Source organism: Astatotilapia calliptera, chromosome 8 (assembly GCF_964374335.1).
Source record: "Astatotilapia calliptera chromosome 8, fAstCal68.1, whole genome shotgun sequence".
NCBI classification, from domain to species: domain Eukaryota; kingdom Metazoa; phylum Chordata; class Actinopteri; order Cichliformes; family Cichlidae; genus Astatotilapia; species Astatotilapia calliptera.
The window spans coordinates 9046651-9319606 of NC_137429.1; the positions used below are offsets into that span (position 1 = coordinate 9046651).

The 272956-nt window shown below is 41.1% G+C and overlaps 13 protein-coding genes, 4 long non-coding RNA genes and 2 other non-coding genes across 52 annotated transcripts; 12 read left to right on the forward strand and 7 right to left on the reverse strand.

Annotated features, from left to right (window-relative positions):
* Positions 1-5881: 5881 nt before the first annotated feature.
* On the forward strand, positions 5882-10440 carry tha1 (threonine aldolase 1). The gene is made up of 7 exons (XM_026178330.2): positions 5882-6244; positions 7471-7554; positions 7641-7729; positions 7815-8000; positions 8983-9120; positions 9223-9415; positions 9681-10440. Exons 1-7 carry the CDS (start codon positions 5956-5958, stop codon positions 9986-9988), a joined length of 1287 nt encoding a protein of 428 aa, XP_026034115.1. The 5' UTR covers positions 5882-5955; the 3' UTR covers positions 9989-10440.
* Positions 10441-10791: 351 nt separating this feature from the next.
* Positions 10792-10873, reverse strand: trnal-uag (transfer RNA leucine (anticodon UAG)). Its single transcript has one exon. It is a non-coding gene; the product is annotated as a tRNA-Leu (tRNA).
* A 771-nt stretch (positions 10874-11644) lies between these two features.
* Positions 11645-24518, forward strand: eef2k (eukaryotic elongation factor 2 kinase). 10 transcript variants are annotated; one of them, XR_013910938.1, is made up of 20 exons: positions 11645-11906; positions 12486-12745; positions 13216-13281; positions 14300-14400; positions 17541-17601; positions 17685-17722; positions 18450-18621; positions 19187-19336; positions 19428-19560; positions 19648-19775; positions 20255-20459; positions 21217-21275; positions 21499-21576; positions 21803-21859; positions 22061-22157; positions 22641-22772; positions 22986-23174; positions 23263-23387; positions 23550-23728; positions 23939-24518. XR_013910938.1 is itself a non-coding variant. In XM_026178303.2 (20 exons), the coding sequence occupies exons 2-20, from the start codon at positions 12497-12499 to the stop codon at positions 24046-24048; spliced, it is 2298 nt and encodes a 765-aa protein (XP_026034088.2). In that variant the 5' UTR covers positions 11645-11906; positions 12486-12496; the 3' UTR covers positions 24049-24518. The 10 variants fall into 10 exon arrangements, 8 of the variants coding, with proteins under 8 accessions (XP_026034088.2, XP_026034091.2, XP_026034090.2 ...); XM_026178303.2 differs by having other exon boundaries at positions 22061-22126; XM_026178304.2 differs by having other exon boundaries at positions 11766-11906; positions 12457-12745; positions 22061-22126.
* Positions 24519-25481: 963 nt separating this feature from the next.
* trnal-aag (transfer RNA leucine (anticodon AAG)) lies at positions 25482-25563 on the forward strand. The gene has a single exon. It is a non-coding gene; the product is annotated as a tRNA-Leu (tRNA).
* Positions 25564-25734: 171 nt separating this feature from the next.
* polr3e (polymerase (RNA) III (DNA directed) polypeptide E) lies at positions 25735-38586 on the forward strand. The gene is made up of 21 exons (XM_026178310.2): positions 25735-25887; positions 26627-26731; positions 28522-28572; positions 28731-28808; positions 29053-29168; positions 29250-29332; positions 29518-29625; positions 30197-30246; positions 30558-30677; positions 30797-30882; positions 31045-31089; positions 31184-31275; positions 31478-31598; positions 31728-31809; positions 31897-31956; positions 32280-32437; positions 32534-32595; positions 32689-33149; positions 35952-36029; positions 37068-37190; positions 37270-38586. The coding sequence occupies exons 2-21, from the start codon at positions 26693-26695 to the stop codon at positions 37324-37326; spliced, it is 2070 nt and encodes a 689-aa protein (XP_026034095.1). The 5' UTR covers positions 25735-25887; positions 26627-26692; the 3' UTR covers positions 37327-38586.
* A 4912-nt stretch (positions 38587-43498) lies between these two features.
* LOC113028225 (cerebellar degeneration-related protein 2) lies at positions 43499-50760 on the reverse strand. Of its 2 annotated transcripts, XM_080305407.1 has the most exons (6): positions 50218-50760; positions 50038-50109; positions 49263-49375; positions 47822-47970; positions 47554-47721; positions 43499-45987 (listed from the first exon to the last, which is right to left on the reverse strand). In XM_080305407.1, exons 2-6 carry the CDS (start codon positions 50105-50107, stop codon positions 45165-45167), a joined length of 1323 nt encoding a protein of 440 aa, XP_080161533.1. In that variant the 5' UTR covers positions 50108-50109; positions 50218-50760; the 3' UTR covers positions 43499-45164. The 2 variants fall into 2 exon arrangements, with proteins under 2 accessions (XP_080161533.1, XP_080161532.1); XM_080305406.1 differs by having other exon boundaries at positions 50038-50758.
* A 9712-nt stretch (positions 50761-60472) lies between these two features.
* LOC113028218 (neurotrypsin-like) lies at positions 60473-93780 on the forward strand. The gene is made up of 14 exons (XM_026178302.2): positions 60473-60797; positions 65262-65304; positions 77117-77359; positions 79479-79617; positions 79707-79885; positions 80040-80187; positions 85557-85735; positions 86052-86193; positions 86352-86572; positions 87806-87947; positions 88043-88321; positions 90309-90431; positions 90544-90812; positions 92909-93780. Exons 1-14 carry the CDS (start codon positions 60699-60701, stop codon positions 93442-93444), a joined length of 2742 nt encoding a protein of 913 aa, XP_026034087.2. The 5' UTR covers positions 60473-60698; the 3' UTR covers positions 93445-93780.
* On the reverse strand, positions 67241-75655 carry LOC113028223 (E3 ubiquitin-protein ligase TRIM21-like). Its single transcript, XM_026178323.2, has 3 exons — positions 75018-75655; positions 73369-73475; positions 67241-70395 (listed from the first exon to the last, which is right to left on the reverse strand). Exon 3 carries the CDS (start codon positions 70391-70393, stop codon positions 68675-68677), a length of 1719 nt encoding a protein of 572 aa, XP_026034108.1. The 5' UTR covers positions 70394-70395; positions 73369-73475; positions 75018-75655; the 3' UTR covers positions 67241-68674.
* Positions 93781-104713: 10933 nt separating the features above from the next.
* LOC113028221 (calcium/calmodulin-dependent protein kinase type II subunit gamma) lies at positions 104714-143746 on the reverse strand. 15 transcript variants are annotated; one of them, XM_026178312.2, is made up of 23 exons: positions 143479-143746; positions 141342-141436; positions 131739-131798; positions 128459-128513; positions 128240-128305; positions 123140-123212; positions 121905-122007; positions 121360-121443; positions 120964-121058; positions 120370-120492; positions 120139-120222; positions 118926-118968; positions 118070-118132; positions 115463-115503; positions 114626-114709; positions 112734-112778; positions 112541-112586; positions 112246-112326; positions 109589-109729; positions 107149-107224; positions 106946-107040; positions 105927-106163; positions 104714-104779 (listed from the first exon to the last, which is right to left on the reverse strand). In XM_026178312.2, exons 1-22 carry the CDS (start codon positions 143541-143543, stop codon positions 105931-105933), a joined length of 1851 nt encoding a protein of 616 aa, XP_026034097.1. In that variant the 5' UTR covers positions 143544-143746; the 3' UTR covers positions 104714-104779; positions 105927-105930. The 15 variants fall into 15 exon arrangements, with proteins under 15 accessions (XP_026034097.1, XP_026034096.1, XP_026034098.1 ...); XM_026178311.2 differs by having other exon boundaries at positions 112532-112586; XM_026178313.2 differs by lacking the exon at positions 118070-118132 and having other exon boundaries at positions 112532-112586.
* A 1860-nt stretch (positions 143747-145606) lies between these two features.
* LOC145430377 (uncharacterized) lies at positions 145607-146060 on the forward strand. Its single transcript, XR_013910940.1, has 2 exons — positions 145607-145868; positions 145971-146060. It is a non-coding gene; the product is annotated as an uncharacterized LOC145430377 (long non-coding RNA).
* Positions 146061-151487: 5427 nt separating this feature from the next.
* LOC113028382 (uncharacterized) lies at positions 151488-160795 on the forward strand. Of its 3 annotated transcripts, none has more exons than XR_013910942.1 (4): positions 151488-151763; positions 153342-153669; positions 159420-160549; positions 160585-160795. XR_013910942.1 is itself a non-coding variant. In XM_026178622.2 (3 exons), exons 2-3 carry the CDS (start codon positions 153402-153404, stop codon positions 159809-159811), a joined length of 660 nt encoding a protein of 219 aa, XP_026034407.2. In that variant the 5' UTR covers positions 151488-151763; positions 153342-153401; the 3' UTR covers positions 159812-160795. The 3 variants fall into 3 exon arrangements, 1 of the variants encoding a protein (XP_026034407.2); XR_013910941.1 differs by having other exon boundaries at positions 159420-160508; XM_026178622.2 differs by having other exon boundaries at positions 159420-160795.
* Positions 154311-160544, reverse strand: LOC145430381 (uncharacterized). The gene is made up of 3 exons (XR_013910945.1): positions 160370-160544; positions 154555-154716; positions 154311-154475 (listed from the first exon to the last, which is right to left on the reverse strand). It is a non-coding gene; the product is annotated as an uncharacterized LOC145430381 (long non-coding RNA).
* Positions 160796-167776: 6981 nt separating the features above from the next.
* LOC145430378 (uncharacterized) lies at positions 167777-170467 on the forward strand. The gene is made up of 4 exons (XM_080305414.1): positions 167777-167842; positions 168332-168526; positions 168716-169119; positions 169663-170467. Exons 2-4 carry the CDS (start codon positions 168388-168390, stop codon positions 169837-169839), a joined length of 720 nt encoding a protein of 239 aa, XP_080161540.1. The 5' UTR covers positions 167777-167842; positions 168332-168387; the 3' UTR covers positions 169840-170467.
* Positions 170468-203854: 33387 nt separating this feature from the next.
* On the forward strand, positions 203855-206402 carry LOC145430379 (uncharacterized). 2 transcript variants are annotated; one of them, XR_013910944.1, is made up of 3 exons: positions 203855-203941; positions 204085-204596; positions 205307-206402. It is a non-coding gene; the product is annotated as an uncharacterized LOC145430379 (long non-coding RNA). The 2 variants fall into 2 exon arrangements; XR_013910943.1 differs by having other exon boundaries at positions 203862-203941; positions 204059-204596.
* Positions 206403-208401: 1999 nt separating this feature from the next.
* Positions 208402-214329, forward strand: LOC113028217 (NACHT, LRR and PYD domains-containing protein 3-like). Its single transcript, XM_026178301.2, has 9 exons — positions 208402-208672; positions 208779-208913; positions 208988-209047; positions 209127-210909; positions 211649-211810; positions 211892-212065; positions 212181-212348; positions 212542-212588; positions 212679-214329. Exons 1-9 carry the CDS (start codon positions 208627-208629, stop codon positions 213197-213199), a joined length of 3096 nt encoding a protein of 1031 aa, XP_026034086.2. The 5' UTR covers positions 208402-208626; the 3' UTR covers positions 213200-214329.
* On the reverse strand, positions 208673-209881 carry LOC145430382 (uncharacterized). The gene is made up of 2 exons (XR_013910946.1): positions 209744-209881; positions 208673-209585 (listed from the first exon to the last, which is right to left on the reverse strand). It is a non-coding gene; the product is annotated as an uncharacterized LOC145430382 (long non-coding RNA).
* A 5992-nt stretch (positions 214330-220321) lies between the features above and the next one.
* Positions 220322-241386, reverse strand: sec24c (SEC24 homolog C, COPII coat complex component). 4 transcript variants are annotated; one of them, XM_026178342.2, is made up of 25 exons: positions 241213-241386; positions 239066-239244; positions 238719-238799; positions 237116-237242; positions 235654-235820; positions 234817-235557; positions 234602-234732; positions 233415-233483; positions 231369-231477; positions 231068-231195; positions 230222-230360; positions 230001-230116; positions 228983-229107; positions 228688-228879; positions 228491-228584; positions 227001-227117; positions 226745-226915; positions 226497-226593; positions 226268-226413; positions 225525-225663; positions 225049-225167; positions 224541-224720; positions 223751-223936; positions 223490-223579; positions 220322-222215 (listed from the first exon to the last, which is right to left on the reverse strand). In XM_026178342.2, the coding sequence occupies exons 2-25, from the start codon at positions 239223-239225 to the stop codon at positions 222075-222077; spliced, it is 3765 nt and encodes a 1254-aa protein (XP_026034127.1). In that variant the 5' UTR covers positions 239226-239244; positions 241213-241386; the 3' UTR covers positions 220322-222074. The 4 variants fall into 4 exon arrangements, with proteins under 4 accessions (XP_026034127.1, XP_026034128.1, XP_026034129.1 ...); XM_026178343.2 differs by lacking the exon at positions 233415-233483; XM_026178344.2 differs by lacking the exon at positions 238719-238799 and having other exon boundaries at positions 241213-241381.
* A 2168-nt stretch (positions 241387-243554) lies between these two features.
* LOC113028235 (synaptopodin 2-like protein) lies at positions 243555-256606 on the forward strand. Its single transcript, XM_026178346.2, has 5 exons — positions 243555-243843; positions 247345-247496; positions 247591-247884; positions 248219-248607; positions 253137-256606. The coding sequence occupies exons 1-5, from the start codon at positions 243742-243744 to the stop codon at positions 255782-255784; spliced, it is 3585 nt and encodes a 1194-aa protein (XP_026034131.2). The 5' UTR covers positions 243555-243741; the 3' UTR covers positions 255785-256606.
* A 3006-nt stretch (positions 256607-259612) lies between these two features.
* myoz1b (myozenin 1b) lies at positions 259613-271400 on the forward strand. Of its 4 annotated transcripts, none has more exons than XM_026178370.2 (6): positions 259613-259822; positions 262441-262527; positions 268724-268890; positions 268986-269055; positions 269169-269355; positions 270873-271400. In XM_026178370.2, exons 2-6 carry the CDS (start codon positions 262443-262445, stop codon positions 271102-271104), a joined length of 741 nt encoding a protein of 246 aa, XP_026034155.1. In that variant the 5' UTR covers positions 259613-259822; positions 262441-262442; the 3' UTR covers positions 271105-271400. The 4 variants fall into 4 exon arrangements, with proteins under 4 accessions (XP_026034155.1, XP_026034156.1, XP_026034157.1 ...); XM_026178371.2 differs by having other exon boundaries at positions 259636-259822; positions 269172-269355; XM_026178372.2 differs by having other exon boundaries at positions 259636-259822; positions 268989-269055.
* The last annotated feature ends 1556 nt before the right edge of the window (positions 271401-272956 follow it).

The window sequence follows — 272956 nt, forward strand, 5'->3', positions numbered from 1 at the left end:
CACAATGCATGAAGTGACTGTTCACCCATGACAAAACACAGAAAATCTAAGATATCTTCTTCTTTACATCATCATTTCTGGATAAGGTATGTCAATTTTAAGCTACGGTGGAAACAATCCAATCAATGGGCTTCACTTTTAAGGGTTTTCTTTGGTACTCATTGGGTCACGACAACATTCCCAATGAAAACTGTTCACAGCGAGTTCTCTGGAAATAAACTGTGATGCACTTTGAGTTTTTAAGATGTCATTTTTCAGCCGCAAACTAAATTCCATTTCTCTCAGTAGAACCAGGGTGGAGACAGGACATCTCAAAACTTTGCAAATACAACCAAAAGTAAACAGTATGGGACTAAAGCATGCAGACACCCCTGTACAGTGTTTGGGTTAGGCCCCTCAGGCCCAGTGACTTGCTCTTATTGCTTCAGACTGCTGTAATATTTTATATTGTTCTCCCAGCTTTGTGGGAAGGTTTCAACACATCATTGCCCACATAGGATGCAGGCCCCCTAAAAGAAAGTGTTTTCCAAGTTTAGCGGAGCAGGCCTGCACAGAGAGCACTGACCTCAAGTCCATTTAACACCTACAAGTCGGACCTTACCACATAACAATCAGTGCCTGAACCCGCAAATCCAACCCTTCTAAGTAAACCAGATATAGGAGCAGATTAATGCCCACAGTTCAGGAATGAGATGTTCAGCTGTCGCATATGGCTGTAATATTCAGCTGTCTGTGTATTTTTGAGCATGGAGTGGAACTGTGTGGTGATAAATCACCAGGGAGAGGGGAGGTAGAAGAGAAGAAATGGGAGAAGCTACGCTTTAAGAAAAGAAACAAGAAAAGAGGACTCCCCAATGAAATGCTTAGAAAAAAAAACAAAAAGGAAAGAAAGAATTTACACCATCACGCTCCCCCTGCTTCCTAAGAGCAACATGTTCTTTTTTAAATTGCGTAGTGGGGACAAGAGATTGTTTACACAGTCCCCCAGTGGGGACAGAAAGAAAGTCCCACGATGGAAAGCATTAGATTTAAGGGTTAAGCCTTGGTTAGTGTTTCGGTAATAAGGGTTAGGAAAGTGCTGGTTACGGTAAGTCTCCAGGAAATGAATGCAAGTCAATGTAATGTCCTCTAAAGTCAAGGAAACAGGAGGGTGTGTGTGTGTGTGTGTGTGTGTGTGTGTGTGTGTGTGTGTGTGTGTGTGTGTGTGTGTGTGTGTGTGTGTGTGTGTGAAGTAAAGCATGTCCACATGGCCCGTGACATATGAAGTGGGGGGGAGTAGTGTGAAATGTGAAACAGATGTTACTCTTGTTTCACAGGCACTGATGTCGACACCTTTACAGAAAGAGGTATGTGTTGAGTGAGAGTGTGTCTGTGTGTGTTTGAAAGACATCATTCAAGTGACGGCTTCCCATAAACACCTGTTTTGTTCCAGTTAATATCTCTCGTCATGGTGAATAAATGAAAGAGGAGAGATATAGATAGATAGTTAGAGAGGGAAGGAGGTTGTTGTGGTGGTGGTGGCGGTTGTTGTGGTGTCGGGGAGGGGGGTCACCTCCATTCCTCTGCCGTCCGTGAAAGAGAAGAGCTCATGTGGGATGAACACATTCGTTTATTCATTCGGCCCATCTATTTTCAGCCCAGTGGGTTTATGGTTATTGGAAAGGCGTTGCCGTCTCGCTCCTTCCCAGAAGGAGTCAATATTTCTCCCTCTCTTTCATTTCTCCCTCTCTGCCTCTTTTTCTCTAATTCAATATTTTATCCAAAACACCACTCTCTCCCCCTCATGCACAGGCAAGGAATGCTGGAAGGCACTCGCAGGGAAACAAAACACGAGAGAAAGGCACGCAGCTCTGCGCACACGCAGAGAAGAATGCGAGAGCGCGGTGCCAACAAGGATCCCGTAAAAACTCGGGACATTTCCCACTTCCTTTGTCTTATCACACTTATCCATCACTGCTTGCTTGTCTTGCTTACTGATGCATCTTTATCTCTCTCTCTTCATGGCTCTTGTGGGGCTCTCGAGACCGACTGCGGCCTTTTTACAAGGCTGATGTTTGCTAATGACTTTTAATGATGACTGGTTATGGCTCATAAAACCTGGCTGTGTTACTGGCATTATCAAGTTTGACTACAGCACAGTGCCGAGCTGATGGCACACACTGGGGTCCTTATCAGGTGATTAAAATCAGAAAAGACAGTAAGCCCATCCGTGTGAGTGGGAAATGTGCGTGAGGGTGGGGGTAGGGAGGTCGCTGGTGCCTGTAATGCAAATGTGGCCCTAACAATTGCAGCACACAGAGCAAAACTCAGTGTCACAGGGAGGAGAGAGGTGCTTTGCAATAGATGCGCCTCCCTCTCAGCCAGTTTTGATCAGCGGTGGAGAAATTCCCACAAACCTTCACCTCCAAATATTGACTTAGTCTCAGGGACGTGACGGAACTGGGGCTTTGTTACAGATAAAAAACAGGATGGTGCCAGTGTAGTTTGGGCCTGAGCCTCATCATAGCACCAGTGTGGAAATGTACCGGAGCTTCAACACTCAAGCCACGGAGTTAGTTTAGAAAGTGAAACGAAGACGGGATCGTTTTCAATACTTTTTTATCCAATAAGGAACATTTTTTAAAAGGTTATATGAGTAAAATTATATTTATTTAGCCAATCCTTGTATGTCGCTTCTTACAAACCTATTTTCGTTGTGTTAATTTTAAACTTCAGGCAGGTGTATTTAGAATATCTGCTGACTCTGTAACCACAGATTACGATGAAGTAATCCAAGAGTGCAAACCTCCACTCTGTGGGGAGTATTTACTTTAATAGGAATAGTATTTTATTTTGTAAACATTCATTTTGGGTTTTTTTTTTCTTTTTAAACCTACTTGTAGAAGTTTGTAGTGCAGTAAAAATCCATTAATGGTAGCATGACAGAGGTTTACTTTGATTACACAAACAGTATGTAGATAATGGATAATAGCTATTGATTTGTAAATAGGTGGTCATGAATAACTTGAGCTCATTATTTAATCTTATACTGCGGGCAGCTCATTCTCTTTCTTTTGATGATACTTTATTTTTAAAAATAAAACACATTTTGGGGTCAACTTGAAAGAAAAGCAGAAGTAAAATGTAAACGTGAGGTCAGAGGTCACATGACATGATATTTCTCTTGTGGATGCAAGCCAAGTCTACACCCCCCCTTTAAAGTTTTGTCAGAATTAGCTCAAAACCTTTCGAGCTATCGCATTTACAGACAGAATGACACGCAAACGCCACCAATCTTACTTGTAAATGTGGGATATCTAAAATATTTTATTCAGAAACACTCCAAATCTTTTAGATAGCTGAAATATCTGAAAATATCACTCAAAATAAGATGCCCGATGGTGGAATAATTAGTAATAAATTACAAATTACTTGTAAATTAAAGCCTATAATATTAAAAACATACATTTCTTTCAGGGTCCTTACAATCCACCACACCACTGGACTGTAAATGTCACGCCAGTCAGACTCAGCCAGTCAGATTCAGCCTTTCAGCTCAGCGTGGGGATAAAGGTCAGGTCCAAAGTGGGTGTGTGACCCTTGAAGAATCTTGAGGTGTCATAGTTATTTCAGAGTATTCGTGGCTACAACACGACGTAAACAAATCGTGCAAAGTGGCACAGGAGCAGACAGATAAACGCGCACAGGTGCACGGACACATTTATGAAACACATGCCGGACAAACTGCGGTCCGTGCTGAGAGTTACAAGGCAAATGTGTTCAAATTCAACATGTGTGCTACACAGGACACGACTGATCTGTTTTTAGATTATTATTAGAAACTCACAGACCAGGTGAAATAACTTTAATTTTCACCCATTCATTTTAGATGTCTGTCACAGATAAAGCAGCATTATGTGTGTAGAGCTGTTAAAAAGTTCTTTCTGTGTAAATTATAGTAAATAGAAGATATAAACAAGCCTTAAAAGTTCTGAATAAGAAATCCCAGCAGTACCATTGCAGTGAGATTTGCATTAAACACAAAATATTCCATTTTGAGAACATAATTTTGCACTCAAATGCACATTCTTGGCTTTAAAGTCATTCGCTATGCCTCCAACTTTACTTAGAGACGATGACGACAGCTGAAAGGGGCCGACTGTTCCTAAAAGAAGCGTTGCCTTTGCACAATCCCCAAATCCAGAACGAGTTGAAAAGGTGTAGATTTTCATATCTTTCCATGTCATGCAAAATATAAACTGATGGGATAGGTTGCTTGTTAAATGAGGTGTGTTATAGATGAAAGAATTAACATCTGTGTGTGGGACTGTGTGTGCTACCTTCCAAGGAACTGCAGATTGAAATGATCTAGTAGCCAAATGTGGTTCAAAGACTTTTTTTTAATCAAATCAGTGTTTTTGTGTGTGGAGCCTGAAAAATACAGAACAAAACTAAACTACACATACAAGGGACAGACCTGTAATCTTGTAAAATAACCTCCCAATAAATGTCATTTTTTGAAGCCTGTAAAGCTCAGTTTATTGTGTAGTTTAGGACAATATATGCACCACAAGCTACAGCCTCATAAGTCTTTTACAAACAATATAAACACTGTTTTAAAAAAGTTTTTTTTAGGCTGCTGATTCACCCTGTGAACGCTTTTGAACATACAGGCAGATTTCTTAGGAGAAGAAGGTGTGGGCGTAGATTTTTGGGTAATGGGAAGACTCATAAGCAGGGATCAGGTCTTTCCCTGGGCATTTTTGTAATTTCCTTGACTTCTGGGGAATTGTGTAGATTTATGGCATAAATTTATGATAAAAATGTATCAACTGCCCCGATGGTTTCCTAAATACATTCTCTGTTTGGTTCATGTTTTTATTGGGAGAAAAAATGCATTTGTTGCAGGCGATACGTTTCCTGTGTTCCATGAAATCTAGATCTATGAGCATAAAGGAAACACACCACCCCGACTATTTGAAACACGTGCATTTCCCCCCTCAGTGAGAACATGAAAGAAGCAGTAATGTTACTTATGAAAACAAGCAGGCAAGTGTGGTTGAATTGCCACCTGGTGTTGGATTTTTTTGTTTTCCTTTACTTAAAAACAACATTTGCATCTTAAACCACTGTGAAAAAAAGTAATGCATCAGAAATGAAGGAAATGAAGTCAAGTCAGACCCATGAATGTAGGTTTTCCAGATCATGATAGTCCTATGAGCTTGGAAAGAAAATAACTGGACTTCTTTAAGCTTCATGAAGATGTTTCGTCTCTCATCCTCTTCAGACAACGTCATACATGTTTTAAGCAAGGAAGGCAATCATCACAGGTCAAGTGCAGTTTAACATGGCACCTGTCAATATATTTTCTCTGCACACATTATCAAAAATAATTCAAAAACTGAAAAAAAGACAAAAAATGCAGTTACATAAAGTAGATGTGCATATGTGACCCTTGTTTTTCACATGAAGTGAGACAGCGCAATGTGCAGACGCATCCCTGCAGAAATAATGTTGAGAACCTGACAGAACAGTGGTTAAAATGACCGCTCACGGTTTGAAAAGTGCATTGAAAAGAAAAGGGCTGAGTTTGAAAAGACCATCAAACAAACTTCAGTTTTCTTTTGTGCTTAACAAGCACAAAGTGTCAGCAGAGCTGCTTCAGATAAAATGCAGTTTATATGTCTTTCACGCGCCCCTCATCCTCACCAGGACTAACCTAACGAGTGTACACGTGTGTAATAATACTAATAATAATAATAATAATAATAATAATAATAATAATAATAATAATAATAATAATAATAATAATCTTTGCTGGAATTTTAGCGCCATCTTGAGGTCCAGGCCGCTTTGCGCACTTGGATGCGCCTATAGGTCATCCATTAACTTCCCTTGCAGTCAATGATTATCGATTACAGCTCCACCGATACAAAGTTCGGTAATAACAGTGAAAATGACTGAGAAGGGACCATTATGGCGTTAAAAACATCTTCCTGCAGGCTTTTATTTAAATTCATCCATCAAGGTGTTGTGGCACCGCTCGCTGCCCAAAACGCCCTCCGCTCCGTGCTGGGATGCAGCTCCACGAGGGGATACTACAACTCTGGAAAGCCCAGCTACGCTGGACCCGGAAGGGCGGCCCACGTTCGGGTGGTGGACCTCCGTAGCGACACGGTGACCAAGCCGGGTCCGGCCATGCGCCAGGCAATGGCGGAGGCCGAGGTAGGAGACGACGTGATGGGAGAAGACCCGACAGTTAACGGTTAGAGTCGAAGAAAGAGTTAAATTCTGCTTTAAATGGTTTTCTGTTCTCTTTAAATTATAACTGACCCCTTGTCTGGTCTGTGTGTATTTTTATATTTGCACCAGGCTGGTTTAGTACCTCTTAGTTACTTCTTAATAATATATAGCAGACCATAGTTTCCATATTCAAGCACTGGTCACTTGGATTATCCAATACAGGATTACCCAGTAATCCAAATTAACCACACAGTTGGAGGATCAACCAAGACACCAACAGACAAAGAAAAAAAGTTATTTTCTTCTCTTCTATAAAGTGGTCACATCCCAAACGTGTGCTATTCCCGAGAAAAGTACTGTGTGGCTTACTTTTACATTAATTATTTTTTAAATGATCAGATTATTGACAGAAAATTCCTTTTAAAAAATGGAAAGTTTATTGAACCATGTAAAAATTGTAAATAAATAAATAAATAAATAAATAAATAAATAAATTACATTAAAAATTTCCATATATGACTTTTAATTTCTGTCGTATTTGCTATTTTGCGACATTTTTTAACAACTTAAAAATTGATTGTGGTGTGAAAAAAAAAACTTTAGTTAAAATAATTTTTTTAAATTTTGTTTTGTTTTTTTTGAAAAATAAAACGGAAATGGTTTGTGAACTTGGAAAATGAACTAAAATAAAATATAAATATAGACAAAATATCCTTCATTTTAGTCTTTTTCAGTTCGGTGCCTGCCTGAAACTTTGGATCATTTTCCTAAAACCTGCCTTTAACTTAAGCCTTCCATACAGTAATACTTAAAAGAAGAAAAGTATCACTGAAACTGATAAGAACTCAACTAAAACTAAACATTTCCAAACAATAAAACCTCCTCTGACACCAACAAGGCATTTTCAGTCAGAGAACCGCTGCTCACTGGACATTTTCTCTTTTTCAGACAACTCTCTGTAAACTCTAGAGATCATTGTGTGAGAAAATCCCACCAGGTCAGCAGTTTCAGCCTGTCTGCCACCAACAGCTGTGCCACGTTCAAAGTCACTTAAATCAACTATCATGCAGACAAAACTCTCTCCAAGTAAAACAAAGGTCTTTATGCTGACTTTGCAGTCTATATGACAAAATCCTCTCTGTCCTTTGAACCATGACTAGAGAAATGGTTTACTGCACTGCAGTCTTCTAAAGTCTTTGCATTTTTGTATGTGAAATGCTGCTCAAACGTAAAGCGTGATGTCTGCAGAGTTACAGAAAATCGCAGCAGATATGTTCGGGATGGAGGCCGCCCTGTTCGTCCCCTCTGGAACGATGAGTAATCTCATTGCAGGTCAGTTTTGCTTTCACCTGGCAGTGTGTGAATTAGTCTTAACTAGTCCTGGATGGTCGCAAACATGCCTCCATTTCATCCAACAGTGATGGTGCACTGCAGGGAGCGGGGCGACGAGGTAATCGTGGGGGACTTGTCCCATTTACACATCTACGAGCAAGGAGGTAGCGCTCAGGTGAGTGTGCCGCAGCAGCTTCATCTATGATGGGTTTTTTTTGTAACTAGACAAGAGTGTGTGTGTATTTGTTGTGTTGATACAGCTGGCTGGCGTGCACTCCACCACGGTGACCACGCTCCCCGATGGGACGTTTGACCTGGAGCAGCTGGAGTCAAAGATACGCCACGGTTACCCAGACCCCCATTACCCACGATCACGGCTCGTATGTGTGGAAAACACGCACAACATTCAAGGTGGACGTGTGCTACCTCTGGCTTTTCTGCAGGAGGTGTGTGTGCATGACTTTCACTTTGATTAGTCTGACTCCAGATCCACTTTGCATCAGTCCAATTTAAGCGAGCTTTGTCTCAGAGAAGATGTCAGTGTTTCTGGATTATGTGTTCATATGGATTCTTCTTTGATAGAGTTTTGACCTGCATTTGTGGACGGCACAATGTTCATAGGCAGTGATTTCTAGAAATGTTCCTGAGCCCATGCAGTGCTTTCGGTGACTCATGCCTGATTTTAACACAGTGCTGCCTGAGATCTCCAGCAAAGTAGCTCCTTAACTGATGCTTCAGGGTCACCTGATCCAGACCCAACTATAAGCCTTTTCAAAAAGGAAAGTTTTAAGTTTAATCTTAAAAATAGAAAGGGTGTCTGTCTGTCACCTGAACTCAAAGCAGGAGCTGGTTCCTCAGGAGAGGCTTTTACAGCCTCCAAGAACTTCAAGAAACCCTGTAGGTCGAAACTAAAGTGCTCCACTGGGATGATAAGATACTATGAGGTCTTAAGGCTATGATGGGGTCTTATTATTTAGAACTTTGTGTTTAAAGGTAAAGATTTTGAATGAAATTCTGTATTTAACAGAACAGAAAAGCTAATATTGGAGAAATATGTTCTCTCCTTGTGCTCCCTGTTCAGTACAGCGTGTTAGCCAAAGTAGTACGGACGTAGGGTGGCGTGAATCATTTCACTGCTCGCAGCAGAGACCACAGTTTGGGTCATATACATTTGGTTATCATTTGAAATACATTGTTAATTAAATTTCTTCAATTATTATTAAAGATACCTTTTCTTGGTTGCCATGGGGATGTATCCCCGGAGACTTTGTTGTAGACTCGTAGTCTCCGGCAGGAAGATTTCCCATTGAAATGTATTATTTACAGAGTCATGCTGATTGCCACATTTTGATGCAAAAGCAATAGTGATTCGTGCCTTATTAAAAATTTAATGATGTGATGTTTGGATGGTTTGTTTCCATGTTTAAGGTGCGTGCTTTAGCAGATCGATATGGTCTGTCCGTTCACATGGACGGAGCCCGGGTAATGAACGCCGCTGTAGCTCAGGGAGTGCCTCCATCTGCCATACTGCAGCACACAGACACTGTTAGTGTGTGCCTCTCCAAGGTGGGTTTGAAGTATATAAACACACACACACAAAGTCAAGATTCTTCTTAACCAAGGTGAAACTGGATTAATGTAACAATCAAAATCCTGGGTGTGTATCAGGGTTTGGGCGCCCCAGTTGGTACCGTGCTGGCTGGACCCAAGGACTTCATATCCAGAGCGGTACGGTGTCGCAAAGCACTCGGTGGGGGAATGCGGCAGGCTGGCATACTGGCAGCAGCTGGAAAACTCTCCTTACAGAATATGATTGGAAGACTGGAGGAGGATCACAGCAATGCAAAAATGTTTGCTCAAGGTGAGTAACTACCTGGTTATTCCATGAAAATTCAATCCACGTGACTTCCTCAGGATCTGCTGTTTTTTTATGCAATAACTTTAGTATGTTTAATGAAGCCATGCAAAATCTTACCTTTATATAGTGAATGTTTCCTGAGTTCTAGAGGCTCAAATTACTGGAATTTGACTGATTTTACATGAATACCCTTCAATGAAAATTAAATACTTTACTGGCTCCCACTTTACTACTTTGTGTAATTAGCTTGTTTCTTCTCCACGCTCAGCTCTTCTCGACTGCAATCCTAACTTGTTCGCTGTTGACTTGGCTGCCGTGGAGACAAATATCCTGCGTTTCCGCCTGCAGGATCTCAGTTTGAGTCCCCGCGAGTTCTGTGACCACATGGCTCAGGTTAGCGAGAGTGAGGAGGCTGCACTCGGGCAGGGGATACAGGTTCTCATGTACCCTCATTTTGGGAACTCTGTCAGGGCCGTGTGGCATCTTGGGATTTCTCCTGAAGACACTCAGCTGGCCATCCAGAAAATGCAGTTTGTGGTTTCTCAGCATGTGATGGAAAATATCAGGGCCCAGTGAAACCCAAGTCAGGATGAAACCTAATCTTAGAATGATTACAGAGTAATGTAGACTGTGAAAAATGGGACAAACACTTCTACAAGCATGTGAATCTGTTAAATGTAATTAAGCACAGTGTCTTGAATTTTATTTTGCGCCCTTATGATTTATCTTTTATTAAAGAGATGGGTGCAAATACAACAAAGGGCACAGATGATGAAGACCTTCGTCCATTTTAACTGTGCAGCTCTCTGTAAGAATTTATATTAATCATTACTATACATTCTTTATATTATATTAATGAATATAATATTGAGGACTCTGTTGGAAAATGACCCATATTTCTGTACTCGCTTAAACTTCAGCAAACTTTAGAAATCTGACAACAAATTTGGAAACTTATTACCGCTGACTTTCTTTATTTTTTCAAATGTAAATAAAAGCAATAATAAAAACATGAAAGAAGCTTCTAAGAAGCATTTGTCACCTCATTTGTATGTTCTTATTTACTCACAGGTGTTTCCATCATCATAAAGTGGTGCAGAAAAGGCCCAAATCATCAGAAATTAAAGAAATAATAATAAAAAAAACATTCAAATGTCCTGGTGGTGGGTGACTGTCTGTTTTAAGGTGTCCTCCAAAATTCTCAAAGCTTGTTTTTGGCCACAAGATGGCACTACAATATCAGACCTCGAGTTTTTATGACTATAAGCAACAACAAAAAAGTGGAAATCAATTCGGGTATCTGGTTTTTATAACCAAAAAAGAAAAAGGATATTCGATATGTCAATACTTGTCGTGGTGAAGAAGGCAAGAAAAAGATCTGGCAGCGGTGGGATTCGAACCCACGCCATCGAAATGACTGGAGCCTAAATCCAGCGCCTTAGACCACTCGGCCACGCTACCGTGATACCACACGTCAGACACATATCTATTTATATGACAGGAAACATTATGTTCTTATTCACGTTATACCATTGATGGTGTAGTTTCACTACTACTACTAATACTAATAACTTTCTTCGAGCACATAATAAATTTGTAGTTATCACTGAAGCCCTGGACGGATAAGGCACTGCTAATATTTTTAATAAGAGCTAAAGAATGGTAAATGGTCTGTATTTGTATAGCGCTTTACTTGGTCCTAAGGACCCCAAAGCGCTTTACACTATACACAATCACCCACCCATTCACACACTGGTGATGGCAAGCTACGTAAAGAACGTACTCCCAACCCACTGTTAAGGTAGCTAAAGCCATTTTGGGGCCCTGTTAAACAAGTAAATATTTGCAAGGATGTTTGGCTTGTCACCTGCACGATAGCTATTAAATGGCATGTAAGTGCGGTCGTAAAGTTTCCGATGAACCTCCGTGCTGCCATACGTGGCCTGTTTAGCTAGGCAACCATTGCTTGGAGTGGCACTTTGGAGGACGGTACAAACGGTTCTGCTCGTGGTACTGTCAAATGCTCCTGTGAAAGTACACAATTTTGCTTTTGCGGCCTGGCTGTACGATAATAATTTTAACTACTGCTACTTACGCTGTTTTTATTTGTTTGCCAGATCTAATTGAGACCTGTCAGAAGTCTTTTCTTCCTTACCGCTAAACACTCATTTCCGATTTATAATTCTATTTCCGACCGTCCTGAACGCAGCAGGACGCAGGGGCGTGGCCAACAGAGAACACTGCGATACGTGCGGAGGGAAGCCTTCGCCGTGGTGGACGGAACAAGAACAAAAGCCCTGCGCCAGGCACGTCCCGGACCTTGAGGATACCACGGAGAACTAGGAGGCATCCACTCTTGTTTTGGTCTCAGAGGAGGGGTGAACTCCTGCTCCTGGAGCCTTGACTATTTAAGTGCAAACCAATACCGAGAGACGGAAGAAGACCGAGGTGACTGGATTTGCTGTCACAGTCTGTCAAGATTGAGGGATTAGAGGTGTGTCTTTACATCCGATTATTCATTGGCTGGTCATTTAATACTTTTACTATAACATATCTAACAGCAGGTCGCGATAGATTAAATTAGAAGATGATTCTTTGTAGGAAACTCCACTGCTGCATGCTGTAGTTGTACAACAGGAATGGCTGCTGCTAGATGTTTTACAACGTGGGGGGCACATTGAACCTGCAGAAGCATGTTCTTGAGTGTGCATTCCTGTGCTCCTACTTTAAAACTCTCAGAGCACAGTAACCTTTGATTACAGAAGGACCGACTGACTTGCTAGATAACACAGATAAAATGAATGGAAATGCTTTTGATTGCTGGTAGCCTTACTGATAACTTAGAGCTCCCATGATGTGTGTTGTTGAATGAAATATATGGCTGTAACTCAAATGTGAAGGTCTGGCCCCCTTTGAAGTCCTCACATTTGGTGTAAGAGTTGTGCAGCCATGATCCATGCTTGTTTTGGACATACACTAACATGGCTGTCACCTGGTTCCCTGACTGTGCACTCTGCATGTGACTGTTTTTTCCCTACTTCCAGTCCATTCTCACACTCTGTTGTCAAAACAGCAACAGAAACCATGGAGGACGAACTCATGTTCAGCATGGAGGAGGATGGCAGCGCCAAGAGACCCTCTGCCCAGCGGAGTGCCCTCAAACACAGAGCATCCTCCCTCAGCGAGTCCAACGCCAGCGAGGATGATGACGAAGACCACTTCATCTGCCCCATCCTGGACGATTCGGCCAAAGAAGTGTGCAGCCACCTTAAAAACCTGGTTTACACACGGCAGCTGTCAAACTCGCTCCCTAAATCCAACTTCATGTACAGGGTGAGATATAAGACGTGGGGATATGACAGTTTGTTGTGCTGATGCATCATCCCACCTCTCAGTTCTGCAATGTTTCTGTTTGCCTTTTAAGGTGTGATGATACGCGCATGCCTGCACACACGTTCTGTGTGGCTCGTCTGGTATTTCAACGTGTGTGTTTATGTGTTTGATCGAGTGAAGCGCTGGTCAACCCACCTTTTATTTAAATGTACTTTCTGACAGGAAGCAGCAGAGAGCGGTTTCACCTCGTGATTATGATGTGTGTAAACACGGCTCTCTCTCTCTCCACATCAGCAGGGAGCTGCAACAAAAGCTCGATTCAGTGCGCGCGGCTCTTTAAATTTTTGTGTGGCGGTGGTGTTGCTGTTTCAGAGCCTCCTGGCTGTTAATGTTATCTAAAGTGATGTTGCATACATTTCCTGTTGATGATAAAGGATCCGTTTTCTTGTTTGTTTGTTTTTTTTGCATAGAACGAAAAAGAAACAGATACAGTGGCAGGACATCGATCGTACAAGGTTTTGTCTGAGAGTGCACGGGTATGTTTGGATCTAAATCTTGGTTTTTCCTTCTCTCCCTTTTATACCACTGACCATCCACGCCTCCAGCTCCTCACTCTGCCCTTCAATTTGCCTCTCCCTGCTTTTACTTTTAACCACTTCATCCCTTCCGGATCTTTTTATTTTATTTTTTATTTTATGGATAAACATGTGTCGCCTGTTCCTCTTCAACAGGGCTGCCCAATCCCAGTCCTCGAGAGCTACTATCCTGCAGCTTTTAGATGCATCCCTACTCCAACACAGCTGAATCAAATGAATGGCTTGTTATCAGGCCTTTGCCAAACACGATGGCATGCTGAAGTGTTGGAGTAGGGATGCATCTAAAAGCTGCAGGACGGTAGCTCTCGAGGACTGGGATTGGGCACCCCTGCTCTTCAACATAAGTGCTGCTCCTTCCTCACTCTAAATAGAAAGACATCTGCTGGACTGTGAGCAGTGGTGCACGAGGAGGACGTGCTGCTGAGCAGCGTAGGTTGGGCCAAGGCTTGGGTTACTTGCTAACAGATTTAGCTTACTCGTGACATCTGATTCAAGTTATTTTTTTGAAAACTGCACATGTTCACTTTAAGGTAGCTGTAAATTATTTTATTTACGGCGACCTTACAGCCCAGAAATCCACTCATAATTTTACCATGGCTTCATTCTCCTGTGGTATTTGTTTTCAGTGTCTGCTTCATGTTTGTGTGCTTTGTTGTGAGCCACGTGGTTGTTTTGACTCCCTAAATCGAGAGGGAGAGCCCTTTAATGCAGAAATCGTGACATTATAGATTTCAATTTGAGAGCTGATAATAATTGCAGAAAAAACAATGCATGCATTGTTGAGTAAAGAGAACAGACTGGCTTAGAACTGCTTTTATTGTGCAGATTAAACAGCTTTGCATGGAAGGGCTTCCCCTCTTTCTTCTGTGTTCGAGCAATCCTGATGTGAGAAACTGACTTTTATTCTGCTCCCGAGCTCATAAGATCTTTATATTTCTCTGTCTTGTTTTTCTACCAGGCAACATGGCTGCACGCTATCGAAAAGGCAAAAGCGATGCCCGACCCCTGGGCGCAGTTTCACCTGGAGGAGATAGCGACTGAACCCTGCATTCGTTACAGGTCTGACTTTGACTTTGTGGCAAAGATGAAACTCTTTCACAGCAGATTTGACCTCTTCTGTTTGACCCTTTGAGTGTTTACACTGTGCTTCAACAAGTGTTCAGTTAAGTAGGGCTTGTTCCAGCATGTAAAGTACCAGAACAAGATCATCAATTTCAGCAGTGTTTTTCCTGTTGTGTGAGAATATTGCTGTGTGCAGCTTATTTTTCTGAATGGGGTTATTTTGGGCCCTCCACCCAAGAGGTTTTGGCCTGAATACAAGAAAATTAAACAGAACTGATACAAAATCATGTTTTTAACGTAATCTCTGTTGATTTAGATTCCATTTACAGAGATAAACAGACATTTTTGTTCAGCAAATGGTCAGAAATCATACGTGAATAAATCTGCTTTTACAGATTGTGCATGCAAGTGTAATATCTCCCAAAAAGCAAGTTCTGTGCCAGGAAAAACAGCTAAATCTTAACCTAATAAATTTAAAATGCAGCCAGTCTGTAATCATAACATTGTTTGTCAATCAGGAAATTCAAATTAAATCTGCATTTACTGATGTTTTAACCACTCAGGAGCCAGTGCAACAAGCTTTAAATGAAGTTGAAATGACTGAAATGTTCGCATACTGTTGCTTATCGACGTATACAGCAAAAATGTGACAGTCATGTGAGTAATATTTGCCCTCCTTTGGCTCAGTTTGTGGTCTGCAGTAACTGCTGAGGAAGATATCCAACCCTTTAGAGCTTTATGTTCTTCTCCTAGTCGTTAAGTTTGGTGGTGAGCTGGAGGTGTGCAGTGTTTTCTTCTTTTTAGTTTTTCCACCGAAAATAACTGCCTATTATGCAAATGAAAAGCAGTAGAGCATCAATTTTTATAGATATGAGGAAAAAGTGATCTCGGCCTTTGTGTATATCTGTAAAAGTATGAAAAAGAGTAGTTTTAAATCATTTCAATGAGTTGTTTGGGCTCGTCTTGAACCGACAGCAGACCTCATTTATTCTCTGTTGCTCATATCTCGGTCAGTGATGCTCTGCTATTATTAACTGTACACAAACATCTCTGGCGTCTGTTGGCCCCATGAACTTGGGTGTGATGCTGAATGTGCATCCAGATATTATGACCACAGAATCCTGTGGCTGCTGCATGAACAGCTCTCACAGTCCAAACTGCAGAAGCACACATGAGTTCACTGGGTGCGGACAAAAAGCAGGAGGAAAAATCCCGTTACGTAACCAGACGGAGAGCTTGTATTTGACTGCGGGGGAGGAGGGATCGTCAGGGGTGGGATTTGCCCTCATGCTCCCATTACATGTGCTAATTTTACCCTCGTGTAACCTCACTCCTCTTTGCCCCCCTGCAGGAGGAACTCAGTGGGATGAAAGTCATAGTACGTTGCGTTCCTAAAGCAGAGATTAGATGTTGGAAAGGGAACAGGGCTCGTTTTTCCGTGGGCGGAAAAATAGAGTTTAGAGTTTTAGGACGTGCAGCTGCACTTTTAGTACATCCAGCATACATTAACTCGGGACACACGCCCAGACGGGCCAAACAGACAGTCTGATCCTGTCTGATAGTGTTCACACCCACATTTATATCACTATAGTCAACTCCCTCCACTCCAAAATAACGTCAGTCCGAAACAAAATGAATAAGAGAGGTCAAAATGACCTTAAATGAAAAGTCGTTCCCTCCCTGCTACATTCTTCTCTCCTTGTTGTTTTTGTGTGCAAAGGAAACTCGATGCTTGCATGTGCTTCCTTGATAAGAATAATTAATGGGCTGCTGATGGAGAGACTGCACTGGGCAAACATGAACAGAAGTAAGAAGCTTAAATAACTTCTGTGATGAATAGTTTTATCTCTGTTTTCTCGGTGTGCTGGGTTATTGATCGAGGGAGGGGAATGGCTTCAAAAAGGCAGGTCAGCGAGGCGATGGGCCTGTGAATGATTAACAAAGTAATAGGTGGAAAACAATCTGAGAAAATAAACACGGACATCTTCTCCCGGCACAGCCGTGCTGCTCTGTGACTAAAAAAAACAACAAAAAACATGAGCCACAGATGTGTCACAGCAAGAAGACACGATTGCAGAGCTGAAGTACACTCAGGCGGGGATCATACACGGGCAGCTGCAGATACATGAGCGAGTATTCATTGCTTTTGGAATCCTTTAAAGCTACTCAGTGAAATTTACACCAGTGGGAGACGAGCAGACGCTGATAGATTTGGCTACACCTAAAATTTATTCTACTTTCACGTTTTTTCTCAGTTCATTGTTCGTTTAATTATTAAAAAGAAATGTCCACCTCCATTTTTTTTTTTCCTGTCCAGTCTGCCAGTGTGATGAATAGTTATATTTACAGGGAGGTGCACATCGGGTTACAGCAGAGGTTACAGAAGCTAAATGTCAGTGTTCCTGTTTTACATTATCACCAAACCCACTTCTTCACAGAAGTGCTGTGCACGTTGTTAAGTCAGCTGAACAACGTGTTAGTAGCTGCTAATACTTTAAACGTTAAAAAGCCTAAATGTTGTTAACTCATATTATTCGCATGTTAAAAAACATAAGTTTATAGTTGATTTTTGTTTTGCAAAACAAAACGGCGATCCTCGCATCTTCGGGTTTTTTTTTTTTTGTTTTTTTGTTTTTTTAAATTACTGCATTTGCTATGCATTATACAACATTTCTGCTGTGGACTGTTGTGTCTTAAATTCTCTTAAAACCTTACAAAATTATCTACAACTGTCAAAATAATGTAAAATCGTAATGCTGAAAGTTTAAAAAAATTTGCAGAAATAAGTAGCTTTACTGTTTTGTTCGTTTTTGGGGGTTTTTAATGGGTCATATCTCCCTCAAATCTCCCTGAAAAATTTGGATACTGTTTTTTATTCTGTCCTATTCTCAAAACTACTCAAAACCTCTCAGAATTACACCCGTTCTATATACACTATTTTGGAGTCGCTCACTCATGAAATCCTGCTGCCTCTTTCAAATGCAGACATTCTGATTGGGTTAGATTGAAGTATTCGAGGTTTTTTTTAATTTTTTTTTAATTTTTATTTTTTTAAATACATAGATGTCAAATCCTCTTTTAAATTTTTAATAGTATGTAATTAAATAGATAATTAATATAGCTGTTCATCTTCACAGGTACAATGCCGTTACAGGGGAATGGGTTCAAGACCAGATCCACATGAAGATGGGTACACAGGTACTACACCTCACTTTACTTTAGGAACTCACAGTGTCTTTCTCTCTCATCTAATTTATGTCCCCTTGTCTTGTTTCTCACAGCCTTTTGGGAAAGGGGCCATGAGGGAGTGCTTCAGAGCGTGAGTCTATATTCATCGCTTCTTATCTAATGACTGTTGCCCTCATGACGTTCTGGTCTCTTTGTAAACAAAACAGAGGAAAATGTCTGACTTAAATTAGAAAGCAGCGCAGGTCAACATTCCTCACATTTCTCTGTCAGGATAGCAGCAGCTGACATGTTCATTATTTTCTGAGAAACACGCTAAACGGGCTCTGTGAAGTCTCTTGTGGCGGGACATGGAGCTCATTTTTAACTCTTTCTCATAGTATTGGTTCCCTGGATGTTAATTGGTTAAAATCGCAGTGGGCGGCGCCATCACGGCTGCACTGGCTTTTGCATGGCACTGCAGAATCCCAGAGAAAAAGCCTAACACTCTAATTGTTAAAGGTCAATCGTCTGTTATGTTGGGAATGTAAGAGAGCCATCAATCAACACCCCCCCCCCCCCCCCCCCCCACACACACACACACACTTTAGTTATTTTCCGTTTAAAAATAAATCTCCCAGCATCCACCAGCACAAACATTAAAGGTCCTAAAAAAGAAGCATGTTTTTCCTCTTGGATTTATACACATGTGGATTTAAATCAGTTTTTCTTCTGTGACCTGAGATCACTTGGGGCACATCTGATATCTATTATTTATGAAGAAGGCTTTATTTATGTATTTTTATTAAGATTTAAAGCAGCGAGGGAGTTTCTTTATCTTTAAAGTAATGTAGATTTACTGTGATCCGTTTACCCTGCAGGAAGAAGTTGTCGAATTTCTCACACAGCAGCAACTGGAAGTCGGCGTCCAACTATGTGGCCAAGCGTTACATGGAGACGGTGGATAGAAATGTTTACTTTGAGGACGTCAGGCTGCAGATGGAGGCCAAACTTTGGGGCGAGGAGTACAATCGCCACCGACCTCCCAAACAGGTACGGGAGAAATGAGGTGGTATCGATAAAATCAGGGGAAGTCAACAGAAAGAGTTTGGGAAGACGTACTGGCCTCTGATTGGTGCTTCTTTTCTTTTTTTTTTCTTTCTTTTTTTTCAAATATTTATATACTATTCGGATAAGCGGTTGAGAAAAGACTCAAATGTGATTTCCAATTAAATGAAAATTATTTTCCTTTTATTATCTTATGCTGACCCTTTAGCTGCTCCCACTTTGAGTTAACTTTCTTATGATTGGCTGCCCCTCACAAACAGAAGACTTGAACAGCAGGTGGGTGGGGCTTCAGAGATGACCATATTAGGGAAATCGGCTCTCAGTGACACCATACAGAGCCAAGACCAGAAAAAACTGTCTGTAACGGAGCATTTAGTGAACTCTGGAGCCTTCAGTTTTCGCTTGCAGGTATATATTTGTACATTTACCAATATTTTTAAAAGATCCGGGTCTTATCTTAAGTTGCCTCCTGTCATCTCTTATCACCCTCACCCCCCAGTATCAGAATCAGATGATGCCTCGTAATCCTCGTTCCGTTTTAAATCCTCAGGTGGACATCATGCAGATGTGTGTGGTGGAGATGACAAACCGACCCAGTAAACCTCTCTTCCACCTGGAGCATTACATCGAGGGCAAGTACATCAAGTACAACTCCAATTCTGGCTTTGTCAGGGACGACAACATCCGCCTCACTCCACAGGTGAGTGGTCGCCTGTGGAGTGGTATGAATACATGCTAAAGACACAAGCTGAAGACACAGTCAAATATAATTTCCCTCTTTTCTCCGTCAGGCCTTCAGTCACTTCAGCTTTGAGCGGTCGGGCCACCAGCTGATCGTGGTGGACATCCAGGGAGTCGGCGATCTCTACACCGACCCTCAGATCCACACAGCGAAGGGGACCGACTTTGGAGACGGAAATCTAGGTATGCTTACCTTTCAGCAAACTGCTGCTACAAACTTAGATCAGTAAGTGTTTAAAAAGCTTCAACCTGATCACACCTGTGTTTCAGGTGTGCGAGGCATGGCCCTGTTCTTCCACTCGCATCTGTGTAACAAGATCTGCAAAAGCATGGGCCTGACGCCTTTCGACATTTCCCCTGCGGAGATGTCCCAGCTGGACGGCACCAACAAACTGCTCGTAATTATGTTTTAATCATGCTTTAAATATTAGGGGCTGAAATCAGCAGCCTTTAAAGTAGAAGTAGCAGCAGTAGGAATAGTTTGGGGGGGGGGTTATATTTATTACCTATACTTATTGGTTGGTTTATTACCTGGAAACAAACAACCATCAGTAGCAAAGTGGTGTGAGAGCGAATCACTTCCTGTGTGGACCAGTTTGGGTTTTTTGCTTTTCTTTCTTTTGGAAAGCCAAACTCACAAAAGCTTCCTCTTCCACTTGTTCTGCTGAGCTGTTTGGCTTCCTCATTGCTGCTTGCAGCTGTATCTCACTTTGCTCACAGTTTCCATATTTAGGCATGAATGTCTGCTGAAAGTTTATATCCTGGTAGAAGATGTTGGTCTGTGGCTTAAAAGAGCAGAGAACAAAAAGAAAGAGAAATTCTGAGTTCTTCCTCTTTTTATTTTCATCTTTCTTCCTTTTTTTTTTTCTCATTGTAGAAGTCAGCCCAGACTGTGCTGAGAGGCTCAGAGGAGCACTGCGGTTCTCCTCGTGTTCGCACCATGTCGGCCAGCCGGGCGCCTCCGCTCCTATCCCGCCTGTCTGAGACCTCGTCTGCAGATGAGAGCATGAGCGACATGGAATCGATCCCCTGCTCCCCTCTCATCCTTCCCTGCTCCCCCCCAACTGCAGCTGGCTCTATAGGCAAGTTAGCAATCAGTAAATGCAAGCAAGACCCACAGAAAATGTTACTGTATATATAAAAATGGACATAGTAGTTAGCAAAGTCCAGTCATGAAGCTCTTGGTATTTTAAAAAGGGATGTAACGAGCGAGACGTGAATCAATTGCCTCATCGCTCTATTTGATTCTAACTAGAACCACATGTTTTATTTGATTTATTAAATGAAGCTTAAAAGTAGTGATAGAGTTCTTAAACCCATCAGGAATGTGTTTACTGAGATCGCAAATCATGTGAGCAGAGACTTCTATGTAACTGGAAAGTTTTTTACAACCAGAGGAATCCCCCTTGCTAGTATGGCAGGTTATGGCAGTAACATGTCCATCTTTCATATACAGTCCATGTTGTGATTCATTCTCAGATCTGGTATTTTCCCATTTTCTCGTTAATTTGAATGAATAAAAGCATTCACACTGACGACTACGTATAAATAAAGTGCACTAAGAGTACTTGGACAAAGTATTGACAGTGACATGGTCACATGTGCAAAACAAGAGGAACCAATAATCTATTTTTAGCCAGAAGGAGGATTTCAGCGTTGACAGTACTCATGTCGAGTTAGTAGACAGATTAGTATAGACATTTATGTCATTGTATGTTACTGGAAATTTGCTAGCAGAGGTATCTAGAGATATCTTGAGATACACAAGTATTCAGACATAGCTTACATACTGAGGAGCTAAAGTGGTGAGTGGTTTTGCATTTTATTTCAATTTTACAGGCTCGTCTTTTATCGGAATGTATGAACACGACAGAATAAGCAACACAAGCGAACACAGGGTAAGTAAAAACTGATGGTGAGAGTGGCTCTAACCAGCACAAGCAATGAAAGAAAGCACATTTAAAAAAACAAAGAGCGCTGCATCATCACTCCCCCAACCCCAAGCTTCACATTGATTAACAGCATTACTTACATTATTTAAAACTATATCTGTGTAGCTGACTTGTTGACAAAAGTTTACCACCAGGAATCAGAAATTCTTGTCTTAATTTTTGTCTTTAGGAATCAGAAAACGGCGGGGACAGCGGCTACCCGAGCGAGAGGAGGAGTGAAGGAGACCCAAATGACCACATAGACGGGGTAAAGATTTTTGTCACTGCTCAACAGAAATGGACAGAGGAAGCTTTTAGTTAATCATTAAATGTATTTTTCCTGTGATCCAAATCCCGCTTTTGGATCCAGTTTGTGAACGTCCTCTTGCATATTACCTGAAATGAGCTTCATCATGCCCCGTCGATGCACTTATTCAACACTTGTTAGATTTCGTGACGGCTGGTTTTACAGTCCGTGTCATATTGTCACATAGATCCATCATCGCTACAACAGACAATATTCAGAATCGGACGAGGAAAGTGTCAGACGGGTAAAGAAACATAAATATCCCTAAATCCCTTCCTCACCTCGTTCATAATCATCATCATCACCACTTTAATCAAATAACCCTACTTTAATTTCCCTTTGAACATCATCTTTACTTTTGTTTTCCCATCACTTGTTTAACCATGAAAGCCCCTCCTTACCTCTCCTCTAATTCCACTCCTCCTACTTTGTTTCCCCTCACTAGAGGAAGATGGTAGCTCCTCCAAGAGTCTCTGCGAACTTAAACTCAAACACTCCTGACAACGAATGGGTGATTATTTGCATGGAAGCTCCTGAGCCAGGTGTTTCCCTGTGCAGCGCTTTGCAGTCTTTTTTTAGCCGTGAAGCATAATGTTTGCCTCCAGCATGATGGCTCTGCTTTTCAAACGGTTCCGATTTGTGTGGATTGAACTCGCTGTCGCTATTTTCCTGTTGACGCCTGCTTTATTTATTTAGTGAACGAAAACAATTGGAAAATACAAATGGAGATAAAAAGTGATACTTGGAACTGAAACACCATCTACCTCCTTTACCTTCGCCTGCTCTGCCATCCCGCTTATTCTCACTTCTATAACTGTGTGTGTGTCTGTATGTGCGCTCCTTTTGCATTAACAGGGATGTACTCATCCATCTCTGAGCTCAAAGCAGACTTTCCTGGATGGGTACACCTCTGAGACTGCAGTGTGGCTTTTCAACCATAATATATTTCTTGCAGTGAATATCAGATGGTAACTTTTTTTGTCCTTTTCTTCTTTCTTGGATCTTTGGTGCCTGCTTCTGTTCAGTTGACCGAGGAGAAGTGGACCTTCTATCACTCATCCCGCGCTCACGTCCACCGACCTTCCTGTGTGGCCACCGAGGTGGAACGACTCAACAATCTGCTGCAGAAGAAGATCGGCCAGTCGATTCTTGGAAAAGTAAGAGGAGGAAACATTAGTTAATTTAATGTTTCCGTGCCACTATTTAACTCTGGTCCCACCAACACTAAAAACACTTACATTGTTACAATTTTTGAAATCTTTCTTTGATTCTAAGCATTCAGTTCAGTCCAAACTCCTCCTATCGCAAACCAAACACAATGAGGCAGCTCTGCATGCTTCAAGCACTTATATTCTTTATCTCCCACCCAGGTCCACTTGGCTATGGTCCGGTACCACGAAGCGGGTCGTTTCTGCGAGAAGGACGAACAATGGGACCAGGAGTCGGCCATGTACCACCTGGAGAGAGCTGCCATGTGTGGAGAACTGGAGGCCATCGTAGCTTTGGGACAGTGCTGTCTGCAGCTACCTCATCATATACTGCCAGACATGGAGCTGGAGGTACTGTGCGCCATCTATTTTCCTTTCTTTTGTTGAGCTTAACTTCACAGGGTGGCTTTATATTCTGGTGTGTGTGTGTTGTTGGCAGGATAATGCAGGAAACAGGATGAGAGGTTTCAAGTATCTGCTGCAGGCTGCTGAGGCTGGCGACAGATCTTCTATGATCATAGTGGCCAGAGCCTTTGATACTGGAGTCGGTCTGTCTGCTGACAGGTGAGTGAAGGTTCATTCAAAGCAGATGTTTCAGGTAAAACGTAGGAATCCTGCCTTTGCTTGATAGTACTTCCCTCTTGTGGCCGGTTGGATTTTTACAGTTGCTTTTTTTAAGTGGTGGTGATTTGTGAGTTAAAGCATTTTATCCTTTCGCCTTCACAGAAAGCAGGACTGGGCCGAGGCGGTTCACTGGTACAACAGTGCGCTGAACATGATGGACTACGACGAAGGAGGAGAGTTCGATGGGACCCAGGACGAGCCTCGCCACCTTCTGCTGGCCAGAGAGGCAGAGATGTACCAGGAGGGAGGCCACAACCTCGCCGCAGACCCACAGAGAGCAGGTTCAACCCGATGCCGAGTGCAGAATTTTAACTTCAAGAAATCGTACACCAGTTTCTGTCTGACCGTTTTCCCAGTGAAGCAGTAGGGCTTGTGATTTTGATCTGTGGCACGGAGAAGCTTTAGTCTCACATGATGGTCGTGGGGTTGGGGTTCATTTCTGTTTGGTGGAGCGACTGCCTGTAACATCTCATTCTGTCTCTCTCCTGCAGGTGACCTTTTTACTGAAGCTGCAGAAGCCGCCATGGCGGCCATGAAGGGTCGACTGGCTAACCAGTACTACATGAAAGCTGAAGAAGCCTGGGCACAAATGGAGGAGTAACTCCACAACATAAAAGAGATTTATTTTAACCTCCAAAAAGGCCACGAGACTTGATGTGTGGCTGTTTTTCTTTCTTTTTTTGTTTTTTTTACACATTCTGGGTAAAACCTGAATGACTTCAGTTTACATTACTGTTTTTATGACAGATTTTTTTGGTGTTGGTGGTTTGTTTGTGTGCGCGTTTGGTGTGTGTTGAGCCATTCAGCATCAGACTTTTATCTTCAGGATTCTTTCTGTATGGTTGTAAAGCTAGATTTCCTGGCTCCTCATTTCTTTCATTTCATGTCTATATTAACCTTTAGAGTTAAGTTAATGTGATTCTATGAATGAAAAGGTCTGACCTATCAAAAAAAGATTTACTTATTTTGACGCAGATGTTAACATGTTTATGTTTAAGAGAATATGTGTGATAAAGAAAAGTGCTTGGAATATGAAACTGTAAAATAAAAGTTTGCCTTTCTTTTTACCAATCATGATCCTGTTGTGATTTTTCTAACTAGTGGAAGGACTCTTGTAACCTAAAATGAGGGTGTTTTGTGAGTGTCATAACAGAAACAATTTACCTTAGTTTTTTGCACCATTAACTAAAATAAGTTAATTTGCAGTCAGATTGGTTATGGGACAAAAGAAAACAAGTAAATGCTTCAGCTCACTAGTCTTGTTTTTCTTTGCAGTTTTCTCTGATCCCGGAGCTCAGAGATATGTCACCACTTTGCCAAGTTCTGGAAGAAGACCCATACTATTATCCTCAGAGAAGAGGAAGATTGGTCGGTATAATCTGGAATCGCTAAGTTTCAAGCCTGTGATGAACTGTAAACTGCTGTAGTGCAGGTTTTACATCATGAACTGAGAGGGTCCAACAAAGAAAGAAGCCCCCAAAATCCGCTTACAAGAAATATGCAGTGGCCCACATGGGCAAAGCAAATCCCTTGAAAGAAAATTTTGATGGTCAACTAAGAAAAAGATTAAGCTGTAGTATATTTTAATTGACCACAATGGCAAGAGTAATTTTTTTCAAAATAAACATGAGGTTTTCAAACAGATGACGTACGTACGACGTGCACTTTTTTTGTTGTAGCTATCTGTCTTAACAGCAGCTCCACTCACACTAGGAAGCTGATTAGCAAGGCTGACTCTGTGCTGCAGACGTGATTTGAAGTTAAAGTCTGTAACGGCTCCTCTCTGTCTATTGAGGACACGTTTATCCTGTATTTGCTGCTGCAGTCTCAAAAAACGAACTTAATAGAAGTGCAATAATAAAAAACACAATTTTTAATTTCCCAGGAGACTTCAGGGTATATTTTGCATGTCCTTGGATTTCATATTACATCATTTTTGTCTGAAGTCCATTTAAAACGGGTACAACCCAAACTTTATAGTCAGGAGGCTTTATATTTGCTATTAGCCTCTGTTTCAATGTATTTTATCACAACGGTAGCGTGGCCGAGCGGTCTAAGGCGCTGGATTAAGGCTCCAGTCTCTTCGGGGGCGTGGGTTCGAATCCCACCGCTGCCAGAATATGTTTTTCCCGTTCTATTCGCGAAACAATTTTATCTGAAAACTTAAATTGTCCACAAGTAATACCTAGGTAATACCTAGGGGTAGTTGGTTATGAATGAACAGCGTACTAAAATAATGACACAAGCGGACTCGCTGTGCATTATGGGCGCGGGCTCCTCCCCACGTGTCTGTGTGGAGCAGAGTCAACATGGTATCACAGCAGCAGTAGACTACAGCTGTCTTGAGTTAAACTCCACTTCAGCAGCAGCTCTCCGCACCACGTTCCTGGGCTAGCTACACCCGGATGAGATAGCTAAAGCTGAACGGTGAAGTGTGCAGGTGAGGGAGGAATCTGCTATTCTTACATAAAGAAGAGTTAAAATCAGGCCCGCTGATTGAATCTGTGTTATTTTAACTAAGCACGCCATGCTAAGCTAGCTCACGCTAGGCTACATTTGCTAGCTACCGCCTTGGTAGCTAATATTGTTGCTTGTACGTTTGTTTACAGGAAACAGACATCTTCAGCTTAGTGCTGTGTATCCTATCTTCTTTATATTGGTGTTGTTTTTACATAGGAATTAAAAAAAAGCACCCGCTGTGTTGTGTAGGCCCTGTGATAAATGCTCGCAGGGTTTGCTGCTAATGGAGCTAACTTAACCATAAACACTCTATATAGGCAGCCAGTAAATTGGCGTCATACTTTTTTTTTTATTAGCTTGACACAGTGTTTGATAGGGTTATGTTTCCACGAGGAGGAGTCTTTTACTGCTGTGTTGCATCATGTGGATTTTACGTGTGTCCGTGAAAGCTTCACATGACAGGCGGCACAATCACCATAGGAAGTTGACTACTTTAGCATCTTATGGTTTACTTGTTGAGTTAATTGAAGAGTATCGGCTATTACCAATACTGACACCTCCTGATTGAACTGTGATGTAACTGTGATGTGCAGGATCACTAAGTTCCTGTCATCTGGTGCCTTTGTTGCCTGCCTGGGTGTAGCCACTCCATAACAGTAACAGGAGTGTGCAGCCGGACATTTAGCTCCTGTGACCCAGTTTGTTTTTTATTTTTCCAGGTTGCACCCCCTTCCCCTCTCCCCCAAGATTTGCCCATCTCACCTTCTTGCTCTGATCACATCAACATGGCCAGCGGTGATGATGACGACCCCATTATAGAGGAGGTATGTTTACAGCCTTAAGTGAAAGGATATTACACGTCTCACTGACCTAATAAAGTATGATACAGCATTTTTTCTGCCCTGTGCACCTTTTATTGCTGTTCTGCGTTTATCAGTGTGAACAGCCTCACGGGAAGTAAACAGTTCCCAGGTGTTTTCCATGCATAGTCTCTGTTAGGTGTATTAACAGGTAATGAAATCACCTGGCAGCAAATATCAGCGTTTATACTCATAGTTGTAGTGTGAATTTTACATATAGTCGTCATTGGCAATTTTTGGCTTTTAATTATTTCTTTGAAGTGATCATTTTTCAGGGTGGAATGATTGTACAGCATACATATTTAATGACTTTAAATATGTACTTTAGTAATTGGTGCTGAAGGTTCTACAGTGCCTTTCAACTTGACAGGGACACAGTTCATTAACTGCTTAGTGATCATGGCTTGACTACTTCTGGCAGCTGATTTTTCAGCAGGAAAAAGATTTGTTTGAACTAAGTGGAGACACGGCTGATTTTAATAATCTATTATTTACTTGGTGGCACGGTGGTTAGTTGTGAGGCACTCCTGCCTCTCAGCAAGAAGGTCATGAGTTCGAATTTAGTATCTTTCTGTGGGTTTTGCATGTTCTCTCAGAGTGCTCGACCCACAGCCCAAAGACACGCTGTCTCTGTCTACATAAACGCACCACAAAGAGGCTACAGGCGTTACATTAAATTATGCGGATTAACTGCTAACGAAGTCTGAAGACAACTTTAATACTTTGTATTGCAGTGATACCTGCAGCACACAGAGGTGAATCTAAAGAGGGCATGGGGTGTACTAAGCCATATTTATTTAAAGGCTCTCCTAACAAAATGTTTAGAATCAAAGAAAAAAACAGGGCTCGCAAAATTGCTAGCTCGACGTCCCAGTGCTAGCGATTTTTTCCAGTCGGGCTACCAAAATCTATCTCAGCCCTGCCCGTCGGGCTATCATAGGAAGGAAAAATATATGTCAATGCTTTTGCATTCTTTCGAAAATGTAGCTGAGTAATTCTGTCATTGACATCGATGAGCCACTGTCAATATGTGACATTGAAATCACGTTTGAATTTGCGCTTGTTTTATGCTTTCACTTTACTTTGCGATTGCGTGAACGGTGTGTAGAGAGCGACAGCACTGATTGGTGAGTAACGATAATTTGCGCACCAATTCCTCTGACATCGTCTTATCACTCATTAGCTTACTATTCAAACGTGACAAGTGAAATCTCCCGCAGCAAGCTTAAACATGTGAGAGGTTGATCGCGCAGAGAATCGCTGAGCTTATGTGAGTGCGTGTGTAAAAGCAGCAGGATTTACGCCGGTATTTTAGTTCTGCTCAGCCAAATAAGAGAGGTCAGGGTGAAGAAGGGGCAGTCAAAGAAATGCCGACCACAAAACGGAACAGTTATGACAAATCAGACTATGAGGCAAAAAGAAAGCGCAGCTTTTTTGGTTTCATGGACAAAAGAATTTCTGTGGCTGGAATATGACGAGCTAAATAACATGATGTTCTGCCAGGTGTGTTGTGAGTTTCATTCGATTTCTGAGTCGACAGGCAAACTGAATTACTTAAATATTCAAATGCTGCAGCCCTACTTGTCTGTCTCTCTGTGTTAGCCCTGCGACAGACTGGCGACCTGTCCAGGGTGTACCCAACCTCTCACCCTGCTATGACCCTGAGTTCGGGAACTTTGGAGGAAAGTCTGGTTTGGCTGTTGGCTCCTGACGTCAGCCTGTTTGACTTTGATCTATGTTTGTGTTTTTTCTAGATCGACGTGTACCTCGCCAAAAGCCTCGCAGATAAGCTGTATCTTTTCCAGGTGAGCTTTTCCCTTTGTAGTACCCGTGCACTGATGAGCACGACCTCACGAGCCCACATGTGAGCAGTTTCTCTAACTTATCTGGACCGTCTGGGGTGTGATTGATGTTTAATGTTCAAAGAGTCACTAATTGAGTTCACCGCTTTCCCCTGATGCAGTACCCTGTGCGACCAGCCACCATGACCTATGATGATGTCACCCACTTGGCGGCTAAGATCAAACCCAAGCAGCAAAGGGTAATCAGAAACTTGATGTTGATGTATTTTGTGTTTTGTTGAAAATGTGTTTCTGTTTCAGGGGAGATGTGTGAATAGGAGGAAATATTAAAGTATTGGATATCACCAATTTCTCAAGTTAATTGGTTACATCAGGTTAAATTATAAGATAAGATTTTTTGTATTACAAGTTTTCAGAAATGTTGAAAGTCATTAAATCGGGTGTTTGTAGTTGTTTATCATTTATGTACGGCTCCTTATACAGGTGGAGCTGGAAATATCCATGGACACAGTGAGTCCAAACTACTGTCGCAGTAAAGGAGAGCAAATCGCCCTAAATGTGGACGGCACGGGTTATGACGAAACCAACACCTACTCTGCGTATGTTCTTTGATTTATACATTCTTCTTTGATTCAGGTCCTGCTTCTGGTCTGACTGTTCAGTTTTTTCCCCCTTTCTAGTAAAATGATGGACAAGCAGACCTTCTCCTCCATCCAGGCCACCACCAACACCTCCAGATACGCAGCTGCTGTGTTTCGCAAAGGTCTGACCTGATTAACGGGTTCAGCAGCCCGTATAGTACATTGTGGCACCATGTTTGTGTTTTGGCTTTGTGACCTCGCACCAAAAGATAAAAACAATCAGCCATTGAACCACACATATTATGATGAGTCCACTCCAATCAGAGTAGGATTTATGACCTGGTTGTTTTATTGATGGCGTTAACAGGTGAGCTTCACGTCACACCTCTGACTGGAATTCTTCAGATGAGGCCCAGCTTCTCTTACCTGGACAAGGCCGACAACAAAACCAGAGAGAGGGAGGCGGCCAATGAAGGTGTGCCTGCTTTTCTTGTTTTCCAGATTAAATTCTGAGAAGGATTATTTAGTATACACAGTTTATCTTTTGTTTGAAAACCTTAATCGTTTACTCCTAGAAAACCTTGATGTTTCCTGAACTGAGTGATTTTTGTCGTATTCCATGCCTGCTTACAGAACAAAATGACTGTGTGTGTGCATCAGATGTTAGTGAGGATAGTTTCTGCCTATGCAGCCAGCCTTGGGGAAAACCCCAGAAACTCTTCACTGAGGTTTTACACTTTTCTATTAGGGTACAAGGGAGGCTGCCAAATGTCATCCTTACTGAAGTTAAGAATGAATAAAATGAGTTTGTAGCTCTTCTTTACATTTTTCCAAGTGGCAGTTATAAGAAACTGGGACTGTTGTGGAGGGTTTATTGGTGTGGACCTCCACAACAGTCCCAGTTTTTTAATATTTGCCCCTTGGAGAAATTAATTCCCCATCCCTGCTTTAAAGCATGTTATATGTTTATTTTTAGATGTTTCCTCAAACATCATGGTAGGAGCAGGTATGATTACAGTTATTTGACCAGAGTCTTGTGTGTACAGGTGGAGACTCCTCCCAGGATGAAGCTGAGGAGGAAGCCAAGGCTATTACGGTAAATGCTTAAACACAAACACTTACGGTCAAGCTCAGGCGACCGTGGCTCAGGGGGTTGGGAAGCGTATCTGTAACCGGAAGGTTACTGGGCTGTCTGTCCTGGTCGTTGTGTCCTTGGTAAAGACCAGGGTAAAGACACTTTACCCTACCGCCTACTGGTGTTGGCAGCCTTGCTTCTGTCAGTCTGTCCAGTCTGGCTACAACTGTAGCTTGCCTCCACCAGTGTGTGAATGTGAGAGTGAATGAATAGTGAAAATGCAATCCATTATCATAATTACACTGATTTAAGTTCTCCTGCTCGTGCTCCAGGTGAGGTTTGCTCGTCCCGAGTCGGAGCAGGCCAGACAGAGGAGGATCCAGTCATACGAGTTCCTTCAGAAGAAGCAGGCGGAGGAGCCCTGGGTTCACCTGACCTATCACGGAGTCAAGGTAGAGGGAGTACTCACCATTGGGATGAATTTGTCTCCTTTCATGAGCGCTGACGTTATGAGATTTGTGCTGGTTATGCATCATCATAAAGCAGTTTGTGTTTGCAATATCGAATTCAGGGCGGGCGCTCGGAGCATGAAAGGCAGTACCTGTTCTGTCAGTCAGTGGATGCCTCGGAGAACTCTGAACTGGTCAAAACTCCAAAGTGAGTACAAATAAATAACTTCTTGATACTTGTGCTTTTTTATTATCTGAATTAAATTGGATGTGTAGTTTATTTCTTAGGCACTGATGAGCTGTATGTTGATGCAGTTTTAGTTCTGCTGCTGTTCTGTTCTCCTCTCTCACTCCTCTCTCATTTTCTCAGGGAGTATCTGGCGATGTTGATGCCGCCTCTTGCAGAGGAGAAAGTGTAAGTGTGCCCCTCTCTTCTGGCACGTACATCTGCATGCCAACTCAGTGACAGTCTGTGAATCGTATCATTAACTTGCTTTCCTCTCTGTCAGGGTGAAGCCTGTGGGTCCCAGTAATGTGCTCTCTATGGCCCAGCTCCGCACTCTGCCACTCGGAGAGCAAGTCAAGACTCTGATGAAGAATGGTAGGATAACATGATAAAGAACAGCTTTTTTTTTAATTAATTTTTTTACAATGTATTGTTATTATTATTTTTTAACACACATGCAAACATCCATGGCACTCAACATTTCCTGTGCAGTTTTTCTTTGTACCACGTGGGGGCACTAAAGCATAAACGGCAACATCATCATCCTACCATTCATTTCGCTGTCTCTCCTCTCCAGTGAAGGTAATGCCATTTGCTAATTTGATGGGCCTGCTCGCGTCTGGCACAGACTCGACCTCAGTGCTGCGCTGCATCCAACAGGTGGCGCTGCTGGTTCAGGGGAACTGGGTTATCAAGAGGTAAGACCAGGAATCTTTTATCTAACTGAAACGTTAAAATGAACCACAGGTCAAGCAGGTCTTGTCTAATTCCATGTTTTTATATTGAGTGGGAAATGACTGATGTGGGTTTTAAATTTTCCTCCACAGTGATGTTCTGTATCCCAAAAACACCTTCAGTGCTCACAGTGGTGTTCCTGCTGAGGTGCTCTGTCGTGGCAGAGACTTTGTGGTGAGCTTCTCTCAGTTGTTCCTCCTTTAATTAAGCTACAGCATAATGCTTGACAGGCACAGTTTAAGTCATCTTTTCATTTCGTAGATGTGGAGGTTCACTCTGGAGCGCTCTGTGATGAGAAAGGAGATTGCATCAATCATCAAAGTAAGGACGAGACCAAAATGAGATGCTTGATTCAATGTTTCTGTTTGTTAGTAACCGAAATGGCTCAGGAGAAGTAGCTGTGCAAAGTTAATTGCTTAGGCTGCGTTTTTTATTTATTTATTTTTAATTAGAGGTTCATTGCACTTTGAATTAGTCCTTTAAGTTGTGTTGCATCCTCGACAATCAGGATGTGGAAGGATGCTGTTGTTGGGTCTTTAATGTCCCTCAGTGTATTGCTTTCTTTTGCATTTGTGACCTGGAAGCTGAAGTTGTTCGGTACATTCAGGTAAAGAGAGCTAACACCTTCCTCCTTCTTCCTTCAGCTTCCCCCAGAAGACGTGAAAGAGTTCCTGGAACATGTGGCAGCTCCTCGGGCAAACCGGGGCTGGGAGTTCCTGTTGCCTACTGATGTAGACTTTATTAAGAAACACCCAGATGTTGCCCACAGGCAGAACATGTTGTGGCTTGGCATCCAGAGCAAGTAAGCGACACGTTGAAAGGGCAGCACATCAGTAGTTTAGCACTATTAAATGTTTTTGCTGCAGTGGAATAATCTGGCTTGTTTATTTTCCCGAAGGCTGGAAAAGGTGTTTAATTTCTCTAAAGAAGACTTTGTGCCAAAGAAGTCCGCTCAGCCTGGTTTGTACTGAGTTACATTTTGTCAAACACCCCTGAAATGATATCGGTATACTCTGCGGAGCTTATTCAAGTGATCTATGCGGTGTTTTCTAGATCCTGTCCACATCAGCGGGCAACAGCGTCTGAAGATGGCTCAGGAGCGAGTGCAAGAAAACCAGTCGACTCTGCAGAAGGACCTGGAGGACAGACGCGCAGGAAGCAGCATCCACATCAAACAGGAGCCCGTCAGCAACAGTGAAGACGAGCCAATGGACACATCCTGCTCCTCCTCAATCCCCAATGGTTCTCTCAATGGTTACCCCAGTGCCACCTCCCCCGACTTTGATCACACCAACGGAGGGAGTCCCGCCAACACGGCGTCCCCGGAGCTGCAGGACTTTGTGATAAAGACTTTCCGGAAGCATTTTGTGATCACGTTGAATGAGCTGAAGAGGCTGTTTAACCTCCACGTGGCGTCCATACCGGTCGGCCGGAGCGTCTTCCACTCCATCTCAGATCACATGCTACAGGACGCCATACTGCTCAGCCAACAGTGCAAACAGATAATGGTGCCTGTGAGTCTTTTTTGTATGTCGTTTATTGGAATGAAATGCACAAAATTATCACAGAAATGTTTTGGCTGTTGCTGTGCAAGAGTAGAAATGGCTAATCCGAACATCTGGAGTCTGGTTTAGTGGACTTTTATCTAAACATCTACATAATAACTTCTAACCATCCATCATCTTCCTCTTAAACACAGTTTGGTTGTGCTGGAGGCAGACTAAGCAGGATATCCCACACATCCTTCTCCCCATCAGTGCTTCGCAGCTCCTCCTAGAGGATCCCGAGGCATTCTCAGGCCACATGATATACACTCAACAAAAATATAAACGCAACACCTTTGTTACTGCTCCCATTCCCCATGGGATGGACGTAGAGACCTAAAATTCATTCCAGATACACAATATAACCATCCCTCCCAAACAGTGGTCACAAATCAGTCCAAATGTGTGGTAGTGGGCACATCTGCTATATTGAGATAATCCATCCCACCTCACAGGTGTGCCACATCAGGATGCTGATCTGACATCATGAGTAGTGCACAGGTGTACCTCAGACTGCCCACAACAAAAGGCCACCCTGGAATGTGCAGTTTTGTCTCACAGCAAAATGCCACAGATGCCACAAGCAATGAGGGAGCGTGCAATTGGCATGCTGACAGCAGGAATGTCAACCAGATGTGTCGCCCGTGCATTGAATGTTCATTTCTCAACCATAAGCCGTCTCCACAGGCGTTTCAGAGAATATGGCAGCACATCCAACCGGCCTCACAATCGCAGACCTCGTGTAACCACACCAGCCCAGGACCTCCACATCCAGCAGGTTCACCTCCAAGATCGTCTGAGACCAGCCACCCAGACAGCTGCTGGAACAATTGGTTCGCACAACCAAACAATTTCTGCACAAACTGTCAGAAACCGTCTCAGGGACGCTCAACTGCATGCCCGTCGTCCTCATCGGGGTCTTGACCTGACTCCAGCTCGTCGCCGTAACAGACTTGTGTGGGCAAATGCTCACATTCGATGGCGTCTGGCACGTTGGAGAGGTGTGCGCTTCACGGATGAATCATGGTTCACATTGTTCAGGGCAGATGGCAGCTGAGAATGTCCCAGTTCTTGCATGGCCAGCATACTCACCGGACATGTCACCCATTGAGCATGTTCGGGATGTGCTTGACCGGCGTATACGACAGCGTGTACCAGTTCCCACGAATATCCAACAACCTCGCACAGCCATTGAAGTGGAGTGGACCAACATTCCACAGGCCACAATTCACAATCTGATAGACTCCATGCGACGATGTGTTGCACTGCATGAGGCAAATGGTGGTCACACCAGATACTGACCGGTTCTGGGTCCCCAGACCCCCAATAGCGCAAAAAACTGCACATTCCAGGGTGGCCTTTTGTTGTGGGCAGTCTGAGGTACACCTGTGCACTACTCATGATGTCAGATCAGCATCCTGATGTGGCACACCTGTGAGGTGGGATGGATTATCTCAATATAGCAGATGTGCCCACTACCACACATTTGGACTGATTTGTGACCACTGTTTGGGAGGGATGGTTATATTGTGTATCTGGAATGAATTTTAGGTCTCTACGTCCATCCCATGGGGAATGGGAGCAGTAACAAAGGTGTTGCGTTTATATTTTTGTTGAGTGTATAAGAGAGGCAGTTTTCTTGCAAAGTGCAATTGCAGAATAGTGCCACTAGATGGCGCCTCCCTCATTTTTGTTTTTGAGCTACTATAAAGAGGTTTTTTTCTTTATTATTATTTTTAGGTGTTTGGGTCTTTAGTAGTTAGTGCAGTGAAGAGGAGACAGGACAGCGGAGCGAGCGAGTAGGAGAACATGCTGTAAAGGGCCTCGGGCCTGACTTGAGCCCGACCACTGAATTTAGTCTTTCAGCATATGATCAATCTGTGAGGAACATCAGCACCGCAGAGAGAAGAGTTTATATAAACTCAGCAAACAACATGTGACTGAACCATGCTGCTAAAATGGTTTTTAATGGGACATTTGGCTATTAACTAGAGACTTTGTTTAAAGCTGCAACAATCTGTAAACCAGTGTCTAGCTACAGTTGAACTCATCTCGTCTCACCTATTGTTGACCCACAGAGAATCTAGACTTAGACTCTGAGGGTGATGACAACATTTTCAGGGGTTTATGAGCAGCAAGAGTAGTTTTGAGTAATCTGGGCCAAGACTTTGTTTCTTTAAAAATGCAGATAAGAATAAGAAACAAAGAGTAGTTAGAGCAGTTAGTAGCAGATGTTTTTATGATGCTATTTGGCAATTGCAGCTCTTCCTTTGCCCTCCACACAAAGTGCTCACTTGCATACAACCAAAGCCTGATCCAACATGATTCGTTAGTACTCTGCAAAGAAACCAGGAAGTGTTGCCCCTTTGGCTACATATTCATCATATTCAAATTAGTTTGTTTAAATATGTCAAAGAGTGATGTGAGAATTTTCAAAGTTCAAACCAAAATGATGAGGAAAAACAACACTGTTTCATAACATGATACTCAGATCATGGCTGAAACATAGACTGTACACAAAGATGGACACAGCCACCCGCTGGTCTCTGCAGTTTGCACTTTGAAGCTTCTGTATTTGTGTTTTGCTAGTTTGTGAAGCCAGACTCAGGTGATCATTAGAGGAACTGTTGTTTCATTTTTCAGCTACAGAGTGTAGCACTCCACACAGTCCAGATAATCTCAGAAGACTCCGTCTGAGCAGGCAGTTGAGCTAAGAGCAGGTTTAAGGATCAAATCCTCCTGCCTAACATTTCTGTTTCCCTCTAACTTCAGTTTCCTGCTCAGACCAAAGCAGCCCCAGATGAACAAAAGGTGTTTGGCTTGTGGGAGACCGGAGAGGACTTCGACAAGGTAAACACTCACAGCAATCGCTGAACTTCACAAGAATTTAAAAAAATAATTTATTATTATTATTTTTTAATGAATCAGTGATGTTTCAGTGTGGGCCACGATTGCGTCTGACTGCAACACTAAAGTAAGATGCAGTTCTGTGAAGTGTTTTCTTCGATTTCTGACATAGACTTGCTTTGGTCAATCAGTGTGTGGCATTGCTAATTTATTTAAAACGCTAGTGCAGAATTAAAAAGGGACCAATAAATATCATATAGCCACTACTTAGTTAGCTCAGCACAGCATTTGGAAACAAGGAGAAATAAAACAAGCCACTGAATTTAGCCGATTACATCAAACAAGTTGTGCTTTTATGCGTTGTTACATGTGAAAGCATTTCTTTTGCCAGGAGTTACAAAAACAAGCTGCTACTGACCCAGTCTTGCAATTTATCCATATTTCCTAATGTGCTGATTTAGTGATATTAAGATTTAACTACAAACTGTACATAAAAGATGGGTGAAGCCACTGTGTCACCCATTGGTTTGTAAAATCCTGTTTTGGGGATCAGTTTTAGCATTTTGGCCACCGTATCTTGTTTATTTTCTGCCATCCCCATCTTGGCTCACGTACTCATGTCTTGTCAGTCACAAGTGATTAGCTAATCCCAAGGATAAGCCTCCTCTCTGAGACATAATATGACCAAAATTTCCCAAAGTAAACCATATTTTTCTTTTATGCAAGATGACCTCAGATGAGTGACTGAGCCTATTAAACTAAAAACATGATTACATGGGGCAGAGGGGCGTTTTCCTTGAAATTTGTATAGGACTGGAAGTCAGTGCCCATTAGAAGGAATGAAGGTTTAAGGCACTTCTGTGCAGTTTCACACTTAAGACCCAGAAGCTCTGTATGTCTTTTATACCACCAGTGCGCCCAAGCAACCCTCTGATGTATTTACCACCTTGTTATATGTTGGTAGTCTGCTCACTTCAGGTGTTTCAGCTGCAGTCTGCAGAGTTGAATTCATACTTCTGTGTGGTTTTGTTCTCCCTGCAGCACCGCCGGCTGCTCTATGATGTGTTCACCAAGAACTACCGGGTCAGGAGGAACATAATCCAGGCCAGACTGGCTCAGGAGCTTGGAGACGTGTCTAAAGCTGACATCGACCGGCTGCTTAATGTGAGCCCAGTTCTGAGTCTCAACGTCTGCCTTTCAACCAGATGTTGTCCACTGATCTAACCTGTTGTCTGGTTTTCAGGAGTGCTGCAGCAGCCACGCAGGGATGTGGTACCTAAAGGGAACAATACAGTCCTGACCCCGGGAGCCTCCCCCCATGCAGTCACCCCCAGCCAATCATATCCACTCTCAGGTGTCCCGCAGGAGGGCAGTGGAAAGATGAGAGCCAATCACAGCAGCTCGCCCCGCTCTGAGAGTGGGCGACTAGAGGACAAAGCTGTGCTCAGAACAAGAAGCTTTTCTCATTTCAGCTGAAGCATTTCTGATCTTCGTGTGAGCGCCCCGACTCAGTGGGAGGACTGAAGCTCCCCACGTACTCTGACAGCTCGAAAGCCTGAGAGGGAGGAAAAAAATGAAGAACTAGAAAGATGAATATTTGCGGTTTATTGGTAGTTTTTTTTTTTTGTTTGTTTGTTTGTTTTATTGCATTTATGACCTGAAATCTGATTATTCTTTAGCTAAACCTTTTCCACATCAGTTTGCTGTTTACAATTGAAAGCAGCTGTGGCTCAGAGTGCTTTCACTTCACCCCTCCTTGGAAATTTCCTCAGAGAAAAAACACATTTTACTTTATTGCTTCACCAACAAGGCAAATGTTGTTTAAGGCCTTTTAGGCACCAAAATTCTCCCTTAGTTTTTACACTTTCACCAATCTGACTTTAAGGAGTATCAGCTGAGTTTGATATTTTTATTTATTGCATAAAAGAGGAAGGTGGGTTTAAAGGGTTCAATGCTTAGATAAAATATGGCTGAATACTGTAAGAAAAAAAACAAACCAAGCTAAAGTATTAATGAACTGAAATCTCTGATGACTTTGGCAATCGTGGACCTGAAAGCGGCTTCATCAAATATGGTTTCCTACATTTCTGTTATTCAGTCACAAGTACTGATTTCTAAACTTTTTAATGAATGTCGAGGTTTTTGTTGGCTGAATGTAGAGTTTCAGATTTTCCTTTCTTTGAGAGGAACTTTGAGTGACCGATTTCTTGATGAGAACCAATAAAGATGTGATTTGGAATAAAATGTAGATCTGTCTCTGTGCAAACACCAGTCCAGCACACAAACACTGGACCTTCCTAAGTGGCGATGCGGCTGATACGCCCATGTTATCGCCACGTGCTGCTATCTTGAGCCTCCGTCTAAAGTGCCTCTGCCTCACAAGGCATTCAGGACAAACTCCAACCCTTCATATGAGGTAACGCTTTGATTTCCAACACATTGCATTTGTGGACATATGAGCTGAAATTCAGGCCAAATCTGATTTCCTCCATCATCAAATATTCCAAGTAATATTTTTTTTATTGGTTTGTTATTTTGCTCAATAAACACTTTAAATGTTTGATGCCTTTTGTCATTATTGCTGTAGTTTTTTGTGAAATGTGGAACAGGCATTGCTGTATATGGATTTCTTCTAGGTACCAAATCACTCCTGGTGCAGTGTCGTGAAAATCCAAAGAGCATTTGATTTTTTCTTTTTCTTTTTTACAACAGTAAGTCTTTAAAGGAGGCAGTTTTTGGTCATTTCTAGCTCCATTTACTATCCCTCAAAACTCTTCCAAAATATGCAGAAGCTCATGTTTTTTTTCTTTATTATGACCAGCAGGATACTAAAATAGTGTTTTTTATAGTTTCCAAAAACAATCACTGAGGTACATACTGTCTCCCACACCTGTCACTTTGACCTTGCTGAGGTCCAGTGTGGGTGCCACGCCCACGTTGAAAGGGCTCTTGGGAATGATCTTCACCTATGCGTCCAAACTGCAAATGAATCGCGCATGAGCGAAGCCGCTGCTCCCGCACTGACTGTAACGCAGTCAGTTCTTCTTCTACTGCTATGTTGTTTTGTGAATCACAACTACTACTTATAAACACACACACACACAAAGTAACTCCACCAGAGTTCCTATTTCGGGTCACCTTTGCCGGTCCAAGCCCAGATAAAGGAGTAGGGTTGGGATTGTGACATTAAAAAAGCCAATAATTGGTAAAAGAAATGTAATTTGTAGCTGTAAATAAATTGGAAATGGGATGTTTTTTCACTCACTTTCTGTCCCTTCCACGATGTTATTTTTGTCTCCTACACCGTAGGTAGGTTCCAATGACATTAGCAATTGTGCCAATGAGGCGATGACGTAATTTAGCGAGTTGTAGCAACTTTTAGGACAGCCAATACTTGCTGACTTACTTACTGAGGAGTTGTGAACACTGGAAGCAGGCACACATTAAAGATAGACACACAGTGTGTGTGTGTATATGTGTATATATATATATATATATATATATATATATATATATATATATATATATATATATATATATATATATATATATATATATATATATACACAAACCGGATTCCAAAAAAGTTGGGACACTAAACAAATTGTGAATAAAAACTGAATGCAATGATGTCATGGTGTCAACAAATCCCAGCATATTTAAATAAATATATAAATATAAATATATTTTCTTTTATTTTATTTTTGCTGTTTTGTATACTCTATTGTTTTTAACTTATTTACTGTGCAGCACTTTGGTCCTGTGCTGGCTATTTTAAAGTGCTATATATCTTTAACCCTCTGGGCGGTATGGTGGCCATTTGTGCCCACTTCACTTTTCTTTTTTCTCTTAATGGAAATGGAATGAAACTTCCCAAAGGCGTATATTTTTTTCAGATTTTTTTTTAATTTTCAACATCAGCTCCTTAATAATGTCGATAATATACACTATACACCAAATTGTTCCTCTTGCCTCTAGCGTGGCCGTTTTTGACCAATTGAAACCCATTATAACCACCTTTTTTGATTCCTTGCTATTGACAGTACTAAATCATGCAATTTAGGTAAAATTGGTTTCATTCTAAGCTCAACACATGAAAATTGTAGTTTTTAATGTTCCATCACTGCCCTGCACAGAGTTAATGCCATCAATGTCATCCGGGCTTAATGGGCGTCTCGTCACAGCTCTGTCAGCTGAAGCTGTCTGGGATTTTTCTCCCGTGTAGTGAAACGGGCCTTAGGTTTAGCGCTCTCCGTCTCCGCTGCATGAGATCCTTTTTGGCGGGGGCAGTGTGACATCTGTACAATGACCCAAAACATACAGCCAAAGCACCCCATTAGTTTATTATTAGTTTATTTCTTTTTATCTGGGCGATATATTCAGATCTCTGCTTTAGCTGGAAGCAGAAGTTTTGACAGTATGGTAGGTTATATTTAGTGGATTTTTCCCACTTGTATTACAGGTTAAGTCATACATGAATGTATGATGGATAAATAATGTCCATATACAGTGACACTCCTCAGCTAGTGTAGGTTGGTCATGACTCAGTGAAAAACATATTGTCCAGAAGTTATGCAAGCTGTGCTCTAAATTAATGGTTACAGCTTTTGGGTAATTAAAAATTAAAAGATGCACATGCGCATTTAAGGAAAAAAAATATATATACATCATATTACCAATGCAGTATTTACGATATAAGGAATTATAAATACTGAATCAATTAAAGTCAAATGCATCTTCCAGGGAATACATGCAAAGACTGGATTAACACTGGGGTATAAAAATAAAACGTGATTACACAAGAAAAAAATACCTTACTGCAATTTAAATTGTCCAACTGTGGCCAACGCGCTCCCCCTAGCGGACATATGTGAACATTATACAAGATATCACAAGACAAGTGTTTTAAAGAAAGTAATTTCTCCAGATGTTACAGACTTTGCAGGCAGAAAAAAGCAAACGCACGACGTAAAAGACATGCCCTTTTTTATACTTCAGTTAAATTTTATTTTGGTACAAATTAAAACACTTGTTTATCACAAAAACACTTCTTTGGGTTCCTGCAAGTAAGACATTTTGTAAATTCCCTTATATTTCCCTTATAAGTTAGAGATATTTCTGATATCTCTATTTCTTACATCTCTAACTTATATAAGTTAGAGACACCACTGTACTCAATATTAATTTATTGTCCTTCATTTTTCTAGTACATCAAACAAACAGCATGTGGCATTATTTTAAAGACAAACATGTACAGCGTGGGAAATATATGGAATCAAGTACAACGTTTCATATGTGGTTATAAGTAGTAACATAAATATATGACAATTGTTTAAATGGTGCATAAACCATTTATATGCAATTCTAGAGTAACAGTTTAGTTTTCTGAGTAAACAAGAAAATGAAAAAACATCCAATTAGTGTCGTCCTCTTCATCTTCACTGGTGTCTGGACTGCTAATGGCAGTCTGATCTGGATGATGACTCCAGTTCCAGCTTTGCAGACCAGTTGCCCTCTGAGTTAAGTTAAGATGCAAATAAGATATCCAATGATCAAAGGTTGCTTTGAAATCTTACCTTGAATCATGAACTGCACTCGGCCTATCAGACTCTTCTAGGAGGCTACGCTGAATTGCTTCTTCAAGAGCTTCATCTTCCTCCAGAAAAAAGAGGGCTAAGTAGACAAGATGGAGATGTGAGGAATCAGAAAACATGTCAGCCTTGAACAATTTCTCACACTGCATCATTGTCAAAAAATATAATGATTAAATGTAAATCTTAAAGTCCCAGTGATTCAACAAAAACAAACATACAAATTGCAAATCTGCATCAAAACAATATCCTAACCAACGTCTGGAATGAAGGATTTCTTTAAATTCTGCCACATTATATGGAAACATCTGCTGTCCCTCTGCCTGTCCCTCATTTTCACTGTCCTGAGTGCAGCCCTCTGTTTCCTGTAAAAAGAGTGAAAAATCAAATGCAACGCCATCAACTGCATTCTTTTTCTCTTCCAACGTGGCTGTGGTTTGTGGCTGAGCTGCAGGAGAGGGTAGTGGTGTCAGGGGAGGCTGACCACACCTGACGTTGCCGGGACCGGAGGAGAGGGTGGTGTGTGTGCTACAGGAGCAGTTGGACAGCTGTTAAACTGCATTTTTATTGTTTCAGTTTAGCCATCTGATCAGAATGTTTATAGTAATGTAGTCTTCAGATCCAGAAGTGATGGAGGAGTTACTTTACTGTAGTGTTTGGGCTGCCATCTTGGAGGCTTTGCATAAAGTTAGTCACAAGTTTGGGCCCTAATTTGATCTGAATTCTGCAATAATCTACACTATTGGACAGATAACCCAAAAGATCAGCTCATCTCCTGTGGATAAGGCTATGGTGATAGTGGGGAGGAAGAAGCAAGCACCAGGACAAGAACTATTTGTGGCTAACCTTGCAGTGTAAGGTGTGGGGGTGAAGGGGGATCCAGGGATTGGCGCTCCATCTTAAGTGAGTTCAGCCTGGTATGGTCATGCTTCCCGGGGGATGAATTTCACCTGACTAGTAGAGACTAGTCAGGTGAAATTCATGTTAAGAGTAACATGATTTTACCAGAGCCATGATGAAGGCTGGGGTACAAGTTAGTAGTTAATGTGAATTACTTTGTACGTAGATGTCAACAGACGCAAAGAAGATTCCCTTTTAAAAATTAAAAACTAATAAACATTTACGCAATTAATGCCAAAACGTTCAGACTATTTGACCATAATAAAACTTCCATAGTTTCTCTGCTTATGCAAAATAAACAAAGACAGGATGTCCTTCCTGATCCCGCCACTAATGCACACCTGCACCTTCAACCTAAGCACAGACTTCTTGGATGGTCTGTTATTAAAATTAAGCATTTAGAAAAATCCCACTGTGTCTCTGGTACTGTGCTGCTGGTTAAACATGTTTACGTAACCTATAAACTGTTTGTTTTTATATAACTTCTGATTTTTTCTTGCTACAGCACCATTATTTTCCCACAAGGCTCAGGGCAGTTATCTCATTTGAATTTGTAATGACTCTTGTTTTATTTTTAGACTGGGCTGGGCCTTAGCCCTGTGTCTGTGTGGCTGACTTCAAAGCTTTTATCTGATTGTTAAAGCGGATCAGTGACGTTTTTCTCGATAGATAAGATTTAATTGTATTTTAGAGCAAAAAACACATCCACAGTTGTGTTTTCATACCCTTGTGGGGACATCTAATTGACAATGATTTGCCTAGCCGCTTACCCTAACCACCAAAAATGAATGCCTAACCCTAACTCTGACACTAAAACCTCATTTTGAGTCTCAAAAATGCCTTCAGACATGTCTGGATGGTGATTTTGTCCTCATAACGACTGTTGGTCCCCACAAGTACAGTAAACTTCAAATTTTTGGACCCCACAAAGATGTAAACATGGTAAACACACACACACACACACACACACACGCCTCCATCTCAGCTTGCTTCATGTTTTAATGGCTCAGAGAAGTAACATTAACCACGAAACAGCGAAAAACACAGCAGATTATTCAGGTCTCTGAAGGAGACAGTAGCACATCACATGTAGCATTAGCTAGCTACATTTACAACACACGCGCAAAGTGTCAGAAGAGCATTGAAAACGCCTGTGCAATTCTAAAGTGCATCTCATTGAGATTTTACAGACATCTACAGATACAGCAGTGCACAGTTATTAAGCTGAACAAGGACTCGTGAACATTGGGCAGCAGAAGCAACAGAAGTGCTGCTAAGAAAAAGCTTCAAGACACCGTTACAGGTTATATTATCAAGTACACAGTTAATATTTTGGTAAACTTTATTATAACATTCGCTTACAGCCATCTAAACTACCATAAGACAATCAAGTATAAATTCAGGAGGATAATGCATCAGTTACAAAAACCCTAATATATTAGAGCACCTAAAATCACCTCTGAACTCCATCACAAATACGTCATTCATTGTATACCCAGACTTAGTCAACCTTGCAATGGTGACTCTAACAAGTGCAGGAAAACTACCATCGAGAAATTCACTTTTTTGCTACAGTGGAGAAGAAAACCATAAATTATAAAGTATTTCAGCTCACATGAGCTCTGTTAAAAACAAACAAACAAACAAAAAAAATCCCAAAACAGACATGGTCTTCTGTTTCACAGGTCCATAATTTCCTAATAATGATGTTGGAAATTTCCCAGAAAGAGCAACGCCATTTGGAGTTAATATATAAAAGCGATTGTGATCATGTGATCCAAAGAGTTGAGACGAGACGCTGTCATTGTTTAGCTGCCTGGCCAACAACTTTTATTGCTTTTGTTCCCTTTCTGGTCTCAGCACAATACCTGCTCAGCACCTCTGAGACGCACCGTTAACAAGAAGCTGGTGGAGCGCCGATAGGCTAAAGGGCGAAGATTTCCATCAACGGCTGGTTGTAACCATAAACGGAGCAGAATCAGAAAACAGTGGACCAAGGCTGTTTTTTCAATAAAGAAGCTAAAAGTCCCAGCTCTAGCTTCTTGAATGTGTACTTTTTTGGGATATTTGTCTTCTCCGACAGTAAAATTAAAACACTTAATGTTTCAGACTACTTGTTGGGTGTTACCTTAGTCTAGAACAAATGTCACAGAGCCTAAGTTCAAGCTTTGATGTGGTTTGATTTCCAGGAAGTATTTACTCTAAGGAAGACGTACACTTTCTATATTTTCTAGAATTTTGCATCTTTACTGGGAACTTGATGATTTTACTTTAGAATGCTTCTTCTCTAAAAGGAAACTGTGTGACTCAAACTAGTTGGCTTAAAGGAAGACAATTTCCCCCAGAAAATTTCACCCAGGAGGTTGTTTGTGAACACGTTTTCGCAAATTGAGGTAAAGCGATTGCACAGTAGAGACGGTGGCGTCAGGCACTGGTATTTCTGTGCAAAACGAGCCACATCTGCGACGTGAGCTGGTGGTGTTAGCCTTTGTGTTCCTGTGTTGCCCTTATCTGTTAAGCTGTTTGTGCGGCGATCACAGTTTCTGGGTAGATAAAAGTCTTTCGAAGAGCTGTTCCAAAACAGGAAGACGGTTATTAGACGGTTATTTTGTTCTTGTTTCCCACCCTTTTAACTTTTTACAAGTGTTTAATTAGGCAGAGCTTTCCCAGCTGAGTGTTTCCCCCGGCTTTCAATCAGGTCTTCTTTGGTTTTCTGGATGCGGGAGAAAATTTCCCTGAAGAGTTTCTTGTACTCCGGCTGGTGAAAGTCATCCTCAAAGCCCTCCCTGCCTGTCAGAGGAGGGAATGTGGTGGCGATGAAGGATGCAGTCTGCACTGACTTGTGGCTCAGTTTGTCCTGCTCGTCTTCCTCAGAGTGGCAGCGCCGAAGCAGCTCGTCGTACTTCACCTGCAAGGCGCTGTACTGGGCGTCAACCTCGTTGAGCAGCGAGATCCCGCGATATTTCACTACCTCGGCCCGGCGCACGCAGGAGCACTCGTGGTCATAGACCCTGTCAGGAGAGTCTGGCATCTGCGTCGCCTTCATCAGCCGCTCACTTCTCCAGCGCTTCAGGACCGCGGGGCTTTTAGCCAAAGATGCCTCTCCGTCATTCTCCTCCTCTGGGTTGAGGAACACTGTGTGTGGCAGCAGGCCGTGGAGGACGTCTGGCCTGTTGCATCTTGTAGAGGATTCTGATTTCCAGAGCTGACGAAGCTCCTCCGCCTCGCGCTCCAGCTCAGACAGTCTGGCCTGATGAAGATAGACAGTTGCCAGCTGCTGCTCCAGCTCTGCATTTTCTCTGGCGAGCAGCTCAGCCTCTCGCTCTGCTTCTTCCCTCCGAGCACGCTCAGTGGCAAACTGTGTCTGAAGAGCATGGAGGGACTGTCGCAGCGAGTCCTGCTCCTCTTCCTGCCATGATGTGGTAGACGGCTCGATATCCTTTGAGGGTTTGTCGGGATCGTAGTCGTACCTGCACAAACAGGTGCATTTTAGACCCTGATTTCCATATACAGTATTTAAATAAAAGAACTGATGTCTGGACACTAAATATGAAGCTACAGCCAGCAGATGGTTGGCTACAGTCCTGACCAAAGCAGTGACTCCCAGGAGAGCACCCTGTTGGCTGATAGAGACCATGTGATATGGCTAAAAGCTCCACAGGAACCCGGCGAAAGAATCTCTAATGGAGATTATTTCCTCAGCTAATCTTATCCATTATCACTTATTTATAAATGTTACTTAACAACTTAAAAGGTGGCAATAAATGCAATTGGGAGAAGGGTCAAAGGTCAGCAGCCAGGCTGTTCAATCTGGCATTTAAATCTTATGTGTTTTGTGACCGTTTAAGCGTTTTGACAATTTAAACCAAATCTGCAGCTTCATCCGTTTGTCTTGATGTGTGGGTGAAAATTTATATATATCCAAGATAAAGAAGAGCTGAAAACAATAAATAAGTAACGACCGGTGAAAAGAAAGCACACTAAGCAAGGAATCAAGGGCTTATCAGTAGCACCGGGCAGCCTGTGTGAGAGTTCATTAACTTCAGACAGATATTGAGACACAGTTGTTCTCTCAGCTCAAGACTTTGACCTCCTTTCTTCCAACCTCAACCACCGCTCTCTGACTTTATCACTGAGACTTCCTGCATGTTGTGAAGAAGCCCTGCTAACAGGATTACGCACCACAGAGACTAAACTGAGGCTGTGAATGAACGCGTCACACTACAGATCAAGAACAAGTGACGGGGGCACGAAGCACGCAGGCCTCTGCGAGGTAGAAACGAGCCGCTGCCAGGAAGAGCAGGATCAGTGCAGATAGGTTAAAGCTAAAGCTGAGAGGATCGGCTTAGATCTCCTCCTGAGACCTACAAAGAGCAATTAAGGCGATTTTACCAGAGTAAAATACAAAAACACAGCAACGAGCTGACAAATTACCGTCCACAGTCTCCAGAATATATAAAATTTCACCTGTTATAGAGTTTGAAACTACAGGTGTTCATCCATTATTAGCAGGTTTTGGATGTCCACCTGCAAGAACAGGACTGACAGCACATTTTTCAGGCTCAGATAATAATTATGCAAGGTGTATCTGTGGAAAATGAACTAAAATATCAGCTGAACTGAGGACTACAGTATCTCCCTGCACTGTTGCACCCCTGAGTAGATTGAGTGCCTGAATACGACTTCCTGCAGATGTTTTTCAGAGAATATGTTCATACAGTCATCATGGAGCATGTTGTGCCTGCAGCAGATGACTGTGTAATGAAGATATCGTTATATCAGTGGTCAATTTTGTCCCACAGTGTTTACTTTTACTTACATTTACCTCATAATTGGAGGTTTGGGCCCCTTTTACTGTGAGCGTGTAACATTAGGCAGGGAAGATGGAAAACGACATCATCATAAATGGCTCCCAGAACCATTCATGATGATATAAACACATGCAAGCTTCAGATCTGCCCGTCTGAAGTCAGCTCTCTCGACTCCTTATTTAAGCTCCACTGGTCTGTGATAATTTGTGTTTGCGCGTTACCCACCTGAGTGTGTTTTGCAGCTCCTGCAGGCAGGACACGCTGTGAGTGCTGCGAGGCCAGCTCTCTCTGTGTGAAGGTTTCTGAGGTGGAAAGGGACTCAGCTTCAGCTCCTCCACCTGATGCTGCAGCTCCTCCACCTGCATCTGCAGTAGCTCCACTGTTTCTGTAAGCCTGCACAGAAAAAATAAAAACCAGTGAAAACAAAGTTAGTAAAAAAACAAAAACAAAGAAAAAAAAGTTTTTAATAAGAAACTGGTGATAAATGTCTCACCCTTGGATCTTCTGCTCGGCTGCCCGGTTGTCCAGAACAAGTTTGTGGTTGCTCTGCTCCAGCTCTCGGGCCGACAGGTCGAGCTGCTCGTACACTTTTGCGTGCTGGTCGTTAACCTGTCTGAGGAGGTCCACCTGCTTTGTCAAGTACTGGAGGCGAGAGAAAAAGGTGATAAGAGCTTAAAAGGAGAAACACATCTATTATTGTTAACAAATACACTATCAGTCATTAGCAGGTCAAATGAGCAGCTATTTTTAATGATTAAATCATTACAAAAATCGCTGATAACTCATCTTTTTATGTTCGCCGTCTTCTACAGTAGCTTTGCATGATTCAGTGTTTAAAATAATTCATTATCCAGCTGACAGATATTTTAGCTCCTCTCCCTTTAAAGCCTAGCTTGAATTTCTTTTCCAAGCTCCCCTCATTGTAAGCCCACTTTCATCTGATTGGCTGCCCCTCACAAACAAAAGGTTTGAACAGCTTGTAGGTGAAGCTTCTGCACCTTTAAAGAATCTTCTCTCACTGACTCGAACAGAGTCGAGAGTAGATTTACAAAAACCCCCCAAAATTCTTAAATAAGCATTTTGAGCAGATACTCAATATTTAAACGTCATGTTTGATGTGAGGACCAACAGTAAGACAGTGTAAACATAAACCTACTATTATTATCCACATGCTGCTATTTGAGCATTTTTCTGGCAGGTTAACAGCTCGACAATTTTATTTCCCAGTAACACCTAAATGCCTCCCTTAAGTCCCAGATTAATTGAGGACGTATTATCTAACAGGGCGTCACAGCCAGGAAACTTACATCATGTAATCAGTTGGCGTAAAATCAAAAGAAAGAAAAAAGCCCAGCTGATAAGTAACTTCACTCTGCCCGGACACGCTAACATAAACAGTCCAAAGTCAACAAGGCAAGCTGTACATTTTAAATGAGGTGTTCATGGTGCTTCTTTTTATTAATCGCCTTTCAATCCAGCAAAGAGCGAGCGTAAATCAGCAAATCGATCCTAGCACTGGTCAACATTGATGTCACGTGTGTCTGCTGCAGGTCTTAAGAGATTAATTGTGTATGTCAGCAGTTTAATGCAGGGATGGATTTAGAGCCCCCCCGGGCTGAGCCTATTTACGTAAATTTAGCAGGAAGTCAGAAGTCTCTTAGAAAAGGTTTTGACTCTGAGCTTCTACTGTTTTGGACCACAGCCTTCCGGGAGTTTGAAGGTAAAGGGACACATGACTGTCCATCCCCAGAAGAAGAAATGGCTGTGTACAGCAAAATGTTTCGTGTTAACATTTAGTAACACCCTGAAAGCATTAAAGAGGAAATCAGAGCTGTGTGAGAGAAGCGGGTTCATCTCTTGATGTTTTCAGCACAGCCTGGCCTAATGAGAGCTCTGTTTAGGACTATACTTTGTGAGAGAAGGGAGGTATTTACCTCGATCTCCTGCAGTTGTTCCTGGTTGTTGGAGTACATCTGCTTGAGCCCCTGCTCCAGCTCCCTGTTCCTCTCCAGAAGGGTCTTCCCCAGCTCGGCTGCCAGCTGCAGGTCTGCAGGAGACACGAAGAGAGGTGAAACTGCAAGTCCTTCAGCATTCATGGCTCTGTACTAATGGTGAAGGAGACCTGACAAGCAGCTTTCAGAGGTGCTGTTGGTGTTGGCAGCAATCCAGTAACACAAAGTGTCTCTTTAGAAACTCAATTAAGGAAAGGAATAAAGGCATGCACTTTTACATTTACAGGCGAAGCTCTTTTTCACTCTACATGGACAAAAACATGATAAAATCTGAAGGTGATTTTTGCACACACACAGGAACACAAACCCACGGCCACTAGCGTAAAAGCAGCCCATGCAGGCAGAAAGGATGAATAAAGTCAGAGGCACATTCAGGCAGAGCGGTTCTGTTTTTGCCGCATATGTGAGTGTGCTGCTGACTCCTGGATTTTCTCGCACACTTCTAGGACTCGCAAAATTTCCACTAAATCAGACTTCAGACTAAATAAACCACCCCGACTTAAAACCCACAGAAATTAATGCAAATATTGCCCGTGCATATTTTTAAAATTACTTATAATGCCATTCATATATTAAACACCGCGCATCATTATCAGCTGTAACAGTCCTGTAATTCTCTGCCTGCAGGGTAAATAAAGACTAAGTGCGAATCTTTATCTCTAAGCACAGAGACACAAAGACTGAAAGGAAACTGTACCATGTTCAAGGTCTTGCTTGTCGTACCACGGTTCCTCCTCCTTTATCTCAAATTCTTCCTCCACAATCATGTCTGTAAGCATCCTCGGGATTTTATTTTAATTTATTTAATCAGTCAAACTCTTTAAAGATTTATCTACATTAAAAACACGAAACACTTTGAAAAAGGACTTTGACATACCAAGATAACCGGTTCAGTCAGCGTCCTCTACCCCCCACAGCCGGCACCGGTGCGCGCTCATCATAGGACAGTCTTACTTCCAGCTCACCGCTCATGAAATCGTCCGCGCGCGGGAACGCTTTCCGGTTTGGTTTTTCAGAATAAGTGTTTCACCAAGACACCAGAAAAAGAAGACGACAGAGCATAAAGATTTAAAAATACAAATATGTTAAAGGAAGGAAGAAAGAAAAAAAAAGAAACAGATAAACAGCAAGAGAACAAAAGATACAAAGTAAAACTTAAAGTACACTAATTAAAAAGCTGGGCACTTTAGCAGAAACATATTAATTTGGGTTCAAAAACTAAATCGTGTTATTGTGGAATCTGTGAATAACAGATGAAAAAGCAACAGGAACGTGTGCGGACTGGATGTTAACTAATTTGAGAAAAAAACGATTCCACTGTATTTAAACGTCAGTGGCGTAGTAATGTCTGGTTAACAAAGGTAAAACAAAATTGTGGTTTTATTGTGAAGATTAGCACCCGTGATTTCCGGCATCAGGTCGCCACACCTGCTCCTCCGAGTTTGGTCCGCCAAAGATTAATAGCCACCACACGGGGGCGCTGCAGAAACATGACAGCACGAAGGTAGAACCGCAGAAATACCGTAGGCTAATGATCTGCGGTCATCAATGAACAGCAGAAAATCTATCTTTTTAGATAGTTGGTTTAGGAACAATATTATTTTAGTTAACCAGTTATTCGATTCAAATGGTATGCTTTTCTTCTATGAAGAATTTTGTTTACATTTCAATTTAGCTATCAGTCAGGGGTTTGTATGCTTTTATAGAATAAACCTAATATCCCATCAGACCACAGGCCATTGGCATCTCCAATACAAACTGTTGGTAAGATATGCTTTTCTAAGCATTCAAAAAACAACAATAAACCTTTGAGATCTTTATTTCAGAATAGTATAACCACGCTACCATATGTAATTTTTTTCTGGAACCGGTTGACTGATGATATTATGTGGAACGAATAAAAATAAAATAAATTAATACACAGAATTTACCCATCTAAAGATTATCTTCAAAGCAAATTCAAATTAGACATTGACGCAAACTGTAGTTTTTGTAAGACTTGCAAGGAATCCACTATACGTCTTCTTTGGTTTTGTCCTCTTGTACAAGACTTCTGGCAGAGATTATGTGTTTTTATCTCAGAAAATGTATTTAAAGGATTTGCTCTGTTTTGGAAATATGTATTATTTGGTCTCCACAAAAAACAAAGACAATTCAACAATGATAACAGATATATGATTAACTTGTTAATCTTAATGGGTAAATTTCATATTCACAAATACAAATGTTTAGGAAGACATCCCTCCTTTTATGTATACTCCTATGAGCTTTTGCAATATCTAAATTCAACTAAGAATTCTTCTAAAACTAAAGCTATAAAAACGATGGCTGTATGTGAAAAAAATGAAGATCCTTCAATCTCTTCGCTTTTTGGCTTAATCAGCTAAAACTTCTCCCCCTAGCGTATGTGTAATGTAGGTTCTGAATAATGTTTGTTTGTTTGTTTGTTTGTTTGTTTGCTTATGGTTTACAATTTCTGTAAGTACAACACCTTTAATGTAGTACTGTTTAATTCTACTTTGTTTTGCACTAATCTTTAAATAAAGGTTGGAACCCCCCCCCCCAGGAGATCTGCTTCTGCGCCTGCGCTGTTTTGCCCAACAGCTACACGTTTCCATAGCAACCAGAACCGACCGTACCATTGTGGTTTAACTGAAGTGGTTGAAAAACGGTTCTTAGAATTTTTTTTTATGTCTTATTAATTTCTTTAGTTACTTATGTTTACATTATTTTCCTTATCTGTCTTTTATATATTGAAATACAGCCTGTATTGGTATTTTCTCAAGTTGGAAAAAGTCTTTGAAAATGTTGCCATATTTGTTATACTTGTTACATTTGTTTAATTAATTAAAAAACGGATCTTCTTGTAAGTCGAAGGTTATTATTATTATCTATTTATTTTAATGGATGATTTTTTTTGACACAAAAATATTTCATTACTAACAAAGTGAAAAAAGTTTCATTTAAATTAATTTATAGATTTTATCCAATAAATAGTTCCTACAAAAATATAAGAGTGACATTGTCTTCCCAGAGACTTTTATTATTATAATTTATTTTGGTGTTTTTTTAAATGTCTTCTTTAGTTAATTTTAAATATCTTATTCCATTATAGTGACTCTAAATAATTTACTTCATCAATTTAAATTTAGTAAAAAATATCACATAAAACTAATCCATTAGAAGTGAAAATGCTGCAATTAAAAATCCATTTCTGTTAGTCAGTGATATTTAAAAAAATCTTGATAGTGAGGACAAATATACAGTATTTAACATTTAAGCTCCACCAAGTGTAGGAGTGTTTATCCTCACCATTTCTTCAATTCCTCATATTTAATAAGCTGATTATGTCTGTTATAGAAAATCCCAATTTACAACTGTCAACAAATAAACAAACAAACAAAAACTTTCCTGTAAAACAGCAGAAAACGAAATAAATTTGTCTTAAGTCTAACTATCATAAAACATAAGATCACTGTGAGTAAAAGTACGTTTTTAAACTGTTCATTTCAAATAAAAGCATCTGGCTTTTTACTCTACATCTCACTGAGTGTCCTGTTTCTTACCATCAGATGGTGGCAGTGTAGTTTCATAATTTGCTTGACAAGCATGACATATACCAGATATGAAAGTCCTCATTTAAACCAGACAAAGACGATACATGCACACTGATTTGTAAGAAATTGTTTATTTGAAAACATCAAACGAACTAACCAAGCTCTAATAAATGAACACACCACAAAGAGCTGATCCACAGTGTACACAAAAACAAGCATTTGATCAGCGCTGAAGTCAAAAATCAGTTTTGTTATTGGATGCAGAGGATGAAATACTCTCCGTGATTTCTTTTGGGAACCATCCAGCCAGCTTGTTATAAATAATAGTTTGATATGAGATGATGATGATGAGTACAGCTTCAGCCCCTTCACCTTGTATATCCTCCTATCCAAACAGGAGTTCCCTTTATTTAGTAAAATAATGTGAATCTTTCATCTGTTTAATCACTGTTTCTACTATTGTGCATAAAACAGATGAAACAACAGTATACACTTAATGACTTTGAGACCTCAGATGGATTATTTGTTATGGCTGTATAGCAATATTATGCAAATTGCATATGTTGTAACAAGCCAATAACAGCAGACAGCTACAGAATATATTATAATGTAGTTAAAAAAATCAGAAATACACCTTAAGCCCAAAAGTATAAGCACAGACAAATAAAATATGTAGACACTTATTATGTAATCATGAAAATAGCTCCAAACCAAAGTACATAGCAGTAGGAACAGATATGATAAATCTTTTATGTTTTTAGTGTCTAGTTTACATTAAATAAGATCCAATTTGCGTGACAGAAACAGCTAACAGTAATCCAGAGATTTGCTCTGCAGTTTCCTCTATACAAAGCTCTTTGAACTTAGATATAACCAAACAAACCTGGGTTCTGTATTTCTGTGTCGGTGAGGGGACCCTTGGTCACTGTACAAGGAACAATATATGGATTATATCGTATTATAGTATTATATCTATACATACACCCACAGGTCACTTTGTCAGGATTTTTTTTGTTAATCTGCTGGGATTTTTTCTGACACTACCATCTCCAGGCTTTACAGAAAGTGATCTAAAAAAGACAAAAAATATCCAGTGAGCAGCAGTGAGCAAAAGTGCCTTGTTAATGTCAAAGGTCAGAGGAGAATGGTTAAGCTGCTAATTAGAGCTAATAGGAAAGCTAAAGTAAATCATTACAACCCAAGTACAACAAGTCAAACCTTAAAGCAGATGGGCTATTACAGCAGCACTGCATGCCACTCAGCTAAGAAATGGAAACTGAGGCTACATTTTCCACAGGATCATCAAAATTAGACAACAGAAGATTGGAAAAATGTTGGTCTGATGCGTCTCAGTTTCTCCTGCAACATTTGGAAGGTGGTGTCAGAAGAAGCACAAGGATCCTTCATTGCTTGTATAAATTGTTCAGCCTTTTGCTGATTTATAATGGTGCGGGGGATATTTTCTTTGAACACTTTGGACCTTTTAATACCCTTTAAACGCCACAGGCAGTCTGAGTGTTGTTGCTGCCCATGTCCATCCCTCTATGATCACAATGTATCCATCTTCATGCTTTTAGCAGGATATCAAATATCACAAAGCTCAGATGATCTCAGAATTGTTTTTTGAACATGTCAGTGAGTCCACTGTACTCAGATGGCCTCCACAGTCCACAGTGCTGAATCCAGTGGAGCACCTTTGGGATGTGGTGCAACAGACGATTCAGTCAGTTGCAGCATCTGCTTCTGTTGAGGCAAAGATTGTGAGTGAGATGTTAGGCTGTCAATGCTAAGGGTAATTAGCACATGGGTGTAACTGAGAAACATTCCAATAAAACTCTCATGTTGACAGTGCAATTCATTCATCAGCCATCTGCACAATACTATCCATGAGTAAACATCCTAATTACTACGTGTCATTTTAGCCAGGCAGCTGAGTCAGAGGAAGTTTTATTCCAAGACTGTGTGAGCAGTCGTGAAGCCGGAGCGCTCACTGCTGGTGCTAGCCGTCATAGCTGAAGTCACACGCCTCAGTGCCTCCTCAACCCCAGGTAAGATTACTCATGCAGGTTGAAGATTAGTTGCAGTAACATCATAAGCTTTTTCCTTTAAGGCCTCTTAGCTCCAGCCCTTTCATCTTCAACGTGCTCTCGCTTTTTTGCGCTCCACCCTCAGCATGTTCCCTCTCTCCCCATCCAGCCTCCACCATCCTCCTGATTTCTGCGTCTCTGTTCTGTGGCTGTCAGCGAGATGAGAGCAACGGCAGAGCAGGGGCTCTCCACGGGGCTTTGGATGCTCAGAGTGATACAAAAGCTGTGATCTCCTTTCTGCAAAATCAACACGGCTTGTGTTTCTCCTATCTGCACTTACACCCATGTTTTTTTTTTTTTACTTTTATGTTGATGCCGTACTGCCTTTTAGATTTTATGGGGTGTGAAATATCAGAACAGCAGAATGGGACCCCATGTGTTCGTTCAGCCTGGCCTGTTGTCTTATCTCCCTGGTAGAAAATGATTAGAAGAGCATCTCAGACTAGATTTCCACTCATGTTTTCTGTGTTTCAGTAAAGTGAAGCAGCACAATAATAGCCCCGCAAATAAACGGAAGCCAGATAAACTAATGGGGTTGAGGGGGGGAATGAAATATTACAGTCAAGAGTGAAGGCAAACAAGATGATTGCCACTGTGCTCACCACCCAATTCACATATTCCTCCTCATCCCTGCAGCGATCTGGGTTAGTAATGATGTTTCTTGCTGCCACAGCGTGGAAGTAGTGACATTAATGGGCGACAGCAAACAGTAATGAGTCGTTAAAAGAAAGATTTGGAGCTTTACTGATCCGTTTCCATACCAACTGTCTTGGCTGTGGGGATTGGATCCTTTCAGTGTTTGGGAGCGGGGGGTGTAATGGGATTTGAGGAAGTGCTTGTGGGGAAGAACCTCAACACAAAAACACACATATAATACATACTGTATGTTGACTGTGTGCATGTGTGTGTGCGTGCGTGCTTGTTTTAAGGTAATCTTCAAAGCTCTGTCTTTCAGCAGAAATCCTCCCTGACAGGCGGAGAGAGCAGAGAGCCTGCGGCGATTTTAATTTGTTGTGATTTCTTATTTTCTTTTCCGCTTCCTCTTTCTTCTTGCCTTTTGTTCTGGACACATGCACAAACAGCCAAGGATGGGGAGATATACTGGTGCTGAGAGGAGTGTTGCCGTGACAACCAGGCGTTTGCAAAAAAAAAAAAAAATATCAGCATGATGCCAACTCTCATGCAGGATCGCATATGGGGAGACAAAGACGGTGGCAGAAGCCATCCGCGCGTGTGTTTAAAGAAGATATTACTTTTATATTACACTGGTTCCTCCATGTTGTTTACACGGACAGGATGCAATAAACAGAAAATGATAAGTGAGAGAAATGAGGGGGGAAAGAGAAGGAGAGATAACATGGGGAGAGACAGATGACGATTACGATAAGAGAAATTGGATTTGGCTGAAAGATAGCAAAGTGTTATCACTGAACAGCAACATCAAAGCAATCGTTGAGTGGGAACACTAAACTTTAAAGAAAAAAAAGTTAATTTCATAAGTAATCTCCCAGCCCGGGGCTCGTGGGTAAAACAAAACTCTATGAAGTAGATGAATTTAGCTAATCTCTTTCCCACAGCTTCAGGGGGATCACAGAGGCACAGGGATAGAAAATTGCCCAAGTGCCTGATTCGGTGCTGAAATTTTATGAAAAAGAGACATCTTATGGCTTGGGTTCAGTTTTGCCCTGCTTTTGAATCAAGATCCAAGAGAAGCTGCAGAGTCTGAGGATGAGAAGAAAGGTTGAACAATGACTGGCAGCTGTCTCCTGTTCAGATGTTTTCTGGTGTTTGCAGATGAAAAGCGACAGGGCTGATGTTGCATCAATGCGCAGCGCTGACGTAGCAGACTGGAGCGATGATGGATGGTGTGTGTGAGGCCAGACGCTAAATGTTGGTTTGAGAAAAAGCCTTCAGTTTAGAGCTGAAACGATGAGTCAATGAATAATATCCCATCAGAATAACAGATAGATGGCCAAGAAATTTTGTTGAGGTCTGCAGCGCTACCACATAAGCTGTACAAGAAAGATGGATGTAGCGACCTGTGGGACCATGATTTAGAAAACTAGCACCATGTTGTATTCAGTACAGTACATGTGAACCTAGAATTTTAGACCATAGTGTTATTGCGGTAACAATTGATAAGATTATTCATAAAAAGGAAGGAAGGATGTTTTTGCTATGGACCTCTATACTGCTTTTTAAAAAAACTAATCGCCCCCTGCTGGCAATTAAAAAGAAAACAGTTTTAAGGGACTTGAGCACTGCCTTTTTACTTTTCCATCTCGTCTCAGTTGTTTTTTGTTTATGGCGAGAACTTGATCTGATCTCCTTCCACACCAGCTAACAGGTCAGGTGCACACTTAAGCTAAAAGCCTTCCAACATCCAGGTACGTTTTGCATTTCTGTGATGTAGTACAGTACAACAGAGCGATCATCGGGCTACATTTTAAACACTGCTTTATAACCAAATACTTTCACTGATGATATCCCCATCAAGCCTACTTGTTTACATGCAAAAGTGAGATTGTGGACATGATAAACACAATCAGTATTTTGCATCATAACATTTTATTGCAGAATATTTTGTTATGGCACTTGATGTGTTCTACCCACAGAGTTGAAGTCATGCATGCTTCACAGACCACCTACCCTTACTGCTGTTGTAGATAAAAATCAGGTTTACAGAACAGATCTGGCACATGTGCTTTGTCCCTGATATCATTTGATCATTTAGATTTCACTTTTCTCAAAGCCTAAAGATTGGTCAAATCTAGCATGAGAGTCCTTATAGAAGCAAGTTTCAGCTCTTCTTTAAGCCGAGCCTTGTTGTGACTGCATTTCTGTGTATCTGATAAGTTTAAGGCTCACAAACTGGAAAAAGCTGAGCAGATCACTTCTGCCCAGCAGTGCGGTGCAGTCCAACTGCTGAGTGAAGACAAACCGGCCTGGCAGCTCGCTCTGTTTTATCCCTTCTGATGTGAAATGCTTCTTCCTGGATCAGCTTCAAATGCAGCATTCTGAAGCAACACACTCAGACAATTTTACCGACAACAAATCAAAACGTGTATTTTTTTTTGGAACACTTTTTGCCACCGTCAGCCAAAACCTGCTGCTGTGCTGAATTTATTTTGCAGCCAGTTTCTGCTTTGGATGTTTCCTCTTACAAAGCTGCAGCAATAAAAAGGAAATAGTAGAAAAACGTTTTTTCCAACAGCAGTTTAAATAATTGAAGAAGAGCACCTTTCATGCACAAACAGGGACAGGGCCTCATGTGGCTTTCTTTATTGAAACTGTATATTTATAGATGAATGACTCATGAGTGTCTGGGTGAGGGTTTTGTCTAAAACCAGCTTTGAAAAAACTGCTTCAGTGCTTACACTCATAGATTCTCCGAATCACTGGATCAGTTTTGCAAATACGTTTTATATTTTCCCATTGTTTTCAGCATCATGATGATGGTAGAGCTCTAACATGTTGGTCCAAGTTCACAGCAGATAATCAGTGACTACTTGAGTTGTGCTTAAATGTCTTTGCTCATTTATTGATTCAAAAAAAGTCACAATTCTGTATATATTTAAAGATATTTATGGTTATGAACTCCTGAGTCGTTTTCAGCCAAATACAGGTTGTAAACTGGTGTTTAGAGTCCAAAAATAACCTTAATGTTTCTATCCACAAGGCTTGATTCCATTATATGTTTTAGTGTTAATCTTTACTCCTTTAATATTTAAAAGCAGAACATTTTAGGGTCCCAGTTTTTTCTCAAACTCTTGTGATCTCTAACTGCAAATTTTATATAATTTAGTGAAAAGATTATTATCTTTTTAAGCCAAAGACACAGCAACTTAATGAAGTAATGAAGTAATTTAAAACTCATTTAAAACATCAAACATAGCAAGGTCTATTCATGTAATCCAAACTAAGCTTTAAGGTAAGCTAAAGCCATTACAACCAGGAATATCTGGATAAACTGATCTTCTCCACTTGGGAAAATTACTTTTAAAAACCACCGCAATGCTACTGAGCAAACATTAAGTACAAACGCAAAACACACACTTGTCTGCATCTGCAATAAATAATATGGATTTGTAGAAATGCTTATGGACAGTGGTTTAAATGTTGTGTATTTTCTATCATAAAAAGTGATTCTGTGTTTGTTCCATGAAGGTCAGTTTCTCAGTTTGTGTTTTTAACTCATCTGGCCTTAGGACTGATGAGCTTGTGCCATGAGGAGGCGTTGGTCTTCCATCTGTCCATCCAAATTCACAAGAGTCACTGCTCTTCCTAGAGCATTGATCAGAATTTTATCAAACTTGCGGACAGTGGTCACCTAATGGGTCTTCATCCAAATTGTACCCCAGATCAAGGTCACATGTATCGCTTTATGGGCTGATCTTCATGGACACTAATAATTTCACCACATTCTCTCTCATGATGTACTGAACAATATTCAATTCAAACCCTTTACCATTTATTAACATAAGATTCTCAATGCACAAATTGATAAAGACCTTGAACTGAAATGAGGAACTAAGTGATGTGATAGCTTTAATCCTGTTCCATGTTGCATCCTGGTAAATGAATCTTTTTTCTCATAATTATATAAGGAAGGGTCCTGTTGGTTGACTCCAACATTAAGACGGTGCAGATGGGACCTTCCAGTGGAATTCTCATTAGTTTGTGCAATGAAGGTAACCCCTTTTTTCCTGTACTTCACACATTACAATAATCTGTGATTTATGTGCAATATTAAGCTGGATGAGCTTCCACGTCACTGATGTTCAGGTTTTATCTTCATGAGAGATGAGTGAAGCTGTGACACCATGAATGCAGTGGGTTACTCGACCGATGGCAGTCCCTGGCTTAAAATTGCTGCTTAAAACACATTACTGACTGAGTGCTGTGAAGCAAAACACCACTGTTCTGCTGACCTGAGAAGAACCATGGTCCTAATAAAAACTAATAAATGAGTTAATGCCCATCTAAGCAATTTGTAGCTGCTAGTGAACGTCCCAGGCTCTGCTTTGCAGGTAATCCTCGAATGTGTTTACCACCCCATCATAAGTCAGTCTGCTTTGTTTTTAGTGGCATCTCAAAATTGAGACAGTTTTAACTCAAGTTGCTGAATTTCCTTGACATACAAGGGTCTCTGGTTGTCATATCACTACTAATATTTTTATGTGTCCATTTGCCCCCTATAAGATGTTAAAAAGCCATCATTAATCATGCCTAAGTGACATGTCTTACTCAGAAATGTATTCATTTTCATACATTTTAAAGGTCACTTGGAGAGTTTTTGAGGAAAATTTTCTGCATAGTCTTAAATCTGCTACAGCTTGAGACCAACGACATAAAATGAAGTTAAATTCAGTTAAGTAATTCACCCTGACAAAAAATGTGTCCGCGCGCGGGCGTGTGAGCGCGACATGCTCGTGGCATTAAGTTTTTGCAGAGCTCAACATTATTTCACCCAAGACTGGTTCAGCGTGTGTGTGTGTGTGCGCGTGTGTGCATGCATCACTGTGTGTTTCATCCCGTTTATAGTGCCGCACCCTGCCTTCTGTGCGTAAAAGCCACCACGTAGCCGACATCATCATCATCATCATCACCGCACACCACGTTTCTTCCAGCAGCGGGACGAGCCGGAGGATAACGGTTCATCTCACGGGCAGGTTGGACACAGAGATGGGAGAGGAGCGGCGGCTTTTCTGGCTATGACACAGACACAGCGGGCGGGAAGGATGGCTCTCACCAGCCGGGAAATGTTGTGCTTGATCGGAACCGCCTGTCTCTGGCTGCCACTGTTAGCTGAGGTACTGTATCCTGCCTGCTGCTGATGAGGATGTGTTTTTTCTTTATAGTGCAATGTGCCCTGATTTATTTCTTTTCTTTTGTGTGTCTCTCTGTGTGTGCTTTCCTTTTTTTTGAAGCCATGTCCCGTGACGGTCACGCTTTGCTGACCTCTGCTGCATTTCATTAAAAAAACCCCAAAAAAACCAAAAAAATCGAATTAGTCCGACAGCCTGATTAAACTGACAGTTGTATTGATAAGCCTGTAGAAGAATTCAGGGCTGTGCCGCCACGTTGTAAGGTCTATATCACAGAAAGGATGCTTTCGTGTTTTTTCTCTCTGGGCTGCATTTCCAACAATGCAAGTGCAGGTCAGAAATTTAAAGAGCACCACATTTTAGCCAATTAATGGTGGCATGAAGGTACACTGCCCAATTAAGCGGAGTCTACATTGTTGCACACACCCATTCGTGCTGGGTGACAAACACAACCCCTCCACCTTCCTCTCTTTTCTCCTGCTCCTCATCCTCTTCCTCCACCCCCCGCGGTAGGATATCATGAGAAGAACCCGTCGGTGCCTCTTCTGCCCCCGCAGTGTTTGGGGAACGGACCCAGCACGGGCTGTTAAAGCTGTCACTGCATGTCAGCGTAGAAATGTTAAATTCGAAACGCGAGGAAGCAGGTGTTTCTGTCATGCGTGGGTCAGCTGGAAGTCAGGTTCACTCATTTGTTCTGTGTCTTGCAGAAGCAACGCAATCAATTAATGATCAATCAATCAATTATTCGTCACATTCGTCCAGTTTTCTTCTCACTGCAGTTGGAGTGTGTTGCGTTAATATGCAGCATATGAGCCGAGTAGCCAGTGTAGAAGTCATTAGTGGAGTACAGCAGTGTGCGGGATTTAATTAGACCCACTTACACTGAAAGCAGCCGTGCACATCGAGCACACCGAGCACGCTGCAGATGAATTCCTAATTTTTCATCTTTATTAGACAGTTTGTTTTTTTCCCCCTGGCAGGAATTCTTGGAATTCAGAAGCTCTTCATTTTGTTGGAAACATGTGAACAAAACAGAAAATTAATCTGGAGATCTCTATACCCTACAAACTGCTTTCCTGTGGCTCAGTCTGTGGAGACTAAAATGCTTGTATGTAAACAATAGGCAGAAACCAGCCTCCAATTTACATCACAGAATACATTTTTGTGTCATCTTCACTTAATAAAGAGCCAATATACAGCAGATTTACAAATATGAATTATATTATTAATAATACAGTAGCATAATGTTAAATAAAATGAATGTTTCTGCAGATTATGAACCCTTATTAGAGGCTACAACATCAAAGTTAATGGGATTTGTGATAAAATTGCTTTATGATTTACCTCTGCCAAGGAGGTTATTTGATGTATCGGATGGTTGAACAATATTTTATCACACAAACTGAAACATCCAACTAAGAATCATATTCACAAATCTACAGGATACTAGTAACAGCAGAGGGTGGCAGAAAACACCCTCACTGTGAAATAAAACAGGGAGCTTAAATTGAATTGGCCAGTGAGGACATGTGCATGAACAAAGCTGTTTGTAGTCATCTATGGAATCTAAGGAATTTGATTGGAAGATTGGAATGAGGTTTTTTTAGGTCCTGTGTTTGCATCACTTTTGTGTTGGAGGAACTGCAGATTCATGAATGGTCATTCGCATGTCTTCAGGGACTGCAGTCCTCCAGGGATATTGGTTGGATAAAAGAGTGGAGCAAAAACAGTTGAGTATTGAGTATAGATGGTGCTTTCAGTTGGAGGACCTCTTCAGAACACTTTAGGACAAGACCCCATTCCCGTGTTCATTGCCAAGAAGATCATGTCTGTTAACTGGAGTAAAACATCACCACTACCACAAATCCTGTAGACACACGCATAATGGCGTTAGCGAAGCTGTGAATTAGTATGGATACATTCATAATGTATAAAGTCACAATGGCCTTGAACCCTTTAAACCTTAATTGTCAAGGAATGTTCAGCCATACTGTGTCCAGTGTTTTGTGCAAGATTTATGAGTTATTAATAAGAAGTTGCAGACTGTTTTACTTGTTTTAGTTTTTTACCAAAGGTGTGGCTTGACCCACAAGTGGTTAACTTTTGAATTTAATCTGGATCTGAAGCCCCTTTTTCACAATAGTCATAATGAAAGAAGAAAAACTGTGAGACATTGTCATAAACTAATCTGGATCCAAAGACTCAATGAATGTGTGGTGTGAGGGGACCTTTCGGCCTTGGTGGAAGCATGCTCATGTATTATAATCAACTGATTTACTTTACTTTACTTCAGCTTTGTTAAATAAAAAAAAAGTCAGCTAGGATATCTGTTTATATCAGCTGAACCTCCATATAAATCGATGCTGATTTTGCACTGGCTAAACATTGAGGTTACTGTAGCGAGGAACTTTTTATAATCAAGATTTCTTTGTGTCACTTGCATAAAGGGGGGAATAAAAAAAATCATCACCTGTTTTGCCAAATTTTCATATTAAACATCAGGATTCAACCTCAATTTAACAGTGAGGTCAGTTAGTGGAGGAGAATCCTCCTAATCCTGCTCTGCTGGTTATAAACTAACCCTCTCTGCAGCTGGTTTGCTGTCAGACCTGATAAATACTTTCACTTTTCTTATCTGTGCCTGACAATCATTGTGTCACTATGCTTTCAGCACCACCGTGAAGTCTTCTGCAGGTCCCCAGGCTCCCTTGTAATAACACATAATAAGAAATGCCAAGTAAAATCACTCTACCCTTTAAAGGTTTTGACCCTTTTAAGGTTTCACATCAAAAAAGTGACAAAAATCATCATTAATATCCCAAAACCGTACCAGCAACAGTCATCTAGGTGGCACGCACGAGTGTGATCATTTATGACTAAAAGCATCACTTTGGAGCAACTTCCTATCTCAGTGCTGCAGCGGTCTCGATTATTGCTTATTTATTTGTTGCCCTTCCATCTGGTGTGGTGCGTCTGTTTGCATGGCCAAACACTGGACGCAGGTGCAAGAGCAGATTAGTGCCGTAATTGAGCCGTGTGATTGACATGAGCGGAGATATCGGCACCCGTGTCTGCTATCACAGGTCGCCTGTTCCTGATGTAATACCATTAAGCTGAGTCTTCTGGGAGGTGTTTGCGTGTTGGTTTCACGCGTGCGTGTGCAGTGGCCAGAAACAGTGACAGGAAGCAGAGAGCAGAACTCACCTGTGTGACGGTGAAATGCGCTGTATATCGCTGCCCTCTCAGCAGAGCAGATGGGCTGTGTGTTGTGTAAATGTGTATCTGATATCTAAAATGAAATAAACACTGCAATATAAACTCTGATGCTGTCTAGTACTGTGTGTGTTTGCAGTTACTGTGCTGTACTGTCGTCCCTGGGTTGCTTATACTTATACTTCAAGTGGTGAGAATCAGGGAATAAACTCATTAATACATCGAAAGTACATCGAGACGACTTCATGTTCAAGGATAAATGCCAACAAATCAGAATACTTTAGGGGGAAATGCTTGAATCTGCATGTAAAGTTGCACAAAAACTAAATATACGCAATACTCAAGGGATTACCCCGTGTGCAGTAAACCATTAAAGAGGACCTTTTCTGCTCGTCTCCAGCTCCATGTTTTTTATTCCATGACTCAAGAGTAGCTTTGCATGATTCACAGATCAAAATAATCCTTATTTATCTTATTCTGGGCCTTGGTGCACCCCCTCAGTTCATCCTTTGTCTGAAATAGAGAGTTTCAGTTTCTCTACTCTTCAGTTAACTTTTATTCTGAGTGGCTGTCCCTCACAAGTATTAGGCTGGAACAGCAGGTGAGCAGGGCACCTGTGCTTCAGATATATCCGCTCCTTATGACGTCTTACAGAGCCATGTTTAACACGAGCATCTGTGTATGAGGCATGAAATGAAACGAAATTATCTAAAATATACACCTTATAGATAGAAAATTACCTGTCTTATTTTATAACAATGGCCACAGTTGCTTTCGTGCTCAGTGAAGGTAATTGTAGAGATAATCTTGAGACCTTATGACTCTCTGTCCATTAAATTTGTTTCTAATTAGACTCAATGAAAGGTTTTTCCCCTTTTTGGGGGTGTTAAGGCGTTATTATCGAGCTGCAGTCCAGCTGTTTTGGTGCTTTCACATTTGCTTTTTGCAATTCATAATTATGAGGAGTCAGATACGGCCTGTAACTAATCATCATGCATATTTTAGAATGTTGTTTATGCGTCACGACTCACTAAAGTTCAGACTTTGTGGTGGAAAATGAATCATGCGCTGGTGGCCTAATTTCCACCAGTTTTCAACCAAATCTGCTTAGAAGATCTTTGCCTTTTTATGTTTGCTTTTAAATGAATTTCATGTTTTTTTCTTGTTCTTTGTTTACTATTATACCAAGATGAAATTCTGGTCCTTTGTCTCACTCTCTTTCTTTTGTGCATGCAGGTGGTGGCTGAAGACAGCTACTTAAATGAGGTGCAGAACTCAGGTAGGCGAGAGGTGACGCTCTCATCCTCTTTCTGTGCATTTACTTTCTCCTCCCATCTGTCCTCCCCTCCTACACCATCGCTCTCCTTTCTGCTGTTTTCTCCGTTCCCTCCAGTTTAACCCACATTCTGACTCAGACTCTCACAAAGCCCCTCCCACTCTTTCCTACCTCTCCTCTCCCCCTCATCCTGGCCTGCGCCCCTCTGCCTTTCATTTTCCTCTCCTTTCTTTCTCCGCATCCCTGAGAGGAGTGAAGGGCATGATGAAGATAGGAGGGGGGGTTGGGGCAAAGAACTCCTCCCTCTCGGCTCATTTCCAGTGCGGTGAAACATCTCCGCTTTAACACTCGCTACACACTGACAGACCCATGCAGTCAGAAACACACCATCCATCACGGGGAATTCAAATTGTGGCTTTTTAACAATACTGAACACCTGCATAAATTCACATACTGCTAAAATTGCCTCTTTTTATTGGGTGGAAATGAGGATAAATGGTGTAAAAGCAAATTTCCTCAGGTTTCCAGATTTATTAGTGTGTTTTGTGTAGAGGATGTTGTTGCTACACACCCACCCCCCATACAGCCAGCCTCCGACTGTGAACCGTGTCAAATACTCATTGTGGCTGGGAAACGGATTACGGGAGAAGGGAGACTGAGTGTTCCCATGGCGATGGGCAGAGTGCGGTTGTCGTGGCAATGAGGAGGGTGTCGAGTATTGTGTGAAATGCATTAAAGAGCGTAGTGAAATATTAAAGTGGTGAAATATAAACAAGGGGAGAATTTAGGGATCATATTGAGACATGAAAAATCATAATAAATGTTAGTTTTGAGCGATACTGAAAATGTTGCTTTTCTTTAGTTACGTAACGCTTTTTTACTTTATTAAAATTTTATGAAGCTGAAGATAAAAGTTTGATTAATGCTACTGTGCAGCTTTTAAGCATGTTTTTGCCATTCAGCACAACAAATGCAAAATATATATGTGAAAATATTACATGATTTACATGGTAAGATTACGAATTACAAAGCAGTAAGGGAACATGGCAGTGTATCCTGTGTTTTTTTTAAATATTTGATGATTGTTTGTTTGTATTTGTGCCTAAGTGCTTAAAAAGAAGGAAAAATGGCTCAAAGATAAAGTTGTGCATTTATTTTTCATCAGCATCGACACAAAATGTCAGCGTTAACTCTCCAGCGACCCAACTAGTAACTACAATGACCTTGAGGTGTAATTCCTATCTCCAATTGTGTTTATCTCATCTATTATTTCTTTTCTCTTGCCGATATTCTAAAATGCTCAACTTATTTTGATTTTCAATCATTTTTAGCTCATCCGGCCAAACGTCTGATGTTTTATGCCACGAATATGTGTCAGATGGACAAGAATTGCAGGTGTAGTACCTGAGCACAGTGATCATATAGTGGATTTTCACCCAAATTCTGCTCAAGGCCAAAGTCATGTTTGTCACTTTATTGGAAATTTTACCATTTTTCAACTTCGGGTATTTATGGAAGAGGATTAGGGCCACTGAAAAACAAAAGTGGGCACGTCTTTTTCCCCCTGCTTTTCCAGAATTCTGAGAAAAAAGTCACAAGTCTGACTTTAATCTCAGAATTTTGACTTTTTTCTCAGAATTCTGGAAAAGAAGAAAAAAAAAACGTGCCCCCCTTTTTTTTTTCTTCTTCTTCCTGTGGCCCTAATCCTCTTCCGTAGGTACTGTCCAGATTTTAGTGCAACAACATTAATTTGCCTTGGACATGACTGTTTGGCTCCTCCTTGACTTCTCAGTGTATTTTAAGCCTCATTTGTTTGCGGAGTACTGCCAACTAACCAGTAACACAAAAACCTATCACTTTCTTTCTGTACACATTACATTAACTTCTAAACTGTGCTGGATATGAGAGAGGTGAAAAAAGGAGCTACAAAATCCACAAATTGTAGGCAAAAAATTTCATTTATTTTGACTTTCATTCCCCACAAATATTATTTATTTGGATATTGCAAAAAAATACAAAAACCATTGCAATGAGTCAGGGAATTATGACTCCAGTTGACACTTGAAAATTAAATCAGATCGATGTTCAATCAGGTATATATGTAATATTAAATATATCAAAATTAAAGGGACAGTGTTTTTCTCTGACTTGCTATGTGGATATATCTGTTGTATCTGTTTAATATACTGGAATCTACTTTAGCAGTGCTCACAGTGCCCAAAAACACATACAAAAGAATACACTACTCCGCAGCAACATTTCTTTCTACAAATCCGTAAACACGTGCAAAATGTGCATCTATTCGTGACTTACAGACGCACATCCTTTTAGTCCTTTCACCACTTTACCGACTCCACTCGTACCTCCATGTCGGCTATATAAGTAAGAACACCTGGTGAATTCATATTTTGTCTTGAAATCACAGGGGTTGCTCCCATTTACAGCACCACTTTCTTTTCAGTTAAATCCTCAATTTTATTATTTCCACCCATTCTTCTCCCTCGTTAACATGCTGTTCAATCTTCTGTGCACGAAGTGCCGAACTCGTTACAAGCCTCGAACCTTTCACCCTTAAACTGACGTCACCATATGTAGCAGAAAAAACCCCCCTCTATAGTTTAGTCTTTTTTTTTGTAGTGTAATGAATTAGTCTGCAGATGAAGCCACCGTCCTACATTCATAAGACAATTATGAAGCTGCCTGGCAATGTGTCATAACGTGATAGACTAAATAATTTAATTATTATACGAAAAACTGTGATAATAAATAACTCATTAGTCATTAAATGCACATCTAAACTTTCTGAAGGTTTGAATATTATTTTCCTCCTTAAAACAAACATTGAGAGACTTTCATATTGAGATTCACATTCACTGTTTTTATCAGTTTGCTTTTCCTTTTTATTTGTCAAAACTGGATTTATTCTACTGTCATTTCTTTATATTTTCTTTCCAAGGAGCCAGTCTTTCTTGTAATTTTAAAGTGGTCTGCAGCAATAGTTCTTCAGGCTTTCTGGAAGATTTTTCCATCATTTTCAGTCCCATCCTTGTACCTGAACATTTTCAAACGAGAGAAAAACGCCCAAATGTTGTGTCAGTTTGACGAGGAGCTGAAACACGTTAGAATTGTTGATCTATTTTTCTCTAGCTAATTAATAGCAAAAAGAAACCAAACAAAACTGAAAAAAATCTGTACTTGGATAGGCGATTAGCAAATTTAGCAAGAAAACCTCACATATTCACATTATCTCACTGATAAATATCTGATAAAGACATTAAATATCCAAAACGTCCTTCATATTGGATATATGTCTTTAAATGTAAGGCACTTGGCTTTTACCCCACAAAGACTCAAACAGAATAAAATATTTGATTCAAAGGGTGAGTCTCTGAAGCCCCGCTGACTCGCTTTCACCAACAGGAACTATTATCATGGGATCTAAATTGGAGCCAAATTCATTGTCACAGGGATTAAAGTACGGATATAGCTCCTCGGTAAAGAAACACTCAGTGAAAGAGTAAATAAGTGTTGCAGCCTCCGTGTCCCAAAATGATATTTGACCTCGGTCGTAATCCACAAAAACCCCGATCCGCTCCACTTTCCCAAAGTGTACCAGCTCATCCGGAGAGTTGAAGGTTTCAAACTTATTTTCCAGGAACCACATGGCCCACAGCCCACTACGCGAATCCCGACTGAGTGACCCTCTCCTCTGGACCGACGCAGCAGCCATGCCCAGACACCACTCGGTCTTCTGGCCCACGTAAACCTCGAAGTAAAACTTGCGGGATGAGAAGCTTCTGTTTCCCAGAACTGCAAGATGCTCAGTGAACATGCTTGGGTTCGAGATTTGGTTTGCCAACCATCCTGAGTGCATGCTGTATCTTACTTGTTTCAAGTCGTCCGATATCATGAGCAGAGGATGAGCCGTGTCCGGATCCAGCAAGACGTTCACCTCGTACTGCTGCATATATCTGAGCGTGGCTTTATTTGACACGTCTGATCTGTCGCACAGTTTTTGTATGTCTGTGTTCATTTTGTTGAGCGTTGTTCGCAGCTGGGAGACGGAGTTTTTCAAAGATTCGCCTATGTGTTGTATCTCCAGGTGTCGGTTAAAGCTGAGATGGGAAGGATCCATTGTTTGAGGCAGGACAGAGGAGCTTGGGTAGTGCCGGAGAAAATGGAGCTGATCTTTAGTCTGCTTTAGCTCAATCAGCTTCACACTTGTCACCTGCAGCTCTGTGATCTCCTTCTCCATATCACTAATTACCCCTCCTGCTTCTTGTTCTACAGTTTTTTGCTTCTCCTCGATGACCGCGATGAGCTCTGTCTGACTCTTCTGAATCTCAGACACCAGGTCTGTTAGGTCCTGCACGCCGCTGGCAGTCACCTTTTCAGTTTCTGTCTTGCTTAGCTTTACTGATTCCTTCACTTTCACAACGTTCTGGAGCCTTTCCTGGATCATCCGCTGCACTTTACCCTCAGTGTGCTCCAGCAGGTTCTTCTTCTCGTCGTACGCCCGCTCCACAGGAACAACAGAGTGCTCCTTGTGGCGGGAGCTGGAGCAGACGTCACACAGCAGAGCGCTGTCGTCTCTGCAGAACCACATCAGCAGCTTGTTATGTTCCTCACAGATGCGCCCCTCCAGGCTCGCCACAGGTTCAATCAGCGTGTGCTTCTTCAGTCCAGGGGCAAGGTGATGAGGCGCCAGATGAACGTCGCAGTATGAAGTCTGACACTCCACACATGATTTAATTGCTTCTTGCGGCGTGTCGGTACAGATGCCACATAGCACCCCAGCTCCAGGGCTGGCCTGCAGTGAATGAGCACTCCAGGTGTCAAAATCTTTAGCTTTAAGCGACAAGACGTTTGACGCGAGCTCTGAAATGAAAGTGTTGACCTTGAGATCCGGTCTTCTTTCAAAAGCGTGATTACAGACAGGACACCGACAGACTTGCGCATCTTTCCAGTAGGTTTCAATACACAACATGCAGAAGTTGTGTCCACATGGAGTGGAAACTGGGCGAGTGAAGACATCCAGGCAGATGGGACACAGAAACTGGTCCTCAGAGAAGAGACTGCTGCCAGATGCCATTTCTAAGAAAACAGACAAACACTATTAAATCTAGGCCAACATTCAGATTAGCTGCTTTAGCTAAAATAAGTTCATGAGCTATTCTGGAGCTTTTAACAGCAGCTGTCACTGCATTTTTAGTGGAAGTTACATTTTTGCCTAACTCTTTAAAACAACCCCCGAGAGTTTACTTATATAAGCAAAAGGCTTATCTTTGCATTTAGTGCTGTAATTATTTAACGCTGACTTTAACCATTAAAGTTAAAACTCGAATGGCAGGTTTCGCTCTGTTGTTTTCAGGCTGCAGAACAGGATGCGACCTGTGCGATCACCTTAATGAGCCTCAGTATTGCCCGGGAACAAATTTTTCCTTTTTCAGCCAGCATCGTCCTGATAACATTCAAATCACTTCATAACCAGATAGTCTGCACTTAAACCACAGAGCAAATGTACCAAACTGCACCATCATCGAGACTCAGGATTAAATGGACCCATGCTTATAGACTGGGTTTTTAATAAATGCCATTCTTTCTCGTTTCATTTTCTAACTATGTATTTGCATCGTTTTTTTTTAACCTGTTGCTATGTAGTAAATAGGCATTTTCCTGTATAAATAAAGATGAATTTATTGCTAACTTCATGAATCTTTATTAACTTTATTAACCTTATGAATTTAAAGCCACTAACCCATATAAAAACAGCACCTGGCTGTGCAGATCTGAGCTGCAGATCTCTAATAACATAACTACTGATGTTATTCACAAATAGACTGATTAGATGAGCTAATGTGAGAGCTCACTATATGGAGATGTGGGGTAACACAAACCCACAGAGCAGACAGGTCTGGCCCGAACCTGGTGTCAAGCCGGCACTGCTGGGTGACTTCTGGCATGGGTAAGTGGTATGTCATCCAGATATGGGCCATGCCTGGCATAGATGGCACTGTTTATGTGATGGCATGCCACATCTGGCCTGATTGTGGTTTGGTTTATGTGGCCCAGGCTCATAGAAAACAGGTCTTCCCTGGATCCGGCATCAAGCTGGCCCTTCTGACTGACTGGTGTCATGGCAGGGTGTATGTCAACCAGACGTGGGCCAGGTCTGGCAATGACAGCACTATTTATGTTCCTATTTTCCTATTTTAGTTAGAAGACCCAAATGCCATGTTGCAATACTATACTGCTATGGTAGCCAACGTTTCAAATGCAGGTTTGACAGGTTTGTGAGTGTACACTTTATCCTAAACCTAGTGAGGGTTTACTCATGTTTACTACTGGTTGGCTATAGCGCAGGAGATAGAGCAGGTCACCTACTGATTGGAAGGTTAGTGGTTCGATCCCAGTCTGCATGTCAAGAGTTTGAATGTAGTTATGAAGCACTCAATTTAGAGGAAGTGGGTGAATGTGGCATGTTGTATAGAGCACTTTGTGTAATCTGGGAGAGTAGAAAAGCACTATATAAGAATCAGTCCATTCACTGTCTGAACAGAGTTTTCTCATGTTACTATTGTGTTCTGGCACATGTTGTTATTACATGGCTTGATTAAGGTACACATTAGGCTGACATCTGGGGGCAGAGCTGAAACTGTTCTGGGTCAGCAGTGTGTCTGCAACTGGCCTTGTGCGGGCCACCTCTGACAAACCTGATCTGGGCCACCAAAGGGTCGTCATACTTTGCGGTATGTGGGCCATGTGTAAGCACATTGTGTGGGCCAGATCCGGGCCATACAAATTTTGCTATGTGGGTATAAAAGCACACTACAGTCACTATGCACAAAAAGTGCAGTAAGGACAGTTAATAAGATCGGATATATTTCTAAATTCAAAAATGTGGAAATTCACAGATCTGGTCAGATTTAAAACTGGTCAAATAATATTCAGAAGAAGAAATAATGTGTTACCAAAAATTTTAAATGTTAAGTTTTCACAGACAGAGAGGGGAGCTACATTTGAAAAAACACAAAGCGAGGACAACAACGAGGAGCATGCAGTTAACAGCCTGTGGAGTGGTTTTGTGGAGTAATGTGGAGAAGGCTATACAAATATAAATCAGTTAAAAAAATTATATAAAACACCAATAAAGCACTATATGGAAGCGGTGGGGTGTTAAATCTTTATATTAAGAATGACGTATTATAAAAAGCAATACTTTTGGAGAGGTGTAGTTAAATAACTATAGATCAGTGTATAAAGGTGTATATGTTAATATAACACAGGACTGTGCATTTGATATTCTTACAAGTATATTTATAGCATATATGTATATTTTAGATTGTATAATTAAAACAGATATATACGATGAATTAATACAAATTGAACTGGATAAGACCAACATTTTTTTTCCATGTGAATGTGATGACTTTTACTGATTTATACTGACTTATATTGATTGATTAATATTGAGTCTTACTAAAAGGAGTTAGTAGCTATCACAGATGATCGTAGTTGTGCATTAAGAGGAACTGCTCGTTTGATATCTTGAACGTCATTATTTATATATTGATTTATTCATTTTTAAATCACATGTGATCATATTTGGAAGTTAGTTAATGCTTGCACTAGTTAGGGTGGATGGTTACCGAGCTGCCACTGTGATATTAAATAGGATGCTGATTTTGGCAACCAAACAACAGACTTGAAACAAAATGTACCTACTGGGGAAAATAAACAGCTGATTCCTTTTCTTCTTATATCTCAGTGCTGAATAGGGCAAACCCAGCTGTCAATCAAAGGGCTTACACCCCTTATAATCAGGCTGGTCTACGAGTCCCTGCCTCTGATAAAAATTTAAGAAATTCCCAGTGGGGTTAAAGTGTAAGTAAAATTGGCTTTCACTTTCAGTCTGAGAAGACTAGCAGGAAGCATGATCTTAGCTGTTTCAGAGCAAAAGCTACTCCTAATCAAATAAAAGAGGATTAAAAAGGATTCAGAGTGACAGATTTTGCAGTAGTCTCATGAAAAAGACAGAAACATTTCTACTGAATATCAAATACTCACCTGGTTGTTGACATCAGAATTTCCTACACTGGTGAAGTCTTCTTATATCGCTGAACCAGGGCGGCTGTCTCACATTCTGCACTTAGAAACCGTTGTTTTCAGGATGTCTGTGAAGAAAAGTTATGTACACGGATTGTTGGCTTTGCAGTTGATGGTGGAGTTGTGGTGATGGGCTGATGGGGAGGTTGCAACCACATTTCTGCGTTACATCATCCCTAATATAACTGTCATTTAGTGCATCGTTCACATTTAGAACTTGTGGTCCATGATGCTGTAAAACACATTAGAGAGCTGAGTCATTTTCACACATTTATTAGTTCGTTGATCTCAGCAAACGAACAAGTTTGCCTCCTTCTCAGTCGGAAGATTCGCAGATATGGGTAAAAGAGGGTTTACAGATGACAGATTTTCTCTATGGGAAAAAAAATATGTCATTAAAGCAGAGAAAGAAAAAATCTGCTGGGACAGAATATCATATTTTGTGTTGTTTTGTAATTGGCACAGCTGGCCAAATAGCACAAAGTGAAAGAAGTCACAAACGAAACAGTCTGTATTGCCTCGTTTTATTGGCAATAAAATATTACACATTTTAGTTTCACTTAGAAACTACACAGCAGAGTATACGCTATTGTCATATGTTTAAGTTCTGAACTTTCAAAATTCACAATTATTCTATAAACATTACATTGAGAATAGAATACATTTAAAAAAAAGTTCTAATAGGCTTAAAAATATACAGGACCACTCTAGTTTCTAAATTATTTTCATGGAAAAAGAAAAGCACATATCACACTCTGCTTATGATCCATATGTTTAAGCCTTTGAACAAGTAGAATTTTTTTTTATAAAATCTCCACGCCTTGTACAGCTGCCATGAATGGGGGAAATCATCTATAAGAACCAAATCTGTTTTTTCCTCAGGATGTACAAATGCTTTTCAGTTCAGTTCAGTTCAGTTCTTTTTTATTTCAAACATGCTCTCCTGCTGTAAGTTTAGGCATCTTAACACACTCCTCTTTTAAAGCTAGCATCAAGTGGCCACTAGAGAAACTGTAGTTTCTAGCACTTCTATTAATGGATTCGGTTTTATCAACCTTTCCAGACTTGTTTTGACACAGTGAGGCAATGAATGAGAGAAACCACTTAAACTATTACTCATTTGGCCAACTATGTGTGGTACACAGGTATCATCCCACTCTGTCGGTAACCTTCAAATAGACTGGCAACTTCCTTGAACTTTATGCTATTGTTGGAGTCATAATCAGATAAACTAAAAAAAAAAAAAAGAAAATTATAAAATTAGTCCCACGTGGCCTTTGTATCCTTGGCATATGCAGCTGGAAAGTATGTTGTTATTGTTACTTTCACTTCTCATGCTTTTTGCCCTAAAAGCTGCAGTTCAGAGTTCACTACGGACACCGGAAACATAGTGAAACGTGGGAAATTCGACTCCGACAATTAGACAACAAATATCTTCAATCGGGAATATCACTAAAGAGATCGTGTGATCATATTTTTGAGCTGTGACAACATTTCTCAGCTAAAAGGCTTTACCGGCAAAAAAGTTTATGACCGTACAGCACATAAATAATATTAATTGCAGTAGCTATGTGTTATTAAGAAAGCTTAGGTTACTAGTGACTACTTACTTGTTGCTCCTCGTTGGTGTGGGAGTGAGAATAATGAGTGTGGCTCAGTTCCCTTTCTCCAGAAGTATTTTGCTTTTGGTTTCCTCAGTGTCAAATTTCCTTAAAGGGACAGGCACCCTTTTTCTTGCTGCTTGCTCCGCATTCAGGTTTTGAGTCCAGTATGAGGTTGATTTAGATTTTTTAATTCTTAAGGATACATTTGTGCTTTACTTCAGAATTGCTTTTCCTCTTATCTGCCTCCAGTCTGTCTGTGTGTGTTTGTGTGTTGCAGTGTTGGTCACTCTGCAGTGAAATCTATGGATGTGCGTTAGTGTGTGAGGTGAGCTTCAGGGGTTGCAGGGCGGTGTGTGCTGAAGAGATAAGGGTTGGGGGTTGCTGATACACTGCTACCATTAATCATGGTTTAGTAGCCGCTTGGCCTCCGAAACCCCCGAAGCTTTGGTGAGGGAAAAGTAAGTTCTTTAGAGGAAGATGCAACGACTCAAGAGGAAAACACTCCTGTAGCTGTAGAAAACAACATTCAGTCGAGCTCTTTCTTTGGTTTAGGGGGTTTTCATACTTACAGATCAGCCAAAGCGAAACTTGAAAAGACAGAAGAAGAAAAAAACACTCACTAGCCACTTTATTGGATGCAACGGCTGTTCAACTACCTAATCAGCCAATCGCATAGCAGAAACTGCATTTAGGTTAACATGGTTAAGATGACCCGCTGAAGTTCAATTCAGTATCAGAATTGAACAGAAAGGTGATTTAAGTGACATAAATGTGCAGTGGTTGTTGGTGCCAGAGGGGCTTATCTGATTATTTCAGAAACTGCTGATGTACTCATAACTATTTCTAAGGTTGACAGAGAATTGTGTTACTGATGCAGGAGGAAAATGGCATAAACAGCAGTTCAGGATCCTGTTGTATCTAATATAAGTTAGATGGTAGGCTGATGTAAGCGCATTAGTGCTAAAAACTGCTCATTTCAGTCTGTTGCTAGGTGGTTGTTAGGCAACAAAAGGCAATATAGATAAGAATCTGCATGTAGCCCGAGTTGGCAGACAAAGTTGTGTATTATAGTTAACATTTTGTTGATATTTGTAATGAACTTGGCATAATTTTCACCGGGATTGTTTTATTTTTTCCTCTTAACTGTCTTCGGCTTGTTTGCTGTTGTGCTGTGAATAAAAAATGTAGTGACTGATTGTTTGTGCCACATTAAGCAGATGTTGATCTTTCACAGGAACGAGTTTGAGGTGCTGCTGCTCTGTCCACAGAGTGGAAGAAAAAACAGAAAAATCATTAGCAAACATCCTGGATATCTGTACCAAAGTTCAGCCACCCTTCCCACATTTGTCACAGAAGCAAAGGACTAATGCAATCAGCAAAGGTTCAGCCATTGTTTAACATGTTATAGTTCAGTGTGGCCCTGCAGACCAACATTCCAACAAATATGCAAATACAATAAAAAGATCAAGTAACTAAAGTCAGAGAGATCCTATTTTCCACTCTACTTGTATAAATCATTTACCTTTTTAAGTGACTTTGCACCTCTAAGTGTGCTGTGCAGTGCCTGTATGTGCACCACTCTCCCCATTATATTTTTTAACATGATTTCTTTTCATTAGCGCATTCTGTGTGCGTTTTAATCAGCTGCAGCACAAAACCTGCTCTACATTTTGTGGCCTAATTTTGCTACACTTTGATGTCAGCAGTTTCCCTCTCAGACTGTCGAAGCTTCACTCACCCATTCCTCCCTCTCAGAGAAGATTACTGGCAGTATCTGGCCACCACCGTGTTAAATAAGGAGGTTCAGGGTCATGGAAATTTCCCCAGTTCACCATGGATCAGTGTGGTTGAATGCCTTAGAGGGGATCCTGCTGCAGTACTGGAGAATCATCCATGTAGGGTTTTATGTTAAGATATAATAAAGACACGGGGATAATGTGATTTAAATAAGACCCGTTTTACTCCCATTTCACCTCTCTTTTCCCAAACTATCTCTTTTATTCTCATTGTCCTCGCTGACCCAAATACCCGTCCTTTCATCCAAAACATCTCATTCTCTCATCTTCCTCAACATATACTTACTCTCCTCTCCCTTTGGTGTGCAGTGCCTCTGTCATGCTCTGAGGGATTCACAGAACTGGGATACTACAACGGCACCGTGTCGCAGACGGACTCTGGTGCCCCCTGTCTGAAATGGACTGAGTTTCCAGACTATGTCATGCAGTACCCGGGCCGCGGCCTGGGTGACCACAACTACTGCAGGAACCCGGATCGCGAGTCCAACCCGTGGTGTTTCTTCCGACAGAACTCAGGAGCAATTGGCTGGGCCTACTGCGACTGCCACCAGGGTATATCCACAGACGCTCTGAACAGTTCATGCATGATTAAAAACAAGTTGACCTTTAAATGATTTCATTCCACATTTAGTGCTGTGCGCATCCCCCCCCAGCAGATTCAAATGAAACATTTGTTAGCTGTTGGTTAAGCTGTTCACAAGGTTTTCACACCAAAAAAAAGGGGAAGATACTCTTTTATGTAAAAGGTAATATCTGCAAAACAACTGCAACAATTCAAAATCCAAAGAAATTTGGTGTGTAAAGATAAAATTCTATTGATACTTGGCAGTCATGACTGATTAATGACTGAGCTGCAATAACGTGTGGACCCTTTGTGCACAAGTTCCTTAAACTGCATTATTTTAAATGTCCAAAAGGGGAATGTGACGCTGTTTTTCATTTTATTTATTTTAGTAAATATTTTCCTGATGAGTTTATATTCTCAATGCAAGTTTGAAGAGTTCTTTAAATCAGCAGGATGTTCATTTTGTAAATTGTGGCTCCAATTACAGTAAAACAGTCATAAACCGAACCCCAGTTCCTCTTGTAATGAAGAATAATTTCTAAATCTGGTTTCTGGCATGTAAAATCTAAACTTTCTATATCAGTATTACTCAATTTAAAAATAAGCCTCTGACTGGCTCAACAACCAATTTGTAAACTGATTAGAGTTCCAGGTATTTCAAATGTTACCAACATCTATGAACTTAATGTATTTAATAGAATAACTGCTTTCAAATCCATGTGATTGTGGGGCTTTTAGTATTTATTTACACTCACCTGACACTGAGGATCCCTTTTTTCCTTCACAACTGCTTCAGTTGTTTGTGGCTCAAATTCATCTAGATGTTGGAAACAATCCTCAGAGATGTTGGTACCTACTGACATGATAGCATCACATTAGTGATGTGAATCTCTTGTTCCACCACATTCCAAAGGTGCTCAGTTGGACTGAGATCTGGTGACTGTGGACTCACTCAGTCAGTTCAAGAAACCTGTTTGAGAATACCTGATCTTTGTGACTCAGCACGTTATCCTGCTGGAATGCTTTCATGTTGTTTACAAAATGTTCTCACACTAACATGTGTGTGTTGCAGCAGAAATCAAGACTCAATAGACCAGGCAATGTATTTCCAATCAAATGCAAACTGTAGCCTCTGTTTCCTGTTCTTAGCTGACAGGAAGGACACGCGGTGTTTTCTTCTTCTGCTGTAGTCCATCTGCTTCAAGGTTCTACATGCAGTATGTTCAGAGATACTCTTCTGCATACCTTGTAATGAGTAGTAGTAGGACAGAGGACGCTTCTGCTCACTACATATTTTTTCTTTTTCAGACCAGTCTCTGTAAACCTTAGAGATGGTTGTGTGGGAAAATCCAAGTAGGTCAGCAGTTCCTCAAATACCAGCCTGTCCAGTACCAACAACCATGCCACATTCAAAGTCACATTTTATCCACTTTGTGTTGCTCAGTTTTAACTTCAACAGTATCATTTTGATTAAATGCACTGAGTTGTTTCCACATGGTGTACCTAACAAAGTGTCTGTTGAGTTAATTTTATCTGATAAATGTAAATGCTTTTTAAAAAAACAAAACAAAACAGGCCACTGGTTTTGTGTCATCTTGTAAAACTGGTCTGCTGGGAAAACAAGTTTAGTTTTGTATAGCTATATATTTGCTATGAAACAACAGACAGCCACAGATGATTACGAGCTGTTGCATGTATTGGAGGGATTAGCATTTGAAGAGACAGATATTCCCCTCTGGATAAACGAGTTTAAAGGATGACTGTCGATTTTAGATACACCTGAAACCAAACTTCAAAGGAATGCTAATGTTTGTCTGCAGGATGTGTCAACAGACAAGTGCTTGATAAAGTGATGTAGAGGTGTTCAGTGCTGAATATTGAATCAAACAGTGGAGCTCTGCCAGAGATACGATCACAATCTAATAACTGAATAACAAACACCTTGATGAGCGGTTAACCTCACAGTATGTGTGATGCCTGTGAAGACGAGTTTGTACTGAACTTATTTGGGTTATTATGTCAAAATTATGTTTATTATCTACTTGTGTTGCCATTGTGAATTTTTGAGTTTTCTGATCATTAAAATTTGCGTGTTTGTGATTTTAGGTGCTACACGTCTGGTTGGCAGCTCGATCTCTGGCAGCGGGCGAGTTGAGGTTTACCTGAACGGCCAGTGGGGAGCAGTGTGCGACTCTCACTGGACAGACCGGGATGCCAGTGTGATCTGCAGACAGCTGGGTCTGGGGTAGGTCGGATGAAACATCTGCTACGAGTTACAGTGACGTGTGACTGATGTAAAAAGTTCATTCTCACCGGTGACGTTTCTATTTTCAGCGATATCGGCACAGCATTGCAGCACTCTCAGTTCGGCTCGGGCTCTGGCCTATTTCACTACGAACGTCTAGGTTGCCGGGGTGATGAGAACACCCTGAGTAAGTGCCGGAGCAGGATGTTCGTCACTGGTGACTGTAGCCATGGAAACGAAGCAGCAGTGGTGTGCGCACCACCAGAAGGTCAGTGTGACTTCCACAATGTCGTGGCAAACGCACCTGCATGTTTCGGCCCATACATAAGAGGCACAGAGCGATTCGGTTCCAATAAAATGTGTGTGAGAGCATTCAAGGTGGATGCTGCTGGATCTCATGCCATCTTTTAAACTCCTCTCAGGCAGTGGCCCTCCTCTGCGACTGGTTGGAGGTGAGGAAGACTTTGAAGGTCGTGTGGAGGTGTTTCATGCAGGAAGGTGGGGCTCTATCTGCGATGACCAGTGGGACGACAGGGACGCAGAGGTGGTGTGCAGACAGCTCGGTTTTGGGTACGTTCACACCTCCACCACAACTAGATAAGAGATGTATGGAAACATTTTGATCTTTGTCCTAGTTTAAAGGTTACGTTGTGAGCCTCAGGCCACAGAGACACCTACTGTAGTAGGAGAGCCACAAATGTACAGATGAAGAAAGCAAACACTATGCCTGTTTTAAATTGGCTTTCTATCCCCTATAAGGTCTTCTCCTTGTGCACCTCTGGACCAGGTCCAGAACTGCTGCTATTTCTAGATCACTCCCTGTATGTCCTGTTCTCACCACCTGGCAAGTTGACCCAACTTTCATGTCAAGGATCGTCACCGGCTCGATCTCTGCTCACGAATAAGAGGCCAAACAGTTTTTAGGGGATAAGTGTACTCCTAAAGTAGCAGGCAGCATATGTACTGCGGTACCTGCAGAGTCTTTTATGTCTGTCACATGTTCTCAGCATGAACCTGGTCTCATTGGTAAAGAGAACCGGGTGCCACTGGCACTGCCTAAAGATGATGAGTGCTCATGCATCCCTCAAAGTCTGTTTGCGACAGTTAGGTTAGAAGAATGAACTTGAGTAGCCCGCTGCAGGTCCCTGTGTCGGTCTGACAGTGAGCCTCCTGATTGTACAATCAAACAAAGAAGTAGATAACGGTTCAGCTGCTGGCTTGTCCTTCTATAGCCTTGCCCAGCTCTCCTCTTGTAACAGCCCGGAGACACAGCAACCCTTCCTGTGATGGGACGTATGGATACGCCAGCCTGAAGGAACTGGAGCATCTGTGCAACACTCAGAGTGTAGTATTCTGTGGCCACCACCTGCAAAACCATTCTGTCACGAACCAAGGTTCATACACACAGAGTGGGGATCAAAAAGCAGACTCAATACAAAATTCACAGGAACTATGTACAGATTTATTTCTCTAACATAAATGATCAGGAACAACCAAGGGAACGAGAATAAAACTCAAGCCGAGGACCTGAAATTCCCTGGGAAGCTGCAACAGAAAGGGGAACAATTACTTGTGTGCAGGAAGGGAGAGAGTCAAAACTAAACCAGAATTAGAATGCTGTGGCTTACAATCAGAGTCAGACCGTGGGGCTTGGATGGGAGGGTGTCCGTGGGAGAGAATCCAAGGAGGGAGAGACGGAGACTGAGGGAGTTCTCTTGCACGCAAAACATGCAGGAGATGTCTTCAATTGCCAGACGGTGACCACTAAGAGTGACTAACGGACTGGCGTGGAGCAGCCATCCGCGCTGGGTGAAATAGTTCTCCGGTAATTGGTAATTAGATGGAATACAGGTGCGATGCTGTCGACCCAACCCGAGGGCGTAGCCACTGAGTCAACACGAACACTACCTGTTCCCACGGACCATGACACATTCCCTTTTTGGGACAGTTGTTGCTGCCTCTCAAGTGCACCTGTTGTCAATTTTATTTGCACTAAAGCAGATGAAATGGATTCACAGTGGTTTATGGTTCCAAATTGGAAAGATTGATATCCCTGAAGTTTAATTAACGTTGTGTATACTGTGATGTTTGTGTGTTCCCTTAATTTTTTGAACATGGTATATAAATATGAGGTTGTGTGCTGTGTATTGAACTCCCCCAGGGTCTCTGACTGCATTTACATTACTGTAACTCTTTGATGCATCTGATGGAGAAAGAGCAAACGGCACATTGGAAATGCAGGATTTTTATTAGCCAAAGCAAATGTATCACACCACCTGCCCTAGATGCCCGATTTGGCTCCCTGTGACTTTGTCCTTAAAGTGTCGCCTTTTTGACTCAGTGGAGGAGATCCAGCACATATCCCAAGTGTGCAGGTTGTTGCAGGGCTGCTCAAGGAGACGACCTTTAGGGGGATAGCAGCCCAGTGTAAATCCGGTCCAGGTTTTTATGTGTGGAGTTGCATAACTTTTTGACTGCACCTTTTGGTTGTGCAGGTGTTTATTTGTCCCACTCTCAGTGGAAAGACTAATGGCACCACAATTACACAAGATTTACAGGTTTGCAGTGTGGCAACTGAAACTGACTGAATTGATGGGGCATTGTGGATGACACAAATATAGGGAACATTCAGCTCTGGAAATTTCACTAATCACTTTACAAACAGAAGATGCCAGTATCTTTAAAATCCCAGAAATGATCCATCCATCCATCCATTCGCTTCCGCTTATCCTTTTCAGGGTCGCGGGGGGCGCTGGAGCCTATCCCAGCTGTCATAGGGTGAGAGGCAGGGTACACCCTGGACAGGTCGCCAGTCTGTCGCAGGGCTAACACACAAGGACAGACAACCATTCGCACTCACACATTCACACCTAGTGACAATTTGGATTATCCAATTAACCTATCCCCACAAGCTGCATGTCTTTGGACGGTGGGAGGAAGCCGGAGTACCCGGAGGGAACCCACGCAAACACGGGGAGAACATGCAAACTCCACACAGAAAGACCCCGGCCTGATGGTGGAATTGAACTCAGGACCTTCTTGCTGTGCGGCAACAGTGCTAACCACCGTGCCACCGTGCTGCCCCAAAAAAGATTTAAAACTGAATTATTTATCAGATGCCGTTGAGTAAGCTGGAGATGTTCAGGATTCTCCAGCAGAGCAGATTACAGTTTGTCTCATCTTGAAAATACTTCCTCACACACAGAATGTAAACCCTACGGAGAAGAAAGTGAAGATCTTCCTCCATGTTTAACACGAGGTTGCATTTCATCTCCCGAAACACCGGGGGACATCTCACCATCTGTGTTTGTGCGTGTGAATAATAGATGTCCTGACACTGATGCACAGGTTCCCACACAGCTGTGTACAGCTGTGCGCTGATGTGTTTTGACACGCAAAACAAAACGAAGCAAACTCGATTTGTTTTTCCCCACATGGATTGTATTCGTTATTTTTTGTTTCGCTCTGCAATAGATAGAGAATACGTGTCAAACATGTAGACACTTTGCATGCTGGCACTAGCTAACACTACTCCTCCCTGTGAACAAACAGCAGAGGAAGAAAAACTCAAATCTGTGACAATAATCAATTACAAGTAAGAGTTCTGCATTTAGTACTTTAATTGGAAGTGCAAGTTTTTAAATATAATGAGGAAAATGGAGAAGTAAAAACATTAAATGTAAGTAATGAATGAAAAACACAAGGTTTTACTTTTTTTAACTGATTAAAAAAGTAAATTATTACACTAATAAATAATTCACAAATGAATTGATGATTCATATGAAAGAAAATAAGAATTCTTTTAAAAATTATATCTGAGAGGCTGTAATTACAAATGTTCAGTATACATTTACCATCCGTATTTGTATTTTATTTATACAATGTTTATTTGTAAAATTTAAACAACACATGTTAACACGAGTGCATTTAAACAGAATGCAACTATACAGTGCATATAAAACGTTTAGCCACAGCTACCTTGCAGACCATGTCCTTGGTTGGGCTTTTTAAAGACACAACATATCAATGCAAATATCAGATCAAACAGAAAACAGCAACAATGACCACACAAGCCATAATTTTGCCTGTTAATTAAAATTTTTAAGATTTGATGGCAAAGAGTTCAGAATCTGTGCGCCTTTTAAAATTTAAGAAGCTGTACTGAATAAATTTCACTGTATAAAATCATTTCTAGATAATTTCCAGCCCTTCCCTGCTTCCCGTACTCTGATTCCTCCTATTTTTTCATATTTATAAATAACAAATAATTAGTTGATGGTTTTCCTGCAACATTTTGTACAGGGTGGGCCATTTATATGGATACACCGTAATAAAATGGGAATGGTTGGTGATATTAAAGTCCTGTTTGTGGCACATTAGTATATGTGAGAGGGCAAACTCCTCAAGATGGGTGGTGACCATGGTGGCCATTTAGAAGTCGGCCATCTTGGATACAACTTTTGTTTTCTCAATAGGAAGAGGGCCATGTGACACATCAAACTTATTGGTAATGTCACAAGAAAAACAATGGTGTGCTTGGTTTCAACGTAACTTTATTCTTTCATGAGTTATTTACAAGTTTCTGACCACTTATAACATGTGTTCAATGTGCTGCCCATTGTGTTGGATTGTCAATGCAACCCTCTTCTTTAGGACTTTAATATCACCAACCATTCCCATTTTATTACGGTGTATCCATATAAATGGCCCACCCTGTAGTTTGATATGTTTTACTTTTCTTTTTAACAAACCTGCTGCATGCTATTTTTAGGTTAAACATCACTTTTAGCACAAGCAGAAGCACAAAAGGGCTTTTTATAGCAAGCTGGGATTAAGAAGACATCACAAAAAAAAAGCAGTTTATTATTTTGGATGATTTTATTTATTCAAAGAGTATCTTTAGAGTATTTTTTTGTCATAGTCGTGTTTTTCAGAGTTATATCCAGCAGACTGACAGATTTTGTGTCAATGAATCGTCCTCCTGGGAAAGCTGATCGTTTTGTGCGACACTGTGTAGCTTTATCAATGCCAAATTGTTGGGTCTAAACATGCAACCCTGCTGGAATCAGACCACGAGAGACTGCGAACAGAACACAAGATCCACTCGTACGTTTTACTTCCAAGGGGAGACTGCGCTCAGAGCTAACACAAGCACACCTGTAGCCAACTCCAAAGCTCCAGTCTCCCCTCACAGCTTTTACTCCGTTACACAACCTCTCACCGTAAAACCCCTGTGGTGTATCGTAAAACCTAAGGCACTGTGTGTGTGTGCATGCATGTGCAAGCACGTGAGTGCATGTGTATGTGTCTCTGCAGATGTGACTTCCTGCCACACAATATATGCTTACAACTGTTCAACCACATTTCCTAGTTATCCAAAGGTCATCTCCCCTCACCTGTATATGGCTTAACCCCTTTAATGGTTCGCCATATACAAGCACAGGCGAGCCCCTAAATGGCCGGGAGTAACCATCCCTTACCAGATAAGGAACCAGAAGCTTTAGATGGAATGTGCCTGCAGTTAAACACTATACCCTTCTCTACCATCCTGCATGTGGGGGAGGAGAACAGAAGAATATCTAAACATGCAGTTTAAGACAAGGTTTACAAATTTAAGCACAACAATGACAACATTTAACAATTCACCCCAACACAAATGTTGTGGGACGACAGTTTTGTACTATTCACTGTTTGGCTGCCTGACAGCATTTTATCTGATCCCTTTGTTTAAGTAAAACTGCCATCACTTTAGATGTTTGACTCTGTCAGTTAACCTGATAAATAAACTGAGGTGTTGAGGTAATTGGTTTTTAACTATTTATTAATGGCCTATTTATTCTCAGGTCCCTCTACTACCCTCTCTGCTCCTTTAGACAATATACTTATCTTATCTTAAGTAACCTTCTGGAAAAACCTGTGTGTGTGTGTTTGTGTTGTAGTGGTGTGGCGAAAGCCTGGTCCTGGGCTCACTTCGGTCAGGGTTCAGGTCCCATCCTGCTGGATGCGATGAAATGCACAGGAAACGAGCTGTTCCTGGATCAGTGTCCTCATGGCAACTGGGAGCAGCACAACTGTGACCACATGGAGGATGCTGGGGTCTCCTGCAGCCCTTATACAGGTACATGCACCCAAACACACACATACATATACACAGTCACACATAGCAATTGTACACACTGATGAGCTTAAAGCTGCTATTTATAGCCGCTGGGCTCCGAACATCAATAAATCATTACTGCATAGAGCAGCAACATCCTGTTTGTGACAAGTAGGAACAGGATTTATGTGAGCCGAGCAGTAACATATCAATACATGTGACCAAACTCCAAAAATACAGATTTTAATATTAATTTCAGATGTAGCATCTATAAAACAGAATCTTCCCTTTGAGAAAAGAGGATCTGATTTTTGCTTATAACCACAAAATGTTTCAGACGGTGTGGTGCGTCTGGTTGGAGGAGACAGTCCCTGGGAGGGCCGAGTCGAAGTGTTTCATAACGGTGACTGGGGGACGGTGTGTGACGACCACTGGACCCAGCAGCATGCAGAGGTGGTCTGCAGGCAGCTGGGTTACAGGTATGAACACAGTTTTAGTCTTTTTGCATGCAGCTTTTTTCAGTGAAAATTGCAGCTGCACTCTTTGCACCCCAAGTTTGCCATAGTTACAACTAAGAAGACTGCTGTTTGCATTTTGATCACTTTATAAGTAGATGATAAACTCTTCTCATCTCCAGGGGTCACGCTGAGGTCGTATCTGATGGGACGTTTGGCGAGGGCGTGGGCCTGATCCTCCTGGACGATGTCCAGTGCGAGGGATCTGAAACCTCGCTGCTGGATTGCCAACATGGGATCTGGGGACGGACCGACTGCTCCCACAGCGAGGACGTCGGTGTTCGCTGCAGAGGAAGGTCCGACGAGGAGACTAATGAGGTGCCGGTCATTGCACCTTCCACAGGTGAGTGATGGGGATGATTTCATGCAGTAGTTTAGGATGAATCAGCCGATTTGTTTTTTAAATTCTGAAACATTTTTAACTTTTGGGATAATTTTCCTCAGGATCCGCCCTTTACACACCTCCAATATATTCTGGTAGTGTCACATAATGCTTTTAAGTGAGAGGGAGTCAAGTAGACAAATACATTCCTGGGAAAATTTTCGCTGCTGGATCCCTGCTTTGTGTTATGAGCATCTTTTGAGGCAAACATGTTTGTCACTCAAGGTTTTCCACTTTTTATGATTCCATCACATCCTTCCTGATAGTTTCGGCAGTGTCCCACCAGGAATTGACAGATTCTGACATCTGTGAGACCTTATATTGAGGCGATGGCTGTTATTCTCTCAATAATAACTGATAAACGCTAAAAAAGCTGCAAAGAAAACATAGTCAGAAATGCATAGGAGGAATCTGCGGTACTGAACAGGCCAATCGGAGTAGTCACAGCTGTTTCAGGGGAGTTATTGCACACATACGACGCAGATTGAACGCAGAAGTTTAAACCAACTGTAAGTCATCATTTATATACAGCCTTTGTTGTGAACAACTTGAGGCTACCGCCTTGCCGAAGGACATTACAGCAGCAGCACTCACCACTTAGATTTATTTCCCCAAACTGGCAAACCTCCAGAGCTCTCCTCCTCACCCTTTAAGCCACTCATGCCCAGTGTTTGTATGGACAAAAATAAAGATCAGGTTTTAAAAATAATAACTTGAATTAAATTTACAAAGATATATTTCCTGTCTCAGAACATAATCACAATTTTAAAGAGTTTATTTTCTTTTTCATATAGTGGAAGAAATAAACCAGTTAAACCAGGAGTATCATTGCACCGCACTGCAGAGATTTGGTGGTGCTGAAATTTATTTTGCCACAAAAGGGCAAGATGTTGCTGCAGGCCGCTGCTCGCATGCTGCCTGCCTTCCTTGTTTAAACTGGTGTTTTTCTGTCCAAATGGTTTACATGTCACATGCTGACAGCTGTGAAAATAAAGCGATGTTACTGGCTCTGTTCTCCAGAGGTCCTGCTTCTCCTGTCGACACACACAGTCCATTAGAATGAGAACAGCGGCCGGATAAAGAGACACTGGATGACATTTAACACCGTCAGCGGACATACAGCTACCGTCTCTATAGATGCGCAGGCATGAATATGAATGAGCGTTGTTTTTCTTTTTTCTTTTTTTTGGTTAGGTCCCCTGGTGCGTCTTGTGGGTGGCAGCAGCAGGAAGGAAGGTCGAGTCGAAGTGTATCTCCATGGTGACTGGGGAAGTATTTGCGACTCAGGCTGGAACGATCTGAACGCAGCCGTGGTGTGCAGACAGCTTGGACACAGGTTAATGTTTGTGAGGGTGAATGAGAGATGACAGTTTTAGTGAAAACAAAAACATACCATAAAGTCACATCTTCTTGAATGTGTGTCATCCCCAGCGGTCGAGCAGTTGCAGCTGGAGGGTTTGGTCAGGGGAAAGGACCCGTCCACCTGGACCAGGTGAGGTGCACAGGGAAAGAGGAGTTCCTAGGCGAGTGTCCCTCTCTGGGCCAGAGCATCCAGGGCTGCAGACGAAGGGAGGATGCAGGGGTACGGTGTGACATCACGCCACGAGAATCAACGGCACAGATTAAGCCTGAAGAGCCGAGCTGTGGGCTGAGGAAGATGGCCGAGGAAGATGGCAAGAGGAGGAATCAGGGAGAGGAAAACATACTCAGGTAGGGGGAAAAAATCAGGTAAAACAGAATTAATGAAAATTTAAACCTGTTTTGCTTCACTTCTCAGACCATTTTCTCTAAAATATTCTCAAAAATATTCTCATTGGTGGCTTAACTGGATAGACAAATATATGTATATACACTCAACAAAAATATAAACGCAACACCTTTGTTACTGCTCCCATTCCCCATGGGATGGACGTAGAGACCTAAAATTCATTCCAGATACACAATATAACCATCCCTCCCAAACAGTGGTCACAAATCAGTCCAAATGTGTGGTAGTGGGCACATCTGCTATATTGAGATAATCCATCCCACCTCACAGGTGTGCCACATCAGGGTGCTGATCTGACATCATGAGTAGTGCACAGGTGTACCTCAGACTGCCCACAACAAAAGGCCACCCTGGAATGTGCAGTTTTGTCTCACAGCAAAATGCCACAGATGCCACAAGCAATGAGGGAGCGTGCAATTGGCATGCTGACAGCAGGAATGTCAACCAGATGTGTCGCCCGTGCATTGAATGTTCATTTCTCAACCATAAGCCGTCTCCACAGGCGTTTCAGAGAATATGGCAGCACATCCAACCGGCCTCACAACCGCAGACCTCGTGTAACCACACCAGCCCAGGACCTCCACATCCAGCAGGTTCACCTCCAAGATCGTCTGAGACCAGCCACCCAGACAGCTGCTGGAACAATTGGTTTGCACAACCAAACAATTTCTGCACAAACTGTCAGAAACCGTCTCAGGGACGCTCAACTGCATGCCCGTCGTCCTCATCGGGGTCTTGACCTGACTCCAGCTCGTCGCCGTAACAGACTTGTGTGGGCAAATGCTCACATTCGATGGCGTCTGGCACGTTGGAGAGGTGTGCGCTTCGCGGATGAATCATGGTTCACATTGTTCAGGGCAGATGGCAGCTGAGAATGTCCCAGTTCTTGCATGGCCAGCATACTCACCGGACATGTCACCCATTGAGCATGTTCGGGATGTGCTTGACCGGCGTATACGACAGCGTGTACCAGTTCCCACGAATATCCAACAACCTCGCACAGCCATTGAAGTGGAGTGGACCAACATTCCACAGGCCACAATTGACAATCTGATAGACTCCATGCGACGATGTGTTGCACTGCATGAGGCAAATGGTGGTCACACCAGATACTGACCGGTTCTGGGTCCTCAGACCCCCAATAGCGCAAAAAACTGCACATTCCAGGGTGGCCTTTTGTTGTGGGCAGTCTGAGGTACACCTGTGCACTACTCATGATGTCAGATCAGCATCCTGATGTGGCACACCTGTGAGGTGGGATGGATTATCTCAATATAGCAGATGTGCCCACTACCACACATTTGGACTGATTTGTGACCACTGTTTGGGAGGGATGGTTATATTGTGTATCTGGAATGAATTTTAGGTCTCTACGTCCATCCAATGGGGAATGAGAGCAGTAACAAAGGTGTTGCGTTTATATTTTTGTTGAGTACCTGTGGCTTTCACAGAAATAACATATACAGCACATGCAGGACTTACAGGATTAATACTATTAAAAACGGGTTTTCTAAGATTCTTAGTTTATAATAATTTGTATGCAATTTATAAAAAGTAGAAAAAAGCTGATGGCTGAGTTGATCTCTTTCTACACATCCAGTTAGTAAATTTCATATAAGACACACTATTTAAATTGCTTTTGCCTGCCTGCAAGCTGCTTTGCAACCCACCTCCACCCCGGCTCCTCTTTTCTGTGGTGTGTCTGACTTGGACCTGCTGACCTGCTGCTCCCAGAGCAGACATATGAAACGTTTGGCTAGCTGGTGAATCTTGCACAACTTTTGCTTCCGAGTTGGAAAACATCACATATTTTGTGGTTATTTTGGTTTGACTGACATTTATATGTTGAACAAAAGTTAATTTGAAATGGCAACAAGATCAAAAAGAGAAGCAGGAAGTAGTTTTGATCTGTTCGTTCTTCTTGCTCAGGACCACGTGGCCATGGCAGGTGTCTGTGTGGCTTCGGTCTCAGGAAGAAGACAGCAGTCCTCTCTGCAGTGGCACTCTGATCAGCCCCTGCTGGGCCCTGACGTCTGCATACTGTGTCACCAGGTAAATCCAAAGCAATATTAATAAATCAGTTTCTACATTGCAGTGGAACCACTCAGCGCAGTAATACACAAGTGTAAATCACCCTTAAGTTGCTTCTGTCTCTCTCCTGAAGGTTTGGCGGCGATCCGTCCCGGTACGTGGTGATAGTTGGGGGGTCCGAGCGGCGCCTCACACCGGAGCAGGTGGTGGTTCACAGGAAGTTTAAGGGTCAGAGCGGTGGACACGATCTGGCTTTGCTTAAGCTACCTAGCTCAAAGAATCACTGTCTGACCTTTGATCCCAACACCAATGCAGCATGCCTTCCTGCCACTGACACAGACTCAGGGGGAAGTACTCCATCTTCTTGTGTGGTCACGGTTACAGCTGGCTGGACGGGTCCAGGTAGGCAGTTATATAAAGATAAAGTCTGAAAATATGTTTTAGATGAAACATCTGGGTGGAGGAGATCACCAGTTTGTGAGTAGTGTGTTTCAACACAGGTGCACAAATTTGCAGAAGTACAAGAATAACCTGGAATTGTGGAATTTTTGAGGTTTACTTTGACCAGTAAGTTTTATAGAAGGTGCTGGGCTACAAATCAGAAACACTTTCATTCTGAAAATCTGTTCAGTTACATCTGCAGTAACATCTTTAATGACAGTCTAACATTCAACAAACACATATAGAACAGTGAAAATCAGCAAATCTTCACATCAGTATTTCATAGAGGACAGAATATAAATGAGAGAGCAGATGAGCTGGACTAGTGTCAGGAGCAGGATCCCAACAACATGAGGCCGGATTGCTATGAAATTACTATGGAATTTAATACAGGTTTTCCTTTTCCACTGCAAACAAATCACAATGACATCGATGAGTTCCTAACTTTTCCTCTGGCGCCACCGTGTGGTTAATATGTGCACTGTTTGATGAAACTAGCCCTCAGTGGTACATGGATTAACAGGAAACTGCATTTCATTTCATTCCCTGTGATTTGATTTTGTTTAATTAACAGTGAAAGTGCTAATTGACCAATAGGAAAATAACTGTAAATGAGACATGACTCTAAAGGTTCATTTCTATCTGTTGTCTGGTGAAGCCAGTTACAGCAGCTGCTTGAAAATGACAAAGAATTGTCTCAGTTATCACATGCAGTAGAGCTAATTCATACTGACAAAAAAATTAGCAAAATGCACATCAATCATCAGGCTACGTAACACAAAAGGCAACGAAGAAACAGAAAACATGACACACGCACATCTAAGCCCTCCCACAAGATGAATTTTAATAACTCTGGAGATCCCATCACATTTCATCGTCTTTGTTCAAATACGTGTACAACAATGGCATTTCCATCAGCTGCTTCTGTACTGTCGGGTGCTAATTAGCAAAAGTTAGGGCTTACATTAGAATACTAACAAGGTAATCTAAGCCTGCCCCCCCCCCCCCCCCCCCCCCCCCGCATAATCACGGCTTCACAGAGCTGCTGTAATCTTTCTAAAAATGCTCTAATTTGCAGACTTTTTTCAAAGCAGAAATATAAATGTTGGATAAAGCCATATTCAAAATTATTGTTTCATTTTGTTGCGACATTTTGAACTGAAGGCCTTCATTGTTATGATAACATTCAAAGAGGAAAATGTAACAATAATCTTGAATAACTGAAAAATTAAGGTACTGATCACAGAACAACATCAATTTTCAAGACTTTGTTTAAACAGCTCGTCAGATTCTTACTATAATGATCAGTAGTTCATACAATGAATGGCAACAACACCTTTATCCAACCGTAGTTAAAGCAGATGGGCTACAGCAACAAAACCCAAAATGAGTAAAGTATTAGTATAATATTGTTATTATTAATTATTGAATTAGTGATATGTTGATGATTTTAAATACTTCTATATATTCCTCAGTAGCTTGATCTAAAATAATGCAATTAATCTGAGAAGTTATAAGTAACTAAAACATTAAGTAAATGGAGTATGAAGTTGAATATTCACATTCAGAATGCGATGGAGTAAAATCAGAGCGCAGCATAGTACAAGTACTTGAATAAATATACTCTGTAACATTCCTGCTGGCTCTATCCATGCTCTCATCCAGTGGTTTTGGGGACTATAAGATTAATGGTACTCTACTCCAGTGGCTATGGTGGGGTGGGGGTTCAGGAAGGGTTGGTGCCACTCTATGCGATTCTTCTAGACACACCCCTGAAAGATGGTTGGACATGGATAAACATGAGACCAGTCGGGCAGAAAGATGACTTTATATTCTGTTTCTAAAATCAGTTTCTAAGTTATTGATTGCAGATGTGAGAGTGCTCTGTTGGTACTCTCTCATGTGCTTAAACACAGCACTAATGAGTCCTTTGGCCTAACATGTTATATACCACGGCCCAAAATGAGCATAGAAACATGTTTATACCTGTAGCATTGCCTCAATCAGCTGTTTGCTTTAGTATTTGTAATCCTGTTGTCTTCTTTCTCTTCTTCTAGACTCTGTTCTTGCTTCCTGGGTCCCTCTGATGTCATCATGGCAATGTAAGAAGCGCTATGGCAACAGTTTCTCCAGTCACGGCACCCTGTGTGCTGGCAGTCCTCCAGACACCAGCCTCCTCCATGACGACAGTTGCCAGGGCAACTCTGGAGGCGGGTTAGTGTGTCAGGCGGAGACAGGTCGATGGATCCTCACTGGCGTTGTCGCCGGGGGTTACGGCTGCGCTGATCCCTCCTCACCTGCGCTCTACACGCGAGTCAGCCGCTTCAGGAGCTGGATCGACGAGGTCATCAATGTGCAAGCACGCCCGGAGGCGCCAAACGCACATATACAAGGAGATCTGCCACACAATGACATAACACACATGCACAGCGAGGGCAAAGATGTGTCCTTCCACACGCACGGCAAACACGCACACGATCAGCAGCCATCAAATGAAATCAATGAGATTAAACACACACACTCTCATCATTCACACACCAAAAACACACACACACGCCGGGCGGAGGACGCAAACACACAAATTCTGGTCTGATTGAGGCCGTGCCGTTGGCTTACCACCTGTGCCATGTGACCGCCTGAGGAGGGTTAAAGGATGAGGAAAAGAAAAGAAAGATGCTCCCAATCTTCAGTCAGTGCAAATGGCCGTCTGTCAAATCTGAACTCCGTCTTCGTGAATCGCGGGTGTGTGCTGTGGGCAGGCTTTCCTGAGCTGTACGGGTCATTTGCGGTGCTCGACGTGTGAGTTTCAGCCCGTTTAGACCGAAACAGGTCAACAGATTTATCAGCACGCCAATCAGGCCCTTTTACTGAAAAAAAAAAAAAAAATCCCAATTGCATGTACTTTAAGGAATCTACTGCTCGCGTAAAATATTCCGGGGGGAAAATTTTGAGACGGTCACACAAGAATCTATGCTAATTTCACCTATTTACATTGTGTGAGCTTAAGAAAAAGAGCAACACATCAAGTACAAAGGCTGACTGACCATCACTGATGTCCCTTTGAGATGATTAATGTAGATAAACTCCAAACTCCTCGCAGAAGGTGAGGCTCGTCCCACATTAGGTTTTTATAAAAATCCAGATGTGGCTTTCCTTTTCAAACAGGGCTTCTCTCTTCAGGCTGTTGTCTTATACCTTTACTGGTGAAAGTGCAGTTGTTCATTTGGACCCATGACTAAGCTACTCAACTCAGGACCATACCACTGATTTAGCAAGTTTTAGTGCATTTATTACAAATGAGGTCACTTTGCGTTACACACGTTCTCCTTTAGCTTGTTTCTTATTTGTATAGATTAACCTTATTTGCCCCTTTTAAAGCGCTTATTAATGCCTTACTGAGCCAATCTCTTTGTAATCTCTTTTATCTTCCTTCCTTTCACGTCAACTCTCAACCAATCACGGTCTCTCCCTGATCCTGGTTGACCCGGAGGTCTCTTCCTCGTAAAATTGAGTTCTTCCTTCCCACTGTTGCCAACATTGTACTTACAGGGGACTGTCTGATCATTGTAGTAAAAAAGTCTATTGCATCAACTGTTTGGGAATTATTAATACAAAGTTGTTGTACGATTGACTGACAGTCTCATGACCAGATAGGGCAGTTCCCTAATTCTTCTATAATAAATTAAACAGATAAAAGATGCAAAGTTGATTTTAAGTGTTGACCCTGCATTTGAAACATTTAAGGCACAAAGCAATGAAAGTGAAGGTGACCATCATTGGGCTGAAGAACCAAAATAAACCCATCAGAGAGATAGCAAAAACTTTAGGAATGGCCAAATCAGCAATCTGGGACATTCTGATTACACTCAAGAACAACAAGGCCAGATTAGGCTTTGCCAGAAAACAGAGGGACAGATGAAACCAAGATTAACTTGTGGCAGAATGATGGGAAGACAAATGTATGAAGAAGGAGAGAAACAACTCATCAAGTTCTGTCAGAGCTTTGCAAGGGAGGAAGCCGAGCATTTGGTGTTGTCCATAGGTTTTAGACTTCAGGCGGGGTTTTGATCCAAGAATTAAAAACAACTGCTATATTGAAAATAATGCCAGTTAATATGTTTTAAAATGGCTGTAATTCCCAAACAGTTAATGGAATACTTTAGTAAAACCCCTTGAATTAAAGCTGAGACTCTGCACTTTAACCACATATTGATTGCGTGATTGAAAATCCACTGCGATGGTGTGCAGAGGCAAAATTTTAAAAAAAATAATCTTATTGTCCAAATATTTATGGACAGACCTCTACCTTAACAAACTGATGTAGTGATAAAGTCATGCAAAGTAAGGGATTATTATGTGCTTTGTCTTGATCATTGATATTTGCAGTAAGCAGCAAATATCACACAAACTTAGACTAACCCAATACAACCAAAAGGAAATAAAAAAAATTGAAATACATATGAGAAATTTAATCATTGTGTGTTACATTATATGACAGAAATGTATGATTTTTTCTATTATGCCAGAACCTTTAATAACAACAAAATGCATATTATTCTTGGTTAAATGAAATAAATTTTTAAAAAATGGTTAAAATAGAATTTTATAATAATGCCAATGATTTTCTTTTGGCTGTGGTTAAAAAGAAGAATCCCTGCTAGTGTGATTAATGTGTTATTAATTAATGTGATTTTTGTGCAATACTAAATCAAAATCCCTCACACTAAATGTCTTATCTGTAGATATTTTCTCAGAGTAGTCTAGGGGTAAACCAGGCCGCTCATCCTATGATAACAGCATAGAACAAACAGCTGCAGGCGTCTGATCATTGATTTCTGATGTCTGAGCAGGGAAACAAAGGAAACGGTGGCTGAATAACAACAACCTTGTTTGGAAATAAGTCAACGGTTGCATTAAGTGTACTGGTTAAAGAGCTAAAATGTGCAAAAACATTGGTATGGTCCTTTAAAATTGTACAGGACTCTCCTTTTAAAGCCATTGGAAGCTGACTGTTGAGTCATAAATATCTTTTTGTACTGGCTCTAGATAGATAAATAGACAGGTCCTCAGATAGACAGATAGCTAGCTGCTACTTCTGCATTTAGATAGTATGTGTTCTGCATTCATTCTTGACTGGATTAGATAGCCGAGCTGTTGAAGTTAAACGTTGTCTGATCTGTTGTTCTCTGAGCAGATGTGTGATCTGACCAGAAGATGGCGACATTGCTCTATTTTAACAGGGTCCGTCAGGTACCCTGGTGGTTCTTTTTATACTGTTTATGCTGTAAGTGTATGGACTTGTGCTTAATATACTGTGAACCATTGTGTCGTGAAGCATCCTGTAACCTTCAACTCCAACATTTCTCCAAGCCTGTTGTTATAATCCTGTACATAAACTCAAGCCCTGCTACCACAGACTTGATGTTTGACCATGCAGATCCTGTTGGTTCATGTAAATACTGTATGTCTCTGGCTGGGCGATGAGGGCGCAGACAGGCTAAAGGGTTTCAGATGTACTCTTGCTTTACCTGTGTTAAACCCATCAGCTGCTCCTCAGTGTAATGTGCTGAATCATGGTTGAGTATTAAAAATGTGTACCTGCTGAGAACAAGTGAGTGTTGCTGTCGTCTCTGTTTTTAGCACCAGATATTTATTAATTAGCTTTCCTGAACTCTGTTTTCCCCATGTGGCGAGAAAACAAGAAAAGAGCTAAAAAATGCAGTTCCTCTAATGACCACTTGAGGCTCTGAAAGGGAGTGAATTAACATGTTTAGAACCTGAAACGGTGGTTTGGTTACTTTTATTGACTGTATTCTACACATGGGCACTTCTCACGCCAAGAAGAAAAGAAAAATGTGGCCAAAATGCTAAAATTCAAATTGTAAATAACCTAAACTAGTGGTTTTGTCCATCTTTTATTTACAGTCTATGTTTTCATGTCCATTAGATCAGCGATCCCCAACCTTGTCTGACAATATTTTCATGGACTGACCTTTTAAGGTGTCGCGGATAAATACAACAAAATAAAAGCAGTAACGGTACCAAAAAAAGAAGATTTATTCATAACACACAAAGACCCAGGGAAACCGAGCTAACGATAAAAAAATAACGATTAAAAACCCCGAAAACCATCAATTTTACACCCGAGCCTCAACTTTGCGGCCCGGTACCAAATGACTGATGGACCGGTACCGGTCTGTGGCCCGCTGATGGGGACCGCTGAATTAGATTATATTGTCTCAACACTTTCCACTAAGAAATATTAAACTACAAGAAAATCTTTCTGATTTTAATAATCTTGGTTGGTTTCCATACTAGAAACATGGATTTTATAATCTGGGGGGGTGAGTGAGATTGCTTACAAAACGTTTCTACCGTCCAAGTAATTGAAAAGTAAATCTGCTTAGCTGCTGCTCTCAGTCACCCATGAGCGCTGTTAATCTCTTCTTTTGTTGGAATGGGCTCCCCTCTGAAATAAAAGGGGATCAGAGGATACCCTTGCTGGACTGGATTGTACAGACTATTGAAAACTGTAGAACGAGTGATTTATAACGAGTATAATTGAGATGGTTTTGTTGGGACAAGGCTAATTATTTATAAATCTGACTAATGATGCTAATGATTTGAACAAGATGGGATGCGATTATTGGGATACAAATTTGAATTTGGGCTGGGAATATCGGATTAACATTAAAGTGTATAAAAAAATCTTTGCTTTTTATCTTTCTCACTGTTTGTCTTCTTGTAACCTTTCCTTAATTTTCCCTTTATTCCTTTTATTTCAGACGTGGATGAAATAGTACAATTTATTCTCATTTAAGGGTACTTATACCACAATGCAAAAAAAAAAACCTAGAAAAAAAGTTAGTTTTATCTGACTTATAGTTCAAAATAATCCTTATTTAACTTGTACTGGGTCCTCTGCCTTAGCTCCACTCCCTTTAAACTGCCTTTCTTCTGATTGGCTGCCACTAACAAACAGCAGATGACCATATTAGGGAAATCCCCTCCCTCTGATGTCATAGAAAGCCAAGAATAGAAAAAAAAGTGTGAAATTGAGCATCTGAGCAGTCACATGTTTGATCCCATCCCACCACATCCCAAATGCACTCTGGTGGTTATAAAAGGATGGATATCTTTACTGTATACATTTGTAAATGCATTGATTGGAGGATAAGATATCTGATCAGCAATTGGTCGATAATGTGTCAGATGAGTGTATATATGATCGAAATGAAGGAAAATTGTGATAAAACCCCTTCAGATAATGCAAACTAAAAAAAAAAGAATTTTCCAAGTAACACAACTTAAATTGTCTGATAAATCTGTCAAATGTAAGAAATAAATGGTACATAAAAACATCTGCCTAAAACAGGGTCAGCAGCGGTAATACTGACACAAACACCAGAGCAAAAGTTCAGACAGATAATGATGAGCTATAGAGAAACAGCGCACAGTGGTGCGTGCACACGGATAATTGCTGTGTCATTTTCTAATTTAAGCTTGCAGAGCACGTGTATGGGCTGCATTCATACCCTCAGGTGAGTGGATGCATCTGTGTGAGCCAGTGAATAGTGTTATGTGGGCCTTCGGTAGGATACAAGATAATATGTTAGTTCACCTTTAACTGAAAGATTAGAGCCAAGTTAATCTGGCTTATTCAGTATGTTTGAGTATCAGGGCAAAGAAAACACGAGCTCGGAGATGAAAAACAAAAGCTGATATTGTTTTCCAGGAAGTAACATTGCGGTTTACGTAAGCTTGCCGCCATGGCTTCCTGCAGCAGTCTCTGGTGTGAAGAACAGTTTCAGTGCTCAACCTCTGAGGTCTTCACTGAGCCCATGTCTGTTGCAATGTTTCCTCAACTTTTGTGAGGCCTGCTGGGACAATAATGACCACTGCTAGTTTGCAAACTGCAAGCAGGTTAACAGAATTTCTCCATGAACGCCTGACATCTTTGTATGAGAGTCACCTGGAGCCTCCACAGGGTTGAAGGCCTGAAGAGAAAGACATGCTGTGCAATCTTAAGATCACTGTGGACCACAGGTTGCACAAGAATCGCAGCCTTCTTCTGGACTTGCTTAGCAGGACGGAGCGTGTTTGCACTCATTCTAGACTTTGAATGAAGAACTCGACCCATATTTACCCTGTAGCACAGATCCTATGGCTATAATCCTTGTAAAAGCTTAATATCAAGATATGTATTCTACACATTAACAGGATTAAGGTTCAAAAGTGGGCATTTCAGTCCTGTCAGACCTAAGGTAATATGTTCAGATGTTCAAACACTTTATGTTTTAGTAAACTTACATTGTGGTGTGGCTCATCTAGACAAGAATAAACACCTGAGAGGATATATAGTATCGGGGTGCTGTGTGCAGGAATAACACAAAATTAACTGCAATGCTGATGCTCATGGTTGCATGATGCAATGGTCTGATGCGTTGTTAACAGTTTTTGGGCTTCAAGGACTTTTGTAAAAGCTTTATGAGACAAAAGATTTGGAGTGAATAGTGTGAAGATACTGAATTTATTCTAACACACATACAACTTCCCCCCCTTAGCTGTGCTGTTTCCTGTGATAGCCTTTGAAACTTTGCTTTTTTTGTACTGCCAGAGACACTGAAATCTAAAAGAGAACTCTGCAACAGCAAAGATAGTGGAACAAGTTTAACTTTTAGGGGTTAAAAAGAGCTTAAAAACATTATTTTGGGGTGAAGTCAGCAAACCTTTTAAGTGGTTTTTGTCAAATTTCAGTTTTTATGTCCCTGTAACTGTCCCCAGTAAATGCTTTAAAAGCACTTTAAAACTTTAAAAGCATTTTGTACTCTTTGATGTGCTGACTTTTGGGACTTGCAGTCAGTGAGCACACATATTTCACCTGGACACTTGATGTTGAAAGCTGGGACATTTGCTCTTTTCTCACTATTATTTTTAAAACTTATATTTTAAAACGATTCCAGTTTTGCAAACTAACCAAATAAACTCACAGTGGATAGAATCTGTGGGCTGTATCTATGAGTCACTGGTGAGTTTCTAGTGGTAGTGACATCAGTGGTTACCACCTTAGGCTGAGGGATTTTGTTTGTGCGAGGCTGACAACAACCGAAATGGGTGGAGCGGGTTTGTGGACTGGATACCGGCACGCCTCGGTGGCAAATGTGTGATTTTATATGATGTTTTTTAAGTAGTTACAAGCATTTTGCAGGATCACCTTGCCACAAAAGCTGAGCATGATTGAAAAGACTTTTACAAACTCTGAGATGAAAGAATGAAAGACGGGGAAAAGTCCTTTCAGACCTCAAAGTCAAAAGTAATTTACATTCAGGAGACTTGTTCTGGCTTTTCTCCCAATTTCATAGGCACTAAAAAGTCAGAGGTCAGAGAGAGCTAACAAGACACATTCCCTCCAGAGTTCCTCCCTTTCTGTGTCTTTGATAAAGTAACTATAAGTGTGGAAGTTAACCAACTGCAGAGCTCTTCTCATTAATCACACAGAAAGCAAAGGAACCGGGGGGAGCTGTCCTACATCCCAGATTCACACACACACAAGCCAGACCCTTAAAATAACCGGGACCATCATAAATAACAGCACAAAACCTTTTTAAATGAAGCTGAATCATTACTCAACACTTCAGTGTTCGGCTCAAATAAGACCACTGGAAAACGGTAAAGGCTGAAGTGGTGAGAAGGGAAGCTGCACTATCTGTTGAGCAGCGATTGCTTTAGTCTGTATGTATGTTAATGGCCTGCAGGCTTTGCAGTGTTACTCGGGGCTTAATCTGAATTCGTGATGCGATGACAGTCCTGCACAGAGGGCAAATATTATGCCAGCTGTTGTTGCTCAGTGCATCCTGCCAACCAGTGACACACAACCTACTGCCAGTTTGTTTAACTCTGCTCTAATCAAAATCTTCCTCCTGCAGCAAGCCAGTGTCTCCTTGCTTAACATCGCCTGGGACAAACTAGTATCCTTCCTAAAATTCCCCAAAAGCGAGTATGGGAGCAGAGATTTTCAGCATAGCTAATCAATGTTGCAGTGTTACATAATCTGCAAAGTGTGTTACATCTCTATTAGCGCCAAATTTGGTGATTTCAGGACAAGTATGAGCGACCATGGTGACAGAAAGCACACTGGGTAAACAAAGGGTTTTTGGCAGGTTCCTCTGTCTGGGAATGGATGGAGTGCAAGCGATGGATACCTTTCTACTAAGATTTTTTTCTTTTTAAGAGAAAGGACAAAAATGTTTCCATATGACAGTGGCTTTCATGAGGTTAAAAAAAAAATAGCAACAAAAAAGAATCTAAGTTGAATTGAATGAAAAACAGGTCAACAGCATAGCATTATTATCCTCTGGGGCCCACTGGGGCCAATGCAAACCAACGCATTTTAGCACATTACACCTGGTCAAGAAAACCTGCTGAAGTCCAAACTGACCATCAGAAAGGAAAAGAAAGGATTTAAGTGGTCTACCCTGATCTGCACACAACCATCTTTAGGTTTACAAATAACAGTCTGATTAAAAAAAGAAACTATTCAGTGTGTGGCAACTCTCTTGGTGAAAATGCCTGTTGATCTCAGAGGCGAATGGCCAGATTAGACACAAACCACTCATTCCAACTGTTGTACGCAGAGGAGTGTCTCTGGACGTACAACACATCAAACGTTTATTAAAGCACATGGGCTACAGCAGCAAAGATCACACCAGCTGCCAGTCGTGTCAGCTAAAACAAAACAGGAAGCTGAGGCTACAAGTTGTACTGAATTGCCAAAATTGGGCAATATAAGACTGATCTGTGCAGTCTGAAAAGTCTCTTTGGCTGTAATACTTGAATGGTAGGGTCAGAATTTGGTGTAAAAATTGGATCCATCCTAATTTGTACTTATAGTTCAGGCTGGTGTTGGTGTAGTGTGCAGTTTGGCACACTTTTGGGGGCTTTAATACCAATTAAGCATTGTTTAAATACCGAAGATTACCCCACGTCCATCCCTTTGACCTCAGTGTTGCCTTATTCTGATGGCTGCTTCCAGCAGGATAACATGTCATGTCAGAAAGCTTTGATCATATCAAACTGACTTCTTGAACATGACAGCGAGTTCACTGTACTCAAGCCTCCAGTCACCAGAATCGTCATAGATGTGCAGCAGCTGTGTGATGCTGTCATGTCAATATGGACCAAAATCTAAGAGGAATGTTTGCCACAAAGGACAGGAATCCATCTGTACTAACGTGGTGTACTTAATAAAGCGACAGATGAGTGCATCGTATTGACATCGGCTTGTGTTGAAGCACTCGGTGAAAGTCCTCGCGACAATAAATGACTCTAAAGACAAACCAGTGCTGAAATAGTATTTTTATTAAATACTTTCAAGATCCAAGTTTGAAGAATAACAAAGCTATGATGAAGACCAACTAACACTCAGACAAACACTTGATAGTCGTCAATTCATGGTTGTATTTCATTGTACATCATGATCATGCAAAAAAACTCCAGCATCCATGTGAAGGCTGGGGAGAAAGCGCAGCCCAATATTATATCATTACAACGCAGGGAAAACATCGAGGGCCTCATACCAAGCTACGGCTCCTGAATCTATTTTTTTTCTTTAAATTTTGCTTTTTTTTCAAATATTTTTCATGTCACCTATTAAACATTCTGGATGGAGGAAATTCATATTTCAAAAGATGCAAATATCATATATTAACACTAGCTCCATCCGTATTCCGGTAGGTACATGGTAGAAATGTGTAACTGAAACATGCATATAACTAGGTCTTCCCGCTCTGCTTCGTGACATGTGTAGGTCCCAAAAACCTGCACGCCCACACCAGAACTTTCTCAAAACTCCTCCCGACTGAGCAGGCACGATTTAAAACCACCAAGGGTAGATTAGATAAATAAATAATTTAGTCCTGATCAATATCTATCATTTCATTTCGTCTTTACTGCTTCCCTCTTTTCCCCCTTTTTTTTTTTTTTTAAATTCCTGTGTGCGAGGGACAGTGCAGAACTCCAGCTTGGCAGATCGGCAAATTACCAAAACGACAAAGTTAACAGCAACAACAACGAAAGAACTCAAACCAGTAACACGGAAACAACAGAGAGAGAGAGAGAGAGGTACAAATAAACATCTCAAGAGCAGAGTCTGAACACAGAGGGAGGGGGAGGCGGGCACCTTGCAGGTTGGGGGGTGGGGACGGTTTCGGATACAACTGTCGCACATGGATGGAGACGATTAAGCAGCACGGCGAGGGCGGCGCCGATGGTTGCAGCAGCGGTGTGGATATGTTACACAGTTTAAAAACACCACCAGGCGTGCGCGTGTGCATAATATGATATGAAAAGATGGCTCACAGCATTGTGGGATCAGGACTAACGACACTATTATGAAGGTCTTCATATCTAAATATGCATCTATTAGGCTGAATTTAGGGGGAGGGGTGCTCAAACTACTTTTCAACCTGTTATTTTTCTTTTATTTTTATTCCCCGTCTCGAAAAAAAAAAAAAAAAAACCCAAACAAAAAACAGTCGTACGGCCATGGATCTAAAGCTGGTAGCCTACACAAGCGTGTGTATTCATGTTTGTCGTGATCGGTTGGAGAATTTAAATTACAGGGGAAAACAAAACCCAACAACAAATGTTGCTCCTAATCTACTCGGGGAGGTCACAGAGGTCATGGGGTGATTCCCACTGCCCAAGTGCACAGGATGAGTGTCTCTTAGATACATGTACATATATTACACTTTTCTACATATATCTATACATACACTGTATTTACACAGTGATTATAAACAAACCAGGGCCTTGCAGAAAGCAGAGAAACAGCGTGGGAGGGAAGGTTAAAAAAGAAACTGGTTAAAAGAGAGAAGAGAGGCGGGAAGGGATTAATGAGGGAGAGGTGGCAGCAGCAGCCCACTCTCTCCCTCCACTGCATATAGACATAACAGAACCTGCTAGCAGCTAAGGTTAGCTTTAAATTTGCACAATAAAAATCCCTCATTTTTAAAAATCAAAAAACAACAAAAACTCAGCTGCTTTAAAAAGGAGCCAGAAAACATAATGAAGCGAAAAGGCTCCGGTTATTCACAGGAACGCAAAAGGGATCAGGACGCTAAAAATGCAACAGAACACATACCACCCCCCCACCCCCACAATAACACAGTTTCCGTTCTGGTGAAAAAACAAACAAACAAACAAACAAACTAATAATTAAACAAGCACACAAACACATAAAAAGCCTAAAGTTCTACACTTTGGTGCGTCATGTTTTTGATATCAAGTTTCTCTGGTCATCGACTGTCTGACTGAGCCAACCTGATTTGTTTTTCCCTCTTAAATTCAGTGGGGGAAATAACAAACTAAAAATCTCCCTACATCTTAACAGCAACAGTCCAGGTAGTGAGCAGTTTCTACCCAGTAATCCCTAATGTGACCAAAATCTCAGCTGCTAACTTGACACTCCTCCCTGTTCCTCCGTTATTAGATAGTGAATATAAATGCTTGGTTGGGTTTTGGTGGTTTTTCTGGTACATCTAGTCATAATTTACACAGTATATTCATAACTCATACTCATAAACTGTCACAAGTTCAACTGTAAATTCTCTGCTCCCCCAGGACGTCTCATCTCGCGCGGGCAGAAAAAAGATGGCTGCCAGGGGAGGGACAGAGGGCAAAGACGCGCCCTCCAATCAGGCGCCAGATGCATGCATCATCCCATGGGGGCGGAGTCTTGTGTTCAGCCAGCCCCCAGCAGGTCAAAGGAGGGACAGGATTGGTTGGTATCGTGGAGAGGGATGCGATCTCGCCCGGCCGGGCTCCTGGCACTAGCCAATCCACGCAGAGGACGGACCTCTTAAACACGCTCGCTGAAAAAACACTGCCCCCCAAAACACACACTCCAGTAGACTGGAGGCTCAGGACCACTGGGAGGGGAGGGGAGAGGAGAGAGGATAGGTTGGTACCACAGCTGGAATCATCAGAATGTAAACAGTTCCAAGAATAGTTTGAGTTTATTGCTGGTTCTTATTTTTGTTGTTTCACTAAGTTTGTGTTTTTCTTACAACATCACAGTCAGTGCTGCTCCAGGACTATGACTGAAATGAACCAATCACATTTTTGCAACCTAGGGATGGCAGGTGTGTCTTCAACGCTTTCTGCCAGAAAGGCTTTTCTTTAACTTAAGTTCTTACTCCTGTCAAAGCATCTGATTTACTGATAACCATCTTCGGCTAAATCTAACCCAGATTTCTCTTCTTTTTGCTTAAATTTGCCATTTTGGTGGCGCAGCAGTTATCACTGTTGCCTCACAGCAGACAGTCCTGTGTTTGGACCTTGATAGGGCCCTTTAGCGTGGAGTTAGACTGGAGGCTTGTGCTACTTTGTGCTAGTTTTCTCCAGGAGCTTCAGCTTTTCCTGTCACTGCCCATCTGTGGCCAGATTCTTGATCTCAAGAGTTTGGCCACAGATGGGCAGGAAAATGGCCACAGATAACGGTTGATGATTAAAAAAATAAAAATTCGAATAATAGTCCAACAAGCCCTTCCATCATCCATCATCATCACTTCCTTTTTTCCTATCTTCCTTCCCAATTCTTCCCAAAACTTCATTTCTACCTTCTTTTCATCTTTCATCCCTATCAGTTTTCCTTCTTTCCTTCCCTTCTAACCTTTTCTCCTTTCCTTCCATCCCATAACACCAAACCAAGCCTTATTTAAGCCAGTTGAAATAGTCCATGAAGCACCATTAATTTGAAGTTGAGGAAACAACACCAACCTGGTGATATCAGATACACTAAATAAAGTCACATTAGGGAAAAACAATACAAGATTAAAATGATCAAGGGTCCAGGGGTAGTTTTAGGGGGCATTTTTGGTCTGCCTGCAGCAGAGATTCCCAGCTGGATGTGACTAATGGGATGTCTCAACATTACTAAAAATGTTAAAAAATATATATATTTTAAATATTTAAAACTGTCTCCTGTGGACTATTTAGACTTTTCTGTAACTGATCATGTTTAACCCAGTAATGCAGAAACAAAAAAAAACTCTTGTGAGGACTAAGGATGTGTACCTGATCACTGTAGTGGTGCAGCAGGCGCTCCAGAGCAGTGGAAGTGGACGTTAAGCCACTTGCCATCGCGGCGATGCCACACTCTGGTCTCCTCTGATTGGCTGGAACGGGGGCGGCCGGTGGAATCCACGAACTGTGTGAGCCGGATGTAGGCGATGCACGCGGCGTCCTCGCCGATCAGGTGCACGTGTGGGTTGAGCAGGGTGGTATGCACGGGCTTGCTGTTTTTGCTCAACACTGCACAAAGTAGAAGATATGTCCATGGTCAGCAGCGACCTCCAAGCATGACAAATGAGCTGCAGTTCCTTCAATCCATAATCGGGTCGTACCTGAAGTTTCCTCACGTTAAAAGGTGAAACAACCATATTTAAGCCTGGCATAAATATGGTTTACGTAAACTGTAAATATTAAGGGCTTGGCTCACTGAAACTATTCAAGTCACTTCAGTGGACCTCTCGTCTTTTTATGTTACAGAATGCCATTTATGTGTATGTCAGTTTTCTGTGTTGATGTGATGCAACAGTCCATGAATGCACCATGCTAACAAAGCTTAGCCCTTCACCTTCTCACGCATACATGATTTCAGTGTGGCTGTGTTCATATTTCACTTACAGTCTATGGATCACAGCCCTCACTGGATACAGAGACACCACAGGATTAACTCACACTGACGGCCAAGCAAAAATACTCTTTGACTCTTTGACATTCACTGGGAACAATTCAGCTATTACTGGAAGAACGTCTCGTCCCATAAACTGTGCAGTTAGCAGACTTGCCAGCTTTACCTGTAGGAGCCTACAGTGTACCTCACTACATGCTTTAATGCCTGGTACTAATACTGTATAGTGTATTCTTCTGTTATTTGTTTGTTTGCTTGATTTAAAAAAAAAAGAAAAAAGAAAGTAACACTAGTGGAGTTTATCCACACTGCCAACTATTCTTGCTATTTCCTAACTTGCCTGGTATTTCAAACCCCTTAAAATAAACGGTATATTATGCAAGTAAAGAAGAAGACTCACAGTTTTCAAAGTAGAATTTGTGAAAGTCCATGCCCTCCACCAGGTTTCCCAGAGCCTCTGGTTCGAAAGAGGTGAGTCCAGGATCGCAAATCCTCCTGAACATGAAAAAAACGAAAACAAGATGAGCCTGTTACCAAATTGCACTCGTTTTCACTCACAGAAAGCATCTGCTGCTTTTCACTTTTACACACAGTTGTACTCACGTGTAGGCATCGAAATCTCCATTGTTGATTGCTTCAATCAGCTGCTCCGTAATCTTGATGATCTCCTGTTTACGAGCTGCAGACAGAACAAGAGACAGAAAGAGGCAAACAGATGGCAGCTGGTGAGATGCCAGTTGGAAGGTGAGACAATAACAGTGTGGTGGGTTTCTGCACAATGACATTTTGTCTCATCGCTTCAGCTCCTGCCTTCCTTCACGCGCTCTTCCTCTGTGGCTACGGCTCAAGTCCCCTCTTTAACCTGGTCGCCCGGATCCAAAAGCTGCCTCGTCACCGGAGCTCGACCCCCATCGCTGTCTCTCGCTCAGCTTCTCGCCTTTGCTACGACACAACAACTGACTGAACACGACTCTCCGCTGTGAGCACACACTGCCAACCAAACAGAAGCAACAACTCTGCTAGTAGAGATCACAGCCTTCCTCACTCGAGGCCCACTTAGCTTTCTCCTGCTATGACCAACTGTTAGATGCACAAGTGAGCAAACTTGCCAGACTTTGATGGTTTTATTCCCTCAGCTATTCCATGAACTGATTAACAGTATCAGTCTGATCAACTTCAATCCCTTTCCTCTTTAAGTTTCTTTATATGTTCTTAGTTAACATCTGTTCCACACCAAACAAGCCATGAACCTACAAGTTTACCATTTATTTATGCTAGTTGCTATTCAGTGTAAAGTGCCTCACACACTTTTAAAGTAACAGTAAAACCAAATGAAGAGATTACACGTGGTACAACCCTCCTCTCCACAAAATCAATCAAGCGATATTTTCTTGTAGTCAACAAATTCTATGAAAAACACTAAAACCAGCAATAAACCGAGAGCACTGCATTTTATTCTGTGCCTTAAGAGCTCTACTGATTTCTAAACACATCAGTGAACCACACTGATGGGCCAGACGACATGCTTGGTTATTAAAATCAGCATGAGCGCTACAGCTTATCTTGACTCACGTAGTTGTTAAGTTGTTCCTTCTACTTTTAAGATGAAAAGCAGAAACAATACAGACACTCCAACGAAGTTTTATTTCATTACTCGGAGCACTTAAACAAATATCAACGGTTTCTAGTAAATAATTGCTAAACATCCTTTCACCTGCATTGTCAGGATTACTGCTACTATACAGTATTACAGTATTATCTAGGTCATTTTATGTTAGTAGTTCATAAAAACTGTGTTGCATGCCCCCACTTCAGGGAAAAAAAAAATTCACACCTCAAAAACCACAATTTCTGTTACTAATGATGTAAAAAGTGAAATAAAGATCAGCATGACAGACACTTGGGAAATTCACATTTATTTTTAATAATTAATAATTAAAATCATATTCATTCATTCATCTTATTCATTTTCCATGTTTTTCTCATCTATGGTGCACCCACATAATTTGAAAATCACTGCCATATCTAATGGCTGCCTATTACGATTTCAGGGATTATTACTAAGAAATTGTAGTTTAATAATACAAGTTGCTATAAAAGTTCTTGCCATCTACTACTGGTGTAAATTATCTGGCATGTTTCTATACATGTGACGTTAAAGACAGCTTTCTGACGCGATTCACTGAATTAAGGGGGCATTAATGTCTTTTTTTCCCCCACCTGACAAGTTGTATCATTACTTCAATAATAAGGCATGAACACACCTTTAATCACACACACCATCTGGCTGCCTGAAATACTCAGAAGGGCAACAAAACCAGAATAACCTCTTTTTCTTTCAGCTGCTCCCTTTAGGCGTCACCACAGCAGATTAACTGCCTCCATCTCACACTATGGTTAAAGTTAAACCAGCTCTCTGCTTGTATTCCTTCACTACATCCATGAAACCCCCTGCAGCTTCCTCTTTACCTTCTTCCTTCCATTCTCCAATATAGCCACCATCACTCTTCTGCACATGCCCAATCCATTTCAGGCTCGCCTCTCTAACTTCATTTCCAAACAGCTCATCCCGAGCCGTCCCTCTGACGTCCTCATTTCTAATCCTGTCCATTCTAGTCACTCGCAATGAAAATCTTAGCATATTCAGCTCTGCCTCCTCTCTTTTTGTTAGCGTCACCCTCTCCAAGCCACACATTATAGCAGGTCTCACTATCAACTTTGGAAATCTTCTCTTTTAGTCTTGCTGTCATCGTTTTGTTGCAAATCAGGCTTTACTTCGGATTTTTGACCTGGGTGTTTAAGCTCATCGGCCTTCACTACTTCAACATGGAACTTAAATCAAGACAAGTTAACTGTAAAGAAGCAAAACTGGCGACCAGACAATTTATTTAGAACCAGCTTTAAAAAATAAATAAATAAATAAATACTCAAAAAAAAAACCACTAACACACTCAAGGAATGCAGAGTTTCAGCGAGCAGCAGGTAACAGTGAGGCGCTGGCAGGGAAAACCGAGTTAGTCAGTTAGTGCGGATGTGTTCTTACTCTGCTTAGTGTTGCTTTTAGCAGCGACAGTGTTGCTCCCTAGTGGAGCGGCAGGTATGGATGACTGTGAGAGTTCAGACTCGGGGTAGGAGCTGTTGCCTGTGCTGTTCCATGCAATGCGCTTTACGTCATGCGGTGGAACTGAAACACACAAGGGGTGGTCAACAAACAAAAACATGTGGATGGACAACAGACAAAAATGACAGAAATATGATCATTTACACATAACGCGCACACATTTAGCTCATGCAGGGAAAAAAAGGTTGATGAAGGTGATGTGGGTTAGTACATTTGGTAGAATAAGAAAGAAACAGCTAACATTGCGTTTATGACAGACATGCAGATGGGTGACATGAGGACAGGGTGGTAGCTGGAAGCCAGATCAGTGCCGCTCTGATCGTGATGCTGTGCGATGTGGAAGTCAGTTAAATGCCTGCTCTGCTCACATCTACTCTACTCATAACGCTAATACACATTAACATTAAGCCTCCTCTGATGAACTGGAGCACTGAGCAAAGAGACGATCGAAGCCATTGTTTGTTATTTGCTCAAGTTATGCCTGTGGGGAAAGTTAGCATGTTCAGGAAGGAAGGCAGGAGTGGAAAATGCACACAGGAAAGAAGTTAGAAGAGGAGGAGGAGGAGGAAGGGAGAGGGGGAGAGATTAGATTGTACTTTAGTGCAAGTTTGCCTTGCAAAAGCAGGAGGATGAAGAGAAGAGGTCAACAGACTAGAGGAAAGATGATAGAGAAAATTTGATTGGTGAAGAATGGTGTATTAAGAGAAATGGAAAAGAAATTAGAAGATAAAAATACACACACACAAAAAAAAAAAAAAAAAGAGTACAGGAAGACTGAGAAAGTGTGAGGACGTGACGCTCTATGGCGTGCAAGGTTCCATTGAAGTCAGACAGGCTGCAAGGTCTGTGAGACTGGGCGACTACTTTAGGACGATCAGCCGCAAGGTAAGCAAGACTTCCTCCAGATGGAGCCGTCACATTAGGAGGACAAGGGGATAGATGTAGCCATCACCAAAAAAGAAACACACACACACACACACACACACACACACACACACACACACACACACACACACACACACACAGGTTTCAGGGTTCCCACAGTGGCCCCGATGACAATAAAAATCTGTGTTTTTGAAATGACTTTCCACTATTAGAGTTAACATGAGAAGAAAAGAAACATAAGACAAGGTCTGTTATTTTTTAAAAGTTTGATCAGAGCACAGTGATGTTAAAGGGGACCGTGATGCTTTTCCTCATTTTCTGTCTGTTACAATAGTGGATGCTCATGTTAAACAAAGTGTCATATAGCCAGAATAAATTATACGTTTTTTCCTACTCTTGGTTCTAGATGATATCAAAAACATAATTAAAACGGTCGTCTGATGCACCCGTCCCCACCGTCCACTGTTCAAAACCTTCTGTTTGCAAGGGGCAGCCAATCAGAAAGAAGTTAGCGTAAAGAAGGGGGGTTGAAATGAACTATTGATCACACAAAACAACATTAGTAGAGTCAAAGCATTAAAAACAAGATCGTGTTAAAGGAGCATAACAGGTTCCCCTTAAAGTGTCCATTAGAAGAAGTTACACAAGATCTGTGTTGCCTTGCTCTCACACAGCGAGCAAGAATGGAGAGCAGGAAGTGTGTCAGCAGTCAGTGTGCTTAAAAAAACCCAAACAAATAGCATGTTTGTCATAACTGCTGAAAGATTATTCCAGTTTATTACAACTTAATTTCAATAAGACTGCATATAAACTAACTGCTCATATCTGGAAATGCAGTGGCACTGTTGAGGTGAAATCCAATAGGCCAAAAACACAATTGACCGATTACCCAAGATGTAAAGCAGTGACTTAGTGATTTGGTGGTTTTCGAAGAGAACATGATGCTGATCGTGTGGTCACAGTCAGAAGACTTCGCTTGAAGCACTTATAATCTGCCCGTTTACTGTTTTTAAAATGACTGAAGCAGTTTGGGATCATCTTGACAGAGTAGAGCAAAAGGGAGGAAAACTCTTTTGTGCATTTGTGGGTACGGTGAATGAAAGATTAATTAATTATTAATTATCTGAATACTGAAACGTCTCAATGGAAACCTGAGTCCAAGAAATAGTTTTGCTACTGGGGAAATAAAGATTTGTCATTTAATTCAATGACTTGTTTCTACTGGAATCTGTCATTTGTCAATGTGCAGCAAATGCTACTGAAAATAATAGTTTTCAGAGCAAGGTAGTGCTGTCGTGTCCCCATGATCCTGTTGAAAAACTGATTATTTAAGCCGTGTTACACAGCATTAATTGGAAAGCCGTTGCTACAAGATGGCCAAATGGTGTCGTTATGCTAAAACTACCAAACTAAGATAAAAAATGCAATAAACTGGAATTAACCTACAGAAATTTGTAAAAGCCAAACAAAGGTGAATCATTTCAAAAATCTAAAACCAGTGGGAACCCTAAAAGAAAAAAAAAAAAAAAAAAGCTTGGTGGATCAGAGTGAGGGTGGGGGCTCAGAGATGTAAGACGTTATTTTTGGTGACTACAGAAAGCCAGGGTGGGAGTGAGGGAGGGGGGTTGGGGGGGGGTGTTATGTCCTGGCCAGAGGCGCCCGTATAGCTTTCCGGTTGCCATGGATAAACTTACTGGCAGGTGAGCTTTGAGGTGAGGGCAGAAGTGGGGGCATCTCCTCTGTAGCGCTGCCCTGACTCAGCGCCGTACTGTCCGCTAGAACACACATACAAAACGCAGCCAGACACACAATAAATACACACATACACACACAACAGACACAGTCAAAAGTGTGACAGACACGCGTCGTATCTCAGCACACCTGCCAGTCAGTACAGTCCAAAAATAAATAAATAAAAAAACTCACTAAATGGGAGACAGAAAGAGAGAACAGGATAAAGGGAATAAAACACTGGAGTACCTTTCCTACCTTTCATTTCCTCCTCGTCGTTGGTGGCATTGCTTTCTGTTGATCCCTGAGATGCAGAGGAAAGAGACAGACACATGCTGAAATCAAACGCTGCCAGGATCCGGCAGGATCGAGCCCATCAGGTGCGTGTGATGCTCTGCGTCGGGCTTTCAGACAGAAATAAAAACAACAAAACACAAAACATACATCTCACCTTGACGCCATCGGGAGCATTGTGCACCACTGTGCTCTGAGATTCCTGCGATACAGAACAAAACAGTTAGTCCAAAATATTGTCCTCAAAGAGTGCCTCTCAACTGGATTTAAAGTGGGCCCCTTTATCTTTTACCTCAGCCAAAACTTAAACATCTTCACAACAGCTAGTGGATCCAAAACTTTCAAGAGTGCCCGTGGCAATGGAGAGGAGACACTTATTTTGGGCTGTAACTAATGAATGTCTCGTCTATAAAACGCCAGAAAAGAGTTTGTAATTTCCCCAAACGCTAGTCACACACTAACATCTTCAGATGTTTGTTTGGTCTAAACACAGAGATGCTCTCAGAGAAGACGAAACACAGGGGAATCATTTGCTGAGAGCTCACTCAATCAATTAATAGCCTCATCATTTCTGGTCTGTTATCATTTATCAGATTTTACTGGAACTACACCGAGATAATGAGAGCATACAGCGTTATTGTTTTACAAAACACAGTTAGGAGAATTAAATGCATTAGCTGCAGTTTTCTGTTTTATGTGTGAAAGTATCATAAATATTACTTTGAAAAAAAAAAAGACGCAGATTCTGTTAGCTTTTAAATAACCTCAAAACAGACACCTGATACTTGACCCGAGACTTCACAGAGCAAAGAAAATGTGGCCACAGTCCCACAAGCACTGGGTCAAAGAGTTAACGTCCCATTTTAAACTGGAACAGTTTAAATACAACGCCCGAGGCTGCACCCAGAAGTACCACGAGATCTGGCAACTGTTTCTGTCCCATTTCAGGACGGAGCTTCTTTCCTTTCACCACACAGTCCGTCCTTCTGTTTGTTTTCAATTCTGCTCATATAACCAATAAATGCATAAATTACTTTACGGAAGGAGTTTTGTACTTTTAAGTCCTGAGTGCGAATCCATAAATAAAAAGCTTAACTATTATTACTCAGTTTAAAATATTTAAAAAATACATAATTACAAACCCTCGAGAATGAGAAGCTGCTCAGATTTTGCTCAGTTAAACGGGTAATATTTCATGATAATTGCTGCAGGTTAACAGTAGGTTGATTGGCTCCGTGTAGTTTTACCGTGTATGCATTACATAACTGGGGAACTGCTCTTTGAGCTGATCATCAGTTTCTCTATTAGACGGTTTTTTAAACATAATATTTGTGTCTTTGGGGACCTGTACCTCCAGTTGAGAAGCACTACCAAACCAACCCGACAGTGTTATCCAACCACAACACTACAAGATGTAATTTAATGCATGCTAGTAAAAGCTTCTCAAAACCACAGCATGCTAGTGCTGGATTGGAGCACAATGGTCAAGTTTTTCACTACAATGAGGATGTCAATGGGGATGTTATGGATGGTGCGAGGTTAGAATGACAAAGAACAGCTGGCTAAAATATGTAATGACAAAGAAAGATGTTAGGATGGGAAAAAGATAAGAAAGTAGCCGATTGAGGATTATATAGAGATATAAACATGGGGGCCATTACATAGGACTGAATTGTACTCTGATATTAACAGGTGGAGGTCTCCAAACGGGGTCTCGACAACTTTACGAGCTGCCACTTTAGGTGCACACAGTCCTGCAAACAAGGTCATGCTCCTGTGGCTGACAGGGTGCACATGTGCACCTGTTTAGATTTTTTTTAACTAAATTTAAATAATTTCCAAAAGTGTTTCACCTAAATCAGGAGCACACGTGCACCACGGTTGGTAAGCTTATTGGGACAGGGGATGTTACAGAGCAAGATCTCCTGGGTGGTAGATGAAGGATGACAAGCAGATGATGGAGGATGAGGCCCAATGGGTTACTATGCAACTACTGAGGGGACAGGGGGGATTAAGAGGCAGGGCTGACACTGCGGCGGCCTACTGTACCATCTGTGCGTTCGTTGCCATGTTGGTGTCTTTCAGGGCATTGATGGCGCTCACTATACTGTTCTTACTGTTGTTGGTAGAAGGCTGGGACGAGAACGCAAACACTCAAAGTGAACACATACGTCACACACACATAGAGAAAGATGCATTAGAATTGAAACACGCCTTTCAGGAAACGGGGCTAATGTTGGTGGAAGCTCCCGGGCTATTGAGAGCTAACAGGGTAAATGAGAGGGTGAGTGCCACAGAATGGCCTCTAGATCATCCCTTTTACTGCCTCACTAACTCTCTATGCCGCTCCCACTTAACTACACAGAGTGACCCCTGGGGCAGAAAAGAAAAAGAGGAGTGGGGAGCGAGATGCTTAATAGCAGCAGAGGCTGATGGAGATTGCTGGGAAACAGAGCAGCAGACATTTGACTGAAACTGACTAAAGGTGAAAGAATAAAACCAGCATTACGGAACTAATATTTATAAATTATGAGTGAAAACGTTGGTTTAAAAAAAAAAAAAAAAAAGGTTAAAAACTTGTGGAAAGGACTGCAGGATTATGGGATCTAAAAACACACCATAGAAAGAAACTCCTCTGCAGATATAAAACAAGGCCAATGTGAAAACGAAAAAAAAAAAAAAAAAACAACAACCTTAAAATGAATAATAACTACTGCACAACAAAAGATATTCATTGAAATAATAGGAGGAAAAGTGCGCAAAAGAAAGACTGTGAAAGACAGAAAAAGAACAGAAGGCAGAAAATCGAGGTCAGCTGACAGAGGAGAGATAGGACACCATGTAGCAGAACAAAAGAGGGCAGAGAGGTGATGAAGAGAACCTTACCTTAGCAGAATCTGACTTCTTGTTGAGTAAACTTTTGCATGCTGTGGAAAAAAGGAGGATAGAAGGGGAGAGAAACAGGTAGAAAAGTTAAGATTTACTGATGATGATAGTTCGTTCGTACCTCTAACCTACGTTACATCTATGAATCCCCAACACCTCAGTCACTGTGACAAAGTAAGCTTAGATGTTTCCAAAGCACAACATGCATTTAATGGATTTCTCGGGCATTTTACGCCCCTTGGCTGTACAGGCTGCTACACTCTGCAAAACCCATTCACATCATAATCCATTCATTGCCATCTGGGGATATAAGAGAAACCTGAGAGCAAAGTAAACTTCCTCAGTCCATTTCCTGCCTGGAAGACCCCAGCAGATCTAGAAAGAGAATGATGGCCAGACTCAAACTGCCGCCAGGACTGACAGTGATGAGCTAGGTTAATGTAAATCATTGATTTCCTTTAAGGGCTCCAGTCACTTTTCCTCTCAGTCTAACGCTCTCAATTCTCTCTTGCTTGCTTTTCTCTTGTTTTTCTACCAACACACACAGGTTCCAAAAATCTTATCTTGAGTTTCTTACCTTCCAATAGGAAATTGGAGAGGGATAGAGGGGGAGGGAAGAGGGGGGAGGGTTGTAAGAGAGGGCTTAGTATTTCAATACATGAGAGGAGAGATAAGGGGCACAGCATTTACAGCAGCAAACAATATCAAGTGAAAACTCATGCTCCCTAATCTTGGCTGTTGCATTGATAGCAGCTTATACTTTGGCCTGGCCATGCAGCATCCAAAGGAAAAAAAAATTAAAAAAAATTTAAGTTTAATTTCCAGTTTTCATTTTCATTCAAAAACTAGATAAAGGACAGCTGATTGTTCACAGTGCAAACATCTGCTCTTCATTTGGCTACATCTTCTATCAAGCAGTCACCAGGGTGCTAATGTGACAGCATGGGACTACCACGTTCACATGCTCTCTAGCACAAATTTAACATGGCAAGATGGGTAGAGGTCAAGGTGACCCACAGGAGGAGGGCTTCACCACTCGAGCAAGATTCTAGCTCGGTGATGAGAAAGGAAAAATGTGTTAGAAAGCATCTGAAGGTGTGTCTCCCGAGAACATTTTGTAGGAATTAACCACACAGGACACCCACATGCGAAAGGCAGCAAGGCAAAAACCGAATTAGAAACACAGAGAGATGCTTCAAACTCACACTTCTGTCACATTCTGCTATAATGCCATTAAAAGGAAACATCATGAGCAAACGGCCAAGCCTTGCCTCAGAAATACTCAGAAGTGCAAGGAAGCAGTTATAGGTTTGCAGTGATGAGTGACATCATCAGAGGACCAAAAGCCAAAAGCCAAGAAAAAGAAAATAAAAAACAAAAATCTTGATTATGGATGACTTAAAAGGAGGAGAGATGAGGAGTCCAATCTGGAGTGATGATGTCACACATATTTACAGAAACTTACAAAACAGGCAACTTGGTCCAGTCTCAGTGAAGGAGCCCGCATTCGGAGGGCTTTAGCTGACAATTAAAGCACCACAGGCACCCCGAATCTCAGCGCACCAATCACACATCCTAGGATTAACACCCGCCTCCCCTTAGGTGTCTCAGGTGAAGTTATCTCCCCATAAACATTTTACCTTTATCCTGCCTACAAACAGATCCTATGGAGAAGTGTATAGACACTGCAGAGCAAAAAAGATCCTCCGTTCTAAAAAGGGAGACAGAGAATCCAGTCTGCTCTACATTGCTTCTAATGTACTCAATCCATGGAGCCACCATTGGAATCGCCGACCTTCACCACCCATCTCCACCGGGCAGGATGAGAGGAAAATCTGATTTTAATACTTTCAAAACAATCCCTCGATCTAATGTGGCAGCTGCCACATTAGCTTGTGGGGTTCCTGTCTCAAGGGGGAACTTTGCTTTGAAAGTACTAAAACAGACCTTAAGAGGGGGAGTTGAGACGTGGGATGCCTTTAACCTCAAGTGATTCATCAGGAAGAAACGGTGATGTTTTCAACAGTAGCGGCACTGAAGTCAGCACTCCCATCCTCCGTCTCAGTTATTCTCCCCTCTAGCTCCTCAACATCCAACTTTCTTCCTTTGTCCCATCAAACCCAGGTCTGACGATGGCAGCACGCCAACCCAGCTCTTGCCGGCCCCCTGCAATGTGAGTTCCCGCCCCCAGGATACATGCCCCTCCTCATCCCCTGCCCCAGTCCGCCCTGTGCGAGCACAGAGACGTAAGGGGTCAGCTGGAGGTCAGGATGGAGCTTGCTGGAAGTGACGCCATAACTAAGTGAAGATGAAATGTGGGTTACGAGGTCACGATTGAATGGCGCTGATGTGTGAATGTAAAAAGCACTTTTTAGTGCAGGCTGAAGTAAACTCAAGTGAAGCTTATTTACATGATTGCTACACAATACCCCTAAATGAGAAAAATCTGTGAGGGGATGCATGCTTGTGGGTGTGTATGTTGATGAGGATGCTTGCAAAGGCTGCATGCAGGATTTGGGGGATGGTGATGAGGGCCAACCCTGTCCCATGAAAGAAAATAGTTGTGTATGTAAAGAGGAAGTGGATGGGCGTGTCTCTGGGACGTACCTTCCTGAGCCAGTGAGGCCGTGGAGGAGGCGGCAGCAGCAGAGTTGGTATGCTGCCGGCCCACTATTGGATAGAAATGCTACAGTTGGGAGGGGCTAAGGAAATTATGCAGGTCGATCTCATGCTGTTCAGTCATGGGCCGAGAAAGCTACAGGGGGTGCTGGCTACAGCCCAGATGCATCTTAGACTTTGATACAAACGGGCCAAAGCAAAGACGTGCACCCCTGTGGATTCCTAGGCCCAGGGTTGAAATCATTAGCCATCGACTGACCAATTACTTAAAGGCTGAGAACAAGGCTTCAACGAAAACAAGTCACTCTCAGCAGGCTGAGATAAAAAACACAGAATCTTAATAGTCACCTGGTTTTATAACACCACACTTTCCCCCAAACATTAAAAAAGAAAAATCTCATTAAAGTCTAGGCTTCGTTCTCTCAAACATGCTCCATGGGCAGCAGAAAAGAGGGACACATACGCGCGCGCACACACATACACACAGGGAGAGATACATTAGCACAGACAAGGACATAACTGGCACCCACATATAATCTGGAACAGATTATGACAGAATATCACATTTTAGGCTGCTAACATACATGATAATGCACTCATAATAATTCAGTAATACAATATTTCTATCATATCACAAAGAAGCTTCGTGTTTCAGTTCAGTTTAATGTTGTAAGCAAGCAAACTCCTGGGCGCACACAAAAACATTGTTATTTTGAGAATGAGTGGGTGAGCGTGCGTGTGTGGTGGGGGGGTTAAAAAAGGTGCAGAGGACTCTATCCACTTTCCTTCCTCCACTCCCTCTGCATGTGCTGCGTGGGAGGCTGAGGGCGAAGGGCACACCCACCTGAGAAGTTTCTGGACACCAGCATGGTGGTGAGAATGGCTCCCTGGAGGAGGAGGAGGAGAGGAAGGAGAAGAGAGAAGTGAGGGGAGGTATAATGAGAGCATGGCGTTTTTCTTTATTTACTTAATGTTGTCTGTAAAACTCTGCCTAATGTTTAAAATAAAAAAAAAAATAAAAAAAACCTTGTATGCTGTCTGGGGAGATGCACCTTTAACTGTACATTCTCACATTTCAAAGCCCTATATTCCTCTATGCAAATTAATTTAAATGATGTGGCAAAACAAAATAGCTGATACTTGAGGCATGAGTTTGCATCAGTGGCAGTGAATGCAAACTACAGTAACTGGAGCTGGTTGACATTTAAAATGTTTCCAATAGAGGGGGAAAAAAAAGCAGAGGTTCTCAAAAGTGAAATGTTCATACGCAGCAATTTAGAAGATCAAAGACTTTGGCAGACATGTGATCTCAGAGTTTGGCTGATAGTTTCGATGGTTGATATCAACCCCTCAAAGCAGCATAATTTACAAACCGAAACATTTTAAACCTCGCAATCCAAAATATATGTCGAAATGATATAATAGACAGGGCAGGTTTCAACAGCTTCACAGCAAATGACAATGAATGAGATGCACAGCACAGCGAGTTAAAATATTTTCAATAGTCTCCAAAAACAGACGCATAGAGTGAACTCGAGCTTTCCAACACTATTGCATTGTTACATTTTAGAAATAATCGTCCAAACACAAGTTTCCTTATTTTTGTGCTACGTTTCTATGCTCACACAATAACTAACTCATGAAATGTCACGCACAATAACACCCATATCACAACTACATTGCACAATTATCTAAGATACACAACAATATCTGTGTAGCTTAACATATAATACACCAAACAAGGGATTAGTTACTTATTCACTGCACTGTTGTATTGTTGTGTCTTGTTATTATTATTCAATTCAGTTCAGTTAATCAGTTATATCATCTTTCTCTGCCATGTGCCCCATTCGAGCCATGAAATGCTGACAGATCAAAGTGGAATGATGAATATTTTAAGAGCACCTACATCTTTTAATAAAAGTGTTGACTGATAGATCACATCTCCCAAGAGGAAGATGGTATACTTCCACGCTGATATTTTGTCCCAGCCCTTTAAAACCACAGGATAAAAAAAAGTAACCAATCAAGGCTGGTTTAAAGCCTGAGAAGCCTACCTTGAGTTTTCGGCGAGCATTGAACTTGCGGAGACATTCGACTGTTTCCTGTCTGTGCATCATGGACGCCACTGTAGAACGGTGCTGTAAGGGGACAAAAATGGAACAAAATAAGTCAACAGATTCTCAGGGCAAGTATGAATCCGAGTTATAGTTATGTGACGGCTTTAATATGGTAAATCCCTAGGTTTTTCCATAATGTACTCTGTGGTCATTTAGGTGAATACTTACGCAGATCCATGGGTGTTTGAGAGCCTGTTCAGCAGTGATTCTTTTGGCTGGGTTAATTGTCAACATCTGGTTAATCAGGTTCTTTGCCTCTGGGGTCACCGTGTCCCACTCTGGAGACGGGAACTGAGGAAATAGGAGAAACAAGTGATACGTCAGTTGTGAGAGATTTCTGGTCAGCTGATCAAGTGGGTTTCTAGCAGATCCATGCCATATGGAAACCAGTGCTTGAGTTAACTCCTTAAAATAGGGAAGATTATGGAGAGGGGGGTTGGAGTCACAGAAAACATGCTGCAGTTTTAAAACTCAAATCCCTGCAAACAGGCTGAAAAGTGACTTCATTATTCATCGACTGAGAGAGGAGAATACCCCTTCTCTGACTCTCACACACTCTCTCTCACACACACACACACCCCTCTGCAATGCGTCAGGAAGGCCCTGATAGGATCAATAGCTTTGGACCACATCTCAATTGGACACTATTAAATGTTCGAAAACTGCTTAGCAAACCCCTGCACTGCACCCATCACACCTAACACACACACACACACACACACACACACACACACACACACACACACACACACACACACTTACATCGTATGCCCCAGCTTTGATCTGCTGATAGAGTTTATGTTGATCTTCGTCCCAGAATGGTGGATATCCCACTAACAAGATATAGAGAATAACACCTGACAGGAAACAAAGAGGTGAGAAGTGATTCAGCAAGATCATGTTACAATACCATTTACCGTGGGCAGCAAAGAATAAAATCAAGACAAGGAAATGCAACAGTAAGAAAGGGAAAACTTAGTTATTGCAACACTTTATGAGCACAATGAAGTCACCTCTCTGAGAGAGGCTGCAAGATCATCATGCTTTTTTTTATGATTCCCATTAACCCCTACGAAAACAGTTTTACTTTTAAATGATACTTAAAAGCTGTTGAATAGGTTCATTCGACCCGAGGCACACACAGGTGTCAAAACTCACCACAGGCCCATATGTCCACAGGCTTGCCATAAGGGTCCTTCCGCAGGACCTCAGGGGAGAGATAGCCAGGAGTGCCTGCAAACCCTGCCCAACAGATAAATCAGAAGATACAATTAACTTTTATTAAACTCCCGGTAAAGGCTACTTTCATGCCGTTATATAAACAGCTTAAATTATAGCGACCCGTATGCAGGGCCAGATTATGATAGTGTAGAGTCACTAGCAAATACCCATTAATCATTTCATCCCCGCCACAGAGTCAGCCAAGTGCTGGCAGCTTGGCTGTTAGCCAAGACACAATGACCTAAGCATGACCTGGAAAGTGGCAGTGAGCCTCTTAATCAATGCTCCTGCAAATATTCTGTGGCTTCAAAGCAGCAGATGTGAAACTATGTGGCTTGCTGTATGAAAGAGGGCCTGTTCAGCAGTGATTCATGCCCGGTGTAGGAACTATCAAGTGCTAAACACCCAGATAGAATAACAGATCAGGTAAAGGACCTGCTCATTTGATATGCGCGTTTGTGTCACTGTTTTTGTTTTCTTACCAAACCAAGCCTGCTGGTCCCCCTGCACTTCAATAGCAAGTCCAAAGTCTGCCAGCTTCACTGCGGCTCCCTTCATCTTACTGGCCAACAACAAGTTCTCAGGCTGAGACAGACACACACACACACACACACACACACACACACACACACACACACACACACACAGCAAAGCAGAGATCAAGACAGTGAGAGACAGGCAGTTAAAGGCACTCTTCAGTAAAGCCTTTCCTCAGAAATATTTATATTTGATGTGTTTGACACAGCATGTGGGGGTGGGATAAAGGTGTGAGAGCGTGATGGAGAGACAGAGGAGGTAGGGAGAGGATAAGTAGTTGAGAATCTCCCCAACACCTTATATGGGCATGGGTCCGTAGCCATGGAAACCACTCTGGAATCATTTAGGTAGAGCTGCAGACTGCATGCTAAATGGAAAGTGTACTTAGCGCGAGGCGGCGTGTGTGGCAGTTGTAAATGGCCGTTGTTTGGGCAGCGGGACATAAAGGGCTGCAGTAAAAAGCCCACTCAGGATAAAAGGCCAACAAATCAGACAGGCAGCGCTCGAGGTTATTCTCTGACATAGTGTGCACACGTACAAAAGCCGCCCACATGTGTCTCAGACATCCCTTGAGATAGCGGGTTTTTTTCCCTACCCCCCTGCCCCTCACTTCGTAGTTTCAAATTCAGTACATATATTATTAACATCTCATCAACTTAAACTGGGTTAAACGTAAAACTGCAGGCAACAGAGAAGCCATCCTCATCCTCTACTCTTTACATCTCAACCCATCAGCAATTTGGGACAAATCAAATCTCCTGACGCTTGAAGGGTGGTGTGATGTCACGCTCGTCTATGCCTCCGCCCAAACACAGCCCCCTCACGAGTGAGCTTGTGCACGTATGAGCTCTTGAGTCCTTGCCATAGGTGAGACGAACCCTTCCACGTGATCATGACTCAACATCTCTGTGCTCAACACGAACATACATCATGTGATTATGCACGCGCAGACACAAAAACACACACAGTCCCGGTCAAGGACAGGCAGGATGACAGATCTGACAACAGACAGAGGAGGGCGGGGGCAGTAGACGGCAGTAGAGCAAAAATTGCGGAGAGGGAGAGGAAGAGAGATGGAGCAACTGAGAGCCATCTGTATGTTGCCATGGCCACGAGCAGAGGTGTGTGTGTGTGTACATGTGTAAGAGTGTGGTTGTCATGGAAACGGGCAGCCACTCACCTTGAGGTCTCTGTGCACAATATCATGCTGGTGGATATGATTGACACTCTCCAAGATCTGACTAATGCAGTGACTACGGAGAGAGAAGAGGGGACAGAGGGAGAGAGTGAGACGTGTCAGTCACCACCCTTCATTGGAAAAAGAAAAAAAAAACACCACACATTTACCCCACATGACTCGCCTGCCAGGCAGAAAAAAAAAAGGATGCATGGTATTGCCATCATTAGAGAGAAAAAAAAAAAAAAAAAAAAAAAAAAAAAGAACACGCCCCCAACAACGAGACATCGTTCTTGATCACTGTGACAACTGGCAACATGAAACTGGAGCTGTCGCACAAATGGATTACATATTTTCCAGAGATAGACAAAAAAAATAAGTTCAGACAACCTGCAGCGTTTCCCACAGAAATAGATTCTATTTGTGGCATGTAGTGTGTGTGCTCCACTGCAAGTATTTTAATTGCCCAGTCCCTCGTGACAAATACGAAACAGCATTCAGCGTTGTATTCATTGCCTCTTCAGTTAACCTCTTGTCCCAAGAACCAACTCCACTGCATCAGACAGCACTGGAAACTGTGCTCCTTGCTTTGCTGCACAGCCCTAGTCACATCTGCGTAACAGCAGAGCCAGCGCTCCACCTGCTGCAGGTTCTGGTTGAAGTAGCTCTCTAGCTTGCGACTGATCTCCAGAGCAGAATAAGGACTACAGTCAGCTGAAGTCCATTTGACCATTGGGCAGCTGAATGATTCAGCCCGGCGGCAGTCCTATTTTACATGCACGTTTGTGAGACAAAAATCATACAGTTTGAGAAAGAAGAGAAAACGAGCTTTACCGAGTTATTTGGTGTATCACAGCAGCAGAAAGCATTCAAAAGGTACTGCTGTCTGAACACAGACAGAAAAATCTGTCCCTGGCTAGATTTGACCATGTGTGTTTCACGTTAGCGTAACTCCTCGACCAGTTTGGGCCAGAGAGAAAATGCAAATGTTTCCTGAAAAATGAGAATTATTCTATAAGACAGCCAAATTACAAAATTCTTCCAAGTAGCTTATATGATCCTTGGGTTAAGGACCATATCGTCCTAGTATGGAAAACTGGTTGAGGAAAACAAGAAAACTTCTAACTAGCTAGCAGCTAGTTAGGAGTGATTTAAGTTTCAGTATAAGACTGAGGCGAAAATGTCCCCCAGTAAATCAATCACGGACAACCTCACGTTCTTGGACAACTGGAAAAGAAAATAATGCTGGCAAGGCTGCAGTTATCATACCTGGGCAGCCTGCCAAGTAAAGTCTATGTGTGGGAAACACTGGCTTTTGAGTGATGAATTAAACATTTCAAAAAGCGAGATGTAGTGATGGAATGATAGCCAAAAGACCCAGCTATAAGCGTTTTCCAGGCAAAACACTAATACTGCATAGCTACAGCTTTTGGAAAAAACTGCACCTTTTTGACTTTTAGCTGTATTTTAAAAAGCAGTATGAACACGTCACTGTGGATATAAAGCTTATGTAATAGACGCTTGACGGCCAAGAAAGTTAACCAGTTAAAACAGTTAACTCGATTGATTAATGAGCACACTAGCTGTTAATTGCATCTCTACCGTGATCCCTAAAAGCAATCAATTTTACGTTTCAAACCCATTATCCAGGTAGAGTAGCTTAAAGAACAAATACTACGTATCTGATGTGGGAAGGCTTGAACCATCCAGTCAATAAATCTGTATCCCAGTAGCAATTCTAATAATGGGGGCGGCAATTCAGCTGCCACCGATATCGTTGCCATTATTTCTCAACACTGGCTCATAAGCATGTTTCACACAATCCTGTGGAGTGTGTTGGCACATTACACGTATTCTGAAATTTTCTTACATGCCCGTACAAGACCATCCTCTTACTGTTGTACACACTGTGGCACCGGGTGATGATTTCACTCTCCAATGCTCATGTTCAGGTTAATGGGTCAGATGTCACCTGCCTACAAAGAGTGAAGCCCAGGCTTAAATCATATGGCTTGGTTTCTGTGGGTCTGTTCACAAAGACCCCTACGCTAACTGCAGACAGAATTCATAATCTGCCCACCACACAGCCACAGGAGGATAGTGCAAACAAAGACAAAAAGATTATATGAGACAACACCAACAAAATCAAAGAAAATCATGTAAAATGCCAAATAAAATTTCACAAGTTGCCAAGGCGAGGTCCCCTAAACACATTCAGTGAACAGTAATACAAGTCTTCACATCCGAGCAGACTGAACTGGCGTTTTTTGCCAGAACTGTTGGCTGACTGTGCAATTGTTTCAGTATTATTTGAATGGTCCTATACAACGCCTATTTTAAGACAAGTTAATCTAAACTTCACATGTCTGAATGAGGTCACTAAAATGCACAGATTATTCAATCTTATCCACAGTAGGTTATTACACACAGACTACAGACAATATAACCTCACTCCTATATTTGCTCTTGCAGCCAACGACGCAACATTTGCTGTGCTCTGCTAGCTGAGACATTTTGGAGAGTGCTACTCTCTACCCCTTTGCACTCACTTCTAAATAATATAGCAGTGACAAGGCTGGATTACACACTTTCTAGCTGATTGATTATCACTTGCTTACAGAGCCGGGAGGGCGCTCGATATGACAGTATATTTTTAACAAATTTTCATTTAAACGTCACAGTTTATTAAATCAAAACAAAAACAAATAAACAAAACAAAAAGAACAGAACTGCATTTTTACTATAATTGGGGGGGGGGAACAGAGTGAGACATGTGATTAAAGAGAGAAGGGGGAGAGTGGGGAACCAATGAACTTGTTGACAAGTAAATGCATTTCCTGATAAGAATACCAGCAAGCCAATTACATGCACCGCTGTGTGCTTGTGTGTTCATAAAATGAGAGTATTTATATATTTAATAGGATTATGCTGTTTGTCTGCAGTACCGTGTGTCTGCATGCAAAAAACCCATATCCCAAAAACGATTGGGCTATTAGTAAGTCATTTAAAACTCAAATGACTGAAAAACAGTACACAAACAACAAAATGTTGAGAATGAGGACGATTTTTACATATATAAACACATCCATAGCACAGCATGTGAAAACAAGGATAAAGTTGAAAATTTGTTTTGTTTTCCTTAAATTTCCAAATTTGAAAAAAAATAAAATAAAAATCTATGTATCTTTCTTAACCTTGAAGATGCCACATTGTCCCAGTCTTTAAATTATTGTGGTTTAACACCAATGTAAATAGATAAAGACTTCAGTCATGTCAGCAGCTTCATAAAGGGGGCATATTTTGCCGTGCACTGGTCTGGTTCTACCTTTAGGCATGTGTGTGGTTGTGCTCCAGTTTTGCTGGACTTTTTTGTTTTTGGACTACATAACAGTTTTGAGAGATTCCTCAGACAGAGAACTTCACCTAAACCACAGAAATACAGGAAAGCCTGGTTGCATCATTGCTTGGCAGTTTTTGTACACAGCCAGATTCTTGGTCTGAATCTCTGACCAGCCTTTCCTGTGCTGCATCACATATTCAGATTATAAAAGCCAGAAACAAAACAAAAGCTAGGTTCTGAGCAGAAGGCTATTAGATTATTCTGTTATTATATGTTACCTTATATATGTAATCAAAGTAGTTGAATTAGAATACTGCTGTAGATCATATTATACCCTTTAATATAGAGTGTGTGATCTGTATGTAGTTTAGTTCTCATTATACTTTTGAGTTAAAAGAACATATTCACTTATTAGTTTATTAGATAAGTGTGCATCACTCTGTATCCTTGATCTGCTGTGAATGTGTTACATGCTTAATTGTTGAATCATGAAGAGAAGATAGTAAGCAGGAGACTCTGTGTCTAAGGCAGGGGAGACAGACAGACCACATTCCACACCCCCACCTTACAGAAAGCAGAGAAACAACTGCCGAGGTCATAACTTAGGCGCTGTAACAGAGAAAGAATGTGATGTTTTGGCTTTTACGACTAGATGGGGGCCACTAGAGACTATAAAAAGCTGAGCAACCCGTCACCATTTTGAGACTTGCTGTGACCCTCTTCAGGCATGTCTCCCCATCATGATGGTCCTTATGCTCTTAAGTGTTGAATTGTATGGAAATAAATGATTGTTGATTGAGCATAAATACACCGAGTATTGTCCTTCCTTCAGCCCAAAGATTCAAAGAATTGGGAGATTTCAACAAGGCTGAAGTACAAAACTTGGTGTAATATCGCACAACCAATGAGGTTAACAGGTCAATAGCACAATTGTGCATATTAAGAGATATCCTCTATTTTAGTAAAAATGCAGAATATCACCACATTAATGATTTTCCCATCCAGTATTTTGCAAAAGTAAAATCATTTCTGAACTTAAAATGGCAAAGAAGTGGGAATGTCAACATCTATGACACAGAATCTTAAATGATTCAGACAATCTGAAAAACCTCTCTACAGACGAGGGACAAGGCTAATAACTAAGATCGTCTGGCCTTCAGACAAAATGTAAATGAGAAGCCTAAGAACACTTTCTAAAAACCAAACACCATTCTCAGTGAACACAGAAGCAAAGAGCATGTCCTGCAGAGTAAAAAGTGCATCTAGCTTCTTATTGGCACACAGTTCAAAAGCCAGCATTCCTGATGGATTCAACAACGTTTGAGGGTGCTTTAGTGCACGCAGCATCAATAACTTGCACATCTGTGAAGGCACCTAAAATGCCAAATAATGTATATATTTAGGTTTTGAAGCAACAAATGTTGCCATCCAGTCAATGTCTTCTCTTTGTAAGACCTTGCTTATTTTCAGGATGACAATAACTGAATTTAAATGAGCATAATGGTGCAACAAACCTGACATCCACTGAAAACATTCCAAACTGTTGAGCAGCTGAAAATCCTTTATCGAGCAAGGATTTTACGTCACATTTTTGTTTTTTGAAGAGGTGATAAAACACAATTATGAACATGCCAGTCAATATGTTTTCATTGCACCATTTTCAAATTAATATAGAATTCAAATCAGTTGCAAATCATCACATTTGTAATTCTTTATATTTTACAAAGTGTCTGGGAAGAGCAGCTTCATTAAGGGGCGTTTACCTGGCGTCAGCCTCACTGTAGTACTCCCTGGCTACAATGTCTTCAAAAAGCTCTCCTCCTGTCACCCTGTAAGGGGAAGGGAAGGAAGAAGGGTCCGAAGAAAGAGACGGAGAGAGACAGGGAGTCAAATAACAGAGAAGTTGTTAGCATACACAAACAAACCGCAGTCACACGCATGGATAAAATGTCATTGTGTGTCTGTGCACAGAAGATACTCACAGGTCAAAGACTAGGTAATGAAAGCCTTCCTCTGAAATGCTGTCATGGAGTCTCACTGCAAGAGAGAGGGTGGGAAATGAGACTGACAGCAGCTAAGTGAAAGACATAAAAAAAAAAAAAAAATACTGTTCTGTTCGGCTGTAAAGCTTCACGTAAACTGAAAAAACAAAAAAAACAAAGCTCAAATATAAATATGTGAAGAGAAGAGAGGCAGACATGGAGAAAAATAAATGTCATTTATGATTGTGATGTATTGATTCTCCTTTCTTAACCACAGCAATATGAGCACACCCAATGATTAGGCAATTAGTGAGCACTTAATTCAACCATACTCTCCCTGCAATTACTGCAACTGAGTGATGGTTTCTGGAATGGACTTTGTTTGGGGCAAAATTACTGGTGGTTTAGAATACATCTTTATAATGGACACAGTAGGGTTAGCATGCAGGAGCGACTATAAGCAACTGTAATTGTAGGTTGTGATAGCATTGCTTAAAGCTATGTCTGACCAAAACAGTAAAGCCCTATCAAAAGCCCACTTTTATCCAAATTAAGTGATTATTATTTCAGGTTTAACATTACTTCAAACATATTTGGTGATAGAGAAAGGACATAACATGTAACATGTACATGTATTTAGACAATCTGGGGGAGTCTATGATAGTTGGTGGTGACTAAATAGGAACCATGTGGAGCAATAACAAACCAGGGTATATGCTAAACCATTAGATTACTTGGACACCTCTAAACAGGGGTATTTTGTCCCAAGCAGAGAGCAGTCACTCATGCACCCTTTCCTTCTTTTTACATGTCCACTTACAGGGTTTTGTTTTTCTGTTTTTCTGCCTGTTTCAGGTACACAACATCCTCATTCTTAACAAGAAAGCACAAAACAAGACCCAACGTAAACCTCTAAAATAATTAATTGCAAACAAAGACCTACAAAGACCAGAACCAGTCTAGGAAATGTTATTTTTTGTGTTTCCTGATTGCTGAGCTATCCAAACCCCTTGGTCTGAAACAGAAGTAGCGAAAGCACTAATGAGTTCATTCTGCGGTTATGCAGTAACCACGGCGGCTCTTAGCTTGTCAACTTAACTAAACAGCAGCAGAATGACGAAGCAGGATCCAGGCTGCACAATCCACGAGTTACAGGATGGGCCTGAGACACAGCTTAGGTTTAGTGTCAAGAAAGAAACTTATTGTTATGTAAAGCAAATATCAGTTGTATAATAAGATGAAGTAGGATGGCCCCTGCAGCAAGAAACAAGAGCGACTGTTCTTTACTCCTCCTCCCATCTTCTCGCTCTCCCTCCATCTGTCTCCTACTTCTGCTTTCGTCTCTCCATCTGTCTCATTTTCGTGCCCTCTTTTGTCTAAAGTTTGAACATATACGATGCTAAAATATGCCAAAAAAAGGGGAAAGGACACGAGAGCGAAATGTATATAGAAAGGGAAAGAACAGGAAAAGTAGGTGAGGGACAAATGAGTGCCGGGGAGGGGGCTTTTCAGAAAACTAGGACATGAGGAAAATAGAAATGAGCAGTGCAGTGAGAAAGATGTCATTGATTTTGTCATTTTCCCCTTTGTGCCCTTTACCAATCTCTCCTGAACATCTCTATGAGATGTATAATTCATGTCACTGCAATATGAGTTTCCATCAGAAAGGTAAATAACTAAATAAATATCACTATGTAAAGAAGGCAGAGAGCACTGCTCACAAGTCAGCTTTGATGATCTTAATTTTTCCACACCCACACACACACACACACCCACACACACACCAAGAGTCAGCTTCAAGGCAACCTTCAAGGCATCTTCACACATGCAACATAGGTCTAAACCTTTCTAGATGGTCCTTAACCTACTAGCACCCAAGCACAAACTCCGTGTGATGTCGGATTGAGCTGAAGTGTGAATATCGCAGTTAATAATCTGGTGCATTCATCGTTAGCGAGTGGGCGTCACACGTGCTGCCTCCTGTATGTTCTATCTATGCAGCTCCCTCGCCTATGAGTATTTCCAGTAGTGCGAAAGTGTTTGAAGCAGCCTATTTCCTGCTGTGTGCTACATACAAGGCAAAAAAAGAAAGGACTGTGGAAAATATCCTGACCTGATTTTCCCAAAAACTGACCAAAGTTCATGCACAACTGATTCTGTGACCTCTTATTCTGAATGGCACTGCTCATATCGTTTGTTTTTAAATTAGCGACGGCGATGTCATCAACAAATGTTTCTGTTATCATTTATAATACGCCATAACTTCCATGATTGCTACAAAGGGTAGTTTTTCGCTAGCAGGAAGTGGTGCAAACGAGCCTGATCGGTGTGTTGTTAGTAATCTAACAGCCAAACATTGGTATAGGCAAAAAGTTGTTATCAACCCAACAATTCAACCGCTGCCTACCGCAGAGACATTAGAGGAATGGGTGATGGAGATCTCCAGAGATTATTTCAAAAAATGAACAAAATGAAACCCTGCTGCTGCAAATAAGATACGACAGCAATGCTCCAGGAAACGATTAATCTTGTGATTTGATCATCACAAGCACAAGCTGGAAAATAAATACATTAACTCAATTCATGTATTTATTTTACCACTCAGTGCGTTCTTTGTGATTCTGTTTATTTCTAATGTGACAGCGGCACGTACAGTTACACATTACAGCGTATTCAAAGAGTCTGTCCTATAGATTAGTAATGGAGATGGTCACCAGATTAAAATTAAAGGGATTTTATTGATTTACAGGTATTACTGATGGGAAAAGAGGCCTACAGTCAAACCTTCAAGATCAGTATCTCCAGTTTCCTTGAATTGCTTCATATCTGTTCGGATAAGATCCATCCTGGATGTAATTAGCATGCTGACTCTCAAATGATCCATCATCGTATAGTTGACGTGTCTGAGTTAAACATTATGCCAGTGTTACTGGAGTGTTTATTCTGTTTTCTATAAACAGATTATGAAGACTTTAAGTGCATTAATTAAATATTCCAGAAATCCTAGCAGAACCACAGTATGTGGTATGTGTAACACGCCAAATGATCTATTACATAAGAGTCACCCACTTGCAGCTCTGCTTTGAAATACCACAATAATATTATAACAAAAATATCTTAATTCAAGGTCAAATCACTCGCTTTTCTTTCCTCTTATTTCTTTGTATTTTAACAACCATTTCTATTTACAAAGACATCTTAAGCCTCACAAACAATATTTCTGAAATTCTCTGCTGCAGATAACGACTACAAGGATTGCATTAATTGGTCAGCTACTCACCAATGTTGGGGTGTTTCAGGAGACGGCAGATACGAGCCTCTCTCTCAAGCTTCTGATGATCTGTGTAGACAAAACAAAAAAGGTTTATTCAAATTCAGCCACAGTAATAAAGTATTTAATAACATAATATAATTTCCACTTGAGGAACTTTAGCAAAACATATGTTCAGCTGTACAAGATGGATAAAAATAACTAAACACCTATTAAGTGACCTGAACATTAGCGTTGAGATGGGATTTACTGAGGTTAGCAGCTGATGATCATCTAGTCTGCCACATTAATTTTGCACTTCCTCCATGTTCCAAAAAGTGATGTGAAATATTATTAACATTTCAGATGTTTTATGATTAAGGGAGGTAAAAGAACTGGCTCTGGTAAAACAACAGACAATATATTATCATAAATAGGTATTTAAAGATCCTGACAGAAAAAGCTAGAGCCAGTATTTGTGACAATGAGCCGATCTGTTTAAGTCAGCTATGCTGTTCTGGGTTTACTGTCCCGGTGCATCAGTGTACCGTTGCTCACCGATGCACTGTCGAATCTGACATTGCTTTATACATAAAATAATAATTTCCTATACCTTGCTCATAGTGATTATTAGAGCTTTAATTTAATTGGTATATGTAACTAATTCTATATTGCTTAAGTATACATATCAGTAAAAGAGTTAATCCCTGAAACAGTTATGTAAATCTTCATAATTCAGTTATTTTTAGAAATACATACAGGAAAGGTAAGGGGAGTCTAAACCATGTGACATGCAATGCTTCCTTGGTGGAAATGAATGGGGGACAATGTGGTTTTATGGTGTGGGCCTTCACCTGCTAGGTGCTACATTATCACCAAATGTTTGGAACAATAATGTTTGGTTTTTACACACTGTGGTGTTGCCAACAATATACCCATTAATGTCCTGCAGTTAGAAGAGAAGGGCCACCTTTTACAAAGCCCCAAGTATAGCACACACCTTCATTATTTATGTTCTCTCCATCCCAAATAAAAATTTCAGTGCCTGAGACTAGAGCACTAGAAAACCAAGGCACTCATGTTCCTTTTAAAAACTGAGCTACAGATGTTTAGTATTAAAAAACTACTGAGTCATCGGGCGCTTTCCTGGGGAATTACGATGTATGGCAGCTGTCAGTCATAAAAGTGTCTCTGTATGCAAATATTTAAATGAAGATGTGTTTTATGTGCAGAAAGAATAAAGTAAGCCAACACTCATAAGCAGTAGCAATACAGTCATTTGCATGTAGAGACAGTCTCCATCTCTAAAATCTAACAATATGAATTAAAACTGAGCTCCAGTGCTAGCATTTCTGCACATATGGTTTTAAAAAACACACACAATCAAACGAAGAAGTCTGTCTGTAGCAACAGGTGCAGCGGTTTGCATGCATGTGTGAGTGTATATGCTACAGGGTTTAGTGTGAAGCTCAGTTATGGACAGTGCAGTATTTGCACTTTAGACAAAGATTACACACCCGCCTCATCTCCAAACCAACATCCTTGTTTGAGGATTTGTCCAAGTCATGTAGCAACGTGCGTTTACACGAGTGCGTTTGTGCACGGTTTGCAGGTCTAAACCACACGATACTTTTAAACTACTCCATCTAATTACCATGGGAAGAGGCCATGCAACTGCTGAGGTCAGAGGTCACATGGGGTAACTGTAATGAAGAATGACTCAGTGTGTGTGCTTTATCACTGTGGTGAAGCCAACTCAACTCCACAGCTCCATGGCGATGACACCACAGAGACACAGACTCAGTAAGATTTGCATTCATTTCCCCAGCGCAGCAACTACCTCAGATAAAATTCACATGCTGTTGCTGAGTAATCAACTATCACCTTACCCAGCTGTTCTTCTATATTGCAGTATAGCGTTCACAGGCATTACAGCATGTTACTATAAAAGGCAACGTTATTGTTCTGCAGTTTTCTAGATGGTCTCTGGCTGGCATTTCTACCAACGCTGACAGATAAATTATATTTACAAACATATGTTATAAACGCATTATAAATGGTTGCCTGAAAAGCAATTAGAACAAAAACTTTATGAACATGCACCATATGACCCTTGGCTTTTGAGTCAAGATACATCATACCTAAGATTTAAGAGGTTTGTTTTTTTAAATAATAATAATAAAAAAAAATGGAGATTAAAAAAAAACCCCAAAACAACAATGATGGGCATTATCTAGTATGACTTTTGGTTTCTGGAGCTGCAGCCAACACAGAGGCAGAAGGAATACTCCAAACCAGGAAAAAAGTGAAAGGTAACCAGAATTGTTAACTTAGCTCGTCGTCAAGTTCAACAAAAACCTTCCTGAGTAATACACCAATACTGCAAAGGCTTCTCTCTCAAACCTGCAGGACAGGAGGTGTAAATTTGCAGAAAAACGTAAAATCTTCCTTTTCGATCTGCTTGTTTGAACAGTATGTTATGCTACCAGTTCTGTTCCATTTTAACATGACACATCTTTTCAGATTGTTGTAAACTTGGCTCTAGGAAGACAGCATTTTTAATCCACCTATGCATAGTTAATTGAGGTTTTTATAGAAAGATATTTGCTGCTGTAGATATTACTGTTGCTGCTCTAGAAACTCAGTTTAGTTACTTATGAATATAAACATATCCTATTATATTTAAAGCCAAAGCTAGCCAATAATTTAATATACAAGATGATTAGAAAACCCCCAACCACCTCGGTGCTCTAACCCAAGCACCTACGCTCTCCATAAACCTGGGAAACATTTTGAATTTAAGTGTACAATTTATGTTTGTTTATTGTACTTAATATCGTCATAATGAAAAGCTGCAGACTTCACATCGTGAAAGCCTACTTTCTTTGCTGTATTCAGCTCTATTTTTTTAACTTGCTGAAGATTTGTTTGTCCGTCCTCCTGCACCGTGTTACAATCTCTTTTCCACGAACCTCCCTGTTGTCTCGCTACAGGTGTAGATTTCCCTCATCTAAGAGAAAGCGAGTGAATAAGGGAGAGACCTGAACCACCTCCTAATTACACCAGTGACGCAGGACAGAGACAGACAGACAGAGAAGGAGGGAGGATTATATGAAACGTCCATTTGCTAGAAGAGGATCACAGCTCCCCTGTGTGTGTCTGTGTGCATGCGCACGCAAGCTTCTGTGTGTGCGTTTGTGTACAGCCGTCTACCCTGGTGCAGTGTCACTGCAGTGCTCACTAATTCATTCAATCTCCTTATTTGTTGGTGCGAGAGTATGTGGTAGAGGAAGACAGGAAAGAGAGGGCTGGAGGGTAATTACTGGCACTTCCTGCTGCTCTCTAATTGGCCATCTGCTTTGCCATGGGGCGGGCCCACAGCCATCTTACATCAGCTGAGAAGGATGGAGAGGACCTGACACACATACGCACACCCCCCCTCTTTCTGCCACACAAAGCTGACAATCTGACTGAAGGCTTGAGGATCCAGTTCAATCTGTTTCAGGCAAGTTTACATCCAAAATGTTAGGACGGGAAATACTGACAAAATGACGGAAACGGTGTCAGTACTGGTTACAAAACCTTATTTTAGGGGTTCGTTATTTCAGATAAGTTTTTACTAGTAGGGGTGCAACGATATTCGTATCGATATTGAACCGTTCGATACAGTGCTTTCGGTTCGGTACGCGTATGTATCGAACAATACAACATTTGTAATTTATTTTATCAACTTTCCTTCTGACGATGCTGTCTGTGTGGAGCGCTCAGTGAATCTGCGTTCGACTACTCCGCCTAGGCTGCACTGTCGAGCGCAGATCCACTGAGCGCTCCACACAGACGGCATCGTCAGAAGGAAGAGCGCAGGGCACCTCCCCCACCCTCATTCAGATCTGGCGTTTGGAATTATTTTGGTTTTCATGTGACGTATGACCCTGAAGGTAAGCGAGTCATGGACTAAAGTAAAACAGTATGTTGGATGTGCCATGCAATGCTCAATTACATGGGTGGGAACTAGTGTGTTAGCGCAGTTAGCTCGTTAACGTGTTGGCAGTCTAGCCCCATGCACGGGGCGATCGGCGGTAGCTCGTTAACGGAGATTTGCCATGTTGTGGTGTTAAGGTCATTTCAACGAGATTAACCTGAAAGCACTAGTGGGAACACAACGAATATGACTGCACATTTACGCCGACATCATCCTAGTGCAAAGACAAAAACAACAAGCATGCTACTAACTTTAGCGGAGTCATTTAGACAGCTGTTAGCACATGATTCTCCTTATGCTGCTGAGAATATAACCCAGAAGAAGCGGATAGTATAGCTTTTATTTTGGAAAGAGACATTTCTCTGTAATAAACTCTCTTTTCCAAAGATGAGTGATTCCTCAATCAGATACAGGGCTTGCAATATCGCTAGCCTGACGTCCTGGGGCTAGCGATTTTTTCAGTCGGGCTACCAAAATCTATCTCTTCCCTGCCCGTCGGGCTATTGTAGGAAGGAAAAATATATGTCAATGCTTTTGCATTCTTTCAGAAATGTAGCTGGGTTATTATGTCATTGGCATCGGTGAGCCACTGTCAATATGTGACATATTGAAATCGCGTTTGAATTTGCGCTTGTTTTTTTGCTTTCACTTTGCAATCGTGCGAACTGTGTATAGAGAGCGACAGCACTGATCTGTGAGTGATGATAATTTGTGCACCAATTCCTCTGACATCGTCTTATTAATCGTTAGCTTACTATGCAAACATGACAAGTGAAATCTCCCGCAGCAAGCTTAAACATGTGAGAGGTTGATCACGCAGAGAATCGCTGAGCTTATGTGAGTCCGTGTGTAAAAGCAGCAGGATTTATATTTGACTACGATGACCTGGATGACTGAGAACCTTCACAGACAGATATATATTTTAGTTCTGCTGAGCCAAATAAGACAGGTCAGGGTGAAGAAGTGACAGCCAAAGAAAAGCTTACCACAAAACGGAGAAGTTATGACAAATCAGACTATAAGGCAAAAAGAAAGTGCAGCTTTATGGTTTCATGGACAAAATAATTTCTGTGGCTGCGATATGACGAGCTAAATAACCAGGGCTGCACATAAGTGGTCCGCAGGTGCGCATTCGCTGTCAAAATAAAAAACACGCACAAGGGTTAGGGTTAAATTTAAAAACTGTACTTTTGAGTTAAAATATATATTTATAATTTTAATAAATGACAAATTAAAAATGCATGAACATTTTTTTGTATCGAAAAAATATCGAACCGTGACACCAAAGTATCGAACCGAACCGAACCGTGAATTTTGTGTATCGTTGCACCCCTATTTACTAGAGGTGGTTCTGTGCTGCTTATTTTTCCTAAACTTGTGGTTTAAGAATTAAAATAATATACGATACAATTAAGATATAAAACTGTTTTTCCTGTTCCTTGAAAAGTATGGCAAAACTTGTCCTATAAAGTAGAAATGTTCTCAAACAAAAAGCACACATCAAGTAAAACACATGTACTATTTCAATAAGAGACACACGCACAAAAAAGTAATCATTAAATAAGCCGTGCTACACACACGCAACATGTTGCCCAACATGTTGCTTCTGAGAAATTACTTTAAAGCCACTATCAAAAAGAACGAGAAGGGAGACATAACATTGATTCGAATGTCACTGGGATATATATATATATAAAACCAGTTCCCCCAACAAAAGGTTTAAAAAGCTTTTGTCTGATAATACTTACCTACTATGCATGTGAAGTTTTACCTCCATTTCTAATAAGCATGTTATTGTATGATAATAATTAGAAACGTCTGCCACCACACAGCTGAAACAGTCTCGAACCCCTACTGTGTGCACGTGTCAACGCAACACGATTGGCTAATTTCCCCCCCCAATCTGACCATTTACTTCCTCCTTAAGTAAAAGCATAAAAGGTGCTCAAGGGAGTCTGAACTGTCATTTAATTTCCCTACGTCATTCAGTCAGAAAACATCGCTAATATGCAATCACCAGCCACTTTATTAGTTACACCTTGCTAGTACTGGGTCGGACCTCCTTTTGCTTTCAGAACTGCTTTAATTCTTTGTGGCATAGGTTTAACAAGGCCCTGGAAACATGCCTCAGACATTTTGTTCCATATTGACACAACACCTGTTGCACTACATCAAATAGGTGCTCTATCGGATTGAGATAAGGTGACTGTGGAGACCTTTCGAATATAGTGAACTCATTGTTTAAAAACAAAAATGTAAAAAAAAAAAAAAAACCCAGATGATTTGAGCCTTGTGACATGGTGTACTTTCCTGCTTGGAGGCAGCCATCAGAAGATTGGCACACTGAGGTCATAAAAGGTAGGACGCTGTCAGCAGCAAGACTTAGAGAGGTTGTGGTGTTTAGACCAACCATTTAAAATGGTTTAGTACCAAGGGCCCCTAAGTGTAAGAATAGCCCCCTAAACCATTACACCAGCAGCCTAAACCGCTGTTATAAGGTAGGAGGGATCCATGCTTTCATGTCGTTTACATCAAACTCTAACCCTACCAGCTGAATGTTGCAGCAGACTCAGACCAGCGAACACTTCTCTAATCTTCTTTTGCCCAATTTTAGAGAGCCAGTGTTAATTGTAGACTCAGTTTCCTGTTCTTAGCTGATATGGAGGGCACTCAGTATGTTCTTCTGCTGCTGTAACTGCTTTAAGCTTCCATGTGTTGTGCATTTAGAGATGCTCTTCTGCATACCATGGTTATAACAACTGTTTATTTGACTTTATGTGTCTTTCTATCAGCTTGATGCAATCTGGCTATGCTCCTCTGACCTGTGGCATTTTCACACCAGTCCCTGTAAACCCTAGAGATGGTTTTCTGGGAAAATCCCAGTAGATTTCTGAAATGCTCAGACCAGCCTATCTGGAACCACAACAATGCTATGTTCAAACTCCCTGGAATCAGCTTTCTTCCTCATTCTTATGCTCACTTTCAGCAGGTTGTCTACATGTCTAAATGTGTTGGTTTGCTGCCATGTGATTGGCTGATAAGAGATTTGTGCCAATAACTGGTTTAACAGGTATACATATCGTTCTGTAGGCAATTTCAGTGATTTAATACCTTTCATATTTAAATAAATTTACAGATTGATTAATTTTTTTAATATATATTTATGCATCATTTACTTGAAAACCATTTTTTGCTCAATTTCTGTAAAAGTAAATAAATAAATAAAAAGAGGAGAAAACTCATGGAACAAAGAGACTTTATGAAAAGTAATTCAGAGTTCTAAGCCTCCTTCAGAGAGAAAACAGATGAATCTCACTGGTTTTCTGTTAACAACAACAGTAACAAGTGACTCTGGCAACAGGAGATGAGCCATGAACCAGCGATGAAATTGCTGAGCAATAAGTGCAATTTGTAAAATAGAGCAAGAGAAATCATTTCACTGGAACAATAATATCGCCCCAGGCCACTAACTGTAGGAGGAGAAGAAAAAAATATTAAAGTAGTATTAAAGCAGACCATTTGTGTCTCTCACACACACACACACACACACAGAGTTGCTGCAGACAATGCAGCAGCCATCAACCTTCCAGTCACTCCAATCAACAAAATAAAACAGAGCATTCATACGGCGCAGATAGACTCATGCTACGCCAGTGCAGATTTAATACTTTGCATCACTTTGTTACATTTTTCACAATTTACCTCACAGTCTGTCATTTTAATTAATTACACGCACAAATCTTTGGCAGCCAAACAAACCCCTACCCCACTTAGCTAAAGCTGCCAAAATGAAAACCTCCATTTCTTTACAGTGAGAAGCAGGTGGGTGTCACTGCCTACTGCGCATGCTGCTGCCCACTTGCATCCATCCCAAAGGGCCTGTGGACAAAACTATACCACAGCCAACTCCCTACATTTATCTATTCCCCCCGCCAACATCACCCACTTCCTTCCTTCCTGTTTTTTTTGGTTTCCTTCCTTCTTTCCTTCCTTCCTTGTCTCCCCCCCTCCCCCTCAGATTACTGCAGTGTTTACCAGAGCTTTGGGAGACTTACCCACCAGGCCATGCAAGAGGTCAGACTTGCCCTATTGGGCTTTAAAAAAAAAAAAAAAAAAAAAGGACAGACAAAAAAAAAAGAAGCCCCACCCAAATCCTACTGGGCAAGATGCCTGCTCACGCACTGGCCTCCTGGTGTGGACGTTGTTGTGTTTGTGTGTAGGTGCATCTTGCGTCAGCAAGTCAAGACAGCCTACTGCAATACTTCTATTAGCACCAAATTCTCTAATTCAATCCTTTGTTCAGTCTATTGCATCTCCCCCTCAGTCTCATTTCATCTCCCTCCCCTGGTGTGGAGTGTCACCAAGTTTCTTGCAAGACTACACTGTTGAAAATCTCCTCCTCCTCTCCTGGCCAGCTTTCTTCTCCCCTGGCAAAAACACACATACGCACAGACCTACATTGTACTCCATGCCTCTGCAAAGAGCCAACAGTTTTCTGCTGAGCCTGTACTTTTCCTTGGTGGGACATTAATACTGGTAGCTGCCCTATGTGTACACTTGATGGCAGGGATAGAACAATAACAGCATTACAACACACTCACACAAAACAGACATACTCCATTAGTATAACTCCCGCTCTCTCTCAGTCTCCCTTTTCACACAGACACACAAATGCCATAAGACACAGACAACAACAGGGAGGCACCTAAGGAATCCGTGGGGTCTTAGTGGTTGATGAGATACATTTAGCGTAAGTGGATTAGCCTCAATACAAACCAATCCCCCATTGCAGCAAGACGAGAGAAAGGCAATGAGAGAAAGGCTGGCTGAGAAAGAAAGAAAGGCAAAGGTATAACAAAAGAGTACAGGAAAGGAGAACAAAGGTGTGTGTGTCAACACCAGAAAGGAATCTGCAGCACTAATTTGGCCCATACAAAACTGAGAAAACCTGAAGTCAGGGGAGGTCTTGCCATAGTGGCATAAGCTCCCGTCATCATTGCAACATTACACGCCACACCATGCATGAGCATGTGGGTGTGAACGTCTGCAGGGAGGCACACAAGTGAAGCAACTAATAAAATTCAGGTGTGGACTGTGCAGCAGCAGCAGCGCCAATCAATTAATTGTACAGCGGCTGTCTGCTCGCACCACAGAGGAGCGATTGAAAGTTATTTAATACCGAGTTTCTAAAGAGCGTTAGAAGATTCTGATAAGAACTCCCCACGGACACAACGACCCAATAAAAGATTTCCTCTGCAACTGGAATCATGGGACTTCTGTTTCTGCACAATTTCCAATAAGCAGGATTTTTCTACACAATATTGGGATATTTTATAACTTCAATATCTGTGGTAAGCCACAGCAGGAGGTGATGAAAAAACAAATCAGTGACAGAACTGCTTTTCAACAACACTGAATTTATGGGATTTATACAACGATATGGTGAAGTACCTTGATTTGTTAAGCATTAGTGCACTGGATTAGCCACAAGCATGAATTTAAACCTGTTATTTCAACTACAAACTGCTTCTGAATATGGTTTTCCGTGGCATCAGTGCGTACAAAGAAAATAAGCTATACTGCTCAATATTTATCACAAACAAAGTAAACGCACATCGGTGTCTGTGTCAGTGAGTGTGGTGTTAGCATACCTCTTGCAGACAGCTTCTTAGTGTTGATGATTTTTGCAGCATATTCCTGTCCTGATGATTTCTTTACACACCTACGCACCACTGAAAAAGCTCCCCTAAGAAGAAAGAACATAAACAACCAAAAATCAGTTCCATTTCAGACACTGCCTCTCTGGCACACACGCACACACACACAAAGTGTGACATTTGAAGCTGCATCTACATGTGGCAGTGGTTTGTTGTGAATACTAACAATCTCACCCTTTCCCCCCTTCTCTGCCCGTCCCTCTGTCTCAGACTCAGTTTTTTTTATTTTACAGCCATCATATACTACATCACTATAACAGGGGCAGTCAACCTGAAAAGGTGAGACAATCAAGCAAACCAGCAGTCATAACAAGCTTCTCAAGCAGCTATGAATATGAACGACCGAGTACTTTCTCTAATCTCTGATATGCACACAACACAATGCAACCTACTCCCCCCCAAGAGGAAATTCAATTTGCAACAGGCAGTACAGAGACTGGGCTGCGTTTCACACAACAATCGTCAACATTTAATACATTCACACTCACAAATGCACGCAAACATAAAAGGAAGTGCACACTACAAGACGCCTGCCACTCTGAGGAGTTTCATATTGACCTAGATGAATGCTCGCACAGTGGCTCTGGTGATTCTATGAGTCTGAGCAGTTACACAAGATGTAATTACACATGGTTTTCATAGCATCTGGACAACCTGCAGTTTCGGGCCCTTGAGAGTTTCCCTAAAAGAGAAGAAGGGCTCCTTTTTTTTTTCTTTGTTTTTTTTCTAATGCGGTGGATGATATATGGAGGGCTGCTCCTTTCTGCTGCACACTGCTCCCGGTCTCGATGATTCACCAGTAAATGAGAAGCGACAGGTGACACAAGTACAAGTCCGTGACTTGACATTAATAAGCTATGACGGAGCAAAATTCATTATCAAACAGGTGCAGAAAGAGAAGCCAGGGTAAGTGGTCGGTCTGCAGGAAGATCAGGGGCAGTGGAGGGAAGATCTGTAGATGTGTGCGTGTGTGCCAGTGGACTGGCTATGTAATCAGTGCCATCGATTACTGTCAATTACAAAGGACAGAGTGGAAGTGGCAGTTGAAATTAAGGACAGTGTATCTTTATACGGCCAGCGTCGCCCTGCTGTTGATTTGAGGGATAAAAGCCTTAGCCGGCCAAGAACAGCAGATGCTGTCGCTGCTGCTGGAGGGAGCAGAGGAGGTAGCAGTCTGATTTTTCTGCCGTCATCAAAATACCGAGAAAACACGTCATGCCTCTTACACAGTAAAAGCCAAATTGCCCTTGTAACCACCCAGAAATCACAGATCGGCTCTCTTACGGAGCCTTAACAGCGATTCATTTATTGATAACATGATGCAGGGGACAGCTGGTGCGCGGAGCTTATAGGTATTACAGTGCAAACATAAAAGCGGCAGAGCTTGGACCGAATAACTTCCTTATTAACTGATCCAGGGGTACGTAGCGTTACTCAACACAGTAACACAAATCATCTGCAGCTGCTTGGAGAAGAAGAAGAAAAAAAGAAAAAAAGGGAGGGGGGGTCGGCCTAGTTAGCTAGCGACCACAGCCTTAGGTCGAGCCCGCACAGAGCTGCCAGCCCCGTGGGCTGGTGAAATGTCACAGGGCTACGTCTCCGGCGTCTCTCGGGGCCCGGCTGACGGGTCAAGCAGACCAGAGAACACCGGCTACCAGACGCGGAAAGGCCAGCAGCTGCTCATACACCAACATCTGCGCCTTCTGCTCATCCCTACCAGCGATTAAAAGACGCAACGCTAGTCGGCTAACTCGGCCAGTTTATCAATATCAGCGTGGTAGCTCCCTGGCTAGTAACTGAACGTTAGTGCGCTCTTCCCGTTACTGCCCGAGCAGCTGTTAGCCTATAGCAGCGGTTATTTAGCCTGACTGCACTACGACAATAGCACACGCCTGCTAGCATGCACTGACAGACCACTAAAAGCAGGCAGCAGAATTAAGTCTACAAGCAATTTTGGCTAACTATCACTGCTAGCTGGCTAACCAGAAATAATATGAGGCGAGGTTGCGGGGGTGGGGGGACAAAACGACAAGACAAACACGATGCACACTATAACGTTGAGGCTGCTTACTTCCCGAGCTCCTCGTATAGCTGGTACTCATCAGTAAACCGGGTGGAAGTAGCGGTGGTTGCCATGGTTAGAGCCGTGAGAGGGGAGCCCGAGCCTTGGGGTACGACGGCGGCAGCTGCGGCGGCAGGCTCTCGTACGGGGTCCGAGAGGAGGGTAGCCTAGCCTCCAATACTAAAGCACCTTTCTGACAGGCAGGCAAGACTGAAGAGAGGCGAGCAGAGACGGAAAGGGAGGGGCTGGCTACAAGAGGAGGAGGAGGAGTGATGATGGTGGTGTGTGTGTGTGTGCGTGCGTGTACGTGTAGTAAAGAGGTGCAATCCTCGCGAGAATAGGCTCGTGCAGCAATGAGAGCGGGGCCTCCAATTCAATGAAGTCACTGAAAAAAGTGGGGAGATGATGGTGAAATGTTCTCTCAGTCATTTAGATTAAATAATTCATCTTTTGTCGGGCAGTGGATCTCACAATGAGATGCCGCTAAAGTGTACAAGAGCCACGTGACGGTCCAGAGAAACAGAGTTGGCATCCAAGATCCGTCTCTTCTCATTTCTTTCAAAATAATATTGCAGGCAACAACCCGGCAGCAGCGTTTTTACTGCACCGGTCGGGATACACCCATCACTGGGTCACACCTCACTGCAGCAGAGTCAGACTGTGACACACACACACATTCATACACACACAAGGTATAAGTTCACACTCAAGGAATCAATATTGATTAATGCAGGTCTTGCTCTCAACACAGGAGGTCGGCCTTCCTGAACAACTGAATTGACTTTGCATTTGAGGGGAGTGCATGTGCATGAGAGATAGGGATGGTTAATGGGAACAGTGTGACTGCTGTATCAGGTTTCCACTGACGAGCATCCACAGTGTGAGGGCTGTTGGCTTGGCGGCGCTAAAAGACGGTGTCACAAAGATCCAGAGTGCCTCTCTAAATGTTTAATGTGGCATGAGTGGGAGGCCATCAGAGGACAGGCAAGGTGGGGCTGGAGAGTTACAGTTAGAGGGCCTCTGCATGTGAGCAGTTCAGCTCAGAGAAGGGACAGCACACAGACACAGTCATAAGAAAAAGAGAGCAAAATGGTGATTTCACTTGAAAGTCTTTATGCGTGGTTGTCAGCGTGGGAACGCAAAAGCTGAAAACGCTGAAAAGTTCAAATATTACGAGTGGAGCCAGCTGAATCGGCGATGGAGAGCATGAAAAGGAGGCCGGCATTTATGTGCGAGCGTGTGCATGTTTGTGTGTTATGTGGAAGACAAACGAGCACTGCATTGTAGGCTACTGGCCCTATGCTGCCCTCCTTTTCCTACGTGCTAACCCCGCTGCCTCTCCTCCTCTTCCTCCACCTCCTCAGCCTCCACAAAAGTTATATAATGGTGAACTCCTCAGCCTTTGTTATCTCACACCAACCACACACTACGCCTTGCCCGCTTCATGAGAGACAGAGGAGTGAGGAGAGAGAGAGAGCGAGGAGAAAGTGGGATGATTTCTCATGAAGAAAAGAAACATAATCTGTGATTTTTCATGTTTTATTTTCAGATTGTAACAGTCACGCATATGCACACACTGTGCACTTTATATGCATGTGTTACCTACTGTGACGCAGACACTGGTTGACTGTGACTTCTCTCTTGGTTTTGCAATGAAAATGGTGCATGAAGGTGGCAGCTATTTATGCTGACATCTCTTATTACTCCCATGCCGCCCTGCAGGGAAAAACAAAGCACTCAATGTCTATGAAATTGCACTCAATCTCAAAGGAAATGCTGAATTATCATCATATTATAACATGTTTCACTATACACATTAAAGGCACTTCAAAGGTTTCCCTTAGTTAATGTATAGCTGCAGAAATGTATTTAGTAGTTCTTTGTTAAAAGCACCAGTTGAGGTTCTGCGGTAGTCAGAGCCAAAATATCATATTTCTGTTTGTAGCAGACTCTCATTGCTAACTGAAGCTGTGTTTATACCCAGAAAAGACTAACTGTGTAATCAAAGCTTGAGTAGCTGCGATACATTTAGGAATGAATTTTCCTCTGTTGTGACTAATGAGGGTGAATATGCCATCTGTTACATCATCACAACTGAGAGGGTGGATGTGGCCAGAAGCTGAGTGATGACACTCCCATTCTCCACTGCTTTTGGAGAAATAATCCGACTGGGGGAAGTGAATGAGTAACACTCTTCCTTCCTTCAGCAGATACTGTAGTGATGCCCGCGAGCAATAAGCTACCGACCCCCAACCGCTCAGCAAATCTGTCGTTGATGGTCGTGGCTGGGCTGTGCAGCGCCTGGGTGTCAGTGTGAGAGGCTGCATGGGCGAAAAGCAGGGTGTTGCTGATGAAACGCCAGTGTGCTCTGTCAGCTCGGACAGGATAAATAAATAATGGTAAGTTTGTGAAGATCACAGCAAAAATCAGGGGCGACATGTACTCGGCTCCTGTTCTTGATGATTACAGAGTTTAGTCATTCTGTGTTTCCTTCATTTCAGGGAGTGCTGCTAGAAATTCAAGCTCTGCTGACTCAGCCTGGGATTACTTCATGTGGACTATTTCACTACCTATTAAAAAATGAGCCATGAGCTGCAGTATCGGTCGGATGTTTACACACACTCATCACAGGCATGAATGTCATGGTAATTTCGGCTTTTAATGGTTTCTTGGAACTGCTCTTTTTTACAAAATGGAATGATTGTACAGCATACATCTGTAGTGCAAAAGGTTGCATATTTTGCATTTTCTCCACACAGTATCAAACGTATAAATACAGGTTCAGATTTATACATACACTCACTAAGTGGTGCTGACAGTTCTACAGTGTCTTCTAACTTAACAAGGCCAAGGCCTCTTAATTCCTACCACAACTGGTAGTTTCTCTTTGCCAGTATAAAAAGTATTTGTTTGACAGGTCTCTTTGGATTGACCAATACTCAGAATGATGGGGAAATCCAAGGAACTCAGAAGAACTGTAGATTTACACAAGCTGGGAAGGTCTGTTCTAAACAACTGCGGATTCCAACATCAGTTCAGTTATGTACAATTGCGGCTGTACATACAATCGGGGTGGCTGTAGCTCAGGAGGTACAGAAGGTCATCTACTGATCTGCATCTTGGTGGTTGGATCTTGCTGCTCCAGTCTGCATGCCAAATATCCTTTGGCAAGACATTAACCTCAAACTGCTCTCAGATGCATTCATGGGAGTATGAGTGTGTGCAAATGTTAGATAGAACGCACTTACGTAGAAAAAAACCATAGAAAAACCATAGCTTGGGTGAATAAGGCAAGCTGACGTTTTCAGCTTGGAGTGCTCAGGTAGAGTAGAAAAGCGCTATACAAGAAATTAATTTATGTAAGTAGAAGTGATTTGGATGTACCACCACTTTGCCAGAGATCTGGAAGAAGGCCCAAACTGTTACCCTCAGATAAGAGGAAATTAGCTAGGATGTTCAGGAACCACCAAGGCTTAAGCCTGCATGAACTGAAAACTGCTTGAAGAACAGCATCACTTTCCACAGTGAAACAAGTCTCATCACCGGGGACTGAGAGTTGCCCCTGGTCCAGAAATACTCCATTTTTTAATCATTTTATTTTCTGCATGGTCAGTATTTTCATTGTTACCTCCCTCACACTTTTATTTAAACATAAATCTGGATTGGTTACAAAAGTTATTCATTTGTAAATGTCGACAAAGTTGATAAGATTAAAGGTGATAAAACAGAAGAAGATACTGGATGTAACCCCATTGTGCAGCCCAAAGATAAATAGACATTGTGACATCACCTGCTGGTTTTGGACTTTGCATTTTGAAGCCTCAATTTTGTGGAGCCAGAAGTGATGAAATCTGGATGAGAGGCAGGAATGCTAAGTCATTGGGTAATGCCTGCAAGCTTTTTTAACAAGCAACATGCACAAACATATGTACATATGTGCTAATTAGTCCCAAGTAACATGCAAGTATACTCACCAGCTTTGTTGATGTTAAGCACCCCACAGCATTCTGTATTACTTGCCAGATAACTCCATTAAAAATGCTCCAAAATATACAAATACCACAAACACTGTGGAGAGGTCCAGTTCACTGACTCTAATTAGCTAAGCTTTTCAAGTGTAACTCAAGGATAAGTTATACAAACATTTCCCGCAGTGCAGTTATTATGAAAAGGGAACACTAACCATAGAGGCTCAAACCATTTTTATTCCACTCTGTTAACAGGCTTTTTAAATGCAGTGTATCTGGACATCTTAACATGGGAATCTATGGGAATTAACTCATATTTAGAGCCCTCAAGTGGCCATCGGTGGAAGTGCTGTTTGTGTGTTCGGCATAGCTCCTTAACAGACCATTAGGTTGTTTTCCACTTCAGGGAAAAGGATCTAATGGTCGCTTTGTGTGGCCTGCAACTTCATGTGCATTCCCACGATGGTACACTGTCCTGTAGGACTGTGTGTGTGTGTGTGTGTGTACAGATCATCATAGAGTAGTACCTTTAATATTGAGAGAGAAGAGAAAATGGAGACAGCTGAGATAAGCCTGGAGTCTATGTTTTTATAAATGGGGAGCACAAAAGAGAAATGTTTTTAAATCTCTCCTGTGTTAAAGCAGCTGCCGCTACATTAGCAGGCTAATTTGAATAACCTTTGCGTGTCTTCATCGTAGCGGAAACACAGACAAACAATGACCTGAAGGGATATTTAAGTGCTGCGAAAAGGGTTCCTGAGGGAAAAGGTTCCAGGTACTTTAAATGGAAAAATAACTACTGGTTGTCCTAGAAAGTTTATTCTTGTCTTCTGGATGTTGAATTTTTTAGTGCAATGTTTTCGGATGATAGAGAATGCATAAAGACTGTAGGTTGTGAGAGGTGGGCACATTTTATTTTATGGTGGCCAAGCCCATTATTTGGTTATGCTAATGTACATTTAAGCAGAGAGCTAAAAAATTTCAAGTCAACTGCTTTGAGATACAGGGCACTGAAGCAGTGTCCTTCTTACACTGTACTTCCAGTGTAAATTATAGGGGAAGGAAAAGAATAATGCAAAAACACATTGAAAACTTTGATTTTTAATTCCTGCTTTAGTTGGTCTTCCTCAAGCTCTGCTTAGAAACACTGTGGACAAACAAAGAGGGACAGTATTTGATGATTGAGATATCAACTCAGATAAACATTTCACATGTATTTTATATATATATATATATACACACAGCAGCTCTCGACAGCAAAATACTTGCGACTAGATGAGTAGCCTACAGTTTTTGCATTTTAAGATCATCAAAAATTTTTTAATGTTAGACAAAGTTAGTTAAAGTTGAAGTTAGACAAAATGCATTTTTTTAATATGATGTCATTTGTGATCAGAGACAAGCTATCCAAACCATCCTGGCTGAACAAAGGAGAGATGGTAGCTGACCAAAAAGAAAACCAAAATAATACTAGCTTAAAACTCCTAATCAGTAATTGTGATTTCAAGTATTTCCTTGGTCTTTAAAAAACAGCCTTTGATAATGATAATTTTTCTCTGGGGGTTCTTGTTTCTTTGGCCTGCATGAAACAACACGGTAAGAACACTTTAGAGTGAAGCAAGATGCACATTTTGTAATCTATCAGAACATTGTATGTAAACACATCAAACACATTCTTAAATTGTCAAATGTAAGTGTAAATAAGTCTTTATTTGTTCTCCTTCACACCTTTCTTTGACCACATGACGTCTTCCATCGAGCGCTGGGAAATGTGGTTATGAAAAGAATGTAGGAGGTACATTTTTGACAAGTCAACTGCACCCCGGAGGTTTTGTAAATTAGCAGAAGTTGGCCCCAAAAAGAGGTTCTGTAGGGTCTTGACATCACTATATATAAAATGATCTAAGATGAAAAGTGAACTGAATCAGTTTAGGCTTGTGTTCCACACACTTTAAAAACCAACAGTGCACAACTTGGACTTTACTTCCATCTTGTGTTCAACAGAGAAAACTGCAGCATGAAGGAGGGGAATAAAAACATCTGTGAAATGCAGCTTTTCACAGCACTGGTGACTTACTGTACACCACACTAGTTAAACACACACGCACAAGCATGCCTGAGAGAAAGAAAATCCAAAATAAATTCAAGCTTGTGTCCCCAGTTCTTGTTTTTTTCTTTTTACTTTTTTTAAGTCATTAAAGATGAATGCTGTACAATCAGTCCAGCCATCAATGACGAGTGTACGTAAACGTGACCACAACTTTATATTGTTCTAAGCTTTTAAGAACTGCCTAGAAAATAAGCAAACAACAAAACAGTACATTTGCAGCCATAGATCTTAAACAGTCGATGTCATTTATCTACTTATTTTCTGCACTGTCAGTGCATTCTTTGTTCATATGTAAATGTCACAAAGTTGATAAGATTAGAGTTGAAAAAACAGAAGAAGATACTGGATGTAAACCCATTGCAACCCCTCTGTGAGATCACCTGCTGGTTTTGGACTTTGTATTTGAAGCCTCAGTTTTGTGGAGCCAGAAGTGACGGGATTTAGATGATAGGGTGGCGGCTGATATCAGCTACTGCCTTTTTGTTTGTTTAGTTGCAACTAGTTGTAACTAATAAGTGTCTCGCCAAGGGACACTATAAACTGTGTCATTCAAAACACTTATGCCATTTAGTTCATTTTCAGCAAAAGTAGACCAACCTCAGTTTCAACAAAGACATAAATGAAGAGTCGCACATCAACACTCATGAAGTCTTGTGATAAAGAGTCCTTCATCACATGGAGTAGTAAAAACATAACTTGCTTATGTATTTTTACTGCATGTGTGATGTTGCAGTGTGACCATAGCATCTGTAAGGACAGTGCGCAAATACGGGGTGTGTAGGAAAGAAGTGTAGGAAATGATCATCTCATGGACGTCAATCCCAAGCCTCTGATTAATTTTGTTCCGAACGTCTTGAATAAATGCTATAGAAAGAGGTGCTCCATCCATCAGAGTCATAATAAGTCAAGAAACTTTATTTGCTTAATGCCAAATGCTGAATGTTAAACTACGTTACATTTACTCTAGCAGATAAAAATACTTGGAGTTTGTTTTTCATACTGTTGCTTATAAAGCTAAAAACGATCCTCTGAGTTTTCATTTAGATCCGTGAAGGTTTTTGGTTCATTGACTTTAATGCAAACCATTGCGCTCGTTTCCGGGTTCATATATTTTTTACAAGAAAGAAAACGGAAAGAAAAACACACCCCAAAAATCTTTTACTGGGTTTTAGTGCAGACTTTAGTTCATCCCCCGTTTGGAACAAGCTATTTTAGCATCTCCTTTCAGTCAGTTTCCTTTTTATATTTCTGTGTTCACACCCAGACCTGTGTGATTGTGGTGAGTGTATTAGGGATATCTGATCTTAGTGAAGTCACTGAATAGAAAGATGTAGGGAACAGAGCTTTTAGAGCAGTATTAAGCATGAATCTTTGCTGCATGCACGCATACACACTGTGTATGTGTGAGTGTGTGTTCATCTGGATCACCTTCCTTCTCTTTGCCACACTTAGAAATAACATCCAGATGTCTTCACTGTAGATCTGGTGAGGTTTAGGTGAACTGAGGGAACAGAAAGGGAACACAGAAGGGAACTAACAAACCTAAAGTAAAGTAAAACTAAAGTAAAAACAAAAGGCACAAATAAAAGGACAGGAAGCAATAGAAATAATCTTAGGATAACTCATACACACAAGAAAATACAAAGTAACACTGTTAACAGAAAACTCTAAATAATACAGAACTCTCAACACCAGAAAGAATCACGATTTGCAGAAAAATTCAAACCCAAGGGTCAAAGACGCACACACACATAGTACACTGTGCAGTCCAGAAGCCCCACTTTCTGTTTTCAACCAGGGAGGAAAACGTATAAAAAAATACCACCCTGCAGACAGCTGCTGGCATTTGTGGCTCACTAGGCAGACAGTAGGCAAGTATTGCTTCTATGGGTGTGTACGTGTGTGTGTAAATAGGTCATTACAAAGACCTGCAGCTTTGATACTTAAAGAACGTGAACGAGACGGAGACAGTGAACATGTAACCTGTTTGCTATGCATTTTTAAACAGAGAACACAAAAGAGATATTTTTCTAAAGACCTGGGTGAAAACATCTGTCTGAATAATCTTTGAAGGTTTGCACTGCAGTGGAAACACAGACAAACACTGATGTGCAGAAAACTTGAAGAAACACGGAAGTATTTGTTCAGGAGGGTGGACGATCAGATCTGCAGAGCAAAAAACTAGAAGCTACTTGGAACAAGGACAGAGAACAAAGGTGAGCGGCAAATTATGCTAATGAGTGATTATAACAGTGTTTTATGTTTTTGCATGGAATCAATTTAGTCTGTTGTTTTTACTGTGTGTCAGCTGTTGGGGTGCGTTTTGTTCAGCAGGAGTAGACGAGATCCAAATGATGCCAAATACAGCTGCTGCCAAGAAATGTCGCTCCCTAATGATTAAAAACTATAAACCAGTGCAAAAATGACAATTCACTATAGACAATAAATAACTAAATATAATCCACTATCCTCAAATCACACATTACAAATACTTAGCGTTGGTTTGTGAATTTTTGTTGCTCCCTAAATTGGCGCGCAAATCATCAAAACTTTCTGAACGTGTTCTTTCGTTTAAAGTTACTGAAAACCATCAAGTTTTCACATTTCAGGCCACTTTGTGAAACTCTGTGGGAGAACAAGTTTATTTCCTTCTATCAAAATATTTATCAGGTAGCGTGAAGGTGATATAACCTTTTTTATTTTGATCTGAAAGGGAATATTGCACACTTTTTTTCACGATTTCAAAGACCAGTCTTATTATTAAGACCAGGTTTATTATTCTAATGGTCACTTAGCCTTTAAACATTGTAAATTTACCATAGGTAGTAGAAATAAAAGTAAAGAGAATGAATAAAATGTATGTGCTCCGAGCTAGTGTGTTAGCAAATGAGGAAGTGTTCCAGTTGTTGGGAAGTTTTTCAGTTTTAAAAAACTGAGACTTGTTCTGTTTGATTTTTTGTTTTGTTTTGTTTTGCTTGAGGTTGAATTTTACTGCAGGCATGTTCAGGCAGCTCCTCCACACACAAAGACAGGGAAGCACGAGAGGCAAAGATGAGGTATAACTCAAAAATGGATGTTTTACCTGCAGAGAGAGAAAATGGGTCCAAAGGATTTTGTTTTCAGTGCTTCACAGCTCTGCTGTCCACAGGTTGCTGACAGAACCAACTAAAGTTGGAATCACATCTAACTGACAATTTAATTTTTGTTTTGCTTTAGAGTGGCCTCTGTTTTTATTAGGGTGAGGGTGTGTTTTCTTTTCTTTTTTTTTTGCTTGTTTACTTTCTTCTATTCATTTCTGACATAAGAATAAGCTCCAGAAGTTAATAATTTCAAAGTTGCACCAAACTGATAATATTTAACACAAACATGTCCATAATGTTTAAAGTAATCCTTCTTACAAATGACCTAAACTAATCGCAGAGTTCTAACTTTAATCTCAAAATTCTGAGAAAAAAGTCAGAAATCAGAGAAAAAATAATTCTGAGAAAAACATCAGAATTCTGGAAAACAAGAAGAAAAAAGAAGAAAAAAATAGCTTCCATGTCTGAAAAATAAAGCAGGCACTGAAATGCATTAAATCTGCTTGGCCAGCAGACCTTCCAGTTGTATATTTGGCTCCATTCCTTAGCAAACGAGCTCAGCAAACACTTTGATGACAACTTTATGGGCTGTCAGTATCAGACAAAACAATTTTTTATCTGTTACATGATTTTGATGTTTAGATTTAGATAGTCATTTTGTTCCACAAATTACTTCTAACATCTTCTTTCTTGTCTTTCATCATCAATCCACAGACCTGAAGACCCTTATCAGCTGATTGTGCACTTCCACATAAGACTTGCTGACAGTTAACAATGACTACTCTAGCACAAGTTAAAAAACTGCTGAAAGATTACCTCGACGAGCTAAATGAATCTGATCTAAGATCCTTTCAGTGGTACTTGGCCTTGAATGAGACAAAGGGACAACAAACTATCAAGACATCTCATCTGGAGAATGCTACCAGAGAGAAAACTGTGGACAAGCTGGTCCAGGTTTATGGGGAAGATGATGCTGTGAAGGTGACAATTGACAATTTCAGTAGCATTAAGCGCAATGACCTGGCAAAAAAGTTAACTGAAGGTAAAATGCCATGGTGGTGTTGACACATCATGCAAACATTGAATATTTGTTCATTTGCATCTTCTTGTCTTGTTCATTATCTCTCCCAATGCGTAACATACCGTCGATTTGTCACGTCCATAGGCCTCTCATAGTAACACAAAAGGTAACTTTCCACGTTCTTATGAAATGCTCAGTTTTCAATTCAATCAAATAGAACGCTGCAAAGCGGCTTTCTATTCCATCCCTAATCTTAACCGTACCCTTAACCATAACCTTAATCATAATTTTAACCATGCCTAACCCTATCCCTAACCCTGACCCTATCCCTCCTAACCATAACGTTGTTAAGTTGATTTTCATGTCACACGTAAAACACACTTAAAGATTCATTCCAACCGACTCTCATGTTGTTCTTGTCCTCTCTGTATTTAATGAACATACTTATATGCTCTTAACAATACCGCCTATCGCATGATCCTCTGTGACGCCAACAGAGGGACGGCCTTCATCTCATGAAAAAAACTTATCAATGGCTTGTGATCCATGATAATCATATACTTCCTGCCATACAAGTACCTATGAAAATACTGTACACCTGTCACGGTTAACGCTGGCCAACCATGGGGATGTGGGGAAAGGAGGACCCAAATGCTGGTCTCTTTGATGCAACAGTGCATTTATTTACAGTGCAGGGAAAATAACAATAAATCCCCAGTGCGTTCCCGACTCCCCTGACATATCTTCTTCCCAGTGTTAGTGTTCTTTGTCTCCGCTCCTTAGTGTTTGAGCACCCATGCTCGCTGCCCTCTCATCTCCACACTCTCCTGTGGAATAACAAAGAGGCAGCCGTCAGACACACCACAATGCAGCAGACTAAACTTACTAACTGGCCAAGAGACTAACGTGAAGTCACGCATTGATCCAGCATCGGAGAGAGCTCCACCACACTCTTAAGTAGCTCCTCCGATGAGGCTTGATCAGCTGCAGGTGTGTGATGGTCTTCAGGTGTGGCCAACCACCTGGCAGGGCCACACCCACCAGGTCTGAAGGTGCTCCCAGATACACCTGCATCCACACACACACACACACACCAAAAATACACATGTCCATAATTGCTCAGACCCAGGACCCTGACAACACCAAATATTAAAGCCAATCCTTCTTTATCCAGCTGTTAGTAGTTCTTTTCTGTTACGTTCAGTGTACGTGATGCAAACCCAATAGGTTTCTCCTGACCATCTGCTGAGCTATCTCTGCTCCCACTAGGGGGATGCATTGCAAGAAAAAATCCAATCTTTCTTCTCATCATAGTGCACCAATACACTACTTGACAGTAGCAATAGTTCCTTTGACTTACAGAAAACCTTCTTCTGTTCTGGTCCCCAACACCACGGTTCCTCCTTTCTCAGATGCTTGTGCAGTGGGGCCAACAGCATGGACAAGTTTGGCAAGAACTTATTATAGAACTTCAACAACCCCAAATAAGCTTTGAGCTCTGTCGCTGATTTTAAGGGTGGCACCTCCTGCACTGCTTTCACTTTTGCCGGCACTAGACATAATGTGGTCATATCCACCCGATGTCCTAGAAATGTCACTTCCTTCTCCATGAACTGACATTTGCTCCTTTTTAAACGCAGCCCCGCCTCATCTAAGTGCTGCAGTACTCCATCCAGTGTCTGAAGATGTTTTTGGTCATTTTTTGTAGTCACCACAAATCCTGGCACTGGAGTCTGGCTTTAGTATTGGTACAATGGGTGCTGCCCAATCAGAGAATTTCACTGGCTGGATAATTTTCTCCTCCAACAGTCTCTCCACTTCTTGCTACACTTTCTTTTTCATAGAAAACAGAACTAATTGTGTCTTATATAAGCAAGGTTTGGAATCACTGGTGTCTTATATAAGCAAGGTTTGGAATCACTGGTGTCTTATATAAGCAAGGTTTGGAATCACTGGCTACATGTATCTTTGCTGCGAACCCCTTTAGCGTTCCTAGCTCATCCTTAAACACTGTTGCATGTCTGGCCAGTATCTGCTGCAGCATCTTCTCTGCCTTCTATCTCATGTATAGGATGCCACTCTAGTTGGAGGGCCTTAATCCATCCGCGACCCATCAAAGTAGTTCTAGCCCCTTTAACCACCGCCATCCAGTGTTTTTCTTACTGTCTCTGAATTCCACCTTCACTTTGGCTGCTCGTGACCTTTGGCTACCTTGTGGCCTCCACACGTTCTCAGTTTGATTCCACACTTGCTTACTTTGGGTGCATTACTGCCTTTAAAAGGTTTTTTAAATGTCTCCTTTGACATGATAGTGAAGCCACAGCCCGTGTCTGTTTCAAAAATCACATTCTGTCCATTTACTTTTAGTTCCTTTCTGATGGGTTCCTCCCTCGGAATACTAATCTCCTCATGCATATTGTACATAGTCACACTACTTGCCTTTATGTGCTGATCTTTTAGGATTTATCTTTTTAAATTATGATCGTGTTCTTATTTGTGGTGATTTTAACATTCATATATGCTGTGAGGCGGACCTATTGGCTAAGGACTTTCTTGCCCTTATTGACTCTTTTAATCTCACTCAGTGGGTGAGAAAATCAACCCACACTAAAGGCCATATGCTGGACTTGGTATTGTCGTATGGACTGGATATTTGCATCACAGACATTAATGATGCTGGGATTTCGGACCATTTCCCAGTTATGTTTGATGTTCAGTTATGCAATATGGAACTGAACTCTGAGGGTCCACTGTGCTTATCGCGTCTGATTAATTCTGAGGCTGTTGCCCTTTTCTCTGCGGCCTTTGCTAACTCTGTCTGTTACGATGACATTAGTAATGCACCTCTCTCGGTTGATGGCGCAGTCAACTCTTTTATTTCTACATGCTCTTCTATTTTGGACACTGTGGCTCCAGTAAAGACTAAACGCCGTAAAACCTCTCGCCAACCCTGGCTAAATGAATACACCCTCGCTCTTAGACATGAACGTCGTCGAGCTGAGAGGAGATGGAAAAAAGATCAACTTCAGGTGTCCCTTGACATCCTGCATATGAGCCGGTCTAAATTTCAGAAGGCTGCCAAAATGGCAAAAACTTCTTTTTTGTCGAACATCATTGCAACTAATAGTCACAATCCTTGAGTTCTGTTTAAAATCTTTAACTCAGTGGTTAATCCTTGCTCTGATGTTTCGATGGGTGCCTCCCCGGCCCTCTGCGAAAAGTTTCTAAATCATTTCATAGATAAAATCTCAGTGTTAAGGGCCCCACATTCTCCGGCAGTAAATCAAGCCCCAGTTTCCGAATGTTCAACGGTTTTTCAACAGTTTGAACCTGTGTCGTTCTCGACTTTAAAGGAAATGTTGCTGTTGCTAATCACCTCACTGATGCTGCTAGGAATCTTGGAGTTTTCATAGATAGTTCCTTCAAACTAGATAAACAGGTTTCTACTTTGGTAAAAACCAGCTAATTTCTAAGGCTAAACCTTATATACCATGCAAAGATCTGGAGAAACTCATTCATGCTTTCATCACTTCAAGACTAGATTATTGTAATTCTCTCTACTTGGCCCTTCAATCTTCCCTCCTTCAGCGATTGCAGCTGGTCCAAAATGCTGCAGCACGTCTCCTGGCACTAGAAAGTATGATTCTATCACCCCTGTTCTAGCCAACTTACATTGGCTTCCTATTAAATATCGAATTGATTTTAAAATTTTATTGTTTACTTATAAAATCCTAAATAATATGGCACCTGACTACCTAGCTGATCTCCTCTGTCTGTATAGCCCTAAGAGAGCACTAAGATCATCGGGCAACTGCTCTTAGTGCAACCTAGGTCTCGGCTGAAGACCAGAGGAGGCCGTGCCTTTGCCGTTGCCGCACCCAGGTTATGGAATATTCTTCCTCTTCATATTTGCGCATCAGATTCTATTCAATCTTTTAAATCACGTCTAAAAACGTTCTAGTTTAACCTGGCATTCCAGGCTAATTAGGGTAATTTACATCTGGCTTTGCATTTAGATTATGTAATTATTTTATATTTTATATCTGTAATTTATATTTTATATTGTGATTTTTATCTGTATCATGATTTTACTGGAAAGCATTTTGGTGTACTTTGGTCTTTAAAATGTGCTATATAAATAAATTTTGATTGATTGATTGATTTCAGCTTCTTTCTCCTCACTCTCCCCATTATCCAAAAGTTGATTCTGTTCATCTGGACGTAGCGTTTTGTGAGAGAAATGTTTCGTCACTTGGATGAGTGACAAAACATTTCTCCCACAAAACGCTACGTCCAGATGAACAGAATCAACTTTTGGAGATTTACTTTCCTGGATGATTGAGAATGCATCAAGATGTTTTCTCCCCATTCTCCTCTTCTAAGACATATGCTTGTTTTCCTTGTCTGCCAGCCACACCCTCCTTTTTGTTCCGTTTTTTCTGCAGACCCTTTTTATGTGTCCCACCTTGCCACAGTTGTGGCACTTTTCTGTAACAAACCTGCAGTCACCGGCCACATGATTTATCCCTCCACATCTGTAGCATTCCCTGATATCTTGTTGTGACTTCGAGCCGACGTCCTCCATCTTGTTCACCGATCCTATTCGTTTACTGAATCACGACTGCTCCGTCATGCTCCTCAAGCCCACAGTGTCTCTGTTACCTGCTTCCTTTGCTTGAGAAAACTTCAGCACTCAACAGCACTGCTCGCTTCTTCTCCTCCTCCTCCTTAAAATAATTTGCGACAGAGAAGTAATCCAAAATCTCACAATATTCTTCCCAGGATTGCAACTCGCTATCAAACAGCACCACCAGGCCCATGGTGGTAGCCATCATTCCTCACCCAGAGTTATACTTTTGTTGGGGGTTTTCTGTAGGACACTGTAGGTTTCCAGAAAGTAGTCATAAATACATTTGTGATTATCATAGAAAATATGGCTGGAAATGAGCAAAGAAAAGTATTGTTTTGTGAAGAAAATTGCCTTGATTGATAATTATTATGCCTACTGGGATGGGCAGTGGAGTATAAAGGAAGGTTATCAGGGCCTACTGGAGAGTGTGAGATGGTTACGGTTGTGAGATGGTTACGGTGAGGGTAACATGTAGGGTGGTTCAGCCACTTGAGCTTTGCAAATAGACTACTTTTTTTTTGTTTTTCATTGAGTTACGTTTATTTATTTTTTAAATTCTTTCTGTAATTAGTTCTTTGTGCACTTGGGAGGCCAGCATAATAAAGTACACACTCCGAACCCTGCCTGACTACGCCTATATTTGTTCGGGAGAAGTTTCTGAGAGGACCCCGCGGCAGTAACATGCTGACGATTTGTCACAGTCGTCGGTATGTTACGCGTTGGGATGAGAACCTGTTCATAGACATCATCAAAGATGGATGCAGCTTCTGGGGCAGAAAAATTAAGCCAATGATTAAATGCCTTAAACCTGCATTTCATGTAAAGGCCACCAGATGGCGACAAAAAACCTCCAGATCTATACAAGTCTCTCTGTAAACCATTTGCTCCTGAGTTCAAGGTCTCTGTCATTTATATTCGGTCATACTGAATAAAAATGGTCTGTTTTGTAAATTTTGGTTATTTTGTGATATTAAAAATGTGAAATTTCTTTGGTATTCTCACTCGTTGGCTAAGAACTCATCAGTACTGCATCCATCTTTTATAGTGTCTACAGCATTGGTTTAAATAGCAGTGACAGAGATGCCACACCCTTTGCACTGGATTAAATAAACAATAACATTTGTATATATTTTATTTTAAGCAACTTCCAGAAAGGACAAGCCAAATAATGAAGAGGCAAGTGGTGAATATTCAATTGATGAGGAATCACAAGATGAAGAGTGGAATGATGAAGAGGAAGAACAGTGGAATGAAGAAGAAAACGAGGATGAAGAGTGGAATGAAGAAGAGGACGAGGATGAAGAGGGGAATGATGAAGAGATAAGAGATGAAGAGTGGAATGAAGAAGAAAACGAGGATGAAGAGTGGAATGAAGAAGAGGACGAGGATGAAGAGTGGAATGATGAAGAGGAAGAAGATGAAGAATGGAATGATGAAGAGGACGCAGATAAGGAATGGAATGATGAAGAGTCAAGAGATGAAGAGTGGAGTGATGGAGAGCCAGTGGTCAAAAAGAGAAGAAGAGTCCATTGATTGAAACCTCAATGATGAGCTGGAGGTGGGAAAAAATCTAGGAAATGTCGCGTCATCAGCAAGTCGTCTACAACCCTGAACCTCCAATTATTTTTGAAACTGTCTTTTCCTAGTGCAGGGGTGTCAAACTCAAATACACAGTGGGCCAAAATTCAAAACAGGAACAAAGTCGCGGGCTAACGTTTATATTTATTGAAATATATTTATTCTCCAGATATAAGAATGAATCTTTTTTTATGGACTCAAACACGTTTGAGTATTCAGTTTTTTCTGAAAAACGGTATATGGAACAAGCAAAGCTTAATACTAAACAATATATATATTAGCTGTATAATACCAGTAGGCCAGCTCTAATAGTAATCTGGTATGGCTTCGCGGGCCAAATGTAATTAGGCTGCGGGCCAAATTTGGCCCGCGGGCCAGAGTTTGACACCTATGTCCTAGTGGATCAACTGACCACTAGGAAAATACATTTTTTGTCATGGTCCCTGTGCCTCCCCGGCCAGCCCAGTGTGGCCACAAGTGTTTGTTGTTTTTCTCTCACTCTGTCTCTCCTACCTGTCTGCCTGGGCGGAGCTCTGATTGGGCTCCTGCCCTTGGCCCACGCACCTGCAGCTGATCTCGAGCGGATTGCAGTTCTCTGGCTCTTAAGGCTGGGGCTCTGAGCTGTTCGTTGCTGGAATATTGAGTAACTCTCGTTAGTATTGCCTGGCTTCCTTGCGATTCTACTGTTCCCGTGTTTGCCTTCGACTTACCCTCGTCTGTGTAAACAGGTTTACCTGGATCAGCCCTTTTGTGACCCCTGGACCCCGTGAGTAGGAGAGTGAGCTGAGCTGCTTGTGTGGAGACTGTTTGGACGAGGAGCAGAGCGAGTGCGAAGAAGTGTGTCTCCCCAGCCAAGTGATCCCCGGGACCCTGGTGTTTCCCCCCCCTTCACGTGTATATAGTGCACCAGTGTGATTAATAAAGTGTCGTTGAACTGTGCTACCTCAGTCTGCGCCTGAGTCCGTTCCACTCCCGTGACAGTTTTCTTATTTCTGTCTGTTTGTAATTTTTTTTGTAATTTGCAGATGTTACTTGGTTTAACATGCTTGAGTCACTTGTAAGAATTGCTACTGACACAATTGTAACAAATTCAGATTTCTTGGTTTTAAAATGTTTCACAGTACAAAAACTCCAAAAAGTGTTAAGTCCGCCAAAGAGTAATTTAATAATAGAAAAAATAAAGTAAAATATGTTGCAGACGTTTCTGTTGAGCTGCTGATGTATGGTAAGACTATTCTGCTTATGTACAAAAATCACAGTTTATTAATCAAATACCATCAAGATGATGGTTGCAAATAGTTTGTTTCACAGATTTTAACTTTTGTTTTTAGCGTGTTTTGTTTGGCAGCTTTAGCTTTTAAGCTAAACATATTATCTTTTCCAAGACAAGCTCTAAAACTCTCCACGGCAATGTTCCCTCTAATTTTTCATGTGTCTGAGCGAACACACAAACTCCCTGAGCGGTCCCTTGGACCACTGTGAGCGACAGCAGACGTGTGCACTGTGGTCACGCCAGCATCCAAGTTACATGGTTTATTAAAATAATCAAATTACAGCATTTACATTTATGTTAGACTACTTTTAAATAAGTGCTTTATCCCACTTACAATGAAAATTAAAAAAAAATCCTGTTCATGACCTGTGTAGTATGTTAACACTATTGGAAGTAAAAATAACTTGAACTCCAGTTTTGAAAACACAACTTTCTTTTTTTTTAATAAAGCTCTGACTTGTATTATGAGTCTGTGGTCTGGGAGAGAGTCCTGTAACTCTCTGTCTGCAAAATACAGTAAATAATGACCAATGTTGGGCAATTAATTATATAGCTACTTCTTATATAGACAATAAACAATATAAACAACGATAGTATTCAGGAAGAAAACCAAACATTGCATATATTTTTTATCATAACTCTGGTTTTACGTGGCCTATCAACACAATTTATAAACTGGTATAAAGTCCACATTTTTTCCGTCAATTGTTCCGTCTGTCCTGAAAAGATTTTCTCCTTCATTTCTGTCAAACAATGCTGTATGAAACGTTTTCAGCTGTTAGTATCATGGTTGCTAGGCAACCTGGGCAGCACGATGGAGGCTACGTCCCATTTCACAAGCCTCGCACTTCCGGCCTTAGCGGTCTTTGAGTACGTGGCCCTTGTTGACCGTTAAGGCTGCGTACTTTAAGGCTGCAGACCCTGAATTGGGATACAGCCATAGCCTGTCAACGACGTTGATTAGCTGCGTATATACGAATGTGAATCGCATCATTGGTTGGACTATGGCAGGGGTGGGCAATCTCAGTCCATGAGGGCCGGTGTCCCTGCAGGTTTTAGATGTGTCCTCGAACCAACGCAGCTGATTTAAATGGCTAAATTAGCTCCTCAACATGTCCTGAAGTTCTCCAGAGGCTTGGTAACGAACTAATGTTGACCCAAGGTGAGATCTAAAACCTGCAGGGACACCGGCCCTTGTGGACTGAGATTGCCCACCCCTATGGGATAAGGTGGCATCGTTCTAATCCCATACGGGAGCAGCCAGTCACTTACTGACTAACATTGTCAAACAGAATTGTTAACGTATTTATTTTCATTTCATGCGCAACACAGATTTTCTGTGCGCAGAGACCGTGCCAGCAGTGCGCAATTGCGCACGCGCGCAGCTTAGAGGGAACATTGCTCCACGGAGTCTTCTTTTTCATCTTTTTCTTTTTTTTAAATATATGTGTGAAAAAGGTAAGAATAAGACGAAAGTGCACTAGTAGAAAAACACAATGGGTTGCCACCTGTTCCACCTGTAACAAAAAATGCACAACCACGCCTGCTACAAACACTTTTGTAGTCTATCCTCAGGACATTGAGTCTAATTCAAGTGCAACTGGACGTTCTGCACTGTGTGTCTCTTTTGTGAAGTCCTTCTTAATTGTTCTTCATACCTTTCCTTGATCTTGATGGAAAATGTGGAAAATATGGTCAAGGAAAGGTGGCTGAAAAAAGAAGACAGGAGGTTACCTTTAGACAACTCAACTGCAACCTGGTAATATAGATTCTGATGTCTAACTTATTCATCAAGGTCTAACTTGTAGTTCCTGTTAATAGGAACTACAATCACCTTCCGCCTCTCATTCATGTGCATACTACGCCTCTTCAAGAGTGTAAGCCAATGAGAAACCCTGGGGCACAAAACATTAGACCACAAAACACACAATCTCGACTGTTCACAAACCATAACTGTGTTAACGTTCAGCATAGAAATTATGCTGTGTGCGATGTATGTGGAAAGACAATTAAAAACTGTGGCAAAACAACAAACCTCGTTAAAAAAAAAGTGGGGAGCTGGCTCTCACTCGATGGGAGTTTGCTCTTCTGATTCACTACAAAGCATGACACATTACTGGAAGACAGTGTCAACAGTTTGTTAAAAAGTAGTAACATGTCTGCCCTGCATTTTCTTGTTTGTAACTGTAACGGCGTTGAAACTAGAGATGGCACGATACCACTTTTTTATGTCCGATACTGATACCGATATCATAAATTTGGATATCTGCCGATACCGATATGAATCCGATATAGTGTTTTTTAATCAACAAAGCTGTTTTTTAAATATCTTGCTGCATTTTGTATAAGTTCATACTCAAGTTTAAAACAACAACTACACTAAAGCTATTCTGTTATACCTGTATGCAAAAAAAAAAATTTCATAGTTCAGCAATACTGATCAATCTAATAAACTTAAACCTACACCATCCTCCCTATTCTGGTATTTTAAAGAGTACTTAGCATAAATATTAAGCAACCTAACTAATAGGGTTCCAACTCCCAGCAACAACAAAAATAAATAAATAAAAAATAGGGAACCACCCCTCACGCTCCACCTCATGATGCTTAATCGACGTAATCAACCTTAATTTGATGCAGTGTGAAAAAAAAATGCACAGAAATCAATTATTTTTCAAGAAATATTAAATAGATTCAACATCTTTCTTCAACAAAATTGCAGACTGCACAGATGGTACCTTCCCAAAGGAAAAAGTACTATAGCTTACTAGGGTATATACAGTATATATATATTAGACTTAATAGTCACTATATACAGTAATGGACTTCTATTCATTTTGCATCAAATTAAAACTTTGGGTGTCAGATAATTATTTATTAAAAGCTAGACATTTTAAATGAGAATAAGAAAGAAAAGTATGTCTTTGTGCCCCCTTTTCCCTGTTAATGCCCTATCGGCCCCCCTGGCTAAACTTTGCTAGATCCGCCCCTGCACAGTTACCAGCGTCAGCTACGTAGAAAAAGATCCTGGAGTAGAAAGTAATATTAAATAAATTCTAACAACAGCTTATCAAGCTTAAACGTGCTGCTGTTGTTTATCCGCTGGTTTCCTCTTTCTGGTGCAAAGTGGGCCAAAAGCAAACAAGAGAGACGGACTCGCGACAGAAAAGCCGATCAGCTGATCGTTAAAAATAGCCAACTTCCAATGAATGGAGAGAATAGTTTCTGCTTATATAGTAACTGGTGTGTCTAGTTTACTGGAATGTACCGGCCTTATATGGTGGTGACAGATGTTCAACAGGCAGAATTCGCATACAAAGCCATGACATCAAGGTCTAACTCATTTACATAAATTCTTCAAATTTAAAAGAAAACAATCTAAAAGGACTTCAGTGTTGTAAACCACAGTTATTCATGTTTATTCATGTTGTGCTACCTGATGCAAATGTAGCACACTTAACAGCCATCTCATGGTTAGAATAACTGTTTTTCCAATTACAGTGACACAGAATAACATTTCTGATTATTCAAGAAGTGACACATTGTCTGAATCATTATCCTCTCTGGGCTCTCTGGGTTCCAAATACTCTTGAAAGTCCTCTAATATTAATCAGAATTCTTTCTCCACAAAAATGAGCTAAAGTCACAGGAGGTTGCGGACAAGAAGAAATAAACAGCATCAGTGTCTGAAGATACCCTCATGATTTGTCTCATCTCAGGTTGGTCATATTAACGTCAGTTCAATATATTTTCCACAGACTGTCCTCACCTGTTTCCTTGTCCTGCGTGTGTGGGAGGTGTTTCTTGAGAATCACCAACAGTGATGTTCCAGATAAGAAGCAGCAAGACCAGAAAAGAAGCAACACGAGTCTCTTTTTGTTTTTACTGTGCAGGCATGAGGGGAGCGTGTTTGCACAGATCTGTTTACTGTTTACGGAAAGAGTCCGTTTCTGGCAGAAATCCCATTCAGGAGAAATTGCACCACAGTGCAACACTTCTGCCCCCCTTGCTGACTTAAGGAACAAGGAAACATTTATTTGAGAGCGCAGCAGAACAGCTCTACACAAGAAAACAGGAAAATTATGTTAATAAGCAATTGGAAATTTTTAAGATGTATTTTAAGTGAAATTTACATTTTTTTCTTGTGTTTGCTTTGAATTCTGGTCACTTTATGTGTTTTCACCCCATTCAGTGTGTGAAAGTGTGAATGTGTGTGTGAATGGGTGGATGACTGAATGTAGTGTAAAGCGCTTTGGGGTCCGTAGGGACTGAGTAAAGCGCTATACAAATACAGGCCATTTACCATTCAATTTTTTTTTAGTCAAGTAAAAGTGAAAAAGTAGAGGCTCTGAAAAGTACTAATTTGTACCACTGATTTTTAAGCTAACTGAACCTAGCTATATTAATTTAATAATAAAATAATTATTGTTAGTGGGGTTAGGTTAATTGTGGATTCTTAATACTCATACGTGTGAATGGTTGTCTGTCTCTATGTTTGGCCCTGTGAAAGGGTGTACCCCGCCTCTCGCCCTATGACAGCTGGAATAGCCTCCAGCCCCTTTTCCCCCCAACCCTGATAAGGATAATTGGAAGAGAATGGATGGATGGATGGATAAAATATTATTAGTAGATGGAAACACAAACTTTATTTTGGTCTAAATTTTAATTCTAATTAATTAATATGGTCAGGTAATTAATCAGGTAAGTAGAACACGAGCAGAGAAAAGAAAGAATATAAAAATAGCTCTGTTTTCTGTCGCCTCATTGTCGTGGGTGACTTTGTGTTTAAACAGGAAAACGTGTAGAGTCAGGGGTTCAAGTGGGTTTCAGCAGGTGGGGGAACCCTAAAATTGACTGTAAAGCTCAGTGTGAGGAAAAGAATCACAACTCACAAAAATTTCTATTGAGAGCTCCAGTAGATTTTCTTAATGTACAGATCGTGATCAGCTGATCTAAATCCATCACAGTACAGCAAACTAACCGGTTTAGCCAGCACTAACCTGCAGCATTTAAATAGCAGTTTGTCTACATCAGTTCTTCTCTGAGGAATTTGAGAGGGATAGTCTGCTTGGCCTGCTGATGGCACAAGAAGGTACAAATCTTTAATGCTGACTCTGTAAGAGAAAAAATCAGGGCCATAAATTCTGGTGTTAGGGAATGCTCTCTTTCCCCCTTCTCTCTCTCTGCATGCCGGACACCAACCTAGGATGGTTGCCGTGGTGATGTGAGAAGCAACATCTCCCTACAGGGAGATGTCCGAAAGGTCCAGAAGATAAAATGTGAGCGGACATGGGGTCTAAAGGCTTTCCTCCAACTTTGACCAATGTTATGTTAACATTCTGTTTTTACCAAGTGTTTACTGCCTGGGGATGGCAGCCTTTGTCTCCTGGAGCGGTGCGGAGAGATGGAGGTCCATGTCACCATGTAAAAGTAATTTGAAATTCTAACCGTTCAATAAATTTTTTTTTGCAAACTTATAACTGACCATGTTTGCCTTTGCAACACTTGTAGCACCTGTGATACTGTTTAGGCTCAATCTGGATTAAAGGTCCACAGTGACGTTTGACTAACCTGAAATTAGTCAAACCAAAACTAACGAGCCTGTTTTGAAAATGTAAGGAGTAGAAAGTACAGGTAATTGTTTAAAAATGAAGGGAGTAAAAGTAAAACAGTTGCCAGAAAAATACTCAAGTAAAGCACAGATAATGAAGTACAATAGCAAAGATTTGTACTTTGTTACTTCCCACCCTATTTAAGTTGTATTACACTTCATTACTGTTTAAAGGATTTTTATGTTAGAGGTTTAGTTGTGGATTCTTATTAGTTATCATATTAATACAAAAATGTCCCATGATTAGAACTGTCAGTGAGAAGCTTATATCGGTCCGCACTTCATACACAGAAAAACACTCCACTTCTAGTGAACAGACTGTTATTTTCTGATTTGCATAGAAACTGGTATGCCTTGTTCACTGGAATGCACGGACCTTTACGGTGATGACAGATGTTGAACAGGAAGAATCTTTACACTGAAAGTTGTGCTCTTATAACATATATACATATGTTCTTCAGCTCTGCAAGATAAATACTTTCTTGTTCCCCAGAACTTGCTAACTGTCCTTAGTGTCATGCAGGTATACTTGTGAAAATTTAAATTATATTTCCCTGACTCCACAGACACAGTGATATCATTACATGGCATGAAATATATAGCTACTAATTGTCCAAATACCCTCATATGTACTGTTATAGAAATCGTCTTGTGTGGCTTCAAGAGGTATAACAACAGATATCTGACACAAACCCAAAGTAAGAAAAAATGGCAAAATCTAGAAATAATAATAAATTTGACATTATTAGTTTCTTAAATTGACAGATGACGCTGTGTCATGATGTTTGCTTTGCTGAATATTCATATTTATAGTTGTCATATTACTATAAATTATGTCAAATAATTAGAACCGTGAATGAACAATTTAACATCGCCTTCAATCTGCCCCTGCAAAAACAGGGGCAAGTCGAGAGGTTAGTTTGTCCGCTTACTTTGACCAATCGCATTAAAGAGAAACCACATTAACAAACAGCAGCCCCGCCCCCTTCTGTTCCTAATAACTTGAGCAAGGTGAGCAAGTTGTTGGTTATTTGAAGAGTGAAAGACCAGCTCTACACAGGAAAACACCAGGAGCTACTTGGAGTTAGCCTGAAAGACAAAGGTGAGCATCAAATTAATAAGTTTGTTCCATTTTAAAATCTATTTTAAGTTAAAATGTAAATTTTGTACTGTGTGGGCTTTGACTTCTGGTCACTTTCTGCAGCGTGCTGGGGTATGCTCTCACAGCTGCAGACAGATGATGAGCTATAAATTCCTCATTATGCAAAGTACAGCAGCTGTTAATGCACCTCAGTAATGTTTAGACAACTATAAGTCCTATGTTGGCTCCTTTATTGGCACTTAGAGCTGAAACTTTGAGAACCTTTTCAAAGAGTAAAACAAACCAGGCGTAAATTTTCTGCTTCCTGTCTTTTTTCTTTTTCTTGCTTTTAATAGAAAATTTAGTGACTTTATCCTTACTCTAACCTGTCACTGTAATTCTATGCAGCCAGAAACTGCTGGTAAAAAAAACCCAATTTCTAAGCCTAAATAAAATTTAATTCTTCTATAAATTAATTCTAATGTCTTGTTTCTGGACTTTCACCATCAGCCCACAGCTCTACATTTCATTGGCTTTGCACAGCATACGAGAGAGAGAATCCAACAATGTGCGACCTAGAGAATACTTTCAGAGAGAAAACTGTAGACAAGCCGGTAGAGATTAATGAGAAAGATGCTGTGGATGTTACAATGGAAAAACTGAGGAGCATTAAACACCACAGCCTCACAGTAAACTTCACTGAAGGTAAAATGTTGTTGTACAGCGGGTTTGTCTGTGTGCAAGGCACAATCTGTACCTGTGCATCATGCAAACATTTAAATCTTCATTGATCTGCAACGATTTGTTTGTTACTAAGCAGTTAATGTGATTAAATGAACCATACCATTTCTATTTCTTTACCCTTTATTAACGTACTTTTTAAATTTGCACCAGATTGGCCTCAAGTGCTGAGTCACAAAGATCCAAATGATGAAGTTCTAGATTTTAAAGTTCGAGAACGTGAAGATTCAGGCTTTGAAGATCAAGTCGATGAAGAGCCTTCTGAAGTCACAAAGACAGATGAAGAGTCCAACAGTGGTTTAAGCTGGAGTGATGAAGCGTTCATTGAGGATTGTTGTCCACTTTGTTCACATGTTTGCACTGAGCCTGCGGTGCTGCAGTGTGGCCACAGCTTCTGTAACGGCTGTGTGCAAGAATGTGAGAAGTGGAAAAAGTCTTTTAAATGTTCACTCTGTAACAAAGTCAACAACAACCCAGAGCCTCCAGTTAATGTTTCCATGATGAGTTTGAGTGAAAGCGACAGAGTTGATCCATCAGGAGGACAAAGAAATGTGCAGGTGAGTGTGCTTCATTCTTTACTGTTGATCCAGAATGTTTCATACTCCCGTATAAAACCATAAAGCTTCATCTTAATAGGGTTATTAGGCACTTTGACTCAATCATGGATGATCTGCGATAGCTAGTCAACATCATCTTTATTCAGCTACTTATACAACCGCACAGAGTGCTCAGAAAATTAGCAGTTGATTCTATGGAGCTCATTTTCAGCTCTAAAGTTTTACTCTGGGATTCCAGAGAACAGCTTTTTTATTATTCACTGACTTTCCTTGTGCTTCTGAGTGTTTGCTTTCTTGAAGTTATCCATTATCCATTAGGGACATGATGGATGATTATAGTAACCACAAACTTTTTCCACACAGTAACTGTGTTAAGAATAAAAAGTGAGAACCCCAGAACACAAGGATAAATGTGTAACACCTCTAGTCCAGGATTAGAGAAGATGATTAGCAACATAAAACACAATAATCTTTAATCCAGAGAAGATTTCCTGTTTCTTACTCACCATCAGTGTTTTTCTGTTCTGCTCTTTTAATCTGCAGCCCCTGAAGTTGTCGACTCCTTCATCTCCAGAGCTTCCACTGTCTGAAGATCTGACTGAGGAGACTTCAGTGTTTGGCAAACATAAAGAAAATGTTCCCCATGTGCTCATCATTAAATTTGTTGAAACGTTAGTTGTAACGACTGTTGTCACGTTTGGTGAAGCTGATGAAGACTGAAACCTTTTCAGTTAACTTCAACATAATAACCTTGATGAGATATGAGGGTTAAATGAGCCAGTGCTCCTTCACGACCCTCTCAAACATTCCTCCTTATGAACATAACTCCTCATATGGTTTCTCTTCATGTAGTGCATTAACAGGCTGGCGTTAACTCATCACGAGCTGGTCTTTTTATGAAATGGTTTATTCTGTTGTCTGTAACAGTATATTTTGAGGGTTTTTTTTATCCCTCTTTCTTTCAGATGAAAAGTAGCACAGTTTATGTTAAATATTCTCTCGTGTCTTTCCTGTTAGTCTTATTTATTTGTAGATCTTACATCATTTAAAGTTCTTTGGGCAGTATCGTGTGTTTTGTATGCCGTAAAAGTGACAAAGCACAACTTGGACTTTGCTTCTATCTTGTGTTCAACAAGCACAGCTACAGTGTGCAGGTCTGAGAGTGTGAAACCAAACTGTGAACTAATATGTTTTTAACTTCTTTTCAGTGACTGATGCCTCGCTAATGCTTTCATATGTAATATTCTATTTTGGTAGAATCAATTTCTGTCTTCTATCGGGAAGGATGATTTGATTATCTTTTATGTTTTTGTCTGAAGTTGCATTAAATAAAATGTAAAATCAAAAATTAAGACTGGATATTTTTAAGAAAGCAGAACCATTCTGATCTAAACCCAGACGTTCACTCAGAAGCTTTACTCTTATCTCACTATATCGAGATAAATGATGCTGATGATGACTAATAATATTATGGTGATCCTGTAGACTAGGAAAATGATGTTAGTCAGGTCTAATACAAATCCATGAATCACAGGTTTCAGTAAAAGTGACATAATTTGATGCTAGTGTGATAACAGAATATCGCACTAACTGTTCATGCTGTTATTATTATTATTAATCCTTTATTTATCCAGGTAAAAAATCTCATTGAGATTAAAAATCTCAAACTGATGTATGTAATCACACTAAAAAATGTTTTATAATCTAAATAAATAGATAGATATAGAAATGCTGGTAAACCCACAGCTGTAACAGAATCTGTTTCTGATCACAGTTTCAAGAACAGATTTATACAGGCTCTCTACATGACATCATGATATTAAATGATATTATCAAAGTGCATTTGAGATCACAATAGCTCAGTTTCCATTATCTACTATATATTATATATATTCCATTTCCTTGAACAATTCAAAAATCCAAACATGAAATCATACTTTTTCTTTCAGGGTTCTAGTATGTGGCCTGCATGAAACACCATGATAAGAACACGTCTACAGTCTATCTTCTGGACATTGTCACACTGTTAAAGAGTCTAATTTAATTGCATTTTTACACTCTGCATTGTGCATCTCTTTTCGGAAGTCCTTATTCATTTTTCTTCCTTCCTTTCGTTGACCATATGACATTTCCATCAAGGAAATGTGGTTGCAAAAAGAAGACAGGAGGTAACTTTTTGGACAACTCAGCGGCACCCTGGAAATTTTCTAAATGAACAGAAAGGTCTAAAAAACAGATGGTATTAAGTCTCCATCTCACTGTACATAAAATGATCTAAGATTTTTAAAAAAGTGTTTATTTTTCATATATAAATAGTACAGAACTGAATCAGTTTGATCAAAGATGATCTTGTACACGTTTTAAGACCAATAGTACACAACTTGGACTTTGCTTGCATCTTGTGCTCTACAGAGAAAGCTGCAGCGTGAAGGAGGAGTGTAAAAACTACTGTGACTAAATGCAGCTAGTTACTTCACAGCATCAGTGATTATACCACACTAATGAAACACACAAAATTTTAGAGTTATTTGGGCAGTTGGAGGTGCTGCCAATATGATTTTCACTCTTTGAAATCTTAGGCCATGTCTGAACATGAATATCTCAGCAACTATTAAAGATGAAACGTTCATGTTCCTTTCTTACGATAAAAATTTAATTTGAATCTGTAATTTGGGACACAAGAAAAAAAATCTCCACGACTTGGCTATTTAAAAGTATGAAGAGAAATTCAGGCAGTACTGTAAAGTCCCATATTTGAGCATACACTGACAGAAATCTTGACATTGGAAAAGACTAGTGAGAATTTCTGAACCTCACATAGCAAAAGAACAACAACAAAAAACCCCTTTTATAAAACTTTCATAGTAGTTTGATCAAATAGGATACAAACACAAACATATCAATAGATAGTCTAAATAATTCAGTTAAGCATCATCAGCCATGAAATGTGTGTTTGTGTGTTTGCTGATGTTTGTTGAGCTGATGGAAATATTGCATTTCACAGTTCAACACTTTTTGGCACAACACTGAAAGTATGGATACCTGAAAATTCTTTATAAAGACTTTACTTTCCTGGCTATCATCTATTAACTAATATGTTATTTGGTTATGTAGTTTTGTAAATTATTCAGTGTTGGGGAGTAACGGAACACATGTTATGTATTTAAAATACAAAATATGAGTAACTGTATTCGGTTATAGTTACCATTTAAAAAGGTGGTATTCAGAATACAGTTACTTTGTTGAAATGAATGGATTACACGGCGGTCTTTTCCTGTTTCATATGTTCGGCTATGCCTTCTCTATTTTTGGTAATTCCACGCTGGAGAAAACCCAAACAAAACACGCATTAAGAGGCTCTAATGTCGGTGTCTCAGTCTCGCTGCCCATGTCACCTCTACTTTCGGCCTGCATAATGACGTGAAGAAGTATTTTTAAAAAATTATTATTCAAAAATTTTTTTCATATGAAAGCAATAGGTAGAGTGTTACAGGCATAGACCTAAAGAATGTAGCCTTATGGGCAGTGTAGCCCAGTTGTAAGTAAATAATTAAGACTCGACTATGTGTTCGTGTTTTCCTCCGAAACAATAAGTTCCATTGGAGCAGCCTTTCAGTGCCTCTCTCTGTCTCTCGCTAGCAAAGTTGACCCAGACAACAAAGAAAAGCTAGTTTTCGGCTACAAGCCCGACACAGAACCCGACATATTAGCCAGAGGTCCCCTTACTGCGGTTCGGAGCCACAGACCTGTTTTATATACGCGCAGAATAGGAGATCACTGCTAAAAGTGCAGCCTTACTTAATGTCAACATACTGTTACTCATTTTATATTAAGATTTAAAAATCTAGTTGTTATTGGTATGGCGACTATCCTTAAGTAATAGCAATAAATCACACAGCAATAGTACATTCATGTTGTTGTAAACATGCATGATAATATATTAAGTAATCCAAAGAATTCAGAATATGTTACTCTCATTGAGTAACGTAACGGAATACGTTACAAAATACATGTTGGGGCATGTATTCTGTAAACTGTAGTGGAATACATTTTAAAAGTAACCTTCCCAATACTGAAATTATTTAATATGTTTATAAGATTGTTGTGTACCATGATGTGTGCTTTGTTGAAGGAAGTTTCTTGTTTATCATTATTAGTTATCAAATTAATATAAAAGATGTCAGTGATTAAAACTGTGAATAAGAAGCTCAGGTCAATAAAGGACCACTTATGTTCTGCACCTTATACCCACAAAAATAGTCCACTTCTAGTGAACAGGGAGAATAGTTTCTGTTTTACTGGTGTGCCTAGTTCATTGGAATGTATCGGTCTTAGATGGTGACGACATCTGTTGACCAGGAAAACTTCTTACACAAACACATGACATCAACGTCTGACTTATTTACAAAAGTGCTTCAAATGAAAAAAACAAAAACTGTCTAACAGGACTGAAATGTTGTAAACCACAGTTATCAGTAATCAAGGAAATAGCTAAGTTAGTATGTTTTATTAGCAACTATTGCACCTTGTTCTATCTAATGCAAATGTAGCACATTTAAAGGCTATTTGATGCTTACAATAACAACTTTTCCAATCGTTCTGTCAGGGTCTCGGGTCTGTGACCCAGCGCTTTGAGTTATTTGGTATTGTTGATTTCTTATGTTAGCGTTTAGTTCATGTGTTGTTCTTAGTTAAGGTTGTAGTTGAGCCATTTTGTATTTTTGATTACTTATAAGATAATTTTAAGTTTTAGTATTTTTATTTAGTATGTCTTAGTCTAATTTATGTTTCTTCCAGGTCGCCATGTTTTTGAGTCTTGTCCTGTCTTCTGTGTAGTCTGTCTTGTTCCCTATGTTAAACGTGTAAGTTACGCCTGTGCCTTGGTCTCCCTAATCTGTTTTCATTTACCTCTCCTTGTGTTCCATGCATCCCCAGTCTGTCATGTGTTTTATGTCTACATGTTCCATGTTCCATTGTCAAGCTTGTGTTATCCTGCCTTGTCTCTCCATGTTTCCTGTGTTATTTTGAAAGGAGGCTCAAAATGAGCCCATTTTTGTTTTAAAACTTCGAAACAGCAGACGTAGATCTCCTGCTGGTCACAAGTTATGTTGGGGAATATTTGCTCTCTTTTATTTGTCCTCCATCTGTATTTAATGCAGGACACAGCCCCTCCAGCTGTTAACACATAGTTTGGCCATCAAGCATTAACTAACATGACCATGTAGTTTTGTGAATTTGTTTGACAGATTATTGCGTGCTAACAGCAATAATAATGTGGGCTGTGCACTTTGCTGAAGATAGCCAGGATTATTATTAGTTATCGGATTAATATAAAAAACTGTCAGTATGAAGCTCAGGTCAATAAATGGTCATTTTTAGTCGGCAACATATACCCAGAAAAACATCCAATTTCGACCAAATAGACATGTAAGTTTGTGCTTCATATAGTAACTGGTATGATCGGTTCATTGGAATAGACTGTGACAATGACAACTGTACAACTTTACAAAGAAAACATTTCACTCTAAGGTTTGAAACAGTGGTGTGTGTGATATGTGATGTTGCAAAATTTGGATCCAATCCCAAGTAAATACGCGGTCATTGTTGCTGATAGCAGGTGCTGATACTGATGCTTTTAACTTACAAAGGTAGCTTATAATAATAATGATAATAATGGATTGCATTTATGCAGCGCTTTTCGAGACTTTAGTGGCTTTACAATTCCACTATTCATTCACTCTCATATGGAACGCCAGGACTGCCATAATGAATTAATTAAATACACCATTAAATAATTAATTAAATGTGGCAATAATTAATTAAAATTGGAATTAATTAATTAAATAAATAGTTATGATATATGTAATTAATTAATTATTGACACATTTAATTAATTATTTATGTATTTCACATTTTAATTAATTATTGACACATTTAATTAATTAATTATTGACATATTTAATTAATTATTTATGTATTTCACATTTTAATTAATTATTGACACATTTAATTAATTATTGACACATTTAATTAATTATTGACACATTTAATTAATTATTTAATGATATATTTATTTATTTCATTTTGGCAGTCCTGACGCCTGGCTCTCATCATGAAATAATTTTATCTGTCAGCCTCACCCATCAAACTCAGGGGGCGGGGTTAACGCTGATCGAGTCAAAACCATTGCTTTGGCCTGGTGGCCATTGTTTCTAGCACACAACAACCGGCATGTGGAAGCTAACAGAACTGAGCTTTGAAAAACCCTGTTTGTGTGTTACCAAATACCGTTTTAATATTTTTTTAGCCGAGAATGTAGTGGTTTAATCTTCATGTGTCTGGTCGGTTTGTCAAGATACAGCCTCTTTGCAAAAGTGTTTCGATGATTTCGGAGATGTCGTCCCAGTCTCACGGCAAAGCGTGGGATAGACCCGCTCGCCTCGCAAGCAATCCCACCGACAAAGCGCAGGCCCCGGTACACAGCTGTAGTAACCCCCGCTGACTTCTTTTACTGAGGTTATATTTATCGGTGTTTTATTTCCTGATGTTCTTATGTGTCCTACGTGTTTCAGTCGCCAATTCTGAATTATAACTAACATTAAAAACATGTTGTGGTGGGGCGTGGTCTGCGGGGCCGTGCGGACGCACCTGCACGGCATCCGCAATCACGCCCGCCGTGTTAAAACACGGGGACTGAGGGGTTGGTGGTGGTGTGGTGTGATGTGAATCAAATAAAGTTGGCTCTGAACGTCGCTCTGTGGTCCCGCCGTGCCTTATTCATGCCACATTGGTGCCGAAACCCAGGAGGCGGCATGGCGGGTACCTACCAGAGCCAGGAAAGGAAAGAGCTGGCCGAGATGGTGGCCGAAATAGCGGCCACCCAGCGGAAGCAGGCGGCGGAGGTGCGTCGCCAACAGGAGGAGCTGCGGCAGGAGAGCGAACGCCACCTGGGGAAGATGGCAGAGCTGGCAGCGCTGCTCTGGGCCTGGGCGCCACCCCCACAAGTGTGTCTCGAGGACAGTGGAGGAGCCGTGTGGGTCACCTCGGCAGCCGGAGGTGGTGGACGAGCCACGCGGGGGTCCGAGCCTGCCGGAGGAGGAGGAGCAGCAGCCGGGTGAAGGGCTGCTCCTGCCGGGAGCGGTGGAGGAGCCGCTCCAATCGGAGGACGAGGCGGGCGAGGGTCTACACCTGCCGGAGGCAGAGGAGTCGCTCCACCCGGAGGGGGGCGAGGGGCGGTGCCTGCTGGGGGCGGAGGCGCAGTGCGGGGAGCCGCTCCAAACGGGAGTGGCTGAGGCGGTGGCGGAGCAGCTGTGCGGGGAGACGGAGGTCCCTGCTCCAGGGCAGCCTGTGCAGCCGGAGTTGGAGGCAGAGGAGCGGGACAGCCCCGCTAGGCCGGGGATCGGCGGGCTGGCTAGTCCAGCCTCGCTGCCACCAGTCGATTCTGCGCGCCTGGCGTCTGCCCAGCCGCCTGTGTGCAGGAGCACACGGCCATGCCGGTGGGGCCGTGTCCGCTTGCTACGCGGCCGACCTCCGGACCAGCTTCGCCGTTGCCGCTGGATGCGCGGGCGGCCACCAGAACGGACGCTTCCCCGTCGCTTGGTCGGGGGCTGGGGCGCCGATGTGTAGGGGCCGAGTCTCGCCCCAGGTCGCGGGGGGGAGTAGGTTTGGCCGGATCACTCCCCGGCCTCAATCGGGCGATGGGGGTATGTGGTGGGGCGTGGTCTGCGGGGCCGTGCGGACGCACCTGCACGGCATCCGCAATCACGCCCGCCGTGTTAAAACACGGGGACTCAGGGGTTGGTGGTGGTGTGGTGTGATGTGAATCAAATAAAGTTGGCTCTGAACGTCGCTCTGTGGTCCCGCCGTGCCTTATTCATGCCACAATGTTTAAGGAGGAGAGAGAGCAAATCTGTTTAACATCTGATCTTTGGGTTTTTGTTCAGTAATCAGCGTGACCTGTGTATAAACACATAAAAGAGATAACGTTGGTGTTTCCGTCATGTAGTAACTGCTGGCTTTAACTGTACAAAGGTTGTTCGACACTATGAAACACATACAGACTTCATGATGTTCGGCTAATATTTTTATTGTGAATATTAATCATGCTGACCTCGCTCTGTACACCACGCAGCGAGGTCAGCATATCCACGATATCCTCAGCTCCATGAGTTTCCCAGCTGACTATCTAACTGCCAACTATTCCAGAGACGTGAAAATATACAGCATAAAGAAAAGTGTAAGAGACTCAGCAGCAGATTAGAATTACAGTTATACATTTAATAAATCACCAAATGAATCCAAGAAACGAGCAAACCTGTTCCGACAATTTGAATTTGTATTCCCTCAGCTGCAGACTCGCTGCTGTTTAAATGTTTGAAAAGGAAGATTAGATATAAACAAACGTTAAACATAGACTCAGTCTGCCTTCACATTTGATATGAGGCCAGCACGTATAGTGGCCTCAGCAGGCTATTACTGAAATACACGTGCTATATCATAAACTATGATATAAACAGGGAGGTCCTATTAACATGTTTAGTTTTAAAGGACACCTTCCTGCCTTTAGTCTCATTCATGAGCAGTATTCGTTTTCTTCTAACATCCAGAAGTCTGCACAATGTGTTTCATAGTTTGTAACAAGCCTTTGACAGGTAAACATAACATGACCGAAAAAGCAAAAAAAAAAAAGAGAGAGAGAGAGTGTTGACATAAGAAGAGAAAATTCTCTCAATTATGGAGACAGGCAAATGGTTCATTTATGTTTGATGTGTGTTTATTCCTCCCTAAATATCGTCGGTGAAGTTTGCCATGCACGTCAGATTTTCCTGCGCATTTTTATACCTCTGCCAACAGAGAGAGAAAAAAAATCACATTCTAACAGACAGCTGGTGCTTAGAATACAGTTGAATAACTATTAAAAAACAGATGATATTTAGATGATAGTTCAGTCTAACACATGTGCCAGTGAACCATTAAACGTCTGTGAAACTATGCAGTTATGAAACGTAACTTTAACCTCAGCCAAACCGATTTGCTCAGTTGTAAATAAAACAGCGAAGTAAACGTGACCCGACAGACAGAACCTGAGTGAATGAAGTCCAGCGTTTAACCACTGAGAGCTAAAACTCAGCTGAGGTTTGAAAGCTGTGTGCTGGTGATTGGACATCAGCCGCTGATGAAGCTGTTCGCCTATAAAGTGCTCTGTAAGGAAACGAGCTCCAGCAGCTCTGCGCTCGGGGAAAACACTATATTTACTTATCTTGTGCAGAAAAATGCGCTGACATTGCTTTATATCGAGCACCGGCTGCCCAGTTAAACTGTGACTATCACCAGGTAACGTAGGCGTGTTTCTTGAATTAGCAGCAGGTGTTAAACAGCTGACAGATGAGGAGGAGGATGCATGCAGGTAAACTGAGGGTCTGTTGAGCTGATCGCTGGTTTCGTGAGAAAAATGTCAGCTCGTTCTTTATGTTACAGAAGCACAGAGACACAAGACCAGGCGGAAAGAGACGATCGTTCGGTGAAAATGAGAATCTGCGAATGCAACATGTGGAACACGGAGAGTGGAATATGTAAACAAACCGGTTAACGTACCCCCTCGGTGCGCTCTGCATGCTAACTGTTAGCAGAGCTAGTGAAATCTCTGAAAACATCTGAGCACTTTTGCAAGCATGTTCTATGTTGACAACCTGACCAGACATACGGCGCGACATTCGCGGCTAAAACACTGTTAAAAGTGTAGCTGGTGACAGAAAAACGGGGTATTTTAAAACTACACCACCACCATTGCTGCCTGTGATTTGATCTGCATTCTGGGATAACTGGCTGCCCCAAGTCTACACAAGCAATCGATTATCTAGGATCGACCTGTTTTGACTTACTTTGCACGGCAACCAATCAAATGTTAGAGAAGCTGCATGGGCAGCGTTAACCCCGCCCCCTGAGTTTGATGGGTGAGGCTGACAGATAAAATTATTTCATGACGAGAGCCAGGCGCCGGGACTGCCAAAATGAAATAAATAAATATATCATTAAATAATTAATTAAATGTGTCAATAATTAATTAAATGTGTCAATAATTAATTAAAATGTGAAATACATAAATAATTAATTAAATGTGTCAATAATTAATTAATTAAATGTGTCAATAATTAATTAAAATGTGAAATACATAAATAATTAATTAAATGTGTCAATAATTAATTAATTACATGTGTCATAACTATTTATTTAATTAATTAATTCCAATTTTAATTAATTATTGACACATTTAATTAATTATTTAATGGTGTATTTAATTAATTCATTATGGCAGTCCTGGCGTTCCATACCTCTCACATTCACACAATGGTGGTGGCAAACTACTGTTGTGCAACTGTGATTCTTGCTATGTCAGCGGGAGCATTATGCACATCAAAGAGAACCTTTTTCTACATAATCCATCATACAAAATGTAATCAAATGGAAAAGTCTCTTTTTTTAACTTGTTTTATCAGTTTTAATCTTTTAACTTTATGCATCAAGCAAAAATTTAATTATATGCACCATTCTCTGACTTGAATAAATTAGTTTAACATTTAAACCTATTTTCTACACATCCCAGCACATAAAATAAAATATTTTTTTGTGTTTACGCTCACTCTTTCAAATAGATGCAAGTAAAACACAGCAGAAAATAAATAAAGTCAAAGACTCAGCGGTCCTGTTGCTCTATTTTCACCTGTAAAGCAGGACTACGGTAGGCGGAGGTTTACCCTGGTGCAGGTGTGCCGCGGTCAGTTGAAGAATCCGCGTGTTTCTCTGTGAGTTTCCCATTACGTCGTTGCGCACTCGGTGCTTGCTTGGAAGTTTAGGGTTTTTTTTCGCTGTAAAAAGAAGTTTTCTTCCCACGCACGATGGACGCTAATGTTTTTGTCACTTTTTATGGAATCAAACTCAAAGTAAGGTCGGTACTTCCACGCTTTAAACGCTGCACGCTCATACTCTCTCCCACAATCGATATGTGATCCATTGTTGATCTGCACACAGCTGTTGTCACTAACGGCGCACTCGCTTACGTCACTGTCATGAGACATTGTCGCAAAAAATCACGGTTTTAGTAACGCAGCGTTCCTACGGGAAAGTAACGGTAATCTAATTACCGTTTTTGCAATAGTAATCCCTTACTTTACTCGTTACTTGAAAAAAGTAATCAGATTACAGTAACGCGTTACAAGCAACATGTTACTGCCCCTCTCTGTTCAGGACAGACAATTAGTTATGTTAAACTTTCCTAGCAGTCCTTCACAAACAGGGAACAGTCTGTCTATTCTCTCCATCTGTCAGCTGCTGCTGGCTCTTCCTCCTCTTCCTCACACACTGCTGAGTTTGTCCTGTTGGATCATCAGGGGTGCAAAGCCTCACAGATGATGTGCAGCAGTGGGTCCCTCAGTCTGTCCTCACTCTGGACACTTGCAGTTGCCACACGTGGAAATCGAATGTGATAATCTGCAGGATTCAAACACAAGTGTAACTTATAAATACATGTTCATACTTTTATTACACAATCAGAGAGAAAGAAACAGAGAGAGAGTGCAGGACAGACAGACAGGTGACAGTCTCAGGTGTATACACTGCTACAAAACAGCACCAGAGAAGGAGGATTTAGTGTTTGTGTTATTACGAATGCTAAAGTTCCCAGATGGTACAGTGGACACATGTGTGACTCCTGTGATTAAAGCATCTTTCTTTCAGCTTAACAAGTGAACCGTCAGCTCGTTCAAACACACGTTAAAGTCCGTTTGGCTCGACACCACCGAACAGAGGCAGCAATATAACATAGCTAACATTAACAGTGCAGTGAATCCTGCTTGTGCTGTGATATTCAGGACTGCAAACCGAGCAGCATCACTGAGTTTCAGCTTGTTGTGTTTGTGGATATATGACCGACTTTAATTATCCACAAAATCATCACAATCTCTGTAAGATTAACTGAAGATGAATAAAGGTTTTGTGAAATGACTACTGAGTCCGGGGCCGTCTCTGGATGCCCGAGGAATAAAAAAGAACCGGGATGAAACTGACTTCGTAACAACACATTTCGGCAAAGTTATGTGACATCAGCGATGTTTGTACTAACTTGGTTTTAAAGCCTTTACTTTAAAGTATATGCCGTTCGATAGTTGACCTTAAGCATGCATCTGCTAGAAGGGAAGACGTGCAAGGCCGGTGTCCCTCTGCAGATCTTCCACTCCTTTGTTTGTTACAGTCAGCTTTATAGAAGTAACCCCATCATAAACCCCCCATGATGTGTTGCAAACTCTGTGTTTGTGTGTGTATGCACGAGCACGTGAGTGCCTGTGTGTGTGGGTGCGTTGTAACGGTTAAAGCACTGTGTGTGTGTGTCTCTGTATCTGTGACTTCCTGCCAGTCATAAAAGTAATCTCCTCACCCAAGCTACACCAAATTCCTTTAGACAACATAGCAGACAGAGATTGTCATCAGTCAATTGGCAGATGATACCATAATTTTTCTTAAAAATGCCAGCCAAGTGCTTTACATGTAATAGAGGATTTCTCAAAAGGGTCTGGATTGGTCCTAAACTTAAATAAATGTCAATTATTACCTGTCAAAGAGTGTAATGTTCAGAGTTTTTGTAATATAACAGTTAAAAATGAAGCAACATATTTAGGTCTGATTATCTGCAAAGATCCAAAAGACAGAATTTTACTAAATGTTGGCAAAGAGAGGAAGTGACGTAGGACTTGCGCATGCACACAGTGCATTCAGATCATAATTAAAGTAGATGGGACAGGATTTTTAAAATGTAAAAAAAAAAAAAGAGAGAGAAACAAAGAAAGAAGAAGGAAATTAAGTTGTGGGTACTAAGCAGTGAGGTGTCGGCTGTGCTAGTTATTCTGCAGTATTGTGGTAAAGTTTGCTGTGATGCACTATGCTGAAGTGATGCATAGCTGCTGTGGTTTTCCTGTCAGTGTGAGACTGCAGCAAGCGTACAAAACCCCGTGCAAATTCCATATGTACGGGGTAAATAGTTAAGACACTCCACGAGGAGACAGTGCAACTGAAATATACCAACTTTTTTGTTTTTTGCTTTTTGCTACCCGATCCGTACCGGAAACCCTGATCGGTACTTCCGCTCAAAGCATTTTGCGATAGTTACAGGTCAGAGTAACTGTTTAGATGTTAACAATAATAAGTATATGTTAAAATGTTTGCAGTAATGAAACACTGCAATATAATGTAGACAAAAATGAAAAATAAAAAGATAGTTACGGATCAGGACTCCCCGATCCTTACTGCGCATGTGCAAAATCGGACCGTACAAATCAGGTCTGGCCAATGACTGTATAAAAGGAAATGAGGAAGGAAGAACAGTTCTAGACCTCATTCGTGTGAATAAACGGGAGCTGGCCCAAGGAGCAGAGGTGAGCAGCAAACAATGTTATTAAGGAATTGCAATGCTGGCTGGGGTGTGCCTCGTCCCAAGGCTTACATGTATGTTACATACTAAATGTCCTTTGGTGTGGATCTCGGTATTATTGGGCAGGTAGCGAAGACGGTCGCGGTTTAGAAAGCTGCAATGTCCCGTTAAGTAGCTAGAGAGATGGCAGCGACATTAGTCACAAGTTTGTGAGACACTAGATCGTATTCGCCTGGGATATTTGTGTGTTGCACTTTTTTTTTCTGCAAATTTGTAAATCTGTGTTTTCTTTCAACTTTAGTCGTTTCGGTTTAGACACTGAAAACTATTCTCGTATTTTAGAAAACAAATGTGATAGGGGTAAATTATGCTCCCTTTACAACTTTAAACACACACACTGAAAAATAACGAGTTACAAGAGACAGATCCATGTCACCGTTATAAACTGCTTTGTAACGCACAGGGTGCATAAATTCAGTGCCTTTGACAAAGTTTGTCAAAGTTTGTGTGGTTGGTTGGTTTTTTGTTTTTTTTTAAGTGCTGCATAACGATCAGAACAAGACACAGCTATCCCAAAATATAAAAAGTGTTTTTTAATTATTTTCTAAACATAATACATTACACATAATGGAGTGATGATTGTTGACAATTCACCAATATTTTTTATTCTTGTTTAAATAGAAGAAAATTAAATTGAAGGAGTCAATAGAGTTATTTGGTTTGCCTTTGAGATACTACAAGACCTTCACCTCATTTTATGATGACATTTATAAACGATACAGAATTGAAACAATTTAATTTAAGCATATCCCATACAATCACTTAAATATATTCAATTTAATTTATTATATAATAAAAAATTTTAAACTTTTTGAGCCTGCACATCACCTCATCCAGTAGGATAATTAAAAGTTATCTTCAGATTGCTTTTTCACACAAATAATTGCCTTTGAACACGGCCATCAGCTCAGCTTTCATCTATTAAATAAGGCTCTTGAGGATATTTTTGTGTTCTTTCATAAATGAATCCTAACATCTCGTTTCTTGTCTATGACCATCAGCCCACACATCTGAAGACGACATTCAACAACAGACTTTGCCTCTTCAACCTGACTTTTTGACAGCTAAAGATGTGTACTCCGGTGCAAAATGAAAAATGGCTTAAGGATTACCTGGATGAGCTAAGTGACTCTGAGCTAAAGCGCTTTCAGTGGTACTTGGCTCTGAACATGAGAGAAGGATCCCGACCTATCTTTAGGTTCCAGCTGGAGAATGCTACCAGAGAAGACACTGTTGACAAGCTGGTGCAAGTTTACAGCAAAGATGGTGCTGTAGAGGTTACAATCGACATTTTCTTTAGGATGAAGTTCAATGACCTCGCAATAAAGTTAACCCAAGGTAAAATGCCATGACATTGCAGTTTAACTGCTATATATATTTCCACATCATACAAAAAATATAAATCTTAATTCATTTGTAATGTTTTGTTTTAATGAGCTGTAACTAAGAAGTGTCATATTAAGATTGTTAACAATTTTGCCATTTGCAGAAAAATCACGCCGGACACCTTCTAATCCTACACTCCATATGCCCAAAACAGTCATACCTAAAGAAGTCGACTTTAAGAATAAGAAAAAAGAAAAGTCATTCTCCATCATAAAGGAAGAAAACAAGTCAAGTGATGAAGAATTGGAAATCATCACAAAGAGTGGACAAGAATCATCTGTCACTGATGATATATCTTGTCCAATTTGCTTATGTATTTTCATTGAACCTGTGACGCTGCAGTGTGGCCACAGCTTCTGTAAGGACTGTGTGCAATACCACTGGAGAGTGAAAAAAGATAAAAAATGCTCAATCTGTCGTCAAGTCATCTACAATCCTGAACCTCCGTCTAATTTTGTTCTGAAGAGTTTGAGTGAAAGACACAAACAAGGAAGGCTCACTGATACATCAGAAGGACACAGAAATGTCCCATCAGAGCCACACCAGGTGAAGACACTTTTATCTATTGACTGGGCTAAATTGCATTAAATTCTTTGTTGCGCCTAAAACTATGATAGAAGGGTGTATGTAATTTGTACTTAAACTTGCATTTCTGATTGAGACACACCCACAGATCTTTTTTTTTTTCAGTGCTTTCTTGTTCTTTTGATTGAAGGAGTACTTTTATTTCAGACTTTTTCCAAGAATGTCATGGGAAAGCAGGTAGCTTTTGAAAGATTCAAGCAAGTGTGCAACTCATCAACTGAACATATTAAGGTACCTGTTGAATTTTGGCTTGTTAAATCTTAAACACGTTAAGAGCTTAAGAAGATGACAGGTTGTTTTTTTCTGTAACAGACTCAGAGGAATGACACAGAGAAGAAGATTCGGGAGGACTTTCAGAAGCTTAGACTCTTCCTGGGGAGAGAGGAAGAAGCCAGAATAGCAGCATTAAAAGAAGAGGAGACTCGAAAGATTAATACTATACAGAGGTTGACAGATCTCCACAGAGGCATCCTTTCACTCTCTGACACTGTGAAAGACCTAGAAAAGCTTTTAGGACCTAATTGCTCATTCATGCAGGTAATTATTCAAAGTATAACAAAGATTAAATGCACACAAAATAATGTCTAATACTGTTCTTTTTTATTTGCTGAACTTTAGAACTGCATTGGTAAGGTTAGTATGTGTAATTTTAATTTCTTGTGCTTCTATTTGTTTAAAAATACATCATCAGTCGTTAGGGACATGAGAGCTGAATATAGTTACAGTAATATCTTCAGTGCACCAATTGCACAAGAGTAGTATATTGTGAGTAAAAATTGTGACTTTGCTCTAGAGCTCAGAATGCACTGCCAGACCCCCAGCAACTTCCACAAGCAGAGATAAATGTTTCAGAACACGTGAAAAACCTTCAGAGAAGAGTCTTGGAGAAGATGATGATGATCGACATAATATTAAGTAAGTTTAAATCCAAAGACTTTGTATTATTTATTTCGCATGTGTGAGGAGACTGAACGACAGAGTGTTTTTTAAAATTTGTATTTATTTATTTGTTTTGTGTTCCACAGGCTCTGCTTTCCTTTTTTGTTTTTTTTGTTTTTTTTGGCTTTTTTGTTTTTTTTTTCTTTTGTTTGGTTTTGTTTTTGTTTTTGTTTTTTGTTGTTTTTTTGCTGGCGAAAAGAAAGGGGAGAAAGAAAGGGAAAGAAAAACAGCTGGGAAGAGGGACGGGGATAAAGGGCAAAAACCAACAAAATAAGCAGACAAAAAAAAATACATATATCAATCACCTGGATCACCTGTTGAGAAAGAAAAAAGAAAACAAGTAGAAGAAAAAAAAGAGCAACATAATAAACAACATCACGATGATCTATGGGAATGTAACAGTAAATACTAAATATTAAACATTATTGTGCAGCACGTAAGATCGACAGCGCACAGTGTGCTTTGAGGTAGGAGCCAAAAAGGGTGTAGTTTGTGTGTGTGATCACCCGTGTGTACACCTGTGAGCATGGACGCGCTTGTATTTAAAAGGTTCCTTCATGTAATGATCTGCTAGAGGGTGTGGGGAGCCACAGCCCCGTCCTCCAGGGCATGAAGCAGGTATGGGGGAGATCAAGACTCCAGACATCCAGAGGCCCCCAGAACACAAGAGACCAAGGAAGACCAACAGAGGGGCAGCCGCGCCACTGTCCCAGGAAGAGCTGAGGAGAGCCCCAGATTGAAGCATTGGAGCCCCAGTTGAAAATCTGATTCACAAGACATCATTATTATCAAATATATTCTTGAGAAAGTAAAATGTTTCAAACCAGTAATGTTCCTGTGTTGTGTTTGATTAAATATCCCTGCAAGGAAGCGCAAGATTAATAGTCATTGTCAGCCATTTTATTTACACTCTTCCCCTTGCATGTACCGTTTCTTTTCATTGTCTTTTAGAAAGAATGTGAAGTTAATTTGCTACCATTTTTCCTTTATCTTGGTTTAATTTTATAAAATGTTACTTTGTAAATTTAGACTGGAGGTTTATGGTTTGGTGGACTGGCCTTTGATGTAATGTTCAGTGCCATCCTAGAGTCTCAGTAAAGTTTGTAACAGTCAGCATTATTGAACATACACAGCCAACAATACTTTTACTAATTGTAAAAGTCATGTTGTACTAATTGTACACAATATTGTTGTAATTTTCAATTAAAGGACAAAAAGATTGAAAGTGTTTGATTCCAGATAAGTTTGTCATTGTATAATTTGTTAATAAAAGAAAAAAAATGTTGCAGCTGTAGCTGAGATATAATATACTGTGAGCATTCTCAAAACTGTATTGTATATAGTTAAATTTTTTTTATTGTGTAAATTTAATGTTTGTAAAACTAAGGTTCCATATGTCACTGTTGAAGTGGGGCAGTAATCAGTATGACACCACTTGTAAACATGCTGTATGTGTGGGGGTTCCCAGCCAGTAGTGATGTGTCGTTCGCGAACGAAACGGCTCTTAGAGCCGACTCTGAAGTGAACGACGCGAGCCGGCTCCTTATTGGGAGCCATGAGATTTTTTTTTTCTTTCTCTCACCCTTTCTCTCCCTTTTTTCTGCTAAACTCCGCACGTTTGTAAAAGTCAGCATTATTGAACATACACAGCCAACAATATTTTTACTAATTGTAAAAATCATGCTGTACTAATTGTACACAATATTGTTGCAATTTTCAATTAAAGGACAAAAAGATTGAAAGTGTTTGATTCCAGATAAGTTTGTCATTGTATAATTTGTTAATAAAATAAAAACATGTTGCAGCTGCTTCGGTTAAATTGAAGTTATGTTTTTTATTATGAAATAAAATGTTGTCGGTCATTTATAGAGACCTGAATAAAAACCCCACTTAACTATTTTCACCCAGGAGGGAGCTGCCAATATACAACCAGTCTGTTTTTGTACAGCTGCTGACAATGTATTATTGATCAATTGTGGATCAATGGCTTTTGATCACTGGTTGCTGATCAGTGGTCATGACAATTTGCATATTAATGATCATAATGCGACCTCACAGTCCATTGTTCGTCGGTGGTGCTAGTTTCCGTCTTTATGCCAATATACTGTTTAAAAGGTTGGGGAAACCTGCATTTAGGTGAGACTGAAGTCAGTTGGCTGAGTGACAAAATGTTTCTCCCACTGAAAACGCTATGTCCAGATGAACAGAATCAACTTTTGGGGTACAGCTGAAACCCTTTAACACAGGGGTGTCAAACTCAAATACACAGTGGGCCAAAATTCAAAACTGGATCAAAGTCGCGGGCTAACATTAATATTCACTGAAAAAAAACTTCCTCCAAATATAACAAGGAATCTCTTTTATGGACTCAAACAAGTTTTGCTGAAAAACTGAATATGGAACAAGCAAAGCTTAATACTAAACAATATATATAACTTATATAAACGTATATATAACTTAATATTGCACACATGCAAAATCAAAATTCCAATTAAATAACACATCAGTGGAATTCATTTCTTAAATAAAAAATGTACAGTGGGGCAAAAAAGTATTTAGTCAGCCACCGATTGTGCAAGTTCCCCCACCTAAAATGATGACAGAGGTCAGTAATTTGCACCAGAGGTACACTTCAACTGTGAGAGACAGAATGTGAAAGAAAAATCCATGAATCCACATGGTAGGATTTGTAAAGAATTTATTCGTAAATCAGGGTGGAAAATAAGTATTTGGTCAATAACAAAAATACAACTCAATACTTTGTAACATAACCTTTGTTGGCAATAACAGAGGTCAAACGTTTACTATAGGTCTTTACCAGGTTTGCACACACAGTAGCTGGTATTTTGGCCCATTCCTCCATGCAGATCTTCTCGAGAGCAGTGATGTTTTGGGGCTGTCGCCGAGCAACACGGACTTTCAACTCCCGCCACAGATTTTCTATGGGGTTGAGGTCTGGAGACTGGCTAGGCCACTCCAGGACTTTCAAATGCTTCTTACGGAGCCACTCCTTTGTTGCCCGGGCGGTGTGTTTTGGATCATTGTCATGTTGGAAGACCCAGCCTCGTTTCATCTTCAAAGTTCTCACTGATGGAAGGAGGTTTTGGCTCAAAATCTCACGATACATGGCCCCATTCATTCTGTCCTTAACACGGATCAGTCGTCCTGTCCCCTTGGCAGAAAAACAGCCCCATAGCATGATGTTTCCACCCCCATGCTTCACAGTAGGTATGGTGTTCTTGGGATGCAACTCAGTATTCTTCTTCCTCCAAACACGACGAGTTGAGTTTATACCAAAAAGTTCAACTTTGGTTTCATCTGACCACATGACATTCTCCCAATCCTCTGCTGTATCATCCATGTGCTCTCTGGCAAACTTCAGACGGGCCTGGACACGCACTGGCTTCAGCAGCGGAACACGTCTGGCACTGCGGGATTTGATTCCCTGCCGTTGTAGTGTGTTACTGATGGTGACCTTTGTTACTTTGGTCCCAGCTCTCTGCAGGTCATTCACCAGGTCCCCCCGTGTGGTTCTGGGATCTTTGCTCACCGTTCTCATGATCATTTTGACCCCACGGGATGAGATCTTGCGTGGAGCCCCAGGATCGAGGGAGATTATCAGTGGTCTTGTATGTCTTCCATTTTCTGATGATTGCTCCCACAGTTGATTTTTTCACACCAAGCTGCTTGCCTATTGTAGATTCACTCTTCCCAGTCTGGTGCAGGTCTACAATACTTTTCCTGGTGTCCTTCGAAAGCGCTTTGGTCTTGGCCATGGCGGAGTTTGGAGTCTGACTGTTTGCGGCTGTGGACAGGTGTCTTTTATACAGATGATGAGTTCAAACAGGTGCCATTCATACAGGTAACGAGTGGGGGACAGAAAAGCTTCTTACAGAAGACGTTACAGGTCTGTGAGAGCCAGAGATTTTCCTTGTTTGAGGTGACCAAATACTTATTTTCCACCCTGATTTACGAATAAATTCCTTACAAATCCTACCATGTGGATTCATGGATTTTTTTTTCACATTCTGTCTCTCACAGTTGAAGTGTACCTCTGGTGCAAATTACTGACCTCTGTCATCATTTTAAGTGGGGGAACTTGCACAATCGGTGGCTGACTAAATACTTTTTTGCCCCACTGTATTTGCAGCCTTCTGAATTAAATTTTATCATTTTATCATTTATCAAATTTTCATCATATTCTCCCACCAGTCCAGAAAGCTCCAGTTTTCTGCCTTTCTTTTTGCCATTTTGGGATAGGTAGCATGGCAGTATTTGCATGGTTGCTATGACTATGGTCAACAGAAGAGAGGGTGCTAATGGGTCCTGTCATGACTGACGCGCCAAAACACCAACAGAGCATTCTGGGAATTGTAGTATTAGCAGTACATGCACTGTATAATACTGGCAGGCCAGCTCTAATAGTAATTTTGTATGGCTTCGTGGGCCAAATGTAATTAGGCTGCGTGCCAAATTTGGCCCGCGGGCCAGAGTTTGACACCTACGCTTTAAGATGATCCATGCTGATGATGAGTCTGTTACAGTCAGATTCAATCTAAAATTCAAGTTAATAATCTTGTTGATAAAAGCAAATTAAACCCATAGAAAATGAATACTACTACTACGACTAATAATAATAATAATTTTAAAAATGATAAATGGTAAAGAGTGAGGCCTCTCAGTATTCATAAATATTGCATACAAAGCATTTTTAGTCAAAAATTGTTTACTTTAAATTGAAAAAAGTAAAGTTCTGAAACATATGATACAACAGAAAAAAAAACATTTCCCTTTCCCTTATAAAATAATAAGTAAAATGTGCCTTAGTCAAGATGAAGAGAAAATGAAAGCATTAGAGAAATACAATAAAGAAGCATCTACTTTAACGTTCAAATAATAAAAAAATCTTTTAGGAGGACTTTTTTTACCAGTTATTTTTTGACAAGCTAACCAGATTATTAACAATATAGGTTGTTGCCTAAATTGTATGGAAAAGGAATAAATGAGTGAGTTTTGCCTCAATATCTTAGCAGAAACATATAGTCAAGAAGTAAAGTGGGATTTGGCAAGTGGGGAACCCCCCCCAAACAGGTATAGTAGTGTATATCTGTGAAGGTTCTCAGCAGAGATGGGCAGTAACGCGTAACGCGTTACTGTAATCTGATTACTTTTTTCAGGTAACGAGTAAAGTAAGGGATTACTATTGCAAAAACGGTAAATAGATTACCGTTACTTTCCCGTAGGAACGCTGCGTTACTGCGTTACTAAAACCGTGATTTTTTTTGCCAGAATGTCTCATGACCAGTGTTGGGACTAACGCGTTATTAAGTAACGCGTTACAGTAACTACGTTATTATTGTGGTAACGAGCACGGTAACTAGTTATTATGCCAAAACCAGGAACGCGTTACTCGTTACTGGGATTTAGATAGGCTCGTTATTCGTTACTTCGTGTGGTGGCTATCGCGGAGCTTCTACAGATTCAATAACATTAGCAAGTGGTGGAGGCCAGCAGGTGGATGAAGGAAGGGAGGCAAGAGTAGAGACCCGAAGCTGTCATGATCCTGGGTCCTTTTGACCCAGCATTTTGTGTTTTCTCTTCGATTTTGGTTCTGTTCTTCCTTTGTTTAGTATTTACTCTGTTCTGCCCGTGTGTTCCTGTTTTATTGTGAAGGTCTGCGTCTTATGTGAGTGTTTTCAGTTTGCCTCCCTAGTCTCGTTATGTTAATCACTCCCAGCTGTGTTTCCCACCTGTGTGTAATCTCCCTGTGTTCTCTGAGTGTATTTAAGTTGTATTTTCTGTCTTAGTAATTGCTGGTTCGTCTGTGTTATTTCCCTTCCACCCTTCTGTGTTATTTCCCTTCCACCCTTCTGTGTTGTTTCCCCTCGGTCTCCCTGCGTCTTCCCGTATGTATTTCCCCGGACCTCCCTGCATCCTCGTTTCTGGTTTGTGTTATTAGTTCTACCCAGTTTAGGTATTCCTGTTTCATGGTACCCACACCATTGCTGTTTGTATTTTCGGTTGTCAAATAAACACTCATCTGCACCAGAGCTGCCGCATTTTGGGTCCTATTTCATATTCCACACGGCTTGCCCCGGCAAACCGTGACAGTACGAACCAGCCACCATGGACCCAGCAGCAGTAAATCCGTCCGAGGAGCTCCAGGACGACATTGCGTACAACGTGGAGATTCTCCTCGGGCTATGGCTGGAGAACCCTCCAGAGGAGCTTCGTCGTGCCGTGGAAAGTCGGCTACAACGGCTATTTTCTGGCCTGCCATGGCTTCTGCAGTCGCTTCCTCCGACCATGCAGGCTTTTCTCCGGCTCACACCGCACCTTCTCCCAGCCACTCCTGCCTCGCTGCCCGACTCGCCGGACGTGATCTTGCCCGGCCCGTCGCAGCCGTCTGCGGGGAGGAAACGCCGATCGCGCCGCAAGCGCGCCACCCCACAGCCGGACGTTCGGGCTTCTAAATCGCCGGCTGTGGTGAGTGAGGACTCTTTTTCATTTTCGGACTGCATGACTGTTCATTCAGGGGCTGCGTTTTGTGTGGCGGATGTCAACGCGAGCTGCTTATCGTCTGCGCAGCCACTCTCAGCTCGGTTAGCTCCCCCGCAGCCACTCTCAGCTCGGTTAGCTCCCCCGCAGCAACTCTCAGCTCGATTAGCTCCCCCGCAGCCACTCTCAGCTCGATTAGCTCCCCCGCAGCCACTCTCAGCTCGATTAGCTCCCCCGCAGCCACTCTCAGCTCGGTTAGCTTCCCCGCAGCCAGTGCTCCTCTCAGCTCAGTCTCCTGTGCCACCCTCAGTCCAAGGGTCCAAGGGGCCCGTCCAGCCTTCGTCTCGTGTCTCCGCTGGAGGGTCCGAGGGACCGCTCCGGCCTTTGTTTCCTGTCTCCGCTGGAGGGTCCGAGGGACCGCTCCGGCCTTTGTTTCATGTCTCCGCTGGAGGGTCCGAGGGACTGCTCCGGCCTTTGTTTCCTGTTTCCGCTGGAGGGTCCGAGGGACCGCTCCGGCCTTTGTCTCCAGTCTCCGCTGGGGGGCCCAAGGAGTCCGTCCAGCCGCCTGCTGCAGCTTCATCATCCTCCTCGCCGGCTGCAGCTTCATCATCAGCCTCGTCTGGTCCAGCCTCCGAGTCTTCATCCTCGCCTGGTCCAGCTTCATCAGAGTCTTCATCCTCGCCTGGTCCAGCTTCTGCCTGTGCTTCGCCTGGTCCAGCTTCTGCCTGTGCTTCGCCTAGTCCAGCTTCTGCCTGTGCTTCGCCTAGTCCAGCTTCTGCCTGTGCTTCGCCTGGTCCAGCTTCTGCCTGTGCTTCGCCTGGTCCAGCTTCACCTTGGCCTGGTCCAGCTTCGTTCTCGCCTGGTCTAGCTTCAGCTTCAGCTCCAGCCTCGCCTGGTCCAGTTTCATCCTCGCCTGGTCTAGCTTCAGCTTCAGCTCCAGCCTCGCCTGGTCCAGTTTCATCCTCGCCTGGTCTAGCTTCAGCTCCAGCTTCGCCTGGTCCAATTTCATCCTCGCCTGGTTCGGCTTCAGCTTCGTCCTCGCCTGGCCTGGCTTCAGCTTCGTCCTCGCCTGGCCCGGCTTCATCATCTCCGCCTGCTGTGGCCTCAGCCTCGCCTCGCCCGGCCTCATTTGGGTCTGGAGCTAAGCGGCCGTTTTCTAGACCGCTGGCTAGGCTACTGGCCGGCCACCATCGCCTGAGTGACCGCCGTTGCCTTCCGCACGGCCGGCCCCCGGACCGCCATCGCCTGAGTGGCCGCCGTTGCCCTCCGCACGGCCGGCCCCCGGACCCTCTTCGCCTGAGTGGCCGCCGTTGCCTTCCGCGCGGCCGGCCCCCGGACCGCCATCGCCTGAGTGGCCACCGTTGCCTTCCGCGCGGCCGGCCCCCGGACCCTCTTCGCCTGAGTGGCCGCCGTTGCCTTCCGCACGGCCGGCCCCCGGACCGCCATCGCCTGAGTGGCCGCCGTTGCCTTCCGCACGGCCGGCCCCCTGGACTGTTTGGGTTCCTGTGCTGTCGGCCCCCTGGCCGGCCCCCTGAACTCTTCTGTTTTGGACTCCTGTGCTGTCGGCCCCCTGGCCGGCCCCCTGGTCTTTTCTGTTTTGGACTCGGTTTTCCTGTGCTTTGGTGTGCTTTTCTTTTGGTTTTGGACTTGTGTTTTGTTTTTCTTTTTGTCTTCTGGCCTTCTGGTGCTCCTGTTTTGTTTTGCCTCGAGCCCTCCGTCCTGGACCCCCACCGCCTGCCCTGGTCGGGTTGTTTTCTGGTTTTTTTGTTTTGTTTTTGGGCTGTCGGGAGCCAGCCCTTGAGGGGGGGGGGGGGTTCTGTCATGATCCTGGGTCCTTTTGACCCAGCATTTTGTGTTTTCTCTTCGATTTTGGTTCTGTTCTTCCTTTGTTTAGTGTTTACTCTGTTCTGCCCGTGTGTTCCTGTTTTATTGTGAAGGTCTGCGTCTTATGTGAGTGTTTTCAGTTTGCCTCCCTAGTCTCGTTATGTTAATCACTCCCAGCTGTGTTTCCCACCTGTGTGTAATCTCCCTGTGTTCTCTGAGTGTATTTAAGTTGTATTTTCTGTCTTAGTAATTGCTGGTTCGTCTGTGTTATTTCCCTTCCACCCTTCTGTGTTATTTCCCTTCCACCCTTCTGTGTTGTTTCCCCTCGGTCTCCCTGCGTCTTCCCGTATGTATTTCCCCGGACCTCCCTGCATCCTCGTTTCTGGTTTGTGTTATTAGTTCTACCCAGTTTAGGTATTCCTGTTTCATGGTACCCACACCATTGCTGTTTGTATTTTCGGTTGTCAAATAAACACTCATCTGCACCAGAGCTGCCGCATTTTGGGTCCTATTTCATATTCCACACGGCTTGCCCCGGCAAACCGTGACAGAAGCGGCCGCTGGTCCGAGAGTGTCAGGTGAACTGAACTTCAGGTAAGAAGTTATGACCTGCAGTCCATCTGGGTCAGATATGAACCAAGTTTAGGTGGAGTTTATTTTCGTTATGCTGACTTTTCCGTACTGCGTGCTAGCTAGCATGACGGAGTTTCTGTACAGCTGGGTGGGTGCTATGTTACTGATGTTGAACTTTATTTTGTTCATAAGGTTAATTATTAGAGTTGCCAACCATCCCGTAAAAACGGAATCGTCTCGTATTCAGAGAAAATATCATGCTTTCGTATTGAGGTGAAAAGGAACTTCAGCTAGAATGGAAAAAGACACAAAGCTGGAGTTATTCTGTGTCTTTGCTGCACAGCTGTCTCTTCTTCTCTCATTCTCTCCCCCTCCCTCTCCCGTTTCTACTTCAATCATGAAACTGATCAATGATCAGCTGATCGGCTTTTCTCTCTTGTTTGTTTGTTCTCACTTTGAGGAAACCAGCGGATGTCGCGGTAAACAACAGCAGCACGTTTAAGCTTGATCAGCTGTTGTTAGAATTTATTTAATATTAATTTCTAGTATCAGCTGATGTTTGCTGGAGCCATGGCTGTAAACCTGCTGGTCATGATATGGTTATCTAGTGAGAGGGAAACATGAAGATGAAACCAGGAGATGTCTGTACTGAATCATCAGAGCTGTGATGGAGAAACAGGTTTGCCTTTTAGGTGACATGAATGAGTTGAAGGGAAGTTATGAACTGTTTCTGAGAGACAAATAACACCAGGATCCTTTTCCAAGTAGCTGACAGCTGGTAACTGTGCAGGGGCGGGTCTAGCAAAGTGTTGCCAGGGGTCCATGTAGGGCATTAAAAGGGAAAGGGGGGCATAAGGAAATGCTTTCTTATTCTCATTTAAAATGTCTCACTTTTAAAAAAAATAATTATCTGAGTCTTGCAACAAACAATTGATAGTGTCAGGATCCTGGGTGACCCAGGATCCCTGAGCAGTTATGAATTATATTATTATTATTATTGTATGTATATTTGGTGTTGCTGTCTTTCTCCCTGTTTGCGTGTGTGTATATGTGTTTTGGCGGGCGCCTTCAGGCCTGGTGGGTGTGGCCCTGCTGACGGTCTGGCCACACCCGAAGCCACACACCTGCTGCTGATCAGGCCTAGTCGGGGGAGCTACTTAGGAGAGTCTTGTAGCTCCCACCGACGCGGGATCATTCCATGAGACTCCACGTTAGTCTTCTGTTTAGTTAAGTCTGTGAGTGTATGCCTACTGGAATTAAGTGTCTTGACGGCTGCCTCTGTCATTTTCCCCTCAGGAGGAGCGTGGAACATCGGAGGGCAGCAGGCACGGGATGTGTGTGGACACACGAGAGTGGAGAACACGGAGCACAGACTTTTTGGGAAGACACGACACGGGAGTCACGGGAGAGCACGGGGATTTACTGTTATTGTTTCCATCACTGTAAATAAACGCACTGTTTATACACAGAGCACCGCGCCTGGGTCCTCATTCCCCATATCCCCACGGTCTGCCATGCCAAACCGTGACAGATAGATTGATACATATATACCATCAGAACAGTGTACATCACTGTCACAACAGTGTTTATTTTCATTCAAAGGCTTTATGATTTTTCCTATAATGGTGGGCCAGTCTCTAGTCAAAATGCCCGGGCCGATTTTTTGTCCCAGTCCAGCCCTGTATGCAGCTCATCTGCAGTCTGGTGTTTCCTACATCTTCCTATTCAGAAGGCAGAATTTCCGAGTTCTGAGTACAATCGAAAGCACCACGACTGCAGTTTTTGTGTTGGATGTAAAAAGCAGGCTAGAATCATGCGGCCGTCAACGACGGTCCAGGTGTGGGATTTCTCTCGTGGAAATGTGCACATTATTTTTTTCCTTTCTATTGGTAGGTGGCACAGTGCACTTGTGGCAAGTAAGCAAACTAGAAGACTGGCAAAGTTATGGAAGCAACACATTAACAAGAGAATTCTGAGTAAAACCAAAGTTACTTTCCCTAGTAACTAGTTACTCTGAAAGTAACGAGTAACTTGAAGTAACTGAGTTAATTTTGATAGAAGTAACTAGTAATGTAACTAAGTTACTAATTTAAAGGAACTTACTCAACACTGCTCATGACAGTGACATAAGCAAGTGCGACGTTTGTGACAACAGCTGTGTGCAGATCAACAATGGATCATATATCGAATGCAGGAGAGAGTATGAGCATGCAGCGTTTAAAGCGTGGAAGTACTGACCTTATTTTGAGTTTAATTCCATAAAAAGTGACAAAAACATTAGTGTCCATTGTGCGTGGGAAGAAAACTTCTCTTTACAGCGAAAAAAAACCCTAAACTTCCAAGCAAGCACCAAGTGCGCTGAGAAACTCGCGGATTCTTCAACTGACTGCCTGCACCAGGGCAAACCTCCGCCTACGCTACTCCTGCTTTACAGGTGAAAATAGAGCAACAGGACCACTAGTCTTTGATGTTATTTATTTTCTGCTGTGTTTTACTTGCATCTATTTGAAAGACTGAGTGTAAACACAAAAAAAAATATTTTATGTGCTGGAATGTGCAGAAAATAGGTTTAAATATTAAACAAATTTCTCCCAGTCAGAGAATGTTGCATATAATTAAATTTTTGCTTCATGCATAAAGTTAAAAGATTAAAACTAATAAAACAAGTTTTAAAAAGGGACTTTCCATTTGATTACATTTTGTATGATGGATTATGTAGAAAAAGTAGAATTGGGCTGAAAGATCTATCGCTTTATCACCTATTCAGGTTGTAAATTGTGTTTTTAAAAAGTAACTAAGTAACTAAGTAATTAATTACTTTTGAAAATAAGTAATCAGTAAAGTAACGGGATTACTTTTTGGGGGAAGTAATCGGTAATTAGTTACTGATTACTTTTTTCAAGTAACTTGACCAACACTGGTTCTCAGTCATCCAGGTCATCGTAGTCTAAGGAGCTTGGAAAGAAAAGCGTCTGGACTTCTTGAGTATAGTAGTGTAGTGTGGGCAAAAGCATTACATTTTCTTTGTGTAATGGCTGTTATCAGCTGAAATGTGCTGTTGCTGCTCATTTTGATTTGAACTGGATTCCTTGTCTTTGGTCCGTACCGATTTGTGCCCAGTGTAATGAAAACTCTTGCCCCTTTTTGCCTCGTTTGTTGAATCATCTGTCAGGAATCTCAGGGTAACTCCCGTCTCTATATTCACTTTGGATTCTCAGGTCAAAACTCTGGTTCGCTCTTGTTTTCATCACATAAGAAATATTGTTAAGTATCGTTGTGTCATGCTATGAAATGGAAATCATTCTTCAAGCTTTTATTTCATCATGTTTGGATTATTGCAATTCGTTGTTCACTTGTGTAAACAAAAACTCCCTAAAATGTTTATAAGTTCTTAGGGTCTCCCATGGCAAACTGGTCCTCAGTAAGGGACCAGATGAGTGATTGAGCAGACCCCTATGAGTACAACATCAAAGGAATGGGTTACCCTGCCCAGAATAGGGTTACTGGGGCCCAGCCAGGATTAGCCTTAAGAAGGGACAAAGGACCACTGTACTGTAGACGCACTACATGCCGGAGGTTCTGTAGGGGTCAGTGTTTGCTGGGTGTCAGCGAATGACCGGGTGGATCGATCCCCTGCTACCGTGGCTGGCAATAGGGGCATGTGTTGTCACCTCTCTGGTGGGGAAGGACCCAGAGCTAGAGAGTGAAGTTGAGAGGTACCATATTGATATAGTTCGGCTCATTTCAATGCATGGCTTGGACTCTGGAACCAGTCTCCTGGAGAGGGGCTGGACTGTTCCACTGGCTTGGTGCCTGCAAATTGAGGCTTTTTCCAGTGGACGAGGGTTTGTTTCCTGCATCCGTTGCCTTTGGTTATGCATCAATGACGTTTCTGAGTACTCCGACTTCTAGCAGTCCCTCGGTGTGGTGCTTGAGGGTGCTCCACCTGGGGAATCTATCATTGTACTGGGAGACTTTGGTGCTCATGTGGGCAATGAGAATGAGAACTGGAGGGGCGTGACCTGAACCTGAATGGTGTTCTGTTACTGGACTTCTGTGCACAGTTTGTCCATAACCAACTCCATGCTCGAACATAAGGGTGTCCATAAGCGCACGCGGCACCATGATACCCTAGATTCTAGATGATAGATTCTGTAATCGCATTATCAGGTACAATGTATGTTCTGGTCACTTGGGTGAAGAGAGAGGCTGAGCTGTCAACTAATAATGGTGAGCTGGATCAGGTGTTGGGGGCAGGACACTTGACAGGCCTGGTGCTGCACCCAAACGTATAGAGAGGGTGTGTTGGGAACACATAACACAGGCCCCCTTCCCTGAAATCTTCAACTCTCACCTTTGGCAGAACTACAACATCATTCCAAGGTAGACTGGGGACATTGAGTATGAATGGACCACGTTCAGCACCTCCATTGTTGAACCTACTGCCCTAGCTGTAGCTAGATGGTGTTTGGTGCCTGTCAATTCAATTCAGTTGTATTTATACAGCGCCAAATCACAACAACAGTTGCCTCAAGGCACTTTATATTGATTCTGTATCCCAATTTACTTTTCAGTTCTCTAGGAACCACAAGTAAGGCCAAAGCCTAACAGTGAAGTGCTCTAATGGGGTGATGTTGTACTATAAGGTCATTAAGATTAGTTATTCAAGACCTTGTATGTGAGGAGCAGGATTTTGAATTCAATTCTGGATTTAACAGTGAGCCAGTGAAGGATAGCCAGCATAGGAGATGTTGGCGCCCCAGGGTAGCTGTGGCTACCCTGGGGCGCCTCTGTTAGTGCGCCCCAGGGTGGCTGTGGCTACAATGTAGCTTGCCATCACCAGTGTGTGAATGTCTGTGTGAATGGGTGGATGACTGGATGTGTAAAGTGCTTTGGGGTCCTTAGGGACTAGTAAAAGCGCTATAGAAATACAGGCCATTTACCATTTACCATATGCTCTCTCTTTCTAGTCCCTGTCTGTACTCTTGCTGTAGCATTTTGGATGAACTGAAGGCTTTTCAAGGAGTATAGAGGAAATCCTGATGTCATCTGCATACCAGTGAAAATGTACACTATGTCTCCTAATAATGCTGCCTACAGGAAGCACATACAGTGGCTTGCAAAAATATTCGGCCCCTTGAACTTTTCCACATTTTGTCACATTACAGCCACAAACATGAATCAATTTTATTGGAATTCCACGTGAAAGACCAATACAAAGTGGTGTACACTTGAGAAGTGGATGATGGATGTGTAAGCTTAATGTTGCCATGAGCAGTTCTTCCCTTTAAATATATCTTCCTTTCCTGTCCTGTTTTTCTTAAATCTTTCTCGAGCTTTGAGTGAAGTTTGCTCTCATACTATCTCTCTCCCTGGAAAATACAGCAGCTGGACCTTTAGCTAGCAACACACTGTGTGACAAACTGCACACAAACAGTTTGCGTGTTTGCTGATGTCTGTTGACCTGATATAAACGTTGCATTTGAAATGACCTGCCACTTAAAAAAATGTTACTCCCTGTATGATTGCTCCTCTTCAGAAGCGCTAGCTAGATGCTCTAGTATCAGGACACCTGCACTCGTTCTATCAAACTGTCAAGCATTAACTAACAAGCTGTAGTTTTCTAAATGTACAACTATTAGTGTTAAAAATCATTTATATTATACAGATTTTTGTTTTTCATGTGTGCTTTGTTATCATATTAATGTAAAAGATGTCAATGATTAGAAATGTGAGTAAGAAGCTCAGGTGAATTAAGAAACACTTTCTGTCTGCATCTTATACCCAGAAAAAATAATCCACTTCCACTGAACAGAGAGAATAGTTCCTGCTTATAGTAACTGGTGTGTTTAGTTCATTGGACTGTACCGGCCTTAGATGGTGACGAAAAATGTCATGACAAGGTTGGAATTTTTGGTATTGTTCATGTTTCATTTATGATTTTAAGGAAATATCTAAGATAGTCTGTTGCACATTGTTCTACGTAATGCAAGTCTAGAACAAAGACTATTTAATACTTAAATTACCTGTTTTCTAATTACAGCGCCACAGATTAACATTTCTGATTAATCAAGAAGAAACACATTGTTATCCTCTCTGGTTTCCAAATACTCTAATATGAATCTGATTATTCTTTCTGCACATAAACAAAATAAAATCACAGGAAACTGTGGAAAAGAAAAAAATAACCAGCATCAGTGTCCGAAGATACCCTCATGATTTGTCTCAGCTCAGACTGGTCATATGAACTTCAGATAAATGTTCAATATTTTGTCCCCATCTGGTTCCCTTTCCTGTGTGTGTGGGAGGTGTTTCCTGAGAATCACCCACAGTGATGCTCTATATAAGAAGCAACGAGAACAGAAATTAAGCAAAATGAGCCCATTTTTGTTTTAAAACTTCAAAACAGCAGACGTAGATCTTCTGCTGGTCACAAGTTATGTTGGGGAATATCTGCTCTATTTTATTTGTCCTCCATCAGTATTTAATGCAGGACACAGCCCCTCCAGCTGTTAACACATCAAGCATTAACTAACATCACCATGTAGTTTGTGAATTTGTTTGACAGCTTATTGCGTGCCATGATGTGCACTTTGCTGAAGATAGCCAGTTGTGGATTATTATTAGTTATCGGATTAATATAAAAAACTGTCAGTATGAAGGTCAGGTCAATAATGGTCGCTTTTAGTCGGCAACATATACCCAGAAAAACATCCCATTTCAACCGAATAGACATATAAGTTTGTGCTTCATATAGTAACTGGTATGATCAGTTCATTGGAATAGACTGTGACAATGACTGCAACAGGAAATTCTTTACAAAGAAAACATTTCATTTGAAGGTTTGAAACAGTGGTATGTGTGATATGTGATGTTGCAAAATTTGGATCCAATCCCAAGTAAATACACAGCCATTGTTGCTGATAGCAAGTATTGATAAAGATGCTTTTAACTCACAAAGGCAGCTTATGTATGATTAGCAGGGAATGTCTGAATATAGTCTACAGGTATGATAACACTTAATTAAAATTAACTAATGCTTAAGATCCAAAACAACTGAATCATTATCTTCAGCTGGATATTTCTTGCCTCTGTGGAAGAACTCTGTGGGGTCTGGGTCTATCTGAAGGATTTTTTTCCTCCTCTGTCAGTATCTTTTACCAGAAAAAGTCTCTTTTTCACAGGTTTTCAAGTTTTTATACAAGTTGCTTGTGTTGCCAAAGTATTGAATTTCATTCTTACACGCCTACATCTTTACAAGGTTATTATTTGCAGCCATGAAATACCTCCCCTCCGGCTTTTTCTCACCCACTACATGTAGCATACATATCTGTTTAGCACAGCTGAGTCATGTGACAACAACAAAAACCACAGCAGAGCAGGGAGGAGGAAGAGGAGCAAAAAGTGCACTGATCTGTTTACTGTTTGCGGAAACAGTCCATTACTGGCACTGCAAACTTTGACAATTACATTCAAGAGAAATTTGATCGCAGTGCAACACTTCTGTCCCTTTGCTGACCCACTTATCGTAAATGTGAGCAAGTTTTAAGGAACAAGGAACAAGGCTTGCTTGGTAGGGCTTTGATACGCACAACCATAGTTATGTTTCTAATGTGACCATATTAGTGATGTTCACTGTTACTGTTACCATTCAGCCGAATCCACACAAGCAAAGCATTTAACAGAATGAAGCCTACAGTTTTGCTTTTTGTATTTTAGGCTTTTACCATGTGTAATATAGGTTTCCACTTTTGTAACAGTACATATATGTGGTACTGTGCAAAACTTTTGAATCATCCCTCATTTATTTATATTTTGCTTCTAAGGAGCCAGAGTTTCTTGTCATTTTTCTCCTGTATCTCTCCTGAAGGGCTTTCAAAGATTTTCTTTGGACTTTGGCTGTTTTTCCACAAGTTTTCCTTCCAGTTATTGAATCTGATCCTTTTCTGGGAATTTTTTTTTTGTTTGCTTGTTGTACCAATTAGAACTGACCTATAAATGACTTAAGCATGAATTAGCCAATGTTGTGTCACCACATAACAGATAACTTAGCAAAGAATCAATTTATATTTAGCAGCCTGTTGCAAAAATGACTAATTTGTTCCAATTGTTTAGCCAAAAGGATGAAACATGGCAAAAACAACAGTTTGACAGACATAAAATGTTTTTTATTAATTCAGTGTCTACATCAATCTGTAAAACATCTGGAGACTGTCATGATTTGGGACTGCATTTCAGGAGGTGATGTTGTGTATCTTGTCAAAATTGATGGAATTATGAACACAGAAAAGATTTTGATGTGAAAATACTTAAATGGAGTCAAGGACATAAAAGTTGGGGGTGGGGGCAAGGCTCTACAGGATGGCAGTTGTCCCCCTTTGCCCACCTGTAGATCCGCCCCTGGCTTTGACTTCTTGTCACTTTATGTCCATTGCTGGGGTGTTCTTCTCTTCTTTTAGCTGCAGACAAATGATGAGCTATAAATTTCCCATTATTTCAAACAAAGCTGCTGTGAAGAAATGCACCTCAGTGATGGTTCAGAAATGAAAAGCATAATCTGAATGCTTGATCCCCACTGTGGGGTCATGTTTTATGGCATTCACAGGATCTCAGCTCATTTGAACACCCATGGGAAGTTTTGAGCCCTGTGGGCCAACTTTCTGCTTTTTTTTTGAGAGTTTGTTGTGGATTATTATTATTAGCTGTTATATTAATTAATAGAAAATATATCACATGTTCAGAGCTGTCAGTAAGAAGCTTAGGTCAGTCCGCACCGGATACACAGAAAAACAGTCCACTTCTAGCGAACAGACAGTTATTTTCTGGCTTGTATAGAAACTGGTATGTCTTGTTAACGGGAATCCCCGAGCCTAGATGGTGATGACAAATGTTGACCAGGAAGAACTTTTACACAGAAACATGTGTTCTTAAGTCATTTGTACAGATGTTTTTCAGCCCTGGAAAATAAATACTTCCTTGTTCCCCAGAACTTGCTGACATTTCTTTGTTTTCACGCAGGTGTACTTGTGAGGATTGAAATGACATTTCTCTGACTCCACAGACATAGTGATGTCAGTACATGGCATGAATTGTATAACCACTACTTGACCAAATACCCTTGACTGGACTGTAAATCTGGAAATAATATTACATTTGCCTCTGTTACTTTCAGAAATAGCTTGTTTGATAGATTGCTGCGTGCCACGATGTTTTCTTTGTTGAAGAGAGTTAGTTGTTTATTATTCTTAGTTGTCATATTAATATAAAGGATGTCAAATAATTCATACTCAATACAACTCCGCCTTCAGTCTTCCCCAGAAAAAAAACTGCACATTTTCCGCAAGTCGACAGGTTATTTTCTCTCAGTCTACTTTAACCAATCACATTCAAGAGAAAATGCATTACCATACTGGAGCCCCGCCCCCATTCCAAATAAAGGATCTAAGGTGAGCAAGTTGTTGGTTATTTGAAGAGTGAAAGACGAACTCTACACAGGAAAATAGCAGAAGCTACTTGGAGTCAGCCTGAAAGACAAAGGTGAGCATCAAATTAATGAGTTTGTTCAATTTTAAAATCTATTTTAAATTAAAATGTAAAGATGTTACCGTTTTTATTAATTTATGTTTCATTTTCTTTCATAAATTTATTCTAAAGTCTTGTTTCTGGACTTTCACCATCAGCCCACAGCTCTACGTTTCACTGGCACTTTGCACAGCATACGAGAGAGAATCCAACAATGTGCAACCTGGAGAATACTTTGGATAAGCCGGTACAGATTAATGAGAAAGATGCTGTGGAAGCTACAATACAAGATTGGGCTCAAGTGCTGAGTCACAAAGATCCAAATGATGAATTCAAAGATTCAGACTTTGAAGATCAAGTTGATGAAGAGCCTTTTGAAGTCACAAAGACAGATGAAGAGTCCAACAGTGGTTTAAGCTGGAGTGATGAAGCGTTCATTGAGGATTGTTGTCCACTTTGTTCACATGTTTGCACTGAGCCTGCGGTGCTGCAGTGTGGCCACAGCTTCTGTAACGGCTGTGTGCAAGAATGTGAGAAGTGGAAAAAGTCTTTTAAATGTTCACTCTGTAACAAAGTCAACAACAACCCAGAGCCTCCAGTTAATGTTTCCATGATGAGTTTGAGTGAAAGCGACAGAGTTGATCCATCAGGAGGACAAAGAAATGTGCAGGTGAGTGTGCTTCATTCTTTATACGCTTCATACACCCATATATCAACCATGTAGCTTCATCTTAATAGGTTCATTAGGCACTTTGACTCAATTATGGATGATGTGCGATAATTAATCACCATCATCTTTATTCAGCTACTTTTACAACCGCACAGAGTGCTCAGAAAATTAGCAGTTAGTCTTAAGTTAGCACAGCATATTTAAGTGCCGGAATGATCAGGACACATCAGTCCTAAGAGAGGAGATGAAGGACAAACAGTCCAGCAGGTTTCATTACAGGAAATAACCCAACTTTCCAAAACTCACCTCAACAAACTGACCTAACCCAAAAACCTCACTAGTCAGGCTGATGTAACTAAACCTCCAGTGAAGGAAATGATTCTTTGGAGCTCATTTTCAGCTCTAAAGTTTTACTCTGGGATTCCAGAGAACAGCTTTTTTATTATTCACTGGCTTTCCTTGTGCTTCTGAGCGTTTGCTTTCTTGAAGTTATCCATTATCCATTAGGGACATAATGGATGATTATAGTAACCACAAACTAAGAATAAAAAGTGAGAACCCCAGAACGCAAGGATAAATGTGTAACACCTCCAGTCCAGGATTAGAGAAGATGATTAGCAACATAAAACACAATAATCTTTAATCCAGAGAAGATTTCCTGTTTCTTACTCACCATCAGTGTTTTTCTGTTCTGCTCTTTTAATCTGTAGCCCCTGAAGTTGTCGACTCCTTCATCTCCAGAGCTTCCACTGTCTGAAGATCTGACTGAGGAGACTTCAGTGTTTGGCAAACATAAAGAAAATGTTCCCCATGTGCTCATCATTAAATTTGTTGAAACGTTAGTTGTAACGACTGTTGTTACGTTTGGTGAAGCTGATGAAGACTGAAACCTTTTTAAGTTCATTTAACTTCAACATAATAACCTTGATGAGATATGAGGGTTAAATGAGCCAGTGCTCCTTCACGACCCTCTCAAACATTCCTCCTCCTTATTTTTATGTATTTGTAACTCCTCCTATGGTTATGGTTTCACTGTTCACTTAAAGATGACTTGTATTAATTGCATATTATGTTTTTTTTTTTTATCCCTCTTTCTTTTAGATGAAAAGTAGCACAGTTTATGTTAAATATTCTCTCGTGTTTTTCCTGTTAGTCTTATTTATTTGTAGATCTTACATCATTTAAAGTTCTTTTGGCAGTATCGTGTGTTTTGTATGCCGTAAAAGTGACAAAGCACAACTTGGACTTTGCTTCCATCTTGTGTTCAACAAGCACAGCTACAGTGTGCAGGTCTGTGAAACCAAACTGTGAACTAATATGTTTTTAACTTCTTTTCAGTGACTGATGCCTCGCTAATGCTTTCATATGTAATATTCTATTTTGGTAGAATCAATTTCTGTCTTCTATCGGGAAGGATGATTTGATTATCTTTTATGTTTTTGTCTGAAGTTGCATTAAATAAAATGTAAAAGCAAAAATTAAGACTGGATATTTTTTAAGAAAGCAGAACCATTCTGATCTAAACCCAGACATTCACTCAGAAGCTTTACTCTTATTTCACTTTTTTGAGATAAATGATGCTGATGATGACTAATAATATTATGGTGATCCTGTAGACTAGGAAAATGATGTTAGTCAGGTCTAATACAAATCCATGAATCACAGGTTTCAGTAAAAGTGATATAATTTGATGCTAGTGTGATAACAGAATATCACACTAACTGTTCATGCTGTTGGTAAACTGATGTATGTAATCACACTAAAAAATGTTTTCTAATCTAAATAAAGATAAATATTGAGGACAAAGTGTGTTTGCATACAGAAAAAAGTATTTACATCAATGTATGATTAAAAAACAATGTCAGCTATCTCATGTCTAAGAAATGAGGCTACTACTACACACATCTTCCAGACACTATTCACCTGCATAAAGTGTATAAGTTTCATTATGGTTGCATATTTATATGTATTATGATGATTTTGTAGGCTGGGGTAATTCACATGGCAAAAATGAGTGTATTCCCTATTCTCTAAATGAGGTGTTGTTATTGCAAAATGAGAGCAATGCAATACCTTTATAAGGTACTGTAGGCGTACAAACCCCACAAATGGGTAATGGGTTTGTAGGTAGTTGCTAGACAACGTGATGACATCATATCTACTCTAGATAAGAACCTCCAGTGGAGTAAGATGTGTCGCGTAAGAGACTATCCCTGTTTATGGCTGAGGTGTTACATTTTGGTGTTTTGTTTTTATATTTCTGTTTTTAGTCAACTTTGGTTTTTTAGTTTCCAGAGTGGGTTTGCTGTCTTCACCGTTTTAGTGCTTAGAAATGGTTGGTTTCACTTTAATCTCCTAGGACCTGGCATCCACATATGCGGACATCACATTTTGGGTTGTCTAGACCAAAATACCAAATTCGCTACAAGGGCCTGATTTCCACTTACGAGGACATTAAACTGCCACTCTTCTATCAAAATTGAAAACGAATGTCATCATATGTGGATCTAATTTTTCTCAGAAACAAAAATCAGGTATAAAAAAACAAAATCAGGTAATTTTTTGTTTTTACATTCATTGGGTCCCAATCAACCCAAATATCAAAGAGAAATAAAAAATGCATGCCATGAAAGCGTTCGGGTCTTAGGTGGTTAATTTTTATTACTGGCTAGTGATTTTTTTTTAAATCAATTATAAGACAATTATAAAACAATAAATGGCCTGTATTTGTAGAATAAAACAAGCTTGACTCATAGCATTCCCAGTTTCAATAAAGATAAACCAAAGGCTCCTCATCCTGGTCGTGGTAGAATTTGGTCAAACTGACAAAAAAATGTAAGTAAAACTTTTCCAATATATTAGGATATAGAAGATGATTTTGTTTGACTTCGTTGTATTTATAAAGTACATTTTTTATTTGTTTCGTTTCAGAATGAATACCCTACCCTACACTTTTTTGTTTAACAGCTCAAAAAGTTCCATTGTGTTGTTGAAATATTCTGTCATATTCATTTGATTTATTTTCTCTCTGATTTGGGACTTTCCGGGCCATCCATCCATTCGCTTCCGCTTATCCTTTTCAGGGTCGCGGGGGGCGCTGGAGCCTATCCCAGCCGTCATAGGGTGAGAGGCGGGGTACACCCTGGACAGGTCGCCAGTCTGTCGCAGGGCCAACACACAGGGACAGACAACCATTCGCACTCACACATTCACACCTAGTGGCAATTTGGATTATCCAATTAACATATCCCCACAAGCTGCATGTCTTTGGACGGTGGGAGGAAGCCGGAGTACCCGGAGGGAACCCACGCAAACACGGGGAGAACATGCAAACTCCACACAGAAAGACCCCGGCCTGATGGTAGAATTGAACTCAGGACCTTCTTGCTGTGCGGCAACAGTGCTAACCACCATGCCACCTTGCTTCCGGGCCTTTCATGGAAATTGTGTTTGGGTATACTGATTTTGCATAATTTACATGTCTTCTGTCACTGCATTTAGCTGCCTGTGTGTGAATCTGTGTCTGATGTATTGGTTGTTACATTTACCCTAAAAAACTGCTGTTTTTTTTTTTTTTGTTGGATACCAAGTTAGTTTGTCCAAAATCAATCAAGCAATCAATAAAACAAAGCAAAATATCTTGCAGCTGTTTGACATTTACATTTTTTAGTAAACGAAACTTTTGTGGTTTGTTTAAGAAGGCAGACTGTCTGTGCATGCAAGAAACCATACTTCCTGTTTTTCTCAGGAAGTAACCTTCTCCTTTAATACCATCTGCCAGTGTGTTATTTAAGTGGCAGTTTCACTTTAGTAAGCAGCCATGCATTCGTCTTCTGGTCTGTTAGATTTAATGGTGTCTTAGCAGATTTGTAACAGTAAAAAATAGGGTTTGTTTAATGTATTTATTGACCATCTAGTTGACTGTTTGGAAGCAAATATCTTCAGTGAACAGTCAGAGATGTTAAAGACTGAGGACAAGGAGTATTCCCTGACAGAAACTACATGAGGATTAAAGTACTGTAAAAAGAAAATGGACCAATCAATCGTTAGTAATAAAACAGATGATTTCTCTGAAGGTAAGTCTAATTTTTTTTAATGTAAGGCAACAAAAAGATAATCTGAAAAGCACCAGCAACCATTTTTCTTCAGTGATCTCTTATTCTTGCTTTCTCTCCGAGTCAGTTCCCTTTATTCAGGCTGCGGTTCATCACTTCCAGCCAAACTACACTGCACAGAGTGGTGGCAACGTGGTCGCTCCTTCCATAATTGGTTCAAATGTTGGCAACATAAACATCAATATCTTCTCAGCAACGCAAGGTAGATACATGTAGATACACGCAGTTAAGTGAATGCGCCGTTTGGTCTCTTCTGATCTTTGTGTCGTTTTGCAGAGTGTAAAGAGGACCTCAACAATGACCATACAGACAGCTGTGGTGCTCTGCCGCCTGAAAGTGAGTGCTTCTCAATTATTTAATTTAAAAATGTTACATTAAAAAAGTAAACCATTTAAATAAATGTTTTCTCTTTCAGTTGACAAGGTTGCAGAAAGTCAACAAAACCTGAAAGCCACTCTGAGGAGGAAGTTCAGCCACATTCTCGAGGGGCAGGCGACAGAAACAAACAAAATCTCTCTCAATAACATTTACACAGAGCTCTACGTCACCGAGGGAGGAAGCGGCGAAGTCAACAAGGAGCATGAGGTGAGACACATCGAGACGACACCCAGGATCCATGTGGGCCAGGAAAAATCAATCCACTGCGATCACCTGTTCGCTCCTCTGCCTGAACGTGGCTGTGACATAAGGACTGTCGTCACACGGGGAGTTGCTGGCATTGGAAAAACTGTTTTGACCAATAAATTCACTCTGGACTGGGCGGAGGAGAGAGCAAATGAAAACCTAGAATTTGTATTTCCACTTTCGTTCCGAGAGCTGAACTTGATGAAGAAGAAAAACTTCAGTCTAGTGGAGCTTCTTGTTGTGCTTTTCCCTGAAATTAAAGACATAGAAATTTTCACTAATGTGAAAAAAAACATGCTCTTCATCCTCGATGGCCTGGATGAGAGTCGCCTCTCTTTGGACTTCAACAGATGTGAAATACTGTCAGATGTGACTCACACTACCACAATTGCCGTATTAATGACCAACCTCATTAGGGGCAGATTGCTCCCTATGGCTCTCGTGTGGATCACATCACGCCCCGTAGCTTCCAGTCAGATCCCAGCGAACTGCGTTGATCTAGTGACTGAAGTTCGAGGTTTCAACAACCTGCAAAAAGATGAATACTTCAGGAGGAAAATTAGTGATGTGAACTTAGCAAACCGGGTGATAGCACATGTGAAAACCTGCAGGAGCCTTCACATCATGTGCCACATACCAATTTTCTGCTGGATGGCAGCGACTGTTTTCGAGAAAAATATGGCTACAAAAGAGAGCAAAGACACACCAAAGACTCTCACTCAAATGTACATACACTTCTTATCCTTGTGTGAGGAGGCAATGAAGAAAAGGCTGACAGGAAGAAGGGAGTCAAATGCTGACTGTGTGAGAGCTAATCTCCTGGCTTTAGGAAAGCTGGCTTTCCAAGAACTCGAGAAAGGCCACCTGATCTTCAATGAAAGCGACCTAAAGCTGAATGGTATCGATACTGAGCAGGCATCCATGTTCTCAGGAGTCTACACACAGATCTTCCATGAGGAGATGACAGTGTGCAAGGAGAAGATGTTTTGCTTCGTGCATCTGAGTGTTCAGGAATTCTTTGCAGCGTTGTACGTCTTCCTCACGTTCCACAACGACAACGTTAACATCCTGGTGAAGTTGTCCGCGTCACGACGCTTTCTATCCAGACCATCTGAGCTCACCCTCTACAAAGAAGCAGTGGAAAAGGCTTTGCGGAGTGAGAAAGGAGATTTTGACATGTTTCTACGCTTCCTTTTGGGGCTGTCCCTGGAGTCCAATCAGACGCTGCTGAAACATCTAATGGTCAACAACCGAACACAACAAAAGACAAGAACTGAAATCGTTAAACACATAAAGGAGAAGATCAGGTCCAGTCCATCACCAGACAGGTGCCTCAATCTCTTCCACTGTCTGAACGAGCTGAATGACCACTCCCTCGTGAAGGAAATTCAGAGCTACCTCAGCTCAGGTAGCCTTAACAGAGCCAATCTTTCACCTGCCCAGTGGGCCACACTAGTTTTTGTATTACTGACATCAGAAGAAGAGCACAGTACGTTTGAACTGGGCAACTACACCAGGTCAGAGGAGGGTCTTCTCAGGCTGCTACCTGTCGTGAAAACAGCCCAAGTAGCAAAGTAAGTAGTTTACAGTTATTAATTTCTACAGGAGAAAAAAACAAAACTCCAAAAGACTGAGAAGAGTAACTCCTCAATTGATATTGGAACCCAGTGCTTTTAAGTAACATCTCCTAATCTCTTCCTACCTGAAATGACCAGGGCAAAATCAGGGCATCTGTGCATAGCTAATATCAGCCTGTCACAAGCATAGAAAAAAGCACATTTAAAGTCGAGCTTTTAGAGGAAGCTGCAGCCTGACCTATTGGCTCGAATCTCTGTTACATATGCCCAACACATTATTTAAAGCTTTGGCTGTGTTTGATGTGAAAACACCACAAGGTTTTCGCTGTAAAGCTCGAGAGGGAAAATCCCAACTAGATCAGCAATTTCTGAAATACTTAGATCCGTCTGGCACAACAACCATTTCACATTCAGAGTCACTTAAAACATTTTTTATTCCCTGTTCTGATGCTCGGTTTCAAATTCAGCAGAATGTCCCGACCATGCCTAAATGCATTGATTTGCTGATTAGATGTTTGTATTAACACTTGATCAGATGACAAAAGTACCTAACAAAGAGTTAGTGAGTATATATTAAATATACATGATGTTAGGCAGTTAGCTAACATTTTGACAGATGTTTTTGCATAAAATTTCAAACAGTGCTGGATAACAGACGTATTTCTAATCTGCATATATAAGGGGATTTTGCTTCCTGGGATTACTTACCATTTTCTTGCTGTTTTCCCTGTTGCAGTCTGAATGCATGCAACCTTACGTTGACCTGCTGTGAGAACCTGGCGAATGCCATCAGTTCATCCCAACTTAGAGAACTGGACTTGAGTAACAACAATCTGACAGATGTAGGACTAATGAAGCTCTCCAGTGGGTTGAGGAACAGCAAAGTGGAGGCGCTCAGGTTAATATTCAACATGTTTCTTTTATTTTTATTTCTCAGCCAAAATGTAAGCACATGATTACAGCATTTTCCTTTGTGCAGACTGAGGAGCTGTAGCCTAACAGAACGCAGCTCCAATGACCTGGCATCATTTGTCAGCTCTGCCTCTTGCCTGCTAAAACTACTGGACCTGAGTGATAATGAGTTTCACGATTTAGGAGTTAGAAGGTTTTCTGATGGACTGAGGAGCTCTGACTGTAAACTGGAAACCCTCAAGTGAGTGTCCTGAGTGTGAGGCTATGTACTGGTACAAAGACAGATTCAAACTGAAGTTGTTCTTGTCACTGTCATGGAGACAGCTGGATGAAATAACTTTCTGTATTTCTTGAAGTTTGTCCCTGTGCAGTGTGGGAGAAGAGGGCTGCATTTTCTTGGCATCTGCTTTAAACTCATGCCACCTGAGAGAGCTGGACATGAGCTACAACCACCCAGGGAACTCAGGGTTGAATCTTCTAACAGCTCTGAAAGAGGACCCACAATGCAGCCTGGTGAAACTCAGGTAGTGATGGTATCCACAACATCTGAAAAGTAACAGGTTATTTCAGTGCAGAAATAGTGAAGAACTGGGTGATGTAACCATCAACCATTAGATAGTTTCTCCACCAGATAATGTCAGTATCACCAGTGTACACAACTAACATTAATTGTGATGCAAGTGTCTGAACATATTTGTCCCTCTGTTATGATTTTAGCATGGACCAGTGTGGTGAGTTCCGGATTCAGCCAGGTCCAAAGAAATGTGAGTAACCACAACCTCCCTCCTTTCTCCTATACTCAGAAAACTGTGTGATGTAAAATATGAACTGAAATTTTAAATCTGATTCATCAGATATCATCAAACTCACCCTGGACCCAAACACAGCACATAAAGATCTTTCTCTATCCGAGGAAAACAGGAAAGCAACACGCTGGACCAAGCAGCCATATCCAGACCATCCAGAAAGGTTTGATTTCTGGCCTCAAGTGTTGTGTAGAAAAGGGCTCACAGGACGCTACTACTGGGAGGCGGAGTGGACTGGGAGAGTCTTCATAGGAGTAGCCTACAAACGAATATCCAGGAAGGGAGAGACTGATGACTGCTGGTTAGGTCGAAATAACTCCTCCTGGGGCTTGAACTGCAACAAAGATGGATACAAAGCCTTGCACAAAGGCACAGGCATTCCTATAACCACCAAACCCAACTCCAACAAAGTAGGAGTATTCCTGGACTGGTCAGCAGGGATGCTCTCCTTTTACATGCTCTCCTGTGGTTCCCTTAAACTCCTCCACACCTTCCACACTACCTTCGATGAGCCTGTTTACCCCGGGTTTCACCTTGGCTGGGTGGACTCAAAGGTTTATTTGTGCTAAGTATCGCCAATCTGCTTTTCTGATCTGGAGACACCCGAGAATTCTGTTTCATCTAAATGCTGGACTTCTGAGCCTGATGCCCATAATGTGATAAAAGAGCTGCAGCTAATTTCAAATTACACCAGGATTCTTTTTGGTTGCTATTAGCCATATTGGCTCTGTATGGAATGGTAATTCTGGACAGTTCAGAACTTTGGATTCAAGCTGAAACATTGCATTGTATATATTTCCATGAAATGAGTGACAATGATACTAGTGATGTGAGCTTTTCAGATAACACCACACTGTGTGGTCTTAAAGGAACGAAAAAAGGTTGACTGTGATCAGTACCTAGCCTGCTGTGAAGGTGCTTCTGTTATTCACTGTGATGTTTATTTAGATGACATCACGTTTAAAATGTACTTACCAGAAAAACTGAACTTTAATCTCTTTAGAGCAGGGTCTCAAACTTAAATGAGCTGTGGGCCACTGCTGGCACTGTCATCTGATGTGAAGGCCACTTCAGCACAAAAAACACACAAACAAGAAAACACATAAATATTTCCAAAAATGTTTAAAATTTCAAATATTGTATAACAAGATAAAACTGCAAACATGAATGCATTATTTCCTCACTCTTAACTGACTGAACTACCAAATAAACAAATTGGTCCTCTCTTTCTGATACAGTTTCACAAGAAAACCACAAAGTTGATATAGCTGCAAAAACAGCTGCACAGGAAGGCATACCTTTGACCTTCACTATGTTACGTGATTATTTTGAAACCACATTAGATCAGCACCTAAACCCGAGAAAGACTAAAAACAGAGCAATAGAAAATGCAGAGGGAATTCTAAAACGACTAAATAGAAAACCAATCCTAGCTAACACTTTATATAGATACAACACTCCAATATTGCCTCAACAGGAGGGATGGTATTTATAACAGTGTTTACTACATATGGATTTAGTAACTACTCAGAAAATATTGTGCAAGGTGTGAAATACGCATACAAATGGATTCAACACACTCACATGGATTATGTAGAAATATTGCCTAGTAATGATTGACCCTTATTCTAAATGAGTGGAGGCTTTTCCCTGTGGTAAACTGGACTCATACACACCCCAATAAAAGAAATAATTCCCAGATTTGGAATCCGAGAAACACTATATAGAGATAAGGGTAAGGATTTTATTAATGAAGTAATAAATAGACAAGCTCAAAATTGAAGAATAAGCTTAAAAATCACTGCACATAATTGTGTGGATGCATTAAGCATCCACACTATTGAGTTCCTGTTTCTCTTTATTCTTTATTATTATTATTATTCTTCAAGTTGCTCGTTTTTCGTCCTTTAACTACTTCCACAATTTTTGTGCTATTTTCACCGTTCAAATTTTAAACTATTCTGCTATTTCTGCTAATTTGCGCTATGATTTTTGCTATTTTTTGCTATTATACTTTTTAAAATATTAAGCTTTTTTCCTTTAATTTGTCCCATTGAAATGAATGGAAAACTTCCAAAATTCTGCTAAATTTTGCTTGTTTTTGAAACTTAACTACTTCCTCATACTTTCGCCTAGAAAAACCATTCAAACTTTAAAATGTTCACAAATTATTGGGCTATTCATGTATGATTCAGCTTTTTCAAATCTTTTACCGTTTTACTTTTATGCCTCTTAAAGTTTTGAGTTGCAAAATTGTGATTTTTCACAAAATACATGCGTTGTTATGGTTGCTATGCTCTTGGCTTCCAGTGTGTCACTGAAGGTTTTGCAATTTTCACTTCATGTCCGAACAACTTCTTGCTACCTGCTCAATTTTCACTCAACTTCCACAAATTATACATCAAAACGTAGGTATTTTTGCTGGCTTTCAGAAAATGTCACTATCATTGTTGTGGGATTTATAGAATTTTGGCAAATCTCCTCAGACCAACACAAGGTCACAAAACTCTCCATATAAAGTCAATGGAGAGCTTGTTCAAAATCATCGCTGCATTTCTGTAATGAGAGGCATATTCGAATCGTCATATCTCCTTAACGAAGCAAAGTTAAGACATGAGGCTTGTCCCGGTATATCTTCAGACACTCCTGACGCTCACAATTCAAGAATTTCTTTCTCACCTATTACCGTTCTGAAATGAGTTGGACTTGTTTGAGGGTAGGAAATTTGTCCTTCGCTCAGATTTCTTCAGATTTCAAACTGTGGAAATGAACCACTTTTTTCTCTCGTCATAACTTTTTGTTGGATTTCCACAGAGACCTGAAAATTTCTCTGACTGTTCACCAAAGCCTGCTGTCTCTTACGGTGAAAGAATGATATCGATACTCCAAATAGATTTAGAGTTAGAAAGCGTTGTTTGAGGGCAAGTCAAGGCAGTTTTTGCTTCGCTCTGCTCAGTTATGGTGCATTAGAAGTCTAATATCTTTAATAATTCATATTTTAATGATAAATTGTTAACACTGGAAGATTCCCCCATCTCTTCTGAACAAAACGGTGTAAGAATGACCGCTCTAGCCCCTACGGTTAGGAAATTATGGTCATTTGTTTGAGGGAAGTCCTCACTATGAGAAATAGGCTGCAATAATCCTGTGCCTCTCTGTCCTGCGTGTGTAAAAAGATGCACCTGTTTTGGCGGGAAAACGTAAACAGCCACTCTGATTGGTGGATTTAAATTCGGCAGCTCTCTCCCTCTGTGTCTGTCTGTGTGTGTGTGTGTGTGTGTGTGTGTGTGTGTGTGTGTGTGTGTGTGTGTGTGTGTGTGTGTGTGTGTGTGTGTTTAGTGGGAGAGAGAGGACCCTGCCCTTATTTGGCAGCATGTCATTGTAGGATTTAAATTGAATATAGTTAGACTGGTTGACTGGATTAGAGCCTGTGTTTGTGTGTCCCTCTGTGCATTTGTGTTTCAATATGCCTTCATATTTGTAATTTTGTAAGTTATTACTATTCTGCTAAATGATACTATTTCTGCTTTTCATAAGATTTGTGCCTAATATAGTATTTCTGCTAAATTATAGTATTTATTATTTTTATAGGATTTGTGCCAAACATAGTATTTCTGTTAAATTATAGTATTTCTGCTTTTTATACTATTTGTGCCTAATATAGTATTTCTGCTTTTTATAGGATTTGTACCTAATATAGTATTTCTGCTTTTTATAGGATTTGTGCTTAATATAGTATTTCTGCTAAATTATAGTATTTCTGCTTTTTATAGTATTTGTGCTAAAACATAGTATTTCTACTAAATGTAGTATTTATGCTTAATCATAGTATTTCTATATATTTCTGCCAGGTCCCCAGGCAGCCAATCCTCTGTGAGGACTTAGACATTCAAATTTTCAAATCAGGGCCTGCACGGTTTCCCAGCCAATCATATATGTGTCCTGAGGCATTCAAATTTGCATATTGGGGCCTTCATGGCTTCTAAGCCAGCCAATCATATCTGAGGGCTGAGGAATTCAAATCCACAAATCAGGGCCTGCACAGCTTCCCAGCCAGCCAATCATGTATGTGGGCTCCAGGTATTCAAATTTGCATATTGGGGAATTCGTGGCTTCTAAGTCAACAAGTCATCCATGTCATATATCTCTAAAAATTCATATTTTAATGATAAATTGTCAACACTTGGAGATTCCCCCATCTCTTCTGAACAAAACGGTGTAAGAATGACCGCTCTAGCCCCTATGGTTAGGAAATTATGGTCATTTGTTTGAGGGGAGTCCTCACTATGAGAAATAGGCTGCAATAATCCTGTGCCTCTCTGTGCTGCGTGTGTAAAAAGAGGCACATGTTTTGGCGGGAAAAAGTACACAGGCTCTCTGATTGGTGGATTCAAATTCGGCAGCTCCCAGGCTGACCTAGAAACTCACTTCTCTCTCCCTGTGCATTTTTTTGCTGATTTTTTCATTTAACAAGTATATTTGAGGGACCCTCAGCATGTTCAGCATTTTTTCAGCTGTCCATTTTGCTTTTCCAATTTTTCTGTTTAACTTATTACTATTGTGCTAAATCATACTGTTTCTGCTATTTTATAAGATTTGTGCTTAATATAGTATTTCTGCTTTTAATAGGATTTGTGCTTAATATAGTATTTCTGCTTTTTATAGAATTTGTGCTTAATATAGTATTTCTGCTTTTTATAGAATTTGTGCTTAATATAGTATTTCTGCTTTTTATAGGATTTGTGCTTAATATAGTATTTCTGCTTTTTATATGATTTGTGCTTAATATAGTATTTCTGCTAAATTATAGTATTTCTGCTTTTTATAGGATTTGTGCTAAAACATAGTATTTCTACTAAATGTAGTATTTATGCTTAATCATAGTATTTCTATATATTTCTGCCTGGTCCCCAGGCAGCCAATCCTCTGTGAGGACTTAGACATTCAAATTTTCAAATCAGGTCCTGCACGGTTTCCCAGCCAATCATATATGTGTCCTGAGGCATTCAAATTTGCATATTGGGGACTTCATGGCTTCTAAGCCAGCCAATCATATCTGAGGGCTGAGGAATTCAAATCCACAAATCAGGGCCTGCACGGCTTCCCAGCCAGCCAATCACATATGTGGTCTCAGGCATTCAAATTTGCATATTGGGGAATTCGTGGCTTCTAAGTCAACAAGTCATCCATGTCATATATCTCTAAAAATTCATATTTTAATATTAAATTGTCAACACTTGAAGATTCCCCCACCTCTTCTGAACAAAACGGTGTAAGAATGACCGTTCTAGCCCCTACGGTTAGGAAATTACGGTCATTTGTTTGAGGGAGTCGTCACTATGAGAAATAGACTGCAAAAATCCTGTGTCTCTCTGTGCTGCTGCGTGTGTAAACAGATGCACCTGTTTTGGTGGGGAAAAGTGCACAGGCTCTCTGATTGGTGGATTCAAATTCAGCAGTTCCCAGGCTGACCTAGAAACTTAGTCCTCTCTCCCTGTGTGTGTGTGTGTGTGTGTGTGTTTGTCTGTGACAGAGAGAGAGAGAGAGAGAGAGAGAGAGAGAGAGAGGCTTTTAATGGGATGATCTCATTCTAAGATTTAAATTCAATATATTTAGACTGGTTGACTGAATTGGATCTTGTGTGTGGGTCTCTATGTGCATGTGTGTTTCCTCATGTGTACATATTTGTGATTGTGTGGCTGTAATAAATTTTTTTGCAGATTTTTGTCATTTAACAAGTATATTTGAGGGACCCTCAGCATGTTCAGCATTTTTTCAGCTGTCCATTTTGCTTTTCCAATTTTTCTGTTTAACTTATTACTATTGTGCTAAATCATAGCATTTCTGCTATTTTATAAGATTTGTGCTTAATATACTATTTCTGCTTTTCATAGTATTTGTGCTTAATATAGTATTTCTGCTAAATTTAGTATTTCTGATTAATTATAGTTTTTCTACTAAATCATAGTACAGTATTTCTGCTTTTTATGGGATTTGTGCTAAAACAAAGTATTTCTACTAAATGTAGTATTTGTGCTTAATCATACCATTTCTGCTTTTTATAGGATTTGTGCTTAATATAGTATTTCTGCTAAATTATAGTATTTCTGCCAAATTATAATATTTGTGCTAAAACATAGTCTCAATTTAAAATTACAATATTCATAGTTCATCACAGTGTCTCTGGTAAATCACAATATTTCTGCTCTGTTGTACTATTTTTCTAAATCATAGTGTTTCTGTAATGTTTAAGTATTTTTGGCTAAATATATTCTTTCTGTTATCTTATACTATTTCTCCTAAATTCTTGTATTTTTGAGAAGTTATCATGTTTCTGGTAAGTTACAATATTTCTGCTAAATTCTGCTATGCTATTGTATTTCTGCCAAGTATTATGTTTCCTCTAAGATATTGCAGTTCTGCTAAGTTATTCCATTTTAGCAAACTTCTTTTGCTTCTGCAAAGTTTTTACAATTTCTGCAACTTTTTAGCTTTTTCAGCTACTTTTTGCATACAGCTTCAGCTTTAAGCATCCACACTGCATTTTCGCAGGAAATGCAAATTTTTCTAGTTACATTTTCAATTTTTATTCTGACACATATCTAAGACAAAACACATAACCAATTTTTTTAAAATGTACTTATACGCAAAGGATGTGTTCAGTCAACAATCTATATATATATATATATATATATATATATATATATCTATATATCTATATATATAACGTTTCTTGACTCCAAACTGGTCTCAAACTGTGAAGCTGGGTGCAAAAAAGGGCATCAACATCTGTCATGTGCTTGTTTCCACATTGATAAAACCACGATGATTACATTTTAGTGTGAATTTATTAGGTCTGTTTTATCCATTTCCCAAGTGCTATGGTTTAGATATTTACCTATATTAAAAAAAAACCAAAAAAAAAACCACAAACTCCCTCAAACTAATTGTTAAATAGTCTAACACACTGATTGGTGAGCATCAGTTACAGTAGGTGACCTGGTTGGTTTTCACCTGACGACTCTGGATGAAGGCTTGTGGGGCCACCTGTCCAACAGCTAAAGCTGGGGTCATGCAATAAGAGGATGAATCCAAACACAGCAGTAACTCTACAACAGATTGGCTGCAATGGCCGAATCAAAACGTAGACCCGAACCTGATTGAAGTACAGTGGCTGCAAACTTCAATGAACTCAAGTAATGCAGTAAAGAGGGCTCAGATTCCTTCACAACAATGTGACAGACGGATAAAGTAGCAAGAAAACTTCAAGCACATGATATCGCAGGCAGCCTCAGATACACTAGCTACCTGCAGACTTAATCGTTTGGGATCATGATAAATATCTGCTCAGATATTAGTGCCATCAGATAAAGCAGATATCATTAAAAATAACCGTTTCATGAGGTTTTCAGTTAGTACAGCGGTCCTGATAAAATGCTGAGTTAGGCAATATACAGGAAAGCGTAATTTTTCAATGCTAAACTTACACTTCCCTAGACTATGAGAATTTTTGTGGATCCAGAAACTGAGAAGTGAAAGCATGCGGAAAAATGCAGACCCGTCATAAATGTATCATATTGTTAAAAAGAGGAAGTGACAATATTTTGTAATTTTGCTTTTTCCCCCCCACAAAGTGATGGATAAGTAAGACTCTCTTCAGCGATAACACAAGAATAAAAAAAAAAACAACGTTTCACTTTAAACAATCATTTTATTAGCAGTCCCAAGAGGCAATGAAAAAAAAGAATAAAAGGAACAGAAATTATGATTACAGTCAAGACGGCGGGTCAATCGAAGTCAGTGAACATAAAGACGGAACAGAGGGCTGCACACACACACAGAGCACAAAGTCACGTCGTTATAAAAGGAACAAAGTGATAAATGAAGACCGAGTTTAACCTCACGGGTGGTGTGTGTGTGTTGGCTGATCCCTCTGTTCCTCAGGAGAAATTCACCAGGACCGACCCCACATTCACACAATCGCACACCTCACATTCACGCAGACATATCGAGAAAAGAAAAAGGAAAAAAAAAAAAAAAAGAGAAAAGCCACGTCTTCCTCTCCTCAGTAAAAGCCATGATTTTATATTTAGGCTATTTGTGACACAAATCAACCATCAACAAACCACAGCCGTTCAGGCAGGCCTTTAAAATCGTTATTTTTCTATTAATTCTGTACAGATTATATATTTTATTTACACACTGAACAGCTTGTCAACTTCTCAGTGTGGAGGCAACCCAAAACTTTGCAAACATTCACTGGTGTTCACACGTCTGCTGCCGCTCTGTGCTCATCCCTGCCTGCTTTCAGACAGACCCGGACATCAACGCCTTCTGTTAATATAAAGTCTGCAGCACTACTCGCCTTCAACAATCGCCCAACAAACAAAGCGATCGGGAGCACGTTTCCCCTCACTGTGACGCTTAAAATAATAGATTCACACGCCTCATTCATTTCCCCTTCAGTTTGTCTCTGGCTTTTCTCAGTGCTGCATAGACCTGGAAATAATGAGAGCTTCCTCTCATGACAGTCTCGAGAGACAGATGCTCGCCCCGGTGAGCGAAACTCAACTGACGCTGATTGAAACCAATCTGAATTGCCGATTACTGTAGCGATTCAGCAGTCACAGAAATTACATGCACCTTTATTTTCAGTGCTTACTGTTGGTAAGATCACATCAGACTCCAGTTTGAGTTGTTAATCTAGGGCTTAAAGTCAGATGCTCGCACCTGGAGACACAGCAGGAGATTTAAAAAACAAAACTGGGCAATGGGTCACTAATCCTCTCACATCTGGAAACACACACTCACACATTACGGATGATTGGAGCAGCATGGGAACAGAAGGGGAGGAAGGGGGTACTAAGGCCATGATTATAGTGGATGAGAGACAGAAAGAACAGCATTTATTCAATTCCCTATGTCCTTTACTGTAATGGGATTTAGTCATATAAAAAGTGTTTTCTATCCAAGAGTCATTCATGCACCCAAACAGCCTTTCAGTGCTTTTAATACAGACATTACACCAACTACAGCCGGCATCCGCCTTCTCCGTCAGTCTGTTGCATACGTAATTGTTCATTTTTGTATGTACATTACTCTCCCTCATAAGTTATTTCGCTCCTGCTGCTGTGGAGCAGCAGATTTGAGGCAGAGTAAAGCTTTATTAACATCAGATCCCCCCTATGTCTCTCTCTCTCACTCACACACAGATACACACTCGCACTGTCACGCACACATGTGATCTACCAGCTGGTCTCTGGTGCTCAGCTGACAGACAGTAAGGGGAGCTTTAGTTTATTAGGTTTAAAAAAAAAAAAGGAAAGGAAAAAAGATCAAGCGCTTTCTTTCACATGAAAAGGTGACTGGGATGGATCTGTGTGGTGGTGGTGGTAGTGGTGGGGGCTCATACAGGTGAAGGTGGGAATTTGCGGTGGGGGGGGCCTAGCTGAGAAGCTGGCGGATCTCCTTGTGCATGTGACACAGGAAGTCTACGTATGACGCTCCCCCGCTGGCGCTCTTGTCTTCGACCAGGAAGTGTCTGAATATCAGCTCGGCCCTGTCTTCCTGCTTCACCACCATCAGCTGCAAAATGACAGAGAAAGGTGTGTGAGAAAGAGGAGGCAGACTTGATACAAAATGTGCCCATAAAAAATACAATTAAATAACGTATTGAGCATCCAGCTCACAATTATTGCAACAAGACAAACATAAAAGTGTATTAAAAAAAAAAAATCAAAGCATCTCCTAAAACTTACATCATGAAATTAAAAAAAATTGAGTTTGAGATTTTCCGTTTTAATATTCACTTAAATGTTTCATCAATTATTAAAAATAGCTGCCTTTTAATTCTTTGTTTATCTCCTAACTTTCCAATTAGGACCAAACACTAGGTTAGATACACGTATCGGGAAGTCTGCGTTACAGAAGTTAGAAAAAGACATTTATCCACCTAAATAACTGGACTGACCCGCCCAAAGCAGCAGACAGTGCACAAAAGAACTGAAGAAGAGAGTGCGTGCAGGGTGGAGTGAGTGGAGACGAGGGTTGGGAGTGATTTGTGACAAAAGGATAGCACAAAGAGCGACAAGAAAGGTTTACGAGATGGTCTCGAGACAGTTCAGGTTGAGCATTTTGGAGACAAAGTTTGAGGCAAGGCTGTGATGGATTTAACATGTACAGAGGAAAGATGGTGAATATACTGGTGCTGTTGGGCAAGAAGAAAAGTGGAAGACCACAGAGGACATTAATGGATGCAGTAGAGGAGCTGCAGAGCGGTGGTGTGACAGAGGAGGATAATAGGGATAGGGTGAGATGGGGGCAACTTGAAGAAGAAGATGAAAAATCTATTTCTCAACAGAGGTAGCATGCAAATTGTTTAAAGTGCACCTGTTGCACATTTTCTTATTGTCTGTCATGTAGACATTGTTGCAGTGGTGGATTCTCATATTAACATGGCCAGAGTTTCCAATAATGAGGTCAGCAGATGTAAAAATAACTCCTGTTGACCAAAAGCTCAGGTTTCAAGCTGCCTTAAATTCTCAGTTTAGACAGTTTGTTTTATGTTTTTGGACCTGAATGATGCCACAAAGATGGTATCCTTAAACAGTCTTCTCAGTCACGCATCACAGAAAACTCCACTCAGCTGCTTTTCAAACCTTCTGTTTAGGAGCAGCAGCCAATCAGGGAAAAGCAGGCTTAAAAGGAGAGGAGTTAAAAATGGCCTGTGGGGTAGCACTAAGAGCCAGTATAAGCGAGATAAGGATTATTTTGAACTATGAATCATGCAAAGCTGCCCAAACCATAACAGGCTCCTTTTCAGAAACATTATGGGGTAAAAGAAGGAAGAGAAAACTTGCCTTCATGTATCGTGATCGCTGTGCTCTGAAAGAATAAATAAGCTCTCTGAGAGCCTGAGAGATGGGGTTGTCAAGAACAGGCAGACTTGTCTGAAACAAAAAGCAGAAACATTCAGAAAATATATTATACTTTAAACCATTACAATACAGGAAACAACTGTAATATCACTATTATAAAACTGTTTATGTTGTGGTAAAATTCACATTAAACATTCAGGATGACTGATTTTGTTAGCCTTTCATTAGAACTCTCTTCAATACCACGTTTGAGTCGATCTGGCTGAAGCTCGGCGTGCCAAAGATGTTAAGCAGCAGCTCCTGCTGAACGCTGGCTCCCACCCACAGGAAAAGGTGGAGCCCGGTCTCCAGCAGGTAAACTCCTCCTTTTGACAACCTCTCCTCAGAGTCCCTCACTGCCACTGGCAACGAACCGCTTTCCAATTTCATCTGGAAGATGAACAAAAAAAATTAGATGCTACTGTCTGCTGGCATTTCAGCCTGCTGATCAGGTGGTAGATTTAGTTCAAGCTAGCTTACATTTTAACAACAAACAGAAATAATTTCATTTGAATTGTATTTCTGGGGCTTTTTAACATATCACACACCACCAAGGATGCAGTGTTCAGCATCTTGCCAAGAACACCTCAAAACTTTACGTCCTGAGCCACAGCTACCTCAGAGTGGTCACATGTTACAGAATTTGGGTTTTTCTGATGATCTGAATCCTGTATTCATACACTATTTAGCCATAAACCTCACTAAAATTTTAATATTTAAACGAATGATACCAGACAGATATCAAAGCCAATATAGTCAAAAAACACAAAGCAATTTCACTGTGTGCTCTTTGAGAGCATCACTGTATTCATTTGTTTGCATTTGGCTTCATAAAACAGGCTGTTGCACTGACCAAGTGAGCAGCATCAGAGTGGCCATATCATATATGAACTTATTTCTAGTGTTACCCCCAGTTTTAGACTTTTGTGGCCAAAGCATCCAGCCGAGAACGTGAACAGATTAGATTTTTGGGGGCCTTTGTCTGCGGTCTCACCACTGGCAGCAGGCGGGGGTAGAAGAAGACGTGACTCTCTGCAACATCCATGCAGCTGATCAGCTGTCTAAGGTAAGCTCGGTCATCCAATGAAACGTCGGCTCCAGGTAGCAGCACATCACTCTTCAGCACGCAGTTCAGATATACTGGGAGCAACTTCATACACTCTGGGAGAATCAACTGGGGAACGAAGAAAACAAAACAAAAACCCACTGTCATCAATTCAAACGCCTAATGACGAGTAAATATGCTGAATCAGTTTATGAGAAAGGCAGGTTTTTGTGGGTTTGATATGAAACGGATATAGATTATAGCGAGGAAAGGGATTCATTTGATTCATTTGTATTTTATCTTCCATTATTCATCTGTTGTTTTATCCATAAAAGCGTCATGAAAACAGTGATTACAATCATCATCTTGTGTTTCGTTTGAGTGCAGTGCAGCTTTTAAACATTCAGTTCTGAGTCTCTCTGTGAACCGTGTGTGGATGTGGATGCTTTCACAGTACCTGACCAGCAGATGAGGGACTTGCACAGTTCTTCCTGTAGCACGCCAGAATCTGAGCACACTGGTTCACAAGAGTTTCTCTCACTGCCTTAGTGGGGTTGCTGAGAACGCCACGGAAAGCTGGAAGAAACCAAAAACACACGCACTCATGTATCACCTGCTATGGTGCATTACACTGACATCTAAATGAAATTAACTGCAACCACTTTTCTCTCAGATATCTAACATTTACCGTCTTTGCTTCCCTTCAGTCAGTGACCTTAGAAAGTTGTTGATAACAGCAAGCTCTCAAGAGGAGCTACAGCTTACTACTGTTAGGCAATTTGCAGCTCCGCAGGAGCAGCTCAGCACTGTTTGGTATTATTTTTAGAAAATGTTATTCATTCAATTCTCCACTCACACCTCGTTAGAGAACACTGGAGGGAGAGAGAGAGAGCATTTAAGGAGTTCACACTCCTCCACAGCACAAAAACTCACCGTATTTGGAGAAGTAGTTGATGATTGTGTCTGTCTCACAGTTGCGGTACAGGTCAGCCAGCTGAGAGCAGCAGTTCACGGCCATGTTGTGGACGCGGAGACGTCTCTGGCCGCTGCAGCTGGTGTACAGCACGGCACACTGCGAGGAAACAGGTTTTATTAGAATGAACAGAGACACAAAACTTTTCATACTTCAGCAATGCTGTGCGACTTACGTTGCCTCTTCTTGAAACCACTTAAACGTAACCACAATCACCAGTCCTCCACATCAAACGAGTATATTTGGCAACTTTCTATATTACCTTTATCTGAACATTCATTTCTAAACAGCTAGCCTCAGTCTTTCCTATCCTTGATCTAGAGGACAAGCCCTTGTTCTATTCTGCAGATCCACTTTGAGTTTGAGGGCGACGTTAACTACCTCCTGTAGCAGGTGGAGAACTGGTTCAATGAGAGCTCACCAAGGCTGCAGAACAGAACAAAGACTGCTGCCGACAGCTGCAGTGCATGACATTTATCCTGGAGTTCACTGAGATAACTCACAGGAGAGCAAGCGAACTGTACTCGCCCCTTTTTAAATAAAATATCTGCAGAGGAGAACTCTATCCATCTGACATAAACACAGTGTGATGCCAGATGCTTTACTAAATCATCGTTGCTGCCATTTGTAAGAACTTTAAACCCTTTGAAAAGCCTGGTTTGTTTACACTCTCCTTTGAGGATTTAGTTACAAGCATGCACACCTGCATGAGTGCCCCCGTCTCCTCGCTGAGCTTGTCATCGTGTTTGAACTCAACAGTGATGGCCTTGTCACAGTCGAGACCTGCCAGCTCCACATCTGTGGTGTTACTCATATAAAAGGAGCCGAAGAAGTCCGTTGCTCGGATGCCTGAGGGGAGGGAAATTAAAGTCAGCTGTTACATGCTACATCTATAGCCCTTTTTTGTTGGTTTTGAAGTGCTGAAGTCTCACCTGTGCTGGTTCGCACCCTCATAACAGCATCAAACCCAACTAGTTTCTGAACGTCTCGTCTGAGGTCGTTTAAGAATCGCTCCTGATCCGACTGGGCCTGCAATAAAGAAAGCACATAGTTATACAATCCAGCTGGTGCTGACTCACAATGTTTTCTTCAAAGTGGCTGGATGTAGAACATTGAAACAAAACTCTCATGCTATCTATTGGAGTGACACTGAAGAAGGAGCAGAATGACTTTTGCTCACCTGGAAGTAGGTGTATTTATAGACTGAACCTCCAGTGGAGACGGGAACCACAGCTAATGTGGCAACATCCACATACTGGTTGGGGAAGAGGAAAAGATCCACACAACAGCCCTGGGCTACACACTCCTTAGCCAGAGAGCTGTAGAAACCCACCTGAGGCTGAAATAGCGACTGTGGACGACAAGAAAGGAAAGAGAGTGAGCGAAATAACACAAGAAGTTGACCTGCTACAATATGAAGTCATGTCTCATGCTACCTTCTCCTTGTCTGTTCCAATCAGTTTTTTGTCTTCTCTGTTTTTTAGTTTTCCTGGGGCTTCCGCGATGGGCAAAGAGGTGTGAAACACAAACAGCTTCCCAGCACAGTCAGCAGCCTGTGGGGAGAGAAGACACAGGTCATCAGACTGTGACTCAAATAAATGGCACTGGAGCACCACCTACTGCTTTTCTGTGTCAGAAGCTGTCATTAGGAAAATGTTTCAAAAAGTGCATAAGCTAAAGGGCTCCACAAAGCTGCAGTATAAGATAAACAGGGTTTATTTTGAACAGTGAACACAAAGCTACTCTAGAAGAGTCCAAAAATAAAAATATGGAACTGAAAATAAGTGTAACAGGCCCCTCTTTTAAGATCGATTTAGTCAAAAATTAAATATAAACAAATGTTTTGTTTCAGAGCTGCCCATCGTTGTAGCTTTAACCCTCTGGGATCAACGTACGCGACGGGGCGTCCAAATCACATGACCAATTTAAGAAGACACGGCAACAAGATACAGTCTCCATTTCAACTTGTGTTGAAAGTACCGACTTCAAAATACATAGCAGTTTTTAAATTGTGTCGATAGACCACATAGAACCAGAGTTATGATAAAAAATATACACAATGTTTTTTCCTGAATACTGTCGTCGTGTTCACTGGTGGGAAATTTTTTTATTTTTTTTAAAAACTGCATTTCAGTGCTAGCAAGCACTCTAAAAAAAGAGGACAGACAAAAAACACCCTCTTGCTATTGGTGGAAAAATGTACCATATCGACTTTTCAAAAAACTATATGGCCACATGTGGCATTTTTATAAGTTTTACCAATGACACAGCGAGCGAAAGAAACACCTCCTGCTTTAAGGCCTGTGGTGTTCTCCTATAAGAGGTTATATAAAACACGCCTGAGGCCTTGGCTGCATTTTTATGTAAATAGTTGCAAATAATTTTGTTGTTTGCCAAAGTCGTGCATAGATTTTTAAAATGTACAATTTATATTTGCATTTAAAGTTATTAAAATGATTCGATAAGATAACCTTTATTAGTCCCACAGAAGGGAAATTAGCTAAATATGTTTGTGGTTTTTACAGAAAAATATAACTTTTTTCTACTTTTTGATCAATTGTGTTAATACAGTAAGTGAAAATGAAAATATAACTGGAAATTCAGACATGTGAGGTTGTGCTGAAAAGAATGATACCAAACAAGGCAAGGTAAACTGCTTTTAAAGGTGAAAGATAGACGTCAAATCAAAAGCAGTAAAAAGCAGCCAATTATACCCGGGACCCCAGAGGGTTACTATTTGGCAGCAAAAGCAAATTTCATTAAAAGGTTATTTATTATTTACATTAATAACATAAGCAGTTTGGTACCAAGTGAGAAAAAATGGACATTTTAAAGGTTTTCAAAGTTTGAAAGTTAACTTTTATGTTCATCTTCAAGAAGTCTCTAAGATTTCTGGACCTGGACACAAAACACGACAGGCGTTTACCTTTAGTGCCTCCAGTCCCGCTTGGATGACGGGTCCAAACACCGTCTCCGTCTCCCTGGTATCTGCAAACATCTCTGGGATCTGGTCCAGCAAACTGGAAAAACAAGCAGCAAGTAATTAACCCAGATCAATGTGTCTGACCGTCTGTCTATTCATGTATTTGTCCAAGTGTCAATGTCCACTTTATAGCTGCTCACCTCTCGATAACTTGTCTGCTTTCATTTACATTCACCAGGAACCCGTCAAGCAGGGGTACAAACATGTCTGACACGTCTGACACCACCATCATCTGGGGCTGGGCCAAGCTCGACTTGACGTTGTAGAAGTGCAAAACCTTGTTGTAGGTGACAAAACCCACTCGCACTGCAGATTCCACTTCGGGATTCTCCCTGAATCAAAAAAATAAATACATAAATAAATCAAAACCACATTCCCTGAGATGAGCTACAAATCTGACAGTACTTTTCTTCATTCAGGTGTGTGCTTGAGTACCTGGGGAGGCAGTCTAGTAGGGTCTTGAGTTCCTGGCAGACAATGTTGACCATGCCGCTCTTCACAGCATTGTAGGACACATCAATAAGGAAGATGAAGGCTGGAGGCGGAGGGAGCTTGTTATTCTGTAAACAGACAAGCCATAAATAGATACACAGGTACATTCAGGAATTACTCGTTGTTTAATTGGATGTGGTCTCGGACTTTAGTACCAAGACTTATACAACATTTTTTTTTTTTCAGATTCTTTCCACTTTACATGTCCTCAGTCCTAGCCTGATCAAGCATGTCACATCTGGAATCCCTTACTTGGGTTAAAGAAAACTAGAGCTGCCGTCTGATGGTGATCGTTGTGCTTCACTCACATTTTTTGCTCAAAAATACTAAATCTAGTGCAGGCTTTTTCTTTAGCCACTGCACATTTTTAAGTTCAGCCAAGATAACAAAAAGAGAACCTCATACTTTATCAACAACATCTAACCAAATGAAGAAAAGTTTCTAATGTATTTATCCAAATAATTACTAAATAATAACTACAAAAACTAAATAGCAAAGCAAGTGTTAAAAGCTTCTATTAAGTCAATATGTTTCTAATCTTGTTAAATAAGAGGAATTATGATATTTACTAAGACAAGACTCATAATAGATCCAGTTTCTTTGTTAATATCACCATATTAAAAAGATAAATAATTGAAAATTTAAAAATAAATACAAAATAAGATAAGCGCTATGATGGTATGAGTAAGTATCAGCCACTGTCATTGGTGATATATATTTTTTAAAGATCCCATCCCATTAATATCGTATCCACCAAGGCCCATTAATAATTTAATCATACTGAGATAGAGACGTTTTAGTGAGAATTAATCACTTATTATTAAACCATAAAATTAATTTTAAAAAATGATGATTGATACATGGTAAATAGTCAGCTGCAGACTTATGAGGTACTTTAAAGCATGAAAACCCCACAGTAAGACTTTTTTCCCCTCATGGAGCTTTCAATCGTGGGTCTTACCTTACAGTAGTCAACAGTTGCAAGGAATTCATAACTGCCCAGTGAAAGCTCTGGCCGGTCGTAGCAGTCCACCCTCTTACCAGTGTGGTCCAGATGCTGGAAGTAATGTGGAGGCACTGTGGGGGGAAAAGCAGAAATGATATCAACGCACATCAGGGTACCATTTATAGTCTCTCAAACGCTGCATCTTTTCACATATCACTATGGACACATGTGCTCACCCTCTGTGACACAGCTGCAGAAACCACACTGGAAGCGGCGACCTCCCTCTATGAACTGCATGTATGGACACATGTAGGCCTTGCAACGGTTGCAGCGGATCGGACCGCTCTCGCCGTGGTCCACCACGAGTGGAGGGGCCTGAGGAGATATTCGCGAAAAGAGTAAGATGAAACTAAACTTCACCAGGACGAGAAAAAGGATTCAAACACCCTAATGTGGACACAATTACTCAACCGAGACGCAATATGTACCAAACTGTTATCAGTTAAAAATAAATAAGTCATGCCTGCTTTTCCCTACAGCTGTTTTTCATACCCAGATGACACAACATGAAAGTCCAATCCAAATGGATATATATTAGGCGTGATGACAGCATGAAACAGGGTCATGCAGCCACTCCCACCTTTGATTTGAAGAGATTATCCCACTGACATTACATGCATCCTCTGATACTATCTACATATTAGGCTTTTTCCTGAAAAATAATCTTTTATCAAATCTGGCTCCGAGTAATAACTGTTCCACTGTTGCAGCAGAAGATGCAGCCGCAGATACCGATGAGATGAAGACGATGAAATGCAAAAGAAGCTTGTTAATGGGACAAATAAACAATAGAATATTAATTTTCAAAGACATTCAGCATTTTCAAAGATATATTTTTGCATTCAGAGCTTGTTTGCCTTTTTTTTTTTTTTTTTAAAGTTCAATCTCTAGGCAGGAGATTTTCTTCCTAATACAATACTGCATTTCCAAATGAGAAAAAAAAAACCCTGTCTAATCGTAACTTACAGAATTCACAACACAAAAGAGATATGAGAGAGCGCCAGAGCAAAGGAATCACTCACCTCATCAGGTGGCAGCGTGGCGAGGGGCTTGATGACAGCAGCCAATGGCACCTGAGACTGCTTTGCCATATCAGCTGTGCAAGGCATGTTGTAGGCTGTACAACGAATAAACCTGGGACTGGCATTCCCTAAACACAAGCACAGTTGCTCCATTATTATCAATGCTAAATGTAAAAATTATTTTCAAGAATGAGTTTAGTGTTATCTTGTTAACTATTTGGACAAATGAAGTGAACTCCAGGATAATTGTGGCTGAGAAAACCAGAGAGGACAAAAAAAAAAAAAAAAAAAGGAGAACAACCTTGGTCTTGAACCTGGAAGTTGGTGGTGACCAGTGGTGGGGCTTGACCCCTGACCCCTGTGGTGAATGGCTCGGTAGTTTTAGCCTTGTCATCCTCTATTACCTGGATCTAATAAAGAGGGGGAGACAAAAGGTGGCCCACGTTCATACATGATCACAGCATCAATATAAGACATTTATAGGACACACTATCCCCGAGTCTCACAAAAATTAAAAGAGGCACATGAAAACCACTCATGCAGGAAAAGACTTGTATACAACTCCCCCACACAGAGATTTGCAGCCACTAACACACAACTATACCCTGTGTTGATCAGTGGACAAAAACAAAGTCAATTCATGCTGAAGCCATTCTGTCAGAATTTAAAACAAAAAATTAAATCCCGGGAACAGGGAAGGATTTATCAAGGCATGCCTTAAATGCAAGAGACTTGATGGTAAATCCAATCCAGGCTAGCATGCAGGGCTTGGAAAAGGATTATAGGCGTTGTGTGGGTGTATAAAGTTTACTTTGAAAGACAGAAGTTCTCTTAAGAACCAGCTGCCTCAAAATCCTGACCAAAAACACAAACAGTGAGGTGGGCAATGGTTATACGACCTTGTGTACAGGCTGTTAATGTGTAATCTGAGTTTCACAAAAAGTTGCACTACATCTTAGTCATTTTTCCTGACAGTCTCTTGAAAACTTGAGACAGCTTGAGACTTTAGAAAATGCTTTTTTTTTTTTCTTTATTGTTGCAAACTGGATGAAAAGATCCCACAAAAATCAGTCAGACAGGAAACCATTAAAGATTAAAGGGTCATGGCACAGATGTGCCTCATCTTCACCATTCAGTTTTTGAATGAATTATACAAAGAATAACATGTTACTTAAGGAGCTCTAAAGGTCATGGTATGGAACTAATACACTCACACTCATCATTATTTCATGTATTTGTGCTATGTTAAAGGATTAGCAGGATAAATGTACTGGTTTCACACCTACTGTCCAGATTGAGAATGGTAACAATTTGGGCTGTGCGATATGACCAAAATCTCATATCCCGATATAAGACATCTATCGTCCCCATAACGATATAAATCACAAAAATTTTACATTTTCTGAAAATTCTGTGAATCTCGGGCAGCTCGACTTGCGTGAAGTGTTTCCAGCTGGGCGTCATGTACCTGGAGTCGAGTGTTGTAAGCGATGCATGAAACTATACATTTTTAGACACAAGTTGTAAAGGCCGCTGTTTTCTTTGTGAGTATTTATTACACAGCGTGCTGCGGGGGAAAAGCCTGTTCTAACATTTGAGTCGAAGGTTTATTTTTTTAGCACCTGACGACTCTTTTTTGCTTCTCATCCGTAAAGACTCTGCATACTCTTTCACGTAATTCAGTTTATTTTGAAAAGTCTCAACAGGATCTTGAGCTATTGTGAAAGGTTTATGTGGAAAATAAACAAGCGGACACGCGATGGTTTTACCGTCGTTGTTGCTAATGACAACACATAAAAACAGGCGCTTGTCCGTCCGTAGTGTGGTTATATAAAATATAAGAGAAAGAGAGAACTTTAAGAAATTAATATAGCCGCTACAGTGGCCATCAAAACGATGAAAAAATATTGCCGTAAACAGTTTATTTTGCGACACCACGAAACAAACGATAGCGTAAAATGATAGATGTTTTAAATCGTCATCCGATACATATCGTTATATCGAACAGCCCTCGTAACAATCTTCTCATCCAGTTCTTAACAAGAAAACACAAAGAAACATTTTCTACAATGTTAAACTTTCCCTTGAAATATTACGTCTTTGTTGTGTCTTGTTTGGGCTGTGACAATTTCATCTGGGCATTTCTGCTAAAAACATATCAGATATCGGCATATCAAAATGTATCTGTGACACAACAACTGGATCATAACATAAATTTTTAAAAAACTGTCATGATCGCTAACTTTAAGGGAGTAGAGGAAAAAGACAGGAGGAGGAGGCAGTGGGTTACTGCAGTCAGGCACAAAGAAGAGGATGAAGCAGAGGAAAAGGCACACAGGAAACTTACTGGGCTTGGGATAGCGTCTGGATCTATTCTATGTCTCGGTTTCTGCACAGCCGGCATGTCAGACGCTTGCTTTACATTCAAATGTTTGTCCAGCAAATTGTGCAAAACAAGTAAATACAAAGAGTAAAAGATAAAAAGGAGTGTGAGAGGAGAAAGATCAGCAAGACTGAGCTCAGCAGCAGGTAGCATTGCTTTTATGTAGACAGAAACACATCAGTATTATTGATTAGTTATTAGTAATATTGTAAGCTCAAGTGGAAATAAGTTTAAACTAACTAGTGGTAGCAAACATGCTTAGAATCTGAGGTTACATAGTTAAAAAAGGTTAGATTTCTTCCATTCTAGAGCTTTGCAGTATGAAAATAATACATTTACAATGAAATCCAAATTTATGACCATGTTGAGTAAACACACATGCATTTATCACATTATTTACCAACTTGCCATCTTTTTTCTAGACCGAGAGAGATGCTGTCAGGTGTAAAAATGGTCCCACTTCAAAAACTTACTCTAGGAATAAACTGCTGAGATATTTTAATTCTTATTACTGAACTAAACTCTGAATCTTTTATAATAAATTAAATTAATCTAAATAACAGTTGTAAGGAGAACACATAATAACAGAATTATCACACAGCTCTAGGTGCAGCATGCAAAAATCATTCACACTCAGTGTTCACTTAGGCCTATAAAATCAAGTGCAATACCATCAGATTTCGCATAAATTCCACTTTTAAGGGAAATCTTTTATAGATTATATGAACATCATAGTTAAAAGTGATGTTATACTTAATTACGCTGTATTAATGTGTTAATATGCAACAATTCTAACACTGAGAAACTTGTTCCACCTTCCTTGCTAACGCTACTTTGGTAAAATGTTGCATATGAAGTGTGGATCAGAACCAAGAGTGAAATTTTAGAAAAAAAGAATCTAAACCCATATGTGGGTCGAAACTTGCAAAGGCCCGGATGTAGCCTGGGCCATGAATTTGAGATGGCCTAGTTGTTACATTTATTTATTTCCCCTGAGGGTTGAACATTGAGAAAGCCTCGCAATATAATGCAGCTCAGTACATCATTACAACCAAATACAGATTCTAAAAGTTGGAGATTTAAGAATTGGTTTTGTGTGGCAAACCAAAACAATTGAGAATTAAACAGTATATGTATTTGTGTCAGCTCACCGGGCTAGGAATGGCATCTGGGTCAAGTCTTTTCTGTGCAGGTGGAGCAGGAGCTGGTGCTCCATAGTTTGGTTGCCCAGGGTAAGGGCCTGAATACCCAGGCTGAGGGCCTCTCACCTGCCCAAAAGCACCTGCAGAAAACAGCAAAACAGCTGAGATACAAAGAAAACGAATGATAAGCCTTTTTGATTTTACTTTAACAGCCGTCTCCTAACCATTCTGCTGAGGAGGGTATCCTGTCTGCATCCCAGGTTGAGATGGAGGCTGCTGTAGTGGCCCAGGAGGACCTGCCGGGCCCTGGGGTCCTGGAGGCAGGTGATTGCTCTGAGCCATGGAAGTGGGAGGCATTTGAGGTCTAGGAGGATGGTGCCCTGAGTGATAGGGGGATGGCTGAGATGGAGGGGGTTGCTGCTGGGGTGGCATGGGACCTGGGTACTGGCAAGAGGGGGCTGAGGTTAGAGGGGGGCCAGGAGGAGGAAAAGAACCAGGCTGAGAGCTAGGAGGGGGGCCTTGAGGTGGAAACGAGCCTGGGGCAGAAGGCGGAGGGCCAGTGGCAAAGGAAGATTGACTGACAGGTGGAGGTGCTGAAGAGAAAGGGGGCTGGGGTGTAGGGAAGGACTGCTGTGCCTGGGACACTGGGGGAACAGGAGGTTGACTTTGTGTAGGCACCGGACCCGAGTAGGAGGATGGAGGTAAGGTTTGCTGAGGAGGAGGATGTGGAGGTACAGAAGAGGTGAACTGCTGCTGCTGCTGAGAGGTAGGGGGAAGAGAGGAATTGAATGGCTGTTGAGAAGAAGGCGGTGGGCCGCTATAATATTGCTGAGGAGCTGCGGGGCCGCTGGGAGGTGGCGGCTGGGTGGGAGCAGAGGACACAGGGGGTGGGGCTTGGGTGTAGGAGGCCTGGGGTGCGGCCGAGTACCCAGTGCTGACAGGAGGCTGGGAGCTGTGAGGTGGAGCTGAATAGAGAGCGAAAGACAATACAATCTTTAAATATCATAAAGAGAATAAAAGACTGCATGCATTAAACTGAAAAACAAATCTATTCAAATTACCATATCCTGGCCCAGCAGCGGTTGGTGGTCCAGAGGTGATCTGCATCCCCGTCATCTGGTTGGTAACCTGCTGCATTGTGGATGGGGGTCCATAGTGTTGGGGATAAGAAGGGTGCGGCCCCGATAGGTTCATAGCACCCTGGTTGTACGGCTGAGAGACAGCAGGTCTGAAAACACAAAGCTCTTTCAGTAGTTGATTGCACTAGGAGACACTGATGTTAGCTTGCATTCTCCACTCTAATTCATCCCAAAGGTGTTCTATCAAGTTGAAGTGAGGACTCTGTGGAGGCCAGTCAACAGGAAGGGGCCATTCCTAAACTGTTCCCACAGAGTTGGGAGCATGAAGTTGTTCAAAATGGCTTGATATGCCGAAGCTTTAGGAGTTTCTTTCACGGGAACTAAGGGGCCGAGTGACTGAAAAAAAAAACTGAAAAAATAACTGCACACTATAATCCCCCCTTCACCAAACTTTACATTTGGTACAATGCAGTCACAGGTACAGTTGTCCTGGCAACTGCCAAACCCAGACTCATCCACTGGATTACCAGAGAGACAGGTGTAATTCGTCACTCCAGAAAACATGTCTCCCAGCATTTTTTACACTACTGCATCCGGCGCTTTGTATCATGCTTTGTGATGTAATGCTAAGATGTAACTGCTTGGACATGGAAACCCATTCAACGAAGCCCTCTATTCACTGTTCTTGAGCTAATCTGAAGGCTACATAAAGGTTGGAGGTGATAGACTCTGCAGAAAGTTAACAACTTCTGCACACTATGTACCTCACCTCCTCTACCATCTAACCTTTGAATATTTATAAATGTCATACCCATGTGAGTTGTGAAGATATGCTGTGCAGTGTCCTCTCCCTGAGCTGTGACTCTGCTCTGACACGTGCACACAGAGAAGGTCAGGGCTGACTGACACAGCTTCTTCTATCAATTAAACAGTATAAGGTGGCCATGTTTTTAAAATAAAATATAAACTTTCAGTCTGTATCCTCAAATTTACTGTAACTGAACTAACATACTGATTAGGACAACCTGATTACAAAATTGTCCATGTTTTTACAAGGAATGCACATTTTTAGCTTATTATTAGCGTATCTTGGAGCAAATCCAATCAGGATAACAATATCCTAGCATGACAAGCTCACCTGGTTCCTCAACATCACCTGTCCTAATCCAGCCTTTTAAACAGCAGATAAACACAAAAAGAAATGCAGAGTATTGGCAACCAAGGTACCTCCTGCTTTCTTAAATTTCAGTTTCTGTGCAGTTTGTCGAGTGCCTTAACACATCACTGTTTCTAAAAATGTGCTTTGGTTGGTTTGTAGTCTACATGTCACTCCTGTAAGGAAAGCACCAGATTTTGACAGTCTCAGTACTAGTATCTGGGGTATTATAATGGATTCTGTCAACTGCTTCAATAAACTTGTACAGCAAAGGCGAAAACAAATTACCTGGGTGGTGCCTGTGTAGGAGGTGGGGGTCCATTCTGCATGCTCCCTTGACTCTGACTGTACTGATTGTACTGCTGAGGTGCTGAGACAGGCGGGGGTCCAGAGGTAGGAGGACCCCTGACAGGACCTGAAATGCAAGAGCCAAATAATTACTACATATAGTGACAAAAAGCAACTTCGCTACCAAATAATCGTGAATCAACTCTGGTATGAACCTTAGTATGTTGAGATAACTGAGGTTAGGGCTGGGCGATTTGGTCTAAAATCCATATCACGGTATAATTTGAAGCACGTGCGGTAACGATATATATCGCGATATATTCTTGTCTTCTGTATAACGTATTTTCCACACTATAAGGCACACTTAAAATCCTTTAATTTTCTCAAAAATCGAGTGTGCCTTATGTATGAATTCTGGTTGTGCTTACTGACCTCAAACTGATTTTGGAGTGCAGAAATCTGTTAAAAATGTTTTGATGGATTGTCAGAGCATTACGGCTGCCGTAGTGAGGAGCTTTGCGGAGTAATCTGGGTCCAAAACTCCGTCAGGTCCGAAAGTCAAACGAACACTTAAGAGTTAAAAACGGTCTAAATTCTTTCATCTTTAATAAAATCATCAGCGTTGCTGCTTTACCAGGTGTAACAATTAAGTTTAACATCCAGGCATCCATGAAAACAGAATTTATTAAATTTAACGGAGTTAGAAGTTAGCAGGAAGTTAGCTCGCTAGTTTCCACCTAAACATGACATACCATGTTCTGACTGAGAGATTTTTGAAACTAATTCAGCTTGATGACATCATCAACATGCGCTATCGCGATAGAGCGGTATAGTCAAAATCTCTATCGTTGGCCAAATTTATATCGTTTCTATCGTATATCGTTTATATCGCCCACCCCTAACTGAGGTAACACTATTATAAGCCAAACATATTTTTCCCTCGTGGGTTTGCACAGATAGAAAACCAAGATAACAAATGCTGTGTTTGAGGAGTATCAACCAGATTTGTAAGACAAGTTCATACAGGAACTTTTTTTTCACCATTCAGACTGTAAATCTGACCCTAATAGTTTGTTTAAAGGGAACCTATTATGCCAAATATCTATTGTTGCAAAGGTGGATGCTCATAACAAACATGACCAAATATCAAGTCAACATATGTACGACTAAGTCCAACAATTAGTTTTTTTCTACTCTTACGTACAATGTCAACAAGGGAGGGGATATTTCTAATATGGTCATCTGAGATGCAGAGCTCTAGCTTTGAGTGCAGAAACCCCCTCCCCACCTGCTGTTAAAACCTTCTGTGTGCAAAAGGCAGCGAATCAAAAGCAAAAGAAGTAATGACCAGTGGATTCAAAGACTAAATTTATGTCTCTCACATAACAGAGATATAATTTATATTTCTGGCCTACACAAAGGTTGGTGTATAGTTGGCTGCTGTACTTGAACGTCACTGGCATTAGTCTCAGAAAGATGTTCAATTATATGCTGAGAAAAATGACACAGCAGGAAGAATAATACCTGCAGGTACAGAGAGGATTTGATGATTGCAGGGCATATGAAGTGTGAAATGAGTGAGAAACAGAGATGAGCTGGTTACCTAAGTCAAGAGGAGAGGGGAGGTCAGAGACTGGGTTGGCTGCCAAAGCCTTAGAGGGAAAGCTTGTGAAAGGAGAGTAACCTGAAATAGAAGAAAAGAGGGGAAGGAGGCAAATACAAGAAGATGAAGAGAAGTGCATGAAGCAAAGTGAAGGAAGGAGAGGGCAGTTGAGAATCAGATTAGTATGCACAGGTGCTGTGCTTTTCTCACACATACATGATCACTCACATGGCAGGAGGCATGTAGGACACTCCAAGGTTATATCCCTCTGAATGCTTAAAGTACAGCCTACCTGAACTGCTGGATGTCTCACTCATGCGCACATTTTTTAACAAACTGCACTTTACCTTGCGGTGGAGCCCCAGGCTGATAGGCTGACGCAGGGCCATTGTAGGGTGCGTAGGGTGCTGGATAGCTCCCATCCAGGGGAGCGTAACCAGGCTGGCCAAAACTAGGCTGGGGCTGGCCATATGGAGAGGCCATTGGCGTGTGCTGGTTTACATTCATCCTCAGTTCATCCCTAAATCTGGATGAAATTGTGAAATAACAATACAGTTAGTTACTTAGATGTCATAGTTAAGGACTAAACTTGTTTCGCCTGCTTCGTGTGTGTGAACAATAATACAACCAGGGCACCTGTAGTGTGAAAGCCCCTGTAATAAGGACGGTACTGATAAAGGCTGTTGTGAAGGTATTGTGTTTCTCTGAAACAAAGACACAGACTCTTTCAAAGAGCAGGGGGAATCTGTCCACAGCAGTGCTTGCACATACTGCTAGAACATTTACTGACAACTGTCATGTTTAAGAAAACGTTTTTTCCAAAGCAGTTTAAACAGTAAGTCTAACTAAAATAACAAGATCTTAACACCCACATAAAACATAATGGATCCAAAATGAAGTTTTTGGCACCAAGCACCTGAACTAAAAAACAGGCAAACTGACACAGAAGAGCTTTGCCCTGCAGGACTCTAAACTCTAACTGTCTACAGTCTGACATTATTATTTATTTATTATTTAAATCCCACTGACTTATGACATTAACATTTCCTGGTTCAGTGACAAAACCTTTATTGGCTTTTTATGTTTGACTTGGCCACACCCTCAGCCTTTTGAGTTTTTACACAATGTGCTACAAAAATTAAATAACATTAAATAAAAAGATTACAACCAAAAGAAAGTAAACAAACATTAATATCGAACACCTATTGCTAAAAAGACACAAAATGCAAAATTATTATGCAACTCTTTTGCAGCTGTGAAAGTGGTATTAAAGATAGTATCAGATAATACCTGAGTACAGGTTTTACAAGTTATTAAAGAGAAAGTATTGTAGACAACTAAAAGGATTAAAAAAATAGTTATGACTAGTTATATCTAAAGACTGTATAGTTAGAAAACTAAAATAACCATTTAAGAAATGGGTTTTAGACGTTGTCAAGCTGGTTAAATAAGCCAATAAAATGCATGTAAGCAACTTTTCATGCTGTCTGCATCACAGAAAGTCAGTGTTGTCTTGCCATGACTTTTCTAAACAACTTATAAAATCTAATACTTAAAGTGATGAAAACCACACTCAAAATATCTCAAATGAGAAGATGGAAAGTAAGTCAATCCTAAATCGTCAATAACATAAAATAAAAACTAAATAAAGCAGTGAGAAGAAACCAAATGCTGAATTATGAAAACCAACTTTATGAGCATAACTCCATCACATGTCAACTTTAACCCTGCTAACAGATGTGGGTGAGTGGTGTTTTTATTCACTTTGTTCCTGGACACAGGCCTAAAATATAAGACATGAGTGATCAGTATCGTCTGACAGACAAACACGAGCTAAACCAGCGGGGCCATTGAATAATTCAGCAGTGCAGGTGCCACAGCGAGAAACACAATCACTGGAACCGTAACTGTTCTTTTACTATGTCGGGCCTACCGAGTGACCCACATCTGTTCTAAGGTGCACTGCTAAAGGTTTGGGCTAGTAATTTTATCCAAACATCGGAGAACTTTTTAAAACTCACACAGAAATAGGGTGTTTGAGAATAAAAAAACAAGTGCCAGGTAGGGAAAAGACTGTTTTGTAGGAGGAAAGTGTGAAATCTGGCGAGTAGTAATGCCGCCGCATTATAATTAGCTCGCTAGCAATGCTAACATTAGCCGGACAACATGTCAACCAAGAGCCAAAAACAACTTGCCTCTCTTATTATACAAGTAACTGTTCTGACTCTAAGTAGGGGTCAAAGCAGGACACGTTCCTTATTTAACCACACTCCAGCTACCCCAGCATGCTAATGTTAGCAACCACACAGCCTGAATCATGACAGCACATCAGCTGTGACCAAATGCTAAGTTAGCTCGTAATCTCCTAGCTTTTCGTCAGAGCGGTGCTAGCAGTGCCTTAGCATTAGCCAAGCATTAGCAAACGTAGCGAAATCCAAGATCCCCAGCGAAGCCGGGAGGGCAAAGAATAAACCGTATCAAAACCTAAACCTACCTCCAAAGTGATGTAAATAGTAAGGCTGTCCTAGATTTGATGCAAACTCTGAAGCCCGGTGGCCGACAAACTGAGACGCCGATGTCGTACCGGGGTGTTGCTCACTAATCCCTTCTCGGTATCAGAAGCGGACATTCAGCGGAACTGCTGCAGCGCTGTGCCACGTCCACATCCGGACTCCGCAAAGTGACTTCCTCCGAGAGAGCGCAGCAGTGGTTGCTGGAAGCTGTTCAGGCTGCTGTGTGAGAGTTTTGGTTTCATTGTAAGAATTGGGGTTTGTTTTTTCACCTTTTCTTCGGGAATTTGACAAGGCAGCGGTGTAATTGGTATACGGTATCGGCAGCCAACTATTTAACATGTAAAATGGGAGTCTTTTTAATCAAAGCATTGATAGTTATTAAAAAAAGTTATTAAACAGGGGCTGTTTCATGATATTTGTGGTGGCCCAGAGGGGACCAAAAACCAGTGGAGGAAGGGTACTGCTGGGGTCAGGGTAATCAACCCTTACTAAAAAAAAAAAAAAAAAAGAGTCACTTTTGAGCAGTTTTGTTCAGATAAGGTCAGATCAGAGGGAACTTGAGATGTCACAGCAGTATACATAAAACACACAATAAATCCAATACAAAAATAGAGATATAACAGAGAAAACGAAATAAAGATATCAATATAAATATAGAAGTCACCGACCATCTCCTCCAGGATGGTGAGTTTCATGCCAACTTCCTGAGGAGTTTATTCAGTCTCAGTTTTACAATAAAATACAATAAAAATGTGTATGTAGTGGCAAAACGTTTAAAAATAGAAATGTATATTTAGGTTTAAATTTAGTCCCTTTTCATTTTCATTTACATGTTTCCACATAAAAATGAAATTTGTCCTCAGGACCCGCAACATACATGACAATATCTCATCATTAAGAATAACTGAATTTTCATTGCAATAATACCAATAAATAAATAAAATAAAAATAAATTAAAGTTTTACCCCATGGGGTAACAGGTTTGGTTTGTGGCATCTGGCATATGGAAAATCTTTAAACTAGTGTCGAAAACTCGTTCCCTGATATAGACACTGTATTATGGAACTCTAGCACCTATATTATGTGTTAACATAGGTGCTGCAAAACAGTTGCAATGCAAATGTTGCACTGAAAAAGAGTTTCAGAATCTATTTATATTGAGTATTCTTTTTCCCCTTTGGTGGAATAAGTATTTTACCTACTTAGAAAGTAAAAGTAGCTATAAATGTACATAGTAGTGGTGTTGTTGTAACCTTAGGAGCTCTGCCTTCTGTCTTTTTTCAGTGCTAACAAGTCCAAACCATATAATGTAGCAGGTTTCACCATCTTGTAAACCTTCCATTTCCCTCTTGCCAAGAGCCACTCTACTCCTTCCAGTCTGAAGCTTGGATACATCAGGAATGCCATTTGGTGTAAATCATCATCGCTGTGGTACAGCCAGTAAATAAAATAAAATAAATAAATAGATAAGCATCTCAGTAAAAACCTCAAAAAATGTAAGACGACAAACCCCCAATCCATCAGTTTTTAAATGCCTGTCCTCTGTAGCATTTTGAGCATTCTGGCTAACAACAGACCATACAGAACATACAGAACATACACCAAAAAGTTCTCCTGATAGCCCATGCTTCCCTTTTCAGGGATGCTGGTTTTATCTTGCTCGGTTAGGAGTGTTGGCTATTCATCAAATAATCACAATGTGATATGAGGTAGCCATCTGAATATGTGTGAGCACATGCGGCCGACTTCCAGCGCCTCTAAATGTAAGCCAGAAGAAGCCAATACACTGTAGAACTGCCAAATCTGTCCGCATTTTGAGCTTGCAAAATGCAGGACAATTTCTCTTTTGAATCATCTCAAATGGGTTTGCAATTTGGATCAGGTAGTCAAGTACAAATTCTTTAATCGTTTGCCTTCCTTTAGTGACGTCTGATGTGATGAAGCTTTAATACATCAGCCAAGCTCCTCATTTATTGAAATAACTGTAACAGTTTTCACAAAGTCAGCTACAGCACCAAACCTCTACTTCCTCAGAGCCAGAAGTCCCTTTAGCACCCACTCTGAAACTGTCAGCTTGGATAGTCATCCATTAAGAAGACTGATCCATGTACCGCGGGTGCTGGTCAGGCTTGCTGAGCTGGGGGGGTTGAAGAGGGAGTGGTGCTGATGGTTATTTCTGGAGGATATATCAGTAAGTGCCCCTTGCAGGACAGGGTGCTGGAGAGTGACATGGCAAGTGTTGAATCCAAGTGAGGACGAATGCACACACACATACACACAAGCACGCTACACACTTTTGCCCCTTCTCACCCTGCTGAGCTCCCACCCTCTGACACAGCATTCCAGCGTGAGCAGATGAAAGCCAGCCACCCTCTGTCTCCTCATGGGTGGAGTGACGGAAAGCAGTGAGATACCTATTGATACTCACAGAGTGTGAGGAACTGAAGAAGGGGAGAGCAGCATATACACCACCACACAGGCACACAGCAGGCTGTGAGCTGAGAGCAGGAATGGTAGCTGAGGAGATTGTGGTGTCTCTCTCAGGAGGAGCCCCGTGGGGTTTCAGACTCCAGGGAGGAGCTGAGCAGCAAAAACCTCTACAGGTGGCCAAGGTACAGTAGATCTGATATATGTGTATGCATGCAGTATGTTGCAGTCAAGTTTGCTGCCAAGGTAGTAATGTGAGTAGACGATTTGATGGAGATTGCAGCTGTTAACTGTAGGCTCAGCCCTCAGCGAGTCTTGTGGTTTGTAATCTGACCTGAAATACGAATAAATGAATCAGCTGCACTAGAGTCACTAGAGATTTTACTTTCTGGTTCTTGTAGGTGTTTTTAGGATTTTGAATAGCTAAATTACACCTGGCTTGAAACTGTTTCACTGTGCTGTCCTTATGTTATTCTAATTAAATAAAACTGAACTAAAACTAGGAGCAAAAATACATTTCAGTTAACTGGAATTAACACAGAATCTAAACAAAACAAACTAAAACTATTCCATGTACTTACAAAACTATCATCTTACATTTCAGCCTTCATCAATTTAGTGAAGTTTTTCCAATATAACTTACATGAATTGATTGTGATTGTGAGTCAATGTTTGTATTTTTTTGAAAATATGAAACTTTGCCTCTAACAAATAGCATTACTGTGACATAATAATAAAAAAAACTGCAGTAATGTTATTTAAAGTACAGTAAGTGGCATCTAACAAAATATTTAAATAAATAAAGAGATAAACTGAAGTGAGTAAATTCACCTATCCTAAACTAAACTAATATACTTGCTATTTTACATTTACTTGTTCTTGACTAGAAAGGCAAGAGTGACTTCCTTGATGGGCAAATTCATTTAAAAATGATTTAAATCAGAGTGTAATCGTATATAAACTTCTGAGCAAAAGTAATGTCCCTTCAAGTTCACACAGTTTTGACAGTTCAGGATTTTTCCTGGCTCCAAACTGGCTTTTGGGGAAGGAGGATTACCTGTCTGTATGAATGATTGTAAAAAAAAAAAAAACTTTATTGAAATATATGAATGCATTTTCCTTTTGCTTCTAGTCATTTTACAAACTGCTTTGCTTGAGTTAAAACAACACAAAGAAACAAAACTAGTTAAAAAATGTAATAATTGCATTACAATACTTGACAGAGGGGAAGGGAATTCTGGCCACTGTTCCTGACACTCGTTTGGCTGTGGCCCAGTTCACTTTGTGCCTCACCTGTTTTGAGTGAATTAGTGGGTCAGTGAGCAGCGTGAACACATGTTTGGGGTTTGACTCGAGTTCCATCCCTGGATTTCTTTGAAACAGGTTCGTATGTCATCCATGTATATGAGTACACGTCCGGCTATTGTGAACACACCTACAACAGGTAATGAACTTGCTTCATATTTCTCACTGTCACATATTTGTGTGACACATTAATCCATCTTTAAGCCTAAGAGATTTTTTTTCTGGCTGGGTTTCTCTAAAGGCTTTTTGCATCTCTGTTTATTTTTGATGACAGTCCAGAATGTGCTCTCTAATGGGAAAAGCTATTCTGGAAAGCAGGAATGTGGACTCGCTCACACTGAAAGTCCATCATTCACCCACGAGCAGCCAAAATGTCTGATTCAGAAACGTGCTTCTTTTCATTGAAGACTTTCAAGTGGAAAAGGGAGTTTGATGGGAGGTTGATCAGTGATGAGTGTGTGCTTTAGTCTGTTGGTGTGTGTTTATGTGTGGTTGGGCATACCTCAGATAAGCCAGGTTGGGAATGGAGAGGACCAGAGGATCAGAATAGCTCATCTAAGAGGAGCTGGAAGCTGAGCATGGAAAAAGGACGACCTCTTGGTCACATAAAAAAATACAGGCACACACACAAACACACACATTTTCTTTCCTTTTTAATTAATTCTACTTTTGCATGTCTGTATTTGTGTGTGTGTTTTATCCATAATAGTAGCATCTGTCTTTCCCCCATTTGTGTAAGAATGTGGGAGATTTTTCTGCAAGGTTTTATTTCGGGTATGTGGGTGACATATGGTGAATGACAGGCATGCCCCATGGTCCAGACTGGTGAAGCAGCTGTTCAAACCCCCTCTTTCATGATGCTCACTTGAGCTGTGTGTGTACATGTGTGTGTACATTGGCTGGAGATAAATAGCTTGTCCTTGCTTTGCTTGTATGACGACAGAGTTGGATTATTGGGTCAGGAGATACTGATAAAGGCAAAGGAGGCACTTGAACACAATTAACATTTTTACCTTCAGCAGCGATAAAGTATGTGTATCAGTGTGTTTATGTGAGGCTACAGATTGGATAGCTTTATCCTTTTCTCTTAGAGGTAATTATAATCTATCAGGCAAGAATAGTCGCCTTTCCATCTATACAATCTATCCCTCCCGCAGTAGCGTCTACCCCCCAGCAGACATATTTCCTGAAGGATCCTATGACCTCATCTCTTAGTGACCTTCAGCAACAGCTGCATGACTTCACAAGTTAATTCCGATGCAGGGACGATAATGACTGCCGCTAAAGGAGAGCTGCATGTTGCAGAATGTTTTTGGTCACTTTTATATAGTCAGACATAAAAAAATAAGCTAACAAATACTTGACAGCGTTTCTGTGCCTGTGCAGGAGCAATCAAAGATTTTTATTAGGAAAAAACAATATAGTATCATACTAAGGCACGACTGTGCAGGGACCTCATACACGTCACCATGTTTTGTTAGAACCAGACTGACATATAGTTTGGTATTAATGGCTGATATTAGCCTATCAGAGATATCACTATCCGTGTAAATGCTGTTCAGTATGTACTGATAAAAAATCCTATTTAAAAAACACAATTAAACAGAAGAAGACGTACAAGATCGTTTCACTTTAAAGTTCTTGTATAAAATACATTATGCATAGTAGTCCCCTCAAAAAAAACGAAATAGTTACACTTAAACTTAGACGACAGCCATGTAAAACCCAAAAGGAAAAAAAATAACGTGCCTCTTTTCAGCCAAATTCAGTGTCCTCCAGTGCAGAAAATGTTGAGATGGAGGAGGTAGATTACACTTCTAACCAAACTTCAAGCTCTAAGTTTTTATGAAAGAAATCTGGATTATAGCTCTAAATTCTATGAAACACAGCTTCAGATTAAACTCTATTTTAAAAGCATGAGAGAAGACAATATAAAGGCAGGAATGTGTGCAACAATAACATTAAGACGATATACTGCCCACTATAGATCTCCCTCAAGTAATGGAAAAGAAAGCATAAAAATATTATTTTAGAAAACTGTTTTTTGTGGGCAACATTGTGGGATGTCTTACTTACATCTTACTCTGGGATACTCGGTTGAGTATTGTTAATATCCATGCTAGTGGCAGCATATTCAAGGCTTAGCCAGTGGAAGGAATCAGAGTTCAGTGACCTGCTCTGTGTCAAATATAATGTAATAGGTAACAACAGGTTGATGATATAGATCATTTTAGAGCAGTTTTACACCTAAAAGGTCAAATAACTAATAAAGTGTAAAAGATGATGCAAAGCAGAGCCTGAAATGATCAAACAACGTGCCCGCTCTGCCTTTACATGGGCACAAATATAAATGATTCACTCACCTTTTTTCTTCTCTACAGGTACGCAGGCGTAGCAAAGCATGCCGAGCTGGACTGAAGGAACATGATGAGCTGGTGGCCATTGGTGATCAAGCCTGTGCAGAGCTCAGTCATGCTGAGGCCATGAGCCTCATAGATAAACAGAGCAACACACTAATGCTCAGAGTCAAAAGGTCAGAGCAGGGACACTCACATACAGTAAACAACAGTCTTGCTGTCATATCGTACCAACTGTATTTTCACATCTTGACATCCCTGTGGTTTTAGGGCCCCTTCTGGCTTGCAGTGCTCATCTTACTCTGGTTGCTCTGCATCCCCCCACTCCTCCATGAGGGTCCTGTCACCTCCTGCAGACTCCAACAGCTTCTCCATCCTCTCCTCTGTCGAGATACCCCAGGGTATTACCTCCCCTCCAGACAGTGAGGCTTATTATGGAGAAACAGACAGTGACGCAGACACAAACTCGCGCACACACCGCCGACATCGTCGCACACCTCCTCACGCACGCTCACCTTCACGCTACGACAGGCAAGAAGAGGAGGAGACCTCAGAGATGAGTGGGTAAGAGATGGAGAGCAGACGTTCCACCCCTTTAATCATTCTTCCCAGAAATTTAACATATTTAAAAGAAGTTTGACTAAAAAGTAATATTTTAAACTTTTTATTAGTGTTTAGAAGTGGAGCTCCAGCAGCAAATTGCTAAAAACCCTTGAAAACTCGGCATCCTGTCGTATTTTAATAACATTTTTAGGGCGACACATTATATATTATTGGATTATATGGATTAAAGTCTAAGATGTATACAGTTAGCTAACCCACTATGAAAGTCTTTCACTTTCTAATCTCGATAATAAATTTGATTAGCTTTGTTCCATCCTGTTTTTTTTTTTACAAGCTATGAGAGTGCTACAGATACAGGCGTTACCTCGCAGGCGATGTGGGATGGCCAGTGTGCTGCTGGTGTTCCTCGCAGAGAGCTCATCTATCAGCCTCGCCAGACAGAGTGGACCACTCCTACACACACACCCCACTCGCTGACTCCTCACACGATCACCCCGACTCCCGATCAGGGGTTGGTGGAAGCAGAAGAAGAAGGAGACAGTGGCTTCCAGGAGGCAGGGGGCTGCAATGGGCTTGCCTGCCCACCCCTAGTGTCTCCAGAAAGGGCGAAAGAGGCTCTAATGTTAGTGTCTGGGAAACATCTGGTGCCTATGGTGGGACCACAGCAGATGCCTGTAAATGATGAACTCTCCACCACCTACATGGACAAAGCACGGCAAGCCAGTGAGTATATATTTTTATTTAAATCTATATCATTTCAAGTACTTTTTTAATCAGTTCCAGTTAAAGAATTGAAAAAAAGAAGTTAACTTAAGGTTTGATTATGTGTACAAAAAGTGGGATTTTGGGCATTTGTTGTTATGACGTAAACAAAGAATCACATTGATGCTGAAAATTATCCATAATTGACATCAGAGTGCTAATACCTGAAGGCATGCTGTGTATGTGAATGGCACTTCTTCTCATTAAAATTCTAACCAGCAGCTTTTGGTCTCCGTTGTAATATCGTGTAGCTGTTGCTAAACTTCTTTTAAGTTTCACGACAATCCACCAGTGTCACCGGTGTCCTGGTAAAGCAGCTATTTCAGTCGCTACCACTGTGTTTTTGCATTTTAAATACAACTCCTAAGATTCTTTCTGGTGTGTCTAAAAAGGCTCCAACTGCAGTTAGCTTGTAGTCTTAAATCACCCTCTGGTGGACATTTCTTGGAACTGAAGTGTATATTGACAGGCTGGTGGTGATGGGGTGAGATAAACCAGATACTCATGAGGTATTCCACCTCCCCTCGTCCCCTCTTCTGTCCCCTGAAACAGCAGCATATCCCCACTGTATGCTGAGCATTTGCCCCGATGGGTGTATTTATAACTATTCAAACCTCTGATTGACAGACTAGATGTGTGATTATGTGTGTATATGAAAGTCACACAGATGTGTTTTTACTTGTATCAGTAAATCCAGTAAATTCTCTGTGATTCTGTTCATCAGATAATAATTGGTGGTTCAGTCGTGAATTGCACTTTTAAAAACATATTTTAAATTCTGAAATTCTGTGTTCCACCCAAACCTTTCCACCCTGATCTTCTCACAGCCCACAATGAAATATTTTCTTTTTAGAGTTTTGACTCATTCATGCTCCATTAATAGCACTGCTTTCTACCTGAATGACACTACTCCATTTTAGTTTTCTATGACCACCAAGCTAAAAAAAAAAACCAAACAAAGTGGGTAAAAAAATAAAAAATAAAAATGACATCTTGTTTTTAGATCCAATTGCCTTTTAATGAAAATATGAAAGGCAAATTCAAGCTAAATTACAATGAAAATTTAGGTATTTTATGTACTTTAAAAAATTTAAATGGCTTTCTGGGGTTTAATTGGAGTCCACACTTTGTGAATCATTAGTTAAATTACAAGAAAAGAAAAAAGAAAAAAGTGTCATTTTATCCTATTGCTAGGCATCAGCTTCTGTGAGCATAAATGAGTTGTGGAATTAAGGCGAGGATGCTGTGGGTGCACAAAAGCTACAGGCACATTTTATCCCATTGCTTGGTAGTTCCTAGGCAACATGATGATGTCATGGATATCCGATGAAGATAAAAATTTCCCCCTGTGCCAATGTGATGTTACTGTCAGCTAACTGGCACAGTTTTTGGGATAGTGAGCTTCTGCCAGGCAATCTTTAACCTGAGTTTTGCTCTGTATTTCTATGCAGCACTCACCTCAGGTCTTGTGGTACTCTCGTAGCAACAGTCTGATCATGGAAGCTCTTTGCTTCATCCTTGATCCTGCTTGTAGTTTCTTTTTGTATAGAGCCGTCACACAGCGCGCTCTGTGTTAGAAAATCCAAACTCTCCAAGTTACTTGAGAGTGTCCTCAATCTACTGAGCAGCTTGTTAGTCATTTTGAATGTTTATCCTTTGCTTACCAATATTTCCACAATACGCTGGATTTGACGTCTCACTTTAAGTTAATCAATTCCATGTTCTCATGACTTGTGTCTCCTTCCAGCAACTTTCTGAAGCAGCATATGAAGCATTAGGAGGGCAGTGGCACTGAAACTGCACTACTCAGCTGCAGATATATAGTACATCCCAAATACACATCGGTATAGATTACATTTATTGGGGACTCTAGATTGATTCATAGGAGAATGCAACTATTGCTCTGCTGGGATGTTAAGATGAGAACGTGCTTAACTGTTCCTTACAGCGTTCTTTAGTCGGTCTAGCTAACCGATCATTTCAACAAGGCAATAAGGATGATAGCTGATTAAACCTAATAGCTATGTAGTGACTGAGTTCAGATTTAATATGAGCAAACATTGCAGAAATGAAAGATCTGTCATCCAGTTCAAGAGGACCTAGACCTGAATGACTTTGGTGTATGGTGAGGCCTTTGCTATAGGACAAATCATGACTGTGGCGTCCAGAGATCTGCCCTTTCTCATGTTACACACACACACACACACACACACACACACACACACACACACACACACACACACACACACACACACACACACACACAGCCATTGGTTTTAGGTATGGGATTATTAGCTCTAAAGAGTTATGCGTCTGTGTGTGCAGTGTTAGTCAGGTGTGAGGTGTCAGCACATCAGCAAAGAGTTATGACTACGCTTTTCTTTGTAACCTATATTTGGCTTTATGAACTCATATACACGTACACACACACATTGACACTGGTGTCTAAATATCCTCTGGTGATGGGGTCTTCCCGTCCTTGTGTGTGTGTTTGTGTGTGCGCGTCTGTGACAGAGACCAGACAGGTGTTTGATGCCTGTCACACCGACAGGAATAGAGGGCTGACATCATGTGTTGGTTTGGTGCTAGAGAGAGACAAAGGTCTTTACATGGGCTGTGCCCTGAGAGAAGGGCTGGTAGACACAGACTAAACGGCTCCCCACTCACAGCAGACTTGGACACTGTTAGGGTGTGTGTGGGAGGGTCTGAGGGTGGTCAAGGACAAGCGTGCATTCACACTCATGAGATGAGGGACCTCACATCTTCTGCAGGTTCAGATGTAGGTGGACAGACAGTCCCACGGACTGTGTACGCAGGTAAGATCAATGACACCCTTTGAAGTAGACATAAGCTACTATAGAAGCATTGGAAGACATATCACTTTGGAGTGAAATGTTTGTTTTTTTATTTTCAGATCAAGAAGAATTACCAAATTTCTGAGTCATGTAAGCAGACTTGACTGATTATGCTGAAACGACTGAAAATGTTAACTCTGTGCCATTCTGCGCTGTAAAGACAATTTAAACCAGCTCATGCAGTTGTGCTTTATCTGAACAGTGTATATTCCTTATTGTGGGACTTGATGCAAATAATAAACGGTACAAAAGTTACAAATTATTAATAGTTATTTTTAATGCTGCATACTGTTGGCATGGCTTTATGAATGGCAAAGGATACCAGCACTGTGGACCAGACTGAAACAAACAGCTACCTAATGGTTATTTATTATTATTATTTCTTTCCTTCATGGTCCCCTGATGCTGAACCCTAATAGCTTTGGTGACCCTCTGACTTTTCTTCTCGCAGTGCCAGCAGATTGTCTTTTGTTAGGATGGAATGCCATAAAATGTGATACAGACTGTGCAGTAGCACCTTGTGGTGTCATTTCATCTCTTTTTTTCAAGATTTAAAGTGTAATTCACAGTATCTGAAATGACATATGGAGTAACAGGAGAGCAGACACATAACATGAGGATAGGACAACAGTGTTTCCTCTTTTCATGTTGTAATGACATATTATTAGTATTTGGGGTGTGGGCTTTTGGCTTATGATGCGCTTCAGTTATTGCATTTAAGGGTAACAAATAGGAGGAAGAGTGAAGAGCCTTTGCATGTGTAACTACTACTTACTTTTAGATTGTTCTTTGTTTCGTCTCTTCTTTAAAACCTAAAATTTTTAGGCTTTTGTTCTGTTGTTTACTGTTGCAGTATTGCTAAGAAATGGTAAGTATGTTATAGTTATTGTTAAATGTTAGAAAATTAAACAATAGGTTGCTGACTATATTTTAAAGTGCTGGAGTAGTGCATTTTCATTATTACTTTTAACATAATACACAACGTTGTGTGTGCCAGGGTCAGTCATCAGTCATCAGTCTACAGTTATGTCAGTAGCATATTTACGTGAGGTGAGCCAGACACTAAGACGAACAAATAGCATAGCACTAAGCAGGGATACACAAATGTGCACATGCAGTTTCTCCACACAGTTTCCATCACTTCCATCACCTCAACTATTTTGCTTTGGATTGCATTAACCTAAAACTATCATTTACTATTACTTTAACTTCAACCTTAAAACTAGCCTTCTACCTAAAATGCTGTAATTACAGGGCCAAGCTTTTGCCATGAAAACGTGACCAGGTAAATGTCCCTCACAAAAATCCATGACGCACACAGGCACAGTCAAGGATTTGTGCAGGAGAGACACTGTGATTTAACCTTCCTGGACTATGTGACTCAGCTCTGGAGAGCAGCAGGAATTCTTTGTTCCAAATCCACAACACGCACTCCTGTCTGTCACTGTTCATCGCAGCTCCTCACTGTGATAATGCTGTATTAATCAGCCACTACTCACGCTATCACATTGTTACGTTTCCTGTACTTGTCGCCTGTGTCTTTTTTTGTATTCGTCAAAAATCTCATTGCTGCTTCTCCCCTCTGTTTCCGCTCTCTTTCAGTTGATTTATTTCTGTACTCTTCTTGTCTTGCAGAGTTACAGCGCGGGGAGAGTTTGGTGGAAAAACAGGTGAAGGAAGCTCGTACTAAATGCCGCTCCATTGCATCTCTGCTCACTGATGCTCCCAACCCCAACTCGAAAGGGGTGCTTATGTTCAAGAAACGCCGACAGAGAGCCAAAAAGTACACACTCACCTGCTTTGGCAAAGCTGAGGGAGATAGAGGAGGGGACACAGAAGGGGAGACAGGAGGAGAGACTGAGGAAGAAGGAGGAAGTTCCATTCTAAGTGGCTCAGAATTTGAGGAAGAGGGATTCTCGGGATCATTTGACCCTACGTGGGACACTGGTTATCTGGACCTGCTGGACAGAAGGAGCTCTGCCTGCCCATCAACCACACCGACTTCTCCAACAACCAATCAGGGTGCAGAACTGGACATCTCTGCATATCAGACCCCAGGACGTGTGACTTCTGCAAATCTAAGGCCAGGTTTGGAAGGATCACGACTGGAGAGCTCAGCCTATCAAGAATCAAGCAGCCTCACAAAGAAACCAAACAGCAACCACCCCCCTTCACACATGTCTCCACCAGCTGTGGTTCTGACCAATGGGGGGTCAGCAGTTGTCAGTCGGGCTAGTGTTGTGCTGAGCATGCCCTCACAGACACCCCTCCAAAGTCAAAATGGCAACCCTGATCCTTCTCCTAATCATAGTCCCAACCCAATCATAGACTCACACAATAACTCCAGCTTCACTCCTAACCCTGCAGTTCTGAACCGCACGGCGAGGCCTTTCAACTCTGGCTCCACCCCTTCTCGTGCGTCTGTGACCTCTGTGATGTTTCGGCCTCCCCAGCCCAAGCCCACGCCCATAACGATGGTATCCAAACCTGTGGCCGCTGTCTCCACAATGAATATCCCAACTTTTCACCCTCCATCAGATGCAAGGAGAGCAGTGTCTAGCACATCTTTGTATATCCCGCCAAGAAATAGCACCAGCAACACTTCACCCTCTGTTACCGCTCCCCCGCCAGCCCTCTCACCTCCCTCCTCCCTGTCTTCTGCATCTTTCACGCAGCCTCCTGCACACACATTTTCTCCACAGCCTACAGTGCATGCTTCCCCTTCCATCCCATTTTCTCCCTCTGCAGGTTCTCTGCCATGTGCCTCACCAGCTCAAACCTTTTCCCCTCTGGCTCCACCGTCATATCTCTCTCCCCCTGCTTCTGCTAATCAACCCCCCTCCAACTGCTTTTCAGCTCCTCCCATCTCCCCACCTCACCCCCAAAATTTTAATCAGACCTCTTTCCATGGCCAATACACCCCACCACCTCCTCCTCCTACTGCACCCCAGCCTCCTCCTTCTCCATCTTTCCATACCTACAATAACTTGACAGATGCTACATCACCTGCCCAGGCTCCTGTCAATGATTCCCCGGTGACACGTGAGCAACGCATCTCAGTCCCAGCGTCTCGCACTGGTATCCTGCAAGATGCCCGTCGTCGTAGCAACAAGAAGCCAATGTTCCACTCAGTCCAGAACAGAGATGTCTCTCCAAACCCGGACTTGCTGTCGATGGTCCAAAACATGGATGACCGCTTTGAGAGAACCCCGACTGGTGAATCTGGAGTTACACCTAGTGGGGAGGCTGGGCATGAATCAGGCCCTGAAGAGGACTGGCTGAGGCTGGGGGCAGAGGCCTGCAACTTTATGCAGGCACAGCGTGGATCCAGAGCACCCCCTGTAGCCCCCAAACCACAGACCCCTCAAGTGCCACAGCTGGCAGGGAAAGGAGGCCAGCTGTTTGCTCGGAGACAGAACAGGATGGATCGGTACATTGTAGAGCGATCTCCATCTGTTGCTGCTGCCCCTTACTCTCCTGCTCAGACAAGGGACCCCTCACCCACACCTTCCCTCCCTGCCACATGGAAGTACTCATCCAATATCCGTGCTCCACCTCCCATCAACTACAACCCTCTCCTATCTCCCTCCTGTCCTCCTAAGGCACAGAAGAAACCCGAGATCACGAAGTCTAGGGCAGCTGGACCTAAGGGGCAGAAAGTAGGCCTCAAGCCTGTGGACATCATGAGCCACCAGCCCTACCAGCTCAACTCTTCTTTGTTCAGCTATGGAAGTGGGGCTCTCCAAGACACCTCCACCCATCAGCAGGATAGAGGACTAACAGGTGGTCCTCAGAAAACAGCACGAGTCTGTGAGGTCAAACGCTTCTCCACACCTCCACCGACAGCCACAGGGCCCACCCTCAAAGTTATTGCACCTCGATCAGCTACGACACTTGGGGAACCCCTCCGACGCTCTGATATCATGTCTCCTCCACCCAGTGAAGGTGCCAAACCCTTCCAGTGCTATTCACCTCCGAGCCAGCCTCAGTGGGCCACCTCCCTGCTGTCTCCCCCACCGCCTCCTGCACCTACCACCCCACTCCCTAGGCTACCTACCTTCTCCTCTGCTCATGCTTCTCCTACATTTTCCCAGTCCTCCAGTGCTGCACAGGCTAACAGGCAGATTAAGAGTACTCCAAATCTAAGTCCACTACAACCTGCTCACCCCCCTCAGCTGGCCTCCAGCAGCACTCAACCCAGCAGGGTCCCCAGGCCTAGGTTCAGCACGTCCAACCTGGGTCTGCAGCCTTGCGTCTGGCGTCCCAGTTCCACCACGCACTGAAAAGAAGCCGCACTGGACAAAATGAATAAGGGCTCTATAGGAACACAGAGCAATATTTTTTTAAACATGCATTTTTAGTGTTGTAATATTGTTTTTTAAAGCTGCAGTTAAGGGCTGGTGATAAAAATCACAACATCTGCTTGGATTGGCCATGCTTGTAGAAAATTTGACCATTTAATCACTTTCATTTATTCATCTCAAGTATTTGGTTATATACTAATTAAAAGAAACTATGTTCTGAACGATAAAAGTAGAGTTGGAACGTGTGGAAGATTTAAGAATTGCAAATCAACTACGGGCTAGAAAGGCTGAAAGAAAGAAGTTGGAGTAAACTGCAATAAGTTCTGTAAATTAAAACATAAAAAACTGAAGAATAGAGGATGTGTAACGATAAAACTGGTGTGACAGAAATGTCAGATGGGAAAGGATGAAAAGGAAACACAGGAAGCGTAGAATGAAGTGACACGATGAAAAGATGTCTGACGTGTGTAAAAAGTGCAGCTTTGACACTCTGTAAACAAACCTGTTGCTATCCTATTAGATATCCTGCTTTACAGACAGGAAGTAGCTCCTGTTACTCTCGCTCTGATAAATATATTCTAAGAATTTGTGTTCAGTGATTGTGTTTTTGTAGTTTCACTCTGCAGCAGTGTGCATGTGTGTGTGTGTGCTTTGTTTGCTGTAGTTTTCCAGGGAAATGCTTTTTACAGTAGATTTGATTTCTCATCAGTTGATATGAAACAAGAGAGCGATAACACGTCTGTTTAGCTTTGATTCTTTCCCACAGAGACATGCGGCTGAATAAAAATAGACGTGACTCACCTCAGCTGTCATTCGGTTTCTCCCTGTGTCCCTCGCGTCACCACCCACTCCCACACTGGTGCCCCTTATCTCCTCCACCCATCACTTTTTCCAATTTTTTCCTCTTCTGTGAGCATTTATTGATCCTTCCGGCAGCACAGCTGTTCTCTAAGGTTTCACGCAGCGTTGACGCCAGGTATTAAAACAGCAGTATTGGCTTTGAGAAAGTGGTTTCCGTAGTAGTTTAAACTTCCACCACAGGGGGGCACAGTAAGATTTGTCATGCAAACATGTTTCACCACAACAGTTTATGTCTCTTCCTAGATTTTACAGTTCATTGCTATTAAATCTTAACAGTAATTCGTCTTGACTCCCTTATTCTTCAATATCCTGAAAGTATGCAGAATATTTAATTAATCAACTGACTAAGATGAAGATAAATCAATTCAAAAACACACATTCCTTTTCCCCACCTGCTATTTCTGCTCCAATGATTGATTGCTGTATTTGATAGTGTCCTTGTAGTTTTGATAGCATACATTTCAAAGTGCTTTACTGACAGTCACATGATGGCCTTGGAGCTGTGAAACCCAGCCATGGCACCAGAAAGGGATCTAACCTTTAACCCTTGACTGGGATCAGTTGACAGACAGTGCTAACTTTAGCTGTAAACTTTAGTCCTCTTCAGGTCTGAAGGTAAGTTTAGATGCTGCGTGGAAGGGAAACACACATTTTTTTCTACTTACCAGGTAAGTGGATAATTTCATGCAATTTTTAAATTTGGATTTAAACCGCATAAAAGCTGCAACCGCACCTATATAAGGACTTAAATGTCCTTTTACCAAATGAGTTCTATAATTCTCTCTCTTTTGGTTGCCATCCTCTTCCCTGTTAATTCCTTTCTTGCTCAGTGGCACACACATACAGAGCCCATTTCACCTATTTTTGGAGCCGTTAATCTCCAGCTATTTGGCCCAGTGCTCGACTCTTAATTCTGATGGCTTTTTCTACAATGTGATTGAGAGAGGGGAAGTGCTACCTCATACATCCAGCCTGTTCTTGTTTCTCTGCTAAAGAGGCCGTTCCCCTGCACCATCTTTCTGGGTCAGCAGAGTCAACCATTTAGGGTCAAGGGTCCAGGTTTAAGGGACATTGTTGAATTTTTTAAGTTTGGGTCACTCATTTTTAGGTTATTTAAAAATAAACACTTCCTTTAATGTTTTCTTTTTTGTTATCCTCCTGGTTAAAGTATTGATAGAGCTAAATTAGTCATAAAAAAACAAGGTTAGTAGATGCTCAAAGTGTGAGTTTGAATTCCTGATGGATTAGAAGGCTAGTTACACACATACTTTTGTGTTGAGGTCACTTGACCTATTCAGTTTTAGGATCACCACAGAGATGTGTCTCTTGGGATATGTCACCTCTGTGATGCAGTCAGACTGTATTCAAAGGTTACTGGATGAATTTTGCAGATTTTCCCTCTAGCATCGCTGTGAGATTTTCGGTTTTTAAGTCAAACATGTTGACAGCAATTCAGTGGATAGCCATGAAGTTTAGTTAACAACTTTTTCTTCAGTTTTTTGTAATTTTTTTTATTACTGAAAAGCTAATAACACCATGCTAGGACAATGTTTAAACACATGCTTAAACATTTAAATTTGAGTTTTGTTAGGAGAAATCTTACGGCTCTAATATTTTAATAAGTTTCTTATATATTTAACTCTTTTAGATCTGTGTTTGTTCTCTGCCAGCTCCAGGGAAATATGTGGAGACACCTGAAAACAGTGCTTGGAAAAATACATACATTCAAATATAACTGTTCTGTAAAGCTGATGGAAAAATGAAAATTGTATAAAACTGTATATTCATTAGCACAAGAGAACTTGATTGTATACTGTTACAAATATGGATTATAGCTGCTTTGAAAATTTTGTTTCATTTTCAGAAACTTTTGTCTATTCCAGATGATCAGTCGATCCCAGAGGGCTTTTCAACCATCATTTCTTACCTGCACAAAACTCAGTGACAGAACACTAAAATACAGAGCCTTTATAGTCTTGTCCCAGAGATGTACCTCCCTGGATAAAATAATGTCTTAATGGTTGATTCCAAAAAACTGAGGTGGATGCAGTTGTAACTTCTGCTAACTTCTTCAAACGCTTGAAGCTGCTGATCACTCCCAAAGGTTTGCGGGGTGAAGGGCAAATGCCTGTCAGAGGGGGAGTAAAAGATATAAATAAGAGGATAAATGGCCTCAGGCAAATAAACTTCAACAAACCTGTTCTATTCTTTTGTGTTTGTTATCAAAAGCCCACATTCACCTGCAGTCTAAAGAGGCTGGAGGAATTCACTGAATTACTCATCTCTGCAACCTTTGTATCATTGCCCTGGCAATGTTGTTGCTTTTAAGATTTAGAATACTGCCTGAGACACAATCAGAAATTCCTCTGGGAATCACGGACTGGATCCGAATTGTTGTTTCAAATCAAACCACCTGTCTCCAAGCTTGTTAACTCCTTTTGTGGATGCTGGCATGGTTTTTTCTGATAATTTTGAAGTCAAGACTTTAGTAGACTCCCTGATGCATTTTTCCAGCTCTGTTTCGACACTGCGTTCAGAAAATAAAACAGTGTTAATCCCAAAAACCTATGTAAGCTTGCTTCTTTAAGCGGAGAAAGGTGTTAAAGAATCAACAAGGGAATCAACGATGACTCAGACTTATAAGCAGGTCTGATAATGGCATTGGCATCAATACCAGCTTGACCTTTTAAAACTGGAACAACAGTCTTGATGAGACTAACCCTTACACATAAAAACACATAAACAGAAACCTTGCTGTTAGTCAGCATTTCAGTGCTGAACATTACCAGCAAAATGCTATCATTTAAGTTGCTTTTCTTGGAAGTTGCTGGAAAATGAGAGACAGATGGGAACAATTATGGTAGAGCGGATAGTTAGATAGATACCTAATACTAAAAAATACATTATTTGTGCTTCATATTACCAACACCACACCCACTTCCCTCTAGACCCCCTACTCAATTCACCCCACCCCACACCACCTCACCCTGGTCTCCCACCCCTCCTGCAGCCTTCCAGACAGAGTCTCACTCTCTGCAGGGCGAACAGCAGGGCCGGCAGTGCAATATTAGCACTGGGATACAAATCTACCTGGGAATTTAGATTCCTCATCCTCCGGGACCTTTTGCCTTCGTGCGGACACCCTGGGTCTTGTAGGTAAGACACCGGAGAAGTGAAAATGTGCGATAGCGTCGACAAAACCCATTAAAACCTTTCTCACACATGCCTTGAATGTTTGTGGATTATCTGGTATTGATGGCCACTGAGTTGTCAGATAGTTTGTGATCCTCTAAGAACAAGCAGACAGTTCCAGTTAAATTCGCTGATGTCCTGTGGTCAGCAGATTCTGGCTACAAGAGGGAGTCCCATCTGAGGCCTTATGAGCCCTCTGTGGCTGGATGAATTAATGAGTATCAGCCAGCAGCAGATGCTCAGCAGTATACTGCAGACTGGACTGTTTGCTATGGTAAAAGACAGCAACTGTTTAAGACAGCCTTTAAATTAATACTGTTGTGTGCATGAATTAGCAGTTGTGTTACTGTTTACACCCTTTTTCACTTTAAGTCTTGAAAAATCAGTTAAACCATGTCAGATCATGAAAGCCAGCTGGTGGACAGCTTATTCCATCTCCTCTCCTAAACTTCTTACCTAACACTGTAGTCCCTGAGGAATCTGGCCTTCTCCGGTGGAGTTTTTAGTTCACGAGGATGTATGTGTGCATTTGGGAATGTGCTGACTGATAGCCTTCCTCCCCAGCTGTCCCTTCGAGATTTATCTGGAGCTAAAACAGGCTGCTCGTTGGGGACAGGAGCGTGTCTTCACTTAGAGAGGCAGTAACAGGACCCAGGGCTTCACTCTCAGCTCCTGTAGTTGCATCAACGCAGCAGTTTGCCTCCATCTTGCATTTCCCAGAGAACATCCAAAAACACCTGTAATCTCCAGTTTTTAATCCACCAGCCACTGACTCACATTAATCACAAGAGTAGAGCTATTTGAGTGCAAATCTGTGTGTGAGTGTGCTTTTGTTGATGTGTCTGAGTGTGTGTGTGTGCTGAATTTCTATGTATGTTTTATGTCGATGACAGTCCCACTCACCAGAGTGCTATAGAACATGGGCTCATAAAAATAGCTCACACAGGACTGAATCCCCGGCTAGGAAACGAGCTTCAATTACAGCAGATGAAAAGCAATTACATTAACTGTCTCCCTGTAGACAGGCCCTCCTGCTTTTTCTTTTAGTAAGACTCACCTCCAGCTTCGCTTAATTGCTTTCGACCTGAGAAATTGACAACGATATACTGCCAGGCTCGATCTGAGTGGTTAGTCAAGACAGGCATGAGCTTCCACCTTTGCTTAGTGTCCATAAGGGAATGCAGGAGATACACTTTATGTTTAAAGAGCACCTTATTTAATTAGGGAGCCCAGTAAGATTCTGTTGGGGCTGATATACAACTTAAGTTTGCATCTTCTTCTTAAACATTTTACACTTTTGCTGTTTTACATTTCGTTGCCAGCCACTATCTTGTTGCTAATCCTATCATGATGTAATCCAAACTTTGGGCAGTAATTCTTAATATTCATTTAAACCTCTCTTAAAGTATAAAATGAGTCATGACAATTTATTCCTAGGATACAAAGTCTAACACAGAACATAAAAGCAATTATGCCAATGTCAATAATAATGGTAGTTATTAATTCGCCTTTTTGGTGTTTTTTCAAAAGTCATAGTCAAAGTCAAAGTCATATTTATTTATATAGCACATTTAAAACAACAACTGTCGACCAAGGTGCTGTACATTTAAGATAATCAAAAGAGACAAAAACAAAGGAAGACATGATTAAATTAAAGAAAAAGAAGCATAAAAGCAAAGAAATAAAAGTATAAAATGAGTGAAGTCATGGAACCAGTGATGTTGGTGTGTATTTATTGGTCCATATAGTGGTTTATTATAGAAATATTATAAGTATTTTGACCTCCTGGGGTGGTTTAACAGGCTGTAAACTGTGTATAAACTGTCTTTGCCTTTCAAAACAAGAATGGATTAAGTGACTGAATTAAGTTAAAATATCAAAAGGATGAGTCTGATTTCAAGCTGACCCTTGTATCCACCCCAAATGTTTACCTTGGACAGCTAACTATCTTCCACCTCTGCTACATACAAAAGCAGTACTTGTATGGATTGATGTTGAGCTCTCCTTTTAGCTCTATTTTGGTCTCCACCAGCCCCTGAGTGAAATGTGGAAATATGTTAGACAAGAAGCATACAATCTGTTCGTTACAAATTTTTAGGAGAAAGCAACGGTTTGCCTTGGCCAGACTGATTAAAGGAGTAATGAGACTCAACCAAATTGTAAAACTGCTGTGAGTGAAAAGATTCTCGAATGTGGAACCAGAAGTTGGTGATAATTTGTCCACTTTTCTAATACATGTGAGAACCTGCATGTTACACATATGCCATATAATTTAATTTAAAATCTGCATTAGTACAGTAAACAAAAAAAAAAGAAAAAAGAAATATATCATAACTTTAATATATTGTTGTTTCTGTTCATGTTTAAGAACCCGACTTTGCAAGAAGTGGTTTGATAGGAAGTCCTTAAGGATCGACTGTTTTTAAACAGTTGATGCTGACTATTAGATCAGGGAGAAATATTTACCATCAGTATCTCTTTTAGACTGTGCCATGTACTTTTCTCTCTGTGTATAAAAAAGTGGTGGAAGGGTAGACCTGTGATTAATGTTTCAAACATATTTTGTCTGTTCTGTATTTTAGCCATGTCCCTTACAACTCCTGCTCCTTCTAACAAGGGAAACAAGGCCAACAGAATCATCACTGACCTGTCCAACATCAGCCAGAATGGTAAACACACACACACACACACATGCATGCACGCACACATACAGCACAATGGCAAAATATTCAGATGCAGCGTATAAACATGAAACACTCTGCTAGTCATTCCAGCTCCTCAAACACTACTTTATTTCCCAAATGATGTGATTATCCCATCTAGTAAATGTCAAATCTTTAGTGCCTGTCTGCTATCAGCCCACTCTACTCATATAAACTGAACTCTGTGGGTGTAAATCATTGCATTCGGTTGTATGATACCACAATTAAATAAGGACCCGCGCTCATGCACACTTGTTCCAAGCAGTAACACAATATCTAACATGCACGCAGCAATTCCTGAAGGGATGTGGGTCATTATCAGATGGCAGAGCAACCACAAATCTGTCACCATTATGGGCAACACAAAATATCAGAGGGCGACTCTGCTCTCAATATGTTTGTCTGAGGATGTGTGTAAGCTCCAACAGCTAAAAACTTTATAATGTGTGTGCATTTCTTTGTTTTGTTACATTGGCTGCTTAAGTAATGAGATTTTACTTTCTGTAAGAAAGACACTTTAAAAATAGAAAGTTTAATATGTTCATTATGCCAGATCCACCAGTCCATCTGTTCAAAGTTATGCTGTGCATGTTAAAATTATTCAAAGTCAATAAACATTATTTATAATTTTAGTGGTGATTCCAAAGTTTCCAAAAACACCAGAAGCATAAAAATAAAGGCAGGAAATGCCTTATTATATTCAAAAGGAAGAGTATAGTTGCAATATTTATTTAGTTTAGTTCACCTTCTCGGCAGATAGGATGTTTTTTGTAATCTCCATTGATAGAGTAGTATACTGTTGATCGTGTGATCTTCATTTCAAAGCTACACTTTAACTCGCTGTGATGTTAAAATGCTGCACCTCTGCTTCAGATTCACAATCCAAAGACATCCAGGATAACTGGTGACTCTGCACTGCTTTTACTCGTGGTCTAAATGATTGTCTGTATCTGTGTGTCAGCGTCGTGATTGACTGGCAGCTTGTCCATTGTGTACCTCGCCTCTAACCTAATGTCAGTTTGGATCGATTCCAATCTCGTACAAACCTCCAAAGGATAAGCGGGCATAGTTTGTTCTCACAGGGGGACAGCTGGCTGGCTCTGTGGTAACAAAGATAGTTACAGCTCATGGAGAGCTTGTTGACTAACCGTGTATCAAGAAGTTGAGTCCTTGTGAATCTGGAGATTCTCTCACTCCTCTAACACCTCTTGGATGTTGGTATTACCCACTGGTTTATTTGTCTACCATTTTAACAAATCATCTTTCTTTGAGAACTGTCTGCTGTATTGTATGTGATACAAGTTCACCCACTGGTGATCGGTCCCTTGAGGTTGCTGGCTGTCACTAGGTGAAATCAGTCACAAAGAAGATGCTGCTACAAAAAATCTCCTTGCTGTGGTTGCTAGCAGATTGTCATGTAGTTTGCATGCAAAGCACTCACTAACTACTAGGTGAACGATAGTGAAACCTGAATAACTGTGATGCATGGTTGCAGCAAACAAGTTTCAAGAGGTGACAAATGGTCTCCTCTCCCGGTTTCACAACTGTTCAGAGAGTAGCCAATATGTTTTTCTGGGCAAGTTGGCAACTTTTGTGCACACTAATATCTGCCAGTGATCAAAGCAATCACAAGGAGGTTTACCAACTTCTTGGGAAATTCTTCCTTGGCAACTAGTGATCGCCTGGGGGTCACTGACCAGTCCCTAGGTCTGTATAAATGGGCATTTAGCAACTGGTTTCCCAGGGACTACCATCACCCTCCAGCGACATCACTCGACGAACTGGCTGAGGAATGCAAATTTTACACTCTCCAAAAATGATGGACAACTCAATGTCATTTGGTTAACATTCATGTGTCTGCAAAACCTCATTCATCAGCTGCGTAGTGACTCACGTGTCAGCCAAAAGGGGCCTGGCCTCGAATCATGCATAACATAAACCAACACAATTTACCCAAATAGTTATTAACTTGGGCCAAATTAGCTCTAGAGAGAAAAAAATGTTAACATGGCAATATATGGCAATTTAAACAGTATAAAAGATGGATGTAGCCACTATGACCCCACATGTTAGCATTTTGGCCACGGCTGTGTTGTTTTTTAAAGCTAGACACTTAAAAAAATTAGCTAAATTATTAGCTAATGCTAGTTAGCTTAGTTGGGAATCAAACAGATAGTTGCTAATTGACGCTAAGTAGTGGAAAATTAAACTGCTAGAATTTCACCCACCAAAAGCTGAAGCAGAAACATATTAAAGTATACAGGAGGTTAGAATATTATATATATATATAGAGAGAGAGAAGAAAAAATATTTCTCCTTTGGCACATCTTCATTGTCTGTTCCTATTCCAGCTCGGACTGTTATTTTAGAAAGTTTTTTACCCGTTTCTTTATATGAGCTGGTAAAATTAGTAGACTCATTGGAACCATTCTCCAAATCTCTTAATCTCTATTTTAGCTGCGTCTTTGTTTTATTTTAAGGATGCTGTCATCCACCCATTTAAAAAACAGAAGAAAACACACCGATGGTGTGTCACAGATGGCTGTTTTGGGGCCTTTATAATTTATGTTATACCTGCACTGTTTTCAGTTCATTTTTAGCACGTTTAAGGACATTTCTTATTATTGCTATTTAGATGGTATCAAGCTGTTTGCCTCTTTATGGCCCCACCATGTTTCTTGGCTACCGATCTTACATAGATGCTGAATTAAAAGTTGGATGGCCGGTAATTTTCTCCAGCTTAATGAAGAGAGGAACCATGGGGTAACTTTTCACTTGAGTTGAGTTCTGCTATGTTGCTCTGAATTGGAAATTGTTATTCATGTTTTTTATTTTGTTACGTCTGGAACATTGTAATTCACCATTCACCTCCCTGGAATGCCTGCAGATTTCTCACTCAGTCTTCTTAGTTACTCTCATGTCACACATCGCTAATGCTAATTCAGTTACACTAGATCCCCAATGAACTTCAGAGTTCACTTTCAGATTCTGGTTTTGACATTTAGAGCTCTGCATGGATCACATCCTCATCAGAGGCCTGAGGACAAGTGATCAGGGCCTGCTGGCTGTGCATCATACAAGGCTGAAAACTAAAGGTGACAGAGCTTTTGCAACTGTGACTCTGGAACTCTCTCCCCCTGAGCCCGAGATGTGTGGACTTGGTGGTCTCTTAAAAAGCAGCTAAAACGGATCTTTTTAGAATTGCTTCTAGGTAAACTTTCCTATTACTATTTTAACGTTTTTGTTGTGAAGCACTCTGTGATACCTATCTTTAAAGCTGCTACATGAATACAAATTTTACTTGCTTACTTTAAGCCACTTTCATGTTGACTTCATCTTTCGGAGTTGGAGGTTGGTGTAACCCAAACTAACAGCATTCCCAAAAGCCTCTCTGCAGGCTTTTAAACCTACAACCTTTAAAGCTATTTCAAAAATGTTAAAATTACACGTATCTGTTGCATAATACAGTATTACTTAAAAAAAAAGACACAGCCACAAAATATTATTTGCTAAACTCTGGATATGAACTCTGCAATCTGCTCTGTCTGGGCACATGCTTGTATGTGTCATTTAACAATCTGTTGACTTCTTTCCCCATTTGTGTCCCTTGCTGTTTTCTCTATCAGTCCTTCTGCTGTCACATCTGCAGCCACATCTGTATCTTTCCACCAGTTTGTTTTCAGTTGGTCGCTTATTCATTCAAGGGCTTATCCTGCTTATCCCTTATTTTGCTCTGGTTAATTCCACTGGATCTGTCCATCATCCCTGCTGCTGTGTCATTCTGACTGTTTGTGTCATATCTCTGTCAGTCTCTATGTTGTCCATCTGTCCACCCCCTGCCTCGATCAGTCTTTCCAATTTTCTTCCAGTCAGCAACAGCCAGCTCCAGTTTCACATTCTTCTGAATTAACACTCTAATCAATATCCCCATGGGAGAGTTCGCTCTGCTCAGCAGTCTCAGTTATTCTCTCTCTCCCTCGTGCACGCATGCACACACACACACACACACACACACACACACACACACACACACACACACACACACACACACACACACACACACACACACACACACACACACAGTCTACACACCTACTTGCCCAAGTCTGATTTACGAGGTACTGCTAACAGCTCTCTGCAGCATTGCAATGCCAACTCCCTGCTTTATAGATGTGCTTGTGTTTGTGTGTGTGTATGTGAGTGAGAATGTGCATTGGTTTATGGCTCAACTCCAGGTGTTATGAGTGATATCAGAGTGTATGTAGTGGATGAGAAGAGTGTTTAATGAGGAGCTCTGTGGAGCAGTAAAATCTATCAGATCTCTCCATCACAGAGAGAGGAGAAGCAAGAGGGAGGCAGTGTGTTATAAGGATTTCCCTCCATAAACAGTTCTACCACAAAAGCTGCAGTGAAATCCCCCAGTGCACTTTTCTTCCATATTGCTACGGCCTCTTAGCCCCTAGAACTCCCACAGTTTCACATGAACACATCCTTTAACACCACACAGCAGGTTTCTACTCCAATTTATCACTATAACAATGATCTGGAAGCCTGACAATAAAAACCTACACTTTTGAGACTTGTGCTGTACATCCTTCATTCAATATCAGGCACTTAAATGGACTTTTTAATTTCCCAAATGGGTTTAAGTGAGAATAACTGTACCGCTGACATGGGTGTACAAACCTCTGAATCCACAATGTTAATGACTAAAAATTGTGTAAGGCGAAAAATCATAGCTCGGTTTATTTTATTCAAATGGGAAAATGAAGAAAATGTTAATAAAACTGAATTAAATAAAAAAATCTCTGGAAATATGCTTATTCACTGCCAAATATTTGACCAAACGACCACTTTTTAAATATGAGGGCGTCAGGAGGTGGTTAGCTTAGCTTAGGATAGACTTTTTGGACATTCTTACACTCATTCTGGCAGAAGCAGACTCTTCCCTCTCATTTGCAGCATTTCTGCAAAGTTGAGCAAGTCATCTCTTCTCTGTTGGCACGCAGACATGTTCATTTAATCCAGCCATTCCCACCCTTGGCTCATTTTGAACAATTTTATCTTTCCCACACGATAGCTACCACTTTTGACAAGATATAGGATACTTTTCAGAATAAAAAATAATATGAATTAAGAATAATGTGGATAAAAATGTAAATGTTTATTTATAACTTCCCTGCAACAAAAGAATAAATATATGTATGAACATAACCACCAAGATATCACACATCACTTTTTGAAGCCTTGTGTTGTTTTGACTTTGTGAAATTAACACTTGGAGCTTGATTTGAGCATTTTGCCCACCCCGAGTTCAATCTTTGAAAAAACAAAAGCATATTATTGGTAAGGGATGGATGTGACAGAGAAACCGCCTACAAACATGTACCGACATGTCAATCTTAAAGTAGCAAAGTCTTGAGCTAAGCTTTGTTGGATTTCACTTCCACTGAGCCAGTTGTTGAAATTACTGAAAAATCAGTGACAACAGGTCTATTGGATGGTGAAACATTGTCAGTTTGTATGGAGGAGTTCAGGAGAGAAATGCTATATCTGTCTGTGAAACAAGGTGAAGGCTTCATCATGGTTGGTGCTGGATTCAGGCCAGTGAAGAATTTGTCAAAATAGATGAAGTCATAAAGGTAGAAAAGTAAAGTCAAATTTGGATCCACATTGCAAAACCATCTGGAAAATGCCAGCGATCCCAAACACACTGCCAATAGAGCAAAACCATACCAGGACAGAAAAACACACAGTGGAAGACTATCAGTCATGGACTGGCCTCTCCAGAGCCTGCACCGCAACATTATTTACTCACCCAACCATTGCAACACTATTAAATCCATTTGAGCTGAAATATTGACATTTCGATGAGTCTTTGCTTTCAGCATTGCCATAATTTCATTGATTATCACTGGTTGCTTTACACTTACAACATTGTATTACACGTAATTTTCTCATGTAATGTATTATAAATTTCTTTGTAGTTAATTTATTGCACATATTTAACAAATAAATAAGAAACTATCACCACTATTCCATAACAAATACAATTAATTTGAATGACTTGTCACTGACATTCACCTTGAAGCACTGCAGCACTGTATTTTTATAATATATGTGTGAGTTAGGGTAACGGTATCTTCTCTCTGCACACTGTCAGACGATGAGACAGACCCTGAGGCCTCTGAGTTCGATCTGGGTACCAAGATCAAGGCACCCAAAGATGTGATGCTCGAAGAGCTCTCCCTCCTCACGAACAAGGGGTCCAAGATGTTCAAGATGAGGCAGCAGAGAGTCGAGAAGTTCATTGTGACCAACGAGAACATGGTGACTGTGTATATGAGGCGCTAAGTGTTTGTGTTGTCTATATATGTTTGTGATCTGATAAGATTATATCCTCTGTATTTTTAAATATATTTCAGCAGAACCTTCAGAACCTGATTATGTCCCCTCCCCCTGTGCCTCCAAAGCCTGAGATGCCAAAGGAAGAAAGTATGATCACAGAAATTCTCTTTTCACTATTTGTGATGCCTTCCTTCTGTTAAAAGTATGCATGTCATATCTGTGGTGCTCACCTCTTTCCTCCCCGTTCCTGTATGTCCCAGTAGTGAAGGAGACTGTGGATGAGGAGGTGGAGAAGCAGAAGAAGAGGAAGGACTATGTACGCACCTACATATCCCCATGGGAACGGGCCATGAAGGACAATGAGGAGCTGAAGGCCACGATGAAGCCTTGCATGCCTGGACCCATCCAGATACACCCAGACCTACATCAGTACAAGAGCTTCAACAGGTACTGTATTACTGAATGACTATTCAAGTATATAATGACAACAACACCCAGTGCTTTATCCCCTTAATCATGAAGCAGTGAATAGTTTCCTACTTCCCATCTGTTTCCATGGCTTTACTCACCACAGACACAGCCTTTACTTGCTGTATAACATTCCTGATATTTCAAAATGTACTTTAACACTTACCACTGAGCAACATTTGGTCCCCGATGTCATTATCTTAATCTTATTTGAACCGTGGATCTCAGTACATTGTAATACAGTTAATAATTCTTGCACAGCTGTGTCCTCTGTGATTAGTAATGGACCTGATTATGCAATCAATCTCAGATGTATAATAAGAAAACAGGCCCCTGGAAACAAATATGTAAAAGTCCCTCATACATGGGAGAACTGATGAGAATGGATCCTATGTCTTTGTGTCTTGTGAAACTTTTAAATCTCTGTTTGGTCATTGAGAGGCTTCTTGAAATTAGTTTAAAACTCTTTGAGGTGTTGTTTTGTCACTATTTGATGTTGATGTTAGTTTGAGACTCTTTGAGGTTGTTTTCAGACTAAGGTTGTTCTGAGACTCTTTGAAGTTACTTTGAGACTCATTGAGGTTGTTCTCCAACTCCTTGAGGTTAGTTTTGGACTTTGGCTATTTTGGATCTTGTTACATGCCAGCAGGCTTGGCTTGATTTTCTCATTTTACTTGAGTGTGAATGACTTCTCCCTTTTAGTATTTAGTATCTCTATGTATATTTGTCCTCTATCTATGCCTGTATGTTGGTGCAGACATAGATAGGGATAGTTGTCCTTTTGCCAATCGGCCCACATTTCAACAGATTTGAGCCAAATGTTGCAGAGTTGAAGATAGAGTGAACTTTAGCTTAGCTGTCATCGATTCTCCCATGCAGGAGGCCTTTTTACATATTTGTGTCCAGGAGCCTGTTGTGTTGTAATACAATCAAGGTTTATTGCTTATTCAGACCCATTAGTAATGGCAAAGGATACAGCTGCTCTTATGGTGCTTCGAAAGAATTATAAACAGTATTGCAATGGACTGAGATCCAGGGTTCAAATAAGATTAGGATAATGACATCTGGGGCAAAATGTTTGCTCACAGTTAAGTAGAAAAGTACATTTCTAAATGTTAAAGATGCTGTTTAGTAGGTAAAATCTACATCTCTGCTGAGTTTGATAAAACCAGTAAATTTCAATGAGGTGCTGACACGGCTCTGCATTGAAGTAAGAGAGGTTTTATTAGCAGTTGTGCTGATGTCTTTGTCATAGTTTAGTTGACTGTGTGGCAGAGGTACACTCTGACATGAGGATCCTCACCTTACCACTCTCTAAGCTAGTAATTCTTTCATTCAGTCAGCAAAATATGTTGTGTGGAATGAGTATGTCAACCTTAAAAGAAAATGGGGTTTTTTTGGGGGTTTTTTTGCATTTTGTGTTTGAAAGTTATTAATTTGGAAGTTACTTTACTGTACTGCTTAACACCAAAAATACTTGTCATCCTTTTTCTCAGGATGGCACTGCCATACGGCGGTTATGACAAGGCATCCAAGTTGCTGACCTTTGAGCTTCCAGAGCTCAATGTTGCCACCGAGGAGCCTGAACCTCTGCCCACACTGCAGCCTGACATTCGCTCGCGCCCCTCGTTCAACCGCACGCCCATCGGCTGGGTCTGCAGTGAAGACAATTCACACATCCACACAGATCTCGAGATCCCCTTTGACGGAGAGACAGATGACCTGTGATGAGCTTTTAAATTTGCAGCACCTAATAACTCATAAGTCCAGTGAGAACTCCCAACATGTACTTTAATTGTAAAAAAAAATAAACAAACATAAATTATTAAAATTGATGTGATGGAACAGGACAAATTATCTCCCCTGCTCTACTGTGTGCTGTCTTAGCTTTTAGCCTTTAGCCTTTACATCTTCACCTATGAATGTCTGTGACTTTGCATATTATGAGATACTGTGAGACCTAAAACAGACAAACACTCTGCACTCTTAGAACAATTTATACAATAAACTTCCCCTTTAGAGAATGTCTGCTGGCTTCTCATTCCATATGTGAAAGTAACAAATTAATAGAAAAGGAAGAAAGCAACTCAAGGTTGAAAACTTTTACACTAACTCTTAATGACCTAACATGATATTGTCATGAACTGAAAGTTCGCCTAAGAAGTGGACCCAAATGCAGACACCAAGAAGCAGAGGAAACTATTTACAAGAGTGTTTATTTGATAGCTGAGATTGTGAGACAGATTAGAAATGGCTACGGGGAAGTGGCAATTGGAAATGAGAAGGGCGGCCCTAGGAAACTGGATCACAGAGGAGGTTATGTCAAGAGACAGAGAGGCAAAAGGGATCCTTTCGCCTCGTCCTAATAGACGGAGAGGGAGTTATTGTAGGCTCTGGGGGGGGGGGGGTCCAAAACGTGGAGACAGTTTCCTCTAAACATAGGGGAGCTGCCTCGTTACCTCCATGGAGAGCATAACGAACTAGAGGCAGGTTGCACAGGTTTAAGTAGCTCTCCCGCTGATTGCTTGCAGAAGAGGCCCAGGTGAGGTACAGGAAGCTCCACCCCAAAGGGATGGACAGGAGACCAACGGCCACGGGTGGAAAAACCCCAGACACTCCCACAGACTATGACATATATAAAATTTTTTTTCAAACTAACCCATCTAATAGTGATTAAAGTTTGTGGTATAGAAAACTACTACATGAGAAAGAATATTCATGCTCAAAACAAACAAGTTATAAATAACAAGATCCCCTGTTAAAACTATTTGAGACTATTCTTTATCCACAATGATCCATCAAAAAGTGAGGTGAGTATATTTACAGTTAACACAAAGTGTCTTCTCAAAACAAAAAATACCAATTTTAAATTATGTATTACATTAATTGGCAAAAAATGTTCCTGAATAAAGTATGTAAGTAAACCACTGTGCAGTTCATTTTTGAGAAGGGGTAAGTGGAGTATAGAAGGAATGTAATGACAGCCATTCCAGTAATTACAAAGTAAACATTGTAAAGACTTTATGACAAGGACATTGTCCTTGGATAGACCAATCAGGCAGTGAATAATACTTTTAGCTTTTGGATCATTTTATACAGGGAGGCCTTTCTGTACAGAGTTGGCATGTTATTTCCGTGCCTGCATGGGTTCTGTCTCGGTGCTCCGGCTTCCTCCCACAGTCCAGAAACATGTTAAGTTAATTGTTGATTCTAAACTTCCTGTAGATGAGAATTTGATTTGACCATTAATGGTTGTCTTTCTCTGTTGGCCCTGCATAGAATGGTGACCTGTTGAATGTGTACCCCTTCTGTCCCAGGGCAGCTGGTGTAGGCTCCATCAGCCTGCAACCCATAACTGTTTAAGTGGTTATGGATGATTTTGCATAATTGACCAATAGCTATGGGCATGCTACAACAGTAAAAATGTAAAGTAGCATAATTCAGTAATTTCAGTAATGAGAAGCTTTGATGCATGTAGCTTAAAAGAAACACCCAGCCTGCAAAATGTGCAAACTGAAATCACTGTACACAAGATTAGGATCATATTATTTTAGGTATATTAAAAGCACATCTAGGGACA

Coding starts and splice junctions, on each gene's coding strand:
- LOC113028235 (XM_026178346.2), top strand. CDS start 243,742: ATGGTAGCTGAGGAGATTGTGGTGTCTCTCTCAGGAGGAGCCCCGTGG. Junction 243,844..247,344: donor AACCTCTACAGGTGGCCAAG/GTACAGTAGATC, acceptor TCTTCTCTACAG/GTACGCAGGCGTAGCAAAGC. Junction 247,885..248,218: donor GAGACCTCAGAGATGAGTGG/GTAAGAGATGGA, acceptor TTTTTTTACAAG/CTATGAGAGTGCTACAGATA.
- LOC113028223 (XM_026178323.2), bottom strand. CDS start 70,393: ATGGCATCTGGCAGCAGTCTCTTCTCTGAGGACCAGTTTCTGTGTCCC.
- sec24c (XM_026178342.2), bottom strand. CDS start 239,225: ATGAATGTAAACCAGCACACGCCAATGGCCTCTCCATATGGCCAGCCC. Junction 233,484..234,601: donor CAGATGCCATTCCTAGCCCG/GTGAGCTGACAC, acceptor TTGAATGTAAAG/CAAGCGTCTGACATGCCGGC. Junction 229,108..230,000: donor CAACTGTTGACTACTGTAAG/GTAAGACCCACG, acceptor GTCTGTTTACAG/AATAACAAGCTCCCTCCGCC.
- LOC113028217 (XM_026178301.2), top strand. CDS start 208,627: ATGGACCAATCAATCGTTAGTAATAAAACAGATGATTTCTCTGAAG. Junction 208,673..208,778: donor AACAGATGATTTCTCTGAAG/GTAAGTCTAATT, acceptor TCTCCGAGTCAG/TTCCCTTTATTCAGGCTGCG. Junction 212,589..212,678: donor TCAGCCAGGTCCAAAGAAAT/GTGAGTAACCAC, acceptor CTGATTCATCAG/ATATCATCAAACTCACCCTG.
- LOC145430378 (XM_080305414.1), top strand. CDS start 168,388: ATGTGCGACCTAGAGAATACTTTCAGAGAGAAAACTGTAGACAAGCCG. Junction 168,527..168,715: donor CACAGTAAACTTCACTGAAG/GTAAAATGTTGT, acceptor AATTTGCACCAG/ATTGGCCTCAAGTGCTGAGT. Junction 169,120..169,662: donor GAGGACAAAGAAATGTGCAG/GTGAGTGTGCTT, acceptor TTTAATCTGCAG/CCCCTGAAGTTGTCGACTCC.
- tha1 (XM_026178330.2), top strand. CDS start 5,956: ATGGCGTTAAAAACATCTTCCTGCAGGCTTTTATTTAAATTCATCCAT. Junction 6,245..7,470: donor AGAAGACCCGACAGTTAACG/GTTAGAGTCGAA, acceptor TGATGTCTGCAG/AGTTACAGAAAATCGCAGCA. Junction 9,416..9,680: donor TGCAAAAATGTTTGCTCAAG/GTGAGTAACTAC, acceptor CTCCACGCTCAG/CTCTTCTCGACTGCAATCCT.
- LOC113028382 (XM_026178622.2), top strand. CDS start 153,402: ATGACTACTCTAGCACAAGTTAAAAAACTGCTGAAAGATTACCTCGAC. Junction 153,670..159,419: donor GGCAAAAAAGTTAACTGAAG/GTAAAATGCCAT, acceptor TTTTATTTTAAG/CAACTTCCAGAAAGGACAAG.
- LOC113028225 (XM_080305406.1), bottom strand. CDS start 50,119: ATGCTTACAGACATGATTGTGGAGGAAGAATTTGAGATAAAGGAGGAG. Junction 47,971..49,262: donor AACAACTGCAGGAGATCGAG/GTAAATACCTCC, acceptor TCTCGCCTCCAG/TACTTGACAAAGCAGGTGGA. Junction 45,988..47,553: donor GAGCTGCAAAACACACTCAG/GTGGGTAACGCG, acceptor CTGTTTGTGCAG/GTACGACTACGATCCCGACA.
- eef2k (XM_026178303.2), top strand. CDS start 12,497: ATGGAGGACGAACTCATGTTCAGCATGGAGGAGGATGGCAGCGCCAAG. Junction 17,723..18,449: donor ATGAGGGAGTGCTTCAGAGC/GTGAGTCTATAT, acceptor TTTACCCTGCAG/GAAGAAGTTGTCGAATTTCT. Junction 21,577..21,802: donor CAAATGACCACATAGACGGG/GTAAAGATTTTT, acceptor ATTGTCACATAG/ATCCATCATCGCTACAACAG.
- LOC113028218 (XM_026178302.2), top strand. CDS start 60,699: ATGACACAGACACAGCGGGCGGGAAGGATGGCTCTCACCAGCCGGGAA. Junction 90,432..90,543: donor TCTGCATACTGTGTCACCAG/GTAAATCCAAAG, acceptor TCTCTCCTGAAG/GTTTGGCGGCGATCCGTCCC. Junction 90,813..92,908: donor AGCTGGCTGGACGGGTCCAG/GTAGGCAGTTAT, acceptor CTCTTCTTCTAG/ACTCTGTTCTTGCTTCCTGG.
- LOC113028221 (XM_026178311.2), bottom strand. CDS start 143,543: ATGGCAACCACCGCTACTTCCACCCGGTTTACTGATGAGTACCAGCTA. Junction 121,059..121,359: donor TGTGGACATATGGGCCTGTG/GTGAGTTTTGAC, acceptor GTTTCCTGTCAG/GTGTTATTCTCTATATCTTG. Junction 115,504..118,069: donor GGCCTCACTGGCTCAGGAAG/GTACGTCCCAGA, acceptor TTTTTTCCACAG/CATGCAAAAGTTTACTCAAC.
- myoz1b (XM_026178370.2), top strand. CDS start 262,443: ATGTCCCTTACAACTCCTGCTCCTTCTAACAAGGGAAACAAGGCCAAC. Junction 269,056..269,168: donor TGAGATGCCAAAGGAAGAAA/GTATGATCACAG, acceptor TGTATGTCCCAG/TAGTGAAGGAGACTGTGGAT. Junction 269,356..270,872: donor CAGTACAAGAGCTTCAACAG/GTACTGTATTAC, acceptor CCTTTTTCTCAG/GATGGCACTGCCATACGGCG.
- polr3e (XM_026178310.2), top strand. CDS start 26,693: ATGGCCAGCGGTGATGATGACGACCCCATTATAGAGGAG. Junction 30,678..30,796: donor TGACCTATCACGGAGTCAAG/GTAGAGGGAGTA, acceptor TATCGAATTCAG/GGCGGGCGCTCGGAGCATGA. Junction 31,276..31,477: donor CAAGACTCTGATGAAGAATG/GTAGGATAACAT, acceptor TCTCCTCTCCAG/TGAAGGTAATGCCATTTGCT.